The following is a 237,208-nucleotide window of genomic DNA, read 5'->3' on the forward strand; positions in this document are numbered from 1 at the left end:
GCCCATGTTGTCACTGGCAGCAGTGATTTATTCAGTTTCCTTGCTGTGTAATATGCCGTGGTTTGTACCTACCACATTCTATCCATTCTGCTGTGATGTTTGTGTATCCTGTGCACGTGTGTGGATGTCTCCAGGATGTGTGCCGTAGGAGTAGAATTGCTGAATCATGGAGATACGTCACTAGGTCTGCCAAACAGTTTTTCCAAGCGCGTGTTTGTTTGTTTTTTAATTGGACAGGACATCTCCTTGACCAAGTGTTTGTATTAAAAGACATTTCCAGGCCAGGCACAGTGGCTCACACCTGTAATCCCAGCACTTTGGGAGGCCAAGCACTTTGGATTGTCTGAGGTCAGGAGTTCGAGACCAGCCTGACCAACATGTCGAAACCCCCTCTCTACTAAAAATACAAAAATTAGCTGGGCGTGGTGGTGCAAGTCTGTAATCTCAGCTACTAGGGAGGCTGAGACAGGAGAATCGCAGAGGTTGCAGTGAGCCAATATGGCGCTACTGCACACCAGCCTGAGTGACAGAGCGAGACTCCTTCTCAAAAAAATAAAAAAACAGACATTTCCACTAGCAGTGTATAACAAGTGTTTTCTGACCCCATGATCATAGAGATATTCTCCTGTATTTCTAAGAAGTTTCACAGCTTTTCTCTTCTGTTTGTTCTAGAATTCACCTGGAAGTGATTTTATATGCTTAGTTTGAAGAGTTCTGTTTCCTGTTTTCTGTAAAAATACCCAGTTGTCCCAACACCATGTGTTCCACAATTTTCACTCTAATTTTTAGTGCCTTCTTTTCACATGGCACCCTTCAAAATGTGGTGAGCTTCTGAGGTCTCTTTCGTATTCTCTTTGTCCCTTTGTTTGTGGATGCTTCCCCCACTTCTTTATTCTAATTTTAGTAGCATTTTGGGAGGAAGCACAGTACCTTTTTCATTTTACCACATTTAACTGGAAGTCATTTTAAAAATCAACACTTAGTCTTAAATATTTTTGGTTTAAAAAAAAAAAGAAAAATCCAGGCATAATAAATGACTTGGCCAGATTCAGCATGGTACTTAGATGCAGTGACAGCCAAAGGAAACTGTGCATGTGCCCTGGCCTGTGTGATGAGGCTGGCAAGACTGAAATCATTTGGAAGCAAAAAAAGCCTCTAAGAGGACTTCACTGCATGGTACCCTAACACTCAGATGACACTTGGCCCGTTAAGAAAAATGTTTGATTTGTTAGGCATCCTGTCTTTAAGAGAGTCAGAGAAATGAGGTGTAATTGGTAATTAAAAAGATTAGTGTATCATATGAAAACCAGTCTTAATACATTGTAGTTACTGTGTAATTAGAACCATTTTTAAGATACCAACCTAAAATGGTCAAATGTAAAGATTTTATTCTTAGAAAAAATAACTTTGTTCATGTAGAATACTCAAATATGCAAAATAAAATTTCATAATTGCCTCATAAAGTTAGCTTTACTCTAACTCAGCTAAAGTTAGAACAGATAGCCCTGATTATATCTTTTATCTGATGTTTTTGGTGTAATTTTTGTAACTAGTCTGCCTTTGTGGTAAGGAAGATACAAGTTGTGATTTGAGAAGTATCTGGTTCCATGGACCGTGCAGACTTTATTCTCATTTATAATTAAATTATGTCTATTGGATTGTTTTTTTGTACTTTATATTTTTTAAGAAATTGTGATTAAATATAACTTAACACCTTTCTATTTTGCAGTTATTTTAATTAGTTACTTCATTTAATCTTTTGGCATTTCATGATTTTCTGTAATGTCTTTGTACAAAGAAGTTGCTGCTAGCCCAGGGTTACAAAGCCACCTGTGTAGTGGGACAGCAGTGAATCAATACTCAGAATTTAAAAGCTAGTGACTACTTCCCTTTTTGTTGTTGCAGTGCTTTATTGTTTTGCCATGGGCTGTTGCAAAAACATTAAAGTTCAGAATTCCTATTCTCTAAAGAAGGTTAAGTTTTGAGTGAAAAGTGCTAGCTTGTATGCCAGCGTGTTTGAAATTACACATTCTCCAGACGTGCAGTTGATTTGGAAGTGATTAATGACACAGAGGCCTCCAGAAGGTCACTATTTGGTATTAATAGCTCCTTGAAGCTCTGTGAAGGATTGTTTTCCTCTCTGTAGTTGTGAGGAAATTTCATCCAAAAGTTTTTTGCCTGGGAAGTAATTGGATGAAGGACATGAGGATGAGTTAAAGATATTGCACAAGTGAGGATTGATGAGGCTACCAGCTCTGAGTGTTTCAACCTTGCCATTTATTCATATTTAAAAGCTGTTTTTGATGACCACGGTTCCATGATTGCAAAGAATATGAATACCCTACATTTTCTTGATTGATCATTCGTGTTGGTTGATGCTCAGTTCACTTTGTTGTTCACAAGAATAAGGTAGAGATTTTCTTCCTTTTACAGATAAAGAAGTAGAAGCCTGTGGGTTCCTTCTAGTTAGTGATAGAGTTTGGATTCAGAGCCAGATTTATCTGACCTTAAATCCCATATCCTTTGTACAGAATTTTTGGTTTCCATGATAGAACTAGGTTCCAGTTTTCAGCTTTCCTGTTGTTCCGGCAAGTAATTTGATTTCTCTGCTGCTTTGCTTTCTCTATTTGTAAACTAGGCATACTGTTTGCATCGCTGTACCAAAAATTTAAAGTGTTTTAAAATACTTTGAGATAGTTTGAAAGATTATTACAAGATTTTAGCAGTTTATTGAGATAGTGTATGTTGAAAGCACTTTTTAAACCATGAAGCATTGTATAAATGAAAGGTATTATTCTAATTGAATTATTTATGGATGAGAAAAAAGAAGTGATAAAGACATTAAGTAACTACTTAGAGTATTAAACACATTGTTGTCGTACATGAGCATCCTTATCCAATTTAAGCTTATTAGAGTAGAAGTAATACACTTTTTTGCTCAGTAGTGTATCATTGGAATTGGAAAGCATTTAGTGAATGAACAGGTTACTTTTCTTTTTTTCTGTAGATTCCTGCAAGCTGGACAAATCCCTCAGGCAAATACCATATTGGCATAAAAAATGGCTATGACTTCTATCCTAAGGCTCTCAAGGAAAGGATACAGGTAATGTACAATCTGGTACCAATGACTTGTATTCTTCTGACTTGTCTTCTTCCTCAGATTTTATTCCTAGTGAAGAATAAGAAATATTTCATAAAATCTCATTAACTCTTAGTTTTTTGGGTGGTTGGTGGCTTTCAAACAATGACTGCTTAAAGATTCTGCTCAATGGAATGTCATCCATGTAAAGTCGTGATTCTTAATCTTGGGTACATGGACAAGTTTAGGGAATCTGTGAATACACTGAAATTATATTCAGATTTTTGTGTTTTTCTGGGAGATGGGATATAGCTTTCACTGGATTTTTGAAGGACTTACTTGAAAAAGGCTAAAGACAGTGGATTCAAAGTCCAGACCACCTTTTCGTTTCTGTTCCTGTAGTTTCTGTGATAATGTCCCTCCCCTGTTTAACTAGCCTTCCTGCTCCCAGTTAGTCATCATTTAGTATTAAGGTAAGTGTTAATCAGACCTAAAACTGCTGAAGTGTAAGAAGTACCAGTGTGCCATTAGAAAAATAAGAGTGGTAAGCAAATAATAAAGGGCCTGCTTTAAAACAGTTCAATAGAACTTTCTGTGATAATGGAAATGTTTGAAATGTTCAGTTTCTGCTCTAACCATTATGGTAGTCACTAGCCGTGTCGCTATTGAGAATTTGAAATATGTCTAGTGTGACTGACGAATTGAAATTTTCTTATGTAATATTTTTAAATTTAAGTTTAGTGTCATGTGGCTAGTGACTACCATATTGAGAATGCTGATACAAGTAGCTGATACAAGTACCTAATACAAGTCCAGGGTTGCAGCTGTAAAATGAGGTGTAATCCTGGGAAGTGAGCTTGATGGACAAGATGTATGGGCCCTTGCCTCTGTAGTGTTATTTCCCCAAGGGCCTGTGAAGCATAAGAAGTTACTCAGATTACCTTATTTGTCAGTTTCTAATCATTCTGCAAAACAAACAAGAATAATGCGTATAACTTTTATTACATAATATGTTATTTTAAAATTTCAGGCTGGAATGCAGTGGCATGATCATAGCTAATTACTGCCTCAACCTCCTGGGCAATCCTCCCGTGTAGCTGGGACTATAGGCACACACCACCACACTCATCTAATTTTTGTATTTTTTGTAGGGATAGAGTTTCACCATGTTGCCCAGGCTAGTCTGGAACTCCTGGGCTCAAGTGATCCACCTGCCTCATTCTCCCAAAGGGCTGGGACTACAGGTGTGAACCATTGCATGACTGCATTTTAGATAGTATATTAAATGTAATCAGCTGTGTTGATAAGATGTAATTTAATATGCCAATATAGTGTTGTTAAAGTGGACTGTTCCTTTAGCTGTGTTGGGAGATACCAAGAGTTAAAGACACTGAAGATAAAGGTTAAAACCAATTTCAGTAACATAGAACCCTATCAAGTCAAAGAGGATGGAAAAAAAAATAGAGCGGGAGGAAATTGAGGAAGCCTGCCTTGTCTGTCAAAATGCAGCTGTAGTCCTCTGCGTACACTAGGCTTATGGCATTTCCCAATTTTGTATGGGCCCAGAATACAACATTTTCTTCCTTTTAATGACTGGGAATTCAGTCAGTATTCTTGGAGAAGAGAAGGTTTTAAATTGGGGAATATGATACATAAAAATACATCTAGATGTGTCTTGGTAAACTTATCTTAAACCCTGGGTACAATGAATTGACTGACTAGTTTTTAATAAGTGATCCATGGCTTTATCTGCTTCATTAGAAACTTTTTTTTTTTTTCTTTTTGAGACAGAGTCTCACTCTGTTGCCCAGGCTGGAGTGCAGTGGCTCAATCTCAGCTCACTGCAGCCTCCGCCTCCTGGGTTCAAGTGATTCTCGTGCCTTAGCCTCCCAAGTAGCTGGGATTACAGGCACCTGCCACCCCACCTGGCTAATGTTTGTATTTTTAGTAGAGACGGGGTTTCACCTTGTTGGCCAGGCTGGTCTTGAACTCCTGGCCTCGGGTGATCCGCCTACCTCAGCCTTCCAAATTGTTAGGGTTACAGGCGTGAGCCACCACACCCGGCCAGAAATGATTTTTTAAAACCTCTCTATGAGAATTGTGTAGTACCACAACTGTACCAACAAAGTCCACTTATAAATGCCTGTCTAGGTTTACCTGAGTATTTGTCAGCCTAATGATAAGGTAATTTTTCTGTCTTTGCAGAAAGAACGGAAGGAAAAAATCTGGGACCCTGTTCACAGAGTGGCCCTTGCAGAAGCCTGTAGAAAACAGGAAGAATTTGATGTTGCCAACAACTGCTCTTCTCAAGTTGGTGCTAGTCGATTTCATTTAAACATTACCCTAGAACCATATTCCCATAGAGTTTTTAGAGAACTGATAGACTGTTTTTTTGCAAATTTTCTTTTTTCACAAATTTTCTTTTAAGTTGGTTAATTTAACTAACTTTTCCTTTATTATTTATCCTCAGGTCAATGTACATATGTATGAATTTTTAAAATTTAACACATAATACACATAGGGTAAAAGTACATAGATTGTGTTTGGTTATGAATTCTCCCATGAAAGCTGCACCTGGGAATTTCTCTTGTGCCCCTTCCTCGTCACTGCTCCCTTTCTCCTTCCGAAAGACAACCACTGCCTTGACTTCTAACACTGCAGATGATTTTGCCTATTTTGATTTGTGTAAAATGGAACCATATAGTATGGGTTTGGGTTTTTTTTTTTTTTTTTTTTTTTGAGACGGAGTCTTGCTCTGTTCCAGGCTGGAGTGCAGTGGTGTGATCTCGGCTCAATTGCAACCTCCACCTCCGCCTTCCGGGTTCAAGCTATTCTCACCTCAGCCTCCTGAGTAGCTGGGATTACAGGCACGTGCCACCACACCCAACTAATTGTTTTTTTTTGCATTTTTAGTAGAGACAGGGTTTCACCATGTTGGCCAGGCTGGTCTTGAACTCCCAACCTTGTGATCTGCCCACCTTGGCCTCCCAAAGTGCTGGGATTACAGGCATGAGCCACCGTGCCCAGCCTATGTATTCTCTAATTATATGTATTATTGTCACTTTTTAAAAAAGGGATTTCAAAATACTTCATTTTTCAGTTAATATATTAGATCTCAAGGTCCTTGTTTGAAAACATGGGAGGGTGTAGTCCTTGGTTCCCATATACTGATTTGTGGAATTGATACTGATGAACTGATTATCTCTAAGTCACCTGAATTATTTTAAAAGTAATTAAGATTTCTGGGCTTTATCCCTGATAATTCTGATTGACTAAGTGGGATGAGAAACAGCATCGATGTTTGTGATAGCCTTTACATGATTGTGATTTGCGTGAAATTTAGTAATTATTGGCCAAGATAATAATTTGCTATCCTACTAGTTTCTGATGTGACAGCCTCAGATTATCATAAGGACAAATAACTTGCTCAGAATTGCGCAGCTAAGTTGCTGAATTGAGATTTGAATCCATATTTCTTCCCTCTAGGTTAATACTCAACCACACTATTTATAGAAGGCAGATTGATTTTAAGCAATATTAAGTGCTTTTGATCAAAGACGACTACCTTTTTCAATAAATTGCCAAATAGTAAATATTTTTAGTACTCTCTTATGACTACTCAGCACTCCCCTTGTATCATGAAAACCTAGGCAATATGTAACTGAACCAGGAAGGCCATGTTCCAGTAAAGCTTCATTTACACAACTTTGTCACAGGCTAGATTTGGCCCATGCACCATGATTTGTCAACCCCTGCTGGATCTTAATATAGTAACATAGTGAGTCTGGAGATATTCGTCTCAATTTCAGTATTTATATGCCTTTCTATCTCCCAGCTTATTTCTGTTTAAACCAGTCATTTTCCTAATTATTTGAGTACCTAACTTATTTTTTTATATATACCGTAGGTTAGAGAAATGTTTTGGAGAGGTAACACATGTTAGTACCAGTTGTTGTCTAGTTTGTACATAATCGAATTTAAAGCACTTGGTTTTATTCATGACCACAGAGCTAAAATAGGCTTCACTTACCCCATTAAATGTTTCTATTTAACATGGCAGTTTCTAAAAGATACAAGATGATTCATGGGTTTCATTATTTATTTGGATTCTTAAGAAATAAATTTGAGATAGAAAAGGTCCTGATATAAAAATCTAAAAGTCAATAGATAACCTATTTTATAGCAGTATTTGAGTTGCTTTTGGAAATGAGTTAGATGACAAATATGTAACAAACATATCTTGGCTAAATGGAATCACCAGCGTGTAGCACAGTGTATTTCCCAAAGCAGGCCTAGTGCTATTTGGTTAAACTTTACATTGTTGAGAAGGGCAGAGTTTTAGATGAGTTTGCCAGTTTTTTTCTGTTGGTTTTTACTTTTTTTCAGTATTTTCATTTTGATTAACAGTCTCATCTCAGGGACAGATAATTAAAATAAATGAAATAGTTTCATTGTTACATGGAGAACATCACTATTCTGAGTATAAATTCTTATTCCTATGTCCATAATTCTTCATTTATAAGAATCTAAAGAAAAAGTAGGGACTTGGATATCTTTATATAGTAGTGATGGCCTTGTTTTAAATAATTTTTGACATTTGAACTTTGGTGAAACGAAAGCCCTAAGCTTTTATAAAGCATCACAGTCATAGGGCCCACATACCTGTGGCTCATGTTTTTGAAGTTATAACTTACTTTGAGCAATTTTGGGTGAGATCCAAAAGTAAACAAGTTCTGATTGAGAAATGAAGTTTATCTCTTTTGGTTCCCTGAAGCCCTCTGAACTACATTTATCTGATTCTGTGAACTGATTTTCTCAAGAGGTATATTAAGTCCTAATTTATACCATCAACGGGTACATGCACCTTCTGAAAAATAAAGCCTATTTTAATTCATCTCTTTGGAGTTAATTTATAAAAAGAATAGACTTTGAATTTAGTTTAGCAAATACCTTAGTGCCTACAGTGGGCAAGGCATAAACGAACAGTTTGTGATCTGAGTTTCAAATGCCATTTTAGTATGATGGGACTCCAGAGGTGGGAGCAATCACTTGAACCCTTCATGGAGGAGATGGTATTGAAGTTGGCCTTAAAGGATGGGTAGGATGTTGAGAGACAGAAGAAAGGAGTTCTATATTCCAAGAATAACATGAACCTAAAGATGAGCAGGTTTTAGTGTAAAGTTTTTTGAGGACATAACTAGTAACTGAGTATGTTTGAAGTATAAGATTAGTGGGGAATATTGGAAGATAAGATTAGAAAAATTGATTGTGCTCAGGTGAGATGCAGTAATGTTATATTCTTTGAGTTACAGGTATCTTCCTCATTTTCTCTAGGTGATTTCCTCTTTAAAAAATAAACTTAGTAGCTTATTGTAAAATGTCATTGAAAACAACCAGGCCGTGGACATCCACATGGATCAGAAAGCTTTGCTTTGCACTGTCATTGTAGACTGCCCCTGCCAGCCCAGCTAAAGACACTCAATAAGAGTGGCTTAGGAGAAAAGCCAAAAGTCAGCAAAGCTTGATGTGTTTTATGTTCAGTTAATAAAAGTGTAAAATTATTAAACTTATTCTCTTCTAAAACTGAGTTTGGAATTGTAAGTTTTATCTTATTGTCCATGTAAAAACAAAGTATTAGAGAATGTTTAAACCAGCCTTTGCTGATACTCGCCATAGAGCATTTAAAGAATTATTTTAAGAAAACACCAAGGAGTTCATGAATTATGGGGGAAGCTTCGATTAAAGTAGATACTGATTCACAAACCGGATGTTCTAAGAATTGAATTTGTTTCATTTTTCATAAACATGAAATATTAGAAATAATTTGCTTTAATTATTACATTAGATGGTACAAAATATGAAACATTGACTAATGGTCACTGAACAGAGCATGTTCTGTAATCTTTGAAAAAACGCTGCCTCTGCATCAGCATTGACTGAGACACACAGCATCTACTGACTTCCAGGCATTTGCACGTGTGGCATATTTCTTAAAGACGTATTATCAGATGTCTGGACTGGGTGCAGTGCCTCACGCCTGTAATCCCACCACACCACTTTGGGAGGCCAAGGTAGGTGAATCACTTGAGGTCAGGAGTTCAAGACCAGCCGGGCCAACGTGGTGAAATCCCATCTCTGCTAAAAATATAAAATTTAGCTGGGCATGGTGGTGGCTGCATGTAATCACAGCTACATAAACAGGTCGTGAAGTTGTATTATATATTGTAATTGAGAAGAAAAATATTACTGGCTTTTTTTGAATTTTAAGGAAACATTTCTGTTTCATAAGACTCTTTTTTTTTTTTTTTTTCTTTCCTGAAACAGAGTCTTGCTCTGTCACCCAGACTGGAGTGCAGTGGCATGATCTTGGCTCACTACAACTTCCACCTCTCAAGTTCAACCAATTCTCTGCTCACCTCCAATAGCTGAATTACAGCTATATAATATTAAAACTTAATTTATTCTACTAGATACAGAAAAAACCTAGAATCAACTATTAAATGCAGTGGAAATGAAACTGCAAAAAAATATGATAAATTCTAATATAAATAATAATATATAAATATATGTAATATTTAATTATATAAAATTAATATATATTATATAAAATATATATTATATATAAATATATATTATATATGAATAAATAGAGATAGATATACATATATTATAAATAAATAGAGATAGATAGCTATATTGCTATAGCTAAAGGATTTACAAATGACATATATTATATATTATAAATATATAGTATATATTATATAATATATACATATATATGTCATTTGTATCTTCTATCTCTGCAAATATTTCAAGGTGGTAATGACATGTTTCCAAATGAACTGTCAGGTTGATCATTTTCACTTATTTTAAAGTCTACTATTTCTGTCGACATCGATCCCTCCTAACGGCCTGTCGTTTTCAGTGTCTAATATGCATTTGCACTCAATCAAACTTGCTCCTGCTTTATAACATAGTACAGGTAGTCAGACTAGTAATAATAGCTACCATTTATAGACTGTATATTTATGTATGCTTAATATATGTCATTTTAAATCTTAGCTATAGCAATATATCTATCTCTATTTATTTATATATCTATTAATATATTTCTATAAATATATATGATATAATAAATATATATGATACATATATCTAATATAAATATATATTTCTGTATATCTATAGATATATCTATAATCTATTTAAATATATATTTATATATAACATATAAATATATATTATATATATAATATATATTATATAATATATAATTATATAAATATATGTATATATTATATAATATATTATATATATATATATTTTATATTTATATTTTATAATATATAAATATATATTATTTAAATTTATATAGAATATATATTATTTATTATATATTATTATATATATTATATAAAATATATATATAATAAATTATATATATATAAATATATTTAATATATAAATATATATTTTGTATATTATAATATATTATAATTATTAAATATAAATATATATTTATATATATTATATAAATATATAATATATAAATATATATTTATACATATATATAATTATTATATATAATAATTTATATATATAAATATATAATATATATAAATATATAATATATAAATATATATTTATATATATAATTATATATATATATAATATATATATATAAATATATTATATATAATAAATACATATTATATAAATTATATTATATATTAATATATATTTATATATAATATATAATATATATTTATATGTTATATATAAATATATATGTGTAAAGTCCAGATTATAGATATATCTATAGATATACAGAAATATATATTTATATATCTAGAGATATATTGTATCATATATATAGATTTATTATATCATATATATTTTATAGAGAGATATATATAAATAGGGATATATAAATAAATAGAGATAGATAGCTATATTGCTATAGCTAAAGGATTTACAAATGACACATATTAAGCATACATAAATACTACATGCTCTATAAATGGTAGCTATTATTACCCAGTCATGACTAACCTGTACTATGTTATACAAAGCAGGAGCAAGTTTGATTGATGTGCCAAAATGCATACTTCAGACACTGAAAAACGACAGGCCGTTAGGAAGGAGGGGATCGATGTCAACAGGAAATAGGAGTAGACTTTACAAATAAGTGAGATGAAACCTGATCAAAAACCTGACAGTTCATTTGGAAAACATGTCATTACCACCTTGAAATATTTGCAGAGATAGAAGATATAAAATTTACAACGCGCATTCAAGCTTGATTAAATATTAGACCACTATGAGAGATTTGTTATCCATATCAAGAAAATCACTTGAGTCATGAGATTATACCTCCTAAATATAGCTTTGATGGCGACAGATCTATATAATTCTGAAAAATGGATCCTGTTTTCAAAGAGGCATTCGATTATGGATAAGAGTTTATCCCAATAAAACACCGTATGTTAGAGGCCTTCCTGAAACTGCAGTAACAAATTATCAGAAACTTGGCAGCTTAAAATAACACAGAATTATTCTCTCATAGTTCTGGGGGCCAGGAGTCTAAAACCAAGGTGTCTGCAGGGCCACATTCATTCCAAAGGCTCTAGATAAAAATCTTTCCCTACCTCTTCCAGCTCCTAGTGGTTGCCGGCATTCATTGGTGTCCTTGGCCTGTAGCTGCAGAACTCTAGTCTTAAAAATATTTACAAGAGTATAAAACAATGCTACTCTTCTCACGCATTATGTTTGTGTTTGAAAATATAGTTTTTTAAATTAAAATTTCATTTCATGTTAAGCATATAAATAAAAATTTAAAATTTGTGTTTTAATTATAATACAGTAAATGTCAACAGAAAAAAACGCAAAAACACAAATGCTCTTTGAGATTCTCCATGCTTTTTAAGAGTTAAAATAATCCTGAGACCAGAAGGTCTGAGAACTAACAAGTTAAGAGAATTTGATTTATTGATTTTTCATGTCTGATTTATTAAAGACATAGATGTTTCCTAAGAACCTCAGAAAATCTTCCTCATTAGATTTGTAATTCTGTCTTTTGAAGAATTTGAGAGAACTGTATTTTTTCCTGTGTAAGTGTAACTTAAAATATCCTAGGGAATGTCTGAAGTATATAAGTAGTGTTGATTATCTAAGGTAAATCAATTTGTATTTACAAATTAATTCAACGTTCATGAAAGAATCAGTGATAACTTTGTTCATATTTTTGTATAGCATTTACTAGTTTGATTTTATAAATTTAATAAGATTTTTTGCAAATGAAATTGATTTCTTGACTTCTTGCTAGTTTATTGTTGGTATATAAAACACTATTAATTTTTGTATGTTGATTTTGTATCTTGCAGCTTTACTGAATTTATCAGTTCTAAGAGTTTAAATAATTTAAATAGTAAAGGCTATATTTTTTAAAAGTTTAAAATTAAACTTTTAACAAGTTACATGTTATTTACAAGACAAGTAAGCATAATAATCCTTTCTATGCACAATAGAAATTCAGATATTAAAATATATATCTAAAACCCGTTAACAGGTGTTAGGAACATAGACAACTAAGAAAAGTGGGCACAGGACAGGCACATTTTGATAAAGGGCCAAGAGATATGAGAAGTGTCTCCAGGAAGAACCCAATAAGTAGCATCTTGGGGGTGGGGTTGTCAAGGAGGGGGTATCACAAGGCCCCTGGTAAGTGCCAGGAAATTCTAGAGAGGAAGAAAGCCCAATAGAGGCCGTAGACATTGAGGATAATCTTTATCAACCTCTTAGGTATTAATCCTTTGTCAGATAAATAGTTTGCAAATATTTTCTCCCATTCTGTAGGTTGCATCTTCACTGTTGACACAGGAAGGGGAACATCACACACCAGGGCCTGTTGGGGAGTAGGGGGCTGGGGGAGGGATAGCATTAGAAATACCTAATGTAAATGATGAGTTGATGGGTGCAGCAAACCAACATGGCACATGTATACCTGTGTAACAAAACTGCACGTTGTGCACATGTACCCTAGAACTTAGAGTGAAAAAAAAAAAAAAAAAAAGAATGGTCCCCCTGGCTGGGGTAAGATGGTATATTATTGAGGTTTTAATTTTTCATTTCCATGATTATTAGCGATGTTGAGCATTTTCTCATATATTTGTTGGTTATTTGTACATCTGCTTTTGAGAAATGTCTGCTCATGTCACCTGCCCACTTTTTAGTGGAATTATTTAGTTTTCTGTTGTTGATTTGTTTGAGTTCCTCGTAGATTCTGGATATTAGTGCTTTGTCAGATATATAGTTTGCAAATGTTTTCTCCTATTTTGTAAGTTGTCTGTTTAATCTGTTAATAGTTTATTTTGCCCTGCAGAAGCATTTTAGTCTAGTTAGGTTCCATTTATGTATTTATTTATTTTGTCACATTTGCTTTTGACCTTAGTCATAAATCCTTTGCCTAGGCCAATGTCCAGAAGAGTTTTTCCTAGGTTTTTTTCTAGAATTTTTATGGCTTCGGGCATTAAAGTCTGTAATCTAGCTTGAGTTAATTTTTGTATATGATGAGAGATAGGGATCCAGTTTCATCATTCTACGTGTGGCTATCCAATTTTCTCAGCACCGTTTATTGAATATGATGTCCTTTCCCCAGCATATGTTTTGGTCTGCTTTGTCAAAGATCAGTTGGTTGTATGTATTTGGCTTCATTTCTGGGTTCTCTATTCTTTTCCATTGGCCTATGTGTCTACTTTTATACCAATAGCATACTGTTTTGATTACGATAGCCTTATAGTATAATTTGAAGTCAGATAATGTGATGCCTCCAGATTTGTTCTTTTTGCTTAGGATTACTTTGGCTAATCAGACTCTTTTTTGGTTCCATATGAATTTTAGAATTGTTTTTTCCAATTCTATGAAAAATTATATTGGTAGTTTGATAGGAACTACATTGATTGTAGATTGCTGTGGACGGTATGGTCATTTTCACAATATTGATTCTTCCAATATATTATAAGCTTGGTCTGTGTTTCCATTTGTTTGTGTCATCTGTGATTTCTTTGATCAGTATTTTGGAGTTCTCCTTGTAGAGATCTTTCACCTCCTTGGCTAAGTGTATTCCTAGGTATTTTATTCTTCTTGTGACTATTGTAAATGGGATTGAGTTCTTGATTTGATTCTCAGTTTGGTTGTTACTTGTGTATAGCAATATTACTAATTTGTGTACATTGATTTTGTAACCTGAGACTTTACTGAATTCATTTACCAAATCTAGAAGTGTTTTGGAGGAGACTTCCGGGTTTTCTAGATATAAGATCATGTCATCAGCAAACAGAGATAGTTTGAATTCCTCTTTTCCAATTTGAGTGCCTTTTATTTATTTCTCTTGCCTGATTGCTCTGGCTAGACCTTCAGATTCTTTCCATGGTAACCACTGTAGTGTCTCGTTTTTTTGTTTCAGATTGTATTTATTTGGGTCTTCTCTTTTTTTTCTTGGTTTGTCTGGCTAATGGTTTCTTGATTTTGTTTATTTTTTCAAAAGGCAAACTTCTCATTTTGTTAATCATTTGTAATTTATTTTAGTTTCAATTTTATTTTTTTTGCCCTGATACTTTTTCTTTCCTTCTACTAATTTTGGGTATGGATTGTTCTTGCTGTTTAGTTCTTTGAGATGCATTAGTAGGTTATTTGAAATCCTTCTATTTGTATGATATAGGCATTTATTGCTGTAAACTTTCCCCTTAATACTGCTTTTGCTATATCCCATAAGTTTTGCTGTGTTGTATTTCTATTATCATTTACTTAAATAAATTTTTTAATTTTCTTCTTAATTTCTTAATTTACCTATTGGTCACTCGGGAGCATGTTATTTAATTTCCATGTATTTGTAAAGTTTCAAAAGTTCTTGTTATTGATTTCTAGTTTTATCCTATTGTGTTCAGAAAAAAAATACTTAATATGATTTAACTCCTTGTAAATTTGTTGAGACTTGTTTTGTGGCCTAACATGTGGTCTGTCCTGGAGAATGTTCCATGTGCTAATGAAAAGAATGTGTATTCTGCAGTTGTTGGTCCATTTGGTCTAAAGTACAGTTTAAAACCAATGTTTCTTTATTGATTTTTTGTCTGGATGATCTGTCCAATGCTGAGAGTGGGATGTTGAAGTCCCCAACTATAATTCTATCATAGTCTGTCTCTCCCTTTAGTTCTAATATTTGCTTTATATATCTGGGTGCTCTGGTGTTGCGTGCATATATATTGACAGTTGTTATATCTTCTTGTTGAATTGATCCCTTTATCATTATATAATGAACTTCTTTATCTCTTTATACAGTTTTGACTTAAAGTCTATATTATGTCAAATAAATATAGCTACTCCTGCTTGCTTTTGGTTTCTGGTTTTTTGAGATATCTTTTTCTATCCTTTTATTTTCAGTCTACATGTTTCTTTACAGGTGAAGTGAGTTTCTTGTAGTACGATATAATTGGGTCATTTTTTTTTTATCCATTCACTCAGTCTATACCTTTTAAGTGGAAGATTTAATTCATTTATATTCAAGACTAGTGTTGATAGATGATAAATTACTCCTGTCATTTTATTAATTGTTTTCTGATTGTTTTGCGTATCCCTTTTTCCTTTCTTCTTACTTTTGTGTTTATCATGGTGGTTTTGTGGTTTTCTTGAATTAAAAGGGTTTTCCTTCTATCCTTTGTTTATCTGCTCTATCAGTGAGCTTTATACTTCTGTATGTTTTCATGAAGGTGATATAATAATCTTTGACTTCAAATGTAGTATTCCCTCGAGCATTTCTTGTAAGGCTGATCTAGTAATAATTAATTCCCTCAGGTTTTGCTTGTCTGGGAAACACTTTATTTCTCCCTCATTTCTGAAGGATAGCTTTGCTAGGTTCTTGTATCTGTTTCTGTATTCAATATATTGTAATATGTTGTTTTGGTTAAAGTATATAAAGAATATTCAGATTAACAGAGATAAGTATTTGGAAAAGGTAGTAGTATTTTTAATTACCTTTTCAAATAATTATGGCTATTCTTTGATACTACACCAGAATTCCGTAAGTGATAGTTTCATAAAAGTTAGTCGCAATTTGGAATCTGAAATCATATTAATGAACCTTTTGTACTCTGTTACATTAAAATCCAATGGTCTTTCTTGCGATTAAAATAGATTTTTTTACCTATGTATGATTTTGTAACATCATGCATTGGTCATTTGGAATACATTGGTTCACTGAGTTAATTAATTCTTCCAAATGTGGACACATTTTATTTCAAAATATCAAAAAAAAAATGTCAGTATCACCCCCAGTCTCACTAAGTGCTGGGAAACTGTTGAATTCACAGTGACAGACTCAAGTATCTAATTTTATCTTGAGAACTGAAATTGTATGATTGGCAAAAAACTGCCGGTTGTTTTCTTAAAAGTTGCAGGCTCCTAACAGGCAAATAACATGTGAAGGGGGAAGCATATAGCAACTTACATTATGAAAATAGTCTTGACTGCAAGGATCCCCTGAAAGGGTCTTGGACAACCTAAGGAGTCTAAGGATATACTTTGAAACTCACTCTTTTAACTGCTTTAAACATTTAAAAGCAGAGAAAGAAAAAACAGGCAAAGAATAGACTAGCTAGAGAACTTACTGTAATACCTATGTGTATCCAACTTCCACAAAATTATAAATTTATTTATCATTTCTATTCTTACTTGAAAACCTTTTTAAGGATGCAGTTTAATCCCTTAACTAAGAAAGCAGAATACCTTTCTTGGGCTTGCAACAGCAGTTGGGCTTATGATATCAAGTACCAGGGCTGAGAGCTTCTTCCAGGATGATTCAATGTAAGCCATTCCCTGAGCAGCTTCTTACAGAAAAATAACTTAGCAGATGTAACTTCTTTTTTTTTTTAATTTTATTATTATTGTACTTTAAGTTTTAGGGTACATGTGCACAACGTGCAGGTCTGTTACATATGTATCCATGTGCCATGTTGTTGTGCTGCACCCATTAACTCGCCATTTAGCGTTAGGTATGTCTCCCAATGCTATCCCTCCCCCATCCCCCTACCCCACAACAGTGCCCGGTGTGTGATGTTCCCCTTCCTGTGTCCCTGTGTTCTCATTGTTCAGTTCCCACCTATGAGTGAGAACATGAGGTGTTTGGTTTTTTGTCCTTGCGATAGTTTGCTGAGAATGATGGTTTCCAGTTTCATCCATGTCCCTACAAAGGACATGAACTCATCATTTTTTATGGCTGCATAGTATTCCATGGTGTATATGTGCCACATTTTCTTAATCCGGTCTATCATTGTTGGACATTTGGGTTGGTTCCAAGTCTTTGCTATTGTGAATAGTGCCGCAATAAACATACGTGTGCATGTGTATTTATAGCAGCATGATTTATAGTCCTTTGGGTATATACCCAGTAATGGGATGGCTGGGTCAAATGGTATTTCTAGTTCTAGATCCCTGAGGAATCGCCACACTGTCTTCCACAATAGTTGAACTAGTTTACAGTCCCACCAACAGTGTAAAAATGTTCCTATTTCTCCACATCCTCTCCAGCACCTGTTGTTTCCTGACTTTTTAATGATGGCCATTCTAACTGGTGTGAGATGGTATCTCATTGTGGTTTTGATTTGCATTTCTCTGATGACCAGTGATGATGAGCGTTTTTTCATGTGTCTTTTGGCTGCATAAATGTCTTCTTCTGAGAAGCGTCTGTTCATATCCTTTGCCCACTTTTTGATGGGGTTGTTTGTTTTTTTTCTTGTAAATTTGTTTGAGTTCATTGTAGATTCTGGATATTAGCCCTTTGTCAGATGAGTAGATTGCAAAATTTTTCTCCCATTCTGTAGCTTGCCTGTTCACTCTGATGGTAGTTTCTTTTGCTGTGCAGAAACTCTTTAGTTTAATTAGATCCCATTTGTCAATTTTGGCTTTTGTTGCCATTGTAAGTATTTCATATTATCTCTGATAAAAAGCATATAACTACATTTTATAAACACAGCCTTGTACCTGAAGATTTAAGTCCATTTATATTTGTCATAATTACTAAATTTATAAATTAGATTTATTTGTACCTGGTTATCTTGTGCTTTTGTTTGTTCTCCCTTATTCTATACTTCATTTCTTCTCTCTTCTCACCTTCTTTTGGACTGATTATTATTTTCTCATTGTTTTTCCTCTTCTATTTTGAAAGTTGTATACACTGTATTCTAAAGGAAAGCAGTATTTTTATCCTTCTCCCCCCAAACACAAGAAACTCAATATTATTCTCTTCCCATCTGTATGCTATTGCCAAGTATTTTAGTCCTATCATGCTTTTCTAACTCCAAAAGATATTTTAATTATGTTTCATTCCATCAATATTAGCTTTGGTTTACCCACATTTGCCATATTCTTTGTTCTTTAATCCTTTGTTTACATCAGACTTTCCATCTGGGATCATTTTCTTCTGCCTGAAAAAAATAGCCTTTAGAATTTTCCTTACTGGGTGTTTAAATGTTGCAAACTCTCTGAGTTTTGGGTTGTTTAAAAGTGTCTACTTAGCCCTCATATTTGAGAGATGTGGAAGCTGGGATTCAACTTCTGCATCAGTGTTTTTATTCCTCTCAGTACAGATCTGCCATTTTCTGGCCCCCATTGTTGCCATTAAGAAGCAAGCTATCAAATTAAGCATCACTTCTTGAAAGGTTGTATGTCTTCTCTCTATGGAGGACTTTATCTTCTCATGGTTTTCAGTTTTCATTTTGCTGTGTCCAGGAGTGCAGTTCTATGCATTTATCCTGCTTTATGATTATATTTATAGCTTTATTTATTTATTTTTTTTTTTTTGGAGACAGAGTCTGGGCTCTGTTGCCCAGGCTGGAGTGCAATGGCACAATCTTGGCTCATTTCAACCTCTGCCTCCCAGGTTCAAGCGATTCTCCTGCCTCAGCCTCCTGAGTAGCTGGAACTACAGGCATGTGCCAACACACCTGGCTAATTTTTGTATTTTTAGTAGAGACAGGGTTTCGCTATGTTGGCCAGGCCAGTGTTGAACTCCTGGCCTCGAGTGATCCACCCACCTCAGCCTCCCAAAGTGCTGGGATTACAGGATTGAACCACTGCACGCAACCATAGCTGGGTTTTCTCAATCTGTAGATGGCTTTCTAAAAACCTCTCAGCTGTTCTCTCTTCGAATATTGTTTCTACCCGATTCTTTCTTTCTCCCTGTCATTCTCACATCAGACCTGTGTTAGTCCTTTTCATTCTCTCCTCCATGGTTCTCAAACTCTCCTGTTTCTCATCTTGTTTTCTCTCTATGCTTTATTCTTGTGGTTTCTTCAGGTTTGTCTTTAAATTCACTATTCTGTCTTAGGCCATATCTTACCTTCTGTTTTTAGAAGCAAGGTAGTTCTTCCAGAAAAGAACTGCACTTGGTTCCGCTAGGCAAGCAGCACTACTACCAGCCTGGGATCACTTTAAACTACATTTTTGATGGTATGTTTTTTAGACAACATAGATTGTGTGAATTTGGGTTACAAACCATGTGAGGGCCAGTGTATAGTTGCAAATTCCCAAAGGAGACTTTCCCTGTGTACTCAGTGATATGGTTTATATCTCATCTTGACAAATCTCATCCTGAATTGTAGCTCCCATAATTCCCACAGGTTATAGGAGGGACCTGGTGGGAGATAACTGAATCATGGGGGCAGTTTCCCCCATACGGTTCACTTGGTAGTGACTAAATCTCATGAGATCTGATGGTTTTATAAGGGGTTTCCCTTTTTCCTTGGTTCTCATTCTCTCTTGTTTACTGCCATGTAAGACATGGCTTTTGCCTTCCACCATGATGGCAAGGCCTCCCCAGCCACATGGAAATGTGAGTCCATTAAACCTCTTTTTCTTTTAAATTACCCAATCTCAGGTATGTCTTTATCAGCAGCGTGAAAACAGACTAATACAGTCAGTGACTCCAGATAGTATGTGTCCTCACTGTCCCCTGGGGAGAGGGGCAGAGAGCATGTTTATTTGTAGGGTATAGGCTTTGGGGTCCAGGGTTTATATGTGGGGGTGGGGTTTCTATTAAATCACAACCTGGTTGGGCCCTAGTCTTTGTCTCTGTTTTTCCATATCCTGCAAGACCTTGCGCACCCAGGCTCAAATTCATGGCAAATATCCTCAATGCAAAAGTTGTCTCTGCTTTTGTTTCTGGGTGCCTGTCTCGATTCAGTTTTTAATCTGAGGATTCCTTACTTTCTTGCCAGCTTGGAGACATATTTATGATGGTGAATTTTTTGTTTGTTTTCATTTTATCAATCATTTTAATTGTTTTTAATGGAAATGAGTCAAACTGTATATATAACCCACCCTTATTTTTTAAAAATTCACAAGAACAATGAGAAGATAATACAACACGAACATAGGTGCTGCTGCTACGGAAAATTACAGAAACCCACTAGAGTGAGCAATGGATGGAGCTGAGGCAGAGCCACAGCCGCCTTTCTCAGGATGTCAGCTGTTGCTAGGGAAACCAGCTGAATAGAGGGCAATTACCTAAGGAAGACTCTGAGGAGAACTTTGATAAACTGGTCAGCAGGTTATAAGAACACATGCATCTTGTTTTATGATTGACAAGTGTTTCTGTAATATCTGCAAGACCAGCCTCTAAGTAAGTGTGGTTTACTATTTTATTCAGCAATAATTTAATAAGTGTCCACACCATTCCCGGCTCTAGATGCTTAGTGAATGTTCGATGAATTCTCTGCATTTTCAGAGACATGAAAAAAGGCATCCAAGTGGGCAGCCTTGATTAACTGGTCATCCATGTCATTGACTCCAAGTTTTTAAAAAAATGCAATAGGTGGCCGCAGTGCTCGGAACACAGAAGCTTGAGGCGGATTGTGGTGTCACCCAGAGCAACTAGACCAACATTCCAGTGTGGGCGGTGGTGGCGGCCGGCAGGCAGTGAGAGGAAGCCCGCTAGGAGTGCCCTCGTTCCCCGCCTCTCTGGATGAACCAGACGGAATAAGCCGCGCCTCCCGCAGGGGCTGCGCCTCCATGAATCCCTAGTTGTTTTTTTTTCTTTCTCTCCCCTCTCCTCACCCCCACTCCGAGCTCCGTCCCGCCTTCTCCCTTCGCCGTGGCCGCCACGGCCGCGTCCATGTGCGGAGTCCATACCAGCGCGATGGTGTCCAACCCCCAACGGGGGGAGAGTCTGCTCAGGCAACTGCAGGGGGATTCCCGAAGTCTTCCGTTTTCTGAGAATGTGAGTGCTGTTCAAAAATTAGACTTTTCAGATACAATGGTGCAGCAGAAATTGGATGAATCAAGGATCGAATTAAGAGAGAAATAAGGAAAGAACTGAAAATCAAAGAGGGAGCTGAAAATCTGAGGAAAGTCACAACAGATAAGAAAAGTTTGGCTTATGTAGACAACATTTTGAAAAAATCAAATAAAAAATTAGAAGAACTACATCACAAGCTGCAGGAATTAAATGCACATATTGTTGTGTCAGATCCAGAAGATACTAAAGATTGCCCAAGGACTCCAGATGTGCCAAATAGTGACCCTCGTTGTTCTCCTAGCAACAATAGATTGAAGGCTCCCTTCGTCAGCGGCGGCCGCGTCCAGTGCGGAGTCCATACCGGAGCGCGATGGCGTCCAACCCCCAACGGGGGGAGATTCTGCTCACGGAACTGCAGGGGGATTCCCGAAGTCTTCCGTTTTCTGAGAATGTGAGTGCTGTTCAAAAATTAGACTTTTCAGATACAATGGTGCAGCAGAAATTGGAAGATATCAAGGATCGAATTAAGAGAGAAATAAGGAAAGAACTGAAAATCAAAGACGGAGCAGAAAATCTGAGGAAAGTCACAACAGATAAAAAAAGTTTGGCTTATGTGGACAACATTTTGAAAAAATCAAATAAAAAATTAGAAGAACGACATCACAAGCTGCAGGAATTAAATGCATATATGTTGTATCAGATCCAGAAGGTATTAAAGATTGCCCAAGGACTCCAGGTAAAAGATTTCTCAGAGTTCCTCAAATGAATATTATTATTGCCATTTGGAGACGGCTAGTAAGAAGAGCTATTCCTACAGTAAATCATGCTGGCACCTTCAGCCCTCAAGCTCCTGTGCCTACTACAGTGCCAGTGGTTGATGTACACATCCCTGAGCTAGCACCTCCAGCTAGTGATTCTACAGCAGTGAAACTGGACTTTGATCTTGAGCCTGAACCTCCTCCAGCCCCACCACGAGCTTCTTCCCTTGGAGAAATAGATGAATCTTCTGAATTAAGAGTTTTGGATACACCAGGACAGGATTCAGAGACTGCTTTTGATATTGAGAATGACAGAAATAATATACTTCCAAAATCTCAATCTGAATACAAGCCTGATACTCCTCAGTCAGGCCTAGAATATAGTGGTATTCAAGAACTTGAGGATAGATCTCAGCAAAGGTTTCAGATTAATCTACAAGATTTCAGGTGTTGTGCTGTCTTGGGAAGAGGACAATTTGGAAAGGTGCTTTTAGCTGAATATAAACACACAAATGAGATGTTTGCTATAAAAGCCTTAAAGAAAGGAGATATTGTGGCTGGAGATGAAGTAGCCACCTGATGCGTGAAAAAAGAATTTTCGAAACTGTGAATAGTGTAAGGCATCCCTTTTTGATGAACCTTTTTGCATGTTTCCAAACCAAACAGCATGTTTGCTTTGTAATGGAATATGCTGCTGGTGGGGACCTAACGATGCACGTTTGTACTGATGTCTTTTCTCAACCAAGAGCTGTATTTTATGCTGCTTGTGTAGTTCTTGGGTTGCAGTATTTACATGAACACAAAATTGTTCATAGAGATTTGAAATTGGAAAACTTATTGCTAGATACAGAGGGCTTTGTGAAAATTGCTGATTTTGGTCTTTGCAAAGAAGGAATGGGATATGGAGATAGAACAAGCACATTTTGTGGCACTCCTCTATACCTTGCCCCAGAAGTATTAACAGAAACTTCTTATACAAGGGCTGTAGATTGGTGGGCCCTTGGCGTGCTTATATATGAAATGCTTGTTGGTGACGCTCCCTTTTTTGGTGAGGTTGAAGAGAAAGTTTATGACAATATTGTAAATGGTGAAGTAAGGTATCCAAGGTTCTTATCTACGGTAGCCATTTCTATAATGAGAAGTCTGTTAAGAAGAAATCCTGAGCGGCGCCTTGGGGCTACTGAGAAAGATGCAGAGGATGTAAAAGAGCACCCATTTTTCTGGCTAATTGATTGGAGCGCTCTGATGGACAAAAAAGTAAAGCCACCATTTATACCTACCATAAGAGGACGAGAAGATGTTAGTCATTTCGATGATGAATTTACCTCAGAAGCACCTATTCTGACTCCACCTCGAGAACGAAGGATACTTTCGGAAGAGGAGCAGGAAATGTTCAGAGATTTTGACTACACTGCTGATTGGTGTTAAGTTGCTAGACACTGCGAAACCAAGCTGACTGACTCACAAGAAGACCTCTTAAAAATAGCAACCCTTCATTTGCTCCCTGTGCCACCAATAGCTTCTGAGTTTTGATTTGTTTTGTTTCTTTTAATTGAAACACGTGAAGATTTGTTTAAAAGTACCATTCTAAGACTTCTTCAAAAGTGGCTTCTCATTGTACTTCAGCGTAAATATGAGCACCGGGAACAGTTTCATGGAGTTTAAGTTGAGTGAACATCGGCCATGAAAATCCATCACAAATACTTTCGGATCAACAGTCTATTTTAAAAAAGAAAGAAAAAAAACCACTTTTTTATAGTCCCTAGCTTTGCCATATGCCCGCCTTAAGTGGAAGGAAAATTAATCACTTAACGATGTTTTACAAAAAGCATTCCAAGCCCTTTTTTTCTTTTTGTAAAACATACTTAAGTGACTAATTTTCCTTCCACTTAAGGCGGGCATATGGCAAAGCTAGGGACTATAAAAAAGTGGTTTTTTTCTTTCTTTTTTAAAACAGACTATTGATCCAAAAGTATTTGTGATGGATTTTCATGGCCGATGTTCACTCAACTTCAACTCCATGAAACTGTTCCCGGTGCTCATATTTACGCTGAAGTACAATGAGAAGCCACTTTTGAAGAAGTATTAGAATGGTAGTTTTAAACAAATCTTCACGTGTTTCAATTAAAAAAAAAAAAAAAAGAAGAAGAAGCTAACACCAGTTAGCACGTTAGGGTGATTATACCTCAGGAATAGCAAGCTGTTAAGTACCCATACTGAATTAACTATTTAATCACAGCGAGCTCATCTCCGAAAAATTGTTCAGGTGTAAATCTTATGAGAAACATGAAAAAGAACACTGATTTATGGAGAGTTGAGCTAAAAACATTTATAAATATTTGCTGGGATGTTTTAGCATCTTTTCATTGTACTCTGAGAACAATTAAAATTGTCCAGAGATTATTTATATTACCTTCCAAATTGTTTATTACCCAAGATCCTTTGGGAGTAAATCTTATAGAAAGGGGGAGCAATATGTGGTTTAAAGTTATTTTAAAATGCCAGTTAATTTCCTTGGCAAAGGACAATAGAGGAAGTTAGCATATTGTCTGGCTTTAATTTAAACAGCGTTAATACAACATTAAAATAAAACACTAAATACTTTTGAGGTACAGTCTGCTCACTTTTTCGGTTCTCAAATAGCAAAGAAAGTAATGTCTAAAATAGGCTTTTAGCATTAAAAACTGACAGCATTTTGTAACTACACAGTGTACAGAATTTTTTTTAATTGAAGTCAAATCACTAAAAAAATTAGAAGGCAGGGTCTATTTACACAATGAAGCTGAAGAAAGCACTAATTTTTTGTAGTTTAAAATATATATATTTTTTAGTCAGATATAAAATGTTAAGCTTTATAGAGTGTAAATATATTTTGCTATTACTGTATGTGTATGTGACTGCTCAAGCACTTTGTAAAGAAATTTGGATATTTTAGAATGGTACACTATGCATTCAAATGAAATGTGCCTTTCACTATGTCATTCTAAAAAACAAGTGTTTTTTTGCGTCATAAATTATCACAAATGCGCAAATTAAAATCTATATAGATTGAAATTTGTAAAAAAAAATGCAATAAAATTTGACACAATTTAAAATCATTTCTCAATACACAAGAGGGACTACATTTGTTACAGGTTTCCTGCAGTCTTTGGTCTTCCAAAGATTTTTGATCTTCCAAAGATCTTTCCAAAATATGGGGTATTTTCACCACTCCCCAACTGAGGGAGCTTACTGATTTCATTTCCTTTCTGCTATAGACACAGGCAGTATTACAAACTCCCAACAAAACAGATGTCAGTATGATTCTTTTAGCAATGTTAGTAGAATACATTTGGCCAGATTCAATGATTTATTGTCTCCAAGTTTTCACAGAAGTGGATTCCTGATTTTGATGGAGAGCTCAGGGAGCATTGCAAGTGACCTGTATGCCATCGTGAGTTTCTCAACTGGATCCTAAATCTGGTTGTAAAGTATATCAGATGATGAGGACTTCCAGATTCTAGCTGGTCTGTAAGAACTGGCATCTTTCTATTCAGATGTCTCCATATGACATTTCCTCATGCCATCTGTCTTGGGGTTTTCTTTTCAAAAGTAGTAACACCGCTTCAACTTTTAGGAACTTCCCAAATGTTGCCTCCAAATGCCAACAGCTTTTGAATTTATGGATGAGAGTTTGCTTCTTTTGCTTCTCTTCCTCGCTCTTCTTTCATCCTTTTCTCCTTTCCAACCTCCCTCCCCAACTTCTTATTCTTTTCTCTTTCTTCTTTCCTGTCCCTTTTTTGCTATTGCTGTTAAAAAGTGAATGATTCCTTTAGTCTTTCTTGGAGCTTTTCACTTCTTTTTCTTCTACTGAATTTTCATCTTATACCCTCACTTTATTAAATTGTCTATTTTTTTGTGCATAAGAATGATGATTTCTATCTAGTCCAGTAAGACTGTGGCCATTGGATGTACAAGAGTATCTATTTTGGCCGATTTGATTAATTATTCCAGAAATTCTTTTTAACATTATTACTGATTTAGCACAATTGTTCTCCTTCTAGGTACTTTATATTAGATAAACATGATCATAAAAAGTGTAGAAAGAGTTATCTGTATAACTTTATTGGTTAGTCCACCTGAACAATTATTTTCTGTTAGTTTTTTCTGGGTTTGACTTAAATAGATTTTTGTCCTCTTTTCATTTTAAGTTCTCTATTTGTTTTTCCTACTTCTAGTCTCTTCTCACCATGTTGTTTAGATTCTGGGTCTTCATAGTCTAAGTTTAAATTATTAAATTCAAAATTCAGTTTGTAAATCACTCTAACCTCATTTCAAGTGCTCAGTAGCTGCATGTGACTCATGGGTCTTGTACTGTGTGGTGCAGATTATAAATGCAGAAAGTTCCATTGGAAAGCACAGTTCTATATTCCTCCCAGTTTTTCCTTGCACCACAGAGGACAAAGTTCTAGTGCCAATGGAGAATAAACCTTTTCTGTGTGCCCAAGTTATATTTTCTTCTCAGATATAAGGCATACTGTTCTGTCCTGTTTCTGTTTTTGTCCAAGACAACAACTTTGTCCGTGGGAGCACCTTGAAGGGCATAAGGCAGACGTTGAAGGGCATGACACAGATATTACCCTACACACTGTGCTTCAATGTGAAAAAGCATGTTTTAGTTTATTTTCTGTTGCAAATAACAGTGTATACCTAAAATGGTTAATTTAAAAGAAAAAGAATTTGTTTCTTACAGTTAAGGAGGCTGGGAAGCCCAAGGTCAAGTGGGGACACACCTGGTGAGAGCCTTCTTGGTGGCAGGGACTCTCTGTCTTTGGGTTTAGGGCCCACCCTAATCCAGTATGGCCTCACCTTAAATTGATTCCAAATGTAAAGACCCTATTTCCAAATGAGGTTACTCTAGGTACCAGGGGTTAGGACTTTCACAGACACATCTTTTGGAGGGACACAATTCAACACACTGCTGGGGTGAAAAGGTTAAGGGCTTCAGAATATTTCTTTTGGGAAAGAAGGCAAATAGCTGCTGAATCTTAGTTGACATAGATTTAAAGTAAAAAAAACTCATACACAGTGCACACTATACATGAAATATGCTGTCAATCCAAATAAAATAAAACGCTATCCTTATAGGACTATGAAAGGGAGGCCACTTGTCTCTTTAACCCACTCTGGGTTCTAAAATCCTGAGTGTAAGAAACAGGTAGGAGCCACCCTGCTCAAAGCCTGTATATAACACATTGAGAAATTTTACAACTCAATACTTCATAAATATACTGGAGTAATTTTAGAACAGTTGAAATGAGAATTATTTTATATTTAACAAGGCATGCATACACACATGTATTGATATATTGATACAGTTTAGATATTTGTCTTGGCCCAAATCTCATGTTGAAATGTAATCCTCAGTGTTGGAGGTGGGGCCTGGTGGGAGGTGTTTGGGTCATGGAGGCAGATCCCTCATGGCTTGGTGCTGTCCTTGTGATAGTGAGTGAGCTCTTGTGAGATCTAGTTAAGTTAGTGGCACCTCTCCCTTCCACTCTCTCACTGGCTCCTGCTCTGGCAATGTGATGTGCCTGCTCCCCCTTCACCTTCCACCATGATTGTGAGCTTCCTGAGGCCTCCCCAGAACCCAAGCAGATGTCAGCACCATGCTTCCTGTAAAACCTGCAGAACTGTGAGCCAATTAAACCTCTTTTCTTTATAAATTACCCAGCCTCAGGTATTTCTTTATAGCAATGCAAGAATGACCTGACACACATATATACATTCACATATATATATATATTTTTTCATATATTCATGTATATGTGTATACACTCACACATACATTTAAAAACATTCATCTTCAAGGCTGGGTGCGGTGGCTCATGCCTGTAATCCCAGCACTTTGGGAGGCCGAGGCGGGCGGATCACGAGGTCAGGAGATCGAGACCATCCTGGCGAACATGGTGAAACCCTGTCTCTACTAAAAATACAAAAAAATTAGCCGGGCATGGTGGCAGGTGCCTGTGGTCCCAGCTCCTGAGGAGGCTGAGGCAGGAGAATGGCACGAACTTGGGAGGTGGAGCTTGCAGTGAGCGGAGATCGCACCACTGCACTCCAGCCTGGGCAACAGAGACTCCGTCTCAAAAAACAAACAATAAAGCATACATCTTTGAAAGTTATATGTAGTGGGATTCTTATATAAAATTTCAGTTCTTGCAAAGAATCTAGGCAGACCCCTTAATCAGTGTGTTTTGAGAAAGAGTCTTTATTCCGGTATAGCTTGGATCTCTTTTCCTGTTGCATCATTCAAATTCCACTGATTCTCTTCCACGAGTCCCATGACATCTTGTCTCATGCCATTCTGCACGAGGATGGGACTTTTAAAACACTGTGACTATCTCTAGATGATCTTCAGTCATGGCCTATGCAAAACACAGTCCACACTGAATATAGTTGTTGTGGAGTCTTTGCTTCCTTTCTCTACACCCTGCAAAGTGCCGATGCTTTTTTACATATTAGTCAAAGGGATAATATTTGATTCTTTCCTCGATTTTGCAAGTTTCTCTTTAATGTGAGCTGAGGTCTTGCGTATGTTCTCTCTGCCAGCTGTGCTATCTCTGGGATCAGCATCCTGCACTGAGTTCCTGGGAGGAGGATATAAAATTTCTTTTAATAACAAAAGCCACTACCTGCTTAGAATATGGGCAAAGGCATATCCATCGCTCACTCTGATCAGTTTGTCAGAGCGAGCTACACATAGCTTCGATAACTTCAAGGCTACAAGTGTGATGTTAAAGCATACCCAAGTTGACAAGGACTGTCTTCCCTCACAGAGGTTTCCTGGTATGTGTTTGTCCAGAACTGTTCTTGTCATCGGATTCATCATTCTGAAATTCCTCTATACAAGGGTTATGGTTTTATTTTCCCATAAAAGAAACCCACTGGAATGTATTTCCATAGGTAAAGAATCTCTTGCTTTGTTAAAACCACATTTAATATATCCTTTAATATTAGTAGATTAGAAATACAAGGAACAAATATAAAGAGATGAAAATCACCTTCATGTATTTCTTTTTCAATATAAGGGGTAATCAAAGACATAGAGAAGAGTAGAATTGCGTATGGTAGGTCATCCACAGATCCTTCCCACATCTCACTCTGGCTTAATAGCATTCTGTAAAAGGTGATAAATAGTCTGATTCAACTTCTCCCTGAACCCAAAAGAAGTGCCACCAGCTGCGATCTTACTGGAAGTTGGAGTTCACTTCAAAAGCTAAGCTGATCATAACTTGAGCCATATGCAGGGAAATTTATAATTTCAACACTTCCCATTAGTAAGAGTTTGCTTTGAATTAATCTTTGGCTTGGCAGGAGTACTTTTTACCCAAGTGTGGATGAGTGTGGGTGGTCTGATGTTAAATTTACAGTCAACAACACTCAAAGAGACATTTTAATAAGGTTGGGTTTCTCTCCTCAAGTATACCAATAATGATTGAAGTGAGAATATTATATGTGATTGAGAATTGGGGAAGAGTTGCACCCAAGAATTTCTAAGAATTGCTGGTCACTGAACATCTTAATTCATGGACAGACACAGAAGACCACTGAGTGAGTTGCTGAAGGTAGTGAGCAGAGTCAGAAATAATATGTAGGGCCTTATATGCTCTACTGTCCCATTGGCTAAATGGCTACCCTGATTTAATGTAACTAAATCATCTCACAGAAACATGGTGCATAAGCAGAGTAGAGGAAGGAAATCAGTATAATCCAAACTCCTTCCAGGGCAAAAAAGAGGAAACTAACTTGAATCAATTATGTGATAGAGTATTTGAAGCTCATTCTACCTGAAGACATCAAAAATGCCAAAGAGAAAAGAAACGAATTTGAGCACTTTGTTTAATCCAACCAACATGTATCAAGAGCCATGTGCAATGCATTATGCTACATGATGCATTTATTCATCAAATATGTACCTAACACTTTATTTAAGCCAAGAACTGGAAATACAATGTTGAAGAAGTAGGCCCAATTCTTCAACTCATGGGGCTTATGTATGAGTCTGGTAACAAAAATAGAGGTGATTAAAATAAAGAGGGATACGATGTATAGTGGCTGAAGAGCAAGGCATTAAGGGGTATGTATCTGGGAATGCTTCTTGGAGAAGGAATATTAAAGCTGAGACATAAAGGATGAGAGTGAGTCATCCAGAGAAAGTAGAGGGGAAGATGAGCCTTTTAGAAAGAAGACCAGCACTATCAAAGGCAGGAAAGAGGGCACAGGTGGGTTTCCTGAATGAATGAATGGATATTCAATGATTAGACATTTTTCTATGGGAGAGAAATGTGTTTTAGGATACCTTCTGGTATTTCTGGGATATAGCACAACGTGTTCCTATGGAAGGCGATTGGAAATTCCTAAGATGATACTTAGGCAGGTAACCAAAATCTTTTGGCTTCATCCTCTGGGGCTTTAGAATTTAAGGAGTCTAGACATACCTGAGGACCCTCCTGGGTGTCAGGTTAAGATGATTTCTGTCGTGGGCCTGCGGGAGACCTGACTGTAGTCCATTTGTTGAGGACTTTAAACTGTGAGCTCCTGTAACTTGCACAGCATGTCATCCACCGGCATCTTGCTCCCTGTTTCTCTTCTCCCAAGCCCTGAGTAAAATCCGGTGTAAGGGTCAAGGCAGCTCTCAGCTGGGATAAGGGCATAAGACTCTCAGTTGCCATTGAACCCAGGACATGAAAGGTAGCAATTTCCTCTCTAAGGCCTGTGGGTGGCAGCAGGGATAGGTAGGGAGGTGAAGGAGAGCCCTCAGGTAAAAAATAATCTACAGAGACACAAGAGTTAGGCTGTGGACCCAGCTTTTTCTCTCCATTTGAAGCTTCTATCACCATAGTCAAAATTGGAAAGTTAGGGTGGGCCCAATGTCCTGACTGATAGAACTTACAGAGAATGGTTTTATTGGAGAAGTGGGATTGTCAGTCTCAAACTTTGTGGGATGAGAATGGAATGAAGTGAGAGGCCAATTAGAATACTTAGAGGCCCAGATTTTGGAGTCAGACAAATCTACCTTCATGCTGTGGCTCTGTTGCTACTCATTAGATGTCACATGGGAAAACAGTCATCTCTACTTAGTTAAAAGAATATTCAGGCAATTTGGTCATGAGCATGTGTCCAAATTCTACGGAAATCTCGCCAGGAGAAAAACATCCTCTTATAGGCCAAGCAGGGTTCACTTTTGGTAGAGACATTTTACAGGAGTAGACAATGTAGGGACAACTACAGGCACAAGCCACCAGGCCCAACCAATTTTGCTTTTTATTTTTTATTTTTTTGTAGGGATAAGGTCTCACTATATTGCCCAGGCTGGTCACGAACTCCTCGGCTCAAGTGATCCTCTTGTCTCAGCCTCCCAAAGTGTTGGGATTATAGGCGTGAGCCATGATGCCCAGGCCTAAAATTGTTATGTCTTAAGGTGTTATTCAGTATATTTGAGTACACATTCACAGTGGGTGGTCTTGTACTGAATAAAAGATAATTAGGAGTTGTGCCAGATACTGCTAGTTGCCTACCCAATAGTTCTTTTTCCTTCTTATTAAACAATTAATAAGAAGGAATGTATTGTGCCTGTGAAAGCAGCTAAACATCTCCCAGGCTCCCTTGTAGACAGAGAAGGTCAGCACCGTGTAAGAAGTAGAAAGTTATTTTAAAATATTTAAAATATTTACTCAACTGGCAGATAGATCCGTTTTGTCCTCCTCTCTTCTTTCTTCCTTCTTGAAACATGAATATAAAAGGCTAGAACCCCAGTGGCCTCTGTTACCCAGGAAGAAACCTTAAGGATGAAAATCCAGGTGCAAAGCAGAAATGCAGAAGGAGCCTGGCTCTCTGATACCGGCATGCCAATGAGAACCGACTACATCTGACTGTGACATTTTATTTTATTTTATTTTTATTTTTGAGACAGGATCTCACTCTGTCACCCAGGCTAGAGTGCAGTGGCGTGACCACAGCTGATTGCAGCCTTGACCTCCCAGGCTCAGGTGATCCTCCTACCTCAGCCTCCCGGGTACCTGGGACTACAGGTGTGTGCCACCGTGCCCAGCTAATTATTTGTATTTTTTGTAGAGACGGGGTTTCACCATGTTGCCCAGGCTGGTCTTGAACTCCTGGGCTCAAGCAATCTGCCTGCCTAGGCCTCCCAAAGTGCTAGGATTAAAGGCATGAGCCACCATGCCCGGCCTTCCATAATGTTTTAGGAAAGAAAAATAAGCCTTCATTTTGCTAAAGCCCCTGTTATTTCAGATCTCTGTTCTTAGCAATGAAACACATTCCTAACTCTTATAGGAGCCTGATTTTTTTCAGAGTTTTGTTTAACACTTAAATAAAGATAAAAAGTCTGAACTAACAGTTTTAATAATATAATCAATACGTTTCAATGAAATATGATTCCAGGAAAAGTAGAGAAATAGAATTATAAACTATCACTACCATAATATTTACAAAGATAACACTTTCCAAACTAGAACTTAAATTTTCTTTAAAATATTATAATGCCTTTAAAATTCTGTTTCTTTTACTGGATTACTTAATTTTAAATACCTTTTTTGGAAAGTGGTCTTTCTTTTTAATTGACAAGTAAAAACTGTGTGTGTATCTATATGGTATACAACATGCTGTTTTGATATAAGTGTAAATTGAGTAATGGCTAAATCAAGCTATGTAGCCTATGCATTAACTCACATACTTATCTTTTTATGGTGAGAGCATTTAAAATCTACTCTCTTAGCAATTTGCAAGTATACAACATATTGTTATTAACTATATTTACCATGATGTACAACAGATCTCTTGAACTTATTCCTCCAGTCTAACTGAAATTTTGTGTTCTTTGTTTCTCATGGTTTCTAGAACAGGGGATGGCACATCCTAGACACCTTACACATATTTTCTTTTCTTTTTTCTTTTTTTTTTTTTTTTTTTTTTGAGATGGAGTCTCGCCCTGTCACCCAGGCTGGAGTGCCGTGGGGCGATCTCAGCTCACTGCAGCCTCCACCTCCCGAGTTCCAGTGATTCCCCCGCCTCAGCCTCCCAGGTAGCTGGGATTGCAGGCACATGCCACCATGCCTGGCTAATTTTTATATTTTTAGTAGAGATGGGATTTCACCTTCTTGGCCAGGCTGGTCTGAAACTCCTGACCTCAGGTGATCTGCCCGCCTCAGCCTCCACAATTGCTGGGATTATAGGCATGAGCCACCACGCACGGCCCCTTATACATATTTTCAAGGTGTAAGGGAGGCTGGCTCTTGGCATAGCATAGTACTTATCTAGCACTGATAGAATTTTGGGGTGATTAATCTTCTCTTGGTTTTAGTTTATGAAAAATAAACTATTTCCTAAAGAAGAATGTGGGAGAGAGAGAGAAAGGAAAGGAGATATCAAATAGATCAAAGACAAATTCACTCTTTTGGTTTGAGCCATCTTCTTTCTCAACAATCAAAATTCTGAAGTTTTTTCAACCTGATGGACAAGGTTAAGAAAGACAAGGCTGAGGTTAATAGATAATTCACCAAATTGTTCCCTAATATCCAGCTTTCAGAGGCATGACTCTGAATTCAAACATTTGCTTCACTGCTTTCTCTGATGTCCCTGGACGAGTCACTGAACCTCACTGAGACTAAGTTCTTGCATCTCTAAAAATGAGAATAATAGAACCTTATGTGACACTCTCCTGCAAATCAATAAGAACAAGTCAAATGGACAAAAGATCTGACTAGGAAACAAAGCGCCATTACATTTATCAAGAACGTTTCAAATACGTTGGATATCAGAATTGCAAATTCAAGCAATGGTGAGGTTTCATTTTAGACTAATCAGACAGGAAGAACTTAGAAAACTGGATAATTCCACTGCTAGCAGAGAGACACAGAGATAGGGTTGCCTGTGCTGCTGGTGAGCCTTGGCCCGATTCTCAGCAGCCATTCTGGGGAGCAGTCAGACAGGTCCCTGTCGAAATGCAGGTAGACTGCTCACTGTGGCCTACCAAGGATGGATCCTGGGTGTGACTCTCATAGGAATTCTCACCCAGCTCTGTACGAGGCATAAGCGGAGACGGTCCTTGCTCTGCCATCCCTGGGAAATGGAGGGGTAAACCAGGCCGCAAGCACATAATAGAGCACTAGCCAGCTGTTGGAGGTAGTCGGATGGTGTACACAGGACAACACATAGAGATTTTTAAAATAGTGTTGAGTGAACAAAGGAAGAAACAAAATAAGACAATACCACAAACATAAGTTAGAATAAAGAGGCACATACAACAGCAATACACATTTTGCCGGTAGCACACACATGCAAAAGAATGTGCACTGCACTCCTTAGAACTGCACCCTGTGAGGATGGGAGTGAGAATTTGGGCTACAGGCAAGGAGGAAAAGTAACTGAATAAATAACTTTAAAAGTAATTGAGGGGGTCAGGTGTGGTGACTCACGCCTGTAATCCCAGCACTTTGGGAGGCCAAGACGGAAGGATTGCTTGAGCCCAGGAGTTTGAGACCAGCCAGGGCAATATAGTGAGACCTCTCGTCTCTACAAAAAAAAAAAAAATTAATTTGCTGGGCATGGTTGTGTGTGCCTGCGGTCCCAGCTACTCAGGAGGCTGAAGTGGGAGAATCGCTTGAACCCAGAAAGTGGAGATTGCAATGAGCCCAGATGGTGCCACTGCACTCCAGTCTGGGCAACAGAGTAAGACCCTGTCTCCATAAATAAATAAATAAATGTAACTGAGACCACAAGTGTAAAAGAATTTTAGTATAGTGCATGGTACAAAGTAAATGCTGAAAGAATATTAGCTCATATTACCTCTTTCTTCTTCTTTCTTTAAAAATTAAAAAATAATAGTAAAATAGGTTGGGCGTGGTGGCTCAGCCTGTAATCCCAACACTTTGGGAGGCCAAGGTGGGAGGATCACTTGAAGCCAGGAGTTTGAGACCAGCATCGGCAACAAAGCGAGACCCCCGTCTCAAAAAATAAAATAAAATAAATTAACCAGGCGTGGTGGTGTGGTCCCAGCTACTTGGGAGGCCAAGGCATGAGGATCATTTGAGCTTAGTAGTTTGAGGGTGCAGTGAGTAGTTTGAGGTGCATGATCGCACCTCTGAACTCCAGCCTGGGCAACAACACAGCAAGACCTTGTCTCAAAATAAATTAATTGTTTAATTAGAATAAAATGAAAATGGGGGGAACATATGGTACATTAGCATTAGCATAGCCTTTGGAATCAGAGACGTTGTCAGCTATTCTATGAAACTGACCAAGATACCCAACTTCCCCCCACTGCCCCCGAGACAGAGTCTCACTCTGTTGCCCAGGCTGGAGTGCAGTGGTGCAATTTTAGCTCATTGCAACCTCCGCCTCCCAGGTTCAAGCAGTTCTCCCTGCCTCAGCCTCTGGATAGCTGGGATTACAGGTGCCCACCACCATGCCCAGCTAATTTTTGTACTTTTAGTAGAGACAGGGTTTTGCCAGGCTGGTCTCAAACTCCTGACCTTGGGTGATCCGCCCGCCTTAGCCTCCCAAAGTGTTGAGATTACAGGCGTGAGTCACAGTGCCCGGCAACATACTTAACTTTTTGCGCTTCTGTTTTCTGATATCTGAAAGGATGATAAGACCAATTGTAAGGCGTGGTTGTCTAGACAACTAAATTTAGATCATATAGGTAAAATACCTACTATATAGTATGTTCATACTTTATTTCCATCTCCCTTCACCCTAATATCTCCCCAAATTTGCTATAATTTGTAGAGTGTGGCTCTCTTTCGTAACTTTTGGCTGTGAGAGTCTCCTTCGCCCCACAATATCATAATTATTTTTTCAGAACAGTCATTAAACACTGCATTGCCTCTGTCTGTTTGTTCCAAACTGTAGGAAAACCCTAGTCTTTTGGACATAATCATTTTATTTGACCTTTTCTGCAACTTATTCAGCTTCATTCTATCTTTCCAAAGGAGCACTGATCAGTCCAAAGAAAACAGCATTCCAATCCATACTCTTGGTTTGTTTATATTCTTAGCATAACTTCTCGGTTCTATTTTCTTTATGTTGTCCTGCATTCTGTATGCTTTTTCATCTTCCAGCACATATCAAGCCAACATCTTCAGGGAGTGGTCTGCTGGGACTGGTTGACCATGCCTCACTCAGGTGTCTCCTAGAACAAAATCACAATTTACCAAGCGCAGTAGGATGAGTCTAGACAAGATGCTGTCTTGTAAAGAAGGAATTCAACCAGAAGGTGGCACTATTGCAAAGCCAATCTAAATACGTTGCTTTTTAAGATGCATTTTCTAGGATTTAATCGTATACACAAAATAAATATTGAATCAAATTTCATATCAATAAAAGAATAAAGAAATGTGTACTCCTGCTTATGATAACTATAGTGGAATTATAATTATAAAACTGAACATGTGTTTTAAAAGTTTACTATCAGGACAGCATGCTTCTTTACAATATGTAGATTTGCAGTTAACTATCAATTGTGGCCAGTTTTAAATATCACAGCCATCTAAGCAAAAAGGCAAACACTTTTCTGGCTCTCATCATGTGCTAGGGATAGTTCTAAATATTTTGTACAAAGTCATTTAATTTTTGCGGCATCCCTATGGAATTGGTATTATTGTTGGATTAGCATCTTTATTTTTTTTCTAGATGAGGAACCTGAGGCACAGAGAAGTTAAGTCACTGGCCCCAAGTCACAGAGCTGACAGGTGAGAGAGCCAGGACTCAAACCCATCCAGGCTAGCTCCACTCCGTGCACTTAACTACTGCAGTGTGCAACCTCTGCAAGTCAGAAGGAACTGTCAAGGTCATCATGTCTCATTCCCACTGGCAGCCGAAGCCCTTCCTTGGCTACTCTGGCAGGACAGTGGAGGAATCCCACTCTTCAACATGAGCACACATCAGGGATCCATGGGCCAGATCACCCCCACCCACCGCCTCCACTCTGAGCAAGGCTCGATGTAACCTGCAAGACTGCTTCTCCCCTTTCCCTTCTAGCTCCACAGTAGACCACCTGCTGCCCATCATCACTCTCTTTCCTTCACTTATATTAGTGCCGCAAATGCAGCAATGCCTGTCTGAATCCCAGGTGTGATCTGAGTTTAATTCTCCATCACAGGGCCCTGTGTAAACCACTTTTAACTCTGGTCTTAAAGTTAAAAGTCAAAACTATTAAGAATAACTATAACCACAAAACTTCGTTCATAGGTACACAATATAAAAATACACTCTGACATCAATAACGTGAGGTAGGGGTAGTAAACATGTAGAGCTTTCACATGCAATTCAACTTAAGTTGTTATCTCGAAATAGGCTATTATAGCTCTGAGGCTCATATGCAAGCCTCACGGCAACCACAGTTGCATTCCTATACACTCACAACAAGCTATCAAAAAGGAAAGTAGGAAAACAATCCACATCTTTTTCAGGTTCTATTTAATGCCAAGCTTTTTTTTTTTTTTTTTTTTGGCATGTTTTTTGCACATTTTGTTGGTAATCGTGCTGTTTAAAATGGCCCCCAAATAGAAGTGCTGGCTAGCGTTCTTCAGCACAAGAAGACTATGATGTGCCCTTATGGAGAAAACACAGAGAAACTTCATTCAGGCATGAGTTCAGTGCTGTTGGCCATGACTTCAATATTTATGAATCAACAGTATGGTACATCCAGGAAAAGGAAGTGGAAATTCATCAGTCTGTATTCAAGGGCACTCCAGAAAGTGCTGGAGTTATGTCTACAGTGTATTATAAACCTGTGTGTATTAGTTCATTTTCACACTGCTATAAAGAACTACCTGAGACTGGGTAATTTATAAAGAAAAGAGGTTTAATTGACTCCCAGTTCCACGTGGCTGGGGAGGCCTCAGGAAACTTACAATCATGGTGGAAGGCTAAGAGGAAGCAAGGTACGTCACACATGGTGGCAGGCAGTGGGGCAGGAAGAAATGCCACACTTTCAAACCATCACATCTCTTGAGAACTCACTACTGTCATAAGAACTGCATGGAAGAAACTGCCCCTGTGATTCAATTACCTCCCACCAGATCCCTCCCTCAACAATTTTTCCAAACAACTTTTATTTCCTCATAGTCTTCCCTAACCCTGTGGAACAAGAAGCTGCCATTGACTCAGTCCCAGGGTAAGGCTGATATCTTTTCTACTCCCTCAATATACATTTAAAAAAATGCCTGCTAAGTATTATGCAGGAAAAGGGTTGTATGAATTGTAATGAAGGGATTACAATTCAATATGAGATTTGGGTGGGGACACAGAGCCAAACCATATCACTATGGAAAACATGGATTGATGAGATAACCACTGATTTAAAAAGCATGTGGACAGCATTGTTTCGAGGCTGAAAGCCAAAGACATTTATGTTATGTTCCTTAGGACAAGGAAAATGTTAAACCTTTCTCAGCTACTGGCTGGCTCACTCATTTCATTCAAAAGGCCAGATGGCATGAGATGTTGAACTTGCAGCTGAGGCAGGGTCTGCAGATCAAGAGGCTGAGGAAGAATTTTTAAAACCTCTGCTGGAGCAGGTGAGGTAGCAGGGCTGGAAAGGCCACTCTGATTGGGCTATGAGGTCGAAGTGCTCCCTTGGGACTCAGTTGGCCTACAAAGATGCTGTCCAGGTATCCTGCCTGCAATGCGTGCTCAGACAGTGTCAGTGCCCAGCAGAGCTGACCAAGACAACCACAACAGTGCAGCTCGCCGTCTCCACCAACATGCCAGGCAGCATGTCATTCTCCATCACTACACGGCCACCAGTAATCCCAAGAGGCGGGAGTATGAGTGGGGCTTCTCTGCCCAGGGTTCCAGGACGCAGTCTGAGATGAGATGGAGGGTGTGAGGGGCTTTCGCACTTCATTTCACCCCTCTCCCCATCACAACATACAAAGCAACGCCACCTGGATTTTTCCAAACAACTTTTATTTCCTCATAGTCTTCCCTAACCTTGTGGAACAAGAAGCTGCCATTGACTCAGTCCCAGGGTAAGGCTGATATCTTTTCTACTCCCTTAATATATATTTTAAAAATGCGTGCTAAGTATTATGCAGGAAAAGGGTCGTATGGAAGAGCAGGTTTTGAACACCAGTGAGGCTGGCTTGTTTTACAAGGAAGTTGGCAAATATACCTAACAGGGTGGCATTTCAGTTGACAAAAATGTTTCAGCCAGAAGCTCACAGGAACCTAATTCTGTATTTCCTAGCGTAGGAGCAGTGGTTCAGTATTTGCTAATCAATGTTTGTTACAACCTTATAGAATGTAACTACCGTGACTAACAAGGATCACCCGTACCTCCCTGTCATGTTCAACTCGGGCATGTCCATGCTTTCACCAATGAAATGGAAGCAGAGGGGACATGTTTGACGTCCAGGCAGAGTGTTCAGAGCACTATATCCTTCACTATGCCCTGTTTTCCATTAACCACATGATCGTCTAGCAATGTTCTAGTCTACAGCTTCTCCATGAGCCAGAGCCTGGACAGAAGATGTCAGGGAATAAATCAATGATGATCGTGCCGGAGAGAGAGAACATGTGGTTTGGAGTCATTGCGATTTGGGGAGTCATTTTGATTACAACATAACCCAGGCTATCCTGATAGAGAAGGCTCCTGTATAATGCAGACAAAACATCATGTTGGCTCAGATGAAAATGTTAGCAGTGGAGGAGATGAAAAGTAATCAGATTCTGAGCGTTTTCTGAAGATCAAGCCAACAGGTTTTGAAGATGGATTGGATGGATGGCAAGAGAGTGAGGAGACAAGATTTTTGGACTGAGCAAACTAGAGAAGACAAGTAGTTAAGTTTGGAGCATGTAAAGTGTGATATTCTTATTAGACATCCAAGTGGAAATATCAAACAGGAGTTAGAATGTAGGAAAGAGGTCGAGCTGGAGACTCGCATTTTAGAATTTTTAGGTTGCTGATGGTACTCAGAGCCATGCAATTAGATTTCATCATCAAAGGCGTAAGTGTAGGCAGAAAAGAGAAGAGGTTCAAGGACTGAGTCTTAGATCATGCTGACATTCAGAGGTCAGAAAAAGAAAAAGAGGAACTAGCAAAGGAAGCTGAAGCCATGAAACAGGAAGACTTGAGGAGAGAGCAGTGTTCTCAAAACCAAAGACAGTCTCTCGAGGAAGAAGCAGCACTCAACTGTGTCAAATGCTACGAACAATGGTCAAGTAAAAAGATGAGGCTCAGCTTTCAGAGTTAGCAGTGTGGAGGTCCTTGAACAGTTCAGTTCCAAAGGTGAACCTCATCCTAGTAGATTCTTAAGAAAATAAGAGGGGTTAAATTAGAGAAAACACAAGTCAAAAATGCACAAAGCTTAACCTTGTGCCATCTGGGAAGGGAGACAAGTTTACAGGGTCCAGCTCCAGTATCAAAAGCAGAGCAGAGAAGGTGCATTTGAAGAGGACAGGCAGGAAGCTGACAACTGGCACACTGCTCCATGGCATAAAAATATCTTAGAGAAACTCCCCAGTTTTAGTTATCCATACTGTAGTGCTATACCGGAACTAAGTACAGCAAATAAATACAGTTTAGCTCAGTGTTCTCCAAACTTCCTGATGATGAGAATCACCCAGGATCTTTGTTTAAAACACAAATTATGATGCATCTCTACTAGAGCTGCTGATTCCATAGGTCTTAGGTGGAACCCAGGTAAACTGTATTTTTAACAAGAGTGCTGGGTGACTCAGATCTTTGGGCAGGTTTGGAGTCACTAGTTGAGGAAATATTTTTCTTAGTATTCAAGTAATAGATATCTGCATCTGATTTTAAAGTGTGTATGGGGTCTCTGTGTGCATATGTAAATGTGAGTGTATTTTATATATTGTATACTGTATACACACACGCATATATTATGTAATTTTGTTAAACATTTTGTTTTAAAAAATATGTATACAAAATCTTCAAGAAATCAATTAATAAAAAAGATTTTAATTATCTAATGTTTTATAAAGCCTCTTCTCTTTCCTTCCTACCTTCTCCCTATTCCTTTTATATTCCCCAAACCACCTCCAAAACACCCCAAAACAGCTTTATGAATTCAATGGGAATTGGCTCCTTCTAAATGAATACTTATAGTCAGTTTTAGAAGACTTCAGAGAATTCTGTCTGGCACCCCAAAATGTGACCATCCCAGTTCACATGAATATACACACAAAGTGATTTTTATAACCAATTCTCTATTTGTCATTATTTTATTAAAGAAAAAAGAATAGTGCCACAAGATCAGACATGTCTGTTGTTTAAAAAATTAGATTCTAGAAACAGCATAAATGTATCTGTCCATAAAATATTTGACAAATTATAAAGTAAATTTTGATGATCTACCTCAAGAAAACAAGGTCCCTTTACTATATGGCTAAGCTGATTTTTAAAAACATTTCTTGCAAACTAAGAAGTCCTCCTTTAAAAAAAATTGTGTACTTTAGTAAGTCTTAACTTGAGGTGGTGTAAATCTGACCAGTTTTGGTTTTGTTTACTGAGTCTCTATTACATATAGCCACATTTTAATAATAGCAAATAGCAAATAGTTATTAGCACTATGGAAGCTATTTTTTCTCATTTAACTTTTTTTTTTTTTTTTTTTGAGAGAGAGAAAGTCTTGCCCTGTCACCCAGGCTGGAGTGCAGTGGCCCGATCTCTGCTCACTGCAACCTCCACCTCCTGGACCCAAGCAATTCTCATGCCTCAATTTCCCGAGTAGCTGGGATTACACATGTGCACCAGCACATCCATTTTTGTATTTTAAGTAGAGACGGGTTTCACCATATTGGCCAGGCTGGTCTTGAACTCCTGGCCTCAAGTGATCCGCCTGCCTCAGCCTCCCAAAGTGCTGGGATTTCAGGTGTGAGCCACCACGCCCGGCCTCATTTAACTCATATAACTTCCAGACTGATGACAGAGGAAGCAGAGGCCTTGCTAAAGGTCAGGTAGCTAATTGGTGGCAGACCTAGACCTCAAAGACAAAACCCTTTAACTGCTGCCCAGATGCTTTTGCTACCATATTGTTGGCTACTCTTGTTCACTTCAGGATGTTCGAGATCATCGAGATTTGCCTTTAACTGGAATCCTAAACCTGGCAAGTTTTTCTGACATTCCAAATGTGGGCAGATGGGCAGGTTTTATGAAGCCCCATGCAGGTGCCACAATTGACAACAGCCCAGTTAGGCAGGTCCAGGCATGAGCCCATCCAGTGAAGCACCACAAGGCAGGAACTACACCTTGGACAATGGCTTCACTGTCTGATTTAATACATGTCTGCCATCCTCATGGTGATTTATTGTCATGGAATTCAGTGAGAGAATATTTTTGCTGATTAATATACATCAGGAATTGAAGTGAAACAAAATAAGTACTATATGCCCTGTTCTAGCAGAAGCTGCTTTAAGTAAGGGAAAATTCCATATGATGTCAAATAAAAGTGTCAAATGTAAGGATACAAAGGAATCACCTGTCAACCCAAAAGCAGAAGCTGATTGGACCAGAAGCTCACTGTAAGCCCCCATCACATACTACATACCCATTTGCTTCTTCTCTGCCTCGGGTCAGGACTCTACTCCTGGTCCATTGTCTATGTCCAGAAGGTAAGTGGGTTACATTCTTCTTGCCCACTTAGCAGGGACTGTGGGTTGAATGCCTCTAAGGATGGGAGTGGAACTTATATAAGCCATATACAGACATCTGACTTTGTCAGAACTAAAGTAAATGAAGACTCTTATTACCCAAAAGGCTTATGTTTTGGAAACAACGATACATGCAAGAAAGTACCCATTTCCAGCTTCTCAAGAGATTTAAAAACAAACACATAGAGTTAAATAAACTGATATATCCAAACAAATTAATAGTACGCCTGATTAACAAGAAAGAATAAAATTCTATGTACGAATATTCATCAGGAAATATTGTGAAGCAAAAAACAAAGAAAGTGCAGGACAGTGAGTATAGTGTATTACTATTTGTGTAAAAACGGAAAGAGGAAATATATGCATCATATTCTTTGTATGCATATGACATTTCTGGAAGGATATACAATTTAAGTCTATAGAATTTTACACTCTTCAAGCTGCAATGTGTCTTGGGCATTCCTTTCCGTCTATGATACCACAACACATAATGTTATCCTGTTTTCATATTATTCTTTTTTTCTCACTCCTAAGAACACCAAGTAATAGAGTTAGAGAGACTATGCAATCAGTAATTACCAAACAGTGTAAACATTTGATATTAAAATAAATTGGGCGAATGCACAAAGATTTGAGAACCTATTCTGAGTCAGAAGCGGTGTGAGACATCACTGGGTATGGTAGAACACAATTCTTTGGCCAGGGAGGACATAGTGTAGTTCAACCACTATTTCTGAAGCACTCAAGTGCTAGGTGGTATGTAGTTGGGAAGATAGGACTCTCAGATGACCTGGGGTGGTTTTTTCTATCCTGGGGGTTATCCATGAGTAGAGGCCTCCCATGTCTGTCTAGCAGTTCACACAATGTTACTAACCGTGGAGGGGGGGCACTTCCTGTTGTAGATGATGCAGGACACGAGAGCACCAAAACTGGGAGGATTCTTGGCTTCACTCAGGAAAGAATTCAAGGGCAAGCCACTCGTGTTAGCAATCTTTTATTGAACAGCACTGCTCCTTGCAGTGCACCCAGAGTCAGCAGCATACGGGCTCTTGGCAACTGTGTTTATACTCACTTATACCCACTTACAACTGCATGCAAATTAAGAGGCGGGTTAATGCAAATTGAGGGTCGGGTTATTTAGAACTTTTTAGGAAAGGGGAGGTAACTTCCAGGTAGTTGCCATGGAAAGATGTGTAGCTTTTGGGTTGTTGCCATGGCATTTGCGAACTGTCATGGCACTGGTGGGACTGTTTTATGTCAATGAGCAATGAGGGCAGTGAGGGATCACTGTTGTCACCATCTGCGGGTTCCTACGGTTCCTTCACCTCATTCATTGGGACCAGGAAATAAGTCCTGCCAGTCCCCCACCTCATAGATACTCCATTACCAATGCTTCACTAGAGTGAAAACAAAGTGGACATCAATGAGGGCGTCGGGGCAATCAGGACCATCCAAATGTCCAAGTTATTGTTCCTGCTATGGACTGCATATGTGTTTCTTTAAAATTCATGTGTTGAAACCTAATCCCCCAAAGTGATGGTATCTAAAGGTGGAGCCCTCAAGAATGGGATTAGCGCCCTTATAAAAGAGGCCCCAGATACCTCCCTTACACCTTCCCCTGTGAGGACACAGTAACAAGACAGCTGTCTATGAACCAGAAAATGGGCCTTCACCAGACTGAGTCTGCAACTTGCTCTTGCATGTCCCAGCCTCCAAAACTGTGAGAAATGAATTTCTATTATTTACAAGCCACTCGGTTTACGGTATTTTGTTATAGTAGCCTGAATGGGTGAAGACTGTCCCCATAGGCACACGATAGAACTGCACTTTTTTGCCTCCTTGAACTTGGCCGCGGCCATGAAACTTGCTTTGGTTAATGAAATGTGAGCAGAAGTGATGGAAGGTCTGGAAGCTGATGCCTATTTCCCCACGTTCTTGTTTCTCCTGCCATGGTGACCAGCTACATTCCAGACAGTGCAGCCTTTCAACCTGAATCCAAGGGTGTGACAACTTGGAGCAGAGCTCTCAGGCAACCGGGAATGGAGATGCTGCATGAGTAGACATGGGCAGCGTCTTTTAGCTCACCGGAATTTGGGCTTGTATTCTGCCACAGCATAGCCTGGACTCTCCCTGATCGACACAGAGGTCCTAAAAAGTTACTTACTGAAAATTCCAGTGAATGACTCACAGCTGGAGAAGGCAACAAAGAGGAGCATAGAATCGGGCTTCATGCCCAGGACTGAGCTTGCAGATGCAAGATGCTGCCCACGAAGCGAAGCCCCTGCCTAAGCCCCCGCTCTGTGTTTCCTCGTACATACCATCTGCCCCACACAAATACTCAACGCCACCTGCCACATCATTCTCTTATGTCTTTAAACCTACAGTCTCTAGTGTCCTCTGGAAGTAAATGGATTCACTGTTCTGCCCAGTTTCTACTGGTTCTGCAGAGGGAAGGGTGAGCCTCTGGTCCCCGGGACAGCTGTTCAGAGCTGTTGGGGAGAAAGGGAGAAAAGGCAGCTCTGGTCCCACAGATGAGAGGAAAATGGTGAGAGATTTCACCATGTTTTGTGAGATACCTGAAATTAAACACACCTCACCACTCCAAGTATTAATTTCCTGTCAAAAGCACCTATTTTTCCTATATGAAAAAAAATCACATTTCTCCTATTTACATAACATTGGCTCTTTTTTGTGTAAAGTAATAACCCTAACCTTATAATGCTAAAAGTACATCTCCCCATCTCCGGCCTGGGAAGGCATTTTGTAAAAATTTCTTGCATTAACTGACAATAAAAGACACCATTCTGAAATTGATTCAAATTTGATACAGCTTTTGGGGTGTCTGGGTCTTTTTTTTTTTTTTAATATGGAGGCTCACTCAGTCACCCAGGCTGGAGTGCACTGGCGTGATCTCAACTCACTGCAACCTCCACCTCCCAGGTTCAAACAATTCTCCTGCCTCAGCCTCCCAAGTAGCTGGGATTACAGGCACCTGCCATCATGCCTGGCTAATTTTTGTATTTCTGTAGAGATGGGGTTTCACCATGTTGGCCAGGCTGGTCTCAATCTCCTGACCTCGTGATCCGCCCACCTCAGCCTCCCAAAGTGCTGGGATTACAGGTGTGAGCCTCTGCACCCCAGCCCATTTTTGTTTTGCTTAAAGAATATCCTTTAGTATTTATTTTTTCCTGCCTTTCTGGTGACACATGGCCTCAGCCTTTGTGTCTCTGAAGATGTCTTGATCACATTCTCATTCTTGAAGGATGTTTTCATTAGCTACAGAATTCTGGGTTGGCGATTATTTTCTTTCAGCATGGGTGAGCTGTCATCTCATTGTCTCCTGGTTTTCTTCATTTCTGTTCGGAATCGGTTGTCAATCAACTGCCGCTTCTTTGAAAGTAATCTTTTTTCTCTGGCTACTCCTGCCTTTTCATTTTTTTTTTTTTTTACTATGATGTCCCTAGATATAGTTTTTTAAAAATTTATCTTGCTTCAGGGTCATTGGACTTTTTGAATATATAGGTTTTCAACACTCAGATATTGCTTCTAAAGCATTTTCTTTCTCATTTCCTAAAAGCTTGTTAGAACTTCCCACTATTACATCTATTACTCTTTTCATCTCTTCTGTGTTTTTCATCCTTTTATTTTTCCAGGTATTTTTTAGTATTTTCTTGCAATCTATAATTCTCTTTGGCTAAATGACAGTAACTATGAAACTCATTCTTAATTCAGAAACCGAGTTTCTTAATTAACAAACTGAGTTCCTAATTTCGTTTTGCTTTTGTATTTTTCAGTCCGAAAATTTCTTTTTGGCTCTTTCTAAATCGGCTTTGTCTTTTTTAAGTTTCTGATTTTCTACCCAAATGCTCAACTATATCTTTATCTTCCTGAATGGAGTAAATGTAGGTATTTTAAAGTATTTTGCTTCTGCCAGGCAGAACTAGCTGAGTGGGTTTCAGCCTTGGCTACCCATTAGAATAATCTGGGTAGATATAAAATATCTCAACGCCCAGGCGAAAATCCAGACCAATTAAATCAGAATATCTGGAATTCTGGGAATCTGTGGGCTCAAGTAGCAATATTTTTAAGGTTCTCCAGATGATTCCAATGAACATATACCATTGAGAATAATCACCTTGATCCAAGTTCAGGACTTAATATTATCTATAATGTGATATCCCTCTGGGGGCCAGTCTAAGTTTACTTTCAATTTATTCCTACTTGTCGGGTGTGGACTTTACAGCCTCAACCCAAAATACAGGTTTTCCATGCTGTTCCCACTCTTGGCTGGCTCTGGCCTCCACCCTTGTACCCATAGCCCTGGGAGGCTGTAAAAATAAATTCTGTCTCTCAGCTACCTCTTTATGCACTGGCAAACGCCCTGAAAGGCAAAGCTGTCTTAAATGTTAGGCCTAAGTCTCTGAATTTATGTCTTTTACAGGAACTCTTTGCCACCCTGTTAGCTCTCTGATCCTTCAGGAAGGTATCTTTCAAGCAGGTATTTTTCATACATTGTCCAGTTCTCACTTTCATCAGAAGGCCTCGTCCAAATTGCTTAGTTTACCATTTTATTACTGGAGGCTCAAGTACCTGGGACTTGATGTTGTGTAGTTTGGTTTGGAGGCATATATGTTAGCCAAGTGGATATTTGTCACGATTTCCTGGCATCATTGGAAAGCCTTCCTATGTTTGTGGAATTTCCCACATTTTCAGTCCTGCTCTCCATGTAGGAAATCAGAACTACTTGATCAGGCTTCCATACAGCCAGGCACAGCCTTGTAACTTAAACTTTGCTGATCAGGTCGCCCTGGCTTTTAGACTGTTTTTGGTAGAAATGGTAACGACGGCTTTTGCCTTTGGGGGGCAGCAGTGGCGAAGCTTCATGCATCCGAACCTGTTTCTTTGGTGTGAGCTATTTTAGTTTCGGGTCCTCGGGGTGGGGGCGGACGTGTTCTGAGGAGCAAGGATACATGTTAGTGTCGGAGCAAGGATACATGTTAGTGTCGGAGCAAGGATACATGTTAGTGCCTGAGCAAGGATACATGTTAGTGCCTGAGCAAGGATACATGTTAGTGCCTGCGCGGGGTCAGATAGTCAAGGGTCCACAGAAAGCTGGGAGAGGCATCAGGCCGCGATGCAAGTCTGACCCCGAGTAAGTAGAAGAGGCAGAGAGGCTGGGTGGAAGCGCCCTGGACCACCACGCGGTCCACGCAGTCCAACTTGGCAAAGCCGGCCGCGGAGTCCTGGAGCCTGAGACAGCCATCCATGAAATTGTCCGCCTCCCAGAACAGATCTGCTCCAGCATCCCTCCCGCTTCAATCACGGGCTGGGAGCCGCCCACGGGAGGTGCGGCCTCGCTGCAATGCTGAGGAAGATTTCAAAGCCCAGCGGCTGGCACATGTAGGATGCTTATGCAATCTCTAGAGTCTTGGGAAATTAAATTTTAAAATATTCTCTAAACGATAGGCTGCAGCAATAGTTGCAAGGAAGGCGATTCATAGAAAGCTATTGCCTTCCACCGCACCTGTGCCTTGGATTGCAGCCTTAAATGGGGCAGGTGATAGGAAAAACATCTGACTCAGCACCTCCTGCTTTGAACAATGCTGGGTGAGAGAAGTGGCTGTGCCTCCAGCCTATTATTAATACTTTACCCTCCATAAGGTGACTAACGCCTAGGTCCGCTGACCTTGTTTTTGCCTCTCCTCCTCCTCCTATTTTTTATTATTATCTATTATTACAGATCATCCATATGTTTCTCTACTTACACTCCCTACTTGTTTCCAATATCCAATGAACTGTCACACAAACTGTCTTAGCATTAAAAATTCCCCCCAGTGATAATGTCACTAAATCAAAGGAGGAAAAATGTAAGCACTGATAATATGCACAACATTTGGCTTGAAGACAAACAGTAAATGACCGTATTGAGTTAAAGTGATTTCAGGGGTTATATAAAATAGTGGGTTTCAAACTGGTACAAACTCATGGACAGTTTCGATGAAATCAATTTCTAGATGCCTGAAGTCATCCACTTTTTTCTAAGCTTATCTGCCTGACAGCGTGCCTGTGGCGGAAAGACATGATTCTCTTTTGCACCTATTTCACTGCTTAGTCTCCCACTTTTTAGGGAAAAGGAACAAATCCTGAATCTCACTATTATGTACCACCTGCAGGTGTAATAGCCTCTGAGGCATCAAATAAAGGGACAATTTGACATACTATCACTAAAACTGTATTTAATACCAAAGTCCAATAACCAATCCTATCCATATTTTTTTAAACCAAGAACAATTTTTGTTAAGACCACAATTAGCAAAAAAAGTTACAGCATTTTTGAAACATCCCAGAATCTATTATGAGGAACAAGGACTAGGGAACAAACACCAAAGCATAACAGCATATGCTCTGCTGTGTGTTACGTTAAACCACTTTTCATTTGTCTCATTAAATCCATCTTTTCTCCAATTTAAGCAAAGGTTTTATAGCAAAAGATGACATTTGTCATATGAGTGATTCTTAAAATGGGAGCTTCAACGTACGTCTGAATTTTGTTCACATCACTTTCTGGGCACATTATGTAATAATACTTACATATCCTGGTTTTGCTTCTTAAGAATTGATGATTCAATTTTACAAGAGACACAGACATACAAATCTTATCCTTTTAACTAGTCCTGTCACGAATGGAAGCATGACTTATTTATACCAAGCATCTTTTTAAGAACTCTATTTTCAATAAAAAAATTTTTTGTCCTATAATTTTTAATCAAAGCTTAAGACTTACTCATGTTGTTGTCATCAACTTTGTAATAACTGAAAGATAACCCAAAAGAATAAGTTTAACATTTTTCTTCCAGGAAATTTTTAAAAATTAATATATTTTTATTGCAGATGATGATACATTATCAATATGCCTTTCCATTATAAATGCAAATTACATTGGGAAAAAATTCCGTAAAGAATGGAAATAAAGTTTCCAGAAGAAATAGTGATGTAAAATGTCTGCTTTTAAATGTTCAGATATCTTATAAATAGTTGATGGTAGCTATCAGAGTTACATTCAACTGGGTATATTTACATGAGAAACATGAAAGTTTCATTAAATAATAACGATATTTATACTATGCCAGCAATTACATCCTTTATGATTTTTAAAATTTATGACAGGCCGGGCGCAGTGGCTCATGCTTGTAATCCCAGCACTTTGGGGGGCTGAAGCAGGTGGATCACCTGAGGTCGGGAGTACGAGACCAGCCTGACCAACATGGAGAAACCCCGCATCTATTTAAAAAATACAAACATTAGCTGGGTGTGGTGGCACATGCCTATACTCCCAGCTACTTGGGAGGCTGAGGCAGGGGAATCACTTGAACCCCAGGAGGCGGAGGTTGCAGTAAGCCGAGATCACACCATTGCACTCCAGCCTGGACAAGAAGAGCAAAACTCCGCCTAAAAACAAAAAAAAAATTATGACAAATTTAGACTTCATTTTACAGCTGTATAAAGGGATACATAACTTTTTAAGAAACATGTTTATGGGATATGTAAGCAAAAAAAGAAAAATCTGGCCGGGTGCAGTGGCTGATACCTGTAATCTGTGTACCCTGGGAGGCCGGGGGCGGGGGGGTGGATCACCTGAGGTCAGGAGTTCAAGACCAGCCTGGCCAACATGGCGAAACCCTGTCTCTACTAAAAATACAAAAACTAGCCGGGTGTGGTGGCACGCACCTGTAATCCCAGCTACTCGGGAGGCTGAGGCAGGAGAACTGCTTGAACCCTGGAAGTGGAGGTTGCACCCGAGATTGTGACATTGCACTCCAGCCTGGGCCATAGAGTGAGACTCTGTGTCAAAAAAGAAAAAGAAAAGATAAGGAAAAGAAAAGAAAAACCTAAAGAACATTGTTACGGCAGTCTAATAAAAAGTCTGCCACTTAGGTTTCATAATGAACTGTTCCTTCCCCATTTATTCATTGGGTGATACTCTGGCAAAGTCATGCACATGGTGTAGTAGAAAATACTGGGGAGAGATTGTGAGAAGACAAATCCAGTGTTTTCATTAAACTGTTTTGTAATCCATGACAGTCAGTTAACTTTGTTTCTTTATCTGTAAAATGAAGTGATTGGACTATGGTTCATTTGAAACTGGGAGCCATTCTATTCTATCACTATAAGCTCTATACTGAATGTCTTCTGCAAGTTTGTTATTCTGTTTTCGTCTGTGTTAATTTGAAATTCTTTTCTAGAGGTAATGTAAACAGTTGGGAATAAGAAGAAAAACATTCAACTTTTCTCTTTTTCCTCTGCACTAAAGAGAACAAGCTTGTCTAAGACTTAAGGACTGAATAAATGATCAAGGAATCAGCTGAAACCATTGCACAGCCATGAGAATAATTTTTGACACTTCATGGAGGATCTCTGAAATTCTGTGGGTTGGAAACCGCATGCATAAGGCTTTCCTTTATACCAGGTATTCTTAACTTGGTGTCCATAGACAGAATCCAAGGGGTTCAAAAACTTCCGTAGAAAAAAAATACAAACCTCTTTTTTTTTTTCACATTAAGTATGAATGTAGGCAAAAACCAGGGTAGTATTTGCTGTTATGTCACCAATAAAAATCAGTTCATCATACTGCAGTTTTCACTGCTATCTCCAAATAATTATATTCTTCACTATTTTGAAGTTATGGTAGTTCATTAGCCTTGGCCCTAACTCCTGTTGTTTAATGCAAAAGAAGCACACCTGTAACTATATACACACATGTAAAGCCCCTGCTATATAACAAAATTGCCTTTAGTATTTTTGATAACTGCATTTAAACATAATTTATTTCCTGGGTAGTCCTGTATATTTCATTGTATGCATTTTAAAACACTGCTTGAGAAATAGGCCTCACCAAATTGCCAAAGGGGTCTTCGGCACAATAAAAGGCTAAGATTACCCGGGCATGAGCTTAGACATAAAGATCACCAGAGGACCACTGTGCAGCTTGCAGCAACTGACGGCAGGCACTGTGAATTTGGAAAACTGCAAATTATGGCTCTATAATTGAGTGGAGAGCCGTAAGGAGCAATCAGAAACTTCAGTGTAAGAGGAAAAAATGATGTTTTTCAGAAATCCCGGAAACTAAGGATCAGCAGAGGATAGGAGGGGCCCATTTCAGTCTCGTGCTTTGTTACTGGCTACAAAGGCGACGGAATGGCCAACAACCCACTTCCTGTTGACTGAAACTATTGCCTGTCTCCACCCTATTGCTCCCCGTCACCACCTCACCCTCATCAAAGGGGCATAACAACACAGAGGAACCCAAAGTCTACGCCCCCTAACCTACGACTTTCCAAAATCATGTCCGGAGCTTTCGCCGACACCGCAGGCTCCTTAGCGGCTAAGCGTGCGTGCGCCGGCTCCCTTGCCTCGGGTCAGCACCCCGGGGCTGAGGCCCCTGCAGCAGCCGCACCAAAATGTTTCATCCACAACCTTAAGTTTGGAAACTATCGTTTGCCCAGCGAAGGGTTCCCATTATTCCTGGCTTGCGGTCCATCTCCTTGCCCGTCGCTCGGGGAGTGATTCGGTCCGGGACAGCAGGACTCTTTGCTTGGAGGCCTGCTGTTGCCTAAAAACCCCAAGCGCGGGCCTCTTCAAGACCCCAGGTTGGAGATCCGAACCCTCCAGTAATGGCCTCAGACCCCGCCCCCTTCACTGCAGCCCGGGCAATACTCGGGCCTAGCTCCTGAGAGCGGCGCCGTTGGCTTACGTGGAAGCACGTGATTGGCCACCGCTCCTTGGCAGGCCGGGATTGGTGGGAGACGGGCTGACCCCGCCCCTCGCCCCCGCCTCCGGCCCGAGGCCGCACGGGTGTCCTCGCGCTGCTAGTCCGCGCGCAGCTTGGCAGTTTGCCGCTTCCTCGTCCTCCATCCTGCGTCCATGGCCACCGCTGCGACTGAGGAGCCCTTCCCTTTTCACGGTCTCCTGCCGAAGAAGGAGACCGGAGCCGCCTCCTTCCTCTGCCGCTACCCGGAGTATGACGGGCGGGGGGTGCTCATCGCTGTCCTGGACACGGGGGTCGACCCGGGGGCTCCGGGCATGCAGGTGAGGCAGCCCCCGAGGGCCCGGGCGCGGGGGCGCGGGGGCGCGGGCGGCCGGGGACGCGGGTGGGGACACAGTCTTGGAACCCGGCAGGCCAAAGCCCCACTCTGCGGCCGAGTCCGGGCCGGGGTGGGCAGAGGTCAGAGCCAGGCGCGGGAGGGACGGGCGCCCGTCAAGGGGACTCAACGGTGCACAGTGCCAGGGTCGCTGGGCGGGCGAGGGCCCGGACCCCGGGTTGGACCGTGTTCCCAGCTCAACAAAAGCAGCGTGCCCGGCGCGGCTGCCTGGGGGAGCTTGGGTCCCCCTTTGGCCCCAGGTACTCCCCTTCCTTCTCGCTTCGGCGCTGCCAGGCCGGACCCCCCCAAGGCTCCTTCCCTCCACGCCGCCTTCCTCTGCATACCCCTGGTGCCTCGGACACCGGTCGCTGCCTGACGTTTTTAAAGAGAATTTTACAGCTTTTATCATTGGGGTGGGGTGGAGACACCAGATAGGCAACTGACATGTGAGAACCTAATGTTTAGGGATCGGGAGATTTGGTTTGGGGAAGAATAGTTTGTCTTTAAGCACGAAAGCTGGGTTTCCAGAAGATAACCCAGTCCGCTTCCGGAATTGTTTCCTGTGGTAGTTTTGTGTATTCTATTTTTAAACGATCTTCTGCAGCGTATTTGCTTAGGGTCATTGAATCTTGTGGCTAGTCTTCGTTTACATAAGGAGAATTCAGTTAGGTTTGGTTTGGGCGAGCTTCTCAGACCTTATGAAATTATGCGACTTTTTTTTTTTTTAAACCTGAAAACACGACATTTTAAAAACATTACTTAGTTTTTTGCCTTAGGCAACTTTAAAATCTGTAGATTCAGGGTATCATACCAGAAGGTAGTTTTTTTGAAAGTATGTTGTCTCTCGTTAAAAGCATTCTGTTTAAAGTCTTTAAAGTTTAACTTTTGTACATTTAGCCCTTTACTGAATTCCAGTAATAAAATTTCACCATTGTTCAAGATCCATCTCCCAGCATCCCTGACTAATCCTACTGTATGCTGATCTCTCGTTGATCAGCCCCTGGCTATCTTATCCTCCTTTCTACACTAAACACTCATCCTCCTCCCCACAATGTCCCTTCCCTTCTGGATCCTTTATCGTGCTTTCTGATTATTGAGGTAGCATTTTGGAAGTAACGAGGGGGAGTCTGGCCGAATCTGCTTAGAAACCCCTGGGAATCTTGATTTCTGGTGTGTGCTTCAGCACCGCCCTGGAGTACAGCACACCTTTTATGAATCAGGAGAGGATCAGGTACTGAATTCCCTCCCGGTAACTGGAGTTGTATAATTGTCGTTGTATTAATAACTTAGACTTAAAACAATGACAGCTATCAACTGATTGAGGCTTTATGACAAAGTAGTAATGCTTTCCATTCTGCTGTGGAGTGTGTTTACTTTTTATAGGATAAGTGGGAGGAGAACAGCTGGGATAAGTGGTTCACCGGTTCTTTTGTCAGGATAATAAGAGGGTCAGAAAAGTTTGGAGAAGTGCTGCTTGGTAGAATTTGTTGGTAGAATTTCCAGATCTGTTTCTCACATTCTTCTGTTACTCTCTCTAAAGTAGCAATAATTTTCACCCCACAGCATTGTTGTGAAAATTGATTATAAGAGGACTAATTACATGTGACTTTTTAAAATGCTCAAGAAAAATATTAAACTATCTTGGCAATGATATTTTATTCTTTTATATATGTATAATTTCAACTTTTATTTTAGATTCAGAAGGTAGAAGTACAGGTTTGTTACATGGGGATATTGCGTGATGTTGAGGTTTGGGGTGTGATTGATCCTGTCACCCAGGTAGTGAGCATGGTACCCAGTAGGTAGTGTTTCAGCCTTATTTCCTCCCCTTCCCTTTGGGATCCCCAGTGTCTGTTGTTCCCGTCTTTGTGTCCATGTGTACCCAATGTTTAGCTGCCACCATAAGTGAGTAGAAGTTTACGCTGGATGTTTCATCACCAGCTATTTGGAGGGTAAATATATGTTAGATATTTGCATGTAATAAATATTCAGATAATAAAATATTGAAATAAAATGAAAGCGTAACTCTTCTCTTTTAACAACCTTGACTCAGATATTGACCTAAACATAGCCAGTTAAAAGAAACTGGGTACGGTGGCTTGCAAACATGAGGATTTTTTTTTCCTGTACCTTTAACAGATTTATTTTGTAGATATATGTGTACATCATTAAGATTAGAAGATGGATAGAAAGAAAAAAGGAAGGAAAGAATGAAATAGGAGGAAGATGAGGCTGAATTGGCCATTTGGAAAGCCGGGTGGGGTCTGAATAAAGGACTAGAGGCACAAGTGAAAACTTGGAAGAACACAGTGGGTTGTCTCAGTCTTTGGTGACTTCCTTGGGCCCAATTCTTTTGTGACAGCTCTGTGGGCATGATAAAGTGGAGGATGGGTGGCATGAGAAGAGTAGTAGTTACGTAAGTGATTTCATGTTTCCTCAGCAGATATTCAGGCACCTACCAGGTGCCTAAGTTTGTGTTAAATGATACAATCTTGCAAACTGTCACTCTTACAGAGATTGACAAGGGTTATTGGGGGGATGGGGCAGGGATTGGGGGCAGCACTGGCCAGTAAGAGCTGGACTGGTCAGGTTTCACAGACCAGATGGAACTTGGACTAGACCAGAATATATATATGCAATAGCCAGGAGGTCTCCCTTCCACCAGTCTTGATCCATCCTTCACATTTCTAGAGTTAGATTCCTTAAAAAAACAAACCTTGTATTATACCCTCATTTAAAACAAAGCCATTTTGGAATCTCAATTGCTTTTGTGTAAAAATAAAAAAAAAAATTGAATGGTATCTATGAGGCCGTTTGCCATCCAACTCTGGCCTCCTTATGTAGCCTCAGTTCTCATCATTTCTTATGTCCATAACCCCTTCATCCCCACCTTTCATCCTTTGCCTCCCCTTGAACATTTCACTCTTTCACTCACCTAGATGTTGCAGGTCTTTTTGCCAATACATGCCTTTGCATGTGGCGTTTCATCTTCCATCAGGCTTCTACCATCCATCATCTGTAAACTCCTGCTTCATCCTTTAAGATCCAGTCGGGTCTTGACACCATTATGTTTTGGAAAATCAACTGATTTAATTCTCCGCCCGCCCCCCCCCACCTTGTATTTATGTGTGTGTTTGCCATTGTGTTAGGGCCTGCAGCTTCAGAGGTGAGTAAGGCCCAGTCCCTCCTGAGAGTTATTTAGGCTTTTTGTCTCTTTGCTGTTACAGCAATTTGCTCAGATCCCCTTAATAGCACCTGAAATATGTATTTTAGTATTTCTGTTTAGATAACTTTTTCCTGGTTAACTTAAAAATCTTTGAAAGCATGTATCAAAATTGTATGAAATGTGCTTGTAATGTTAAATGTTTTTGTTGAATGGAAAAAATATATATGGGCATAATGAAGGAATACAATTTCCTCACGGAGGGAAAAAAAAGGTTTGAGGAGGTTATGAGTAGTTTCGTAAAACTCTATTTTTACATTCACTAAAATTTTATTACCTTTCAGTTAGCTTTCCCTCATTCCCCCCAAGCTGGGTTTTGTGTTCTTACATGTTTTTATATGCTTTCATAGATAGTGTCCTAACCTTTTTTTTTTTTTTTTTCCCTCAAAGACAGGGTCTCACTCTGTCACCCAGCTGGAGTACAGTGGCACAGTGGCAGGATCACCACTCATTTCAGCCTCAAACTCCTGGGTTTAAGCAAGCCTCCTGCCTCAGCCTCTGCAGTAGTGGGACCATAAGCATGTGCCACCATACCTAGCTAGTTTTTTTATTTTTTTGTAGAGACAGGGTCTCACCGTGTTACCCAGACTGGCCTGACCTCTATTATGTATTGTCCTGTTTTGTCATCATCTCTCTACTTACTTTTTCTTTCCAACCGATAGTAACCTTTCCAAAAGCAAAGATTGTCTTATTTATATTAATCATTATATTTTCAGAATAAAAGTCACTGGTTAATATTTACTAAATCTTTATTTGCTTAAAAGAATATTTTCAGTACCTTTCCTGAAATTTTAAGTCAATTCATTAACTTTGTGTTGTTTATGATAGATTGCAAACTTCCCGCCATTTGTTCTCGTCCTCTCTGCAAATGTCCTACCTTTTGTTCTGGTCCTCTCTGCAAATGTTTGACAAATCTTCCAACCTTCACTAACTCCTCTACCTTAATGGTTACATTGGAGACATACACTCACTTAGATTCTTGACATTTTGGGAAGATCTTTGGACAATTTCTGTTTCATCCAGCCAACATAGCCCAGTAAGCATTTCCCAGTCTCCCACCCCAGGACCCAGGATTTAATACCGAAGCTCTTACCGACACTAACTGCCCATGCTTTCAATCCCTCTTTCCCATGTGAAGCCTCCCCCATCTCAGAGATGAGGGATATAGTTCCATTGTTAGCAGTTCGCCTTCCTCCTTTCCTTTACTTCTCCCAAAACACCATGGCAAATCCTCAGGGGGTTTGCCTTTTTAAAACCCTCCTCTGACCCTACATTTCTGTTTTTGTCTTTTTATGTCTAGTGAAGTGGTTTTCTTTATCTAATATTAAAGTAAGAAATTCATGGATAGGATAATTGCATGTATAATAATTTGTAATGAAAATTTGTGTGTGTAGGAGAGAGATCCTTGTAAGTAAAGCATGTGGAAGTAGGTGACAAATAAGCCATTAAATCCCATTAGGCTTTTTTCTTTGCTCATATATTGATAATGAGGTTTCTAATGAGAGAGATGTATCTGACTTGTTAGTGCTCTCTTGTTATTCTTGATCTCAAGTCACTCAGGTTTGCTTATTGAGGTGAAGATAGGTGATTTGGGTTCTTAGTGTTACTGTGTATCTTTCAAATTCCATATTGGAATACATTTTAAAATAGGTTATTTTCTTATATGATTAGTACATGACCTAGCTAGTTTTAATTTTATAAAGTAGTATCAACTTTATTTTGTTTCCATTTTTATTTTGGCAGATTTTCTTACATTTTTCTGTTTTTTAATTATATTTTTGAGACACATAGCCTTTCTCTTCAGAATCAGTATCTGATTTAAGTTTTATAGCTGTATCAGGGTTTGGTATGATTCCCACAGTGATTTTTTTTTAATTATGACTTTGAGCTTTCTGAGTATTAGAATTCTTATTTGTTACTATTATAGGACAGTTCCCAAGAAGTAAACATCCAACTTGAGAATTACCATACATGAAAATAACAGCTGTGCCTGGGAGGCCTTTATGACACCTTCAGCTCTGAGGCCCTCAGTTGTTCCATGGCAACAAGATTGAAATGAGATTTGGGGTCCACCAACTACCCATTTGCTTTGTCTGATAAAGGAAAAAAAAATGTGTGCTTTTGTTTTCTCCACATCGTGAATTTCCCTCTCCTTCTTTAGGGTATACCTTAATTACAGAGCTTGGAGGTTATTGCAGAGGAAATACTTGTATTGGGGAAAGGGGCGTGTTGGTCAGAAAGACCCAGAGCAGTGGACATTAAGCTTTGTCTTAAAGAATGTGAATTCTCCAGGTGGAATTGGAGTCTGAAGACTGTGCTCTTCCACTTTACTGACAGTTTCTACGGTTTTTATGTTTCTGTTTCTTTCTTGAGGATGGAGTTTTTTTTGTTGTTTTTTTTCCCCCCCAGTCTTTGTGTCTCTGTTTTCTGGCTGATTCCTGCTGGTAACTCAGTACCTATTCCCGAATGCAACAAATTCCCTTTGGAAAGCCAGCCAAGAAAGAGCCCAGAAATTATTTTCCCACAAAAATGTATAAAAATATATACTGTTACTTGTAGCAATCATGTTATGGCTCAAATGAAAATTTGTGGACTGGCAAGAAATCAGACCTTTGAAAATCAGTCTTAGTGCTGAGTAACTTGTGTCTTGTAATTCAATAATGAAATATTCATTGAATGCCTGACAGGCACTGCTAGGTAGTGGGTATATGTTGGTGAATAAAGTAGACATGGCTCTTGCCTTCATGGAGCTTTCTATTCTAATAGGGGGAACAGATGAAGATCACCTACCTGTATAATTAGAAATAGAATTATGTTCTGTGAAGGAAATGAGGTAGAGTGAGAAAAAATAATCCAGTTTAGGATGGCAGCTACTTAAAGGAGGTCATCGAGGAGGCCTTTCTGCAGGAGGGACTTTAATAGAAAACTGAGAGAAGCTGGAATCCTGTGGAACGACTGAAGAGATAAAGAATTCTAGGCAGAAGGAACCTGTTTGAAAAGTCATGAGGCAGGAAAAAGTTTGGCATGTTTCAGGAATTGAAAGGAGGTTGGCGTGGTTAGACTCCTGAGTAACGGGTTGGCAGGGGTCAGATGGTGCGAGGCTTTCTATGCGAGTATTCTGAGTGCTCCATGAATACATTGATGGGCTTAAAGGAGAGGACTGATAAAATACAGCTTGTTTTAATACAGGTTGAGTATGACAAATTTGAAAGTCTCCAATGAACATGTCCTTTGAACTTCATGTCGATGATTTTGGAGCATTTGGAATTTTCAGGTTAGGGACACTCAGCCTGTATTACTTTTGATGGGGCCAAGAGTGGAAACTGAGGGACCACTTAGGAGGTGATTCACTTCATGGAGGCAAGAGATGGTGGTGGTTTGGAAAGTTAGGATAGTGGTAGTGAAAATGTGATGGATTTGAGCTATCTTCTAGACAAAGAATTAACAGGATTTCCTGTTAGCTTCGCTGTGAGGAGTCAACTGAAGTAAAGAATCAGAGGAGGATTGTTAAGTTGCTGGCGTGAACAGCTGGGCGTGGGGATTCCTGGGTTGGCAAAGCCTGGAGAAAATCAGGTGGCGGGGGCATGTTAAGCTTGAACTTCGTTGCGTTTGAGGCGCTAGTGTGGCATCCAATAATGGTGCCATTAAATGGTACCATTATTACTAAACATTTTTCTCCCTAAAGCTCTAAACTTGTCCAGCCCACAGCTCACCATCTTTAGATCTTTTCTCAAATGTTACCATCTCAGCAAGGCCTTCCTTGACCAGCCAAACTTATACTGAAAGCCCCACACTAACCGTCTCCCTTCTCTGCTTAATTTTTCTCCATAGTTAATTTTCACCACCTGACATGTTCTTTTTTTTTTTCCTAATACCCAGTGTGATAGCACATCTGACATGTTTTTTATTTTACTTTGTTATTAACTGAACTGCTTTCTCGCTATAAGATCGTCAGGGATTTTTGTGTATGGATCACTGCCATATCCCCAGCACCTAAAATAGGGTGTGGTCTATAGTAAATGCTCAGTAAATATTTGTTAATTGAATATATGAAACCACTTGAAGGATTCTGTAGTGTTTCCACGATTAAATTTTCTTACTAGCATTTGTTCAGGCTTTTGGCTTAAAACAATTCAGTTCTCTTTTTTAAGTGAATGTAGATTCTGTATATACACACACATATATATGTGGATTTGCATTGTTCTGTTTAGGAATAAAAACCTAAAGTCTACCATTCATATTTTATTTTTCTTAATTTTCAGGTTACAACTGATGGAAAACCAAAAATCGTTGATATCATTGATACAACAGGAAGTGGCGATGTGAATACTGCTACGGAAGTAGAGCCAAAGGATGGTGAAATTGTTGGCCTTTCAGGAAGAGTGCTTAAGGTGAGACCTTTTGTCTTCTTTTTGAATTTTTTTTTTTTTTTTTTTACTCTTGCCTCAAAGCATCTAATGTTTTTACCTTACATTTGGTGGTGGTATTAGTTATCCATTGCCATATATCAGATTACCTCAGAACCTCCTGGTTTAAAATGACAAATATTTATTACCTCGGAGTTTCTGTGAGTCAGGAATCTGGGTGTGGCTTAACGGGGTTCCGGTAGTTCACAGTCGCCCTGGAGGTTGCAAACGGTTAGCCATGGCTGTGACTTCAGCTGAAGGCTCAGCTTGGGAGAGGAAGGGGAAGTTTGTTTCCAAGCCTACTGGAGGGTCACTGGCAGGCCTTAGCTCCTTGCCATTGGGCCTCTCCACAGTGCTGCAGTACCTGGCAGCACCTTCCCTGGGGGAGTGAGCCGAGAGAGTCCCCATGATGAAAGCCACAGGCTTTTTATAAAAGTGACCTTGGAAGGGACCGCTATATTCAGCTCATTGGAAGTGAGTTAATAAATCTAGCACACGCTTAAGGGGAAGGGATTTCACAAGAAGTGAATCATTGAGGCTGTCTTAGAAGAAGCCATTATTTTGTTGTTTGATGAGGTACTTAGAATTGGGCCGTATTTTTCAGTGAGCTTGCCAAATTTTATGTTTTGAATACAAAGATAGAGAAAGTAACCACATCATAGCTTTGCCTTCATCTTTTGCTGTCCCTTCATAGTATTCCCAGTGAACATGACCATGAAGAAATACTTAGGTTATAGTAGCTGTTAAGTGGCCGGCTTTGTCTTTTTTTTTTTTTTTTTTAAACTTTTTTTTTTGTTTTTTTTTTTTTTGAGACATAGAGTCTTGCTCCGTTGCTCAGGCTAGAGTGCAGTGGTACAATCTTGGCTCGCTGCAACCTCCGCCTCCCGGGTTCTAGCAATTCTCCTGCCTCAGCCTCCCAGTTAGCTGGGATTACAGGTGCCCGCCACCACGTCCAGCTAATCTTTCTATGATTAGTAGAGACAGGGTTTCACCATTTTGGCTAGGCTGGTCTCGAACTCTTGACCTTGTGATCTGCCTGTCTCAGCCTCCCAAAGTGCTGGGATTACAGGCGTGAGCCAGGGCACCTGGCCTACCAGCTTTGTCTTATTCTATGTCCTTGGTAGAAAGGCCTGGGTAAGCTAAACATAAAAAATAATTATAAAGCAAGCACAGAGGAGCTCATGAGCTAAGGAGCATGAAGGATGACAAGAATTTGTGATCCTGTACTCTTAAGCAGCATTAGTTTGGTATATAAAATTATGATTATTTAGTTAGCTTTTCCCACCTTTTACCATCTATCTGAATTGTTCTTAGGCCTTGTCTTTTAAATAAGCTGTTTGTGGCAGCATATTGGCTTTCTGTGCCGTGTAATAAAGCACCACAGACTTAGCCGCCTAAAACCTTGTGTATTTCTGTATTTATTATATCACTGATTCCATGGGCTAGGAGTCCAGGCATGGCTTTTTGTGGGTCTCTGCTCAGAGTCTCACAAGACTGCAGTCAAGGTTAAAGGCTCAGCTGAGGCTCAGGCTTCTTTTCCAAGTTTACATGATTGTTGGAAAAATTCATTTCATTGCAGCTGTAAAACTCGTGATAGCTTGCTTCTTCAAGGCCAGTAAGAGAATCTCTGACCTTGGCGATGACCCCAGTCTTTCTTTTAAAGAACTCACCTGATTCGTTCAGGCCCACTGAGAATCGTCTCCCTTTTGATTTGCTCAGAGTCCTTAACTGCATCTGCAAAATCCCTTCACCTTCTTTACATACCATAACGTAATCATGGGAGTGACATCTCATTATATTCACAGGTCCTGCCTTCACTTAGGGGAGGGACTTGGGTCTTCTTAGAAATCTGCCTGTCACGGGCAGATGGCAGCCATTAATAATCCAGGTTATACTTCCTTTTCCGTGTGTTATGAACTGATTATCTGTGTCCCATCCCTTGCCAAAATTCATACATTGAAGCCGTATCCCTCAGTGTGATGGTATTTGAAAGTTGGGCCTTTGGGAGATATTTAGGGTTAGATGAGGTTATAAGTATGTGTCCCCTCAGGATAGGATTAGTACCCTTATAAGAAGAGACATCAGAGAGCTCTCTCTAGAGCAAGTCCTTCTAGGGCATATGAGGACACAGCAAGCAGGTGGCCTCTGTAAGCCAGGAAGAGGGCTTTCACCTACGCCCAACCATGCTGGCACCCTGATGCTGAGCTTCCAGTCCCTATATGAAAAAATAAGTTTCAATTGTCAAGAGTCATCCAGTTTACGGTGCGGGTTGAGAATCCCTTATCTGAAACGCTCGGGACCAGAAGTATTTTAGGTTTCAGATTTTGGAATATTTGCACTAAATATACTAGTTGAGCCTCCCTAATCCAAAATCCGAAATGCTGCAAACTCCAGAACTTTCTGAGTGCCAACATGACACTCAAAGGAAATGGTCAATGGAGCATTTCAGATTTTCGGATTAGAAATGCTCAGCCATCTGAATTACTCTAGAGTTTGGCCTGTCTTCCCCCAAGTCAACCTTGTTATTGGAATATGTTTCAAAGGGAAACTTGGGATTCCTGTGAGTTATGGTACTCTGAGAAACCAGAGAGAATTCCTAGTAAGTCCTGCAGACTTAGAGCCATATAAAGTATTACTCAATCATTTATTTATTTATATTAATTTTGAGATGGAGTCTTGCTTTGTCACCCAGGTTGAAGTACAGTGGCGCAATCTCGGCTCACCTCAACCTCTGCTTTCTGTATTTAAGTGATTCTTCTGCCTCAGCCTCCCGAGTAGCTGGGATTACAGGCATGTGCCACGACACTTGGCTGATTTTTTTTTTTGTATTTTTAGTAGAGATGGAATTTTGCCATGTTGGCCAGGCTGGTCTCAAACTCCTGACCTCAAGTGATCCACCCGCCTCGGCCTCCCAACGTGCTGGTATTATAGGCATGAGCCACCATGCCTGGCCTCATTTATTTTTAAATAGCTGCAGTAATCCCTGCTTTAGATAAACCACATGAACTAATAATATCACTAGTGTTCAAAGGTAGAATTATATATGTACCATATATATTGCTATTAAATAAAGTCAAAAAAATTATAAGGTTTGTCTTTTCTCAGCTTGGTGATGTATTTCTTTAGCTCTACTATTAAGTATTCTCAGCCTGTCATTGTGGGTTTTTAAACTTAATTTTTAATTGTGTTCAGTATGTCTTAATAGTTTAAAAAGACAAATATTTTTACAAGGCTTCTAACAAAAAGAGTTAAATCCTGTCCCACCTCTCCCCTACTGTTTTCTACTTCAACAGTACATTAATACGTTAAATTCTCTTCAGCTTAAAATAACATGCTAATATTTTTTATTTCTTAATTTTTTTTTTCTAGTCTTAGTCTTTACTTGTAGAATTAATATGTGGAAGAAGAGAGTTTAATTCTCAGGTCCTTTATTTCCAAGAAATTTTTTTGCATTTTCTCTTAGGTAACTTCCTCTCCGTTGTTTTGCTGTTTTTTTCTGGAACTCCTGTTAATGGAACGTTGGACCTCTTGACTTGATCCTCCAATTTTTAAATTTTTTTCCACCTTTTCTTCACTGCCTTTATCTTTTTCCTTCCTGAGAGATTTCCAGCATTTTCTCAACATTGTAACCCTTGTGTGAATTTTTTTTAATTTTGCCTATTTTTAATTGCAAAAACCCCTTCATGTTCACTGGGAATTGCAAAAACCCCGTCATGTTCACTGGGAGCGTATTTTTGTATCATGTATGCAACATTTTATCTCTGAGATAAAATTTTAATTTTTTTCTATTTCATTGTTTCTTCCCTCTCCTTCCTCCTGTTCCCCTTTCTCAGTCTCCTATTCTGCTTCCTCCTCCTTTCCCCCTTTTTCTTCACCCTCTCCTTCCTCCTTCTCCACCTCCTCTTCTTGTTCTCTGCTTTTTACGTTAGATATTTTGTTTAGGTGTCTAATCATCCCTAGCTGTCTTATTTTAGCAAGGCACAAGAAAAGGTGACTGGAAGCTCCTCTGCTTATGTAGGGTCTTTTGGTGGATTTCAATATAGGGTAATGAAAGCATTTAGGGGAACCCCCATAATATCAGTATACACTATATTTTTTTCCATCGGGGTGCCCAGTTACCTTAAGTCCTTAGCCCATTTGGCCTGGGGTTTAGGGGAGGAGTGAGCAAGAAGTCTGGCCGTAGGTATTCAGGTAGCCACACCATGCAAGGGGCCTGGAGTGATGTCATGCAGACTCATTTTTATGTCTCATCCTTTTTGTATTAGTTCCTTTTCACATTGCTATGAAGAACTACATGAGACTGGGGAATTTATGAAGAAAAGAGGTTTAATTGACTCACAGTCCTACAGGCTTAACAGGACGCATGACTTGGGAGTCCCAGGAGACTTACAATCATGGTGGAAGGTGAAGGGGAAACAAGACATGTCTTCTCATCATGATTGAGCAGGAGAGAGAGCCAGCAAAGGGAGAAGCGCCATGCTTTTTTTTTTTTTTTTTTTTTTTTTGAGATGGAGTTTCACTCTTATTGCCCAGACTAGAGTGCAATGGTATGATCTCAACTCACTGCAACCTCTGCCTCCCGGATTCAAGCGATTCTCCTGCCTCAGCCTCCTGAGTAGCTGGGATTACAGGTGCCTGCCACCAAATCCAGCTAATTTTGTGTTTTTAGTAGAGACAGGGTTTCACCATGTTGGCCAAGCTGGTCTCAGACTCCTGACCTCAGGTGATCTACCTGCCTCAGCCACCCAAAGTGCTGGGGTTGCAAGCGTGAGCCACCGTGCCCAGCCCCCATGCATTTTAAACCATTAGATCTTGTAATAATTCATCATCACGGGAACAACAAGGGGGAAATCCACTCCCATGATCCAGTCACCTCCCACCACGTCCCTCCCCTGACACGAACAGATTATATTTCGACATGAGATTTGGGTAGAGACACAGAGCCAAACCATATCACCTGTTCTTTGCTTTGTTGACATGTCAGCTTTTCTCTGGTTCAGCTTGGTTGGTGAAGTTTGGGCAGGATGTGGGATGGGGCAGTGGGAGTGCTCTTATACAGATTTTCCACCAGTCTTCTTAGTTAGAACTCTCTTCTCCATCCATCCATAAAATGTACTCACACACATGTTCAGTTTAGTTTTTTTTCAAGGATGTCCAGGTATTTAGATATTTTGCAGTAGTCAATAAAAGGAAGAATTATTAATCACTGGGATTCTTACTAGTTGCATCTCTGCAACTCTTTAGTACACAGTTTTCAGAAAGCAGCACAATGAAGTCTTCAAGTTTCTTTGATGTAGTCATGCATTTATTTATTTATTTATTTATTTATTTATTTATTTATTTATTTATGACAGAGTCTTGCTCTGTCGTCCAGGCTGGAGTGCAGTCACTGCAACCTCCGTCTCCTGGGTTCCAGCAATTTTCCTGCCTCAGCCTCCCACGTTGCTGGGATTATAGGCGCCTGCCACCATGTCCTGCTAATTTTTTGTATTTTTAGTAGAGACGGGGTTTTGCCAAACTGGCCGGGCTGGTCTCGAACTCCTGACATCAGGTGATCCACCCACTTCGGCCTCCCAAAGTGCTGGGATTACAGACGTGAGCCACCGCGCCCAGCTGTCATGCTTTGAAATGAATTAAATGTTTATAGTCTGTTTTTTCCACATAGCCCATAAACTGCTAACAGACTTTTATTTTTCTGTCAGTTTAAGATCAACTGTTAGTTAGGTGCTTTGAACACTTCAGTAGCCTCATTCTCTAAGGGTGATATTCCTAGGCCTCCTTGAGAAACCAGTGGTAAGCTACTTATGGCCTGTGGTACTCCCATGAGTAGATAAAAGTACGAAAGTGAATAGAACTTTAAAAGCTTTTATTGTAAAATATACATACATAAAGTACATAAAACACATATATGCAGTTTTATGAATAGTATAGCTAACACCACTGTACCCACCCAGATCAAGATAAAGAGTATTGCCATACATCAGAAACTTCCTGCATCCTCCTACATCACAGCCTATTTCAACTTCTGTGATAATCATTCCTTTGCTTTTTTGTGTGTAGTTTTACCACATCTGTGTGGCTACATAAAATATATTGTTTAGTTTTGAACTTTACATGAACAGTCTCGTTTCTTTCATAAAATTTCATCATACATCATTTTTCCCTTGGTGTTGTGAGATTTCAGATTCGTGAGACTTGCCCATGTTGTCACTGGCAGCAGTGATTTATTCAGTTTCCTTGCTGTGTAATATGCCATGGTTTGTACCTACCACATTCTATCCATTCTGCTGTGATGTTTGTGTATCCTGTGCACGTGTGTGGATGTCTCCAGGATGTGTGCCGTAGGAGTAGAATTGCTGAATCATGGAGATACGTCACTAGGTCATACCAAACAGTTTTTCCAAGTGCGTGTTTGTTTGTTTTTTAATTGGACAGGACATCTCCTTGACCAAGTGTTTGTATTAAAAGACATTTCCAGGCCAGGCACAGTGGCTCACACCTGTAATCCCAGCACTTTGGGAGGCCAAGCACTTTGGATCGTCTGAGGTCAGGAGTTCAAGACCAGCCTGACCAACATGTCGAAACCCCCTCTCTACTAAAAATACAAAAATTAGCGGGGCGTGGTGGTGCAAGTCTGTAATCTCAGCTACTAGGGAGGCTGAGACAGGAGAATCGCAGAGGTTGCAGTGAGCCAATATGGCGCTACTGCACACCAGCCTGAGTGACAGAGCGAGACTCCTTCTCAAAAACATAAAAAAACAGACATTTCCACTAGCAGTGTATAACAAGTGTTTTCTGACCCCATGATCATAGAGATATTCTCCTGTATTTCTAAGAAGTTTCACAGCTTTTCTCTTCTGTTTGTTCTAGAATTCACCTGGAAGTGATTTTATATGCTTAGTTTGAAGAGTTCTGTTTCCTGTTTTCTGTAAAAATACCCAGTTGTCCCAACACCATGTGTTCCACAATTTTCACTCTAATTTTTAGTGCCTTCTTTTCACATGGCACCCTTCAAAATGTGGTGAGCTTCTGAGGTCTCTTTCGTATTCTCTTTGTCCCTTTGTTTGTGGATGCTTCCCCCACTTCCTTTATTCTAATTTTAGTAGCATTTTGGGAGGAAGCACAGTACCTTTTTCATTTTACCACATTTAACTGGAAGTCATTTTATAAATCAACACTTAGTCTTAAATATTTTTGGTTTAAAAAAAAAAAAAAGAAAAATCCAGGCATAATAAATGACTTGGCCAGATTCAGCATGGTACTTAGATGCAGTGACAGCCAAAGGAAACTGTGCATGTGCCCTGGCCTGTGTGATGAGGCTGGCAAGACTGAAATCATTTGGAAGCAAAAAAAGCCTCTAAGAGGACTTCACTGCATGGTACGCTAACACTCAGATGACACTTGGCCCGTTAAGAAAAATGTTTGATTTGTTAGGCATCCTGTCTTTAAGAGAGTCAGAGAAATGAGGTGTAATTGGTAATTAAAAAGATTACGTGTATCATATGAAAACCAGTCTTAATACATTGTAGTTACTGTGTAATTAGAACCATTTTTAAGATACCAACCTAAAATGGTCAAATGTAAAGATTTTATTCTTAGAAAAAATAACTGTGTTGATGTACAATACTCAAATATGCAAAATAAAATTTCATAATTGCCTCATAAAGTTAGCTTTACTCTAACTCAGCTAGTTAGAACAGATAGCCCTGATTATATCTTTTATCTGATGTTTTTGGTGTAATTTTTGTAACTAGTCTGCCTTTGTGGTAAGGAAGATACATAGTTGTGATTTGAGAAGTATCTGGTTCCATGGACCGTGCAGACTTTATTCTCATTTATAATTAAATTATGTCTATTGGATTGTTTTTGTTGTACTTTATATTTTTTAAGAAATTGTGATTAAATATAACTTAACACCTTTCTATTTTGCAGTTATTTTAATTAGTTACTTCATTTAATCTTTTGGCATTTCATGATTTTCTGTAATGTCTTTGTACAAAGAAGTTGCTGCTAGCCGAGGGCTACAAAGCCACCTGTGTAGTGGGACAGCAGTGAATCAATACTCAGAATTTAAAAGCTAGTGACTACTTCCCTTTTTGTTGTTGCAGTGCTTTATTGTTTTGCCATGGGCTGTTGCAAAAACATTAAAGTTCAGAATTCCTATTCTCTAAAGAAGGTTAAGTTTTGAGTGAAAAGTGCTAGCTTGTATGCCAGCGTGTTTGAAATTACACATTCTCCAGACGTGCAGTTGATTTGGAAGTGATTAATGACACAGAGGCCTCCAGAAGGTCACTATTTAGTATTAATAGCTCCTTGAAGCTCTGTGAAGGATTGTTTTCCTCTCTGTAGTTGTGAGGAAATTTCATCCAAAAGTTTTTTGCCTGGGAAGTAATTGGATGAAGGACATGAGGATGAGTTAAAGATATTGCACAAGTGAGGATTGATGAGGCTACCAGCTCTGAGTGTTTCAACCTTGTCATTTATTCATATTTAAAAGCTGTTTTTGATGACCACGGTTCCATGATTGCAAAGAATATGAATACCCTACATTTTCTTGATTGATCATTCATGTTGGTTGATGCTCAGTTCACTTTGTTGTTCACAAGAATAAGGTAGAGATTTTCTTCCTTTTACAGATAAAGAAGTAGAAGCCTGTGGGTTCCTTCTAGTTAGTGATAGAGTTTGGATTCAGAGCCAGATTTATCTGACCTTAAATCCCATATCCTTTGTACAGAATTTTTGGTTTCCATGATAGAACTAGGTTCCAGTTTTCAGCTTTCCTGTTGTTCCGGCAAGTAATTTGATTTCTCTGCTGCTTTGCTTTCTCTGTTTGTAAACTAGGCATACTGTTTGCATCGCTGTACCAAAAATTTAAAGTGTTTTAAAATACTTTGAGATAGTTTGAAAGATTATTACAAGATTTTAGCAGTTTATTGAGATAGTGTATGTTGAAAGCACTTTTTAAACCATGAAGCATTGTATAAATGAAAGGTATTATTCTAATTGAATTATTTATGGATGAGAAAAAAGAAGTGATAAAGACATTAAGTAACTACTTAGAGTATTAAACACATTGTTGTCGTACATGAGCATCCTTATCCAATTTAAGCTTATTAGAGTAGAAGTAATACACTTTTTTGCTCAGTAGTGTATCATTGGAATTGGAAAGCATTTAGTGAATGAACAGGTTACTTTTTTTTTTTTCTGTAGATTCCTGCAAGCTGGACAAATCCCTCAGGCAAATACCATATTGGCATAAAAAATGGCTATGACTTCTATCCTAAGGCTCTCAAGGAAAGGATACAGGTAATGTACAATCTGGTACCAATGACTTGTATTCTTCTGACTTGTCTTCTTCCTCAGATTTTATTCCTAGTGAAGAGTAAGAAATATTTCATAAAATCTCATTAACTCTTAGTCTTTTGGGTGGTTGGTGGCTTTCAAACAATGACTGCTTAAAGATTCTGCTCAATGGAATGTCATCCATGTAAAGTCGTGATTCTTAATCTTGGGTACATGGACAAGTTTAGGGAATCTGTGAATACACTGAAATTATATTCAGATTTTTGTGTTTTTCTGGGAGATGGGATATAGCTTTCACTGGATTTTTGAAGGACTTACTTGAAAAAGGCTAAAGACAGTGGATTCAAAGTCCAGACCACCTTTTCGTTTCTGTTCCTGTAGTTTCTGTGATAATGTCCCTCCCCTGTTTAACTAGCCTTCTTGCTCCCAGTTAGTCATCATTTAGTATTAAGGTAAGTGTTAATCAGACCTAAAACTGCTGAAGTGTAAGAAGTACCAGTGTGCCATTAGAAAAATAAGAGTGGTAAGCAAATAATAAAGGGCCTGCATTAAAACAGTTCAATAGAACTTTCTGTGATAATGGAAATGTTTGAAATGTTCAGTTTCTGCTCTAACCATTATGGTAGTCACTAGCCGTGTCGCTATTGAGAATTTGAAATATGTCTAGTGTGACTGACGAATTGAAATTTTCTTATGTAATATTTTTAAATTTAAGTTTAAATAGTGTCATGTGGCTAGTGACTACCATATTGAGAATGCTGATACAAGTAGCTGATACAAGTACCTAATACAAGTCCAGGGTTGCAGCTGTAAAATAAGGTGTAATCCTGGGAAGGGAGCTTGATGGATAAGATGTATGGGCCCTTGCCTCTGTAGTGTTATTTCCCCAAGGGCCTGTGAAGCATAAGAAGTTACTCAGATTACCTTATTTGTCAGTTTCTAATCATTCTGCAAAACAAACAAGAATAATGCGTATAACTTTTATTACATAATATGTTATTTTAAAATTTCAGGCTGGAATGCAGTGGCATGATCATAGCTAATTACTGCCTCAACCTCCTGGGCAATCCTCCCGTGTAGCTGGGACTATAGGCACACACCACCACACTCATCTAATTTTTGTATTTTTTGTAGGGATAGAGTTTCACCATGTTGCCCAGGCTAGTCTCGAACTCCTGGGCTCAAGTGATCCACGTGCCTCATTCTCCCAAAGGGCTGGGACTACAGGTGTGAACCATTGCATGACTGCATTTTATATAGTATATTAAATGTAATCAGCTGTGTTGATAAGATGTAATTTAATATGCCAATATAGTGTTGTTAAAGTGGACTGTTCCTTTAGCTGTGTTGGGAGATACCAAGAGTTAAAGACACTGAAGATAAAGGTTAAAACCAATTTCAGTAACATAGAACCCTATCAAGTCAAAGAGGATGGAAAAAAAAATAGAGCGGGAGGAAATTGAGGAAGCCTGCCTTGTCTGTCAAAATGCAGCTGTAGTCCTCTGCGTACACTAGGCTTATGGCATTTCCCAATTTTGTATGGGCCCAGAATACAACATTTTCTTCCTTTTAATGACTGGGAATTCAGTCAGTATTCTTGGAGAAGAGAAGATTTTAAATTGGGGAATATGATACATAAAAATACATCTAGATGTGTCTTGGTAAACTTATCTTAAACCCTGGGTACAATGAATTGACTGTCCAGTTTTTAATAAGTGATCCATGGCTTTATCTGCTTCATTAGAAACTTTTTTTTTTCTTTTTGAGACAGAGTCTCACTCTGTTGCCCAGGCTGGAGTGCAGTGGCTCAATCTCAGCTCACTGCAGCCTCCGCCTCCTGGGTTCAAGTGATTCTCGTGCCTTAGCCTCCCAAGTAGCTGGGATTACAGGCACCTGCCACCCCACCTGGCTAATGTTTGTATTTTTAGTAGAGACGGGGTTTCACCTTGTTGGCCAGGCTGGTCTTGAACTCCTGGCCTCGGGTGATCTGCCTACCTCAGCCTTCCAAATTGTTAGGGTTACAGGCGTGAGCCACCACACCCGGCCAGAAATGATTCTTTAAAACCTCTCTATGAGAATTGTGTAGTACCACAACTGTACCAACAAAGTCCACTTATAAATGCCTGTCTAGGTTTACCTGAGTATTTGTCAGCCTAATGATAAGGTAATTTTTCTGTCTTTGCAGAAAGAACGGAAGGAAAAAATCTGGGACCCTGTTCACAGAGTGGCCCTTGCAGAAGCCTGTAGAAAACAGGAAGAATTTGATGTTGCCAACAACTGCTCTTCTCAAGTTGGTGCTAGTCGATTTCATTTAAACATTACCCTGGAACCATATTCCCATAGAGTTTTTAGAGAACTGATAGACTGTTTTTTTGCAAATTTTTTTTCACAAATTTTCTTTTAAGTTGGTTAATTTAACTAATTTTTCCTTTATTATTTATCCTCAGGTCAATGTACATATGTATGAATTTTTAAAATTTAACACATAATACACATAGGGTAAAAGTACATAGATTGTGTTTGGTTATGAATTCTCCCATGAAAGCTGCACCTGGGAATTTCTCTTGTGCCCCTTCCTCGTCACTGCTCCCTTTCTCCTTCCGAAAGACAACCACTGCCTTGACTTCTAACACTGCAGATGATTTTGCCTATTTTGATTTGTGTAAAATGGAACCATATAGTATGGTTTTGGGTTTTTTTTTTTTTTTTTTTTTTTTTTTTTTTTTTGAGACGGAGTCTTGCTCTGTTCCAGGCTGGAGTGCAGTGGTGTGATCTCGGCTCAATTGCAACCTCCACCTCCGCCTTCCGGGTTCAAGCTATTCTCACCTCAGCCTCCTGAGTAGCTGGGATTACAGGCACGTGCCACCATACCCAACTAATTTTTTTTTTTTGCATTTTTAGTAGAGACAGGGTTTCACCATGTTGGCCAGGCTGGTCTTGAACTCCCAACCTTGTGATCTGCCCACCTTGGCCTCCCAAAGTGCTGGGATTACAGGCATGAGCCACCGTGCCCAGCCTATGTATTCTCTAATTATATGTATTATTGTCACTTTTTAAAAAAGGGATTTCAAAATACTTCATTTTTCAGTTAATATATTAGACCTCAAGGTCCTTGTTTGAAAACATGGGAGGGTGTAGTCCTTGGTTCCCATATACTGATTTGTGGAATTGATACTGATGAACTGATTATCTCTAAGTCACCTGAATTATTTTAAAAGTAATTAAGATTTCTGGGCTTTATCGCCTGATAATTCTGATTAACTAAGTGGGATGAGAAACAGCATTGATGTTTGTGATAGCCTTTACATGATTGTGATTTGCGTGAAATTTAGTAATTATTGGCCAAGATAATAATTTGCTATCCTACTAGTTTCTGATGTGACAGCCTCAGATTATCATAAGGACAAATAACTTGCTCAGAATTGCGCAGCTAATTTGCTGAATTGAGATTTGAATCCATATTTCTTCCCTCTAGGTTAATACTCACACCACACTATTTATAGAAGGCAGATTGATTTTAAGCAGTATTAAGTGCTTTTGATCAAAGACGACTACCTTTTTCAATAAATTGCCAAATAGTAAATATTTTTAGTACTCTCTTATGACTACTCAGCACTCCCCTTGTATCATGAAAACCTAGGCAATATGTAACTGAACCAGGAAGGCCATGTTCCAGTAAAGCTTCATTTACACAACTTTGTCACAGGCTAGATTTGGCCCATGCACCATGATTTGTCAACCCCTGCTGGATCTTAATATAGTAACATAGTGAGTCTGGAGATATTCGTCTCAATTTCAGTATTCATATGCCTTTCTATCTCCCAGCTTATTTCTGTTTAAACCAGTCATTTTCCTAATTATTTGAGTACCTAACTTATTTTTTTATATATACCGTAGGTTAGAGAAATGTTTTGGAGAGGTAACACATGCTAGTACCAGTTGTTGTCTAGTTTGTACATAATCGAATTTAAAGCACTTGGTTTTATTCATGACCACAGAGCTAAAATAAGGCTTCACTTACCCCCATTAAATGTTTCTATTTAACATGGCAGTTTCTAAAAGATACAAGATGATTCATGGGTTTTATTATTTATTTGGATTCTTAAGAAATAAATTTGAGATAGAAAAGATCCTGATATAAAAATCTAAAAGTCAATAGATAACCTATTTTATAGCAGTTTTTGAGTTGCTTTTGGAAATGAGTTAGATGGCAAATATGTAACAAACATATCTTGGCTAAATGGAATCACCAGCGTGTAGCACAGTGTATTTCCCAAAGCAGGCCTAGTGAGTGAATAAATGAGATTGAGTAAAATAACTATTTTTTAGATCTTTACTGTATTAATGGATATCTGCTTCATTGAATGGAATGACAAGTTGCATAGATAGAAGAACATTTTCTTACATGTTTTCAGGGTAAAATAATTTTACTGTGGATTAACATTGTATCTTTGGCTGTATGTTAATACAGCTTTCAGAAGGACAGAATGTACTAATGTTAATCAGTTTTCCAACTGACTAGGCAAATAAACTAATCAAGGAGGAACTTCAAAGTCAAGTGGAATTGCTAAATTCTTTTGAGAAGAAATACAGCAATCCTGGCCCTGTATATGACTGCTTGGTATGGCATGATGGCGAAGTCTGGAGGTAAACTTCATGTATTTTATAGATCTTCATTTACAAATATTTTCTTTTCTACTCTGAAAAACATTAAATGCTCAGAGCTGCACAGAATTTTGGTTTATTCGTGATGATATCACTCAGCAAAATCATTTGAGGGCCAAATTGGCATCTAGGTAGTTTTGGACAAGCCCCTTGAACTTCTAGTTATAATTGTTAACACTAAACCTGACTTTTATCTGATTTAAATAAACTAAATAAACTTATTTCATTAATAATTTATTAGGATGTTGACCATCCGTATATTTGGAAATGTTTCCTCATTTGTTAATTGAGATAGTGCTGCTTCCAGGGCTTTGTGAAAATTAAATTTGATGTTTCTAGATATAGTAAGCAATCAATGTATGCTATTGCTGCTGCTGTTTCTATTACTAAAACTAATAATAGTAATAATGCGATTTATACCAAGTTACCCATCATGTACGTTTTTCAGTTTCTTTTTTAGTGCCTTATACACTGCATATGTGCTGCTTGGAGTTGGTTAGTCTGCATGAAAACAGGAAGACATTGTTAATACAGATATTTAGCCATATGTGTGCTTTAGGATTTCTGCAAAAAAAAAAAAAAAAAAACAGGGACTATTTTTTAAACTCGTAGTCAAGAATTACTTGTAGTGTGCGTCCCTGCTTATATGCAAAGAATTGCATCACAAGGTGGGGCACATACAGATCATGCCATGACTGCTTCCTCATTGCTCTCACAATTGTTCACCTCCACTGTGCACCCTTCTTAAAGGAGGGTTCTCCTCCCACGTGTGCAGGTACTAACTCATCTTTCATCAAGGGTGTATACAGTGTTCAGTTGCATCAGAAATTTCTGCTCAATTTGGGGATGATGGTGTTAATAAAATAACTGCACGTAACTCTTTCAATCTGGATATTAAATATTAATGCACTTTTGTGTGTATTCATATATGTCGTTTTGTTGTGTGCACATGCATACACGTTTTGAAAAATTATTTTCCAGAGGCTTTATACAGAATAATAAACCTTGATACATCCACTATCTGGGGTAACATGATACAGTCACACTCAGTGATAAGCCTTAGGTGCGTTTTAGTGTCTGAAAGGAGGCAAGGTTAAATTCAAGGAAAATGCTAAATACGAAACAGAGTATATTTAGGAAAGTATATACTACAAAAGAACTTAAAGAAATACTAAAATATTAGCAGAGATTGAGTAGTGAGGCAATAGGTGGTTTCATTTAAAGTGTTGGCTCTAGGTTCTGAAAACACCGCAGATTACTTTGTCCTAGGAAAAGGAATCTGAAGTCAGGATGTCCAGGGTACCAGTGTGTGTTTCCACAAGATTTCCTTGGTTTTCAAGGTACTTGATAAAGTGACTCACTTGTAGCGGTTTGTTGACAACTATTCTAAGGGTTTTGTTTAGAACTTTTGAGTTAGAAACGAAATTTAATCTAACATTAAATGAAGTAAAATCTGAAATCTCAATAACATTTTAGAACATTTTATTATAATAAATGAATATAGCATAATTATACTTTCAGGTGGTACTAGATATAATGTCACTTTTTTGCATAATACAGTATATCCTATAGGGCCTTGATCTCAGAGTTCGATCCAAAATTTTTTGAAGACAACCTTGAAGATCCCAGGGTACATAAGGTTAATCCAGTCCTGTCTGCAGATGTTCTCATTTCACATTTCAAAAATGCCAACCATTTCTGAAGGGAGGGAAAGTGACCCATTCTTTAAGTACCTTGGGTTTTTTGTTTTGTTTTGTTTGATGACGAATGTCCAGTCTGTGCTCTCCCTGCCACATTTCTGCTAATTGTTAAGCGTGTATCTCTGCACTTAACGGGTGGCCTCAGATGACTCTGCTCTGAGCATCTGTCAGGATGCAGAGCCTCAGACTCACTGTCACTCCAAATGGAACAAAAACTGGTTGAGAGAAACAGTGTTTACAGAGGATTACATAAAGGAGAAGCTATTAGCTGATTTCTTTACAGTGGATTTTGACCTTGCTTATGTCATGTTTCCTTTTAGATTCTTGATGAAAGCTCTAGATTCTTTCCATAGAAAACTGAGAGATGTGTGAAAATGTCGAGAAATACATAAAACGAAAGCCTTTTCTCATCATCCTCCCCACTTACATGTACCCTGCTCTGTGCATGAGCCTCATTTTCATATCCTTTCTCTGTATTCTAGCTACTACTTAAATTCAGTCAACTAGACCTTCAGAAAGTTATAACCTTGCACCGCATTCATAGTTGTCCTCTGTCGTGTTATTTAGAGAAGTCAGTAATAATTTATGTTTTGATGTGTTGGTTGTATCGTTGAGTCATTCCAATGATGGTGGTTATAAGAAATTGACCTGTGGAATGTGTCACTGTATTTGCTGTGAGAATGTTGTTAAGGATGATGATTTCGTTAATTCTTTAATCATGTGGCAGATGTTATTGAGTACCTTCTTTGTACCAGGTTGACACCATAGAAGCTACTCCATGGACTCTAGACTCCATGGAAGCAAGTGTTGGGAACGTCTAAACCAGTCTAGGAAGCATCGAGAAAGATTTCCCAAAAGTATTAATAACATCTTAAATTGAGACTTGAAGGATCATCACAGCAAACTAAGCAGAGAGGTAGAAAGGGTGGGGGAAAGATCTGGATGATGTTGGAGGAACTGTGAGAAGTTTGGTGTGGCCACAGAGGATATGATGGGAGCAGGAGGTGAAGGAGGTGAGCAGAGGGTTATTAGGGGCCTTGCCCTGGAGTTTCAGTGTCAAGAGCCGTTGGAAGACATGGAAGGTTTTAAGCAGGAGTCAAATGTAGGGGCAGAGCAGGCCATCAGCTCATCAGGCAACAGTGGTAAGGAAGAGACAGTGGAAATAGGCGGACACATTATGGAGATGGGACTGTGCCATTAGATGGGCTGGGGGAAGGGTAGAGGGAGGACTTCGTAGATGACTTCCAGGATGGATGCTGGCCGATTACATACATTTGGGAGACAAGTGGTACTTTCTGTAGCATATGGAAGATTTGGTGACATGCACTTTACCAACTAATCTCAAGCCTGATTCTGTTTAATATGTGACTTGTTTGCTCTTTGCCTCATTTTCCCCATAAGTGTTTAGTTTCCTATACCTTGGTATATTCTGTATTTGAAATGACATCAGTCATATTAGGGCATGCATAAAAACAAATTTTTAAGAATCCTTTTTTCCAAAGTGTTGTAATTTGTTAATGAAATATGCTTCAGTATTTACGATAAATCTTCTCTCTGTGCTCTGCCAGTAGGCTTCCATTAATTTACTTGGCAATTTTGACTGACTCGCATAGCTTGTTAAAATTCAGTTCTTGCATTTAAAACATACTGAGAGCTAAAAACATAACATTGAACTTTTAATGATGTTCATTTCATTTATGACTTTTTGAATATTAAGTGTATTTTGTTTTAATCAGGCTATGTTCTAAAGTGTTTGGAATATAATTTAAAAACTATTTTAGTTAGTGAAATGGAAAAAACATGAAGGAAGACAACCATAAAATAATGTAGAAAATGCTTTTTGTGAGAAATAAATTTAAGTCTGTTGTAACTATAGGACTGAAGCTCAGTTAAATTCACCTAGTTTCAAAGAGTTTGCTGTTAGATTCTTGAAGCCATTACTAAAAGAAGCAGCTGGAAGTTAGACCTAGGCCATGTGTCTGAACTATCCTAAACTGCTCTAAAACTCTAAGCCAAGTTTTAGCTCTAATTCTTAAGAGTCCAGGTGGTTTTTAACCTAGAGTTTTGTGAGGGACAGTATTTTTAAAGCACTTTGTGCATGATTTAAGAACTGGTTCCTGTATGCTATCTTACCTAATCCTTACTGCCCACTCTATGAAACAGGCTAAACCAGGCAGTCATTATATTTATACTTCATGTGGTAGAAGTAGTAGTATAGTAAAATAGTGAAGAGACTATGTTACATGATTTTTAGAAAGGTAAGAAAATAAATTTTACTGTCTCCATTTCTTTTTAATTAATAGAGCCTGCATTGATTCTAATGAAGATGGGGACTTGAGTAAGTCTACCGTGTTGAGAAACTACAAAGAAGCCCAAGAATATGGCTCTTTTGGCACAGCTGAGATGTTGAATTACTCCGTTAATATATACGATGATGGAAACCTGCTCTCCATTGTGACCAGCGGAGGTATCCCATTTCAGATTGACCAATGAGATATAGATTTATGAGGTGATAAAGTGGTACATTGCGATAGCCCACAGCAACCTTCTAGAGAATTTTAAGCTAGAGATCCTAGCTAAAGGACTAGGTCCAGAATCATAAATGTGATTTGATTTACCTGCAAGATGTTGTTTTTTAAGGTCATAACCATGTAGGATCCAGTCCAAGAATATAAGCATGGTCCAACATCAGAAAATCCATCAATAGGCCAGGTGCAGTGGCTCATGCCTGTGATCCTAGCACCTTGGGAGGCCGAGGTGGGCAGATCACCTGAGGCTGGGAGTTTGTGACCAGCCTGACCAACATGGAGAAACCCCGTCTATACTAAAAATACAAAATTAGCTGGGCATGGTGGCACATGCCTGTAATCCCAACTACTCAGGAGGCTGAGGCAGGAGAATCGTTTGAACCTAGGAGGCAGAGGTTGCAGTGAGCCGAGATCGTGCCAGTGCACTCCAGCCTGGGCAACGAGAACAAAACTCCCATCTCAAAATCCATCAATAGAATTTATCTCATGAACAGCAATTTTGCCTCGAAATCTTAACTCTTGAGAAATTCACCCATGAGTACAGAGAATCAGATAAAAGAATCCTCACTACGGCGCACTGTGTGATTTCGAAAAAATTGGAAACTAAATACCTATTAACAAAAAAATAGATTTTTTAAACAACGGTGTGTTATTCTTACTATGAAATACAGTCATCCTTTGGTATCTGGGGGGATTGGTTCTGGAATGTCCCTCAGATGCTCAAGTACCTGATATAAAATGACATAGTGTTTGTGTGTAACCTACACACATGCTCTCCCATATGCTTTCAGCATCTCTGCATGACTTCTAATACCTTATAGTATGTAAGTGCTATATAAATAGTTGTTATACTATAATTTTTTAATAATTATATTTTTGATCTGTGGTTAAATTGCATCTAGTTGGTGCGGAACCTGTGGATACAGAGGGCCGAATGTATTATACAGCAATCAAAATGCTGTGTGTATAAACCCCTAATACATAAATTATATTGAAAAAATACGTATTGATGATGAAACATGTGAAACTCTAAAACATGCCGAATAGTACTATGCAGTGTTTATGGATATGTGTGTTTATATGGTGAAAATGTTAAATATATAGATGGAAAGATTATGCACACCAGCTCCAGGATGGTGGCTACTTCTGGGGGGAGTTCTCCCTCCCTGGGTGGGGGGAGAAAGGAGAATGAAGCGGGATGACTTTAACTCTTTAACGTCCCCCTCCTACCCTCCTACCTCCCAGTTCATTGAGGTATAGCTTAAGTACAAAAACTTCACATACATACATATACATAATTTGATAAGCTTTTATGTAAATATATCAGTATATCCAGGAAACCACCACAATCAAGGTAATGAACATAACTCTTTATCCCCAAAAGTTTTCTCTCTTTATTATCCAGCCTTTCTCCACCCGCGTCCCAGGGAACCACTGATCTGTTTTCTGTCACTCCAGATTATTTCACACTTTCCAGAATTTTATGTAAGTGGAATAAAAAATACGGTTTTCTTTCCTTCACTCAGCATAATGATTCTGAGATTCATTAATGTTATGATTATAAAGTTGGCTCTTTATTTCTGAGTAATAGTTCTTTATATAGCTACACCACAGTTTGTTTATCTAGCTTCCCATTGATGGACATTTAGATTGTTTTGGTATCTGTCGACATATATTTTTATTTATTTTGGGGCTGATAGCTGAGAGAACCAGTTGGATATGGTAAATATGTACTTAACTTTTTTTTTTTTTTTTTTTTTTGAGACAGAGTCTCGCTCTGTCGCCCAGGCTGGAGTACAGTTGGCACGATCTCGGCTCACTGCAGCCTCTGCCTCCCAGGTTCAAGTGATTCTCTTGCCTCAGCCTCCTGGGTAGCTGGGACGTACCACCACACCTGGCTAGTTTTTGTATTTTTAGTAGAGACGGGGTTTCCCCATGTTGGCCAGGCTGGTATCAAACTCCTGACCTCGTGATCCACCCGCCTCGGCCTCCCAAAGTGCTGAGATTATAGGTGTGAGCCACCATGCCCGGCCACTTAACTTTTTAAGAAATATCCAAGCTCTTACTAAAGGGGCTGTACCCTTTTCACTTCCACTGCGGTGTATGAGAATTCCAGGTGCTCTGTATCCTCAGCAACACTTGCCGTGGTCAGTCTTGATAGTGGTCATTCTAACTGGTGTAAGGTGTTTTGGGGAAAAAAATCACATTAAAATTGTGCTTTCCCAATTTTATCTGGGGGAAGAAATAAGAAAGCCAGAATCCACAATGCTGGGTGAATGTTTTCTTGCATGACAACAGCTGGCCAGAGCAGGGGAGTCTCAGCATTGCTGCAGACCCTGTTCAAAGCCACCTAGAGATGCCTGCCTACTTCTCCCCGAACTCCAACACACTGTAGTCCCCAAACATTAAGGCCCAGTGCCAGTTGTCATTTATCATTGTGCTTGTATTATTGTTTTTCTGAGAATAGTGAGATATTTCTCTATATTCATGTCTTTTAAGAAACTTTTTCACTAAAAGGCTAGTTTTTTGTTTTAGTGTTACTTTATATATAACATGTACAACAACAGATACAAATCACAAGTTGTACAACTCTTTGAATTACCACAAAGTGGACACTTGTTTGTAACTACAACTCAGGTCAAGAAATAAAACATAATGAAACTCCCATCATGCCCCTTCCTAATCAGTAACGTACCTCCCACCTCCTACAGTTAACTACTATCCTGATCTCCATTGCCACATTAGTTTGGACCATATGATGTTGCTGTTTTTGTGATTGGAAATGATAAAATAGTAGCAGTTTCAGTTTATATGAAAATTCAATATCCATTTTTGTATGTGACTTCTTTAGTTCAGCCTTATTTTTGTGAGCTTTATCTCAGAGTACATAGTAGTAGTTTATATTTATTGCTGTATAATTGTCAGTTCTATGAATTGATGTACATGTAACTATTTACTATTAATGAATCTTGTGGTTGTTTTTAAGTTTTTGAATTTTATAAACAGTGCTGCCATGAACATTTTTGTGGGTGTCGTAGTTACATGTGCACACATTTTGGTATTGTGTGTAGCTAGAGGTAGGATGGCTGGTTCATAGGCTGTGGCAGTGTTCAGCTTTCACTCCAGCCAGCAGTGTATGGTATGTACTTCCATCTACACTTGCTTTGTCAGCCTTTAAACATTTTTGGGCAATTCCTATAAAACGGTATTGTAGAAGCATCTTTTTTTGTGGGCTTATAATTTTGCATTTTCCCCAGCTATGAACGGGAATGGACAATATTAAAACATCTTTTCATGGTGTGTTTATTTGCCCTTTGTGTAGTATCTTCTATTTCATAAAATGCTCCTGGTGCTCAAATTTCATCAAGATTGGTGATACAAGACTAAGCACAATGGAAACAGGCACAGGCCTCATAAGAGCTGTGAGTGTTTGTGAGTTGTTGATTCAGAAGATTAATGACTAATGATCTTGGATATTTTTAGGTTTATAAGTGCTCCTGGTTTACCAGGAATACATTGAACTATATATAGTATACAGGACTTTAACAAAGCAAAAATATTTACTAATTTATTTCTAAATTATTTTTATTAAATATTATTAGGATAAGTTATTTGGCCTAACCTTTGTGAAAGAATTACTTACTTCATACTCATCATTTCTAGCAAATCTCCTAACAAGCAATTTTGAGATACTTAAAAAGAATGGCCTCTTAGCCAGCTTTCTCCATCAGCCTAAGAGGAATTTAAAACCTCAGCTAATATTCTGTACGTCATTTTAACGTAGGAAAGTATATTTAATTTTAGTGATTTTTCAACCTAGGAAGGACCATTCCATTCCCTCTACCTCTCTCCCCCTCTAACCCCACTCTTTTCTAGAAATCCTAGGTTTTTTTTTTTCTTTAATGACTACTTTTTTATGTGTCTCCTCCTACCTTTTTGTGTTTATGTGCTTATGTGTCCAGGTATATGGTGATATGCCTGGAGGTGACTTATAAATTAGAATATGATTGGCTAAGAAACTATAGGATTATATATACATGCCCTTATTTTACTGGCTAATCTGTTTCTGTAAATTGCTGCCTAAACTAAACTCTTAATCTTTTTAATAGATGATAGAAGTTATAAATCATAAGTGTGACCTTGTCAACTACAGTTACGGAGAAGCAACTCACTGGCCAAATTCTGGGTGAGTGTTCCTTGACAGTTGTTAGCTATAGAACCTTAGCTAGTGAAGAGTATTAGATGTTTTTCATAAGTGGATTGAATGTCACAGTGGAAGAAAGAACAGTTGCCGTGGTTAAATGATAACTGTGTGTCTCGTAGGCCTCATGCCCCCATTCCTGTGGTCACATCTGTGATGATGTTAATGCCATTCACTGCACCATGCCTGAAGTCTCAACCCTGAGCATTCCTATGCTGTCCTCTGTGGCTCTTCCTTGGTTAGGTCTCCCTCACAGTTCTTCTGAGATATGCAACCCACAGACTCCTCTGGTGTTTTTTCACTGTCAGATGCACTGCATCCTCACTTCTCTTCCCAGGCAATTTAGATCTGACAGTCTATCATTATAATTACTAGTTCCACAAGCACTCTGAAGCCATCCTCAGTTGTATGTACATACCCGACAGACCCCCAGACTTGCTGAAATTTTGCTATTCTCTTTAGTGACTTGCATCTCATCTGCAAAACTTACTGTTGGTTGCATATATTCACTAACTCGGTCAGTTTTCACATCTCCTCAATCCATTCTAGTGTGTCTAGGATGCACCCCCACTCCCCTCCTTCCTCGTTGCCTTCATTGTCTTTTTGCTGCCGAATCCAGTGTCATGGCCTTGACCTAATGTTACCTTCCTTTTTCTCTTCATAGTAGTACCTATTTGAAATTACCTTGAGTATTTACTTATTGATCATCTCTCCCCTATTCCCATCACCAAGCTATCATCTGGTTTTTGAGACGCCACTTTACGGTCCTTGTAACATGCACCCTGTTATCATGAGTCATTTCATTCTTCCTGCTTCTCTCACTTCTTTATTTTACTTAAGCGTATTTCTTTCTCTACTTTAACTTTCATCCTCTTGAAGTCCTCTTTCACTAATATTATTCCCTTTCTCAGATACAGTTACAACTTTGAAGGGCCCTGTGCATGGCTCTGTACCTTTTTAATGTTAACTTCGTTTTCTTCTTCATGGTATAACCTCATCTCCTTTACTTAATGTCAGTAAATATTTCTTGTTTGCTGTCAAGTTCTAAGCAGGTTTCTTACACTTTAAAATCTTGCTCTTAAGTTCTTCCTAGTGCCTTAGTTACCTTTGCCACAAAAGATGCTGGTTCTTTTGGTCAATTTCTACTCATAATTGTATGTACAAATCTTCTGAGGTGTGTCTTCAGGACTGTGTTAATTGGGGGATGGAAATAGAACCATCTATTGCCCGAGTCACTACTAATATTTTACTACCTTGTAGTATATTTTCCCATATATATTGTTTTGCATCTAGCATTTTTCCCACATTTAATTTGGCGTTATAACTGCTTCCCTACCCTAAAGCCCAAGTAGGGTATATCACTTAGCATGGCTGTATCATGTTCCACCAAGGGTGGATGTACAAAAATTTATGTAACCATATATTTAAACAAGGTTTTGGTACTATATACACTTTGGGAATAGAGGCCGATTATATGTTCAAAGGAATTCTCTCTTTTTCAGGAGAATTTGTGAAGTAATTAATGAAGCAGTATGGAAGCATAATATAATTTATGTTTCAAGTGCTGGAAATAATGGTCCATGCCTGTCTACAGTTGGTTGTCCAGGTGGAACTACATCAAGTGTGATAGGTTAGTTTCCTGTTTTAGAAATAGATTTGTTTAGAAACAAGCTAACAAAAAACAATAGTTAATGAAATGTTACCTGTATCTCTGCTACACGTAAGACACTGTACACCTTAAGTGTGTCCTCAGGAAACTTACAGACTAGTAGGGGAACCAGCACATCTAGAACTGACTGTAATTTAAAGTGGACTGAAATAAGTGGTTTCATAGAAATACACATGCATGCTTTTAGGTGCAGTAACATATTTAATCTGTAAAATAATCCTGGGAGATAGGTATTTTGTATCCAAAAGCAAAGTTCTTAGTAAAATGTCTGGTACATAGTAGACTTTCCTTGTTTCCTTATTAAATTTTATTCTTCCATTGTATTAGAGCGAGGACTGGTGTTGAGAGATTAGGCAGTTTACTCAAGCGAACAGTGGATTTAGAATCAGGATCCCCATTTGTTTTCTTTTCTTAATGATTAAATCCATCCCACAGGTGTTGGTGCTTATGTTTCTCCTGATATGATGGTTGCTGAGTATTCACTGAGAGAGAAATTACCTGCAAATCAATATACTTGGTCTTCTAGAGGACCTAGGTAGGTGCAGGTAGAACACGGGACCATTACATATATTTGGTTAAACTTTACATTGTTGAGAAGGGCAGAGTTTTAGATGAGTTTGCCAGTTTTTTTCTGTTGGTTTTTACTTTTTTTCAGTATTTTCATTTTGATTAACAGTCTCATCTCAGGGACAGATCATTAAAATAAATGAAATAGTTTCATTGTTACATGGAGAACATCACTATTCTGAGTATAAATTCTTATTCCTATGTCCATAATTCTTCATTTATAAGAATCTAAAGAAAAAGTAGGGACTTGGATATCTTTATATAGTAGTGATGGCCTTGTTTTAAATAATTTTTGACGTTTGAACTTTGGTGAAATGAAAGCCCTAAGCTTTTATAAAGCATCACAGTCATAGGGCCAACATACCTGTGGCTCATGTTTTTGAAGTTATAACTTACTTTGAGCAATTTTGGGTGAGATACAAAAGTAAACAAGTTCTGATTGAGAAATGAAGTTTATCTCTTTTGGTTCCCTGAAGCCCTCTGAACTACATTTATCTGATTCTGTGAACTGATTTTCTCAAGAGGTATATTAAGTCCTAATTTATACCATCAACGGGTACATGCACCTTCTGAAAAATAAAGCCTATTTTAATTCATCTCTTTGGAGTTAATTTATAAAAAGAATAGACTTTGAATTTAGTTTAGCAAATACCTTAGTGCCTACAGTGGGCAAGGCATAAACGAACAGTTTGTGATCTGAGTTTCAAATGCCATTTTAGTATGATGGGACTCCAGAGGTGGGAGCAATCACTTGAACCCTTCATGGAGGAGATGGTATTGAAGTTGGCCTTAAAGGATGGGTAGGATGTTGAGAGACAGAAGAAAGGAGTTCTATATTCCAAAAATAACATGAACCTAAAGATGAGCAGGTTTTAGTGTAAAGTTTTTTGAGGACATAACTAGTAACTGAGTATGTTTGAAGTATAAGATTAGTGGGGAATATTGGAAGATAAGATTAGAAAAATTGATTGTGCTCAGGTGAGATGCAGTAATGTTATATTCTTTGAGTTACAGGTATCTTCCTCATTTTCTCTAGGTGATTTCCTCTTTAAAAAATAAACTTAGTAGCTTATTATAAATGTCATTGAAAACAACCAGGCCGTGGACATCCACATGGATCAGAAAGCTTTGCTTTGCACTGTCATTGTAGACTGCCCCTGCCAGCCCAGCTAAAGACACTCAATAAGAGTGGCTTAGGAGAAAAGCCAAAAGTCAGCAAAGCTTGATGTGTTTTATGTTCAGTTAATAAAAGTGTAAAATTATTAAACTTATTCTCTTCTAAAACTGAGTTTGGAATTGTAAGTTTTATCTTATTGTCCATGTAAAAACAAAGTATTAGAGAATGTTTAAACCAGCCTTTGCTGATACTCGCCATAGAGCATTTAAAGAATTATTTTAAGAAAACACCAAGGAGTTCATGAATTATGGGGGAAGCTTCGATTAAAGTAGATACTGATTCACAAACCAGATGTTCTAAGAATTGAATTTGTTTCATTTTTCATAAACATGAAATATTAGAAATAATTTGCTTTAATTATTACATTAGATGGTACAAAATATGAAACATTGACTAATGGTCACTGAACAGAGCATGTTCTGTAATCTTTGAAAAAACGCTGCCTCTGCATCAGCATTGACTGAGACACACAGCATCCACTGACTTCCAGGCATTTGCACGTGTGGCATATTTCTTAAAGACGTATTATCAGATGTCTGGACTGGGTGCAGTGGCTCACTCCTGTAATCCCACCACACCACTTTGGGAGGCCAAGGTAGGTGAATCACTTGAGGTCAGGAGTTCAAGACCAGCCGGGCCAACGTGGTGAAATCCCATCTCTACTAAAAATATAAAATTTAGCTGGGCATGGTGGTGGGTGCATGTAATCACAGCTACATAAACAGGTCGTGAAGTTTTATTATATATTGTAATTGAGAAGAAAAATATTACTGGCTTTTTTTTGAATTTTAAGGAAACATTTCTGTTTCATAAGACTCTTTTTTTTTTTTTTTTTCTTTCCTGAAATAGAGTCTTGCTCTGTCACCCAGACTGGAGTGCAGTGGCATGATCTTGGCTCACTACAACTTCCACCTCTCAGGTTCAACCAATTCTCCTGCCTCAGCCTCCCAAGTAGCTGGAATTACAGGTGCTCACCACCACACCGGGTTAATTTTTGTACTTTTAGTAGAGATGGGGTTTCACCATGTTGGCCAGGCTGGTCTTGAACTCCTAACCTCGTGATCTGCCCACCTCAGCCTCCCAAAATGCTGGAATTACAGGTGTGAGCCACCGAGCCCAGCTAAGACTCATTTTTAGAATACTGATTTAAACACCTAGAAATGCTTTATCATTTACCACTTTAACAGGCTAGTGGAAAATTAATAAAGAGCAATAAGTAGTCAGAATTCATGACTTTTTCCAGTTATTTTTTCCAATGCTATCAAATACCAATGCTCATTCTGAACACCATTAGGCAATATAGTGCAAACAAGACTGTAGAAAATCACCCTAAACCTTGTTATCTGTGATATGTACAGGTGACGTATTGATGAACATCCTTTTGGTCATTCTCCCGTGAATTAGTGGGAGATGACACTGTTCAGGCACTTTTGTAGCCTACTTGTCATTCAGTATTACATTGTGAACATCTTTACAGGTCAACAGATATTTACCGAATAATAATTGCTCTAAGATATTTCCTAAAAGAGGTGCCGTCAGCCCATTTCAAGAGGAATATATATGTATTGCTTTCAGTTCTCTATAAAAATGTGAAGCCAAATTGCTCTACTGTTTCTACCCAAGAGTAAAAATAGATCACTCAGTTGGGAGAATGGTATAAGGAGAGTCTGGCAGCCTCTGTGGGGAATGTATGGCCACTTTGCCAGGGAGGTGGAAGTAGTGTGCTATTCTGTGCCATTCCTTCTTTACTTGGGGCAGAGGACAGAGCTTTGTTGGATGATAATGTGGTTATGAATTCTAAGGGCTTTAATTCATCAGACTTTGCTTGGTTGAAGCCCTCAGCTGGGCAGTCCTGTTAGACTTGAGCTGTCCAGTATGGCAGCAGTCAGGGACGTGAGGTTAGTCTGCGTTAAGATGTGCTGTAAGTATAAAATGTACACCAAATTTCAAAGACTTGGTACAAAAAAAAATGTAAACTAATTCATTTTTCTTTTTATCTATTAATTACATGTTGAAATGCTAATATTTTTGCTATGTCTAGTTAAACATATTAAAATTAATTGCATTCATGTCTTGTTAGCTTTTTTAAGTGTGGCTTATAGAAAATGTTAATTTATATGGCTCACATTATATTTCTATTGTACAGTGCCATATTAGACCTTAAACAGAAGGAAAGTTTTTTATTACAGATAAGAGAGAAGTACATTCATCAAAGAGTCAGAACAGTGACATTTATTTTCTCTCTCTAAATATACCTGACACTGTGGCCTGTCACACATGCCCAGATACGTATATACACACAGACATTTCTGTACACTTCCAAGGAAAAAATAAATGCTGCCTATGGGAAAATGGCTATGCTGGGTGTTTCCCCCATTGATTTTTCATAATAATATCTTTGTCATTATTTGTAATGAGTGCAGTTAGTACATAGTGTTATACTATTGGATTTAATCAGTGGCCGTCTTAAAAATGCCTATGTATGTTTAGCTTTCACCATCCTAAGCAAACTTCAATGGCTTTCCGTTTAGTGCTGACGGGGCCCTTGGTGTGAGTATCAGTGCACCAGGAGGAGCCATTGCTTCCGTTCCTAACTGGACACTGAGAGGGACGCAGCTAATGAATGGAACATCTATGTCTTCCCCCAATGCATGTGGAGGCATTGCCCTGATCCTTTCAGGTAAGCGTGTTCCTTATTGTCCTTATATTATTGCAGACCGATATTTTTGTTTTCTGAAGCTCTCATGGTAAGAACATGTGGTAGAATTGATAATTCCCTGGGCACAAAGTAGAGTTTAAGGTAACGAATAACTTATGTGATAATGATAATTTGAATATGTGTTTATTCAGTAGTATATTTGTTGGCTGTCCGCTGTTAACGACTGTCAAGCAGTATTTTAGCTCTGGGGCTAAATTAGTGAACAAAGCATCAAAAATACCTGTCTATGTGGAGTTTATATCATTATATATATATTATAGTTGGGATAAACAGACTTTGAACAAAATAAAAAACTGTAGATGTTGCATGTTAGAAGTTAACGGATGCTGTGAGCAAAATGAAGTAGAAAGAAGGATTTCTCGGAGGGTGCACAGGATTAAATAGAGTGGCACTGGGTTTAGCCAGGACTCAGATTTAGGGTAGCCAGGCTGCTGTGAAGCTCCCTCCTCAGAAACGTCCCTCTTTAAGTTGTCTCTCCTCTGCCTCCTTTCTTCACCCCTTTTCTGACCCACACCACAGTTTCTTCTGCTCACCACATCTCCTCAGCATGGCCTGTCCACACTGGTGCTACCAGCATAAGCCTGTGATGATGTACCACTCTCAAGTGCTACGTCCTTTTCTAGGTTGAGCCCACACTCTTAGGATGGATCCTAACATGACCCTCTTTCTAGTTGTCTTCAGCCTCACCGGTTATTTCAAGGCCTCTTGGCCTCCATCTTTGGGTGTACTGGACTCTGCCTTGAAGTCCTTTCTGCCACATCGTGGCCTTGCAGACTCCTGTACATTTTCTAAGAGGCGGCTCATCTGTCAATTCCTCTGATGGAGCTTCACCTTTTTTGGATTCTCAAAAAACTGGTCACTTCCTTGATTTGCTGTTATAACTTCAAAATGTTTCCATGCTTGCGTTGTGTCTGACAATATCATCAATGTTTATGTGTTTGATGAGCTCTGGAGAGGACAAGAATGATACAGCACTCCTCTTACGAATTGGTGGCCTCCATATTCTTCCCACAAAACAGTAATTCTAGGCTGTACCCTAGAATCATCTGAGAGTTGTTTAATACATAACAATCTCTGGGACAGTCCTCAGAGGTTCTGATTTAATTGGTCTGTCATGAGACTTCAGCATCTTTTTTGCTTGAGTTCCCCTGGGGTTTATAACATGCAGTTGGGTTGAACACCACAACCAACAGCCATCTTGTTTACCCAGCAGTGTTTTAAAGAAAATGTCATTCACATGCTTTTAGGTATCTGCTTTGTACATTTATATTATGCTACAAAACCCACACCAGAGTCTCTGCCCACCACATAATGAGAACACAGTGATTTTTGTGGAATGATCCTTCATATAATGCAAGCAGTTTGAGTCAGACTGTTTAGTTCAGGTCTTCAAAAAAAATTTTAAAATGAGTGTTAGAACACAAGACATTAAAACCAGAGAGTCTACAGGTGATCAGTCATACTGGTGGGCGGCTAAGGTTTCAGATAGTGAGTGCTACACTACCCGTTTTTGTTTCTTAATTTTAGGTCTGAAAGCTAATAACATTGACTACACAGTTCATTCAGTCAGAAGAGCTCTAGAAAACACTGCAGTGAAGGCTGACAATATCGAAGTATTTGCTCAAGGACATGGTATTATTCAGGTAATGTTGCCTATATGAAAAATGGGTTGTAAAGCATCATTGAGATAATATCTTAGATATTATTGGGTAATATTTTGTTTTATAACAATGATTCAGTATATCTGAATTATGGATTATATGGCCATAGAACTATAAGCAAAAAGGATAAACAAATTTTGTAGTTAAGACAAATTTGGTGCACTAAGATCAAGAAATGTAATAGATGGATGCCATGTAGAGGTTAGAAATTCAAAGAAATCGAGGTCAAAAACTGGCCAATCATAACGGCCTAGGGATTAGTTCCTAAATTTGGTCACTTGAGAATAACAGTGTGAATAGAGTGGAGTGGAAGATGTGACTGGTATTGTTTCTAGAAATGTAGAATTGTCCTCTTAGTTGAGGTACTAGGTAGTTTTGAGAAGTGAATATAGCCACTAACTTTTTGTTTTACAACTGAAATCAAATTGATTGGTGATTTGCAACAAAATAATTTTTTGACCCAACCATTTATATCTTACCATGTATATTCTTTTCACTAGGTTGATAGAGCCTATGACTACCTCGTTCAGAATACATCATTTGCTAATAAATTAGGTTTTACTGTTACTGTTGGAAATAACCGTGGCATCTACCTCCGAGATCCTGTTCAGGTGGCTGCACCTTCAGATCATGGCGTTGGCATTGAACCTGTATTTCCAGAGAACACAGGTCAGTAATAGGCTGGCAGTAAGCTGACGTATTCCCATTTGCTATTTGAATGAGTGGTATCATAATAAAGAATTGCTGTTTGGGCCAGTGTTATGAAGAGAATACATGAATTGACAGTATGATTATTTTAAATCTTATAGTCGTAAGAGAAAGTATTAGAGCAATTTGGGGTCCTTGTACAATGGCAATTTAGTTAGCATCTTAAACTACCAGGGAAAACAGTAGAATGAGCCTCAGTGACCCACAGCTTTATTAAATTGTGGATAATAAAATATCAAATTTCTTTTCCACTTTACCTACTTAGGTATAAGACAGAGCTTTCAGTTGAATAATGAAAAGTAGAAGCAGTCTAGGAGAACTGCAGCTCGATTAGGTGTGAACAAAAATAATCATCACTATTATCTGGCCGTCTTCATTTCAGTTGATTACTATGACCTGTGTGCAGTAATGAAACCATTCACTTAAACTCTTTATTTTAAGGTCATACCAGTGCTTGGTGAAAGTATAAATGCATCATGAGTAATCTAAATTGTAAGGAAGATTATTTGACTGTTTTATTTAAGCTGTGTTTTGGATGCATTTTACAGCCAACCAAACTAAGTCGCTAAATTTTTTTGGAAAGATATAACATTTTTAAATGGAAAAAAGGAAAAAAAATACTCATCTTTAATTTTTGGTCTTTTTCGTGCCAGAAAACTCTGAAAAAATATCCCTTCAGCTTCATTTAGCTCTGACTTCAAATTCATCTTGGGTTCAGTGTCCCAGCCATTTGGAACTCATGAATCAATGTAGACACATAAACATACGTGTGGATCCCAGGGGCCTAAGAGAAGGATTGCATTATACAGAGGTATTGATGTATCTTCATTTTTACTTTCTTCACTCTTTAAAATGTTTAAAACGTTAAAAAAAATCCAAAGTATATTTGCAATGTATTGCTTTCTTGCTAAGAAATAACTAGACCTATCCATCTGCCAGATTGTGCAGTTCTTCTGGTGTGTCTATATTCATTTAAGCAGTGAAGTTTCTAAAGAATCATATTTTGTCCTTGTATGAATAAATAAAAGGAAAGAAGAGGTACAGCAGAACCTTTCAATCAGATCTCCCTCTAACTGGTGTTTTCTTTTGTCAGCTAAACAAAGCTGCAGTTACTTCTTCTTGTTGTTGTTGTTTTAAGAGACTTGTTGCTCTGTTGCCCAGGCTGGAGTACAGTGGTGTGATCGTAGTTCACTGCAGCCTTGAACTCTTGGGCTCAAGTGATACTCACACCTTAGCCTCCTGAGTGGCTAGGACTAGTGGCATGCACCACCAAGCCTGGCTAAATTTTTTTATTTTTGTAGAGATGGGATCTCTCTATGTTGCCCAGGCTTGTCTTGAACTCTTGGCCTCAAGTGATCCTCCTGCCTTGGCCTCCCAGAGCATTGGGATTACAGGTGTGAACCACCACACCCAGCCAGTTATACTTTTTAGTATTCAGATGAAGAAAGCATCTGTTAAACAAATAGTTGTAAACCAGGCATAGAATAGTATCACAACAGTATCTCCACATCTAAAGTTGTCTGTAGTACTAGTTTGAGCTAATTTTCAGTTGGGAGTAATTAAAATGCACTTATTTTGTACCTGACATCTCATTTTCCCATTTGAACTAGTCAAATATTGCTATACATTTGTTTGGGCTGTTTGCTATTAATTATGTGACCTAGTGTCTGGAGATTGGTGTCAACCTGTGGTTAAGACCTTGATTAAGAGTAGATTGATTTATTCTGTCAATGGTTTAGACCTTTCCCCCCTCTTTTAAACATTTGTTTATGGATATTGAAACTTACCAATTCTTTTTTCAAGGTATGTGGCTATGATATAGCATCCCCTAACGCAGGTCCGCTCTTCAGAGTTCCTATCACTGCAGTTATAGCAGCAAAGTAAGTAACAGGTTACTCACAGCTTACTGTTACATCTAAGATTTTAATGGCTATTCATGGAGTCTTGTGGACTTTTAAAGGATCACTAATACAGAACCAGGTGATGGGGATTTTGTCTTAGTTCTGCTCCCAGCTAGCATTTTTAGGTGTCATGTAGTCAGCCATGCTGTCTCTTGTGCACTCTGAAACTAACAGATGGCACCTGGCATCTGCCCTGCCTCTGCATCAAAACTATTTCCACCAGAGTCACTCTGAGCTCTGCATTGCCCAGTTCAGAGGATAACTCAGGCTCGTCTGACCTGATCCCACTGCAGTATTTGACGATGTTACTTCACTCCCCTTCGTTCCTGCCCTTTTTGTCTCTGTCGTGTTTGGGATTTTCTCTCTTCTCTTAATGCTTCCACTTTTCTAGTTATCTACTGTAGAAACAGAAGTTAAGAAACTCTTAACTTTCCATCTTATTCCTCTGGAACCAAGGAAAAATCAGCAGATTATATTACTTCCTGCTTAAAATATATCAGTGGCACCTCCAAAGATCAAGTTCAAGCTCCTTAAAATAGCAAACAATGCTCCCTCACAATTACAGCCCTAGCCAGTGTTTCCTGTCATTCCATACACCAAATTACACATTTTGGCCAGCTCACTGATTTTGGCACTCCAGGATTCTCAGGATTTGTGCATGTGCACAGCCGATAACTTGGTTTCAATTTCCTGTCTCTTCAGTTAATGACCAGGTGCATTCCTGGTCATCCCTGAGTGAAGGGAGTCCCTTCTTTCTGCTTCATGGCACATTTTACATGCCCCTGGACAGACTTTAGCCAATATGTTGTAATTTTTTATTTAACTTACACTCTGACTGTGAACCCACCGAAGGCACAGGGACTACTGTTATACAGGATGTATAAAATAAATTATCTAGTGGATGAAGGTGAGATTGGGATTGTGAGAGTACTGGAAACCAAGTGGAAATTCTAAACTAACAGTTCTGTTACTCTGGTAAATATTAAGTATGCAGTAGATCTCAGCCCATGAGAAACATAGGATGAAAGTGAGGAGAATAAATTTAAAAAGTGGTATACACGTGGAAAAATTGTGCAACGGTTAAATTCTCAGCCGTATATCCCCTCAAAGTCCAGTAGTAATTTAGACAAGGTAATGTGTAAGACCTTCAGGAGTCAGCTGCCACGCGATCTCCTTCAGGAAGCTTCCCAGGCTCCCTAACTCTTCCTGTCTATCTGGAGCATCTTATGTTAAATGTCTCTGATGATGATTCTCTCCATGCTAGATTGTCTAGGTTAAAGAATCATATTTTCTTCTTTGTTAGGTTTCTAGCTCCTAATAACAGGACCTCATATGTAGTAGGCACTCATTTAACTGTTTGTCCTACTGACAAGAATTTGTCTCTAGCATAAAATTTGTTTCCGTGGTGGGTAGTTACGCATTTGAACTTTATTTCATTGATTTCTTACAAAAATGCTTTGAAAGTAGTTTGCCTTTCTTTACTATTTTACATCATGGGAGTGTTTGGAAGCTACAGGAGGAGCTTAATTTAACACCAGTCTCATAGCTATAATACCAGTGACATAAAACTTTATCATTGATTTTAATATCTAGGACTCACTGTAGTTTGGAATCTGGTAATTGGAAAATTCTGTGAATGTTGTAGAATGCCTTTAACAAAAAAGAGAATGCTTTTTTAATAGTGTGTGTGAATGTATCTTACAAGTCATAAAAGAGACAAAAAGTAGAATCATCTATACTCTGCTATTCAGAGGTTATCTCTGCTAACCTACTGTAAAAATTGAATAATGTTGTACGTACTGTTTTGTAACCAGCTTCCAAGTCCCTGTGTTTATTTCCAATGAATTGTTATTTTGCATTTATCCATTAAAATCTAGAGTATCTATGGTCTTATAATAAATATATACGTTTAATTATTTTTATTAATTTTCAGAGTAAATGAATCATCACATTATGATCTAGCCTTTACAGATGTACACTTTAAACCTGGTCAAATTCGAAGGCATTTTATTGAGGTTCCTGAGGGTGCAACATGGGCTGGTAGGTAAAATTAAAATCTGCGTGACCACTTATCTCTGTTTACATTCTAATGACTATAGCTGTACCTTAGACTTTCTGTAAAGTTCAAAACGTTTTTAAGATCTAGTACTATTTTGCATTGGCCCATACAGGAAATTAAGGCATCTTAAGATGTTTTTAATATTTAAGGTTTGAGCTTAGTTTAGAATAATGCCTTATCTGGTAATAATTTTTTTTTTTTTTTTTTTTGAGACAGAGTCTCACTCTGTTGCCAGGCTGGAGTGCAGTGGCACGATCTCGGCTCACTGCAACCTCCACCTCCCCAGTTCAAACGATTCTCCTTCCTCAGCCTCCCAAGTAGCTTGGACTAACAGGCGTGTGCCATCAGGCCAGGCTAATTTTTGTATTTTTAGTGGAGACGAGGTTTCACCATGTTGGCTAGGATGGTCTCAATCTCTTGACCTCATGATATACTCGCCTCGTCCTCCCAAAGTGCTAGGATTACAGGCATGAGGCACCGCGCCCGGCCTAATTTTTGAAATCCTACAAATCAGTTTAAACAATGCAGCTGTTGCTTAGACCTCAAACTGTTAAACTCTCAGAATTTTAGAAGTAGAGCTTTAATCTTTGAAGCTCTGTTTATAAAAGATTTTCACTTCAGTGTCTCTGAAATTTTGAGAGTAAATGATTGCCTAACACAAAGCTCTTGAATTAACATGTACAGTCCTGTGAGAGTGCTCCTGTCATTCTTTTATACAAGAGCTGTGGGTATACCATATTTTCCTTCACAAGTTGTGTGTCCTAAATTAACCATTTAGCAGTCAGTATGGAGGGGTATGTCGGTTGTCAGAGCTCACTCCCATTGATAGAAGGAAGCAAATATGGGCAGTCAAGAAAATGTCACCCAATTTAAATTAGTAGCCAGCATTGTTGATACTTCTTGGATTTGTCCCCTCTGCTAAGCACTTTACAGAGATTATCTTGTCTAGTCCCATCAGAACCCTATAAGGTAGATAGGTATCATTAGTAAAAATGGCTTGTATTTTACTTAGGAGTGTGTTTTTTGCACTTGTATGAAAGTACAGATATATTTACATCTGAGACTTTATTGAAAATGAAATACTGAAAACACACATGTATGACCTGGTTTGGGAATAACTGGTTGCATTTGGTTCCCCATACCATCTTCTGGTCATCTATCTGTATGCTGTCCATCTGTTTGTCACCTGGTATCACAGGAAATACAAGACTTTTCTTGTTTTATGTAATTAGGTAAAGGCAAAATAATAGCAAAAGCTGAGAGCTAAAGCAGTGAATTGAACAGCGCCCAATATAGCCTGTTAATTTGCACACTGGGTTATAATGGAGCTATTGCAGCACTGAGAGGCTTCTGAGGATAATCAGGGGTTGTACTAGACTCATTCGTTAAGCATATTTTTCTGTACCATCTGTGTGCCAGGCCCTTTTCAGTAGGCTAAGGTGGTGAGCTACTTAGACAAGGACCCTGCTTCCAGAGGCCTTAAGAGCATCTAGTCCAAGATATTGCAGTTAAGAGAACTGGATTAGAGGGAGGCAGCACAGAGTGGCAGGAAGGCCACAGGTTTTGGAAATTGAGAAGTCTGGGTTTGGATCCACACTCTGCCATACACTAATGGTTACCTGGGGGCAGGTTTCTAAATTTTCTGAACTTCTGTTTCAGCTATAAATATAGTTGTTAGTCTGTTGTAAGGATTAGGGATTTTATAGTACTTGGTACATAGCTTGTCTTCATTGGGATTACGCTCACATTTGACAGTACTTCTAGGGGGTGGAGTCAGAGTTGCTGTGTTCAACATTTCTGGGGTACCATTTTCATAGGGCCCCTTGGAGTTGTAGAGCTCCAGGCTCTGGTAAAATGTGCACTGGTAAATTAAAAAATACAAATCTATGGTTGATTAATACTGAACTGGGTATTTTAGTGATAAATGGCACTGATTTATGATTGGTTTAGGTTGGTATTGAAAAGAATTTGTTTTTTTAAATAAAAATTATCAAATGATCTAGAATGCAAGTAGTTAAGAGCATTTAACAGTCTGTTTTATTTCAAATAATTAGAAATATTGTCATAACACTAGATTTTGTATTCTTAGCAACTGACTAGGTTCTGAGAGCTCTGTGCGCACTTGGTTTTGTGAGCCATGGGATTGCGCCTTGCTTCGGTTCCCTTGAATTAGCTTGGGTGTTCTTTAGAAAAGCTGCCAATCTGGCATTGTGGTGATCTTGGCTTACCTCCAGCGCTGGCTCAGAGTGAAGTTAAGCATGTGTAGTCCTGCCAGGCTTTGTGGAAGCACACAGTACACAAGTAGACCAAGAAGAGAGATTAGGAAAAGTTATCAATGAGGAATTGAGGCATGATAACAAATAGAGGTTTCCAAAAATATAACCTTCCTTACTTTATCTGGAATTGATTGGTTTTCAGCTAAAACAAGGAGGGATTTTAAAAGGTACCCGATTAATATAATTGTGTATGCATCTTTGGACAGCTTGCTGTTTCCAGGTGTTTGCAGTATCATGGTGGTGGTTCATTTTAATATGAGTTTCTTTCTTTGCCATAGAAAATCTTCTAGTCTTCTAACTTTATTAATATTTTGTTGATTCTTTGTTTTTATGGAAATATGCAGAATTGAGTATATCATTTTATTTTTGATCCCTATTATGTCCCTACATGGGAATTATTCCCTAAGTGGGCATTATTAAAGCCACTTTATGTCAATTTTAGGTCTTATAAGTTTAAAGCTTTGCTTCTTTCTTATTTTAGAAGTGACAGTGTGTTCGTGTTCTTCTGAGGTGTCAGCAAAGTTTGTTCTACATGCGGTCCAGCTTGTGAAGCAAAGAGCATATCGAAGCCATGAATTCTATAAGTTTTGTTCTCTTCCAGAGAAAGGAACACTGACTGAAGCTTTTCCTGTCCTAGTAAGTTTAATTACAGTTTATAATCCTGAAACAATTTATTTGCCTTTTTGGTATGGGCTAAGACTAAGTATTTGCATTTGATTTTATAGTTTGTATTTAGCACGTTGGGATTATATTTTTTTAATGCCAAAAAAAATGAAGTAGAAAGATAGAAAATCTAATTAGGGTACGTGAAATCAAGTTGGAGGTAATTATCGCTGTAATTCTTGAATAGTTTAGTCAAAGAAACATACTAGTCTGGTAGATTCTGGTGCGTCGTAGTTAGGACCCTGATTTAGATTGTTCTTTGTTGTACAATAGATTAATTTCTTTAAGACTTGTTTGCATGTCACTTAAGTTATTTTACTAATGCTGTGTTGTTAAGCTATGAGGCTAATTTGCATTATAGGAAAACTGCTATTACTTCATGTCTAAGTTATCTCAAATGATGGCAGCACTGCATTCTTATCTGTGGTGTTGGAAATGATGACTAGTCTTTCTTCCATAGAAGGTGAAAGTACTGATGTTCTTCCTTCAACTCACTCCTTTGTGTTTTCAGTTGGTTCTGGGATTTTCCCAGTATCTCTTGGTTTCTGGTTACTTTCATTTGTGTTCTTCCATGGATGAGTGTTGCTTCATCTTTTTAAACGTTTAAATCACTGATTACTAGAAAACTTACTTTAAAACTCAGTGCTAAGAGCAGGTTTTTTTTTTTTTTCCTTTATTTTTTAATAGGGAGAAAGATGTAAATGACCGTAATGTCATTTTGTTTTGGTTGCCAGGCAGCTGTGAGCCCAAACTCAATTGTGCCTATTGAGTATGCCTTACAAAGTTGAAGTATCTTTCTTGTGTCGTTATACTTGAGTATTTTTCTTTTGGTCCTAATTTTTTATTTCACTTTGAAATAATAAAATCACATTTGCTTTATTATATGTGCTTTCAGAAGCTGCCTAGGATCTTTTATGACAAGCAGCGTAGGGTTATGAGTCAATAACTATGTATATTTAAATACTTGCATCATATCTCTGCAAATGATTTGTCTAACTCAGCATAGCTGTTAAAATTTTTGAGTTTTCTTGCTACAAACAGGAAAAGTTTGAAAACATAGAATTGCTCTGAAACAGCTAGTATTTATATTCTGTAATTTGAGAAAAATAAGAAAGATATATTTTATTTACTTTTATTTGCAGGGTGGAAAAGCAATTGAATTTTGCATTGCTCGTTGGTGGGCAAGTCTCAGTGATGTCAACATTGATTATACCATTTCTTTCCATGGGATAGTGTGTACTGCTCCTCAGTTAAACATTGTAAGTTCCACAACATTTTCATGATTTTTAATGTCAGTTACTTGTGTTATTGGAGAGTAATTTCATTGGTTAGATTTAAACTTTAATGAGGGGAAATAACCTGTGGTTCTGAAGATTGCAGTAGGTTTGTGTGTGGGTACTTATAAACTATATTGGACACATTTATTTTAGGTACAAAATATTGCTTATTTTTAGTAAAGTTTGAGAAAGTAATTTGACAAATATCCTTTGTAGCATGCATCGGAAGGAATCAACCGTTTTGATGTTCAGTCCTCCTTGAAATACGAAGATCTGGCTCCCTGCATAACTTTGAAGAACTGGGTCCAAACACTACGGTATCATTCAATGTTTTAGGAACTACAAATATTGAGTATAGATTGGGGGGGATCTCTTACACTCTTCAAAAAGGGCCTTTTTTTTTTGTAATCCACCTGCATGCTAGAGGTGAGAATTTTATCCTTGCAGATCTCTGCAAGGCAGCCCCAGTATCAGCTTCTAGCTTCACTGTCCCACCTGACCAGCAAAGTCAAGGATGGTGGATGGCCGATCCCAGTCATGACTAGTTAGGATCGGTGGACATTAACCTTTTTATTTCTTGCTGTAAAATAGCAAGTTAACATTCTCTTTGATATTATTTTGTGAATCCTAATGCAATCATTTTTAGAAACTGCAATACTGTTAGAAACTGTTTATTGAATGGTAGAAACTTAAGTACTGTAACCTGCTGTTTGTGCCTCAGCAGTTCCCTTTACAAAAGCAGAACACCTTGACCTGTGTTCACACACTCACTGTGTTATAAAGATACCTGGTTTCTTTTGTTTAATCTGACCTTAACTCATCGGCATGAAGCCTAGTCTTAAGTACATTAAAATAACCAATTAGGGACAATAGTCAGTGACACGGTAATGTCTAAGATATACTGCTTCCTAGAATTATCAATAAAAATTAAAACATCCAGCTTTTGAAGATATATCCAACTTATCCTGATGTTTTCTTCCTAAATCTAAAAAATTGGAGCTAAATTTAGAGGAGTAGATTATGTTTCACTGACATTTTAAACTATATTTAAAACTTACTCTTCAGTGTCAGTTTTCTCCTTTATAAAATCTGTACATGAGCAGCTTCCTTCAGAGGACTACTAAAAATATGAAATACCATTCCCTCGGCCAGGAGGAGGGCTGAGTGTGGCCCCTGCCATCTGGTGAGCAGCAGGGGTCTGGGGAGGTCTGTGCTGCACACAACACAGTACTGTCAACAGTTTGCACAAGGGGTACAAATCAGAACCTGTCTTGCAACACTTTTAGTTGTCACCCTAGTGTTAGGATTTGGTTGTGTTAAGAGCTATTTGTTGACATTTGAAAATGTTTTTGCCATGAAAAGATTGCCTTTGTGATATTATTGCAAAATTTAAACTGTATGTATTGATATGATTCAATCAAATAGTTATGTAAGTTGGTGATTGAAATATTGTAGAGTATACTGAAAAGGATAGCTGTCAGGAAGGTTCATCTGCCACTTTTTGCAGTATGTTACAGATTTTGTTGCTTATGGTTTTATTCAATGTCTTATTTATTTATGTCTTATTCAATGAACTCTTGAATCAAACCAGTTATGTAGTTTCCTCATTACAGCCCAGTGAGTGCAAAAACAAAACCTTTAGGATCAAGAGATGTCTTGCCAAATAACCGTCAGCTTTATGAGATGGTCCTGACATATAACTTTCATCAGGTAAGTGTTTGCCTAGTCAAGTATACCCTTAGGATGAACTTTTGTGTTTTATTTATGATTCATAAAATCAAAAATGGAAAGACAGTGTATATGGTATATATAAAAAACAGAATCAAGTGATTAACGTTGGTTAATTTGGAATTACGCTTTAGGAAATTATAATTTGTAATTAAATGCCATTCAGTTGTAAAGTCACAAAATGTAATTGAGTGGTGACCTGGCTTTGAGCCTTAGTTCATAAAATCACTGATCACTGTCCATTGGTGCCATCCGACCCAGGGATGATTAGATGGCTCAGAAATACCATCTGCCTTCTGGTAATGGTGCTGGGCCTGCTTGCTTTCTGCGAAGAAGGCACTGGAACAGGGAAAGATCAGAGTAGCTCCCATGTGGAATGGGTGGTAAAAGTAATGGAGGCCAGTGTAAATGCTGGACCAAAGAATTGTTGTAAGATCAGTGAGATTTCAATGAAACTGTTATTGAAAAACACATCAATTTGGTTATAATGTTAGGGAAATGGATTGGTTTCAGTGAATTTTCAGATTTCAGTTTCATAAAGTAATTAGAGGTCCTGAAGTATGTATATATTGCTTTATTAATGAATACACATAGCCAGGTGTGTATTTTTAAAAGTTTGTAAAAAAGCTGTGACTTTTGTAAGTGCCAAAATACCGTGTGTTCTATATGTTCAAAATTTTTTACCAGAAGTATTTTTTATGTTTTTTAAATGAAAAAGTCTCATGTCAATAACAATATTAAAAATTTGTATCAGAAATTATATGCAGATCATGACAAGTAATCTTTTTTTTTTTTTAATAGCCCAAGAGTGGGGAAGTAACTCCAAGCTGCCCACTACTTTGTGAACTATTATATGAATCTGAATTTGACAGCCAACTGTGGATTATTTTTGACCAGAACAAAAGACAGATGGGTTCAGGTGATGCCTATCCACATCAGGTATAAAATTGATGGTGACTTTTAGAATTAACAGAAGCTGTTTCCTGAACTAACAAAATCCTGGTTTCTTGTTATGGTAATGTTCATACTTTAAAAAAAGCAAAAATTATAGCTTTGCGTTTAGTACTTTCGCAAACCATGAGAGCCTGTTGTTTGTTGTAGTCGGTGAAGAACAGATTGTGTCAACTCTTTCACCATGTAGTTGTGCTGAATTAGAGGAGGACAAGGGTGAACCTTGCCCACACTGGCCAGCATAACTTTTGGTGTGTAGTATTTCTCCTTCCTATACACTGATTCTACCTATCTGAAGGTAGAATGATCAAAGCATACATCAAAGATGTGTGAGCCTCTTGAAATGATCCTAAGTCTGAGGGGGCTAAAGAGAGCACTGCAGCAGTGGCCGCGTGTCTTCAGTTCATTTCTACTTTTAAATTTACTACCTCATTGGACAATCTGTAATGAGCACTTACTACATACCAGGCACTATGCTTTGTGCTGTTTTATTGCAGGGAAAAATCACATAATTTATAGACATATTATCCCTTGGATATTACTGCAAAGAAATGAGATATTTCCTGTAATATGTATAATTTTATGCTGACAAATGAAAATAATTTATGGAGATTTTTTTCAATTAGTTGTTAAAGGAATGGTATCCATTTTCCTCAAAGCAAGTAGCAGTCACATCTCATTACAGACTGGCCTACTGCAGTGCTATTACTTTGGTTACTTTTTAAATCTCAGAAAAAGTGGCTGACACAGGATACAGCATCTCTTCCTCTTGAACCTGTTAACTGCGTAATAGATTTGTATCCCTTGATCTCTGTTGGTTTCCTGTTTTTTTCCTGTCTGTAATAAAGGAGTGACATTTTGGTTGTAATTTGAAGATCAGCTGGGCATGGTGGCACATGCCTGTGATCCCATCTACTCAGGAAGCTGAGGTGGGAGGATCACTTGAGCCCTGGAGCTCTAGGCTATGGTGCATGTGATTGCACCAGTTAACAGCCACTGCACTTCAGCCTGGGCAACATAGTGAGTCCCCCTCTCTAAAAGTAAATAAGGATTACCAGCAGTCATAAGTTACACGTGTGTGTGTGTGCGTGTGTATATTTGTCCTAGATATTCTATGGTGCATCAATTTTGCTAATTTTTTTGGTAGTGTTTCTTACATGTCTCTGAGGGACCCATGAACTAGAAAATCATCGCTTTTGTCATTCTCAAGCAGACACTGAATTTTCTAAAAATGTGGGAGTATTCTGTCGTTCTGGAAAGAATGAGGGCTTTAAAGTCAGACCTGACTCCAGCTCTCTTATACTTTACGCTGTGTGATGTTAAGCAGGTCACTTGATGTCCCTGATCCTGTCTGCTCACCAGCGTACTAGGGACTTTATGTGTATATGAAAGTCTGGATAGTGCCTTGCACTGTACCTCACATATTATGAGCAAGTCTGTGAATGGTAACTTTCACTTTATCCTCTTTCAGTGATTTCCGTTGACTTGGTTAAACTTAACTTTTCCCAAATGTTGTTTTTCTTTTTTAGTATTCTTTGAAACTGGAGAAAGGAGATTATACAATTCGACTGCAGATTCGCCATGAGCAAATCAGTGATTTGGAACGCCTTAAAGACCTTCCATTTATTGTTTCTCATAGATTGTCTAATACCTTGAGCTTAGATATTCATGAAAATCATAGTTTTGCACTTCTAGGGAAGAAGAAATCAAACAATTTGACATTACCACCCAAATATAACCAGCCATTCTTTGTTACTTCCTTACCTGACGATAAGTAAGTGATAACATTGCTTATACTTACTGCACATCTTATACACTGTAGTCCTTTTAATGTCAGTTTATGACATCTAGGCTAAATTTAGAGTATGTAGTCATTTATTTTTTTGGCTGAAGTTATTTCTTCCTTTGATTTTTGAAGTCTTAGCTATGGGAATAAATTCACTGTGGAATTGTTTTCATGTTTTTCCCCTTACTTGTCTTTGTGAAACTCTTTTGTTGCTTTTTTTCTCTTTGAATTCTCTTGTTTAGAATACCTAAAGGAGCAGGACCTGGATGCTATCTTGCAGGATCCTTAACATTGTCAAAGACTGAACTAGGAAAGAAAGCTGTAAGTACTAGTTTTTTAAACACTGAAATTACCTATTAAAAAATTTCCATTTCTTTAAAGATAACAGTTAATTCCACATTTCAGAATGGATAAAAGAGAAGATAATCTTGGGAAAAAAATTTTAATCCTTTTTTCCCAGGTTACTAGTGAAGGTCAGTTAATATTTAGTTGTCTTTTAAAATGTATCCTACTTTTGAAATATTTAGGCTTCTTTTTCACAAGCCTACAGTACTCAGGCCCTGAACCTGTCTTACCTCCTATGGCTAATACACTTGAACTTCCTGTGAAACATGTAAATACACACCAAACTTGGCTTAAATAAATGTGATGTTTAAGATTAGAACATGTTATAGAAATTTAACCAATAAGATTGGTTGTCCATATAAGATTATGGACATAGGAATAAATCAGATTATCTTGGGGTGCTTTTAAAAAGTAGTCAGAACAATTATTACTCTAAAACATGTTTCTTCACACTTCTACAGACCTTTCTTGTTGGAATTTCACATGGTTAAGTAGGAAAATATGAGATATTTCTTTTGGTATTGCCTTTTAATTTCAAAATGATGCTTTTTGTTAGAAATATGTTTCTGGTTGTTGTAGTTTAGAGATAAATGTTACAGTTTTACAAGTACCTACCTGTTTTTGTTTTTTCCTTCTGTGTTTTCATTACAAATTTACTATGAGAATGGTATTTATATAGATCTATCACCTTTTGTCATAATCATCATTTTAGCTCAATGCCGGTAAAAGTTGTCATTCTTAACAGTTTTGCATTTATCTTTACTATTACTTCTTACAGAGCTAAGTAAGCCTACTACATAAATGCTGTTATCAAAATGAGTAGTTCTCATACATCTTAAGAATTACATATATTTTTTGCCACTATTGAACCAAAGGCCATTTATTTACTGTCATTGAAGCATAATTGGGGAAATTTGTGCTTAGAAAAAGTTGCCTACCCTGACATTTCTTGGGTCTCATTTCAGTTTGTACTGTTTATACATACGTACTTTAGTATAATTTGAAGTAAATCAATAGTTAATGATTTGCAATTAATACATGCACTGATTTAAGAAACCCTGGTAGTTTTTTTTGTAGATTTCATTTCAGAGGAAGCATAGCTGCTTCAACTATTGGGCGTCAGCTATGAATTTTCATTCAGATGAGAGGTGACACTTTGAAAAGTCCGCTTACTTGTGAAGAATATAACAGAAAAGCATTATTAGTAAAAGTGGGCTTTTAGCAATTCAGAAATAGTTACTACTTCCCAGTTACATTGTTTTAGGAGACAGTTGTGAAATTAAATTATAAATATGTGATGTTAACTGTGGTAGCTATTTATCAAGGGAGACTTTCCTGGGAGAAAGCAGTAACTTAAAGCTGTTGAGTTCGTTATAACTTCCATCACATTGTTTATGTAATCTTTTCTCAGTGGTTTAGCATTTCTTGTTTTTTGGTAGTTGGGAAGGTAACTTTTACTTCACTTTGACTTTCACAGTAACTTTGTTGCCTTTTATAAGAATGCATAGGCTGTGGGGTTGTTGTGGTGCCCTTTAATCAGACTAGACCATCAACTAAATTTACTATTTTAAGAAACGCTTTCGTTAAGTAATGGATTTTGATCTACTAAATTTTTCAGTAAGAAGTTGACATGTACTCTTAGTAATAACATATTTGAGTACTTTTTCTTATGTAAGAAATGAAAGTGGCAATGTTGCTTTCTTTAAAAGCATGCCATCTTAATCACAGACCTGAGCCTTCTAAATGGTGTGACACAGGTGGAACATAAACTGAAAGACAATTAGACAGAGGTTCTGTCTCCATCCTGTGTAGATTATGCATGTTTTCTTACAGAATGTCGTTCTAACTCCCAGGGGCAGTCTGCAGCAAAACGACAAGGAAAATTTAAAAAGGTACTGATTGTCAGTTCTTAAAAAAGATGTCTTAAAGCCTTATTTGCATATTAAACTTTTTTCTGTCACTATTATAAACCTTTTTTTTAATAAGTCTCCCTTAGTTTCCTTTCTTTGCATTCTGAAGTATAGTGCTCTTAGCTGTACTTAGAAGCATTGTTGACATACTGCTTTTCTAAAGGTTTTTTTTTTTCCCCACCATAAATTCCTGGAAGACTCATTTTCTCTGTGTGTACAAAAATTTTAATGCTATTCATTTCTTGCTACAGATATGACAACAAGTAACAATATTTGAAATTTTTCATATTTACAATTTTATAGAGAGATGGATGTAATTTTTTTTTTTTAGCCATAATAAGCTAAAGCACTTAATTATTTTTAAAGTCTAAAAGCACTTTTAAATTGGGTGATTTGATTAATAAAATGTTGCAGCTTTTTAAAGTGAACTTTATTTCCTGCTCTTGTATCCATTCTGGTTCTGAAAGAAGAGAAACAATAAAGAGCAATGGATGCAGCAGGAACAGAAATAAGGACTGTTCACTGACAATTACAGCTTACGCTAAGAACACAGATTTTAAGCCCATCTCTACTAAGTGGTCTGATCAGCCTCTCTGCAGCATATTAAGCAATCTTTGATTTACTGCTGGGGCCAGATTTAACTCAGAAAAGAAAATTTCTGCTATAAATATGTTTTAGGGCCGGGCGCAGTGACTCATGCCTGTAATCCCGGCACTTTGGGAGGGCAAATTGGGCAGATCCCTTGAGCTCAGGGGTTTGAAACCAGCCTGGGCAGCATGGTGAAACCCTGTCTCTACAAAAAAATGCAAAAATTAGCCAGGCGTGGTGGCACACTTATAGTCCCAGCTACTCTATTGGAGGCTGAGGGGGAAAGATCACTTGAGCCTGGGAGGCGGAGGCTGCAGTGAGCTGAGATCACACCACTGTACTCTAGTCTCAAAACAAAACATACATACATACATTCATACATATGTGTGTGTGTGTGTATATATATATACATATGAAAGGAACCGCATATTTAATAAGCTTTCTGGTGAAGACCTGCTACGTCATTCAACATTTTCATGATTTCTTTTTAAACAGAAAGAATTACAGTGGGAAAATCAGTAATGTCCTAATGTATAAATAAAAGATAACTTTATACTTCTTAATTAGTAGTGATATGGAACTGGGGAATCACCATTCTGTAACAGCTTAAATTCCTTTATTAAAATGTCTTCTGAAATGTCCATATTATCACATAATAGTAAATAATTTGTCCAAACAAAATACAGATACTAGGAATCATCTTTCTGGTGAAAGATCTAAAGATCAGTATTTCTCAGCTGGGTGTCTTGACCGTTTGGGGGCCATGTAATGGGATAAAAACAGCATTTTTTAAAAAATAGGAAATGTCAGTTCATCAGACTCATAAAATTATAATTTCATTTTATGTATTAATGTGTATATCTTTGGGACGTTGTGAAAATAGTTTGCAAGTTACTGCTTTAGAGAACAAGGAAAAGGTATTCTAGGAATCTATTAAAAATAGAAGGCACTTCTCACGAAGGCCATAGCCAATTATTTTTCTTCTTATTTTTGTTGACCTTTTGCCAGTTTGGGTAGATGTCGTTTGAATTAGGTTGTATAGTACATTGAATGAATAGGAAGGCATTTACTCGGTGATTAGTAAAGCTTCATTTGAAGAACTTGGCAGCTAGAGTTATCTCTGCTCATTCCTTTCTGTCTTCAGTGCAAGTACACAATAAAGCTCTTATTTTAGAAATAATTAGTATTAAAGTTTTATAGCCACATTACAAAGAAAAAAATACATGTATAATTTCCAATTGATGAAGATAAATAGCATTTTGTATATAATTCTTAATAGATTTTTTTCCTCTGGGTTTCAGTGACTTGATTTGAAAAGGTATGTCACCCTTTTTAAAATTCCTCGTAAAATGCAATAATATATTTTTTGTTTGTTTGTTTTTTTTAAGAGACAGTTTCACTCTACACTCCAGGCTAGAGTACAGTGGCATGATCGTAGCTCACTGTTGCCTCCAGCTCCTGGGCTCAAGTGGTCCTCCCACCTCAGCCTCCCTAAAGTGGCTGGGACTACAGGCGTGTGCCACTATGCCTGGCTAATTTTTACTTTTTATAGAGAGAGGTCTTACTGTGTATGTTGCCCAAGGTGGTCTAAAACTCCTGGCCTTGGACGATCCTCCTGGCTCAGCCTCCTAAAGTGCTGAAATTACAGACATGAGCCACTGCACCCAGCCTGAATATTGTCACTTTTAACAGATCATAAATAGCACTCAAATATGATATAAATCTTTAAAATAGTTTATGTGAAGCTTTTAAAATTTTGAGTATTCATTTACTAACAATTTCAAGAACTGAAGAAATTGCTATTTTGAACCACAATTTAACTTATAGCGCGTTGTGTTGCCCAAAGAGTAGTTACTGGTTTGGCAGGTGAGTTTGACTTTCTAAATAACACTGTTCGGTTTGAACACTGTTGAAATATTTCGTGAATAGCTGGAATGCCTTTTTTCTAAACTTAACATTAAATATATACTGTAGAGAAATTTTCATAGCATTTCTGCTCTGAAGATTCTTCTTGACTGTCTTTTTAAACCATAATCAAGATTTCTCAAGATTAAAGTTACAAAATTATTTCTATTAAATTGATACTATGTTAACTCCTTGAGAATTGTCATAAAAATATTAATATTTATTGGTACAAAGAAGGAATTATTGTGATACAGCAAGTGAAAATAGCGCCATTTTTCTTTTGATTAGAAATTAAGACTACCAGGTTTATAATTTTTACTAATAAAAAATTCCCTGTCCTGAAACGTCTTGTAGGATTACACTAACATTTATAATTGTTAATTTGATATATTTAATACATAAAATGCTGATTACAAAACCTTGATTTTTGTTTCCCTAAGATAATTCATCATAAACTTTACTTGTCTCTTTTTTTGCTTTTAATGATAGTTTGAGGTTGCTAGGATATCTTTTTTCCCACCTTTGATAGGTCTTTGTTAGAATTAATTGTAAATCCTAAATTAATTTTAAAGATTGCTCATTTTAAATTCAATTCTCTTTTCTCTCTTCTGTACTAAAACAATAGCAAATACCTCTGAGTCTGAGGAGGAAGTGCCTCACAACACACAGGCTGCCTGCCTAAGAGCAGCATACCTCTCTCCCTGGTATGGTGAGGAGGTGTGGGAAGCTCAGGGAGAAAGACTGCAGACTGCTCATTCTAGCACACTGGGTGGCAGAGAAGCTTAATTCCATGGAGAATGGAGCTATATTAACAGAAAGTAAATATTGGAGGCCACTTAGCCCCTTTAATTCCTAGATGTGTTGTCTTTGCTGTACTGATGACACTGATGCAGTCTGTTTCCATAAGAACTTGGTGGTAGAAGATCAGCTCAGATTTTGCACTTACCTTGGCTTTGCTCGGGGCAGTGCCTGCCCAGAGAGAGTGAACCTCAAGAAGGAGAGGAGCAGGACAGGCAGCTGGGTCCTGAAAGAGCTTGCCTAAGCAGTAGACCTGTTTCCTTTTCCCAGTCTCATGTTTCACATAAGGCCTTTGTTTACAGATTCTGGCCCCCTGACCTCAGAGGGAGAATGACAGCCAATGGCTACAAATGGATTTATATGGTTATCTGACATCAAAGTGGTTTTCTGTGCTTTAAATGAGTCAGTATGGAGATAGGAGTTATTATTTTGTTTTGGAATACTATTAGAACTACAACCATAGTTCCTGTTGTTTACTGTTACATCATTTTATACCCCGAAATTGTGTTTGTGAAAATTTTTAAAATGGGAATATTTGTGTAGTATATGCTCCTAAAAATCCTATTTGCGGGAGGTGAGGACTTGCAGTATTATTTTTTTTACTCAACCAGAGTAAAGCTTTTTCAGTGAATGTCTTTTTGGTAACATTTGTTTCAATTTTACAAACTTTGTTAATTAAAATGAATATAGTATTTTAATTTAGCACCATTTTAAATACAAACCTGAAGATAGAATTTGAGGAACTGACTTAATAAATAATGGCTTAATTAAGGACACCCAGTTACTGTGCCGAAAACAAATCTAGCAGGTATAGCATGTGATTTCATTTCCCAAATAATGCTTTACCTTTCACAAGTCAAGACTTATCTGTGAATAAAATAAATACAGTTACTCTCCATTTCTCTGCTTCTGTCTTCAAAGCAAAACTTCTCAAAAGAACCACAGACATCTTGACTTCCATTCTCTTTTCATCTCTGTCTTCTCCAGCCTGGACTGCTCCACTGTCCCCTGACACTATTCTTGTCCAGGGGGTCAGCAGGCTCTGTGCTGCCAGGTTTTCAGTTCCTTCCTTCTTCATCGTACACTGCCTCTCAGCTAAATGGGCAGTTTGATCGTTTTCTCTTTCTTCTTGGTGGTTTTTCCTCAAGGCTTCCGTGATCCCAGGTGCTTTTTGCTTTCCCTTTCTCACTCACAGAGCTGCTTTTTCCATTCCCCATCCCTAACTGACCTTATTCATCCACATATTTTTCAACATTGTCAGCAAACACATTGGTTCTACCTTTAAAGAAGATCTCAAATCTATTCATTTTCTTCCATTTCTGCGACCTGTTTTTAGTTTAAGGCAGTGTAGGGTTTCCTAGGTTTGTTTCCTAACTTGTTGTTTTCTTGCCTCCACCTTTATCCTCTATAATCTATTTTCCAAATAGAATACAAACCAAAATTTTAATCCATACAGGAACCAGAGTCATTAAACAAAAAGCAGAAATCTTTAATCATGTCACTGTCTTTTGTAAAACTCTTCTGGTATGCTTCTTAGTGCACTTAGAATACTATTTATAGTATTTTTTCTTTTCTTTTTTAAACCATATTCTGTCAAGCGCACTTAAGTTGGCTGCTGCCTGCTTTCTCAGAAGATACAGCTGTGCTTGCTTTCTACCCAGCTCAGGTCTTTACACGTGCTCATCTTCTCCTTGTTCATTTACAGTCGTTTGCGTAAGATATTACCTCTTCAGAGTGGCTTTCCACTCTGCTAACCACTTTGTGTCCATCGGCTCTCCCTCGTTACCTGACAGTCACTCTATCCTTTTCTGTTTTGTTTTCTTCTTATCAGATGTCAGCATCTGGTCTGTTCTTTACCTATTCTAGCATTACCTGGCACATCGCGGGGACTCAGTAAGTCCTGTTGGTTGAATGAAGGCATAAATGTCCCCTTAAATTTACTTAGAGGATCTTTTCTTAGTTTGAACTTATTTCATCCCCTTCTCAGGTTTAAAATGTGAAAGGTCAGTGTACTTTTGTCATCTGTCTGCCAAATAAAGCCAAGAATACCAAATATACTCAAATGGAGAAAAGTGTGTTCTCATCTCTTTTATTTTGAAGGAGATATTTGAAGTATCAGTACTCAGTATCAGTTTGTGAGAAAATTACTGTGACCAGAGATCGGGATTTTTGGTGTATTGTGACCCTTAGAATCTAGAACACAGTGTAGTACAACTCAGGTGCAGCCCATGTTACATGACATGTAGCTATTGGAGATGATTTTGATGTATGTAAAATTAAGCATATTAATCTAAGAATCTCTCTCTACATTCGTAGGATGTAATCCCTGTTCATTACTACTTAATACCTCCACCAACAAAGACTAAGAATGGCAGCAAAGATAAGGAAAAAGATTCAGAAAAAGAGAAAGATTTAAAAGAAGAGTTTACTGAAGCATTACGAGATCTTAAAATTCAGTGGATGACAAAGTAGGTTTTCAAATGTATTTTAATTCTTTAAATGTTTGGTTCTGTTTTCCCAACTATAACAATATTATGTATATATACATAGACCGCATTTAAAAATATTAACAGCAGATGGTAGGATTATAGGTGCTTTTAAATTTCCCTCTTTTTATATAAATGTGTAATTTATTTAAATTATAAATTTATAATTTTGTGATTAAATGTTTTAATTTTTATTTTAATCACTCTAATTTGTTCTTGGAAGATAATTTTATTGGAAAGTATAAAAAAGAAAAATCACTTTTGCCCACAATTCATGAATAGTCATTGTCCTCATATAATTATTTTTTTCCTCTGTGTTTGTACATGTAGCAATGTGAATAAAATTAGTTTCCATTTTTCATTTACTTTTTTATTATGATTTAACAGCCCTATAAAATACTATTTTTAATGTCTGTGTTGTATATGGTTCTATGGATGCAACATAATCTATTTAAACGTTTTATTTTGCATATATATGTTTATAGCTTTTCTTCATGATGATGTGATAAACATTTTTATACATAAAGGTGATTTTTTTTAATTTCCATAATATTGCATCTTAAAAGTAAAAATCGTCTTGCTATGTTTTGCCAAATTGTTTTCTGAGATGATTATAATAATTTACACTCCATCTAGCCGTGTATGTGTGCTACCACACAATGCAAAAACCAGCCATTACTGCTGTCTTAAATTACATCTCTAGTTATTATTAAAGGAGAGCTTTTTAGATGTTATCATTCGTTATTAGTATAGCTTCTGAAAGTTGAGCATATTCTTCACCTTTTTTTCTATTCAGACATTAGGTGTTTCTGGTTGATTAAAACTTTTTACATAAAAGATATTAATGCTTTTCTGTACTTGCCACAGATTCTACTCTAGTGTGCTCTTTGACTTTGGGCTTGCTTTTTACTTGAAATTTATTCTATGTAGTCAAGTCAGTTGCTTTTTCCATCTGTTATGCAGTATTTCTTTTACTGCTGATATTCTATGGGAATCCTCTGTAGCTGATTATGTATGCATCCTTGCAGTTACTTGGTTTTAGAGGGAATAGAAGTCATCACGATGTGAAAATATTTCCCAGAGATTGAACCATTGTAATGTCAGTTCACTTGCAAATATACCTTTCCCACTTAAAACTAAATTGTATCTCCACTGGAAGTCAAAGTCTTCAGGTCTGTCTCTGCCTGATTTTAGAATGTCATAAACAGTTGACAATACAATATAAATTCTTCAAAAGTGAAATTGCAGAGATTGTCTTCTGGCATGACAGCCTGAGGAGACCCATGATGCTGGTCCCCAGTAAAACTAGTGAAAATTACTTAAAAACAAAACAAAACAATTTTTTAAAGCCTCTGGAAATGATCCAAAGGACATACAGCAAATGAAGAAACATCTATTCAAAAATACCTACAAGAATTGGGTAAGAAAAGCAAGAGTCTGTGATATTTGAACCAAGACCACTGCCTCCCTTTCCTCTCCCAGTTCAGTGAGCCAGAAATTTTACTTCAGATCTTGCCTTCAAGAGCTCCAGCTCCTGGCAGAGGGACGGCTTTCCTCCTTGGAGGAGCAGGATGTCATCATTTCTCATCCTGACCCACTGCCAGTTGCAGTGGCTCAGTTCCAGCTGAGTGCTGTCAAGATGTGGGGGCTCTCTTGTAAAGTACTATTGGGAACACTGGGGCCCCGATGCCCAGGAGGCTGTGGTTCCATACCACACGAGGCAAGCTGAGAAGACCACAGGAGAGTGCTAAGCTCCTTAAGTGGGGGTGTCACTCAAAGAAAAACATGTCATTCTTCCACTCCCTGTTCCAGAGCTTGGGCTTAGTGATTTTGCCAGTGGGGCCTAAGGAGTTCATAAAACTGATAGCTCCTAATTTCTTCCTGAAGGAATTGACTTCACTTGCAACAGAAGATGGAGAAGTCCATGTGCCTAAGGGCTCTCTCAAAAACAGTGGAGAAAAAAGGAATGAAAAAAAATGAACAGAGCAGAGCCTCAGAGAAATGTGGGACACCATTAGTGCACCAAAATCAATGGAACAGGAGTACCAGGAGAACAGAGAGAAAGCAAAAATATATTCAGTGAAATAATGGCTGGAAACACCCCATATTTATTGAAAGACATTAACCTACATATCCAGGGAACTCAATGAACTCAAAGTAAATGCAAAGAAATCCACAAATAGACATAGCATGTTAAAAATACTGAAAGTCAAAGATAAGGAGAAGACCTTGAAAGGAGCAAGACAAAAACTCCTCATCACTTACAAGGAAATGCTAGTAAGGTTAACAACTGACTTCTGAGCAGAAACAGTAGAGGCGAGAAAGCAGTGGGGTAGTATATTCAGAGTGCTCAAAAATCTCAACCAATAATCCTATATCCAGCAAAGCTATCCTTTAAAAATGAAAATGAAATAAAAAATTCCCAGGTAAACAAAAACAGAGAATTTGTTGCTAGCAAACCCACCTTATAAGAAGTACTAAAAGAAGTTCTTCAACCTGAAAGCAGGTGATCTCTGGCAGTAATTTGAATCCACATTGATGAGAGTGGGGAAAGAAACACTGGTAAAGTTAATTATTATGGAATTATAAAAGACAGCATAAAGTTCTCATTTTTTTCCTGTTAACTAATTTAAAAAGCAGTTCTATAAATATTGTGTATATATTAGGCCTATGTAACATTTATATTCTGTAATATATATTTGCTAATAGCACAAAGGAGCAAAACTGTATTGGGCTAAAGAAATGACTGCAGACAGTAAAGTAATTATTATAACAATTAATTGGTGTATTACAGTAATAGATACAACAGATAGAATAATACTACAGAAGGAAGGAGGGGGAATAGAACTATAAAGGGATAACATTTCTATATCTCACTGAAATTAAGCTAGGAAAAATCTGAAGCTGATTCTTATAAGTTAAGATGTATATGGTAAGCCTTAGAGCAACCACTAAAAAAAAACTAAAAATGAACTTGAAAAAAATCATTAAATAAATTTAAATGTTCATTTAAAAATATTTACTTAATACAAAAGAAAGCTGTAAAGGAGGAACAGTGGAACAAAAAAAGACAGCATACATCAAAAACAAAAAATAAAATTGAAGACCTAAGTCCAAATATATCAATAATTTAAAGTTAACAGGAAATTAAAAGAATCCCATTTACAGTAACATTGAAAAAAATAAAATGTGTAGGAACATGTTTAACAAAAGAGATGTAAGAATTATACGTCAAAACTACAAAACAATTGTTGAAAGAAATTTAAAAGACCTGAGTAAATGGAAAAGGTGTTCCTTGTCTGTGGACTAGAAGACTTAATATCATTACACTATTCTTCATATTGATCGAATGATTCAGTTGAATCCCCATCAGAATCCTTTTATAGAAATTAACTAGCTGATTCTAAAAGTCATATGTGATTGCCTGAGACTCAGAATAGCCAGACAGTCTTGAAGATGAAGAACAAAGTTGGGCTCACACTTCCTGATTCCAAGACTTAAATAGAAAGCAACAGTAAACAAGACAGTGTTATACTGGCACAAGGGTAAGACATATATAGATCAATGGAATAGAATTAAGAGTCCAGAAATAAAACCATGTGGCTATGGTCAGCTAATTTTTATTTTTGGCAAGGGTGCTGATGCAAAGACCATTTAATGAGGAAAGGATAGTATTTACAGCAAAGGGTGCTGGGACTGGATAGCCATATGGAAAAAGAATGAAGCTGGACCCTTGCCTCATATCATATATACAAGTTAACTCAAAATGTATCAAAGAGCTGAAACTGTAAAACTCCTCAATGAGGACATAGTGGTAAACTTTCATGACCTTACATTTGGCAAAAGATTTTTAAAGATACCAAAAGCATAAGTAACTTAAGAAAAAAAATAGATAATTTGGACTTAATCAAGATTAAAAGCTTTTGTGCTTTTAGCATAGCATCAAGAAAGTGAAAAGAACGGCCTATTTGCAAGTTATACATTCTTAAGGAGTTTGTATGCAGAATATATAAAGAACGCTACCCTTTTATTTTGAGACAGGGTCTCTCTCACTCTGTCACCCGGGCTGGACTGCAGTGGCACGATCATAGCTCACTGCAGCCTTGAACCCCTGGGCTCAAGGGATCTTCCCACTTCAGCCTCCCAAGTAGCTAGGACTACAAGTGCACGCCACCACACCCAGCTAATTTTTTTAAGGGATGGGATCTCACTATGTTGCCCAGGCTAGTCTGGAACCCCTGGCCTCAAGTAATCCTCCTGCTTCAGCTTCCCATAGTGTTGGGATTACAGGCATGGCCACCTCCACACCCAGCCCCCAGAATATATAAATAATTCCTACAATTTCATAATACAAAGGCAGATGGCCCAATTTTTTAAATGGGTGAAGAATCTGAGTAGATATTTCTATAAAGATAAACAAATGACCAGTAAGTGCATGAAAAAATGCTCAAAATCATTAGTCTTCAGGGAAATGCACATGAAAATCGCAATGAAATACAACTTCACACTTACTAGGATGGCTAGAATCATGAAGTCAGATGATGAATTTTGGCAAGTATGTGGACAAAGCAGAATCCTCAGACATTGATGGTAAGAATACAAAAATGATGCAGACTTTTTGGAAAACAATCTGACTGCTCTTCAAATGATTAAACTTAGTTTCCATATGGCCCAGCAGTTCCACTCCCAGGTATATACCCAAGAAAAATAAAAACCTATATTCACACAAAAACATGTTCATGACAGTTTATAGCAGCATTATTCATAATGGCCAAAAGGTGGAATGTCCATCAACTGATGAATGAACAAACAAAATGTGGTGTATCCATACAGGAGATTCCTCTTCAGCCATGAATAGGATTAATACATGCTCCAACATGAATGCACCTTGAAAATAGTATGTTAAGTGGTAGTAGCCAGTCACAAAAAGACCATGTATTATATGATTCTATTCATATTAAATGTCCAGAATGAGGAAATCTATAGAGACAGAAAGTAGATTAGTGGTTGCTTAGCGCTGGGGAGGCTGGGGAGATCTGATAGCAAAAGGGTATGGCGATTTCATTTTGTATTGATGAAAAATGTTTTAAAGTTGACTGTTGTGATAGTTACATATGTCTGTTACTATGCTAGAAACCATTGAAATTCACACTTAAAATGGGAAAATTGTATGGAGAAAAAATTGAAAAGGTTGTTTACCTAATAGGTGTTTTAGAAGAAGATAGCAAAAAATTATTAGCATTCCCTAGCAAAACTTAAAAAACCTTAGAACGTTTTTTGGAAAAAAAAAATTTATAATTAAGGTGCAGTGGTTTTAAAATGTAAAATGAAAGTGTTGGTTTTGCCCTTGGATAATTGTTAGGGAAAAGAGAAAAACAGGACTTAATTTTTTTTGTACTAAGAATTAGTGTAAATTTTGTTGTCTACAAGTTAAATTTATTTTCATAGAAAGTCAGTTATAGTATCAAAATCGTGGTCAACCTTATTTTTATACTACTGTGCAGTTTTGTTAATATATTAAGTGACTTTAATGTAAGTTACCCACTTCTGGTGCTAGTTTGTATGTTAATTTGTTTTTATCCTGATACATATAATCAGGTAGAATTGGGAATTTTATTCAGCCTCCACATCAGGGAACATAGAATAACTCTATTCATTCAAGACTTTAGAATTTTCAGAAAAGTTTAAATGTTTATTTTTTCTAGAATTTTCAGAAAAGTTTAATAGATCTGAGACATATTTAAATATTTTAATCTTTCTGGCTATTTGTGAATGTGCTTTTCTTCCTTTTAAATAAATATAATAGCTGGTATGTAAGAAAGCTATTGATGCATATTTTTATTTGGGTATCTTATTGAACTCTTAATTGAAATAATTTTCAGTTTGATTTATTTATTTATTTATTTTTTGTTTTTGTTTTTTTTTGAGATGGAGTCTCCCTCTGTCACCAGGCTGGAGTGCAGTGGCTCCATCTCGGCTCACTGCAACCTCCGCCTCCCAGGTTCAAGCGATTCTCCTGCCTCAGCCTCCCGAGTAGCTAGGACTACAGGCATGTGCCACCACCCCCAGCTAATTTTTGTATTTTTAGTACAGACAGGGTTTCACCATGTTGGCCAGGATGGTCTTGATCTCTTGACCTTGTGATCCGCCCACCTTGGCCTCCCAAAGTGCTGGGATTACAGGCGTGAGCCACCGTGCCCAGCCCAGTTTGATTTATTTTTGTTTTCTAATTAACCATTTATACTACCTGCCAGTAATGATAATCCTTGTCAGTGACTATACTTGTATTTCAAATTAATGTCTTATTTTATTGGCTTAAACTTCCAAACAATGTTAAATAATAGAGAAGACAGAAATACTTTTTAAAAGAAAAAAGTAAATATTTCTCTCCTTCTTACGTACATAGGCTGGATTCTAGTGACATTTATAACGAATTGAAAGAAACATATCCTAATTATCTTCCTCTGTACGTTGCACGACTTCATCAATTGGATGCTGAAAAGGTTAGACGTGTTCATTCTAATATATCTTATTTTGTTTGTAATTATATAAGGTTTGTGTTTTGAGGAAAAGTGCATTATCTTTCTCTTCTGTTCTTGCTAACTAAAACATGTTTTCTCAAATTGAATGTTGTACTAAGCTGTTTTCATGAAGGTTATTATAAGACCTAGCCGCTACTGTGAGTTTAGTTTAGGATTCTTGCTCATGCTTGGTCAATGAGATTAGTAATAGAGAAGATACCCTAACGATTGCTTTCATGACCTTAACCTAAAGGGCAAGGGGCAGAACGTAGTAATCCTGGCCAGATGGAAATCTGAACACCTTCACTGAAAGAATTCCTACTTTGCATGAACTTTGTTAATGATTCTCATTTGTGAGAGTTGGCCATAGTTCTAGTCTGTCATGACATGGACCAGCTCTCATTATTCATCAAAGCAGTGGGAAAGTGCTGTCCTAATCAGTTAAAAATTTACATCAAGGGTTTAGAGTGAACCAGAGGGTGTTTAAAGGAGATTTCTTAAAAGACTAACAAGAGAGAAGCAAATTGTTGGGAACATCATGGTAATCACAGTTAGACTGTTGATTATAATGTTTACTCTCATCTTTGTGTTTTTCATGATGGATCAGAAAGAACTGGTTTCATCAGCTAGAGCTTTCTTTTTTTTTCCTGTGTTCAGATAGCGTGCAACTAGAGTAATGACAATAGCCAATCACATTTCTAGAATCTTAAGCAATACAGAAAAGGAGTTACCTTTGTTAAAAAAAAAAAAACTTTAAATTTTTATGAAGTTTATATTTTGCTTACTCTCACCATTGTACTCCAGCAGGGAATGTAAATAAGGTATTTTTATTATACATCTGAGCTCAAGTTTTATAGAGATACCAGCGATTAGAAAAATCACAGTAGGAGATAGCATGGAGCCCCTGGGCTACAAGTCAATTACATAGTTTACTCACACTGCAGTTGTAGCTCTCACGGTTGAGATAGCAGAAGTGAAATTGCTTTCGTATACTGATTGATATACCTATTTTTTATTATTTCTTTTTTCCTCTCCAGGAACGAATGAAAAGACTTAATGAAATTGTTGACGCGGCAAATGCTGTTATTTCTCATATAGATCAAACAGCCCTAGCAGTTTATATTGCAATGAAGACTGATCCCAGGCCTGATGCAGCTACTATAAAAAAGTACCTAACCAGTAAATAATCTTTCTTGCATCTCATTTCCTAGTTAACTTGTTTAAAAAGTAGGGACTAGTATTATAGAGGATATTGCTTTTCTGATGTTTGTTATATCCTTATAATGGGAATTACCACTATTTGGATACTCCCTCCTTAGAAATTTTAAAATAATTTTGTCCAGTCTTTTTAAGACTAAGCCCAAGAAAAGTAGTTTGCCTTCTCTACCGTTAAGTGCTGTCAAGGTAGAGGGATTTGAATATCTGTGATCAAGCAGTCCAACCACTTGAGGGTTTATGTGAATTGGACCATATCAGGAAGACAAAAATTAACACTCTATAAAATAATTTTTAAAATGTTTATTGTCCAATAACATGAAAAATCTAATATTTGGTTTGTAACAATTACATGAAAAACCTAATATGTGGTTTGTAGTGAAATAAATGATAATAAAATTAGGTTAAAACTATCTAGCAACTTTAATGAAACTGGTTTTATAGTATTACTTAGGGAGAATAGAAGGAGATAATTTATAGTTTTGCCTTTATAAAACCTAATGCTGTGTGTAAATAGAGAAGCTTCCCTGGGTTTATGAGTGGTTGGTATGGTTCCTTCCATGCAAGAGTGTGATTTCCATATGTTGGGGTAATTAATGGTCCAGTGACTCCGAACCAAGCTGCCATTTGGTCACTTTCACCCTTCCATGAACTCTTAAACCATCACCTCATGGTAGCTCTCCCAGTGTCAGTTACTTGTTTATCACTTTTGTTTATTTTTGACTTACGGGATCATTAACTAGGTAGAAATACCCTGATTCTTTTGTGGTTATTATAACTAATAAACCAAAACTATTCAGGCTACCTGAAAATACTAAATTTTCCTTAAAATTTTTCTCAGTTTCAGTCAGTATTTTTTTCTACATAAAATACTTGGATTCCAAACTGCTAGAATTCTTTCCATTATATCATTTATATTGATGCTATAGGATCTTATGAATCTTACAAGCAATAATTTTCAAGTGGGATAGAATGTATTTAAAATTGGTTCTTTGGCCACTATTATTACCTTTTCATACTTTTCAAAAGAATTGTCTCAAAACATTGCCATTTTGTTGTTGTTGTTGTTAATAATAATAAAAAATACAGCCACCATTTATTAAGTGCCAATTATGTATAAGGGACTATTGAGGGCATTTTAAATACATTGTTGTATTTAAATTTAGTCTTCCAAACAACACGGAAGGCAGGGGCCTTTGTATCCCCCTTTTAAGGAAGAGAAAGCTGAAGTTCAGAGAGTTTAGATGACTTAGCCCAGGTGCCACTGCTAGGAAGTTGGAAAGCGCATAGTCAAATCAGGATCTGCCTCCACAGCCAATGCCCTTTCTTTTCTCTGTATATTCTTACTCCCTTCTTGAGAAGGTTAACAGAACTCATTATTATCTCACAGAAAAAGGAGCATCGTCTGCCTCCCACCCATCCTCATTGTGTTCCTTTCTGTCTCAGGGTGATCAATCTTATTACAAGAGGAGGCTGGCCTTGGTCACTTTAAAACTGTCTTCCCGCAGATCACCAGTGATAACCAGTTGCTAAAATGAATGGCCCATTTTGAGTCTTCTTTGAGCTCTCTGCAGCCCCCGACATTAACTATCCCATACACTTTCTAGCTTTTGTTATTTTTTACATTTTGTGAAAATAATATGATTTTCTCAAACTCGGGGGTTACATGAAATAACACATATGGTTTTCTCAGTTTTACCATCCACAGAGGAAACTCAATCTCAGATTACAGTGAGCCATAAACTAATACAATATTAGTTTTGTTTTCTTACTGGTCTTTTTTTTATCACTGTTTTTAATCTCTTTTTTTTTTTTTTAGTTTCTAGTCTTTGGAGATTACTAGACTCTGACTATCATGGCTATTGGAAATAAGCTGGGATAAAACTAGAAAGAAGCCATAAAACTTTGTAAAAATGCTAAGAGTGGAGCTGCTTTAAGTTTTTGGCAACACTGGGTCAACTTGTTTATCCTTGTAATTAAATAATTTCTATTTCTCTCCAGGCCTTTGCTTTGGCCTGATTGAAATAGACTCCGACCAGGTTGTGTTTGGACAGAAGACAATATTCAGAGTTGAAATATTATACAAAATGCTATCAGGAAATACTTAACATTTCTTACAGGTGTCATCTATGGGCAAGTAGCAGCCAACTTAAGCATTAATTTATCATTTCCATGCAAAATTGCTTTCTCTTAAATCACTAACATCAAAAATTATAAAATACCATTTTCTAGTCTTAAAAATGATATTAACTTTTTGTTAATATCGTGTTTTAGTTAAATTTAAACTGCACTTATTTAGGCATTAAAATACTGATTCCAATTAAGTTGCTTCCTAAAATGTAGCTATTATCTTGATGGATACCTAACTAGATTTGATTTCAAGGTCTTTATTGAGCAGATACTTCATGTAAGGCATCACTGACAAGGACTTAAAAAATGAACAAGATAGTCTCTACTTTTAGGAAACTTATCATCTATTATAGAAGATGAAATTGCCAGATAGGAAATTATTAAGAGATATTGAAATACAAGTATTTTTAAATAAATATTTCAAATTGTAAAAGCCTGTAGAAAGAAAAGCTGACTTTCTCCTGAGTGGAAAAAGCCTCATGTACTAAAAAGGTATTCAATCTCAGCCAGTCAGTACAAAACCTAAGGAGAGGAAAGGAATACTCCAGATATGTAGAATTTAGATTACGTGATCAGAGGATGCTAAAATAGAAAGGGATGTTACAGCTAATTTAACCCATGTCTGACAAATGCAGATTACCTATGTCACCCCCAGGTTGCCTTCTGATTTCTGCATCATTCCAGCCCTTCTCTGGGCAGCCAGGATCCATCAGGCAGCATTTGCCGAGTCTGCCCTGCAGACTCTGGCCGAGCGACGGATGAAAGGAGTGCTCAGACACAGGTATCCAGTGAAAGAGTGGGCTAGGGCACTGCCAGCACTAAGGGCCTAAGAGAGTTAGCAGTCCCCCTGAGCCAGCGATGCTCACATTTATTTAGTAGAGATTTAATGACAAAGGCTTGGAGCAAACACAATTTGTGGGTAATAAACACTGTCGACCCACAAGTAGAGAGCAGTCCTGCATGCAAATGATCAAAGGTTGGTTTTTGGAGACAGGAGTAAACAAATTTATCTAGATAAGTTCCTTTACATTCCCTTGTTATCTGCCTTTTGCTCCCTGGCTCCAGATAAGAGAATTTGGCTGCCTTCAGCCAAATCCTCTTTCAAAGCTTTTGCAAAACCCCCCAGCCTTCCAAGAAGGTTTGCATCTTTCCCTCTAACTTTTACCTACCACCCTGACCAATGTCCTACATCTCCCCCTTTTCTGTTTTTTTGCATCAGGTTTTGTTGATTGAAGAGTACAGATGTGTGCAGCAACCGGTTTGTCTGGTGTAGTGGTTACTGCTTGTATTCCGGCTTTGCATCCTAGAATTAGTAAATAACATAAGACAAAATTAGTATAATCAGTAACATTCTTTTCCAATCAAGGAGTGACATGTAGTGTTTCTTGGCACCTCAGTCCAATGTGTGCTGTTACTAAGGAACCCCACTGAGGGTATGTTAACCCCTTCCAGCCAAGCAGTTACATTATTAGAGGCTGGGAAGGTGGTGTCTGCCCAGGTAACAGGGCAGAAGAAAGGCAAATCTAAATGCTGAGCCCAATAGAATGTAGTGGGTATGAGTTGCAGGCAGAGCAAGAGAATAAGAAGGGTTAATACCCTATGAGAGTTGCAGTGTACAACAGAAAGCATAGCAAGGAACAAATTATCTGGAGTGAATGGTGTCTATGTCCAGAGCAGGATTCACTCAGCCTCCTGAGTTTTCTTCTTCAGCCTCTCCCAGGTAATGTCCGGGGCTTGTGTCGTCTGAAGAAGCCGCATCATCCAGGGCTATGGTCCCACAGGGTCATTTTCTTCATTTCTCATACCGGGTTGGGTCCTAGCCACGCTATGATAAGGTTTGATGCCTCGTGCTGGAATCCAAAGAGGACCTGAGGGGGTGTGAACACAAGCATGTCTTCTTCCCAGTGTTAACAATTCATTTGAACCGCACCATACATTACTGTTTATATCTTTCCATAAAACTGCAGGGATTATGTCTTGAGAGGTTTTAGCAAAGTGCTCTTCTATAGCTGATTGAAATTTACCATTTAGATTTTAAAAAGTAAGGGTAAATAAGGCTTGTGCCAGTAGTGTTGCAGGGTCCTTACTCATATTCCCTTTTTTATTGTTGTTTTCTGAGCATATTTTTAAGGGCGGATTGGACACGTTCTACTGTGGCCTGTCCTTGGGGGTTGTGAGGGATGCCTGTGGAATGTTGGATGTTCCACATGTGACAAAATTGCTGAAATTTTGAGCTGGCATAAGCTGGACCATTATCAGTTTTAATTTTTGTGGGCCGCTCCATAAGTGCAAAAGTTAAAAGAAGATGTTTAATAACATATTGAGCAGACTTTCCAGGAAGAGCATGTATGCTAATTAGGTGAGAATTGGTATCAACGGATGCATGTACATATCCTAGTTTTCCAAATTTAGGGATGTATGTAACATCTGTTTGCCATAACTGATTAGGTTCTAGTTCTCTAGCGTTAACACCTGTTGAAGGAGGGGACATGCCTGTGAGCTGGCAATTTGGGCATTGCAGGATAATTTGTTTAGTCTTTGGGTAAGCTGAAATTGTTTAGATAAATTTCTCCAATTTTGGTGGAAACATTGATGCGAATGGGTGGCTTGGTCAAGCAGTGATGTCATAACCTGCAAGTCTGCTTGATCATTGCCATAAGCTAGGGGGCCAGGCAGTGAGTTGTGGGCCCAAATGTGTGTAATAAAAATAGGATGTGTACGTTGACCCACCGATTGCTGAAATCGAAGAAAAACTGCACACAGAGTGGGCTCGAGAGTGGACTTAATGAGTTTCAAGGTTCTGCAATAAATAGAGTAAGCAGAGTCACTAACCATATTGATTGGCTGAGCAGAAAAGGTCTCCAGGGCCAGTATTAGTAAATCTGATACTGAGTGTTAGTGAATCCAGAACAAGTGAGGGAATTGTGCAGTCTCCACTAAATAGCCACTTTTCCATTTTTACCAGAGCTGTCAATAAAAAGCATTAAAGCATTAGGTATTGGGGAGAGGGGGGCGTGAACCACTTTTGTAGGCATAACTACAGGAGTACTAGATAAGAACTGAAGTAGTTTATCAGCAGGAAGGGCATGCTGTATATGGCCTGTGTAATCAAGAGAGTGCTATTTGCAGGTCTAGAGATAAGGGCAAGACTGCTTTGAATTGCTTTTTACTTAAAGGACTTCTGATGACATCAAGGTCATAACCTAGCAACTGATTGCATCATCTGTGGCCTGAATAGATGATTTTACTAACTAGCTGGATATAGGGAGATAGAGTTTTAGTTCTGGTATGTGAGCAAAATACTCCTTTTAGGAAGCATAGCCCTGGGGACATCTGTCCTATTAATCCTGTTGGGGAATGCTTAGCAGGAAAAACAAACAATTGAACTGAATATTGAATATCGTGGGTCTGTGCGATCCAGTTGCCTCTGAAAAATAGCATGCTCTATTTCCTCAATTTCCCTTTTTGCTGCAGGAGTTAAATACCTGGGAGAGTCTAGGGCTGTATTGCCCTTTAGGATAGAAACAGGTTTTGTAATGTATCAGTTATGTCAAAGGTGGGGTGAAGCCAGTTAATATCTCCTAGTAATTTCTGATAATCATTTAAGGTGTGTAAGTTGCTAGTATTTAACTTTTTAAGGTCTTACTGACCAGTAAGTTAGAATGTATCCAAGATATTTCCAAGGAGAAGACAATTGTACTTTTTCAGGTGCTATGATTAAACCTTTTAACTGTGTTTTCTTTATGACTGAGGCATATAGACTTACAAGTACTGGCTCCGTTGGAGCCACTAGTAAAATATCATCCATAAAATGAATAATCTTGCAATTAGGAAAGTCTTTTCTAATGGGGAGCAAAGCCTGATTTACATGATACTGACACAGTATTTCTTGAGGAAGTATTTCCAATGAAATTGGCAAGCTGGCCTTTATTAATAACTGGTGTTGTAAACACAAATTTTTCTCTGTCCTGTTCTGCAAGGGGAATAGTATAAAAGCAGTCTTTTAAGTCAATAAGACTATAGGTCAAACTGTAGGAATCGCGGCTGGGGAAGGGAGGCCCTGTTGAAGGGGCCTCAGAGGTTGCAAATTAGCATTGATAGCCCATAAGTCATGCAAATGTCTCCATTTGCCAGACTTTTTGGGAATGACGAAAATGGGCAAATTCCAAGGGCTGTTTGACAGTTGTATATGGCTGGCTTTTAATTGTTCCTCAACTAATTCATGGGCTCTTTGTCGTTTCTCTCCCTTTAAAGGTCACTGTTCTACCCAAATAAGATTTTGAAAGAGCCTCGTCAGGGGTAGGGGAGGAATAACAGTGGCCATTATTAGAAAGAGATCTGCAGAGTGACCTCAACCCTCTTGTAAATGGGCTAGCGGCTCTGTTTTCTTTAATGCTTTTCCTTATCTCTTTATAAGCGTTAAAAGTAACGGGTTCATACACCTGATTGTGTTGTCGATTTTGCGTTACCAGGCAGGCCAAGAGCTCCCCTTCTAATGCCGCTTGCCTAAGACAGGGTCCCATAACTGTAGCATATTCCTTGTCTTTTCTCCAATTTATTGGAGGACGGGGCTCAGGCAAAACCTCCGTTTCCTCTTTCTTATTTTTGCCCGGTAACAGCAGGGCTGAGGGAGAAGGAGGAGGTGGTAAGGTAGATGATGGCTCATCCTCCCTTCCCTTTGTAGGCTCTTCTGTGTAGAGCGGGACCAAAGCAGCCCTAACTAAGGCCCATAACCTTAGAGATGTTACTGGGACCTGTTGCCCTTGTGCATGATGTTGTTTAGGGTTTCTCCCCACTTGTTCCCAGAGCTCTATGTCTAGCATACCTTCTAGGAACCATGGGTTATGGGAAACAACAGTTTGCATTAGGTCCCTTAATTGAGCCTGCGAAACTGAGCCTCCACTAGCTTTAAGCAGCTGTTTCAATACTTTTATATACTATTGCTTTTGAGCTGATAACTTGTCCCATGATGAAACCCTAGCCTGAACAATTCCCTCGAACTTGGAAATCCCAAGTGGGCACCAATGACTTACTGACTGCGCAGTCTCTTCACCTTCATTTTCGAGGGTTCCATTGTGATCCATTGCAGCATTCTTCTCATGGGGCACCACCTGCCAAGTCTGTCCCTCAGACTCTGGCCGAGCGACGGATAAAAGGAAAGGAGTACTCAGACACAGGTATCCAGTGAAAGAGCGGGCTAGGGACTGCCGGCACTAGGGACCGAGGAGAGTTAGCAGTCCCCCTAAGCTGGTGATGCTCGCATTTATTTAGTACAGATTTAATGACAGAAGCTTGGAGCAAACACAATTTGTGGGTAACATTGTCGACCCCCCAAGTAGAGAGCAGTCCTGCTTGTGAATGAACAAAGGTTGGGTTTTGGGGACAGGAGTAAACCAATTTATCTAGATAAGTTTCTTTACATTCCGTTGTTATCTGCCGTTTGCTCTCAGGCTCCGGATAAGAGAATTTGGCTGCCTTCAGCCAAATCCTCTTTCGAAGCTTTTGCAGAACCTCCCGGCCTTCCAAGAAGGTTTGCATCTTTCCCTCTAACTTTTACCCACCACCCTGACCAATCTCCTACAAGTATCAGCCTGGGTGTGGAAACCTGCCTTGTCAACCCATTGCTGTTCCAAGCCCCTTTCTCCTTCACAAAATCAGGATGGTAGTTGTGCCCGACACCTTGGGTTGTTGGAAGGCATAAGCAAAGGACTGCTGAGAAGACATTTAAGGATGGCACCTGGCATCTAAGAGGAGGGGGAAGAAGGGTGGATCAGGCAATGGCAAGCCATGCAGATGCCCCACAGCTTGGAAGTTCCAAAAGTCTACTCGTAAATCCTTTTCTTCTTAATTCCAATGTAAACAAGCAGTACCCAGAAACATCTCTACAAAAAGGCAGTGGAAGTTGGTTCTTCAAGCTTTGAAGCACTGTGCTGAGAAGCACTGAGGGATCTTTCAGGCATAGTTTCATTTACATTGCAAATGTATTGGGGTTGGTAATTGCCCTCTTTGATGAACTCTGCCAGTGTGAAGGAATTTCTCAGCAGCTCTACTACCCCCGTTGCCTCCCTGCTCACTTTCAAGGTACGGGATCAAATGGGCTTTGAACCTCTGAGAATACCCCAGTCTCGGGCAGCAGCAGCATTTTCCATGGTACTTAGCATTCATGTTCCCTGCCAGGCGGCCTCTTAGATTAACAGGACTACTTGGTGCACAGAATTAATGTGGGTGAGCCCTTGAGCCTTCAAGTTGTTGGGTTGTTGGCTGTGTTTCCTACTGCGGATCCTTATTGATGGTACAGTCCCGGCAGGTTTCACATGCTACACATTTCACTCCGAGTCTTTCAGTCACTCTTAGCTGTTAGTTTGTTCCACAGCTAAGTGCCTCATCATCGTCATTTTCTCAATACTTTTAGTCCTCATTGTTTTCACGTGTATCTGACATGAGTTGGACAGAATGCCTCAAATAAGCACACATTCTAGAGACTAACACTTTTCCCTGGAGTGTAGGTGGTGGTTGTATTTCATTCAGAAATGATTTATTGAGTTTCCATTCTGTGCCGGGCATTGTCCTAGGCACTTGGAATGCATTGAAGAAAACAAAGATGTCTGCCCTGGATCAAGGCAATGTGCCGTAGTGATTAAGAACACAGATTACAGATTTCTACTGCTAAGCTTGGAATCCTGGATCTGCCACTTCCTAACTGGAGGACCTTGAACAAATTGCATAGTCTCTTTGGGCCTCAGTTTCTTCCTTTGCAACATGGCAGTAATTAATAGTCTCTTACTCAGAATTGTTTTGAATGTGAATGAATTAACATATTAAAATACTGAGACAGTTGCTGGCACATTCGGAGTAAAGCATTACATTTATTTGTCCTAGTCATGAACTGAAAAGTTTTAAGACATAACCTCTAGGTGTACACATACACAAATGTGTAATGATTGCAATTTATAAGAAAACCGAAAACTCAAAAGTCATTTACCTGATTAAGAGTTATATAGCTAAAAGAATTTAGAGTAGTGATTAACCTTTCAACTCTGTTGCTTCTGGCATTCTGTTTCAACAAGGTGCAGCTACCCTAACTCATTTAATCTATATGTGTAATATAGTAGCTCATTTGATGTTTATTAATAAGGCATCTTTTTTGATGTACAATACAATTGTATGTACCTGGATATACAGTATTTCTGCATTACAAATCTTAGGCAAAAGAATACATGAATTTAAGTTCAGATAAGAATTTACTTTTGAAGACATTTTACTGATACCTGAAATATTTTTAATTTGCTGTACAGTGACATGGACAAACAAAAATCCACCCTTGTAGATGCCCTTTGTAGGAAAGGTTGTGCCCTGGCAGACCATCTTCTTCACACCCAGGCTCAAGATGGAGCCATTTCCACCGATGCAGAAGGAAAGGAGGAGGAAGGAGAAAGTCCTTTGGATTCTCTGGCAGAAACATTTTGGGAAACTACTAAATGGACTGATCTCTTTGACAATAAGGTAACTTTTCTGCCTCTTGTTTCAGCAAAGTTCTTGGGGTTACCTCACAGACCTCTCTTGTGCCCCATTGCTGGTTAAAAGAGGAAGAAGATAAAGAGGCTAAGCTGGGCTCTGAATATGACATGTTTAGCCTAGTACTTCATGTTTGTCTCACCTTTTTTTAAAAAACATTATTTTATGGGCCTGCAAACTGGCTGTTAAACCATGATAATTTTAAAAACAGTTTGAGAATATATGTAGTAGGCTTTTAGTTAAACCAGTTATGTATGTAGCTAAATTAAGAAAGTCTTCTAGAAAATGCCTTCAGGCCCACCCTTCTCTAGTTATATGCTAATTTGTTGGTGGTAGGAGATTGGGGGCAGGTTGAGGGGGCATACTATTTAGTTTAGATGTTACTTATTTTCCTCAAAACTCTTGAACTTCTAATTAATTATCATCTTGATTTGTAGCTAATCAGTTTTAAAACCCAATTCGGAAAAGCATTGTTGATGAACTTTTTTGGATTTTGGTTACAAAAACATTGTAAATCTCTTTTAGCTCTCTACTATAATTCTTGCAATAGTGTTTATACAAGTTATTAATCTTCTTTTCCTGTGGAAATAAAGAAAATAAAGTAAATGGAGTCGGTAGGATTCCCGTCGCTTATCACAGACCATCATTTTGTTTTAGTAGACAGGTGCTTGTTCTCAGAATTAACTGGTAATTTGCAGTAAAGAACCCTGGAAGCGGGAAGGAAATTCTTATATGCTTCAGATTTTTCCAACACAGTACAGTGGTGCATTTAAAGAAGGTACTCAGTTATATTTGGGAAACTGAAGGAGCCAGTATTGCAGCAGAGGTCAGGAATTTGAATCTGAAATTAGACCCCTTGAGTTTGGCTCCTGCCTCTACTTTTATATATGACCTTAGGCAACTTATTAAATTTTGATAACTTAGTTTCTTATCTACACGACCTGCCTTAGGCTGTGATGAATCAGTATTAAGTACATGCAAAGTCCCCAACAATATTTGCTGTTATTGCAAACAATTATTGAAGGCCTATGTGCCAGACACTACTTACTACTGGAAACATAAAGATGAATAAGAACCTGGTTTCTGTCTTTGAGCAGTGTAACAGAGATTGACAAACACTGGATGAACATCATAATAAAATTGTTATAGATCATTCTATTTTTGCAATACTACTACTGTATTAGGGGCTATGCATTCTATTACCTGTTTACTGTGTTTAATCAACAATTGTTAAATACTTGAGTTGCCTTTACAATACAAATCAGTGTCATAGGATTTTCTTTGAGTACATTCTCCACATTCCAAAGTAGCAATCAAAAATATATATAAATGATTACAAGTGTATTTGACAGATGCAATAGTTACAGGTAAAAACTTGTACCAAAGAAACCATGTTTATATAATCTAATACTTGTTTTTTTACTTCTATCCTCATTTGCAGTTTTGGCATTTTGTATTTCTATCTTGATTTGCATCTTTGTAATTATTTATGTTAGCTCTGGTTTCTTATGCATGAAGAGGTATTTTTACGTGGATTTCCACAGCTAATAATTTCTCATATTAGTTTTCTTCCCAAAAAACAAATGGTTCATTCTGTGGAATACTCAGCTCTTTTGAAGACACCAATTTCGTTTCTAAAAGTTTTTAAAAATGTACTCGATGTACCATATTCATTTCAAAAGTTACACTTGTGTTAAAGCCTTAATTTTATTGTTAAAGCTAATGCCTTAAAATGTAAATTATTTTATAAACAAGCTTTATCATGTTTTACATTGTAGGTTTTGACATTTGCATATAAACATGCATTAGTAAATAAAATGTATGGGAGAGGCCTTAAATTTGCAACTAAACTTGTGGAAGAAAAACCAACAAAAGAAAACTGGAAAAATTGTATTCAAGTAAGTGATATTTAAAATGTCACTGTTAAGCATCACTTTGATATTGCATAGTGACAAGATAACTAGAAAGGATTAGGACTGTGATATAGCAATACTGGTCTTATTGTGACCAGTTATTACGCTAATTAGTGTAATATGAACTATAGAATAAGTATATGAGAGACAGTCAATAAGCCATTTAAATTTTAAAAACACTTTTCACTGCTATCCAAAAAACTGATACTAGCCTCAAATGTTTTCAACAAGGGCAAATGCATTTTGAATTTTGTAACAGTAGAAGCCATTTTTCTTTATGAAGGAAACAATTCCTTTTAAAGGCACATTGCCTCAACTCTAAAATGGTTCAACTTCTGGAGTTTATATTTGATTTTATTCTTCATTTGAGATGGTAGGCATTTTTAAAATTATCTTACCATATACCATATTATGTGCAGAGAAATTCTATAGTTGAGCTTGCTGCACAAGTTAGTTGTCAAGTAAAAAAATTTAGCTGAATTCTACAGAAGTTACTTTAGTCTGACCTCGTCTTTGAACATGCATAATTGGTTTATACCTAAAGGATACATGAAGGCAGGGGAGTTTGGTGGTGCCAGATTCAGCTAAAGGGCAAGTCTAGGTTAATTATACTTTATATGTAAGGTACCCTTTGGATGTAAAACTGATCACTAGGTTCCTCTGAAAATGTTTGATAATTAGAGTAAGCTATATTCATATTTACTCTTAGAGCTTTTTGTTTACCTTCACCAGTCAGTCCAAATTGTAAGACATTTTAAATTAGCTCCTCCAGATCTTTGACTAAAGAGACCTCTTTCTGGAGCCAGGTGTTGATATGTCTAATGTGGTTCTCATCATGTGGAATCTGATCCGTGAGCACTTAGGTTTGTAAAGCCAGTGATCCCTGCCGACGTTCACATCAGGGAGTGTTTCTTAACTTGTCTGCCCTCCACTCTGCCCCCCCTGCTGCCTGTTCTCCACACAGCAGCTGGGAAAGATGCCTTTTGACACCTGCTGTTGAATATCCATCACATTTGGAATAAAATCCAAACTCTCCCCAGTGGTCCATAAGGCCCCCTGCCTACCTCTCCAGACTTACTTCATATCACACTTGCCCATACAAACTCTGCTTCTGCCACAGCAGCGTCTCTGCTTAGCACAAACAGCCACACCTTTACCTACCAAAGGACCTTAGCACAAACTACTCTGGCTGGATGGAATGTCTTTCCCAGATTTTCACACAGATTTCTTGTCATTCAAACTCAACTTAAGTATCACCTCCATAGAGATCCTTTCTTAACCATCTAACTCCCCAGTTAGTTTATATTGTGTCAAATATTATTTCTACCGTACACCTGATAAATACCTTATTACTTGTTTATTCATTTATTAATTTGCCTATTATTTGTTTTTCCTGAAAGTGGGAGGTGAATTTATTCAGTGCTGTTTTCCCAGTGTTTGACTTGATAGTTACTCAGAAAAAATGAATGAAAGGAACTTAGGTTGGTAGGAAGGAAGGGAATAAGTAAGTTGGAAGGACAAAAGGAACACAGGTAATAGGAAAGAGGGAAAAGGACAGTTTGTAGGGATAATGATGAGAAGAACAGGTTGGTTGGTAGGAAAGTTGGTTGATAGTAAGAAAAGTTGGTTGGTGGGAAGGAGGATCAATGGGTGGGTGATGGTTGGTGGAAGGAAGGTTCTATATGCTACTACCTTACCATTACTAACTATTTAATACAGAATTTATTCTAAATACTGAGCTTAAAAATCTGTCACTTCCTTTATAATAATATATTATTGTATTTTGTTGTAGCTGATGAAGTTACTTGGATGGACCCATTGTGCATCTTTTACTGAAAACTGGCTTCCCATCATGTATCCTCCTGATTATTGCGTATTCTAAAATAGGAAACAAGACTTTAAATTTTAAAAAAGGAAGTTTTATAGTGAATGGATATAAAAACAAACTTGTGGCATTTTTAGTCTAATGCATGTTTTCATCCACTATCCAATACTGATTATTAAAATGACATGTATTTATCAGAGAATTCACTGATGTGTGGCTTAATACATGTAAATCTAGACCTCTGACATCATGGTGTTTTCTTAATGCCTCACATTGCTGGCACAGGGATGTGCCCTGCCTGCCAGCACCTAGGACTTCGAGTTGGGTTGCAGCTTATGACATGCATGATAGGTTTTGGAAGGTAACTTTTAACGGCAAACCTGTAAAGTTCTATTTTTTATTTTATAAATGAACAGGGTTTTAACATGCTCAACTTTAATTTTTTTTCAATTGTATGAAGGCCTTAAAAAAGCTACATTAAGCGTAGCTAAAATTATTTATTGGAATAAAAACTAACAGAACTTCATTTCCAGATTTTTTTTTTTTTTTTTTTTTGGCAAATGTTTACATTCAATTAAGGGGAAAAAATAAAACCAGCACAAATGAGTGGCAATTGCTGGAGCATAACTGCTTCAATAAATCTTCATCTTGGGGTAATTACAGGCAAGTCATTTTCACATCCTCTTGAAGTTCAGAGCATCAGAATGAACTCTATGAATACATGTGTAAGTGCCAGACAGCTGAATCTTTATCAGGTATTGTAAAGATACACATATGATATGTTTATTAAAATTGAAATCATGTAAAACACGTGAATAAATTTGCAAAACCAAGATCACAGTACACCATATGCACTCTGGTACCTTAATTTTTTTTTTATAAATAATAAAAGTGAATATTGAAGCTTCTTAAAGTTGGTCTTAATTTTTCATAAATAAAATTTGGGGTTATAACAGAAATAATACATTAAATACATAGACAAAAAAAGTTAAACATAAGGTAATCTATTTTACAGTGTTTCTTATAGGCTTACAATTATTTGAATGTGTTTCCAGTTCTTGTATGATTAACTTTTGTGCATATCTAACTTTTTATTATTTTTATCTTTGGCTACTACACATGCATCTCTCGTCATTCCTCCACCAAATAAACAGACAAAAGTAGTATTGAAAAGTTTACGATCCCTTATCTAATGGCAAATTGTGCATATGTATTTTTTTTATCTTGTTCTCTTAAAATTTACTGCTGCTTAAAGTTACTACCAGTAATCCTTAGTCACTCCCAACTGTTTTTGCTGTATCTCATGAAAGTGTTAGAGCCTTTATGAGAAACATAAATACATGTATACGCATATTGGTCACAACTTCTGGGCTATCTAGGGCCTAAAGTCTATCCATGAAAGCTACATGCATGTTCTCTCTCACACACTGATGGACTTGCACCTGCACACACATACAGGTCCCCATTTGTAGAGGTTTAGTCCAGTAAGAGAATGGAGAAGCTCAGTACAGGCAGGATGACTTCCCAAGGTTATACTGCTGATCGGCTGTTGGAAATTAATTGCAGACCTTGCTTTACAACCCAGGTTTTGCTATTTCAGGTAAGTACTACCTACAGCAGGAATCAGTAACGTTTGGCCGTTTAACCCAAACTGGACTGCTGCCTGTTTTTGTAAATAAAGTTTTATTGGAACAGAGCCATGCCTATTCATTTGTTAGCTCCTGTTTCCTGTCTGGTTCATTCTGCATTTCTGTGGTGACAAGTGGACCCAAGTAAGCTCTAGAAGATGTCCTCAGTAAAATCATTACTGTTTCTATGTGATTTACAAACAGTAGGATGGTACTTCAAAAAGTCAAGCAGTTTTCCTGTTTCTGGTCACAGTAGCCGATGTTTGCGCACACCCACTGAAAACAATTGAAAAAACTAGGTAAAAATAACTTTTTAAAGTTATTTTTTTATAGAGACAGTAACAGGGTATGTGCCCAATACTGGTTCTGTGGCCCCTTTCCAATAATAAGAGGCAGTTCTCAATTGTTACTGGGAGGAGTTTTGCCATCTCATGGGATTTCTTTTCTTCCTCATGTTAGCCTGCTTTCTGGGAGAACTTCTCTTTACCCCAGAAGAGCCCCACCTGCTTCTCTTCTTAGGCACCACAAATCTCAAACCCTTTCTCCCTCCACCCCCAGCTCTAATGAAATGTGCAGGGACTGGATGACTGGAAGCCCTAGCCTGGGTCTCTGCTGTCTAATCCTGGCTCAAGTACTGACAAGCCAAATCACTTGACCTCCATGAATCTCCTTAAGAAAATCGTGGTGTTGAATCAATGTGTCTATTCCAACTAAAAAATTATTTCATTTGAATTAACTGAGTCTTTGCCTCCACTGTGTTTCCTTCTCTGTCCTCCCAACAACCCAGCATTCAGAATACATGTGTCTTTGTCTTTCCCTTTAGGATCTAAGTCAGAGAAGCCTTCATAGGGAGATAGATAAGAGGGATCCTTGCTATCTCCCCTAAAGGGGAAGGGGAGGAAACCTTGAACGGAGAGAATTTTTTGAGGAATAAAAAAGTGAGAAACTGAATTTCATGAGTCTGAGTCTGAACATAGCAAATCAAGGAGAAAAATTTATCAATAGTCATGGGTGGTAAACTGAAAAAGGGAAGCTGACTAAGTAAAATCCCAGAAACCAGAAGAGGAAGATGTAAGTGACGCTCTAACATGAAGGGTTTTTGGGCATCCCAATCAGCAGAATTTCTACCTGCCCTCCTGATACCCTGAGAGAGCCAGGTCAGGATGTGATGGTGCAGTACCTGCCCGCACTTTGCTGCAAGATGCCTCTGCACTCAGTTCTGCAAGTGTACTGTTTTAGTTTCATTTAAAACCCCTGCTTTTGTGAGAGGATTTCAAACATCAGGCAAGTTTGTAATGGATTCCAGCCGAGTCCTCTCGAGGGACGAACATGTATAACTACAGTTCCAGTGTCAGTGCCAGCTGTCACTGTGCAGCTAGGGCTGCTTGCATACCCGGTCATGTACACCAAATTCACTCTAGAATAATCGGCCAGGTCTTACCAAAATGCAAATAGAATACAAAGCAACTGAAAGCATATTTTATAATTTCATTTTATGTGTGATTTTAAAAGTTAAGCTACCTCAAAACATCTGTCTACAATAATTCATTTTCACTAATAAGTGTAACGTCTGGAATTTGGCAGATCTAAGCTGGGCTTGGACTAGATGGTTTCAAGCCTGAGTCATTAAGATGTGAAATTTACAGAAACAACAGAGGATTGAGGAACAAGTTAAAGGACACTCTAATGATGGCAGTCTGCATAATGCAGTAGTAGGAAATTCTACAAAAAACCAAGATAAAAGGAGGATCAGATTTAAGAGACACACTAATTAATCAAATTTGGACCTGATTGGGTTCTGATTGAAACCAAAAATAAATGTCATGACACTTGTGACAATTGGAAATTTGAACACTGCATATTTTAATGTATAATGTTACTTATTTAATATAAAATTATATTTTAGATGTGATAGTATTGTGGTTACGTATCTTGTATAGATACAAGCTGAATTTACAAAAGGAGTGATTTGTCTGATTTGATTCAAATTAATATGGGAGCAGAGAAAGGAATGGTTTAGATTAACCACTGTTTTCCATGAGTTGAAATATACTTATTTAGCAGAATATTGAGCTATAGTTGCCATATAATAAACTGCACATATTTAAAATGTACAGTTAGTCTACTTTCATCTATTTAAAATTTTCTGTAATAGTGTAAAGAAAAAGATAACTAATCAATTCAGCCATTCTAAAAGGATACTTCATTTACAAAATAAGCATATGATCATATTCCTTTGCCCTGGAAATGTGAAAAGTAAGAAGACATTTAAAGGAACAAGTTTCATTGCTGTAATTTTCTTAATAGATTCTTCTACCTTGTATGTTTGAAAGATAGGGGATTTTAAAGAAAATTTGCATAACATTTGGGACAAACCATGGGTTTTTTAACAGCTTTATTGAAGTGTAATGAACATATGATAAAGTTTAACCATTTCAAGTGTGCAGTCTAATGTCTGGAATGCAGCCATCAGCACAATCTGGGTTTTTAGCACTTCCCAGTCATCGGGAAGAACTCCCTCAAGCTCATTTGTAGCCAGTCTCCATTCTCACCCCTAGCTTCAGACGGCCAGTGAACTGCTTTCTAATCCTATAGTTTTTCTAGAAACTTCATGTACATGGAATCACAATATGTAATTTTTTGTGTCTTCTTTCACCTAGTGTAATGTTCTTGAGTTTCAGCCACTTTGGGTGTATCTGTCCATTCCCTGTTGCTGCTGTGTATATTGTGTTGTGTGATGTACCACATTTTGTTCATTCACCAGTTGATGGATGTTTGGATTGTTTATATTTGAGGCTATTAGGAATAATGCTGCTGTGCTGCTGTGAACATTTGTTTACAAGTCCTTGTATGGGCATATCTTTTCAAGTAATGTGTAGATATCTAGGAATGAAATTGCTGAGACATGGTATGTTTCTTTTTTCATTGTAAGAAACTAGCAGACCATTTTCAAAATGACTGTACCATTTGACATTCCTACTAGCAATGTGTGAGACTTGCAAGCTTTGCACATCCTCATCAACACTTGATATCACCTTTTTAACTTTGGCCATTCTACTGGTTGTGTTACAGTATCTCATTTTAATTTGCATTTCTCCAGTAAATAATGAACTTAGTAGACATTTGTATATCTTCTTTGATAAAGTTTCTGTTCCGATATTTTGCCCATTTTTTCAGTTGTTGGATTGTCTATCTTGAGTTGTGAGAGTTTTTTATATGTTTTGGATACAAGCTGTTTTTTAGATGTGTGTTATGCAAATATTTTCTCCCAGTGTGTTTCTTGCTATGTTGCCCAAGCTAGATTCCGGGATTCAAGTTATCCTCCTGCTCGGCCTTCTGAGGAGCTGGTACTACAGGCACGTGCCACTGCACCTGTCCCAGTGTGTATAATAGTCTTTTGAAGAGCAAAACTTTTTAATTTTCATAAGGACCAACTCAGCATTTTTTTCATTTACAGGTTGTACTTTTGGTATCATCTCTAAGATATCTTTGTCTAACTTAAGGTAACAAAGGTTTTACCCTATGTTTCCTTATAGAAGTTTTACAGTTGTTATAGCTTTAGTTCTTCTATTTAGGTCTGTGATCCATTTCAATTTAATTTTTGTGTATAGTATGAGAAGGGTCAAGGTCGTGTGTGTGTATGTGTGTGTGTGTATACAATTTGAACACCACTAATCTAAAAAGCTATGTTTTCCCATTGAATTACTTTGGCACCTTTGTCAAAAATCAGTTAACCATATATGTGTGAGTCTATTTCTGGACTCTGTTCCATTGATGTATATATCTATTTTTATGCTGAAATCAACTGACTTGCTTACTGGGCTTCATACTAACAAAGCAACATTTTCCAGATTGAGTGACTTGCCTGGCCTTGCTCACACAAGACACAGAAGCAGCTGCAAGTAAAATTGGCTGGAATAATTGGGAGTCACCAGGCAGACACCCTGTGCTTTCCACACAGTATCCAGATGTAGAAGACATGCTGCGTTTTCCTACAACTTTTCTTCTGCTTTGGGGGTTCTGATCTTGTAAGTTTTATATCCTAAGGGAGGACATTGCAAAAGGAATGTTCACTTTTCCTCCCTTTTGCTTGAGAGAAAGGCAACTTCTTTAGCACCATATATATATATATATAAACATATATATATATATATTTATATGTGGGAGTAGGGGGAAACACCATTTCCTTTTTAAAAAACAGCCTTAAAATCTTGGAAACAGGTTTGTATGAGGTAGATCTTGCTGTTGATGAATCCACTATTGTTTATTTTAAAAGAAGAACCTTAATCACCATCAAGAGGAATTGAAGAGTATTTAAAAACATCACCAAATTTACCTGAGAGACTCACTCTCAGAAGGCAATATCAATAAAGGAGAAAACAGAGACAAATCTTTGGAATTATGACTAGAATGCCCATTTGTTCCTTAAACTTACAGATACTTCTTGTTTTACAGGCAGATTTAAAGACCACTTTAAGAAATACCCATATGTATTATTAGCAAATCATACTAATTGCTGTCTCAATTATTGCCTCTTTAAAGTACTACTTTTTTTTTTTTTTTTTTGAGACGGAGTCTCGCTCTGTTGCCCAGGCTGGAGTGCAGTGGCGAGATCTCGGCTCACTGCAAGCTCCGCCTCCCGGGTTCATGCCATTCTCCCGCCTCAGCCTCCCTAGTAGCTGGGACTACACGACAGGCGCCCGCCACCACACCCGGCTAATTTTTTGTATTTTTAGTAGAGTCAGGATTTCACCATTCACAGGATGGTCTCAATCTCCTGACCTCGTGATCCGCTCGCCTCGGCCTCCCAAAGTGCTGGGACTACAGGCGTGAGCCACTGCACCCAGCAAAGTACTACTTCTTATGAAGCCTATCTTCCCACCAGGTTCTTCAGGAGCATCTTGATTCTTCTTGGCCTTTTTATTTTCACATGATTTTAGACTTAGCTTGACAAATTCCACAGGAAAGTATATTGGGATTTTTACAATGATTTCACGTAACTGTTGATCAATTTGGAGAAAACTGACATATTTACAGTGTCTTCCAATGCACAAACTTGGTGTCTCCCCATTTACTTACGTTAGTTTTAATTTGTCTCAGTAATGCTAGATACATTTGCATCAATTTCTTGCCCATCTTTTGTTAGATTGATTCCTAAGTCTTCAATATTGCAATTGTAAGTGGTATCTTCATTTAAATTTCACTTTCTAACTATTTGTAGTTAGAATTTACAAATAAGATTGAGTTTTCACTATTGACATTTGGCAACCCTGCTAAACTCTTACAAATTCCAATAATTTCACTGTGGATTGCCTGCAGTTCCAGCGGTTGGTAAACTATGAGCTGTGAACCAAATCTAACTCAAGGCCTGTTTGGGCAGGCTAAGAAGGTTCTTACCTTTTCATAAATGGTTGTAAAAGCAAAAAAAAAAAAAACAGTTATATATATATATATATATATATATATATATAATGTAGAACAGTATGTGACTGGAGAGCCTAAAATATTGTGAAAGAAGCAGACAATACAGAAATTAACTAGAAATTATTAAGATAATTGACACAGAGGGAGAGTCTTTGTAAATTAAGAAGTTCTTAAGACAACATTGTTCTCATTCCGACAGTTTTTTCACTTTTAATCAACTTTAAGCCTATTAACTGTTTTCTATCATTCAATATCCTCTTTTTGCTGCAGTTAAAAATCTGCAAAAGTAGATTCTTCAAACTAAGATATAGTGGCTCTGTGAAGCCCAGTTTCAAAAAGCATGTGACAAGACTATATTGTCAAGTTTAAACATATGCTCTATAGCAGAAATAGGGAAGAAATGCACTTATTAATTTATCCATGTAAGAGTTATTAAACATGTAACTTCTTTGGATCCAACAAAGCTACTTTCATGGTTTTATGTTGTTCTTTTTAGATATTTAGATTAACCAGATAATCTTATCTTCGAAATTAGAAAGTTTCTGCAGTATTGTTACATTTGTTCCAATATACAAGTTGTTTCTATGCACTACCTTCTCAATCCTATAAAAGAAGTCTTTATTACCAAAGCAATTTCTAACACACTGCTCGAAAGACACACTAACCTTGCGAAAGGCATTTTGTTGGATTTAGTCCCATTTTAGTATCCCCTTAAAAAGTTTGACTGATGACTCTGGATATTCAGCCAACAGTGTTGTGTCAAAAACTTGCTTGAATTTATCTAAAAATTCATAGTCGGTGCTGAACCTGAATTTGTTTGCCCAAAGCAGCACCGTCCCTGGCTGGGAAAGGTACACCATGGTGGCAAGCAGCTTGTCCAGGAAGTAGTGATGGTAGACCACATCCGAGGCTAGGACGTAATCGTAGTAAAAAGCTGACTTGGGAAAGTTTTTGTCCAGGTCTTCCCCCCATACCAGTTCTCTCACTTCAGGCAGATGTGCTGTACGTTGTCGTGTGTTTTTTAAAAGATTGTATTGAAGGTTTCCCAGGACATCAGGCAAATCTGTTGCTGTGACTTGAGCTCCTAAGAGGAAAAGAAAAATTGCAACAATGACCTGGAAACATCTGGGCAGCCACAGTGTACATATACCCAGGGAGAAACACAAGAAACAACTGGATTCCTTAGCCTTGGCTCTATTGGTGGGTGGGCTGGACATGTTTGACCTAATGTGGGCTGGCTCATTCTTTCTTGTGGGTGGTCTTGTCCTGTGCACTGTAAGATGATGAGCAGCCTCCCTGGCCTCCAACCACCTGATGTCAGTAGCTCCCCCACCTCACCCCACCCCTGGGATTGACAACAGAGATTCAGAGTCATGCCTCTGGACTCAACCTCGTCCCATGGAAACTGGTTGATTGGAGTTTATTAACCTCTCCGAGACTCAATTATCTCTGTGGATAACAGCAGTAATTCCTGCCGCATGACATTCTGGGGAGAGTCACTGAGTGAAGTCAGGGCCAGGCACCTAAACCACAGCCTGTCATAGAGTAAGCACTTGCTATTGTTGCTACAGTAAAGGTCTGGATACTAGGTCAGGAATAAATAAACAAACCTAAAATACTGGCCACAATGGAAACAAGGCCTGGTCCAGCACCAATTTCAAGTATTTTTGCATCTTGGAAATTCAGTTCCTCGGCATGTTCCTCCAAATATTGACACAAAGCCGTAGCCTAAAAAATAATTATAACTTTTCATGTGGGCATTGGAACATTGGAAGCCAGTAGCAACCCTTTCTGGCACCCAAATTTAAATACTAAAAGACATGTTATTACATATGTTCAGTTTATATTCATAAGAACCCAAATGTACACTCAATGCCATATTTAGACCTCTGAAATAAAGAAGTTATAATAAATTGCATCTAAGGAACTGGGGAAAAAGATTTGTTAAACTGCCTCCTAAATCTCCAAAGAATAGGAAGAACAGTAGATCAGCTTAGCTCTTTCAAATCAGGGCAATGTTGAGCTAAAAAAACAGCAACTTCTTCCACTGGTTTAATCATGTTGGGTCTCCAACTGCTTTAAGAATGTTGTTTTACGTTAGAATTCTTTCTTGTAAGAGAGTTTTCTTAATTATAGAAATAATTTTTTAAAATGTCATTTTATAAACTTGAACACCTCTTTCCTGGCTCCTTTACCAAAATTCAGGTTGGCGAGCGCTTTGCCGTATTGAACAACGGGTTAGTGACTTTTATTGAAGTGGTTAGTCTAAGAAACAGACTGTTCAGAAACTGCTTCTCAGACTTCAGTGTGCAAACAGATCCCCTGGATAGCTTGTTAAGGATGCAGATCCTCATTCAGTAGGTCGAGAGTGGGGCTCAAGATCCTGCACGTCTAAACAAGCCCTGACATGATGCTGATCTGCTGGCGCATGGGCCCACTTTGAGTAGTAGCAAGGAGATATTTTTTAATGTTTCATATATCAACAAATATTGTTAGTTTTTTATACAGGAAATCAAACATCCCTTTTTTCTTTATTCATTCTCTTCTGCCTCCACCTTCCTCTAACCTTCCCACAAAGAGTAAAGGGTATTTGATTTGCATTGATTGCTGAGGTGTTTTCATGTATGGCAATGAGGCATCAACTAGCAGTGCCCTGGATTGGAGAGATTAGGAAGAGTTATGAGAAGAAATGACAAAAAGTTACTTAAATTTGAGTATAAATAGCCCAGAGTGAGGAATGTGAACACTGAGATTTAAAAATCAATGAACTCTATAATTTACTTATACATTTAGGCCCTAGCTAAAGATATGCCCCCATCTTCCTCTGGACTCTACTTTCTATTTGGGGCCCAGTTTGGAGTGGGGACAGCCAGGATGATTGGAGACGTGTCACTCTTAGGATTATGAGTGGTAGGTTTAGTAGCCAACCTGACCCTGTACATCACTCCATTTCATCCTCATCTGTTCATGTTGAACTGCCACTGGCAAAGATGAATATGACGCAGTCACCTCTACTGTCTGGGAACTCAGTGGTGGGGCTTAGGGGCCATGTCAGCCAATTACAAACTGAATTCTGGGGAGGTAAGTGCTGTAGAGGAGGCAGACAGCAGGTTGAGGGGAGAGGGGTCACCACAGAGCCGCCGAGGAGTCAGGGCTGACTTCATGGGGCTGGGGAGAAGCCAGCTGGTGTGGAAGGCCAGGGCGGTGGGTGAAATAGCAACATGGGTGTGACGTAAATAGCACCAACTGCAGCACACTGCAGGGAGCTCCAGAGATTAGAAGGGAAAGTTTTGAAGAAAGGAGTTCTTTGGTCCTTAAGGAGAGAAGAGAAGTATTCGCTCTGGGGGCTGGGAGGAGGGGGTCAATATCAGGAAAAGAGTGTCACCTAGAGCCATTCAGAGGGCAGCTCTGAGGAACTTCCTGGAGATGCCTGCAGGGGTCCTTCCTGGTGCCCTGCCCTGAGAGGGGCTGGCCCCAGGGTGTCATCTGGAGACAAAGCTTTTCTCGGGGACAGCTATGTCTTTTGACATTGCAAACACTCCCCCCAGCCCCTAGTCCTGTTAGCAAACTCTGAAGAGATCTTTTCACAGAGTTGCACCTGAAGTCGCACAGGAAAAGGGTGCCATCCCGCTCTAGACACCCTTCTTGTGCAGCTTTCAGGAAGCAGGTTTCGTGAGAGGCTAGTGTTTGGTGCATGAGTGATACCTTGTTCAGAACAAAACAGTCAGGTGGACAAATATTCTTTTTTCAATTTCTGATCCCTTTTTTTTATTATTATTATTTTAAAAGGGAGACGGAGTCTCACTGTGTTGCCCAGGCTGGTCTCAAACTCCTGAGCTCAAGCGATCCTCTTGCTTCGGCTTCCGAAAGTGCTGGGATTACAGGCATAAGCCAAATGCCCAGCCTCTGATCTCTTACTATACCACTTTCTCACTACACCACTGCTGTCGTCTATTTGCCGAATGTGTTACAGTAGGAAGCTGTGAATAGTTTGGTGATTTTCAAACTTGTTTTTAAGGCAAAGAAAAGCCTCTGGTGGAAGGAAATTATGTGCATAAGGTGTGAAAATAGAGCTCCGTGTTTGGGAGTGACTGAAGGTCGACACCTGAGAGCCTGAAGCCCTTTGGCTACCCTTCTCCCCATCCTGTGCCATCGCCAGATGACCCGAGGGAGCCCCGTGGAACCACTAACCAGGACTACTCAATGTGGGGGCCCTGGCCCAGCAGATATGCATCACCCCGGAATGTGTAAGACCTCCTGAATCAGAATCCGCATTTTAACAAGACTGCAGATTGAGAACTTCTGATCTGGAGCCTTTCTAATCACTGACAACATCTGCAGTGGGAAAAGCAACCACGCTGGCTCTGAGGGCCACTGTCCATCTTGGCTCTGCCCTGCACCCCAGTCGGGAGCTTTACCACGCCAGCAGACTGGCCTGCGTTCCTGTTTCCTCAGCTGAAAGGTGGAAAGAATATTACTTTAATGAGGACAGCTCATGTGAGCTTACGCTAGGACTTCATTTAATCTCGCAACCTGAAATTAATTCTCACAATTCTGACAACCATGTCAGGAGCGCTGCAGACATTACTACCACCCTGGGTTTTAAATATGGAAATGAAGGCAAACAGAGGTGAGGTGAACATTTGTGACTACCCAGCCCTGAAATGGCAGCTTTTCTGACTCAAAATCCAGAGGACTTCCCCCATTTCAGCACCATCCTCTCAGGGCTGTGGCAGGAGTGACATGCCACGAAGTCATGCTTCCTAAACATCCCTACCGACACAGCCCCCGTGGAAAAGAGATGAATGGCTGGCCGGCCGGGCGTGGTGGTTCACGCTTGTAATCCCAACACTTTGGGAGGCCGAGGTGGGCAGATCACTTGAGGTCGGGAGTTCAAGACCAGCCTGGCCAATATGGTGAAACCCTATCTCTACTAAAAATACAAAAATTAGCTGGGCGTGGTGGTGCACACCTGTAGTCCCAGCTACTCGGGAGGCTGAGGCAGGAGAATTGCATGAACCCAGGAGGTGGAGGTTGCAGTGAGCCAAGATCATGTCACTGCACTCCAGCCTGGGCAACAGAGTGAGACTCCATCTCAAAAGAAAAAAAGAGAGAGAGGGAGATGAATGGCTGAGGGTCGATGGGCATGGCTCGGAGATGCCCACTGCAAAATCTGAACTCTAAATCCCTGGGTTTTTTCTTAACAATTTATACAAGTTTTGCATTCAATTCCTCATATAGCTGAGTTTATTTAATATAAAAATAATGTTTCAAGAAACAGAGCTTAAAGCAAAACCAGTGTTTCTGAAAGAAACACTGTTTTTGCTGATCCCAAGCACACCACCAACACCCTCCGGGGGCGAGCAACTGAACCTCAAATTGAGAAGCACTGGATATGAAGGAACTTGACAAATTGTCCAAGGCAACTCGGAAGTACGGACTTGTTATCTCCAGAAATCCTGACATCACAAACGTGACAGTTCTCTCACCCCTGGCCACACCACCGCTCCGTAACTCTCTATGGATTCTTGGATGACAATCTCCTTTCCTGCAAACCGATAATGCTCCTGAGTGTAGCTGGCGTAATTTGTAGGAACAAATTTCTGGAGGCTATGAAGAGATAGTTCTATCTTGTTGGATTCTGTGAAGCAGAAAAATAAAACGGAGTTCATGATTTGTTCAAATCCAGTGCAAAGACACACTTGGTGTAATTGCTAAGATGGCATTAGATTGAACGACCTTTCCATAAACAGAGGGGATGATGCTATCAAGGAGAACGGCTGCAGATTGGCACAAAATTGAATTATATGGGGTGATGGGGACATGAAATTTGGATGTGACAGTTTTATCAGATGACAAAATGCCAAAGAATGCTCTGGACCTTTTCTTTATTTAGGGGAGGACAGAAGGTGTGTGGATCGGTCCCCACCCTACATTTTGCTGATGGAAAAATGGTGAACTTACCAGCAAAATTGCACAAATGAGCTGTCTGGATACAGAGGAACTAGGTAAACACAAACCTGCCTTTTTTTTTTCTTTTTGAGACAGAGTCTCACTCTGTTGCCCAGGCTAGAGTACAGTGGTGCAATCTCAGCTCACCGCAACCTCTGCTTCCCGGGTTCAAGCGATTCTCCTGCCTCAGCCTCCTGAGTAACTGGGATTACAGGCGTGCGCCACCACGCCCAGCTAATTTTTGTATTTTTAGTAGACACGGGGTTTCACCATGTTGGTCAGGCTGGTCTCAAACTCCTGACCTCGTGATCCACTCACCCTAGCCTCCCAAAGCACTGGGATTACAGGCGTGAGCCACCACACCCGGCCAGACCTGCCTATTTTTAGGTCTTGAAGTGAAGTAGCATTCCCACATGTTGGCTGGAGCATGTTCCTTCAATCTTTCCTACAATTGCTACTCAAAAGGTAGAGGCCCAGCCAGCCCCACAGCCCTGGGGGAGGATGTCAGCTGAGCTCTGGCTATTAAGTTACTATTGCTTTAAATACTCCTTTAAACCCATGACCCACGCTAGCAGCTCTCAAATGGCACATAAAATGAGAGGAAAAGAGCACCTGATCGGGCTGACATCAAGGGATCACAAGTGTTTGCAGGTTTTCTAGAGTGTTTAGGAATAAAAGAGCAGTGAGGCAAAGTGTGTGGAAGAAGGATCAGGAGCAGAGAAAAAGGTGTTGGTCCCAGTGGTGGGAAAGAATTAACAGTGCGGAGAGTAGCGGGGAGGAAGTTCAGTTTTGTTTGCATGAAACCTGCCTTTGTGGCCTGGGATATGACTGTAAAATGTTTAACCAGGGGTAAAATATGGGCTTTGGACAAAGGTAGAAGGGGCAGCCGGTGAACATTGGAAGTGTTTTAATCTGAAATAGGCACTCAGGGTGGAAGGCAGGAGGAGGTGAATACGAGGCAAAGGGAAGTGGGTCTTGGAAGAAACCTGGTCAGCAGGGCATCCCTCAGGTCGAGGGCAGGGCCTTGGGGTGTTTCAGGTCTCACTCATTCCATACGTACTGGAAGAGTTCCATGCCACTGCTCTGCAAAGGCTGGTAACAGCTCCACAGTAAGTAGAGGGATTTGGAGTGAGCCTTTAAAAATAGTCACAACCATTTGACAATGCCTGTTGAATCTAACTACAAACAAAACCTGGAGCTTGTATTTTATGTGTCTCTATATATTTTCATTTAATTTCTCTAGAAATTCATTTTTGTTGTATATTACAAAAGCATCAGTGTGCAGCACACTAAAAAAAAAAAGGTGAATGAAGTGACTCATTTGTAAATTAGCATCATGGGTGCCTTCAGCTCTTCAGAGTGCTGTTTTAGCCTGTGACTTTGATTTAGTATTTTCTACCACTTTGAAGGAGAATTCTCTGCCCTGACAAAAAAGGCGAGCTTCCAGAAACCTGGGACCTCAGCGAACCTGCAAGACCCCTCTAATAAAGGTAACCAATTCAGTCCTGAGACCTTGTCCTTTGCAGTCACCTGCCCTGGTAGGAGGCTGTAGGGAGATTGTAGGGAAAGGAGGGAGCACTGTAGCTTTCCCCACCTCTTTTGGGAAGCCACTGACATCTAACAGAACCCCAGCTCCTACCACAGGGCTGAGAGACTGGCTCTGAATTCTGGTTTAGACGCAGGAGGAAGGCCGAAGAATAGAGTGATTAATGTTTCATAACTAGTTCAGCAAGAGGTGATTGACAGTGTTTGACGATTGCTCTGGAGTAAATACTCCCACCGTGCCGATTTCAGAGAAGCAGCATGACATCGCTGGGGAAAGACGTGCAGTACCTCGCCACTGTGTAGTGTTCCTACCGTACAGACACCACAGACACGATTAACCTTGAGGGCATAGATATTAGGAAGAGGTAATAGAATAATCGATGATGAGTTTTGAGTATTTATCAACTTCGCTTTTAATATATCTTTGTCTTTAATATAATCTATTTAATCATAAGATTCTAACTTAAAGTTGAATGATGGTTATATATAACAACCAGCTACAAAAATTGCTGAAATTCAGGTGCCAGTACAAACCATCTCCAGCACACCGCTGGGTGGTGGCTCAGAGCATCAGGGACCTGCACCAGCCCCTGCCAGCTTCCCTGTCCTGCCCCACTCTCATCCAGGCCATGCCTGTCCCTCCTTCCATATGTCACCATCTGGGGACTTATTTTTCTCTAGAGACTAGGAAGAGTAAGTAGGCTGATTTTGAATGGCTCATCATTTCACAGGTAAATAAACTGACAAATACTAAGCTTGACAGCTACACTTTTCCAATCAACATTGTAAGGAAACATAGACATACACATATTCTCTCATAAGACCCTGTGAGGTTCTACAATGATAAAGAAATGTATGTTTTTGTGCCTGAAATATTTTCATTTATTCTCTCTGTGCTATTCTGACAGTTTTAGAGAGATCAGATTTTCAGATAAGGTAGAGTTGCATTTTTATGTAAACAATTCAGTAAAAATAGACAACATTCTCATTTATTAAAGTTGGGATATATTTTTACTACCTTTAATTATAAACACTGTAAATGCTGCGTCTTGGCTTTTATTAGATCATTTGTTATGTCTATTATTTATTTACACTGAATCCATGCCCAGAAATGTAACCCTAAACTGTTACATTGTCCTAATGGGGAAATACAGTTTGATTTATAAAGATTCACTGTATGACAAAGCTGCCAAGAATGTATTTTGGTGAAAAGCAGAAATGAACCTAGATTTTTTTTTCTTCTTTTTAAGTTCTTGTTACAAAAATACAGCAAGCTTAGATCTATACATACAGTAAAAACAAATGTGTGAACTTTGATAAGTAAATAACGAAAAAACAGGAATTACTTTCAATAAGTAAATAATGAGAAAACAGAAATTATGTTTATGCTTGCAAAACATTTTTCTGCTAAGCTTCATTATAGTAAAAAATCTAATGTTAAAAGGAAATGGAAATTCTTGTCACTGAAATTTACTTGAAAATGTCATCGCCAGGAAAGCAACTGAGGAAAACTGTTGAAGTGATGAAGAAGGAGGTTACCTTCTAGGACTCCCCCGGTGCTGTCTTTCTGCGGAGCCGCCTTCTTCTCGGCCTCTAACCAGCCACCCGGGGAGCTGAGTCCTTCCCTCTGGCGCCCGGGCTGCTGCGCGGAGCTCAGACACACGTCCATAGCCCGAGCCTGCTGAGAGGAAAGAGCTGGACAAGGCCGGAGTCGCTCGGCCCAAGACATTCCCGAAGAGCTCCGAAAGGTGTAGCTTATCTGAGCTGAAAAGAACGCCTGCTTTTCAGCTTAGTTCCCTGAGTGAGCAAAGCAGCCACCCAAGGAGCTGTTACCCTGGCTTTGCTGAGCAAGATGCGGAGAAACCATTACATATTAGTGAACCTATGTGCGTGAAGAAATGCAAAAACAGCAGCTTTGGCCTGAAAACCAGTTTTATGTTGCTCAGGGGCCTAGAGCAAGTTTTTGTTCTTTTGAAAAGTTATTCTTTGCCATCGTCCTCCCCACTCCAAATATTGCAGCCCATCACTAAGTTCTGGGACTCTATACTGTATCTCTAATAACTTTCGGACCTGAATCCTAAAATCTATCCAGACTTGCATACCACTGGGGGTACGTGTGGATTCTGGGGTTAATGACATCATGGATGAGAAGCTGGGATTTGGAGCAAACACAAGGCTACTCTGCTTTCCTCCGAGGCTCTATTGCAAGACAGTAGAAAGCACTGGGCCGGGGCCAGGAGCTCGCCTTGGCTCCCGCTCCAACACTGGGCAACGCACTCAGTCCCTCAGAGCGCATTTCCTCATCAGCGAAAAGGCGATCCCAATATCCGCCTACCTCCTAAGGCTGCCCTGAGAAACGGAAGAGTGAACGTGATTATTAAAGTGCAGGAAATGGTACCTGGTCCAGAACAAGACACCTAGATATTGGGATCATTGATTGGTCTCAAGATAACGATGCCTGACGTTGCTGGAGGAATTCTCACATTGTTGTGAGTTCTTGAAGGGCTTGGTGTGTATTCATTGAATCCTCACAAAAACCCTATGAGGTAGACACTGGCATGACGCCTTGCCTCAGATGAGAGAAATTCAGGCTCAGAGAGATTAAAAACCAGCGCAAGACCAGGCGCAGCTGGCCAGGGACGATGCCAGGAGTCAGAGCCAGGATGGGCCATCCAGCTGCAGTCTCCATTCTTACTCAGCAGGCAGGATGCAGCCCGCGTTGCCTTGGTTCTGACTTGGTTTTCCACGCCGCTTTGTCCTGAAACGTCTCATCATGTTTTGTGTATCTGAAGTCTACGCTGTCAGAGTGACATTTTGTGGTCCCTTTTACAAAATGTAAATGGTTCTCATCTGCGTTTACTGTCCTGGGTTTATTCCTCACACACACGAGTTGCTGCCCATCACATTGAGGTTCCATCCAACTGAGGATGGAAGCTGGAAACGCCAGTCACACCACAACTGACTAGCTCACCCAAGACCAGCACTAAATCCAGTCGTGCAGGCACGAAATTGCCCTCAGGGAACAAAGCATAAGACAGAGCGCCAGGCCCCCACCATGTGGGTAATTCTGTCTACACCTGGGAGAGGCTGCGTGCCCCACACATGTCTACACAACAGATTTCAAAGCAATGAGATTGTGGTGTAAGTAATGTGGCATTTTCATTGACTCTAGAATCAGATCATCAACTATTTGATACAATTTTCCAGCTCACCAAGCCAGCCGAGAATGCTCTACCAGGCTCTGATTCACAGGAGAATTTGTTTCTCTTACAGGTGCTCACTTGCTCCTTCTTTCCAACTTTCTCACAACTGCAGGAAGTGAATTGTTCCCCCTAGGAAATAGCAGACTGGGTGTTAGAAAGTACCTGGAGGGTCCGCAATGTAGACGTCTCAGCGCTGTGGTGAGAAACGTGCCTGCCTTTGACTCTTGGCTGTGCCATGTACAATCCAAGTAAATAATGTAGATGATGGTGACACCTGCTTCATTCTATGGTTGTGGGAATTAAGAGGGGTCGCCCGTGCAAAGCCTCCTGCACATACAATATCAACTGTTGTTATTGTCTTCAAAGTTACAGAGGAGACACATAGTGTGACATTGTATACGGAATTTCAACCTGTCACCATGGGACCCTGCACACTAAATCCAAGACATCTTCATTTTACATGCAAGAAAAGAACTATTTTCAGTCAAATACCAGGACAGTGTTCCTTGTGCAATGAAATGATAACCTCCCCATCACTGTAGACATGATAAATTAATTTTTCCCAAAGATAGCTGTGCATTGAAAAGCAATCTACAAAAGAACGACTGTAATCTACTGACTGACTGTTATTAGTTCAGCACATCTATGATCTACATCACATGTTCGTACTTAATAAAGAATTAGAAATGACTCCTTGTTAGTATGCCCAAAATAATTTTGAATTGTTACACATATCTTTACCTTATGCAGCAGAAGAGATTTGAGGCTTCTGTGCACTCTTTAATCCCCAATGTTTTATATAGGTCTACACCTGAAAGGATTAGCATTTTATGAACAAAAGCCAGCCAGTGGAAGCCCAAGTTATTTAGGGTAGCATTATCTACCAGTCCTGATAGAGACATTACTTTGCTAGAATTCTCTCTCTTTCTCTCTCTCTCTCTCTCTCTCTCTCACACACACACACACACACACACACATGCACGCACAGTCCTAGCAACATTAAATGGAATTCCCTTCAAAAGTTTCAGGAATATCACTGGAATAGAACAGAGGCTGCCCCTGTGGCATCCAGTTGCTGTGATGTGGTTGGAAACGTTAGACATCCAGTTCACTTTTCAAAGAAGTGGGTGGTGGACAGTTGCACAGACTTGCAAATTTTGTGCTCATTTGCCAAATTCCAGTAGCCACAGGGAGGGCATGCCCACCCAGCCTCTGCCTAGGACCCGTATCCAGGCAGCCAGAAAGAACACAAGGATCTACCAAGAGGAAGGGAATGCTTTTGGGAGGAAGAAAGGAGAACGTCTATCCATGAGAAGGGACAGGAGTGAAAGGCTTAACGTTTGAATTCGGGGGATTTAGAAAGAGCAGAGGGAAGAGGAAATCAGAAAAACTCTTCCAAGAAAAAGTAAGCCATTGTGATTTATTTAATTGAAATAAGTGATAGTCAAAAGGGAAGGAGGAAAATCATGTGCTCATTTGTGAAGCTCAGAAACCCTTAAAATAGAATATAGGTCATGTAAAGTAAAGCCTCAGACAAATGGGAATTAAAGAATCACTTGTGATAGGCTACATTCAGCCAGGGAGTTGGATGAATGGTGTTTTAACTTGAGTAGATATAAAGCCCATTTTTGTTTTTGTACCCACCCTTGGTACTCGTTTCTCTGGTGTCACTATTTTGTGTTCCTTATGTCAGTTTCTTTTCACTCAGGATGTTCATCTAGATGTGCTGTGGTCCTATGTAAATCGCCTTTCCCACTTTCTTAAATGATGGGGGATGAGCCGGCATTTGTTCCAGCTCTATTGTTCTAATGCTTTCTTATTCCCCAAATGCATCTAGTTCTATGATTGCATTCTACATCTCTGTGACTTATTTCTTCCAGGGGTCATCAGTCCCTATGAGAAACAGCAAAAAGATAGTCATAAGTACAATTTTACAAAAACCTTTTAAAAACTGATTGCAATGTATGTGAATATATGTGTGTATATTTATATACATATAGACACACACATAGAGACACATATGCATTCATTCTACAAGCTTTAAAATGAAGCAAAGGACAAAGGAAAAAATGTTGATCTCCTTTAATTCTGCTATCTAGAGAAAGAAACCTCACTAATTTTTTTTTGTATCAACTTCTAGGCTTTTTTTTTGTATAAACTTTTTAAAAGCTATTTTACTGAAAATGTGACTTGATAGAAACATGTACCTCTTTAACCTAGCATCCTATTAAGAGTTCCTTTTTAGGATGAGTTCATGTCCTTTGCAGGGACTTGGATGAAGCTGGAAACCATCATTCTCGGCAAAATAACACAGGAACAGAAAACCAAGCACCCCATGTTCTCACTCATAAGTGGGAGTTGAACAATAACACATGGACACAGGGAGGGGAACATCACACACCAGGGCTTGTCGGGGGACGCGGGACTAGGGGAGGGAGAGCATTAGGAGAAATACCTAATGTAGATGATGGGTTGATGGGTGCAACAAACCACCATGGCACGTGTATACCTATGTAACAAACCTGCACATTCTGCATGTGTACCCCAGAAATTAAAGTATAATAAAAATAAATAAATAAATAATTTTAAAAAGAGTTCCTTTTTAACACGTTCTTCAAAGCCATCTTTTAGATAGCTGCTTTAAGATATACATCAGAGCTCTATTGCCTGGAGCTAGATCACGGTAGATCAAAGGCTCTTAAATGCTGGACGTATCTGTAGGCAGAGGCTATGTCTAAACTGCCTGGAAGCTTTAACATGCATGAACTCCAGGCTCTGGCAATTCTTGTTTGCAGGTGTGAGAGGGAACCAAGAAGTTTGAATTCCCTGACTGAGAATTGTTCCCTGACATATAGTAGCACCTGGCACATAGTAGGCATTGTAGTTGCTGAATTTGTTATTGAGTGAACCTCTGAGTGCCCAAGCAGCCATGGGAAGACTCCAAAGTTTCAGGGAGGGATTGGCGGGGGACAGGGCAGGGAGAGAACAGGGCAGGGACACACAAGTTGTTTTCAAATAGTTGAAGTGCAGCCCATGAAAAGGATTAGTCCTCCTGCATGGCTTCGGAGGGCACGCTGATGAAGTCAGTTACTGGGAAGCAGATTTGGGCTCAACAGGAAAGAACTTTCTAACAAGTAGAACAATGGAACAATTGATCCCAAGAAGCCTACATAATGGAAAGTGGGCCAGATTTGGAGTCAGAAGATACAAGATTGAATCAAAGGCTCAATAAGGAGGCTATTCATGTGCTGTCACTCGCCTCTCTCCGTCAGGATGGGCACTGCCCTTTTTCCTACAGAATCTGGCTCTCTTGGGCTGTTGTTCTCAAGGGGGAGTCCTCCCCTCTTGCCAAGGGGACATTCAGCAATTTGGGGGAGACATTTTTAGTTATCGCAATAGGGGATGGGATGCTCCTGGGATCTAGTGCGTAGAGGTTGCTGCAAAACCTCCTACGATGCACAGGACAGCCCCGCAGAGCAAAGAATTACCCGGCTCAGAATGTCTACAGTGCAAAGGTCAAGCCACCCTGGGCCAGGCAAAGGATCAGCATTGCCATGAAGGGTAAACCACAGTTGCCATCCTAGGTGTCTACTGACTGAGTGATGTCAGGTGAGTTGCTCCCTCCTCCCCTGTGTCTCAGTGTTCTCATCTATATGGTGGAGGTGGATTCGCATTGACAGAGGGATTAACACAGGACCAACCCTGAGCTGCATCTTTCAAGCATCCCAGAGGCCCCCATCTTACTTAGTCTGGTTTCTCGAAGAAGCAGACACAAAGGCAGGGATTTGAGTGAAAGTATTTTATTTGGGGAGTGTGAATAACACAGCAAGGAAAGTGGACGCAACCCAGGGAAAGGGTGACATCCTGCCACGTGTGTACCACAAGACCAGCAACAGAAGCAGGCGACCAGAGCTTAACCCCATGGGGAGACACTGGGAAAGGAGGCAAAACACACACTTCGGAATTATTCCCCTCCAGCTTCAGAGAGATCCGGTGGCATTTTTCCACCAGGACCTCAGCTACACATGCAGAGCAGCAGCCGGGGCACTCCAACACATCTGACAGACGTGAGAGAGGCAGGACAGCATCTGCTACAGCTTCATAAGATGCTGTTTTTCCTTTCCAGAATCATCAGGAGCAAGTGAAATTTTATATAACTGAAAGAATCTGGCACAGTGCCAGGTGCTCAGAAGGTCCTCAATAAATAAACGTCTCATATTATCTTGTATGTTGTTCAAACAGAGGGTTGAGTCCACAGGGCTCTTTGGAAGGGTTCTGGATCACTCACCTAATCATATGGAAAAGCTGAGCATCTGAAACCATCCCAATAAACTTTATTAAAGTAATCAGGGAAGAAGGGAGAGAAATGAGACTAAAACAAGCTTGCAGCACACCCAGCATGGATCATGAGGTCGGCCTGTTCTCTGACGCGCTTCCTTGCTGTTGTTTGTCTGTTGTCCTAGAATCACATAGACCCTGTTACAAGATTATAGATCCCCTTATCTACTCTAGAGATAACAACTGGAACCTTATGAAATGTTGTTTTCCTTTAAGATATTCTTTCCCGTCCTGCATGCCACTAAAACCATCCACATCGGCAGGTCTGAAGGACCCCACAAGAAGCTGACTCACCAAAGCACACAGGCCCCACATCCTGATGATTTCATCCTCCTCACCCTGACCAATCAATGACCCCAATTTTCCAGCCCCTCACCCTCCAAGATCCCCTTTAAAACCCCAACTCAGAACTCTCGGGGAGATGGATTTGAGGGTCTCCTCCCATCTCCTTGCTAGGAGCCCTGCAATCATTAAACTCTTTCTCTGCTGCCTCCTGGCTGTCTCAGTGCATTGGCCTGTTACTACCCAGTGGGCACACGAACCTGTTGGTCCTATAACACATCCGGCCTTGAGATATAAAGGGTCCAGGCCTGCTCTGGTTCCAGAGATCTCAGCAGCAGGAGTTCATGGACCTTCTGTTTAAACATTGCCATTGAAGGTCACAACTGCAGTCACCATCCATCACTGTGTATCTATGGTCAAGATTCAATGTCTAGGGAAAAAGATTCCGAGTGCTCTAACTTAGTTCTAAGTTCACCCCTATAATCAGGGGTGGGTTGTGTGGGAAGCCTTCCACCAAATCACAAAGAGCAGGCTGGCAACTCAAAGAAGGGATGCAGGGCCATAACCCATAAAAAGCAAGGGTTATAATAGCCCTCCTACCCTTCTTCTCACCCAGTGCATACATACTTCCTTATTTCCATAAATACAACTTCACAACGGAGACCCACCCTTTCTACAATGGAAAATAACCTGAAGTCTCTTCCAGCTATTGCAACTAAAGTCAATGGAGTTGCACTTCCCAAGTCCAAACCTCTAGATGATGTCCATTTCTTCCCTGGCTCCATTGCTTCTTCCATAACAGGCACATGATCCCCGGGGACCACTGACAATAACTTGATTGGCTGTTTCACCACAGCTCGCCCTGGGCTGCTATTCCTGTTCCCATCCCAGAATATGAATAGGAGGCTCATTGATTTCCACACTGATCTTTCCTAAAAGGTCCACAAAGGAAGAGATACTGATCAGACAAATGCAAGACATACCCACCTTGCCTACTTATAAGGGAGACTCAGTGGGAATTCCCTCCCAGAGAAGTGAGGGTTTCATTGGAGACACAGACGTTCTTCAAGAACCCTGGGAACCACTGATATTCAATGTGTGTGATTTCCAGTGTGTAATGGAGAAAAGGTCAAAGTGAAATCATGCAATTTTATAACTTCTGGTCCCTCAATTAGCTGGTAACACAGTGGCCCAAAGGTCAGAACCCTGTCTGTCAGATGGTCCAGGGCTGCTGCAATGCCCCCCGACCCAGCCCTGCATTGGCCAGACTTCTGGGGAAGTCCCCTGAGAGCAGCCGCTGAGACTGCCAGCTGCTTCTATATGGGATGCAAAGATCGAGGCCACTTAGAACACCTGTGCCTCAGGATTTTAAGACAGGATTCTTCCTGCTTTGGATTTGGCTCTGGTAACAATTAAATCCTGTACCCACTCAGGTACAGTGTCAAATCTCCACCTGCAGAGAAAGGAATTTTGTAAACTAAAATTTGTCAGACTTGTGAACATGTAAAATTTTACTTCTGTTTCATCTTAGATGACCAACATTACAAGTGAAGAAGGAAATAAAGCATAGGAGTAAAATAATCCAATAGGTTTGGAAACAGCAGTGAAATTATAGTCTTTTTATTTTAAAAATAGCACATGCCTGTCCCTAAGCATTCGAGCCCCAGGCTTCACTGCAGGGGATGGCCTGGCTGTCCATAAATCACCTGCCTTGTAAAGTGGCTCTGATCAAAGGCCAATGTGTTGCCTTGATAGACTTATATGCACTTTGGAGAACAGACATACTTAGTTTTTCACTTCTATTTTTTATTTTCTTTCCCCAATCTAGTCCTTAAAACAGATTTCCCCTCAAATAAATGTTATTGTAATTTTAGAAAAATCTCCAACTGCAACCATGTGTAAATCACAACGGGTAACTGCCGGGTTTCATGTTATCAAAATAGCCAAGAATGCTTTGCAGCTGAGCTATAAGCATGTGATATTAATTACATGGAGGAATGCCGTGCTTGGGAAACAAGTTTGGATGAGAAAATCTGACACTGAAAATGTGCTCGAAATAAGGCATACTCTGGCAACGACATTTATTCTATTTTCCACTTTAATAAATGATACCTTTCTGCAGCTCACTTTAATCCTCAAATAAATGAAGTGAAATAAATGTATCAGTGTGGAAACACCATATCTTCCCAGTGATTCAGCTTTGAAGCTGAGGAGGGGCAAGGATCCCTCGGTTCCTGTTTTACTGTGAGGCCTGGGAAGCAGCAGGAGAGGCTGCCCCATGACTCTGACACCCTACGACTCCCAGCCAGGAGCAGATGCCTCCAACGCTGTCCGTTCTTTCCATAGCGCCGTCCGCTGCTTGGACATGACACTTTTGAGAGGGGACTTAGTTGTCACTAATCATGCTCCGATTTTAGCAACAGCAGTTGACCACTGTTCAGAAAGATCATTTTTTCCCAACAGATTTCTATTAGGAAAGAATGTGTTTACCTGATGGAACTATTCTGGGATGTGGCACAATGCGGAATTCCTTTCATTCCTTCCCCTGTTCTAGGGGAAGGAATGGACTCAATTGGAGAGACATGTTCTCCTATGAGGCCATGCTGTCAAGGTTTGGGGGGAAATACTCTGAATTATTTAAATATCTATCCAGGTGAGAAGCAACAGAGAGCCTGTTCCTTGGAAGCTGAGCCCTCCCCCTTTCCAAATAAGTGGCCTAGATGTGCCTCTTCAGCTCTGGGTTCTGTTTGCTTCGTCTCTGACATAACACCTTTCACACCAACTCCACCAGGTTCTGGAAGGAAAAGCCTCTGGGAACTTCTCCAATCTGCTTCTCCCCCATTCTCTAGTAAAAAGCAAAGTCTTTGGGTGGAGAAATAATGAAGCCATTCAAGGAAGCTGCCTCCATAGCTGCACCTTCTCATGGACAACCACTGCCCCTTGCGTGCAGATCTTATATGACCAAGACAAACGTTTAGGGGACAAACCACTGAGATGCTGGCGGTTTGTTATCACACATACTTCTAGTCTAGCCTGATAGTGTGTGTGTGTGTGTGCGTGCATGTGTGGCTGTGTGCATACTCTTGTCAAATGATTATTCTACAAGCATGAAGAAAAGTACAGGGCACATCCTGCAATATTAGTGGGAGCTGATAAAAAGGGAATTTGTGTGTAATTCCTCCCTTTAACAGACTAAAGAAGAAAAGCTATATGATAACCTTGAAAGATATATAAAAAAGGTTTGGCACAAGTCAACATCATTCATGGTCTTTTAAAACCAACATAAATATTAGGTGACTTTGGCAGGGCCCAGTGGCTCATGCTATAATTCCAGCACTTTGGGAGGCTGAGGCAGGCAGATCACTTGAGGTCAGGAGTTTGAGACCAGCCTAAACAACATGGTGAAACTCGTCTCTACTAACAATACAAAAATTAGTCTGGTGTGGTGGCGGGTGCCTGTAGTCCCATCTCCTCCGGAGGCTGAGGCTGGAGAATCACTTGAACCTGGGAGGCGGAGGTTGTAGTGAGCTGAGATCGTGCCCTTGCATTCCAGTCTAGGTGACAGAGCAAGACTCTGTCTCAAAAAAAAAAAATGTGTGTATATGTGTATATATATATGTATATATATATATAGAGAGAGAGAGAGACTTCATAAACATGACAACATGTGTCCACTGAAAGCCCACATTAAATATATTCATTATTTATACATAATACACACATTAAATGGAGGAAAATTACAAAGACAGGAAAAAGACAACAATATCCACTGTCACTGTTCCTATTTAGCACTGTACAGAAGTCTGGACAGTATGATAAAAGCAAGGAAATGAAATAAGAGCTGTAACAATTGGAAACGAATAAACGAAGTTTCATGTTTGTAGATGACATGATTTTCTACATAGAATATGCAATCAATTCTATAGACAAACTATTTGGAAATAATGAAGGAGTTTATCAACTGTGTGTAAGTGTAAGATCCTGTACAAAAACAGCATTCTTTTTTTTTTTTTTTTTTTTGAGATAGAGTCTCGCTCTTGTTGCCCAGGCTGGAGTGCAATGGCACGATTTCCACTCACTAAAGCAACCTCCGCTTCCTGGGTTCAAGTGATTCTCCTGCCTCAGCCTCCCAAGTAGCTGGGATTACAGGCATGTGCCACCATGCCCGGCTAATTTTTTTATTTTTAGTAGAGACAGGGTTTCACCATGTTAGCCAGCCTGGTCTCGAACTCCTGACCTCAGGTGATCCACCCACCTCGGCCTCCCAAAGTGCTAGGATTACAGCCATGAGCCACTGCAACCAACCCCCAAAACAGCATTCTTATATATGAACAACAAAAATTTAGAAAGGGTAATTTTTAAAATATGCCATTTGCTATATAAAAATAATTCTAAAGTACCATGGAATAAAATATATTGAAAAATGTTACATGAAATTTTCTTTTTCTCAAGATCTTTCCCTGTAATTGATGGAGAGGCAGCTTCAAATAAATACTCTCATTACAGTGGGATAGAGGTAACATGAGCTATCATAAACCACCTGGTTATGACATTTACCAATGACACCTTTCTTTCTATAGCTGATGACTAGATCTTCAGCAAAATAAATCAGAAGCTTTTAGAGCTTCACGTGCTGCCCTTCTCCTTTCCCCTCCCCGCCCTCTTCTGCTCCTTCCTCTCCTTTCCTAGAGCTTAGTCAATGGGCAGCTGGAACTTCTAGCCCTGAGGGTGCTGGGTGCCCCGTAGCCAGGCCTGTAGGCCAGAAAACATCAAATCGCATGGTGCTGCCACAGTTAATTCATTGGTGTTCTTTTTCTCTCTCCGTCTCCAGCTCTGTTTGCTTTTTGTTGTCTTTCATTACTCAGTTAAAGTTAACTGCAAGTTTCATTTAGTTTTGTCAAAATAAATGGAAAGAAAACCCTGAAGCAGGAGATGAATGTAAACTGGGAAAATCTTGCAAAATCGCAAAGATAGTTCTTGGCACTTGTGTTAAAGAAAACATTATTCAGCGATGCTCGTTACAGCACAGTGAAGGAGATGTTATTCAGGATCATCAGGGTTGGGGGAGGAACCACGGCAGTGAGGTTTTGTTGGGGGGGAGATGGGGCTTGTGAAAATAAGTAATTCAAAATCGAAGCTGTTGGAACTTTAAATAATTTTAACCCTTAAAGGAACGTGATTATGGGGCCTGAGTCAGGTAAGCAGGCAGACATAACCCAGGCAACTGAAACCTGTGTTTCTCTGATTAGAGATTAGCCTTCTTCCTTCCCTACATTGTTCTATTAAATGTAAATGACTTAAGGGCCCCAGGGAAGACCTCCTCCCTATTCACTGTGGATCTTCATTATAGATTAGCTTTCTCCCTACCTTTCTCACACAAAGGCTTTATGGCTATCACATTGTCTTCAGATGCAATACTAAATATACTGTTTTAAATTGGAAAGAAAATGAAAACAAACAGAAGACAAGCTGTCACCATTTAAATTGCTGTAACTCATAAACCAGCTTTGTATAGAAAATGTTATAATCCAACTAAACTTCTCTGTTTTCTGCCTATATAAGCAAAACTTAATTTTTAACGTCAGAGCACCCACCTCATTTCTCTGGAGTCTGTGTTTCCCAGATGGATATTCTCAGCTTTTCAAAGCTTCAATAACTTCTTTCAAGCTAGGTTCTAATTCTTTGGTTATCTCAAGTTGACAGGGTCAAGTTCTACCACAGCAGGGACAAGTAAGAACTTATAGTCAAGGAGCAGGGAGGGGGTCAGTGGATAGAAAATTACTATGAGGTAACATCTGGGTAAGGAGGATTCTGGCTAAACCGACCTAACAGGATTCTTGCTGAAGACAGGTCGGGGTATGAGACATCACCTAGGGGATGGTGGTGGACGAGGAACCTTACCCTGAAGATGAGGAAGATGGAAGATGATCAGATATCAAGGGTTCTGGCCAAACTGACTTAGCAAGCTTCTTGCTAAAACTAGATTTCACAAAGAAGTGCACAGATAGACTAAGAAGTGGCATGAGGAACCTGGGTCATGCAAGAATTTTTGTCCCTTCCAGAGACAGAGGGCACTGAAATAGATACACTTCTCCCTGACACAGAGAAAGTTAACCTTCTAAAACCTCTAGAATGAAAGATGACATTTACAGCTTCTTATCTCTTAGATTTCAAATGCTATTGTCAACTGTAATACAACAAAAAAAAATGGTCTCTCTCCGTCTTCTCTCTTTTGAACAGGTTGGGGTCTTGCTCGCTCTGTTGCCCAGCCTGGTTTGCAGTGGTGCAATCACGGCGCATTGCAGCCTGGATCTCCTGGGCTGAAATGATCCTTCTGCCTCAGCCTCCCAAGTCTTTGGGATTATAGATGTGAACTACTGCACCTGACTAAAAATGGTCTCTTTATTACATTTTTCTTTTCTTTTTTTTTTTTTTTTTTTTAAAGAAAGATGGTCTCTTTTTCATTGGTATAATGAATACAACCCACTGGCCAAAGAAGAAAGAAATAAAAGCATGTGGATATATATGTGCATGTGGTGTGTGTGTGTGTACTGTCAAGAGACTAGTAATGTCACCTGATAGGTATACTGCTGCTTTTCAGTTTAAAAACCCCATCTATAAACACCATCTCATTTGATGCCCATGGCAATTGTGTAGGATCCATAGAAATGGCATAATCAATACTGGGGCACAGAAAGAGGAGGAGAGGTCCCTATTAGTCATCAAGGGCAGTGAGAAGGAAAATAATGAGTCAAATAAAAACAAACCAGCCATGAAAGAAAACATTGATATCCTGGACTTCATTAAAGCTTAAACTTCTGCTCTGCAAAAGACACCACCAAGAGAATAAGACACATCACAGACTGGGAGAATATATTTGCAAAAGACATATCTGATAAAGGATTTTTATCCAAAATATGCAAAAAAAACCTCTTAAAACCCAACGATAAGCAAATGAATAACTCAATCAAAAATGGGCGAAAGATCTGAACAGAAACCTCTCCAAACAAGATACACAGATGGCAAATAACCAGAGGAAAAGATGCTCAACCTCATATGTCATCAGGAAAATGCAAATTAAAACTATATACCTATTAGAATGGCCAAAAGCCAGAACACTGACAATTCCAAATGCTGGTGAGGATACAAAGCAATAGGAAGTCTCTTTCATTGCTGGTGAGAATGCAAAAATGGTTATAGCAACTTTGGAAGAGAGTTTGGTGATTTTTTTTTTTTTTTTTTGAGACAGAGTTTCGCTTTTGTTGCCCAGGCTGGAGTGCAATGGCGTGATCTCAACTCACTGCAACCTCCACCTCCCGGGTTCAAGCGATTCTCCTGTCTCAGCCTCCTGAGTAGCTGGGATTACAGGTGCCCACCACTACGCCTGGCTAATTTTTGGTATTTTTAGTAGAGACAGGGTTTCACCATGTTGGCCAGGATGGTCTCAATCTCCTGACCTCGTAATGCACCCTCCTCGGCCTCCCAAAGTTCTGGGATTACAGGCGAGAGCCACCACGCCCAGCCCAGCTCGGTGGTTTCTTACCAAACTAAATAAATGTACTCTTATTATACAATCCAGCAAACAAGGTTTTTGGTATTTACCTAAATGAGCCGAAAACTTATGGAACCCCAAGTTTATGTCCACAAAAACCCTGCGCATGGATATTTATAGTAACTTTATTTTTAAATTTTTTTTTGTTTTCCGTTAGGTTCCAGGATACATGTGCAGAATGTGCATGTTTGTTACATAGGTATACATGTGCCATGGTGGTTTGCTGCACCCATCAACCAGTCCCTAGGTTTTAAACCCCACATGCATTAGGTATTTGTCCTAATGCTATCCCTCCCCTAGTCCCCCACCCCCCGACAGGCCCTGGTGTGTATTGTTCCCCTCCCCGTGTCCATGTATTCTCATTGTTCAACTCCCACTTATGAGTGAGAACAGGCGGTGTTTGGTTTTCTGTTCCTGTGTTAGTTTGCTTAGAATGATGGTTTCCAGCTTCATCCGTGTTCCCTGAAAAGAACATTATCTCATTTTCCTTTTATGGCTGCACAGTATTCTATGGTGTATATGTGCCACATTTTCTTTATCCAGTCTATCACTGATGGACATTTGGGTTGGTTCCAAAGCGACTTTATTTGTAATTGCCAAAACTTCAAAGAAACCCTGATGCCTTTCAGTAGGTGAATGGATAAGTAAACTGTAGAACATCCAGGCAATGAATTATTATTCAGCACTAAAAAGAAATGATCAAGCCATGGAAAGACATGGAGGAATCTTAAACACATATTACTAAGTGAAAAAAGCTAGTCTGGAAAGGCCGCATGCTGTATGATTCCAACTATATGGCATTCTGGGAAATGCAAAACAATGGAGACAGTAGAAGGATCAGTGGTTTCCAGGAGGTGGGGTTGAGGGGGATGAAAAGGTAGAGCCCAGAGGACTTTGAGGGTGGTGTAACTACTCTATATGAGAGGATAATGGTGAGTGCATGTCATATATTTGTCTTAATGTACATTACGAGTGAACCCTAATGTAAACTATAGACTTTGGGTGATAAGTGCCAATGTAGGTTGATCAACTGTGACAAATGTACCGCTCTGGTGTGAGATACTGATAGTGGGGGAGGCTGGGGAGAGATGAGTGGCATATGGGGTGTATGAAAATTCTCTGTGTTTTCTGCTCAATTTTGCTGCAAGCCTAAAACTACTCTAAAAACGTGTTTTAAATAACTTCGCACATAATAAAAGTAAATAGCAACAATATTCAAGATTTAACTTTTTAGTTAAGAGACTTTATTTGCAATAACAGGTTAGCTTCTGTTTCGGTTCTCCCAGAACAAAATTCCATAAGTCAATATTTTACTAATCCTTTCTCACAATGTTAATAGAAAACCCTGAGTGGAAATCAGAATTCAATCGTCAAGTCTGTGCAAGTTGAAACCCTGAATTGCGGGGTAGCTTAAGTGCTTTACACACATTGAAGATCAGCTGATCTAGTTACTAGTCTTGGATCTCTTCCCAGCACAGCAATAACGATGGCATTATCAGTGGCTCCAATATGGGATCGTCTTGTCATTCCAGACATATGAATCACACTAGATATTAGAATAACAACACAGGGATTTCTCCCAAAAGAAAGAATTGCAGCATGCCTTAATACAGAGACAATAAAATCAGAAATACTCAGTTACACATGCATAGAAAACCTCAAGTTTATCTTGCAGTATCTCTTTAAGAAGCCCAGGATGAATAGGAGAGAGCAAGGAAATGTCACGCTCCTCTCACTTTAGAGAAGATGAATGTGATAAAAGGCTCATCTCATGAAAGCTGTCTATGTCACCTGTCCCAGAATGTGTTGATTCTAGTCTGAAACGCATGCCAAGTTATCCCAACCACTTAAAACCATCAACATTAGCAGATAGCCAGGAAACTGACTGAGGCCCAAATATAACCTCTCTTTTTTTAGCTTTCCTGGCACAATAGGAGCTGTAGGCTCGTAGATCGTTTATAAAAACTTCGACTCCGTCAAACTTATTAATCATTTTATTTAAAATAGAGCTCATCTCTACAGACGTTCCTTATTTAGAGTGTAACCTTTTCCATTCTCTTGGTTTAATTATTCTGTAAGTGACAAGCTGGGCTAGATGTTTTCCTTCCTAGACATTTATTCTCTGGAAAATATTTCCTGCCTCTCTTTACCTAGATAATTCTTACTATTTCCTGCATCACATCTAGGCATCACCTGCATCAGGTCCACTTTAATTATCTGAGAATCTGCCTCTGCCTCCTACCCACTGGACTGTAAGGAACTTGAGGGTTGAGACCTTGTACCTGGTCTGATTACTGGCATGGAAAAAATGCTCATTAAATGTTTAAAGAGTAAATGAATGTACGAATGAACACTGGGAACAACTTCTTTTTATTTCTTCAACAGAATTTAGGTCACGCAAGTTTTAAAAATTCATGCAGATCAGTTTCTTTTTAAGTAGAGAGATGCTTAATACTCTTATACTTGCTACTTTAGAAAGATTGAACTACTGTACACCAATCACTTTTTCTCACCAAGATTTTTCTTTGCTAAATTTAAAACATATAGAAAGTTATAAAACTAATATGATAAATACCAAAATTCCCACCACATAGAATTTTAACTTAATATTTTCTCCTATTTGCTTCCAGTTATTTTTTAAAGATACAGATACAAGTAGAGGTCCCTTCCAACAGATACACTGTGTCAATCATGCACTTACCACCTTTCAGCTCCAAATTCACCCTTTCTGCCTGCTCTATGCAAATGGATGTGGGCCCTTTCAATACTTTGCCAGCTGGAACAATGCTAAACTTTGTCAGTAGACTAGACAGAAGGAGGGGGTTTTGCCTCTTGGTTCAGGTGTGCTCCTGCAGACTGGCAGCTTCCCCAGTGTCCAGCTCCTTTAGAGCACATGGTTTCCCCAGGACCCAGCTCCTGCAGAGCTCATAACCTCTCTAGTTCTCAGCCTCTGCAAGGCATGGCAGCCAGCAGCACCCAGCAGCAGCAACTCACCTCCCTACCAGCATCCTTGAGTAGTTTTGTAGCTCAGCCCTTCCCTACAAACAGCTTTCCCAGAACCCTCTGGGGTAGATTTCTGACTAATGTGACTAGCACAGCACCACAGCGACTTCTCCACAATCCAGTGAGCCATGGCCACGCCCTCTCAACAGGCTCTGGATCTCAGCCCTTTTGAGGGGAGAGGCAACTTCTTTCTCAGCCTTAAGCATAGAGGCTGCTGCTTATATTTTTTATTTCCACATTTTTTAGGGTTCTTGTTTTACTAGTCAATGCCTCATTATTCCAATCCCTTGTTATACTTAATTCTTTTACATTCAACTTTCCCTGTTTAAATTACTGGCTGGTTTCTTTCTCCTGATTGGACCCAAGCAGAAATAGATACAAAGGGTCCTTTCAACAGGAATATAAAATTTATATTTTTCTTGTAAGGTATAAAATTAATCAGTATAGCTGCTGTAGCTTCTTCTACATCTAGAGGTATGATAGGAACTGATATGCCTGTACTCTCTGTCCTGCAAGTGCCAGAGGGGATGATTCTGACTGGGAAGAGTCACATGTAGAGACATGCTAGCGCCCTTGGAGATTCACACACTCCTGGTTCCTTTGAGCTTCAGGTCATGGTGACCAATGATTATGCCAAATGGGGTCCCTGGCAATGGGAGACACCCTCCACCCAAACACACACCCAGAAGTGTTGAACTTGTCACTTCCCTGTTGTGACCACCAGGCATACTCCTTCTGAATATCAGCTGTCAGCTTGGTCTTGTCCTCTAGTTGAAACTGCACACCTGACCTACAAAGGCCTTGTGACTCTCTGGTCTCTTTAAACTCAGACTCAATCGCTAACATGGTGAGAAGGGTACAACAAGCCTAGGCTGGAAAATGGAATTTGGACAGCCTGGCCCCAGCAGCATCTCGGCTGTACACAAAACAGTGGACACAAGCCCTCTGAGGGAAATTTTATCTCCTATTCACCACCTGAGGCAAAGCTGTGGCTTCCTGGGGCCCTCACTTTACAGAGGTTCCCCTAAATGCATGGGCCTGGGTCACTGATGGTTTTTCCAAGCTGAACCCCAGTGGTGTCCCCTGAGCTGCTGTGACTACACAGATCCAAAAACAGATGTGAGCTGTCTGCCCGGAAGGCAGAATGCATGGCTGTTCTTGTAGGTCCGGCCAAGACTGCCCTTGATGCAACTTGCCCTATTTTTAGTCATTCTTGGGCGGTTGTCAACGGCTAAGTGTTTGGTCAGCCACTTGGAAAACTACAGATTCTAGATTAACAGCATCCCGTTTGCAGGTCACAAACTGTGGAAACAAATCGTGACTGCTGAGAGAAACATCTGGGTCACTCACATAGATGGAAATGGTCAGGGCCCCTTCTCTGATGAGAGCGATTAGAGCCAAGCTGCCGGTGGAGCCTGCACTAAGCAGATGGCCACGTTGCTCTCTGGACCCATCGTTGTGCTGGATGTGGGAACGCACCCACCACTGTGGATGGCACAACGTGCAGGACTCCATGTTTATGATGCGGGGGCTCCCACTGGAGCTCCTGCCACAAGTTGACCTACTTGTTTCACGATGGGGCGGCCTCATGGCAGGGGATGCTGTCCCTGCTGTCCCCTGCAGCCTGACCTTTGGGCCCTTCATGGGACTATGGTGGTGCCCTGCTACTCTTGGCACCTTTTCAGGTTGTGGTGTTATTGTTCCAGTTCCATTAACCAGCTCTGGCCACATCATTGTGGCCCTTGAAGTTAATCTTTGCCATATTTTCAGCTCTGTGAACCATCAGCAAATACTTACTTGATGGCCCTTTCTCTCCCTACCACCCACAGGCATCTGATATTGTTGATCATTGGAGCAGCCTCCTAAAAACTTGATTTGAAAGATTTCTGACCCTATCTCCTTCATCTCTTCCTGGTCCACACTCCTTAGTCAGGTAGTTTGGTCATGTACGTGGCTCATTATTGACTGAAATGCCATTATACGGCACACTAATAAAAGACACAAAGTTGACTTAAACAATTGGAAAAACATAATATGTTCTTCATAAGCGGACTTAATTCCTTAAGATGTAATTTCCCCCTTACTATATAAATTTGATGCAATTCCATTAAAAACGCTGATTTTGCCCTCTGGAGCTAGATTATAGGGTTTGTATTAAAAAAAAATTAATAGGCTAGGCAAGGTGGCTCATGTTTATAATCCCAGCACTTTGGGAGGCCAAGGCAGGCGCATCACTTGAAGTCAGGAGTTCAAGATCAGCCTGGCCAACATGGTGAAACCCTGTCTCTACTGAAAATACAAAAATTAGCTGGGCATGGTGGTGCACGCCTATAACCCCAGATACTTGGGAGGCTGAGGCAGGAGAATCACTTGAGCCTGGGAGGCGGAGCCCGCAGTGAGCCAGGATCGTGCCACTGCACTCCAACCTAGACGACAGAGCGAGACTCTGTCTCAAAAAATAAATGAATAAATAAGTAAAATTAATAAACAAGACTATCAAAGAAAATTCCGGAAAAAGCGCAATGTGGGAAGCTAATCCCATCAGATATTTAAAACCTTATAAAACTTCTATATTCAAAGCTTCATGGCATTGATATGTCATAGAAAAACAGGCCAAAGTTCGCATTGGAATAGGACAACCAGAAACAGACATATATGGTTATGGAAGTTTCATAAATAGTGAAGGTATTATCTCAAGTTATGGGGAAGTTTTGAATTATTTAATAAATAATATTGAGCTATGTGGGAAAAAATACACAGGAATAAATTCCAAATGGATGAAATCTAAATGTAAATAATATAACTATAAGTACTAGAAGGCATGTGTTAATTTCTTTATGACTTGAGAATTAAGAAAACTTTTTAAACCATGATTAAAAATCCAAAACCAATGTCTAAACGATGTACAAATTTTGGCTGAGCATGGTGGCTTACACCTGTAATCCCAACACTTTTGGAGGCCAAGGCAGGATAATCCACTGAGCCCAGAAGCTGGAGACCAGCCTGGGCAACATGGCGAGATCTTATCTCTACTAAAAATTATAAAATTAGCCAGGAGTGGTGGCATGCACCCATAGTCCCAGCTACTCAGGAGGCCGGCACAAGAGGATTGCTTGAGCCCAGGAGTTTGAGGTTGCAGTGAGCTATGATTACCCCACTGCACTCCGGTCTAGGCAATGGAGCAAGACTCTGTCTCAAAAACAGGTATAAATTTGACCACATAAAATTTAAATAATACTGTATGACAAAAAATTCAGATGCAAGCCTGGGCGCAGTGGCTCATGCCTGTAATTGCAGCACTTTGGGAGGCCAAGGAGGGTGGATCACCTGAGGTCAGGAGTTCGAGACCAGCCTGGCCGACATGGTGAAACCCCGTCTCTACTCAAAATACAAAAATTAGCCGGGTGTGGTGGCACACACCTGTAATCCCAGCTACTCAGGAGTCTGAGACAGAAGAATGGCTTGAACCCAGGAGGTGGAGATTGCAGTGAGCCAAGATCGTGCCACCGCACTCCTGCCTGGGTGACACAGTGAGATTCCATCTAAAAAAAAATTCAGATGCAAGATCACAAGATAAATTAACAAACTAGGAAAAGATATTTGCAATTTAAGTCTCTGATAAAGGGCTAGATCTCTGTTCAAGGTGAGATTTGGGTGGGGACACAGAGCCAAACCATATCAGTCTCTGAAAATTTGTTTAAAAAATGTACATCAAGACCATCCTGGCTAACACAGTGAAACCCCATCTCTACTAAAAATACAAAAAATTAGCCGGGCATGGTGGCAGGCACCTGTAGTCCCAGCTACTCGGGGGGCTGAGGCAGGAGAATGGCGTGAACCCGGGAGGCAAATGTTGCAGCGAGCTGAGATTGTGCCACTGCACTCCAGCCTGGGCGACAGACCGAGACTCAGTCTCAAAAAAAAAAAAAAGAAAAAATGTACAAATTAACTTACAGTAAACAATGTACAAAAATATAAAGTTCAAAGAAAAATAAAAATGGCCTTAAACATATGAAAAAATGCTCAATTGCATGCAGGTAAAATAAATGTAAGTCAAATTACATTGAGATTTCATTTTACTGTTTTTTTTTTCCGCCCCAAAATGGAGTTTCACCCTTTCAGCCAGGCTGGAATGCAGTGGTGTGATCTCGGCTCACTGCAACCTCTGCCTTCCAGTTTCAATCGATTCTCTTGCGTCAGCCTCTCGAGTAACTGGGATTACAGGTGCCTGCCACCACGCCCGGCTAATTTTTGTATTTTTAGTAAAGACGGAGTTTCACTGTGTTGGTCAGGCTGGTCTTAAACTCCTGACCTCGTGATCTGCCAGCCTTGGCCTCCCAGAGTGCTGGGATTGCAGGCGTGAGCCACTGCGCCCAACTTTAATCTGTCATAGTAACAAAAATTGACAATAAGTTTTATCGACAAGACACTGGAGAAACAGACACTCTAAAACTGGTAGCAATGCAAAATGGAGAATAATTTGTCAATGTCTAGGAAAAATTATATGCATTTATACTTTGGCCCAGCAATTCAATTTCCCAAAGGCACACTAGCAAAAATATAAAATGATTTATGCATCTAATTAGGGGACTGGTTACATAACTATGACGCATTTTCCCAATGTAATGCCATGTAGCAGTAAAAGAGGCATGAGGAGGGCCACCACATGCTGCTGTGGAGTGAGTGGTGGATATATTGCTAAATGAAGAAAGTACACTGAAAATAGCATATATGGTATGCAACCAGCTGGGCACAGTGGCCACGCCTATAATCCCAGCACTTTGGGAGGCTGAGGCAGGTAGATCATTTGGGCTCAGAAATTGGAGACCAGCCTGGACAACATGGCAAAACCCCATCTCTACCAAAAACACAAAAATTAGCCACGGGTAGTGGCACACACCTGTGGTCCCAGCTACTTGGGAAGCTGAGGTGGGAGGATTGCTGGAGCCTGGGAGGTCAAGGCTGCAGTGAGCTGTGATCGTGCCACTGCACTCCAGCCTGGGTGATGGAGTGAGACCATGTCTCAATATAAATAAGTAAATAAAAAATATATAGTATGCAACCCAGTGTGCAAGCAAGCAAGGAGAATGCAAGTACGGCTTATATTTGTTAAAAGAAAGACTAGAAAGATAAAATTAAAGCTAACAAAAATAGCTGCTTTTATGGAGAGGGAGGAAGTAGAATGAACGGGACAGGAGTATAAGCAGGACTGTCTTGAGAGTCATTTGCTATATAGCTTTGATTTCAGAGACAATTCAAAAATAAAATAGAAGTTTAAAAACTAGGCTGGGTGCAGTGGCTCATGCCTGTAATCCCAGAACTTTGGGAGGCTGAGGCAGGTGGATTATGAGGTCAGGAGATCGAGACCATCCCGGCTAGCATGGTGAAACCCCGTCTCTACTAAAAATACAAAAAATTAGCCGGGTGTGGTGGTGGCCGCCTGTAGTCCCAGCTACTTGGGAGGCTGAGGCAGGAGAATAGCGTGCGCCCAGGAGGCGGAGCTTGCAATGAGCCGAGATCGTGCCACTGCACTCCAGCCTGCGCGACAGAGTGAGACTCCATCTCAAAAAAAAAAAAAGTTTAAAAACTAAAAATTAAATTCAAACAACAATAAATGAGTCAATGTGTATGACATTCAGACAAAAGAGTTGTTTCAAGTGATTTTAGAAAATAATATTTTGACTATGTGTGCTTATAGAGATATATTCTAAGGGCAAATAGAAGTGCAAGTAAATGTTAGAGTTGACTGGGTAGTCTGATTTTAAGTAGGTATACTGTATTACTAGTATTTTGAAATTTTTACATAGTGTAGGATAATAAAAATAGATAATTAGGCTGATGTTATTAATAACCAAAATTTTCAGTATGACAAAAGAGAAAAGTATAAAGTCATAGCCAAAAGTGCACAATTTGGGCATTAATAAGAAAAATATATTCATTCAATTAAATGAACACATTGAACATATGAGAGAAAGAGAGCTCCAGCTAATTGGACACCATTGCAAATACCAGGGCAGCAATTCCTTACTCTGAAAATTTACAATTAAAAGAGATGAATTAAGCACTCATCTTGTCTTTCAGGATAATTAAATAGCTCTAATTGGAGAGAGAAAATTATTATTTACTGAGGAATTCCAGCTAATAAATGAATAAGGAATGACAGAATCAGAAAACCATCACTTTGCCACCCCTAGTGAAACAATTGAGTCACACAGCAATCACCAGAGGATAACATTACTTCGTGATTGGTTGGTGGGGAAGGAGAATGGAGGGGTCTGGCTGTCACTACTTGAATTCTTTGATCAATCTCAGCATCACTAAAAATGGAAACCGATCATTTAGTGCCTCCTGACGTAATGTGATATGAAGCACACAGCACCAACTGTAACGTATTCTTGCCAAAAAAAAAAAAAAAAAAAAATGTTAAGCCTGAATCTAACTAAGCCTCTAGGGAAACACAAGAGATAAAGAAGGAAGTTAAAACCACAAGGAAGCAAAAAAGAAATCAAAATATGGGACATTCTATAGGACACCTTGTCTGGCTTCTTAAATAAGCCAACATCAGAAAGCAAGGGAGAGAGAGAGGAATCAATTTGATTAAAAGAGACTTAGAAATTACAATACGCAAATGAAATGAATGGACTTTGATTTGATCTGAATTTGAATAAACAGTCTGTACAAGTATTTTTTTTTTTAAGATGGAGTTTCACTCTCATTGCGCAGGCTGGAGTGCAATGGTGCCATCTTGGCTCACTGAAACCTCTGCCTCCCAGGTTCAAGCGAATCTCCTGCATCAGCTTCCCAAGTAGCTGGGATTACAGGCATATGCCACCATGCCTGGATTACAGGCATGAGCCACTGCGCCCGACCCCGTACAAGTATTTTTGAGACAACTGGAAGAATCTAATCATGGTCTGATTATAAAATGTCTCTGAAGAATTATTGCTAATTTTATTAGGTGTGATAACATTGGGATTAAGGAAGATAATGCTGTTATACTTTAGGGGCTAAAGTATGCAGTAGAGAAAGGACACGTTGTCTAGGATTTTCTTTAAAATACTTTTAACAAAGAAAAAGAAAATAGACATGGGTTGGTAAGTATGGAAAACTCTTGAGAACTGTTGAATCTGGGGAGTGGTGTGCAAGAGTCCATGTGCTATTCTCTGCAATCTTGTGCATGTTTAAAATTTGTATAATAAAATAACTTAAAGCCTTTTACATAACAGATTAAATAATAAACCAAAAGAGAAATTATAAACTATTGATTTATCAGCTGAAAAGCTGAAAATCTTCTGGAATGAAAATAAGAAACTTACTAAAGCAAAAGATTTGGAGTGATGTTGAATGCCTTGTCTGTCATCACTGGAAGCTAGGAAACAGTTGGACTGCATATATTAACTAGTGCTAGAAAAAGATTACAAGCTAAGGTTTCCATACCCAGCCAAAGTATCCTTCATCCAGGTAGCAACAGAAACATACACGGGGATGTACGCGGTTTCGGAGAGTATAGCTCTCATATTCTATGTGATGAATATGCTGGAGAAATCTATTTACAGTAAACCACAAATGAATTAAAAGATTGACTTGAAGAAACACTAAGCGAAGAAATACTTTATAGCTATGACCCTTGTGATAGACAGTTAAATCTAAATGATTGATTATTGATTGTTTAGGTTTCTAGAACTCTGTATAAATGCTAAATAAAGATTCTTGTAACAGAAAAGGCATTCTGCAGAGGAAAGCCTGAAAGTAAAATATTCAATTATTTATTGTTATGGACTCAATGTGCACTTCTCCCTCCAAATTTATGTGTTGAAATCTCTCATTAGGATGGTATAATGAGGCAGGAAATTTAGGAAGTGATTAGGTCATGAGGGTGACGTCCTCATGAATGGGATTAATGGCCTTAGAGGGGAGACCCCAGACAGCTCTCCTGCCCTGTTTCCACCATGTGAGGATACAACGGGAAGACCACAGTTTGCAACCCAGAAGAGGGCCCTCACCAGACCCCCAACCATGCTGGCACCCTGATCTTGGGCTTCCAGCCCCCAGAACTGTGAGAAGTAAATGTCTATTGTTTACAAACCACCCAGTCTGTGGTATTTTGTTAAAGCAGCCTGAACTGATTAAGACACTTATCCATCCCTGATAGTTAGGGAAAGGCTGGGACTCATAGGAATCAGAGCTTTCTCGAGATCGTATCTGACAAGAGGAAAGTAGATGAGGTAAAGGTAAGAAAGGATGAAAGTCATGTCAGGAAGTTAGTGCTGCCTTCACACTCCAACAACAGGGTCCCCTGCTCTGCACACATGTCTTCAAGAGCCTGGCTTTTTTTCCATCCAAAGGCCACCTTCCAAGTAAAGAATGCATGGTGTGTGCGAGAGGGGTGAGGGGAGGCAGGAAGTAAGGGGCCACCCACCTTCTTCTGGACCGTACTCTGTGCTCCTGGGATTCTAGAATACCCAGTCCAAAAAGTCCTGAGCCAACTCTAAGCCACATCTGGGAAGAGGCACAACTCCTGAACATGCCTCTTTTCGGATCTGTTCTCCAAGGAACCCAGTGGTAGGCAAGAGACAGCTGTGTGTGTGTGTGTGTGTGTGTGTGTGTGTGTGTGTGTGTGTGTGTGAAGGTTGATGGCATGTGTGTGTGTACTGGTGTGTCCACACCTGGGACCCCCCTTCTTGCTGTGGAAACAGAGCCAGATTGGAGATAAAGTTGGGAGGGCTGCAGGCCGGAGTCCTAGACCAAGAGTGGCTCTGTGTTCACTGTCACTTTCCAGAACAGGCCTCCGGGAGCTCTGAGGATGCTAAACTCAAGCCTGGGTTTTCAGTGCATTCCGAAGATGATTTTGACAAGGTAGAAGAACAGAACATATATGACAGCCAATTAGTTTGATTTATAAATTTTACATATTTAGATAAATGGTACCTGGTTCTCCCTTTATATTCTTGCCCCAGCCCTGCTAAATGTTGGGGCAGCATTTTATATGGCAAGGATGAGTCATGAATTCAGAGCAGAAAGAGATCTCAGTGGGCTGGGTGAGCTATGAAGGAAGGCTTCGTGAGAAATCACTGCAAACTATGGCATTTTAGGGTAGAAAGAGACTGTTGAGATTAAGCTGACTAAAAAGTCAGGTGTCTTTTATTTGGGTTTGGATATAGCACAGCTGAAATCAAGGATCTAGTACAATCCTCTTACTTTGCAAAAGAAAGCCCAGGAAGCTCTGGCTGATAGTAACAGAGCTGGGCCTGACCCCACGCCTCTTGGTTGCCATCTCGGGGTCCTGCCACTTCTCCATGTGCTTCTGCTGACCTGAGAGGAGCAACAGCTCTGGAAAAGCAGGAGTGTGTTCAAGGACAGGCAAAGAGCCTGGAGCTCCTGAAACTTTTCAGATGGGAAGCGAGTGATTGGCTCTTCTCTACATCTGGAAGCGTGGCCTGAAGTAACTGCCTTTGAAATCTCGCCCCGATCTTTAAAGGTGATGTGAATTGTACATTCTGTTCTCTAGTGAGGCTTTGGAATTAGACCAAGGGTGGAACTGAGATGCTGCCCCTTAATTGGTAAATTTGGGGAAGTTATTTGACCTTTGAGCCTCAGTCTCCATGTCTATAAAATGGGAGTAATAATAGCAGGGCTGCTGTAAGGATTAGATGACATCATGTGTATCAAGAGTTCTTTGGTGGCAGCTCACACCTGTAATCCTGGGGCTTTGGGAGGCCAAGGAAGGGGGATCCCTTGAGCCTAGGAGTTCAATACCAGCCTGGGCAACATAGTAAGACTCTGTCCCTACAAAAATAAAAAATTGGCCAGGTGTGGTGACATGCAGCTGCAGTCCCACTTACTTAGTAGGCTGAGGTGGAAGAATCTTTTGAACCCTAGAGTTTGAGGCTGCAGTGAGCTATGACTGCACCACTGTACTCCAGCCTGGGCAACAGAGTAAGACCCTGTCTGGAAAAAGAAAAAAAAAAGAGTGCCTTGTGCTCAACACAAGTGGGCTGATGAGCCTCCCAGCTGTGTGGGCGGGCAGCTATCCCTAATGAATGGTCACTCTCGGTATGGTTACTTAGCTTTGCTATGTACATCAAGATGGTATTATTTAGTGCTTAGAATGGATGTTGCAACTTATCTTCTCCCTTTGGAAAATGATATGCCAGCAGCAGCTGAGTTTTGAAGAATTGATGACATGTTAACTTAGAATGGACACAGGGTAATGCTGAGGCCTGGTAAATTTCCTGTGCAGCAGCTCATAATCAGTGCAGATTCTTGGATCAAGGGGAAGCTTCCCTTTCCAGAGTTCCAGTCTATTTCTGTCAGCAAGGAGAGGTGATATGGCTTATTTTGTAATAATTCTTGCAATCCTATGATGATATGCATGATCTAAATAGACTAATGAGCCAGTCGCAGTGGCTCACGCCTGTAATCGCAGCACTTTGGGAGGCCAAGGCAGGTGGATTGCTTGAGCCCAGGAGTTCGAGAACAGCCTGGGCAACATGTCAAGACATTGTCTCTACAAAAATTAAAATTAGCTGGGCGTGGTGGTGTGCACCTGTAGTCCCAGCTACTTGGGAGGCTGAAGTGGGAGGATCACTTGAGCCCAGAAGGTGGAGGCTGCAGTGAGCTGAGATTGCGCCACTGTACTCCAGCCTGGGTGAAAGGGTGAGACCTGTCATCGTATCATGCTTTTATACATATTTAGGGGAAACATTTAAGTTGCTAGAAAATTCATGGATATGTTCATATGGTGCACAAAAGCTACCAGGAATACATATTTGACAGTGTTTTAGTAAAACCAGTAATAATCTTAAATATGAAATGTATATGAGTCTCAAAATGAAATTAGAAAAAATGGCTTTGGTGGTATGTTCTCCCTGCGGGGAACTGTGAATTCTAGGAAGAAACTGAATGTTAAATTGTGAAGCTCTATCGCTAGGTTGCTGCAAAGTAACCGAATTGCTCTCCTATGTTTCACCCCCTTTGGATTTTAAGATGGGACTGGGACTGGCCCACCAATAAGGTAAGGATGAACACACACACACACACACACACAGACACACACACAGACACACACACAGACAATACTTACATACAATTAGCCCATAAACCAATACTTCTGACCCTGTCTCCACTCTAACCGTCAAGTCAAATTGGGAGAGTTGGTTGGATGATGAGACCAAAGTACCTCTCACTTCGAAGATGATGTGATTCTTTGGCAAGTCAGTGACTTGCCTGCTTCATGTCAGAACATTAATTCTAGGATTTTACTAGGATTCTTCCAAGTATAAGATAAAGAATAGGGTCTTCAGTCCAGGCTCCCCCACCCCTACATGTACTTGGTGGCCTTGGTTTTCTGATCGTCCCTGAGACTGCTTTGGTTTCAAGATGCCACTGATAAATTGGTAATAAGAACCAAACTCTGCCTTGTCTGACTAGAAAGCTGTGTTAATTTCATTGCACTAGTATTACAGGTTTTCCAGATCTTTCCTTTGAGTATTTTATCTACGATATATTACTCATATTTTAAATGTTCTATTAAAATACTATGGTATCTGGTACAAGAGAGTAAGTACTCTTTATCATCTTGGATAAAAAGGATAAATAATTATTGGGGAAATAAAGAGAGAATTTTGCACCTATAAATTTACTCAGAGGTTATCTGCCCCTGTTTATGTTTCTTTTCTTTCTTTTTTTTTTTTTTTTACAAAAGATAGGGAGATAGTAATAGCTTCCACCCCTTGAAGACTCTGAGTTGGCCTAACAGAATATTTTAAACAACCTTTTATTTCAAAGTTGACTTTTCAATATTGATATAAGTCTCAGTGTTTTCAAAATATTTTAAAAGTTGAGATTCTTATTTAAAGGTATATTGAGATCCTTTTGTGGTTCATACATGTGATGATTGGGTTTTCACACTCACATGTGAGATGTGCCTCCCTCCAACCCTGTTATGATGTCAGCGCATTACCCATCTGACATGAAGGAGAAAAAAAAGGAAAAAAATTCAACATTATGCAATCAAGTCATGTCCTGTCAATGGGCAAGCAAAATTTGTTTCCATGTGCTGGTCAGCTCTGCTAACCTCTCTGCTCAGTTGACCAGTCGCCTTTCAGAGCTTTGCCATTGTGTTTGCTCATCCTGTTCCAAAATATCCAAGTGTTTATGTACCAGATGTCTGGGCACAGTGATGACTGTATCATCCACATTTAGACTGAGACACTGGTCTATAATATATTCTTTTCAGCACCATTAATTTGGGATGCAGCTAACATTTCAGTTCTATTTGTAAGGATCCATTATTTATGTTGGTTGTTGATGGAACAGAACATTCTTTGAGCTCCATCGATTTCTGCCACTATTTGGTGTTTTTCAAAGTGCTCTGAGGAGCTCTGTAGCTTCAGTGAAGAAAGAAGAGAGGGTAGAGAGCCAAGTCACCAGGGTCCCATGCCACTTTCCCTTAACCAAGAGCAGTTCTTCTACTCATGTGCCTGGAGAATATCTTGAGAGGTTCATTTCTAGGATTTTTCTTCTTTTCCATGTAATTTCCTCTTTTCCTTCCACCACTCAAGGAAGTATTCAGCTTAATTTTACTCCTTCCACAGAAGTGTGTTTTAGGGCTAAAAAGCAAATTCACCTGTAAAACTTTCTGAATTTTGTTTCAAAAGATTACGTCCATGGGAGAGCATAAGAGGCTGGTGGTGGAGGCTGATAGCAGAAAAGGATTTTCTAATAGAGGCAGAATGTCCAGAAGATGCAGAAGGGAGCATGAGGATTCCCCTCTGATTAAAAAGAATGCTTTTTAATCAAACCTTGTGGTTTGGCTAAAAAGAACAGTCTTTTCTTGGGGCGTTTCTTTTGTCAGCTATTTGCATGGTGTTTCCAGATTCTAAGATTCCCCAGTCCAGAATATATAAGTGAAAAGGTTAAATAGGAAACTAACCTCCATATCCTTTTTTGAATCCTAAAGTATCTAGCTAATTTTCCATATTTTCTCCACCTTTCAGTCTTCTGATATTTATTTTATGTGTTTTGTCCAGGGTTTTTAGCTGCAGCTGAAGGAAGAGATATGGTAGAATGCGTTTACTCCTACTTGTGTGGAACACACACACCCTTGGGTTTTTGACCTGAACAACTGGAAGGATGGATTTACCATCAACCGAGATGGGAAAGACTGCGAGTAGAACAGGTTTGCTCATGAAGATCGGCACTCCGGTTTGCTTATGTTAAGTTTGAAATATCTACTATTCAAACGAGGGGGGATATTGAGTAGGGCAATCATACACGTCTAGATTTTAGGAGAGAATTTTGGGGATGGGGATGTAAATTTGGTTGTAATCCAGTAGATAGAATGCCTTTCAAATCATGGTATTGAATGAGGTCACCAAAGGTGGAGAAAGAAAAAGAAAAAAACCCAGCACATGCAACTGAGATGTAGGAGCCGATGACGGAGGTCTGTGGTATCCTGGAAGCCAACTGAATAAAAATATTTCAAGAAAAAGGCAGCAGTCACCTGTGTCAAATACTGCTAATCAAAAGTAGTATTTTGGAATTAGATCTAGCATTGAATTTCACAACGTAGAGTCTACTGGAGACTTTGATAAGGAAAGTGTAAGTGGAATGGTAGGAGAAAGAAAGATTGGTGTGGATTTATGGGACAACAGGAATAGAGGAATTGGACTGTGAGTACAGATAATTCTTTTGAGGACTTTTGTTGCAAAGAGGAGAAAATAAATGGGGAAGTTGTTGGCAGGGGAAGAAGGGTTAATGGACGATTTTAATTTTATTTATTTATTTTTTAGTTGAACATGTATGCTGTTGGAAATGATCTGGTAAAGGGTGAAAAAATGCTAATGTAGCAGAGAGAGAGGAGAAATGTTGAAGTGATTCCACGAGTGTATGAGTGCTCTGGTTTGAATGTTTGTGTCCCTTCAAAATTCATGTTGAAATGTAATCCCCAGTGCAAGAGTATTAAGCGGTGGGGCCTTTAGGAAGCTACTAGGTGAATGGGATTAGTACCCTGAAAAAATAAAATGGCTTGAGGGAGCCTTTTTGGCCCTTTCTACCCTTCCACCATGTGAGCACACAGCAAGAAGCTGCGAGTGAGGAACAGGCCCTCGCCAGACACTGAATCTGCTGGTGCCTAGATCTTGGATTTCCCAGCCTCCAGATCTGTAAGAAATAAATTCTTGTTCTTTAGTAATTATCCAGTCTAAGGCAGTTTGTTATAGCAGCCCTAGTGAACTAAGACAATGAGAAAGAATGAGATTTGGCACGCAAATGGAGGCATTGACTTGAGATGGTTTTGTTCATCTGTGGTAATAGGTGAAGAGGCAAGTTATGTAGGTGGAGATGTGATGAAGAGAGTCTGTGAAGTCTCTTCTCAGTGAAGTATGAAGCAAGATCATCTGCTTTTGAGTGTGGGTAGAAGGTGTTCAAAGTTTGAGAAGAGAAGCAAAGGTATAAAATAGCTAAGAAGGCCAAGTTCTGTGGCTCGTGCCTGTAATCCCAGCACTTTGGGAGGCCGAGGCGGACAGGATCATTTGAGGTCAGGAGTTCGAAACCAGCCTGGCCAACGTGGCAAAACCCTGTCTCAACTAAAAATAAAAAAATAAAAAAAAAATTAGCTGGGCATGGTGGCAGGCACCTATAGTCCCAACTACTCGGGAGGCTACAGCAGGAGAATCACTTGAGCCTGGGGGGCAGAGGTTGCAGGGAGCTGAGACCATGCCATTGTACTCCAGCCTGGGCAACAGAGCAAGACTCTGTCTCAAAATAAATAAATAAAAAAAATAGTTAAGAGGGTTGGGGAGAGAATGGACTATGGGAATGTACTAAGGCCCACCAGAGTTTTGTCACAAATGTAAAGTGATTCCAATTAGAGTGGCTGTGTGTATGTGGGGTAACCTGGTGGCAGAATGCCATAAATCCAGCTTGAGTCTCTCACTGCTTTCAGTTGTCCCCTTCTCTCACTCATATCACCTCTCATCATCCCATTGTTCTGAACAAGCTACAGAAAACAAAGCATGGCAACAAATTTGAGACAGCAGTTCCAAACATGGAACTGCGCTCTGCAGTGACATGGAGTATTTTTAAGCTGTGAACATAGCGGCATCTGTTGGACACTGTATGAATTATTACCTCAAGGGAGTTCACAGTTTTATTATTGCATGGTGCTACATTCCTTTCCATTACGTACTTTCTTTGTCGAGCTGAGTTTTCAGCTGTTGCTGAAATAAAAGCAAGCATTGCACAAGAATCAGTGTGGTGTTCCATCCAATTCCAAAGTTTGAGTTGTGTCATGCCCAACAGGCACACACACCTCACTCAGTAATTGTGGTTAAGAATGAAATAGGCCAGGTGCAGTGGCTCACGCCTGTAATCCCAACACTTTGGGAGGCCGAGGCAGGCAGATCACGAGGTCAACCGATTGCGACCATCCTGGCCAACATGGTGAAACCCTGTTTCTACAAAAAATACAAAAATTAGCTGGGTGTGGTGGCATGTGCCTGTAGTCCCAGCTACTTGGGAGGCTGAGGCAGGGGAATCACTTGAACCTGGAAGGCGGAGGTTGCAGTGAGCAGAGATCAAGCCACTACACTCCAGCCTGGCGACAGAGCGAAACTCAGTCTCAGAAAAAAAAGAAAAGAAAAAGAAAAAGAAATAAAAATATTTTTATTTCAATTTATATGTACTATTCTTTAAGCAACCACTAAGTTGTTAAGATATGAGTAAGACCGGGCACAGTGGCTCATGCCTGTAAACCCAGCACTTTGGGAAGCCGAGGTGGTTGGTTTGTCTGAGGTCAAGAGTTTGAGACCAGTCGAGCCAACATGGTGAAACCTCATCTCTACCAAAAATACAAAAAATTAGCCAGGCATGGTGGCGGGTGCCTGTAATCCCAGCTACTCGGGAGGCTGAGGCAGGGGAATTGCTTGAACCAGGGAGGTGGAGGTTGCAGTGAACCGAGATCACGCCACTGCACTCCAGCCTGGGCGACAGAGCAAGACTCAAAAAAAAAAAAAAGATATGAGTAATAATTAAGTTGTTTAGACCTAAGCTACTTTTAGTGCTATTGTTAGCAATTTATTTTGACCTAGAGGTGCAGTGGAAAAATTAGAGATGCTAAGGGCACCTAATTAACTGAGAAAATGTGGGGGAACCTCTGACTTAAAAATGAATTCCTGCTGCTTTCTCTATTTCTTCCATGTGCTAGGTCAAGGCCTCATAAAGTGCAGTTGTATGCAGTAGAACTAAGAAATTCTCATGCCAAAGTCTAAATCTTGCAGGGAAATCACTTATGACAAATGCTATCTCCACCCTACTCCACCAAGTTCCCTCATTACCTTAAAACTTGAGCCTAAATATCTCTCCCTAGTTTTAATGGCATATGGCTACACCATGACCATCTGTTATAATATGGGAATTTAAAGCCAAGAGCAAACATGTGCCTTTTAGCTCCCCTAGGGACTTACATCTCTAAAAGAAGCCAGAACATGTGGGTCACCAGAAGACTTGGCTTGGACGTTTATCATTTTGTCAACATCTACTCCAAATAGGTAATTCTTGATAGATGACTTAGGCCAAATAATTGTGGCCTCAGGACTGCTTTCTTTTTGCCAACAGAGATACCAGTAATATACGTGTGTGTGTTGGGGAAATGAGATGCCACCAGATGGTGTTTGTTCATATGTCTATGTGTCTATGTGTGTTATGGGCCTTTCAAGAGACTGTCTCTCTTCCCTGACCTGACACTGTGAGTTTTGCAAGTCAAGACTGTGCTTTGCAGCAAAAGAAACTCTCAACAGAGTAAACAAACAATCTACAGAAAGAGAAAATATTTGCAAATCATGCATCCAACAGAGGATTAATATCCAGAATTTATAAGGAACCTAAATAAACCCAGAAGAAAAAGCAACTCCATTAAAAAGTGGGCAAAGGACATGAACAGACACTTTTCAAAAGGAGACAGACAAGCAGCCAACAAACATAAGAAAAAATACTCAACATCAGTAATCGTCAGAGAAATGCACAATGAGATACTACTATCTCACACCAGTCAGAATGGCTATTATCAAAAAGTCAAAAAATAATAGATGTTGGTGAGGTTGTAGAGAAAAAGGAACACTTATACACTGTTAGTGGGGATGCAAATTAGTTCAGCCACTATGAAAAGCAGTTTGAAGAGCTCTCAAAGAACCAAAAATAGAACAACCATTTGACCCAGCAATCCCATTACTGGGTATATACCCAATGGAAAAATAAATCATTCTTCCAAAAAGACATGTACTCGTATGTTCATCACAGCACTATTCACAGTAGCAGAAATGGAATCAACATAGGTGTCCATTAACAGTGGATTGGATAAAGAAAAATGTGGTACATACACACCATGGAATACTGTGCAGCCATAAAAAAGAACAAAATCATGTCCTTTGTTGTAACATAGATGCAGATGGAAGCAGTTATCCTAAATGAACCAATGGAGAAACAGGCAACCAAATATCACATGTTCTTCTTGGTAAGTGGGAGCTAAATCTTGGGTTCACTTGGACCTGAAGATGGGAACAATAGACACTGGGGACCCCAAAAGAAAGAAGGGAGGGAGGGAGGGAGGGAGGAAGGGCTGAAAAACTTCCTATCGGGTACTATGTTCACTATCTGGGTGATGGGAGCAATAGAAGCCCAAATTTCAGCACCACACAATATACTCTTGTAAAAAACCTGCACGTATACCCCGAGTCTAAAATAAAAATGGAAATTAAAAAATAGATTGTGCTGGCCATGCATGGTGGCTCACACCTGTAATCCCAGCGCTTTGAGAGGCTGAGGCGGGTGGATCACGAAGTCAAGAGATTGAGACCATCCTGGCCAACACGGTGAAATCCCATCTCTACTAAAAATACAAAAATTAGCTGGGCATGGTGGTGTGTGCCTGTAGTCCCAGCTACTCAGGAGGCTGAGGCAGGAGAATTGCTTGAACCTGGGAAGCAGAGGTTGCAGTGAGCCCAAGATCATGCCACTGCACTCCAGCCTGGTGACAGATCGGGACTCTATCTCAAAAAATAAATAAATAAATAAATAAATAAATAAATATGCTTTGTTAATCCAGGTGTGGTGTCACGCACCTATAATCCCAGTTACTTGGCTTAATCCCAGTTACTTGGCTTGAGCCCAGGAGTTCAAGACCAGCCTGGGTAACACAGTGAGACCTAGTCTCAAAAACGATAGTTTAAAAAATAATAAATACTTGAGGTAACAGATACCCTAATTACCCTGATTTGATCATTACACATTGTATGCTTGTATCATAATATCACATCAACTCCATAAATATGTACAGCCAATATGTACTCATAATAATTAAAATTTTAAAAAAAATTTTAAGATTGTGCTTCGTTAATTTTTGTTACGTTCAGTACCCAGGACAAGGCGTGGTATATGGCATGCTTACAATATGGAAAATAATTGATATTTGTTGCTTACAATATGGAAAATAATTGATATTTGTTGCTTACAATATGGAAAATAATTGATGTTATCTGCATAAGCAGATAAACTATAAAAGCTGAAAAAGCTTGAGCTTCAGGGCCTCAGAGATTTGTAAAAGTAAGACAGGTTTTCTGCAATTAGTTAAAAATGTTATTTCCACTTTGACTTACCCTCCATCACATCTGACTTCAAGTCAATGAGATTGGATAGGTTACCAATATTTTGGGGACTGGATTTAGGGGAAGTTGAGTTAGGATGCATTTAGACTGGGTTATATATTTTTGTGATTGACATTCACTTTGATATATATTTCTGTCAAAGTGTAGGAATAACTTCCAGGAATCCTTCTGCTCACTTTAAAGGACATATCCTAGGTGGTGAAATAAGGGTGCAAAGTCAGGGGCTACATCCCAACATGAAAGCCTCCTACAGTGTCCAGGACCAAAGGATTGTGCAAAGAGAGGAGAAACAGGACTTGAAATGTACAGTATGAGAAACTGGTAGGCAGAAAAAGGCTTCTTTTCATCAGGTGTGTACAATTATAAGCAGGTAAATCTTTCTGTACAGCATCTAGTCAAAAAGGATGTTCCCTTCTGTCAAGAATATACTCAAAAGAGCAGAGCATGAACTATCCATTTATTAGTCTTTCTTTTTTGATGGGAATTGCATGACATAAGGTTCACCAGAGTTTTTGTGTTTGCGCAGTATAAACCCATACCAATACCACATACAGCAAGGACATCTGTATGTGAAGTCACACATTTTATGCATCCCAACCTATTGGTTTGCACCTTACCGTATCTGATGTATCCCTTTCTGATGAAGTCTGGTGGTTCCTGATGAAATGGTATGCAAAATTGCCAGAATCAGCAAAAGTGCCTGAACTTTCTAAATTGCTAATGATAAATAACAAATTTCAATCTATCACTGGAAGATTGGATGACTTTCTATCTTTATATAAAAACACTTCACGAAGAAGCCATTGGACGTTATATGATTTTATTTTTCACAGAATATCATAATAGCGACCAGCTGTCCACTTCAGAGGAGTTTAGCTATGGTAATGTCAGCTGTGAAAAATGGTAGTAAGGGACCCCGAGAGCGACCCCAACAACTTTTTGGAGGAACTCCATATATTCCAAGAACTTGAAATCTTTGCCACTAGGGGAATTCTGAAGTTTCTTTTCCTTAAGGTTTCAGGGGGAATAGTCCAGCGAATGGTTTTGGGTGTAACCTCCAGTGAGTCTGCTGGTACACAGGCAAAAAAAAAGGGCCGGTTTTGTTTTCTTTCAGAATAGAAGTTGATATCATCATGATGAGGTTTTGATGCTGATTTATGTTTGACTTGGAAACAATCCAATCTTTCTGACTCATAATCATACACTCTCTTCTTTCTGTCACGTTTCTCTTTACTGTGTATACAACTGTAATCGTGGTCCCAATGACTGTTGTTCTTCCTAAATAAATCAGATCTGGCCTTCTTTCTTTCTTGGCTTTCTGGGTGCATGTGAGACTTGCCTTGGATTTTTGCAAGATGTGATTTAATATTTGATTCAGTTAAGGGAGCTGAAGAGTAACTTGTTCTGCTCATGGTAGTACATGAAAGCTTCTCTTCACTGAATGATACACTAGATGACCTAGACTGAATTTCCACAGTATTTGATGAACTATGACACAACCAGTCAGGAGATTTCATTTTGGAAGATGATTTATATTTCCTGCTTTTGTGGGACTTACAGGAAGGTGGTGTAATAATTAAGGTTTCCTTTCTGCACTCTCTAGTACAATGGGAACCTGAATCTTCACTGTAAAATGATTTCAAATCAGTTGTGATTTTGTAGAGATTTTCCAAAGGAATGCCTGTCTGTAATTCAAATAGAATTTTTTCTGATTCCTGACTTAAATAAGAGTTGGCTTCCAGAAACACACATTCCTCACTCTCACTTACTTCAAGACATGAACATTTGTCCAAGTCAGCTGGACTCTCAATATCTGTCTGAATATCAGTAAAATCTTCAGAAATCTGAGTTTCATATGAAACAGCTGAACCAGTAGCATTTCTCTGGGTCCTTAAATCGACAGATTCATATGTATTTCTTTCTTGAAACCATACATGGTATTGTTTGTTTTTTTCTGGAGTCACATGGAATTCTGACTCTGAAAGAACTCGAGTATCTTTCTTCCTCGGGCTGTGCAGATCATGGTCAGAAGCACACACAAGTGTTGGCTCTGGGAATTTTCTGATGAGTGACGAGTTTTCGTGGGGACTTTGCTTTCTGAAAGAAATATGTTGTTTTAACAGTTCTGTATCAATGGAAAGACTCCCACTTTCTCCACCAGCATCTACATTTTTACACATTGCAATTGTGTTTAACTTATTATGTTTGGGAAGTACATTTGGCTTAGGTAACATACTTCCAACTGGAAGCCCCAGGAGAAAATGAAGGTATTTGTATTGTAAATCAAGATCTATTTGATGGAGAGATTTTTCCTCAAAAAGTAACAAAAGTCTGTTTTGTTGTTTTGGTCCTGTGAAACCAGGATGAATACAGTTAGATAAGGGTTTCTGTCTCTCACGAGCACTGGTCATTGCATAAGATTCTCTTACAATTCTGGGAAAGGCTTTCATTTGTATCTCCAATGTTTTCACAGAAAAGTGCATGAGGAGTTTGCCTTTTTCTTTTACTGAGAGGTTTTGGAGGGTATGAGGCAATAGCATCTCACTAGCAGAAGTCACTGAAGATGTTCCATTTTCTAGCTTATTAATACTCTGTAGCTTTGTGATTGTCTCCTCACTGCCTCTTGAAATATCAACAATCGGTGTCTTCATACTGCTGACAAGAGGTGAATCTTTTTGGTATTTATGTTTTGAGTCAGGTTCTATGGTATCAGTCCCTTCTAGAGACATAAAGCTCATTGTTTTATGTCTCGAATAGAACCTCCAACTGTTATCTTTTGAAATAGTCCCTTTTGGATAAAAGTTGAACATTTGTAAAGATTTTCTTGCCATCTCTGGTATCAGATTCAGTTGTATTTCAAGTGCTTTTGACTCTAAATGATTAGTAAGCTTATTTTTTTCTTTGGCAGTAAACTGTTCTAAAAGGGATTTGTGCTGCGTTTTGGGATATATTGCTGTTGATATTGTATCTAGACCCTCTGGAAGAGGTGGTGACTTCAAGTCGTCAGGCTTATAGGCTTGTATGTTATCCAGTTTATGGGAAGAAATTTTGTCTTGGATCATATTTTTAACCTGGGATTCAGAGATAGCTTTGGTTGCTTCACAAATGGGAAGTAAATGTTCTGCATTTGTACTGTCTGCAACTATTTTGACTTCACTACTTTTAACTTGAAGCGGTGTGGGCACAGTTCCTGGGAAAGCTTTTTGTTGCTGAACCTTTGGTGTGGTCATGTCCCATACTGGTTCACTCTGATCCCTTTGCTTGGGTAACTTTGGATCTTCAAGCATAGATGGACACTCTGTGGGTGTCAGAATGCGTTTTAGAATCTTTTCTTCCTGTTTGATGATACGTAAGTCTGGTTTTTTAATGATCCTTGAGACATCATGCCCTGGAACAATCCGTTCTTTTGTTTGTGCCTTTAAGCATTTTTTATTCATTTCACTTCTGAGGTTTGCTTGTGATTTGACATTAGGAAGTTTCTGCATTTGTTGTTTGTCCACTGCAAGTGGCTGGGGATCTTGTGGAACTGTGTTTGTGAAATTCTGTTCCCCTTTTACAATTGTTAAAGTGTCTCTCTTAGACATTCCACTAGTGTTTGGTGATTTTTCCTGGAATTTAGGAAGACAGATTCTCTTTTCTCTTTCTAGGTTTGTCTTAGAGTCAGTGTGAGGTGAACGCATGATGGAAATAGAAAGACTTCTGATAAATATTCCTGAGACATCTTTACTCCATGAAACTATGTTCTTTAACTTAACATCATACTCTAATTTCTTTCTATTGCTTGGTGTCCCACGCCCTGTGATATTAAGCATCTGTGGAATTGGGTGATTCTGGATTTTCATAGTTAAATATTTGGTGCTCAATTCTCTTTTCAGATCTCTTATTGTTAATCTGCCTTTCTGGTCTTTACATTTGGGAGAAAGAGGAACATATGAATAAAATGAATCCAGAACATTTCTTTGAAATAATTTTTGTAGTTGAATGCTTTGTTTTGCATTAGATGCTTCTAGTTCTTTTTTCTGTTTTTGCATGATTAGGCGGCTGTTCTCCCTATGATTGATGACCTGAGTCTTCATTTGAGATTCCTCTGCCTTTAGAGATGGAAGATGCAGGTGTGCACTACTGCTTGTGTCCATTCTTCCTCTCTCCTTCTCCAGATTGGCAGTCCTGGCCTTGTGCATCTCTGTTTTCTCTTCTTGCAGATATAAAGCTCTGTTTGAGCCTATTTTTGATTTCCCTTCTTTCTGATTCACAGTACTATCATTGTCCATTTCTAATTTTTTCTGCTCTAGATTTCTGTTGGTGTTTGCGTCTGTTTGATCTTTTTCCTCCAGATCCCCTGATTGAAATTGAAAAGTCCAGGGAGGGAATAGGGACTTCGGAAGCAATTCCAGAAAACCTTCCTCTTGTTCTGAAATGAGCAATGCCTGCTCCTTTCCCCCTTTTGCAGGGTCAATCTCTGTCGTATCCATGTGTATTCCTGGTAGCATCTGTAGGCTGAGGTGCGCTGTTGTTATCCTGTCCACATCTGTTTCCGATGGTGTCTTCTGCTTTCCACTTTGAAGGGGAAACTTAGAAAGGATAGTGTTTGGCCTGGTCTTGTGCCCATGTTCACACCGTCGGGTCACTTGCTTTTTCATGACAATATCTTGTTCTTCTATATTTTGGGGGGCATTCCAATTGGTGACGATACTTATTTTTTTGAGTGATCCCTTTGTCTTTGGTGCTAACACTTTGGGAGAAAACATTTTGCTGATTTTATCATTACTTTGTACATCTTCCTTTGGCTTATCAAATTTACATGAACCTGCAAGTTCTGGAGATACTTTCGATGGAGTTTCTTGCTGGTGAGCATATCTCTCTGAAACAGAAAATCCTTTTGAACTTGCAGGGGTGCCAAGTGTGACATACAGTTCCTCAGATATTTTCCTTATCAGTGAAACTGAAGCCTTAGGACTGATGTTATGGTTTAAGTTATCCATTATTTCAGTTTCTTCTTCCAGACCTCGCATTTTAGTTGCATCCATTGTGGGATGGGAAAGAAACGCAGTAAAAGTTTCTGTTTTGTATTTTTCGGGCTGAGCCTTTTTCCCTGTAAAGAGCCATTCCAGCCTTTTCCCACCTCTTGTGGTACCAAACCCTGTGAAATAAATGTCCTCATCCTGGGAATTTAAAACTAACTGATTCAAATCTCCTTCTGACCTGACTCGTGAAGGTTCATTCCTTTGCTGGACGCTGATCATGAAGTTTGAGGTCAACTGTTGCTCTGCCTCTGGGCGGGGCACATACTGTTCTGCTTGCTTAACAGCGTTTTTATCATCACCTTCAACTGAGTCTCTATTTGTTATTTTCTGGGTATTTGAGGGTACATGGAGAGTTCGCTGCGGACAAGATGATCCTGTAATTCCTGAAGTGTCTTTGTCTATTTTGTTCCCTGAATGCAGATAAAGAGGAGGTGCTGATGGTATAGAAAGAAAAGTCCTTGACAGAACCACACATTCTTCGTCTTTATCTTCGTGTACTTTTTTCTCCAGTTTGTTAATATTCAACACTAATTCCTTTGCATTAAGGATATGTGACATTGGTGAAATCCTTGCCTCTTGGCAGTGTATCCTGACCCTCATATCTATCGTTTTCACTTCATGCCTGTTTTCTTTCTGTGACCTGTGTGGTTTTCCTTTTCTTACATCACCACTCCTTGCCTCTGCATCTGCTGTTTTCTCTGTATCTGGTAATGCTGATGGCATTAGTGGAAGTAAAAAGGATGTCTTACCTCCAAGCCTCTCTTCATCTGCATGTGTAGCTCTCTCCAGTTTAAGGTTAGATGGCAAAGGTTTGGAAAAGGGTATGCACATTTTTCTTTGAATCATACCTGGTGGTTTATCTTGACCTTCATGTTCCTTTCGTCCTTGCCCTCCAATGTTCACGTGCAGTTCTGTTCTGTGGAGCATACAGGAACGAGGTGACTTCTTTGACTTCAAAGTTATATCTGTGCCTCTCGTATCAATTATTTTTTCTTGGTTCCTCTCTTCTTTTTGAGGGATATGTTGCTTTTCATTTTTAACATCTTTTGAGATATTACCAACAATGGACTCTCTATGTACAGTCTCCCCTATGTGTGATATTCTCCGCAAAATAGGTCTTTTAAGCCTTAGCATTTCATTATCTAAATGTGTTTCTTTATCCAATTCTAGTTGAGATAGAGATGGCAATGAAGTAGATTTGGTCAGAACCACACCTGGTTCACCTTCATATTGCTGCATCTTCTCTTCCTGATGTTTGGGGAATATTACGATGCTTACTATTTGCACGTCATCCTCTTCCTTGTTCTGCGACATATGTTTTCCTTTTTGTAGATAGATTAAAATATCACCAGCAATTGGCCTTATATATGTGCCTCCCTCAGTATCTGGTGATACCTGGTGTTTTACTAGGGGAAAAGAGGATCTTGTTAATATCGGTATGCTTTCCTCCCGGAAGCCAGTATTCACGTTAAGGTGAAGTGGGGAGGATCTAGAAGGACTCTCAGACAACATGACACCTGGCCCACTTTTAACTTTCTGGACCTTTTCCTCCTCTTGTTCTCTAGTTTTCCACTGAAGATCACTTAAACTGTGTGTATGTGAGACAGGCGATTGCTTTGCCTTCAAATACATTTTGTTGGGATCCAGTACACTGGTCCTATCTGCAACTTTTTCTCTATCCTTCTCTTCTTTCTGTAGCAGGTGTGCTTTTAATTGCTTTACATCAGTTGAAAGTTCTCCATGGGTTGCTTCTGGACATGCTATTCTCCCTGCATCTGATGATTCCTTGGACCGTGACTGTGGGAGAGACACTTTTGCAATTCTTATGTTCTCCTGTCCTTCTGTTGTATCAAACTTAAGATATGGTGGAGTAAGTAAAGAAGTATTAATGCTTGTCAGACCTGTAACTTGTTTATTTTTATCTTCCTGAATCTTTCTCTTTTGTTCTTTACTTTTCCACTGCAATTTTTTGGTATTGAGTATATCTGAGAGTAGTAATTGCTTTGCCTTCGGGTCTGTACATTTGGGGAGCATTTTGTCTTCCATATCTATTCTGAGTCCACCTTTCTCTTCTCCCCGTGCTATGGGTTGCACTGGTCCTTTTGAGTTGCTTAACGTGTAACCATGCAGTGACTCAGTATATGCTTTTTTGCCTGAATCTGATGAATCCCGAATCTTTAATGGTGGAAAACTGAATTGTGTTTTTCCTAATGTGCCTTCCTTTTCACTCCTTCTAGTGTCACAATTCAGGTAAAATGGAGGAGGAGGGAATGAAGCAGAAGATTTCCTCGGAACCACTCCAGGTTCCTTTTTGCTTTCCTGTACTCCTTCCCCTTGCTCTTCAATGTGCAAAGGGTAGTTCTTTCCATTGCATAGAAATGCAAGTGGGAATGCCCCTGCTCTCAAATGTATCCTTTTGGGGAGTATTCTACCTTCCCTGCCTTCTATTTTTACTCTGGCCTTTGCCTCTTTATATGGCATTTGTTGATTTGCTTTTAGTATTACTTTATGTGAGCTAATCCCTTCATTTGAATTTGCACGTCTGCTTTTTCCTGCACCTGATGCTATAGGAAGCTTTAGTTGTGAAGGAGAGAATCTATGGTGAGAGAGAGAAGGCATGAACGGATGAGTTTTTGTCAGAATCACATGAGGATGTCCTGTCCTGTCCTGCTTCTGTCCTGCTCTCTCTTTCATGCCCCAATGTGGCTCCTTTCGCTTGCTCAGGGGACTGCGCTCAGTGATGCTGAACACTTGTGGAGGTGCTGATGTCTTTGACTTGAAAACGGCACCATTGGGGTGCATTAGGCCATGCATGGATACTGCTTGTACTCTGTCTTCTTTCTGTGGGAGGAGTTGTTTCTCTTTCTTTACAAGGCTCTCTGTTGGCTTTGTAGGTGCTGTTTGCCCTGAAGGCAGTGACTCCTGGATCTCAAGATGTAGCATAAAGCTTCTTGCTATTCCTGGTTCGCCTTCATTTTCTTTTACTGAGTCTAACTCAAGGAAAGCTGAAGAAGTGACAAAAGGACAAGTTTTGCTCAGAAGCACAACTGTTTCCACCTCACCTTCTTGTGCCTTTTCCCCTTGTTGACTGATGTTCACCTGCAGTTCCTTTGTTTTTAGTATATGGGAAAGGGGTGATTTCTCTGCCTTCACAGCTATGTGCTTGGGATGCATTACACTTTTCTCTGAAATACTTGCTTTATCCTTTTGGATCTTGGCCATGTATTTTGTTCTTTTTGAATCACCTGTGATATCATTCAAATATGACAATGTATATTTTAATTTCCCTGTATCTGATGATGCCGTGTGCCATGAGGGTGGAAGAAAAGATCTTGTTACTCCTTGTTCCTCTTTTTTGCCTGCTGTTCCTTTGTCTAATTTACAGTGAGGTAGAGAAGGTATTGTCAGAAACGCATCTAGTTCACTTTTTCTTTCCTGTACATGTCTCAATTTTTCTTTTATGTTTGTTGGTACTTCTCTAGTTTTTGAGCCACTGCTGCCAGGAATATTGAGTGTCTGTGGAAGCGATAATTGCTCTGCCTCAAAAATTGTGCCTTCAGGTTGTATTACATAATCCACACTTACTGTTTTTCCTCTATCTACTTCTTTCTGTGGCTTGTATTCTTGTACTGTTTTTACGTCATTTGAGCTATCCACCCCAAATGACTTTGTATGTGCTATTTTCCCTGCATCAAATGATTTCTGCTGCCTTAGTTGCAAAGTAGCAGATTTTATTATTCCTTGTAAGTCTTCCTCTCCTTCTTTTCTTGTATTCAGTTCATAACGAGTTAGAGAAGACTCAGAAGGCAAATGCAGGAAGAGAACTGTTTCCTGTTTACTCTTGTGTCCATCCCTTTTCCCTTGCTCTGTGCCTACTCCATCTGCTTGCTGTTGCTCTACAGTTTCTCCATCCCTTTTCCCTTGCTCCTCACCTTCTCCGTCCTCTTTCCCTTGCTCCTGGCCTTCTCCATCCCTTTTCCCTGGCTCTTTAGGATTCAGTGGTAGGTTCTGTGAAAGTGCCTTCTTTCCTTTCAGATCTTTGTCTTCTGGATGCATTAAGTCTTTCTCAGCTGATAATTTTACTTCATCCTCTTCTTTCTGTTGCATGTAATCTTTTGCTTTTTGTACTTCACTTGCGATATCACCCTCACTGGGCACCCCATTTGCTTTTTTCCCTGTCTCTGATGATTTCTGGTGCCTTAGTTGTGAAACACCAGGTCTGATTATTCCTCGTTGGTCTTCCTCTCCTTCTATTCTTGTGTCCAATTTATAATGGGTTAGAGAAGAACTGGAAGGCAAATATAGGAACAGAACTGTTTCCTGTTCACTCTTGTCTCCATCCATTTTCCCTTGCTCTATGCCTACTCCATCTGCTTTCTGTTGCTCTTCAACTTTGTGATCCATTTTCTCTTGCTCTTTGTCTTCTCTATCAACCTTTTCTTGTCCTGCACCTCTTCTGTCCTCTTTCCCTTGCTCCTCACCTTCTCTGTCCTCTTTCCCTTGCTCCTGAGCTTCTTGATCCCTTTTCCCTGGCTCTTTAGTATTCAATGGTAGGTCCTGTGAAATTGCCTTCTTTCCTTTCAGACCTTTGTCTTCTGGATGCATTATGTCTTTCTTAGCTGATATTTTTACTTCATCCTCTTCTTTCTTTTGCACGTAATCTTTTGCTTTTTGTACTTCTATTGTGATATCACCCTTACTGGCCACTCCATCTGCTTTTTCCCCTGCCTCTGGTGATTTTTGGTGTGATAGTTCTGGAAGATAGTATCTTGTTATTTCAGTGACATACTCTGCTTTTTCTCTGCTTGTATCCAGTTGTAAATGAGAAGGAGAAGGGACGGAAGCGCAGGCATTCGTCAGAAGCACACTTGGTTCACCTGTTATATGTTCTATTGTTTTCTCTTGCTCTTTGATGTCCAACTGAATTCCCTGTGAAATTGATGATTTCATTTTCTTCAAAGCCCTAATTTTTTCCATTTTTCGCCTCTCCTGTTCTTTTTGCAACATAGATTCTAGGGCCTTTTTTACACTGTTTGAGATATTATCAGAAATACACTTTTCATATGCTATTTTCTCTGTATCTGATGACTCTTGGAGATTTGGTTGTGAAAAAGGGGATCTCATTTTTATTCCCATGGATTCCTCTCCTTCTATTGTGCCCACTTTAGAGTAAGGTGGAAAAGAGATGGAAGCAAAAGGTTTGCTCCAAATCTCAACTTGTTTATCTTCCTGAATCTTTCCTCCTTTTTCTTTGATGTTCAACTCTAATTCTTGGAATACTGAAGGCTGCTTCACCTCCAGAGCTATTCTTTTGGAATGCATGATTTTTTCCAAAGCCTTTTCCACTCTGTCTTTGTCTTTCTGCGGCATATGTTTTGCTTTTTCGATACTGCTTAAACTATCATCAATTGGCTGCTCACATTTTTCCATTGTATCTGATAATTCCTGGTGTGTTGATGATGAAAGACAGAATCTTGTTATTCCTCTCATGTATACCTCTTTTATTCTAGGATTCCATTCCGAGTGAAGTGGAGAAAGAATAGAAGCACAGAGTTTATTCTGAACTACATTTAGATTACTTTCATCTTCCTGCGTCATTTTCTCTAGTTTTTTATTGCTCCGTTTTGGTTCCTTTCCATGCAGTAAATGTTTAAAAGGTGATTTCTTTCCTTTCAAAGTGATACATATGAGGCCCATTATATCTTTCACATCTACTATATTTTCTCTATCTTCCTTCTTTTTCTGTGGAAAACACTTTGATTCTATTACATTACTTAAACTCTCTCTATTAATTGACTCTGCAGATGATACTCTTCTGACATTTGATGATGCCTGGAGCTTTAGTGGTGGAAGGCAGCCCTTTAGAGTTCCTGACTTATCTTTACCTGCTTTTGTTCTTGAATTTGAATTTGAATTACTATGTGATAGAGATGGTAAAGCAGTACACAAGTTTGTCAGTTTCATACTTGATTTACCTTTACCTTCTTGCATCTTGCCCTCTTGTATTATAATGTCCAACAGCGAAGGAAATTCCTTTATACTGAGTGTATGTGACAGTGATGACTTCCTTGGCTTCAAAGGACCAGGCTCTCTCATTTGATCTGCTCCAAACTCAGATGGCTGGATACACTGTGGAGCTGTTTGAAACAAAACCTGTTGTCCATACTCTTCCTTCTCCCTCACTTTTGCTTTGTTTAGGGAATTTCTTGTTTCAGAAGATTGTTCATATGTATCCCAGGTACTAGGTGATTGCTCCATATTTATGCATAGTAGACTAGGTATAGAAACACATATAGATTTTAGCTTTGCATTTAATGCAGCTTTATGTCTGTCTACTTCTGTCTTCTGGGCTTTAAAGTTCTGTTTCTGCTCCTTATTAATGCTTACAACAGCATAACTTGCAGTATCAGGTGATTGTGAAACTGCTGATTGCTTTGCCTGCAAAGGTCCACCTTGGGGACTTGACCTGTCAGCCATTTTAAGGCTGCCATTCTGTCTTTTCATTTCTTCTGAAGCAGGCGAATGCCTGCCAACAGAATCTGGGACAATTGCTGCCAAATTACAGAAAGCATTTTCTTTTAAAACAGAATGGCCAATGTTCTGTTTATCATATTTATTTGATATGGCATCATCTGTTGCCTCACCCAGTTCTGCACAATTATCTGATTTCTCCATCCTTGGGAGCCCAACTTTGAGACTTTCTTTTCCATTTTTGGTTTTTTCTATTTTTACATTTTTTTCTAAATTCCCTTTGTAAATCTGACTTTTTGAGAAAAAGGTTTCTCCCAAAAGCACATCTTCTGATTTACCAAGATGACGATCCTTTCTAAGATATGTATTTGCCATGAAGTTTTCTGCACAGAATGGATCCATTTCTGTAAGATGTTCTTGCTTCTCTTCCCCATTTTCTCTATCATGTAGTTTTGCTCCCTTTACCAAGTTGGAAGTCCTTCTCTTGTCAATGGAATCAGAATACCTTGCTATCCCTTCAGCTAGTGACTCTATTTGTGTTGGTTGTGTGTGACTTAACCCTGATATTCTCACGTCTATCTCTGTTTGGAATCCACTTTGCCTTTTAATGTCAGAGGAATCTGGAGTGAAGGAAATAGTATTTGGAAATGTATCAGCCACATTTTCACCTTGCCACATTGCTTTCAGTTTGGTTTTTAAATTGGATTCAAGTTTCTTCCTATGTTTTGTAGTAAACTGTCTATTGATTTTATGTATCTGTGAAATTGGTGATTTCTTTTCCTTCATAGTTAAACATTTGGGATTCAATATAATTTTCCTTTCTGATAACTGTATTGTGTTTTTCTGGTTTTTAGAGTCAGATAAAACAGGCATGAAGAAATCTAAAGGACTCAAGAAAGTTGCAGCTAAGTTTTCTGGTACTTCTTCCTCTTCCTCTGTAATATGACCATGATTTTCTTGGCGCGTTCTGTTGGATACAGTTTTTAAATAGGATTTAAGTTTCTTCCTATGTTTTCTGGTACACTGTCTATTGATTTTACATATCTGTGAAATTGACAACTTCTTTTCCTTCATAGTTAAACATTTGGGATTCAATATAATTTCTTTTTCTGGTAACTGTGATGTGTTCATCTGGTTTTTAGAGTCAGAAAAAACAGGCATGAAGAAATCTAAAGGACCCAAGAAACTTGCAGCTACATTTTCTTGTACCTCTTCCTTTTCTTCTGTAATATGACCATCCAGATTTTGTCGGCATGTTCTGTTAGACAGAATGCCCCTCGCTGCTGTATTGAGTAAGAGTTTATCAATCATTGATTTGGATGGTGGACTCTTAGCATATTCAGTGGCACTAAATAATGCCTCTCCTATACTTGTGCACCATTGCCTCCCTTTCATCTTGTACGTAAAGCGGTGTTGCTTTTTCTTTCTGTGGTTTTCTGTAGAATATCTTATGATATTAAACAACTGCGAAATTCGTAGTTGCTTTGCCTTTAAAGTTACACATTTGGGACCCATTATACTTTTCTTGCCTATAAACTCTAATGTATAGCTCTGGCTTTCGTATTCAGATGACATGAGGCTGGAGAAATCTAAAGGTTTTAAGACTGTTCGTAAGTTTTTTTGATTCCATGCAGTTTTCTCAGAAACAGAACTACCCCATTTCCTTCTGGGATTTTCATCCCAAGGGGTATCACGTGGTATTGAACCAATCTTTGATTTCCCTGTTTTGGGAAATGAAGTCTTTAGACCTTCCATACATTTTATTGCTTCTTGCATATGAGGACTTTGTTTCATCATGTATCCAGAAATAGGCTCTAAAACAGTTTCTCTAAAGTGTGTTTCTTGCTTTGTTTTTTGCACTATGTGAGACAAATTCCAAGATCTGCCTTCGGGACTCTTCAGTTCAGATCCTGGTTTGCAAGGGTCAGGATCTTTCATTTGATGTGTACTGAAACTGAGGTGTTGACTATAGCATGGAACTGATTCTGATAACATTTTTTGAATATTTTTATCTTCCCTTTCATATTGTACATTCATGTTCATTGCATTACTAGATCCACTTTCCATGTCAGTCAAATTTGCCTTCTGTGCCTCCCCACCATGTGGTGATTTCTGTAACTCCAGGACAGTTGCTTGTAGATCTTTATTAAACTCTGCCTTTTCCCCTTTACCCGAACTGTGCTGTTCCCCCATACATTTCCTATCAGTTGGTACACCACGTTTTATTGCACCAATTAAAACTTCACCGTTTACTGAGTCCTCTGATTTTAGAGGAAGAAGTTTTGAATTTACTGTACATATTGTGCCATTTTGGGTCTGGAGGCATTTCTTTGTCTCCTCTCCTTGTATTGGCTCTGCAGGCTGAAGTTGCTGTGGGACATCTTGTTTGGTAACAAACAGAATTTTCCTACTTCCTTGGTTTTCTAATTTGTGAAAGTCAAGATCCTTCCCCTGACCTGAATGGAATATGAAATGTTGCAGGCGCTGTGGAATTACTTTTAACAATGCCTCCTGTTTCCTTTCTTCTTGCTCTTCATCGTGAAGACGGGTTTCTTTAATGTCATGTGAAGTAATACTATCTTCACATGGAGATGTATCTTGCTTTACTTGAGTAGGACTGAGTCTTTTTTCTCTTAGCGTGTCTTTTTCTGTTTCTACCTTGCCATACTTGTTAATGTCAGGTGTCATAGTCAGGAAAGCATATGTTTCATCTGCCCCCTTTTTGCCTTGATGCACTTCTTTCATTTTGGTTGTCAAGTTACAGCTCAGTTCTTTTCTATGGTTTGGACCAGCACCAGCCTTGATATTGAGCATGTATGAAATTGTTGGCTTCTTTGCCTTTATAATTCCACATTTGGGATTCACTAAAGTTTTCATGTCTGAAAATTGTTTTAAGTTTCTCTTTGTTTTAGGTGTAGATAAAGCAGGCATGCAGGAATCAAAAATCACTGTCTCTTTCTTTCCACTACCACCAGCCTGTTCCTTTTGATGGCTAGAATCAGATGAGATACAACCTTCTCTTGCATAAAATATGATTTCATCAACCTTTGCTTCCCCAGACTTTAGAGGTGAAAACCTAACATGACTCTCTACCTTTTCAAATGGAAATTGATCCAGTGTAGGGCATGAAGTAGGCTCCAAAATAGTTTGTGTAAAATGTGTTTGTGGTTGTACCTGAATACTTGTATTTCCTGGTTGGTTCAGTTCCTCATCTGATTTGACAAGCTCATTATCCTTCTGATATGCATTGAGTATGAAGCCATGGCTGTTCTCCAGAGCCTGTAAGGCTTTGGGAGGTGGAATCTTAGGACCCACAGGGACTTTTATGTCATTTTCTGTTTTGTTGGCTTTTTGTAGTTCTTCAGCTTCTAAAGGACCCATTTGGAGACTAGTCTCTAAAGCAGTTTGTTTAAAACCTGTTTGGTGCTGCAAACGTTGTCCATTAATAGGTAGCTCCAGTGTTAAACAGTTCAGCACTGGGTCTGATTCAAGATGGATTTCCTTCATTTGACCCGCCTCAGACCCCAGGTGCTCGCTCAGCTGTGGCACTGCTTCTAATAAAACTTTATGTTCCTCTTCCTTTCCATCTTCCAGTTTTTCCTCTCTGTCATGGGATATAGTATTCTTAGCAAAGACATCAATGTATGTCTTATCTGCTGTTCCTCCTTGCTTTAATTGAGACGCAGGGAGACAGAACTCTCTCTGCAATCTGCTATGCATTGGAGAGCAAAGGGTATTTAGACATTCAGGTACCAATCCTTTAGTTTGGTTTATCTTTTTAAACTTAGTCATAAAGTCTAATTCTGATTTCTTTCTGTGGCTTGTGACACTGACTGTCTCTGAGATTGATGGCTTCACAGCTTTTGTATTTACACATTTGGGCTTTGCTGTACTTGTTGTGAGTGCAAATGTTACTCTCTTTTTCATCACTTTAGAACAAGATAAAACAGGCGTGCAATAATTGAAAGTCTCTGGCGAAGTTGCTGGTAAATCTTTTGGTATTTCTGTCTTTTTTTCTGCAAAACAGTAACCCATTTCTCTTGTATCACTTCCATTACTTGGAATATCACTTTCTCCTGTTTGGTTTAAAGGGTCTCCAATCAGTGATTTTCCCGATACTGGAGAAGGCGTCTCTGAATCTGCAGTGCATTTGCAGTCTGTTTGTGTGTTTTGAGTACTCTTCACATTCTCAGCATGAGATAGTTCCATTATGGGAGAGACAACAGACTCCATAATAGTTTCTGTGAATGGGATTGCTTGATGCATTTCTTTCTCTGTTTTAATCTCCTTCTCTAGATGCGCATCAGGTCCAAGGTTCCAGCTATCAGGCAGGACTGCTTTTGGTAGAGTTTCTTTGACGCCTTGTACTTCATCTTGCAATTTAGCATCTAGTGTGTTTTGGGATTCATTTCCCTCATTAATGAAATATGGATACTTTTCTTCCCTTTCAATTTGGGATTCCTCTTGGACTAGCTTGATATGACTGTGATTCTCTGCATTTAACCTGCTATACATTCTAGTATTAGGCAAAATAGACATGGGAGGGTAAATAACATTCAGAAGCATACCTGCCGCAATTTTATCTTGCAGTATCTGTTTAATTATAATTTCAAAATTGCCTCTCATTTTTTTCCTGTGGTTTGGAGTACCACATATATTGATATAAGGCATCAGTGAGATTGCTGGCTTCTTTACTTTCATAATTACATATTTGACACTGAGTACACTTTTTGTTTCTGATAATTTTTTTTTAATTTCCTGCCTTTTAAAATATGGTAAAGTAAGCAAGTGGTTATTGAAAGACCCCAGGGCAACCGCAGGTAAATATCTTTTCATGTCTTCCTTTTCTTCTACAATATGACTATCCATTGTCTTTTGGAGGTTTCCACCAAATGGGACACTATACTCTGTTGTTTCAATTAAAAGTTCACCAACTGGCAAGTTCTCTGGCATTGTAAGTGGATTCTTTGGATCTCCGGCACTCTCTCTGTCTGTAGGTCCATCTGTGCTTTGCTTCACCTTCTCAACTTGAAATGGATCCATCATGGGGCATGGACTAGTCTCCAAAATAGTTTGTGTAGAAAGAGTTTGTAGTTGGACCTCTTGCTCTTTATTTGGGGCTTTACTACTTCCTGAACTGATCTGTTCCGTTTCGAATTTGACATACTTGGGCTTTTGCTTTAGATGTATGCTGAAACTGAAGCCTTGTGTCAGGTCTGAATTTGCTTCTTTCTCCTGTTCCTCTCTATCACACTGTTGTGGCTTTTTAAATGTAGAGCTCTTATCAATGTATTCTGCATTCTGTATTTCCTTCTCATTTAGTAATTTCTCTTGCTTTGATGCTGAATGACTGAGCCTTATTATTCTTAATGTGTCTGTCTTGGCTTTTAATCTGCTATGTGTTTCTGTATCAGGTAGTTGAGAAATGGTATAAGTGGCACTGTGAAATGCATCAGACCTTTCTTTATCTTGATGCATATTTGTTATGTTACTTCCAGTGCTGCATTCCAGTTCCTCACTTTCACATAGGTCACTGTCTTCTGTAACATTAAGTATCAACGGTTTATTTTCCTTCAGATTTCCACTTTCTGTACTCACTTGAATTTTTATGGCTTCTAATTCTTCACTGCTTTTATGCATTTTGCTTCCTAGGGAAATGAGCAAAGGGACATTTGACAACTCCAGAACAAGTTCCAAAAAATCTTTTTGTTTCTGTGTATTTTCCCTTGGAAAGCACCTTTGCATTTTTGGTGTGCTGGTTGGTAACTCCTCTCCATTTGAAAGTTGAAGATGGGAATTCTCTGAACTTTGTAGGTCCTCCTGTATTTTCATTCTATTGTTCGATTCCATTTCGGGAGAGGACACAAGTTTCTGCATAGGTTTCGGCATAGCTTCTTCTAAAGATGTCTCGTGCTTTGGAATATGGAGATCAAATGGTTTTTTACTATTTGGAACATGAAATTCTGTAATACCAGTTCCCTTTGCTTGTGTAATTGAGTCTTTAAGAGATTCTTTACTCTTCCCATTTGTTTCTACTAGTAAACAAGGTGCTTTTAGTTGAACAGTGTTGACCATGAGGGATTGTTCTAGCTGAGGTAACATTTTTGGTGAAATGTTTTTTAGTCCTTTGTTTTCTTTGTCATACACCTTTTCCTTTTTAGTAATACCTGAGATTCCTGTCTCCTCAAGAGGACCTACAGGATTGATTTTCTCTGTATCTGGTGACTTATTTTGCTTCTGCAGAAAATGTCCACATTTTATTAAACCCGGCATGACTTTCACTAGTTGTTTTCTGGAATATTTTTTAACATAAGGCAGAATAAGCTTGGAAACAGAAATAAGATGCAAAGCTATATCTGATATATCTTTCCTTTCATGTAATTCTTTCTTCTCAGTGTTATTCTTGCATCCTAACTCATTCCTATTTTTTAAAGTGCGACATACTGTGATTTGAAATACTTGTGAAGTTGGTGTTTTTTTGGCTTTTAGAGATGGAATGTTAAGACTGAGTTTGCTTTTACTGTCTGGTGTTTTTCTTCTATTTTTCCGCCCTTTAATGGTAGACAAAAGAGGCACTGAGCTATATGCAGAATCCTGGTTCAATTCTGATGAAACAATGTGTTGTTGGCCTTGTGGTTCTACACTCCTTAGTTGTGGCATATCTTCAGTAACTAAATTTGGATTCGGAGTTAAAACTAGAAGTTCAGCATTCTTAAAAATAGTGTCTTGCCCCATAATTGAATATTTAATCTTGTTTGAATTTATAAACCAAACAGAATGTTGGTCCTCACCTAAGTGTTCATCAGACTCCAGGCCCTTTACTGAATATTGTGCCTCAACAATTGATGGAACTTCAACAAAATGTTGGTTCCTATCCAAATCTTGGGACTGGAAGGAGTCTTGTGTGCTGCTAGAAAATGGCTTCCTCATCACATCTTCAGTCTGGGCAAAGTTGCTGGCCTTGCTATCAGGCTGGCTGTTAATCGATGCTTGGTTGTGATTTATATATTGGGCTTTACTAGTAAATTGGGCTTCATAAAGACCTTGATTCTGAAAAGCATTTTGTCCTGGAAAAGAATCCTGTGCTTGGACAGAAATAACCATTCTAACAGAAGGTTGATTCTGATTCAAGGGCTCTTGAGATCTTGAGCATTGATAAGTAGTTCTACTCCCTAACTTAGTTCTGGGTTTTGAAAGAATTTTATTTCTCACATTTTCTTCCAGAAGTCTAACTTGATCTCTAGAAAGAAATAAGTGGGCAAGAGGGCAACGTGCCACATCTAGATCTTCATTTTCTACAGTGAATCTAGATGCTGAAAAGCTAAGATCAGAAGAAAATCCTGAATTTTTGTTTTTGTTGGTTTCCATCATTGAAAATAATTTCTTGGAGGAAAATTGTATTGTTTCATATTCTTTGTCTGGATGCTGTGTATGGCTTAGACACATTTCCTCTACTTCTGAATAAAACAATGACAAAGATGAGCTGATTCCATTTGAAGATGGCACATGACTTTCACTAGAGTCACTTACTTGATCTTCACTTACACTAGTACCTGACCATATTATTTCATGTGAGAATAAAATTCTATCTTCAAAGTTACATTCCTTTTCTTCAGATGTAAGTGATGAAGTAATTCTTTTTTCTAAAAAGGTGCCAACTCTGAAATATAAGAAAACAGTGTACAAATGAATACTAGAATATATTTCATATAAGAATTACCTTTCAGATTTAAGAAAATGCAGCAGTGTATGAAAACAGATCAGCATAGAGATAAATTGGAAAATCATTATCCATATTACAAAACAATTCATTACTTAGTTCTTCTCATTTAATAAACTAATCAACTGAAAAAGTGAAGTGAATCAATTATATATCTCAGAGACTATATGTCAGCATCTCTAAAAGTCTATTTTTGACAGGATTGGGTCAAAGTTGCTGGATTAAGATTATATTATTTTACAAGGAATATCTTTTCTGTTCTCTATATGAAAGTTTTCACAAAAAGAAAACATTCTTATGGAAATGTAATAGGTACAACAGAAGAATACCAATAGTGTAAACTGGCTGTCTATAGATAAATCTAGATTATGTTAACAGTTCTTTGAGATCAACAGAAAAGCCTACATTTTAGGGAAGCACATCTCAGTACAATTCTGGGCTGGAGTACTGATCATGGATGATGTGAACTTGCCAACAGCCATGTACCTCAAATGACCCCAGTCTCAGTCTAAGAAGTGCTCAGACCAACCGCATCAGCATCATCTGGTGTGATGGTTAATTTTATTTGTCAATTTGGCTGGGCAGTGATGCCCAGAGATATGGTCAAACATTATTCTGGATGTTTCTCTGAGGGTGTTTTGGATGAGATTAACATTTATATCAGTGAACTGTGAGAAAAGCAGATTGTTCTTCCTAATGTGGGTGGGCATGATCCAATCAGTTAAAGGCCTGGATAGAACAAAAGACTGATACCTCAACCCCCTGACATACTCCAGCAAGAGGAAATTCTGTCAGCAGACAGCCTTTTGACTTAAACTGCACATTTTAGGCTTGCAAGTCACCATAATTGCTTAAGCCAATTCTTTAAAATAAATCTCTCTCTCTCTCTCTCTCTCTATATATATATATATATATATATACACACACACACACACACACACACACACACACATACACATATCCTACTGGTTCTGTTTCTCTGGAGAACCCTGACAATACACCTGGAAACTTATTTGAAATGCATATTCTTTGGTCCCATCCCAGCACTGTGGAATCTGATGTTTTGAAGGTGGGGTCAAAAAATCTGAGCTTTAATAAGCTCTCCAGCTGATTCTGATACATGATAAATTTTGATAGTCACTGTTTGATGCATGAGCAAACCTAAAATCAAAAACTGGAATGCATATAAACTAGGTCAGATAATTCTAGTAGCTATTTGTTTGGAGAACACAGATTACCTCTTACTTTACTGTATGTGTAATAACATATTTCAAAGCTTAAACTTGTCACTGACTGGTTGGTTTCAGAAGTGCATTTCCTAAAGGGAGTTGTCGTTGATAGATAAAACAGTTTAAAAGCAGACTCTGTGTTTATTTGTTACTATGACTATAGGATTGCCATTGATTGATTTACAAATAACTGTTTTTAAATAACCCTCAATCAAAGTAGTGAAGGCAGTATATGAAATCCATCATGATCTACCCAACCACAAAAATTATTTGTGCTAAATGATTACTTACAGAACTGAGAAATAAAAATGAAATGCTAAGTTCCACAAATGACTGAATCGACATCCTCTTGACCAAGGGGACCCCAAAGAAATCTTGAAAAATGAATTCCTGACGATGATGGGATGGGAGGTCAGACAGGCCTTATTATACCACCTCCCTCCCTCGCTACCATTAGGCTTTCTTTCCTAAGGGTAAACAGAACAGTCCTTTGGAAAGGCTTGCAGCACCCTTGGTATCAACCAATGACCTGATGCTGCCCCTCCCTTTCGCTTTCAACAAAACAACCAGCTAGCATTCCTTCCTGATAAGAGACCACCAACCACAGAGTGGTTCTGCCCAGTCTAGGGAGGATGTGCGGTGGGGGTTTTCATGTCCCCTGCTTCACCTTTTGATGTCAGAGGGCCAAAAACTCCACCCTCAGATCATGCTAAAGCTGCCATTTTTTGAACATGAGTTCCATGGAGAGGAATGAAGCTCAATTGCTCATGCACACATTTCTCCTTTCATAAATATTCATGACTCCTCCTACAGCTTATTGACTATGAGTATTATCCACCTCATTCAGCATGATTTCCTGTCTTATTCTTCCTGCCCTCCAATGGCCTGTTTCTGGCTTCTGACAGGAGGCTACACTTCCCAGTCTGTCAGAATGGCTACCCTGCAGGCTGCAACCCTTTATGAACACCATCATTCTTTTCAAAACACCATCATTCTTCAGTTGACACAATGAAATCTCATTAATCTCGATTTGGGTAGTTAGAATTTGGGATATTTTAGGCTATACCAATGATTTTGTTTTTTCATAGATAACACAAAAATATTAGGTAAATATTTAAAATATGTTAGTTTTCAAGTTCTCTCAATTTTTAGAGCACTTATTAACCTCTAATGTATAGGCTATTTTATGGGCTGAATTGTGTTTCTCTAAAATTCATATGTTGAGGTCCTAACCCTAGTACCTCAGAATGTGACCATATTTGTAGATGTGGCCTTTAAATAGATTATTAAAGTTAAATGAGGTCATATGGGTAGGCCTTAATCCATATTTGGAGATAAGGCCATCAAAAGGTGATTAACTGCTGTCTTTATTTAGAGTAGGGCCCTAATCCAATATGACTGGTACCCTTGTAAGGAGAGGAAATTTGGACACAGAGACACCATGGACATGCATATACAGAGAAAAGAGCATGTGATGCACATGTGTGTTTATTGCAGCACTATTTACAATAGCAAAGACATGGCATCAACCTAAATGTCCATCAATGATAGACTGGATAAAGAAAATGTGGCACATATACACCATGGAATACTATGCAGGCATAAAAAAGAATGAGTTAATGCCCTTTGCAGGGACATGGATGAAGCTGGAAACCATCATTCTCAGCAAACTAACATAGGAACAGAAAACCAAACACTGCATGTTCTCACTCCTAAGTGGGAGTCGAACAATGAGAACACATGGACACAAGGAGGGGAACATCACACACTGGGGCCTGTCAGGGAGGTGAGGGGCACTGGGAGGGAGAGCATTAGGACAGACAAATACCTAAAGCATGCTGGGCTTAAAACCTAGATGACGGGTTGATAGGTGCAGCAAACCACCATGGCACATATATACCTATGTAACAAACCTGCACGTGCTGCACATGGATCCCAGAACTTAAAGTAAAATTAAAAAAAAAAAAAAAAAAGAAAAGAGCGTGTGAGGACACAGCAAGAAAGTGGCCATCTGCAAGTCAAGGAGAAACACCTCAGGAGAAACCACGCCTTTCAGCCTCCAGAACCATGAGAAAAGAAATTTCTAACTGAACAACCTGCTCCTGAATGACTATTGGGTACATAATGAAATGAAGGCAGAAATAAAGACGTTCTTTGAAACCAACGAGAACAAAGACACAACATACCAGAATCTCTGGGACACATTCAAAGCAGTGTGTAGAGGGAAATTTATAGCACTAAATGCCCACAAGAGAAAGCAGGAAAGATCCAAAATTGACTCCCTAACATCACAATTAAAAGAACTAGAAAAGCAAGAGCAAACACATTCAAAAGCTAGCAGAAGGCTAGAAATAACTAAAATCAGAGCAGAACTGAAGGAAATAGAGACACAAAAAACCCTTCAAAAAATTAATGAATCCAGGAGCTGGTTTTTTGAAAAGATCAACAAAATTGATGGACCGCTAGCAAGACTAATAAAGAAGAAAAGAGAGAAGAATCAAATAGATGCAATAAAAAACGAAAAAGGGGATATCACCACCGATCCCACAGAAATACAATCTACCATCAGAGAATACTACAAACACCTCTATGCAAATAAACTAGAAAATCTAGAAGAAATGGATAAATTCCTTGACAAATACACCCTCCCAAGACTAAACCAGGAAGAAGTTGAATCTCTGAATAGACCAATAACAGGTTCTGAAATTGTGGCAATAATCAATAGCTTACCAACCAAAAAGAGTCCAGGACCTGATGGATTCACAGCCGAATTCTACCAGAGGTACAAGGAGGAACTGGTACCATTCCTTCTGAAACTATTCCAATCGATAGAAAAAGAGGGAATCCTCCCTAACACATTTTATGAAGCCAGCATCGTCCTGATACCAAAACCTGGCAGAGACATAACCAAAAAAGAGAATTTCAGACCAATATCATTGATGAACATTGATGCAAAAATCCTCAATAAAATACTGGCAAACCGAATCCAGCAGCACATCAAAAAGCTTATCCACCATGATCAAGTGGGCTTCATCCCTGGGATGCAAGGCTGGTTCAACATATGCAAATCAATAAATGTAATCCAGCATATAAACAGAACCAAAGACAAAAACCACATGATTATCTCAATAGATGGAGAAAAGGCCTTTGACAAAATTCAACAACCCTTCATGCTAAAAACTCTCAATAAATTAGGTATTGATGGGACGTATCTCAAAATAATAAGAGCTATCTACGACAAACCCACAGCCAATATCATACTGAATGGGCAAAAACTGGAAGCATTCCCTCTGAAAACTGGCACAAGACAGGGATGCCCTCTCTCACCGCTCCTATTCAACATAGTGCTCGAAGTTCTGGCCAGAGCAATCAGGCAGGAGAAGGAAATAAATGGTATTCAATTAGGAAAAGAGGAAGTCAAATTGTCCCTGTTTGCAGATGACATGATTGTATATCTAGAAAACCCCATTGTCTCAGCCCAAAATCTCCTTAAGCTGATTAGCAACTTCAGCGAAGTCTCAGGATACAAAATTAATGTACAAAAATCACAAGCATTCTTGTACACCAATCACAGACAAACAGAGAGCCAAATCATGAGTGAACTCCCATTCACAATTGCTTCAAAGAGAATAAAATACCTAGGAATCCAACTTACAAGGGATGTGAAGGACCTCTTCAAGGAGAACTACAAACCACTGCTCAATGAAATAAAAGAGGATACAAACAAATGGAAGAACATTCCATGCTCATGGGTTGGAAGAATCAATATCGTGAAAATGGCCATACTGCCCAAGGTAATTTATAGATTCAATGCCATCCCCATCAAGCTACCAATGACTTTCTTCACAGAATTGGAAAAAACTACTTTAAAGTTCATATGGAACCAAAAAAGAGCCCGCATCGCCAAGTCAATCCTAAGCCAAAAGAACAAAGCTGGAGGCATCACGCTACCTGACTTTAAACTATACTACAAGGCTACAGTAACCAAAACAGCATGGTACTGGTACCACAACAGAGACATAGATCAATGGAACAGAACAGAGCCCTCAGAAATGATGCCGCATAGCTACAACTATCTGATCTTTGACAAACCTGACAAAAACAAGAAATGGGGAAAGGATTCCCTATTTAATAAATGGTGCTGGGAAAACTGGCTAGCCATATGTAGAAAGCTGCAACTGGATCCCTTCCTTACACCTTATACAAAAATTAATTCAAGATGGATTAAAGACTTATATGTTAGACCTAAAACCATTAAAATCCTAGAAGAAAACCTAGGCAATACCATTCAGGACATAGGCGTGGGCAAGGACTTCATGTCTAAAACACCAAAAGCAATGGCAACAAAAGCCAAAATCGACAAATGGGATCTCATTAAACTAAAGAGCTTCTGCACAGCAAAAGAAACTATCATCAGAAGGAACAGGCAACCTACAGAATGGGAGAAAATTTTTGCAACCTACTCATCTGACAAAGGGCTAATATCCAGAATCTACAATGAACTCAAACAAATTTACAAGAAAAAAACAAACAACCCCATCAAAAAGTGGGCAGAGGACATGAACAAACACTTCTCAAAAGAAGACATTTATGCAGCCAGAAAACACATGAAGAAATGCTCATCATCACTGGCCATCAGAGAAATGCAAATCAAAACCACAGTGAGATACCATCTCACACCAGTTAGAATGGCCATCATTAAAAAATCAGGAAACAACAGGTGCTGGAGAGGATGTGGAGAAATAGGAACACTTTTACACTGTTGGTGGGACTGTAAACTAGTTCAACCATTGTGGAAGTCAGTGTGGCGATTCCTCAGGGATCTCGAACTAGAAATACCATTTGACCCAGCCATCCCATTACTGGGTATATACCCAAAGGACTATAAATCATGCTGCTATAAAGACACATGCACACGTATGTTTATTGCGGCACTATTCACAATAGCAAAGAGTTGGAACCAACCCAAATGTCCAACAACGATAGACTGGATTAAGAAAATGTGGCACATATACACCATGGAATACTATGCAGCCATAAAAAATGATGAGTTCGTGTCCTTTGTAGGGACATGGATGAAACTGGAAAACATCATTCTCAGTAAACTATCGCAAGGACAAAAAACCAAACACTGCATGTTCTCTCTCATAGGTGGGAATTGAACAATGAGAACTCATGGACACAGGAAGGGGAACATCACACTCCGGGGACTGTTGTGGGGTTGGGGGAGGGGGGAGGGACAGCATTAGGAGATACACCTAATGCTAAATGACGAGTTAATGGGTGCAGGAAATCAACATGGCACATGGATACATATGTAACAAACCTGCACATTGTGCACATGTACCCTAAAACCCTAAAGTATAATAAAAAAAAAATAAAAAAAAATAAAAAAAGAAAAGAAATTTCTGTTCTTGAATGCCACTTAATTTGTGATACGTTGTTATGGAAGCCCCAGCAATCTAATACAGACTGTATACACATCTTTGTTATCTGCCCATTACTTTTAGTATATAGTCTTTGGTAGTAAAGTCTATTCTTCAACTAAGACAAAATTTTGGGTGGGATGATCATGATGTCTACTCTCCAGCACCTGTTCTACCTCAGATTATTAGGCTCAGTCTAATACAGTAATCCCATTTCTGAGTGATTAGTTTAGGAATGGGCATGATCTAATCCTAATATAAGAAAATGCTGAAGCAGGCCGGGCAGGGTGGCTCATGCCTGTAATCCCAGGTCTCTGGGAGGCCGAAGCAGGTGGATCACTTGACATCAGAGTTTGAAACCAGCCTAGCCAACATGGTGAAATCCCAACTCTAGTAAAAATACAAAAAGTAGCTGGGTGTGGTGGCAGGCACCTGTAGACCCAGCTACTCAGGAGGCTGAGGCAGGAGAGTTGCTTGAACCCAGGAGATGGAGGTTGCAGTGAGCCAAGATTGTACCATTGCACTCTAGCCTGGGCAACAGAATGAGAATCCATCTCCAAAAAAAACAAAAAAAACCCTGAAGCAAACCATTTCCCAAAATCCAATAATCCAATGGAAGATCAGCAGTTTGCTTTGCTCATTGAGACTATGCCTGGTCAGCAGAGTTCTCTCTAATTTCTCATGTCACCTCCTGACATATAATTTATTTATTATGTTGTCATTTATTGTCTGACCCTCTCTCACCCCCACACCCTGTTTTGTTTGCTGGTGAGCCTCAAGGGCCTACAGCAATGCCTGACACAGAGTAGGCAATCAATAAGTATTTGCTGAATGACCATCTCCACCTCCAGGCTTCTGATTGCTAACAACAAACTGACCCAACTCTTTCCTCAATTTCAGTGAGAAACAAATCCCTCATTCACAAACCATTCATATGTGTTTAAAATCATGTGACTGATTTTAGTTAAGACTTGGAGGCAGAAGCAGGAGAGAGTTGACTACAGCCATGCAAAGGGCTCCCATTTAAACATTAGGTACGTCTTCCCATTTGTGAGATGTCCTTTGGCCTCTCCCCACCAAGGAATCTTAATTGGCCTTCGAGATTTTAAAAAGAACTCCTCATTCTCTAGGAAAAGAGGGACAGTTCTAGAGCCATGGTAACCAGTAGCAGAACCAGTTGTAAATCAATCAATGGCAATCCTATAGTCATAGTAACAAATAAACACAGAGTCTGCTTTTAAACTGTTTTATCTATCAACGACAACTCCCTTTAGGAAATGCACTTCTGAAACCAACCAGTCAGTGACAAGTTTAAGCTTTGAAAGTCAGGTGGTTGGTGGCAGACTCTCACTCAAGCATGCATCTATGGGTAAGGCCAACCCTAAAACAAACCATTCCCCAAAATCTGATACAAGGTCAGCCATTTGCTTTGCTTACTGAGACAATACCTGGCCAGCTCGGGTCCCCGGATTTCAGATACTAAGTGGTGGTCTCATCCTTTACGCCACTCAGTCCTAAGCCTCACACCACTACACTTGCAACTCCCTCTGTTCTGCTCCCCTCTGCCCCCCAGCTACTCCCTTTCTCCTTTGTCTCATTTCATAAGTAAGATAAAATCCACTCCATCTCTAATGCAGTACATTTTAACGATTCTGATGCTTAGGCTTCGGCCAGTATACCCTTCTATTTCAAAATAATTTATTAGGATGCTGTCCCACTATTTCCAATAGCAAAGACATGGAACCAACCCAAATGCTCATCAATGATAGACTGGATAAAGAAAATGTGGTACATATACACCATGGAATACCATGCAACCATAAAAAAATGAGATAATGGCCTTTGCAGGGACATGGATGGATGAAGCTGGAAGCCATCATTCTCAGCAAACTAACACAGGAACAGAAAACCAAACACCACATGTTCTCACTCCTAAGTGGGAGCTGAACAATGAGAACACATGGACACAGGGAGGGGAACAACATATACCAGGGCCTTTTCGGGGATGGGGGACGAGGGGAGGAAACTTAGAGGACAGGTCAATAGGTGCAGTAAACTACCATGGCACACGTGTCCCTAAGTAACAAACCTACACGTTCTGCATATGTATCCCGGTTTTTTTTTTAGAAGAAATTTTAAAAAATTAAATGAAATAGGCCAGGTGCAGTGGCTCGCGCCTGTAATCCCAGCACTTTGGGAGGCCGAGGTGGGCGGATCACGAGGTCAGGAGATCGAGACCATCTTGGCTAACATGGTGAAACCCCATCTCTACTGAAAATACAAAAAATTAGCCAGGTGCGGTGGCAGGCGCCTGTAGTCCCAGCTACTCAGGAGGCTGAGGCAGGAGAATGGCGTGAACCCGGGAGGCGGAGCTTGCAGTGAGCCAAGATCACGCCACTGCAGTCCGGCCTGGGCAAAAGAGCGAGACACCGTCTCAAAAAAAAAAAAAAAAAAAAAAAAAATTAAATGAAATAAAATTATTTGAAGGTGTCAATGGTTAAAAAAAAAATGCTGTTCCAAACATAGTTCTTTTCCAAAAAAAAGAGTTTATATATATATATATATATATTTTTTTCCCTTTTGAGCTGGAGTCGCTTTGTCTCCCAGGCTGGAGTGCAGTGGTGTGATCTCGTCTCACTGCAACCTCTGCCTCCCGGGTTCAAGCCATTCTCAGCCTCCCAAGTCATTGGGATTACAGGCGCATGCCACCACAGCCGGTTAATTTTTGTATTTTTAGTAGAGATGGGGTTTCACCATGTTGGCCAGGCTGGTTTCGAACTCCTGACCTCAAGTGATCTGCCCACCTCGGCTTCCCAAAGTGCTGGGATTACAGGCATGAGCCACCGTGTTACACATATTATTTCAACTAATCTTCATGATATTCCTAAGAATTCTTCTAATCCTTAGTTCGAAAATCAAAAAATAAAAATAAAAAATGGAGGTACAGTGAGTTTAAGTCATTAGCCCAAGGCCATGCCATCATTAAGAGGTAGAACTACAGGGCCGGGTGCGGTGGCTCACGACTGTAATCCCAGCACTTTGAGAGGCCCAGGTGGGTGGATGACCTGAGGTCAGGTGTTCGAGACCAGCCTGGCCAACATGGTGAAACCCCATCTCTACTAGAAACACAAAAAATTAGCCAGGTGTGATGGTGGGTGCCTGTGATCCCAGCTTCTATGGAGGCTGAGGCCGGAGAATCACTTGAACCCAGGAGGTGGAGGTTGCAGTGAGCTGAGGTCGTGCCCTTGCTCTCCAGCCTGGGCAAAAAGAGCAAAACTCTGTCTAAAAAAAAAAAAAAAAAAAGAGGCAGAACTAGAACTATGATATATAAAGCTAGACCTTTTTTAACTTCAAAATTTATGTTTTTTCACCATAATATGCTGCTGCCATAGGAGCCATATAATTTCTCTAATCCTTTTTCTTCAACACCACCCCCTAACCTCTTCTTCTCCATGAATTTCCCTTAACGCCCCCTAGAAAGATGCCACCCAAGGATTAACTTCTGTCTAGGCTGGAAGGGAATAATAGGACACGGGGATGGAAAATCTTTAAAGTGTCCTTGATTCTGAAGCCGAAAATCCTTTTTTTCTCCATGTCTTCTTGTGAATTCCTCTTGCCTGTTAATCCTCTGGTTTTGAATTACATGTGAACCTTGGGTCACCATGCACACCTAACCCCTCTAATATCTCAAATGCTGACTCTTGGTCTGTCCATTTGGACTTACTCTGATTGCACTACTGACATGCTGTAGCTTGTGCTGGCATTCCTGTTCCCAACTGGCCCTCACAAGGGTTCTATCTACTCACACCTCCAGATATTGTTACAGCTTCCCAAGACACTCACCTGAGAACTAGAGTTGCTAGTACCCAATACGACAATACAGCAACCGGATTAAATGAATAAAGCCCTTTTATACCCGACAAATGAAAGAAATTAGACGAACATCAAGTAATCCTCTGATTCACACAGCGACTAGTCACACAGTGACTGAAACACAAAACTGTGCCACTCTTATGTGTAACCACCACTAGTGGTTATTATCTATAGAATTGAATCCAGGTCTTAACATGGTATAGAAAGCCGTTTATGACCTGACTCCTACCTACCTCTTCACATTCATCTTCCACTACTTCCTGATTCAACCTCAACATTCTAGCAACTCTGAAATAATAGTAATTTCTTGCACATTGCTGCTGTTTCTGTTCATGCCCTGGAATGTCTTTCTTATCCTTCTAAACCTGTGTCCTTTTCGGGCTAATGTTCATTCATCCTTTAAAATTCAGCTCCAGCGTAACATTCTTCGTGAAGCCATTCCCAATGCCCTAGGCTGGCTTAGGTATCTCCTAAATGTTTTAATATTTCTGTCACTGTGTCACCATACCACAAGGCAACTTTCCTGTATGTATACCTCTTCTCCACAAGAATATAAGCTTCTTGAGAACAGAGACTATTTTATGGTTTGAATCCCAGTGTTGGCGTCCACTATATAGCAGATATCTAATAATTGTTGAATGGATTTCAATTAAAACAATTAAAATATTGATAGCATCAAGAGTTGTGATTATGTCAGTATTTAATCCCTAGCACGGAGATAACTTTACAATTCTGATAAATTCTGATTTTACAAACTCCTTTCATGTCACTCATGCAGCACCTAGCTCAGTGTTTGCTTGGTCCACAGTAAGTGCTAAATAAATATCTTTCCAGTTGAATTATAAGAACTGGTGTATTGGAGAGAGAGAGTAGTAAAGAAAGTCACTTATCCTCTTCAAGCTTTATTTTCCTCATCTGTGAAAACAATAATAATACTACCTACCTCGAAGGATAATTTCAATAATATACGAAAAGTCCTTAACACAGCTTGGAGCATAGCAACCATTTAAAGTAAATGTTAGATTGAATCATGACGTTGAACACCTAGGAAAACCCTTCTCTGAAATTCAGAAGTAAAGGCAATTTTGAATAGAACACAACCAACCTATTTCATTTAGCTTCAAAATATATATGTGATATATCACATACCTTTCTCTTGAAGATGAATTAATAACTGACCAATTGTCTGGGGCTGAATAGGAATAAAAAAGTCACAGTATCAATGAGAAAAGCTCAGGATGAACAACTTTTATATTAAAATATGAAATTGTATAATACTCACCAAATTTCCTGCTTTTCGGGCAACTGTCTTCCCTCTATTTTAATGGAAAAAAAATTGTTAGAGGAGTAATCCGAGTATCAAAGTTCAAAAGTTTTAAAGTTATTCTTATATCTGATTTTGAAAACTAGGAAAAGGGGAAATCAGACATTTATTCTTACCTCCTGGACATCTGAACTACCCTTTTCAGGAAGTGTGGGCTTCTTCCAAAAGGATGCACAAGCTTTCATGAGTATTATCTCAAAAAGAGTTCCCAGTAAAATTATAAAGAAAATTGCCACCCAATCATTTTGAATAATCCAGGACTCTAGAAAGTCCAATAATGTCATGAATGTATTATCTTCCAGTCCACTCCCTACCCCGTTTTTAAAGGAATAATATTGCTTTGACATTTTAATGTAATATGTGAAAGAGACTGGTGTCTCATTCAGAAGTCCTTGATTTCAGAGGCTCTGAAATATAAAACGTTGGTATGTCCAACTCATAGCCATGTGCAACATTTGGCCAGTGCTGCTGATGTCTTATCAAGTGCAGCAGTGTTTGCCCTGGGCCTAAGTTAAGTGAGGTACGTGTCATAGTGGGTATTTAACTGAGCTCATATTAACTTTAGCAATAATGAAAGTTCATAGGTAAGAAATGTACACTGTATAAGTAGTTTTTTACTAAAATTCAAAAAAATTACCTTCTCTTAACTTCATAGATAGTAACATAATTCTATCATGGATTGTCGCTGCCCTATTATAAATATAGAATTAATTTGGATTGGTAGAAAGCATTTGACATAACCATTTCTATTAACACCAGGAACAATGTATTTTATGCTTCTTTGTGGTAACGAAAATATAGTCCTTTCTTAGAACGAATATAGATAGGGTTGACAGGTTTAGCAAATAAAAACATTAGATGCCCAATTTAATTTGAATTTCGGAGAAATGTCAAATTTTTTTTTGGTCTAAGTATGTCCCATTGCAACTATGTAGAATGTATGATGACTTGTCTTTTATGGGTCTGATTTTTTCTTAAAATAGAACACATTTTATATTTCTTTTTGCTAGCAGGGTCTGTTGGCACCATTTCCCTTCAACAATCTATTGATATGCTGAAAACTAAAGTGTCTTTGGAATAACCTCCTGGTGAATTTCCTTTTCACCCTGTCTACAGTGATTTCAAAGAGCTACTTGTGATGTCCTTTCTGATGTCAGAATTAAGGGTGGGGCAGAGGCAGATGTAAGTACAGTACTGCCCACTCCCCTTCAAAGTCTAGTGGGTAGGCCTGGAAGCTTATTGAGAAAATACAATTTTAGTCACAAGTAGACAGGATAGTCTGGACTAGTAATGAAAAATGTTAACACTACCTTGGATTTAGAGTACTCTTCCTTTGAAGGTGTAATTAATTAATACTTCCTTTGCAGATGTAATTCATTAGTGCTTCACTTTTGTTTTGTTTTTAGTACTTCACTTATCCAAGGTAGGTTAAGCAAAGAAGTATCATTCATTACACTGAAGTATTATTCACTACACTGAAGTGAACTGTTCAGGCCTCTACTGTCACATCAGTTTAAATAAGTGCAACAAAGATTTATGACTTCAGCTGGGCGAAGTGGCTCATGCCCGTAATCCCAGCACTTTGGAAGGCTGAGGTGGGTGGATGGCTTGAGCCCAGGAGTTTGAGACCAGTACTGGGCAACATAGGTGGACCTCCGTCTTTACCAAAAATTTAAAAATTAGCCAGGCATGGTGGTGTGCACCTGTAGTTAGTTTCAGCTACTTGGGAGTCTGAGGTGGGAGGATTGCCTGAGCCTGGGAGGTGAAGGCTGCAGTGAGACATGATCCTGCCACTGCACTCCCATCCTGGACAACAAAGCAAGAGAGTATCGCAAAAAAAAAAAAAAAAAAAAAAAAAAAAAGAAAAAGAGAAAAGAATTATCAGCTCTTACTCTCCCTGAACATTGGAGATCAAGAGATCAATGACATTCTAAATGTTGGAATTTACAATCTTCCAATCTCTTAGACCACAACGTACAGGTATTTATAATCTTTATTTAAGTATAACTCTTGTCTTGAATTTTGTCTTCGCAAAGAATCGCCCTTTAGAATGCTTGGTAGGTCTTCATTGGCTCTGAAAGAAACTTCAGCAATTCCTCTTGATTTTTCTAGAACTACAGTAAAGTACACCTTCCCCGTACTCCCCTGCCCACAAAGACAATTGAGGTGATTTTAGTCTCCTGGGTTTCTCCATAAAATTCAAGCAGCTGGGCCAGGCACAGTGGCTCATGCCTATAATCCCAGCACTTTGGGAGGCCGAGGCAGGTGGATCACCTGAGGTGAGGAATTCAAGACCAGCCTGGCCAATGTGGTGAAACCCCGTCTTTACCTAAAAATACAAAAATTAGCTGGGCATGGTGGCAGGTGCCTGTAATCCCAGGGAGGCTGAGGCCAGAGAATCGCTTGAACCCGGGGAGGCGGAGGTTGCGGTGAACCGAGATCGCGCCATCGCACTCCAGCCTGGGCAACAACAGCAAAACTCCATCTCAGGGGAAAAAAAAAAAAATTAAGCAGCTGGAAAAATACTCAGTTACTCTCACCTACTTGCAGAAATTCTCTAAATCATTTAATGGTAACTATCTTAAAAGGGACTCATTGTTTCAACATTTTCTTCTCTCTAGTTCCTAGATCTTTCCAAGCTTTATGGTACTGAATCCCTAATTAGTATTCCACTGAAGAGCTCTTAAGGAACTGAAAAGGAACTGCTGCTTACCACTCCTGCTGATGGGTAGGTTTACATAGGGGTAAGTATTATCCCTCTCCAGGGCTTTGTCATGTTTGTTACTTATGTACTTACTACTAACAAAAGTATAATCATCTATTTTTCAGCATAAATGCTTCTGTCCTTTGGACTAGAAACCTCTTAGACCAATGTCAAGTGAACAGCATCAAAAGTAAATGCTAAGCAAGATTTACTTGCTTACAGAGTAAAAAGAAAAAGAGTATCAGAGAAAGCCTATTACAGTAATAAAACATAGACACTACAAGAAAACACAAGGAAATTCTATTAAAGTTTTTTTAAAAACTTCCTATTATATTTACCAATGTTACCATCTTTGAACTATTTTGACATTATGAACTTGGTTTTTGTTCTTTACTTAACAGGAAAAAGTCCCAATATTAGACATATAAAACAGCAACATAAAGCCAGAGATTGTTCAAAATTGTTAGCAATTCTTTCTGTAAATATCTTAGTTTAATACATGTGTTGAATAATAAATGTGTAAAGCACTGAACAAGGAACTAAAACGTGCTTTAACACGTTTTGTTAACGTTTTGTTAACATCTTTGTTAACATTTAACAATGATGAGGAAAAAAAAATCCCAAATTTGAAGGAATTTGTAATGTAAGTGAGATGGAGATATCAATAACTTAATGAGAAGGTAGAGTTCGGTCAACACAGAAAGGAGGAAGATATTACAGGGGTTTGAGGAGAGATACTTGGTTTGGGGTAATTTCAAGGAAATCTGCAAAGAGGGGAAAAAAATTTTTTTCCCCCTACTCATTTGGATTTGGTAGCAGGCAAAGATGAACAAAGAAAGTAGGAAGAAGAGTACTTCTTCCATTTTATAAACATTTATACAGTCCATGTTAGCTATAGCACGGTTAAAGGTGTGAAGTCTGGGAAAAGAAGGCTAAAATGTTGACAGAGCCCTACTGTGGAGCCACCTTCGGAGATCTAACAGTTTTTGAGTTGGAAGTATCAACCGGTGTATCAAAGCAAGGAGACAATAAAATTGGAAAATCAATTAGGCTACTGCACTGATAGATGAGAATTGATAAGGGTCTGAATTAGAGTGATGGTGGTGTAAAAAGAAGAGTAAGAGACTGAAACCCAGGATTTAGCAACTAAAAGAAAGCAAATGGCTGGGTGCGGTGGCTCATGCCTGTAATCCCAGTACTTTGGGAGGCTGAGTTAGATTGCTCGAGCCCTGGAGTTCGAGACCAGCCTCGGCAACAAAGCAGGACCCTGTTCTCTACAAAAATATTTGAGACCCTGTGTCTCTAAAAAAAGATAATTTTAAAAAGTAGCCAGGTGCAGTGGCAAGTGCCTGTAGTCCCAGCTACTTGGGAGGCTGAGGTAGGAGGATCCCTTGAGCCCAGGAGTTCAAGGTTGCAGTGAAGTATGATAATGCCATTGCATTCCAGTCTCGGTGACAGAGTGAAATTCTGTCTCAAAAAAATAAAACTAGGCTGGGCGCGGTGGCTCGCGCCTGTAACCCCAGCATTTTGGGAGGCCGAGGCGGTGGGATCACTTGAGATCAGGAATTCGAGACCAACCTGGCCAACATGACGAAACCTGTCTCTACTAAAAATACAAAAATTAGCCGGGCGTGGTGGCACACACATGTAATCCCGGCTACTCAGGAGGCTGAGGCACAAGAATCGCTTGAACCTGGGAGGCGGAGATCGCACCACTGCACTCCAGTCTCAAAAAAAACAAAAAACAAAAAACAAAAAACAACTAACATAATTTAAAAAAAGCAAATGGATCAAGGAGGGGGATGGAAGAGTTAATGGTGAGGGAGAAAGGACTTACAGATAATCCCAAATCTGGTTTGTCTAAGATGAGGTTTCCCAACGTGAGCACTATTGACATTTTGGACAGGATATTTCTTTGTTGTGGCTGCAGTACTGGGTATTGTAGGATTCTTAGCAACATCCCTATCTTTTACCTACAGAATGCTGGTAGCACCCCAACCCTAGTCGTGACAATCAAACATATTTCCAGACATTGCCAAATATCCCCTAAGACAGGGGTCCCCAACCCCTGGGCTGCAGACTAGTACTGGTCTGTGGCCTACTATGAACCAACAGCAGGCAAGCCAGCATTACTGCCTGAGCTCTGCCTCCTGTCACATCAGCTGTGACATTAGATTCTTATAGGAGCAGGGAACCTTATTATGAACTTTGCACATGGGGGATCTATAGGTTGTGCGCTTCTTATGAGAATCGAATGACTGATGATCTGAGATGGCACAGTTTCATCCAGAAAACATCCCTACCCCCACCACTCCCACCCCAGTCAGGTGGAAAAATTGTCTTCCATGAAATGGGTCCCTGGTGCCAAAAAGGTTGGGGACCACTGCCCTAAGGGGTAAAGGTCCCCCCTGGGTGGGGAGCATTAGTCTAGGTGAGTGTTTATGAGGCAGGAGAATAGGGTCTAGAGGCAGGGAACCTAAGACCGATTCACCCTGAGTTCCTACAACTAAGTTGATAGGAAAACCTCAACTTTCCACGCCTAAGTAACAAAAAGACCAGAGGCTACTTCCTTTGCAAACCCCCACCTTTTCAGTGCAGCAGATGGAAAATTGAAAGTTGGTTGCAAAATTGGTTGCTTTCTGCAAACAGACATTTGCATGGGAGTGTAACTTTGTAACTTCACTTCAGCCTCTGACTGGTTACTTTCTGCAACCAATCAGACTGATTGTGGGCCACCACTTCATTTACATGGGGTGAACACCAAGTAGACAATGGGAAATCTCTAGAGGGTGTTTGGGTCCCAGAAGATTCCTTCTCCAGGGCCCTTGAGCCGCTGCTTGGGCCCACTCCCACACTGTGAAGTGTACTATCATTTTCAATAAATCTATGCTTTCTTTGCTTCACTCTTTCCTTGCTTTGCTGTGCATTTTGTCCAATTCTTTATTCAAAACGTCAAGAAACTGGACAACTTGCAGTCAAGACCCCTACCAGTAACAGCTATGTCAATTAGGGCCTACCAGAAGAGGTGCCAGAATGGCTCTTTGATTATAATCTCAAACTTGAAGGGGCTGAACATTTTCCTGCAAGGCGTGGTAAATCTATGGAGGAGAGCAGATGTGACCTTTTTCTAAATGTTCGTTTCAGCTGTAGATATTCGTATCTTTCTCTAGGAGTTCTGTGTTCCCCAAATATGGCTAGCTATACAGTCCTCAAATGTCAAGCCATTACATCAATAAGGAACAGTAGTTTCTTATAGAAAACTCAGGGGAAAATCAACTTTAAATGATCATCTACCTACATTACCCCTATATTTGATGTAGTATCTTTGGTCATCATATTATGCCTATAGTTTAATTTTGCAAACGCAAATATTGTAAATTGTATAGCCTGGTCAGTAGCCTTTTAAGTGTTTTGTTGTACTCTAACATTATGTAATAAGTTGTCTTTTGTGTTTTCCTTGTCCCATTAGTATTTTGGTTCACAATACTTACGCTCCTCAATGACTTATAGTGGTTAATAGACCAGTGATTCTATCTTCTTGATAGCTTTGGATATTTTTTATGTTTATAATCTTTTGATACTAGTAGTGTTTTAAAATTTCAAATGTTAATTATTGTTTACTTATACAACATTCTTAAAAATTTAGGTTCAGGAAATGACTTAGTCAAAAATATCTATTATAAATAGTAACAGGAATTTTAAATTTATAGTTATACATCACTTTATTCTATAATGTGAAAGATTTGGACATTATTACCTAGGCTTTCATTCTTTTTGTCACATTTAGAAAAATACTATTTTAAATCTACTGATTCCATCAGGGCAGGGGGAATAAGGGGCCTCAAAAATCTGCAAGCTGCCCAGGCCACTTGAGGCTATTTTAATGGCCTAACGTTAAAAGCAGTAGGGAGGATATGCAAAAAATTTACTGTAAAGAAACATTTCTTACTACAAAATTCTATTTAAATTTAACATTAGCCTCATCACCTTTTGTGAATTTTACAGGAAATACAGAAACTATGTTCTTTATATATAACTCAATACCATTCAAGCTCGAGATCAGGTGATAGCTGAACTTTCCAAGGCAAAATTAAGTGCCCCAACTGCATAGATATAGCAAAGATGTTAGTACTACAATGTAGCAATTATTTCTCTCTTTAATCAGAGTGGTCTATTGATTTTACATACTATGTTGTGTTTCTGAGACACAGTCTCACGCTGTCGCCCAGGCTGGAGTCTAGTGGTGTGCTCTGGGCTCACTACAGCCCCCACTTCCTGGGTTCAAGCAATTCTTCCACCTCATCCTTCAAGTAGATGGGACTATAGATGCGTGCCACCATACTTGGCTAATTTTCGTATTTTTAGTAGAGACAGGGTTTTGCCATGTTGGCCAGGATGGTCTCAAACTCCTGGCCTCAAGTGATCCGCCCGCCTCAGCCTCCCAAAATGCTTGGATTACTGGCGTGAGCCACCGTGCCCAGCCTCACACACTATGTTGTAAGCTCCAAGTTTTTATTCATCTTTGCAAACCCAATGAGGTTTGCCTGTAATAAGTCTTCAGTGAACACTTCTTGAATTAAAGATCTTTATTTCATTCTAAAAAGTCTTCAGGGTCCCCATATTTGAAACATATGTCCACTCCTATCCTTTCATTGAGATTTATTAAAAGATAAGGTGAAGAGATGTGTGCATTCTATAAATCTGACTAGATTAACCATAATGTTTTCCTTTTCTGAAGATAACGCTGCTCTGCAAAATTTCTCAGTTGCATATCAATAAGACAAAAGCACCTCTGTAACAAAATTCAGATGTTTAATTTTTTTCAAAACTTAACTATACTAATGAAAATAAATTATATGTAGACCACCTTCAATATTTTTACATCATCTTTATACAACTGTAACAGTGCTTTCAAAAGACATTTTGTGAAGGACATTAATTTCACATTTAAAACGTGTTTCAAAAATAAGGGAACATTAAAGAACATCAAATTAGTCTGAAATGTATCTCACAATGCTGAGAGGCATACTCTTCTTTATCAAATTGGCTGTATGTGGACTCAAGATAACATGGCTTTTAACTAATGACATTTCTTGTCCATTTCAGTAATTTCTTGGATCCAAAACAAAATCTGTGTATTTATTTCTTTGAAAACATCATTTGTCGACCGTCCTTTCACTGCCATGGAATGATTTGCCTTCTCAATCCAGTGGATTTTATGGGGAGCTTGCATTTTCTGTGCCACTTTCTCCAACAAGTTCTAAAGAGAAAAAGAAGAGGATACTAGACTAATGTTCTGTTGATATTTAATAAAAGGTCCTCTCTCCCCCGCCTATACTGGCATTCATTCCCAAGTATTCATTAAATGCTTTCTCACAGACAACTTTCTAGGCAATAGAATGTGTGAGGAAATGTCCGTAAAAGTGGCAGTCCACTTCTCTCAGCTGTAGCAATATCAGATCAAGCATTCATTACTAATAAAATGTTAAATAAATTGGAATAAAAAAATTTCTTCCCCCAAAAATCTTTTTCCCGAGCAAATTATACGCTCTGGGAAATACAAAGTTGTTTCATAATATTGGGCTAATATTTAGTAATGTGTAGACATGCCAACCCTTTCTCAAGAATCTATTTTATAACAAATAATCTGCCTGAATGTTGAAATGATTAAAAAAATCTACAGTGTAGTAATCCCAAAATCAGATGATTCAGATATTAATCCTTCATTTTCCAAGAAAGGGTCACATTTACAAACTCTATTTCCAGGGAGACAAATTTTGTCACTATACTTATATTTTTAGGTTCTCAAAAGTAACAGAGTAACCAGGACACAAAACTAGCCTTAGTCAAATAAGCAATTTTTAAAAGAGACTGTTGCCAGAAGTACCTTGCTCCCAAGATATTTCTGCCTTTCATTCTCTTTCATTCACACAAACATTGAGTTATAATTCACCTTTTCACACATTTCATCTGCTGAGCCTGACACAAACAGTACAGGATCTTTTAAACGAAAGAGGTCTTCATCTCTGAGTTTATGCTGCTGCTTTGGATGGTGCAGTGGGTAAGAAATACAAATGAGACCCCGAACAAAATCATCACCATCATCTGGCTCAATGTGACACATTACAGAAGCAGCTGCTCTTGAGCCCATTGAACGACCTAAAATCAATTAAAATTAAGTTCAGTTTGAAATATAAACTTTCACATAAAGTAGCAGTGATGGTGTAGGCAAATTGGATCTTTTACTGTTCATCATATCTGTTTACCAACAAATTAACTCCAAAAGGCAGCAATTAACAAGTTGCAATACCAGGCCAGGCGCGGTGGCTCACACCTGTAATCCCAGCACTTTGGGAGGCCTAGGTGGGCAGACTGCCTGAGGTCAAGAGTTTCAGACCAGCCTGACCAACATGGCAAAACCCTATCTCTACTAAAAACACAAAAATTAGCTGGGCATGGTGGTGCACAACTATAGTCCCAGCTACTTGGGAGGCTGAGGCAGGAGAATCACTTGAATCCCGGAGGTGGAGGCTGCAGTGAGCCAAGATGGCGCCACTGCACTCCAGCCTGGGTGACAGAGCAAGACTCCGTCTCAAAAAAAAAAAAAAAAAAAAAGCTAAAAATTGACCTTAAGTCAAATGCTAAAAAAAAAAAAGGCAATTATTTTTCTGAAGAACACTTAAAAGGACAAGGACAATCATTGTAAAGGAATCATCATATGCAAGAGGACGATTCAGGGATATGAATAAAAGGAGAGAAGCTCAGATTATAATACATATACATGAGGTTCAAGTTTGCTCTAAGTATATAAAGTGCTTTAACATTAAAAAGGTGACTTACCAAAACAACAAAAAAATCCTTAAATTAGCTCCCTATGATCAACTAATTTTAATTCTCCATTACCTATTCCTATATTAAAACAGGTAATTAACAAGTATTCACAAGGATTGCACTTACCTCCAAGAAAAACACCTGCAAGTTTGTATTCTCCTGATGTCTTCAGGTAATTCTAGAAAAATAAAAGAAATCATCAGTTCTTCACCTATAAAATATTCCACTGGAAAGGCAAGATATATTGTTTCTCATCATTACTGAAATGTATGAATATCTATGCAAAGATAACCAGAAAATCTTAAGGGATTTTTCTTAAAAGAAGTAAGCAGTCCTTCCTCTTCTGGTCATGCCTTCACTATTAAATCACGTTATGTAATACAGGCAAATATGTGAGAAAAAAGTCAATCTACCTTTACTAAAATATTTAAGCACTAAACTATTTTTAGAGAATAAATTATTTTTTAAAAAGGCCAGCAAAGGCTTCCAATTAATACCAAATTTGATAATGTTAACATCTAAAGTTCTTTTTTTTTTTTTGAGACGTAGTCTCACTGTTGCCCAGGCTGGAGTGCAGTGGCGCCATCTCGGCTCACTGCAAGCTGCGCCTCCTGGGTTCACGCCATTCTCCTGCCTCAGCCTCTCCGAGTAGCTGGGACTACAGGCGCCCGCCACCACGCCCGGCTAATTTTTTTGTATTTTTAGTAGAGACGGGGTTTTCACTGTGGTCTCAATCTCCTGACCTCGTGATCCGCCCGCCTCGGCCTCCCAAAGTGCTGGGATTACAAGCGTGAGCCACCGCGCCCGGCCAACATCTAAAGTTCTAAAAAACTTATTAGTAAGCTTGAAATTATGTAGATCAGGGGTGTTCAATCTTTTGGTTTCTCTGGGCCACAGTGGAAGAACTGTCTTGTGCCACACATAAAATACACTAACACTCATGACACCTGATGAGCTTAAAAAAAAATTGCAAAAAAAATCTCATAATGTTTTAAGTAAGTTTACAAACTTGTGTTGGGCCACGTTCAAAGCTGTGCTGGGCCATATGTGGCCCATGGGTTGGACGAGCTTGATTTAGAGAAACTGCAGTGTTATCCAGCATTTTAAGCAAGGTTTCTAAATAACATACACAGAAAACAGTATCATATTTACACATGCATAGTATGGTAGATGAAATATTCTAGAATGCCAAAATGATGTGCTAAAGTTACATAATTCCAGTGAGAAAAATCATAAGTAGCTTCCTTGGCAATATCACGGAGGAACATTTATGATGTAAGCATTCATCTCCATGGAAACTGATGACAAGGGAAATCTCACGACTAAAAAGTTTTCATGTACTGATGAGTTTTCTAAGCATATACTCATTCAAAGATTTTTTAAATTAAACTAGATGAGTACTAATAAAATTTATCTTATATTTATTAAGGATTTCAAACAGAATTCTGTTATAATATAAAGAAATTTTCTTACCAAAACTGATTTATATGCCTTAATTCTATGTACAATATTAAGGCCTTTACAGGTAAATCTCAGACAGAAAAACCCATGAGATGCAAGATGGGATGCCAGTGACATCAAATGAGGAAGATTCATATCTCCTGATGCTCCATGTGTAAGAATTATTCCATATGTTAAGCTCTTGTTAGGTACCAAACAAACGGCATCTAGTAATTTATTTCCAAAAGGTATTTTTAATTTAACCTGGAATTCAAGAGAATAAAGGGATCAAAAATTACTTTCTTGCCTATTAAGACAACTGAACAGCTATATATATGTTTGCTCTGTGAGGCTCATACTTCAAGTCATAGCCTCCAAATAAAAAGTAGTGATATTAATAATAGTATTTAAGTGCTTACTGTGTCGGGTATTATTATAAGTGCTTTATATGTATTAACTTATTTCACCTTTCTAACAATTCTATGAGGCAAGCACTACCATTATCCCCATTTTATAGATAAGGCACAGCAGATTAAGTAACTTGCCCAAGGTTATATAGCCGCTAGCTAGGATTTAAACTCAGGGTAGTCTGCTCTAGATTCCTCGCTCTTAACCACTTATGCTATACTGCCTCCCACAGTGAAAGTTGAAAATAAGATTACTCTGAAGCCACATAATTACAAACAAACAAAAAACCAGGAACCCTGAAGATGCAGAACATACGAAAATATTACCTCTGTATGACTCATTTTCACTGTTGAATAACAAACTTAAAGTGCATTTACATCTGAGAAGCAAAGGACATCTCCCTGAAAAGAAGATTCTGTTGTGAAAGGTGAGTTGGCAGACATGGATATGACACAAAAACTATGAGTGAACACATTCAGTAGCTAAAATAAACATTTAGAATTACTTCCCTAAAATCTGGTGTCTTTACATGTACATTTTTCTATGGGCATTCAGAATTGGTTAGAGGGCCAGGTGCAGGGTTGGTAGATGTTATAGAAGATAAAAACAAAGGTGGTACTTTGACATGGAAACTGTAAGGTAATTCATATCAAAGTAGGATGCTGTATCTTGGCAAAAAATGATAATGTAAAAATGTATAAATACACATTTTTGTAAGAATCTTCATTCTAAACCAACTATCCTAAACTTAATTTTTCAGCATCTTTCCATTAACCCATCTTCTTCATCATTACAGTTCCCAAGCCTACCCACCCACATCTTGTCATGGAACTTCACAGTGCTGCCAGAAGGCGGAGTATATATGTCTTCACTCTGTTTACTTTGGACTTGGCTATGTAACTTGTTTTAACTAATGGAATGTAGGTAGACATTTCAATGTGTGACTTCTGAGCTGAGGCATGGCAAACTTCCAGAAGCCCTTTTGAACTTTCACCCTCAGCCATGAGAAAAACATGCTCTAGGTGGTTTTGCATTTTCAGCCTGGGTCTCAAAATGAAGACACATGGAACAGATCTGAACCCAAAACTGAAGTCTGGAGTCCAGACTAGTCTAACCAAGATCTGAACACCAGCTGATCTGAAGATCCATGAGCATGAAATGTAAGCCACTGAAATTTTGGGGTTGTTTTGTAGCATTTCTTCCTATGTTAAGAGCTCTTGTATTGTTTAGGATATTACCAACATCAGGATCTCCATTACTCACCCATTTTTCCCATTAACATTTATTTATTTATTCATTCAATAGGTAACAATAACATGGTTTAAAGTTCAAAAGGTACCAAGAATATGTAGTGAAAAAGTCTCACTCATTCCAGTCTTGACTTGCCATCAGATTTCCCTCTCCAAAGGTAACCAATATTATCTGCTTCTTACTTATCCTTCCATATAGCACTGTACTTACTTTCACACGAGTGTAAGTGTATTTATAAGATAAATTCCTGGGGAAGGAATCACTGTGTCAAAGGGTTTGTTCATAATTTTTTACAGAATTTTTTCATAGAACTTCCTGAGGTGAATACATTTCATTTTTGAATAGGTATCATGTGCACACGGTACATTAAAAAAATGTAAACAGAAGTCAAAGTATTTGTTCATAATTTACAGAATATTTTTTTCATAGATGTTCCTGAGGTGAAGAATACATTTCATTTTTGAATAGGTATCGTGTGTACACAGTACATTTTAAAAGACAATGTAAACAGAAGTTTCCTCACACTCTTCCCCCAGTCACCAAGTTCCTTTCACTTCCTAGAAACCACCATAACCAACTTATTATGTACCTCTCCCCATCTGTGTGTGTGAGTGTGTAGAGTTCTCTTATTTCAGCCTGGAGAGCATTAGTCTGATCTGACTGCAAAAGTTTTGGAAGTTGAGTGAGATAAAGGAGATGAAAGACTTCAAGCTTCAATGTCCCTATCTTCATACATGCAGCCCCATAATTATGCCTGGGTTTCTCAGTTCAAAGATCCTCTGTTTTACTTTCTTAAGAGAATAAGCCTCCATCCAGTCTTCTAACAAGGGGAAAGGCAGTCACCCAACAGCGTGAAATGGGGAAGGGGATCTGGATATCCAATTGCTTCTCAGATTTCACCTAAATCATCTTTCTTTAAGCTCCTTACACCCACCTTCTGCACCACACCACCTTCATTCCCAGTACCACAGCTGTCCAGTGCTGCCAGTTTCCGTGCAGTTTGAAGATTCTGTGGTTAATACAGGGTTTGCTAAGACATACATGTTTTAGAGCCCGCTATTTATTGCCAGCGTTTCCTTTCCTATTTTCCCATTGCTGGAGGTTTATGTTTGTTTTTAAATAACCTTAATGTAAGTTTAGTGAGAAACTTCATGAAGCAGTAAATTTAGATGCATGTAAACAACCACCATCTTAATTTAGAATGCTTCACTATTTTTTTTTTGAGACAGGTTCTCGCCCCGGCAGACAGGCCGGAAAATTGAGTGGCGCAATCATAAGCTCACTGAATCCTCGAACTCCTGAGCTCAGGCGATCCTCTCGCCTCAGCCTCTTGAGTAGATGGGACTACAGACGCTCACCACCACGCCCGCTAATTATTTGTAAATGTTTTTGTAGAGACGAGGGTCTCCCTATGTTTCGCAGGCTGGTCTTGAACTCCCGGGCTCAAGAGATACCCCCTGCCTTGGCCTCCCAAACCGTTGGGATCCCAAGGCGTTTGCCACCTCTCCCGGTCTGCTTTACTACTTTTCAGACTTCACGATGCACAGTGTGTTCTTCACGGCTGGTGCACACATGCTGGTTTTCTTCAGAAACATGGAAAATGCCCCAAAAGACAATCCCCAAGCAACCTGCTCTAGGTCATCTGGGTTTGTTTTTTTGAGACAGTCTTGCTCTGTCCCTGAGGCAGGAGTGCAGTGGCGCAATCTCGGCTCACTGCAACCTCTGCCTCTCGGGTTCAAGAGATTCTCCAGCCTCAGCCTCCCGAGTAGCTGAGATTACAGGCGTCCGCCACCGCGCCCGGCTAATTTTTGTATTTTTAGTAGAGCCGGGGTTTCACCATGTTGGCTAGGCTGGTTTTGAACTCCTGACCTCAGGTGATCTACGCGCTTTGGCCTCCCATCGTGCTGGGATTACAGGCGTGAGCCACCACGCCAGGCCACTGTCGTCTGGGTTTTCATCTCTGGCTTTAGGTTCAGAGAGGGCAGGGTTTGAAGCCTGGCCCGGCCTCAGTGCCCTCAACGGCGATGGTGAAGATGACCGGCCAGAGGTGCTGCGCCCACGAAACGCCAGCGCTAGTGGCATCCGGAGCGCCGGCTCCACCGGCTGGGCGGTCGGCGGAGTTCTAGGACAACTCCTGCTCACAAGGGCTGGGCGATCACCTCCCACGCCACGGGACGGAGACGCCACAGCCCCTTCAACTTTCGGTTACAAACCTTCGTGCCCTGTTACGTCCACAGCATTAGGCTGGCTGTCGTGGGGCAAACAAAAACGTTGAGTCCGAGTCTTACAGGGGGTCGGGTCAACAACCCCCAGCGAACATGGACAGAAAATTCAAAGCGGGTCTCACGGGCGTGCGGGGCTCGGCGGCGCTCGGGCACCGGATCCGTTCTCTCCGCAAACGCGCGCTGCCGGGGCTACGCCGCGGGCCGCCCCCGACGACCCCTCTCAACTCCGAGGCTGCTTCGAGCCAGTCACCCGGGACTGGCTGACGTGGTCCAGGTTGGCCCCGTCCGGCTCTCCCCGCCCGAACCAACCCCACATTACGCCCTCCTACTCGGCAAAGCGGACGAAGCCCCCACCGGCTGGTGCCCGCGGGCACCGAACTTAGCGGAACGCCTCCCGGCTCGGACCAGACGCCCCTGAGGAGTGACGCCCGCGAGCCTCAAACGCCTCAGGCGGGCCTGCCGGGTACTCTCCCCGTCTCCCAGGAAGCCGCCCGTCAGCCGGCAGCGCCAACCGCCACCGCCGCACTTACCCGGGAAGGCAAAAGTGGCCGCGGGCACCCAACCGCCGTCACTCCCTTCAGGGAGCTAACTAGCGCGCTCGAAGCGACCGCCTCGCCTGCCCCGCCACAGCGTTCGGCTACGACGCACGCGCGCGCAGGCCACGCCCCCGGGTGCGCGGGCCGGGCCGCAGAGCACGCCGGGAGCGTGAGTCTCCCAGCCCGCCACATCCCAGGGCTGTACGCGCGGACGAGCGGAGCTAGGGGAAGGTGCCAGGGTGGCCGCCGCCTCAGTAGCACGCAGACGGCTGGAAAGTCAGCTCCCGTTTCCGCCTCACCCAGGATTGCTCCACTCGGGGCCTTTCCGCATCCCAGCCACCACTCCATTCCGAGGCGCGATCAGCTCTGACCAGTCTCTTCCTCACACCCATAGTCGATTCGTTAGTCCCGTTAAGGTCAAACGCTGACAGAATCCAACCGCTTCGCACACTTCTACATGGGGTCAAGCCCCCTGTTATCTTTGCGGGGATGATTGTAATGATCACTTAAATGGTCGCCTCGTACCATCTTGCCCCCGCCTGGGCCTTGTCTGCGACGCCGCAGCCACGTGGACGCTGTGGAAGCCTATCCCCCCGGATCTTCCAAAGGCTCTGCGCTCATTGCCAAAGCCAGCGGCCGGCAGTGGCCTGTGCTGTGGCACGCGATCGGACCCCACATCTCCCCTCTCCATCTGGCTCCTTTCCCTGGAGGCCCAGGGCAGCCCACACTTCGCTGTCCTCACCACCACCCACCAGGCGGGACCCCACGACGACCGGCTTTTGTCCTGGCTGCTCCCTCCCAGCGTGGGCCGCGTCTCCTGGGGGTTGGCAGGGCGCGTGGTTTTCACAGCGAGGCCTCCCCTGATCGCCTCCCTGCTCTTCCTGTCCTTCCCCGGTCACCTCACGAGCTATGGATGTATCTGTGTCTCCTCACTGCGCTATAAGCTCCCAGGTGAAGACAGGGTTGCTTTTTGTAAATTTTTGTTTTAACCGTGAACCTCTTGTGTATGAATAATGCTCAGAAAAAAAAAAAATTTCTTAATGAATCTTCCCCAAGCCCAGTGCAGTTGGCACCTGCCCTCTTTTCTGTCACGGTACATACAAGGAAATACATTCCACAAAACCACATAGTCACTGTCATTTATAACAAGTGTTTCCCCAAATTACAAAGTCTTAATACTTCTTTGTCTCCTAATTTTTTAGCTGTGTTTTTTTAAAAAAATTTCTTTACATGCCATAAAATTCACTCATTTGAAGTGTACCATTCAATGATTTTCAGTAATTTTAAAACCATTTGCAACCATCACTATAATTGAAGAACATTAGAACATTTCCATTATCCCCCTGAAAAGTATGTGCATAGTTACAGTTGAGGTAGGAGATCAGCAGGACTTTCCAAACACTGATCACCACCCGCTGAGCAAAACAACATCCAGTCAGAACAGGATGCCCTAAAAAAACGGCCAAAACTGCCCTAAAGAAACAGGCCCAAGCCAGCTAAAACCAGGATGGCGACCGAAGTGACCTCTAGTGCCCTCACTGCTCATTATACACTAATTATAATACATGAACATGCTACCACACTTCCACCAGCACCCTGACAGTTTACGAATGCCATGGCAATGCCCAGACCTTACCTTATATGGTTTAAAAACGGAAGAATCCTCAGTTCCAGGGGAACTGCCCACCCCTTTTCTAGAAAATTCGTGAATAACCCACCCCTTATTTAGCGTACGATGAAGGAGTAGGTATAAATATAGTTAGCCAGTGGCCAGGCGCCCTGGCTCATGCCTGTAATCCCAGCACTTCGGGAGACCAAGGCGGGTGGATCACCTGAGGTCAGGAGTTGGAGACCAGCCTGGCCATTATATATATATATATATATATATATATATATAGGCCATTATATATATATATAATATATGTACATATAAGATATACATATGTTATATATATTATATAATATATACATATCTATAATATATTATATATATCATATATACATATATGATATATATACATATATGATATATTATATATGTATATAAGTATATATATCATATATGTATATATGATATGTATAATATATTATAGATATGTATATATTATATAATATATATAACATATGTATATCTTATATGTACATATATTATATATGTACATATATTATATATAATATATGTACATATATGTATATATTATATGTATATATAATATATGTATATATGTATATATTGTATATGTATATATATTATATATGTATATATGTATATATTATATGTATATACATATATATGTGTATGTATATGCATATATGTGTGTATATATATATATATAGCTAGCCAGCAATCCATGAGTGTTACTCTGCCTGTGGGGTAGCCCTGCTCAGTTTACCAGAAGCAATTTTCCTGTGCTTTGTTGCTCTAATGTACTTGCTTTGCTTTCATTTTACTGTCAGTTTGCTCTTGAATTCTTTCCTGTGCAAAGTCAAGAACCCTCTCAGGCTGAGCTCCAATTTTGGGATTCACTGGCATTACAGCCATTCTCTGTTCCTACCCCTATCCCCAGGCAACCACTAACATACTTTCTGTCTCTCTGGATTTGCCTTTTCTGGACAGTTCATATAAATGGAGTCCTACACTCTATGGTTGTGTGCCTCTAGCCTCTTGCACTTAAGATAATGTTTTCAAGGTTTATCCATGCTGTGACATGCATCAGTACTTTGTACCTTGTTACAACTCATATATTTTTATTGCCAAATAGTATTCAGCATTTTTGAGTATCCATTCACCAGTTGGTGGACATTTGAATTGTTTATATTTTTTGGTTATTATGAATAATTCTGCTGTGCCATTCAGAGGAACAGAAGGTGATGTGATGACAGAAGCGGAGAGATTTGAAGATGCCAAGGTGCTGGCTAAGAAGATGGAAGAGGGGCCTCAAGACAAGAAATATAAGGACTGCAGCTCTAGAAGCTGGAAATAGCAAGGAAAAGTTTTCCCCTCTCAGAGACTCCAGAAGGAATCAGCCCTGCCAATACCTTGACATGAGCTCTGTGAAACTGGTTTCAGACTCTGACCTCCAAAACTGTGAAAGAATAATTTATGTTGTTTTCAACCACATAAGTTTGTGGTAATTTATCATAGCAACAATAGGAAACTAACACAAAAGCTTTATTTATGAACCAAAAATTGAATTTCATATATGCTTCACATGTAATGAGATACTCTTTATTTTTTTCAGCCACTTAGCAATGTTGAAATCATTCTTAGTTTGCAGGCTGTACAAACACTGGTGGTGGCTCAGATTTGGCCTGTGGGCTATAGTTTGAAATATCCTAAATTAAATATTAGTGCAATTAATTCAGCCATGTATTAAAATAATAATATGTAATAACCCTGGGTTTGTTTTTTTTTAAAACCCTGGGGTTTTATAATGTTTCAAAAATTAGAATGCTATTAATGTAATCCATTACAGATTAATGCAGCAAAAACAAAGCCAAATAAAACATGAGCATTTCAATAGATGCCTTAAAAACATTTAATAAAATTTAATGCCTTTCGTATTGAAAAAGGGAATAAGTCAGTATTAGATTGGAAATGTATTGTTTTAATAGTGGTTGTTTATCATAAACTATACCAAACATTTTACTCAACATTGAAAAATCTGTAGTATCCTTGATGATCCAATCTAAAGTAGCCACCACTATCTACCCCACTTTTTCTCTATAATAACCTGTTTTTATTTATGACAATCCATAATTATCTTGTTTAGTTTTTACTTGTTAATTTTCATTCTTTTTGAGAATAGACAGCAGTTGCTCACTTCTGTATCCTTAGAGCACAGTACAATGTCTGGCACATATAATGTGCTCAAGACTTGTTGAACGAATTCCCATTTGTAATGCTAACTTTATGTGTCAAGTTGGCTGATCCAGGGTGCCTAGATAAGTGGTCACACATTATTCTGCATGTTTTGATGAGGGTGTTTTGGGATAAGATTACCATTTAAATCAGTGAGCTGTGAGTAAAGCAGATTGCCCTCTGTAACGTGGGGGAGCCTCATCCAGTTAACTGAAGGAGTGAGTAGAACAAAAGACTAGCCTCCCTTGAGCAAGAGGGAATTCTGTCAGCAGACAGCCTTCAGGCTTGAACTGCAATACTAATCTCTCCTGGGTTTCCAGCCTAATGGTCTTTGGACTTTAACTGCAGATTTTGGACTTGCTAGCCTCCATAATTGTGTGAACCAATTTCTTAAAATAAATCTTTATGAACACACACACACACACACACACACACACACCCCCTTCTATTGGTCATATTTATCTGGAGAATCCTGACTAATGATATACCACTGAAGTCTGAAAGACAATAGGAATGCTTGCTGTCACCACAATTGTTCAACATTATGCTAGAACTTCCAGCCAATGCAGTAAGGACAGAAAATAAGTAAGATTATAAATATGGTAAAAAGATACACTGTCAGTTTCAAATATGATTGTATTTGAGAAAAAAACAAGTGAAATGTATTAGAACTAATAAAATCGTTCGTTAAGGGGTTGGGTACAGAACATATATAAAAATCTATAGTTTTCTTAGCTACATTAAATAACCAGCTAGTGACACCCTGTCTCTACAAAAAAAAAAAACCAAAAAACAAAAAACATAATCTTTTGAGCATTAAAAGACACTGAAATGACAGTCTAAGACATACCATAAAGTAGGATGTATGCAGCATATACCACAAAGTACTAACTCCAAAATATATGTCTATGAATCCAGCAGGAGGTTGAACAACTTAGTAGGAAAATAAGTAAAAATTTAAAAAGATTAAAAATTTTACAGGAAAGGCAACACAAAATGGTCAGCTTCATTAATAATCAGAGAAATGAAAAAACATAATGTGTTACCATTGTGTACCAATCAGATTGGCAAAAAATTTGTAAGTCTGATAATATCAACTGTTAGCAAGAAAGTAAAACAACTGCAAATTCTGTACAGCCCTGGAAAGAGCATAAACTGGGACAACCAATTTGGAGTCATTTAACATTATCTAGTGAAATGACAGATGTACATTACTTATAACCCAATAATTCCACTTCTAATCAAATGTGGCCAAGAAACATGAATAGGAATGTTCGCTGTAGCACTGATTGACATTTCCCCCAAATGAGAGGAATCCAAATGTCCATCTGCAATGGAATGGTAAAATAAAGTGATCATACTTATATGGTGAAGTACTGTCCACATATAAAAAATGAATAAGGCTGGGTGTGGTGGCACATGCCTGTAATCCTAGCACTTTGGGAGGCCGAGGCTGGCATAGCACTTGAGTTCAGGAATTTGAGACAACCTTGGGCAACATGCTGAAACCCTGTCTTTACTAAAAATACAAAACATTAGCCGGGCAAGGCAGGCACCTATAATCCCAGCTACTCAGGAGACTGAGGCAGGAGAATCGCATGAACTTGGGAGGTGGAGGTTGTAGTGAGCCAAGACTGTGCCACTGCCCTCCAGCCTGAGTGACAGAGTGTGACTCTGTCTAAAAAAAAAAAATATACGCAAGTAACAACAACAAAAATTTGATATAATTCCATTTATATCAATTTCAAAATAGGCAAGAGTAAAATCTACTGCTTAGGGAAGTATATGTAGGTGGTAAAACTAAAAAGCAAGAAAAAGATTATCACAGCCATCATGTTTGTGGTTACCTGGGAGCAGAGAGGAAATGTGATAAGGGGAGGCACTGTGGTCACCTCTAAGCAATGTTCTATTTCTGAACCCGAGTGGAAATGTCGAAGAAAAACAAGAGCTGGACAATAGTTAAAGTGGTAAAAAAACAGATGTTATTCAGGACTATTGCAACAGGGGAAAAGACACTTCAGTATAGGATTGGACTCAG

At 39.3% G+C, this 237,208-nt stretch overlaps 4 protein-coding genes, 1 long non-coding RNA gene, 1 other non-coding gene and 1 pseudogene across 8 annotated transcripts; 3 read left to right on the top strand and 4 right to left on the bottom strand.

Moving 5' to 3' along the window:
- The first annotated feature begins 21,266 nt into the window (after positions 1 to 21,266).
- Positions 21,267 to 23,624, top strand: LOC115835072 (annotated as a pseudogene).
- A 28,994-nt stretch (positions 23,625 to 52,618) lies between these two features.
- On the top strand, positions 52,619 to 134,170 carry TPP2 (tripeptidyl peptidase 2). Its single transcript, XM_030812468.1, is given in 31 exon segments — positions 52,619 to 52,885; positions 60,424 to 60,552; positions 69,778 to 69,873; positions 72,056 to 72,160; positions 74,393 to 74,517; positions 78,539 to 78,702; positions 82,107 to 82,121; positions 82,124 to 82,185; positions 82,873 to 82,949; positions 84,467 to 84,594; positions 85,069 to 85,168; positions 88,909 to 89,057; positions 90,624 to 90,739; positions 91,258 to 91,426; positions 92,119 to 92,276; positions 93,269 to 93,345; positions 95,300 to 95,406; positions 98,183 to 98,337; positions 99,507 to 99,623; positions 99,858 to 99,958; positions 101,255 to 101,351; positions 102,171 to 102,308; positions 103,850 to 104,094; positions 104,349 to 104,427; positions 111,969 to 112,120; positions 118,545 to 118,641; positions 119,697 to 119,827; positions 122,660 to 122,785; positions 129,300 to 129,507; positions 131,298 to 131,417; positions 133,225 to 134,170. Coding segments are annotated over 31 exon segments (3,798 nt in total). The 5' UTR covers positions 52,619 to 52,720; the 3' UTR covers positions 133,315 to 134,170.
- Positions 134,171 to 140,722: 6,552 nt separating this feature from the next.
- On the bottom strand, positions 140,723 to 149,662 carry METTL21C (methyltransferase like 21C). Its single transcript, XM_030812535.1, has 4 exons — positions 149,346 to 149,662; positions 145,799 to 145,950; positions 141,920 to 142,037; positions 140,723 to 141,393 (listed from the first exon to the last, which is right to left on the bottom strand). Exons 1-4 carry the CDS (start codon positions 149,533 to 149,535, stop codon positions 140,999 to 141,001), a joined length of 855 nt encoding a protein of 284 aa, XP_030668395.1. The 5' UTR covers positions 149,536 to 149,662; the 3' UTR covers positions 140,723 to 140,998.
- A 5,134-nt stretch (positions 149,663 to 154,796) lies between these two features.
- Positions 154,797 to 161,343, bottom strand: LOC115835115. The gene is made up of 3 exons (XR_004030036.1): positions 161,224 to 161,343; positions 158,120 to 158,232; positions 154,797 to 156,561 (listed from the first exon to the last, which is right to left on the bottom strand). It is a non-coding gene; the product is annotated as an uncharacterized LOC115835115 (long non-coding RNA).
- A 16,709-nt stretch (positions 161,344 to 178,052) lies between these two features.
- Positions 178,053 to 178,156, top strand: LOC115835317. Its single transcript, XR_004030303.1, has one exon. It is a non-coding gene; the product is annotated as a small nucleolar RNA U13 (small nucleolar RNA).
- A 7,493-nt stretch (positions 178,157 to 185,649) lies between these two features.
- CCDC168 (coiled-coil domain containing 168) lies at positions 185,650 to 216,398 on the bottom strand. Its single transcript, XM_030812470.1, has 4 exons — positions 216,030 to 216,398; positions 215,872 to 215,905; positions 215,739 to 215,781; positions 185,650 to 204,001 (listed from the first exon to the last, which is right to left on the bottom strand). Exons 1-4 carry the CDS (start codon positions 216,258 to 216,260, stop codon positions 185,734 to 185,736), a joined length of 18,576 nt encoding a protein of 6,191 aa, XP_030668330.1. The 5' UTR covers positions 216,261 to 216,398; the 3' UTR covers positions 185,650 to 185,733.
- A 7,012-nt stretch (positions 216,399 to 223,410) lies between these two features.
- Positions 223,411 to 231,439, bottom strand: TEX30 (testis expressed 30). 3 transcript variants are annotated; one of them, XM_003270158.4, is made up of 6 exons: positions 231,303 to 231,439; positions 227,623 to 227,697; positions 226,922 to 227,152; positions 225,575 to 225,626; positions 224,571 to 224,776; positions 223,411 to 223,877 (listed from the first exon to the last, which is right to left on the bottom strand). In XM_003270158.4, the coding sequence occupies exons 2-6, from the start codon at positions 227,635 to 227,637 to the stop codon at positions 223,698 to 223,700; spliced, it is 684 nt and encodes a 227-aa protein (XP_003270206.1). In that variant the 5' UTR covers positions 227,638 to 227,697; positions 231,303 to 231,439; the 3' UTR covers positions 223,411 to 223,697. The 3 variants fall into 3 exon arrangements, with proteins under 3 accessions (XP_003270206.1, XP_003270207.1, XP_030669521.1); XM_003270159.4 differs by lacking the exon at positions 227,623 to 227,697 and having other exon boundaries at positions 231,303 to 231,435; XM_030813661.1 differs by lacking the exon at positions 226,922 to 227,152 and having other exon boundaries at positions 231,303 to 231,393.
- Positions 231,440 to 237,208: the final 5,769 nt, after the last annotated feature.

This window comes from Nomascus leucogenys, chromosome 5 (assembly GCF_006542625.1).
Source record: "Nomascus leucogenys isolate Asia chromosome 5, Asia_NLE_v1, whole genome shotgun sequence".
Taxonomy (NCBI): domain Eukaryota; kingdom Metazoa; phylum Chordata; class Mammalia; order Primates; family Hylobatidae; genus Nomascus; species Nomascus leucogenys.

What these genes read in the sequence shown, in the direction of transcription:
- METTL21C (XM_030812535.1), bottom strand. Translation starts at nt 149,535, where the DNA reads ATGTCTTGGGCCGAGCGACTCCGGCCTTGTCCAGCTCTTTCCTCTCAG. An exon ending in CACCGGGGGAGTCCTAGAAG is followed by an intron (nt 145,951 to 149,345) that starts GTAACCTCCTTC and finishes TCTGCTTCACAG; the next exon opens with AATCCAACAAGATAGAACTA. An exon ending in CATTGTGGCCAGTATTTTAG is followed by an intron (nt 141,394 to 141,919) that starts GTTTGTTTATTT and finishes TTTTCCTCTTAG; the next exon opens with GAGCTCAAGTCACAGCAACA.
- CCDC168 (XM_030812470.1), bottom strand. Translation starts at nt 216,260, where the DNA reads ATGTCAAAGCAATATTATTCCTTTAAAAACGGGGTAGGGAGTGGACTG. An exon ending in CCCGAAAAGCAGGAAATTTG is followed by an intron (nt 215,782 to 215,871) that starts GTGAGTATTATA and finishes ATTCCTATTCAG; the next exon opens with CCCCAGACAATTGGTCAGTT. An exon ending in AATTCATCTTCAAGAGAAAG is followed by an intron (nt 204,002 to 215,738) that starts GTATGTGATATA and finishes CTTATATTTCAG; the next exon opens with AGTTGGCACCTTTTTAGAAA.
- TEX30 (XM_003270158.4), bottom strand. An exon ending in AGGCATATAAATCAGTTTTG is followed by an intron (nt 225,627 to 226,921) that starts GTAAGAAAATTT and finishes TTATTTTTCTAG; the next exon opens with AATTACCTGAAGACATCAGG. An exon ending in TGCAGGTGTTTTTCTTGGAG is followed by an intron (nt 224,777 to 225,574) that starts GTAAGTGCAATC and finishes AATTGATTTTAG; the next exon opens with GTCGTTCAATGGGCTCAAGA.